At 38.8% G+C, this 288,358-nt stretch overlaps 2 protein-coding genes across 2 annotated transcripts; both read left to right on the forward strand.

The window, feature by feature from the left end:
• Positions 1–2,015: 2,015 nt before the first annotated feature.
• Positions 2,016–177,115, forward strand: MORC1 (MORC family CW-type zinc finger 1). Its single transcript, XM_036744120.1, has 26 exons — positions 2,016–2,054; positions 7,862–7,961; positions 8,054–8,122; positions 13,031–13,121; positions 14,813–14,921; positions 23,795–23,951; positions 25,227–25,332; positions 43,194–43,319; positions 63,385–63,464; positions 65,087–65,157; positions 70,061–70,125; positions 73,560–73,703; positions 74,739–74,893; positions 94,841–94,969; positions 97,278–97,383; positions 101,510–101,648; positions 116,088–116,156; positions 116,365–116,595; positions 121,991–122,095; positions 142,490–142,556; positions 146,887–146,971; positions 154,269–154,409; positions 163,721–163,808; positions 164,296–164,349; positions 171,826–172,020; positions 176,978–177,115. The coding sequence occupies exons 1-26, from the start codon at positions 2,016–2,018 to the stop codon at positions 177,113–177,115; spliced, it is 2,859 nt and encodes a 952-aa protein (XP_036600015.1).
• A 7,937-nt stretch (positions 177,116–185,052) lies between these two features.
• On the forward strand, positions 185,053–242,476 carry GUCA1C (guanylate cyclase activator 1C). The gene is made up of 4 exons (XM_036742837.1): positions 185,053–185,271; positions 217,585–217,734; positions 223,107–223,194; positions 242,346–242,476. Exons 1-4 carry the CDS (start codon positions 185,068–185,070, stop codon positions 242,474–242,476), a joined length of 573 nt encoding a protein of 190 aa, XP_036598732.1. The 5' UTR covers positions 185,053–185,067.
• The last annotated feature ends 45,882 nt before the right edge of the window (positions 242,477–288,358 follow it).

The raw sequence follows: 288,358 nt of genomic DNA on the forward strand, positions 1-288,358 counted from the left end.
TTACCAGGAAAATAAACTAACAGTGAAAAGCTTTTTAGAAATTGTTTCAAGCCATTGAAGTGAGCTTCTCTACCTTTTTGATTTTTGATAATATAATTATTGTATATCAGTAGTTGAGTTTGACTTTTCCATTTTCTTCAATATTCATTCTACCTTTAAAGGAATAATATTTCTGTATTGTTTTCAGGGATGCAGGGGCTACAAGACTTGATGTGTTTTCAGGTGAGCAGATTTTTTTTATATACATATGTGTGTATATATATGTTTTAAATTATTATATATATGTTTTCTTGCATCTGTCTTATTCTCTGAAGTAAAAGTGTATTCTATGTATTTTGGAATGCAGTGTAAGTGCTTGTGACTTCATTAATCCTGCGAGGAACCAAGGCAAGAAATATGTGCTTTTGGGGATCGGGTACCCATTGGAAGTAGTGTTTGGTAAATTTTTTTTCTAGGACTCTTTAATAGCCTCTAGATATTCTAGGCCATTGAACTTACCTACCATAAAAGAACACTTGAAACTCACAGAGTACATAAACTTAATTGTTCTTCACTATTAAACAAGCATCTTATTTCTCCCAATGCATTACAATTTTAAACGGCATATGGGAATGTGCAATATGAGATGGTTTTGTTTGGGGAAATAAAAAATTTCAAACTAAAAACACTATTTTTAGTTTATCTCACTTTCAGTCAGCAAATATATAATGAACTTGATGAAGCAGAATATTAATTAAGTCCATGGCCTATAGAATTCATTCCTATAAAGCTAGGTTATTTATGCAGATGGAGTAGATGTTCAAAGTGCTTTACTTCTATCCCCAGTCAGATTTCTTACAAATGTGTGTACAGAGGAGGTGAAAAGGGGACAAGAAAGCAGATGAGAAAGGCTGTACAGATCATTAAAAATCTATCTAATAGGAGCAATAGGATTTATCTACTCTGGTGGTTCTTAGCGCAGCTAGGTAGCACAAAGTTTACACTAAGTCTGGAATCAGGAAGACCTGAGTTCAAATGTGGCCTCAGATGCTTACTAGCTGTATGGCCTTAGACAAGTTACTTAACTTTGGTTTGACTCAGTTTCTGCAGTTGTAGACTGGGGATAATAATAGCACCTGTCTTGCAGAGTTATTGTGAAAATCGCATGAGATAATATTTGCATGACATTTAGCACAGTGCCTGGCACATATCAGAAAATGCTTATTTTATTTCCTTACCTTTTGCCTTCCCTTTTCTAGGCACTCTATCCACTGAATCATCTAGCTCTTTAAAACATTGTAAATGCTGGCTGTTATTATTAATAATAATAAGTCATCATCATCATCATCATATTCCACTATCATAGATTTATACTGTAGTCTACTTAAGCCCATTATAAATCTCTCCATTGCCCTTTGGATCACCTGGAAAATTGATTCTTTAGAGATTATAATATCCCAATATTTGCAGCTATAAAACAGCATTTGAAGAACATTTCTGTTGAAAATATGAGTCTTTGCATTGGGGAACAGTTTGGAAATATTAAAAGCACTATATAATTTTCCAAATGCAATTTTAGCTTGCGTTCTTCTTCCTATTTAATTCTGGCCCCAACTTAAAATCTGTTTTCAGTGTCTGTCTCAAATATATGTAATGATACTATCTCAGTAAACTGGCCATCCAAATACTTGTCACAGTCTACACAGGAGGCATTTTTCATCCATTTAGTTTTTTCTCTATTATGATCTCTCTTGAATAATCATGGTTCTCATAGAGGTTACCCTGTAATGTTCTGGGAAAATCACCACAATATCTACAAATAAGAGCTCCTAGGATACCTCCTCATCTGTGGGAAATCTCCTTGCCACTTGGATCTTGTATAAGCCATTCTCTGCAACACTGACAAACACTTTTGGCTAACTCCATCTTTTATGCCTTAAGTTAATATAGGATTGTTGTACAGAGTTATCTCTTTATCTGTATAAATATGTATATGAATTTGTATAAATTTGTATAAATCAGAAAATCTTGCGTATATGAACACGTATGACAAATTTCTTACCGGAGGAGATCTTGTAAGGCTGATATTTTTTTAAATTGCTTTTTTGGTAATTAAAAAATAAACATTAGGAGATTATATTCTTGCACCATTCAGCCAATGTAAAATGCGGTCTGCTGCAGAGATTTCCTTTGTGAATACCTGCCTATTCTTTGCCTGTATTTTTGTCAAGGTCACCTTTCATTCAGATCTATTTAATTTTAATAAATGTTTTATAAAAGATGAGAAGGTAGGTCTACGAGTCAGTAGTTATTGATGTTCCTCCAGTTACTTTGGGGCAACACTAATGTTGTCTGCGATTCTTTTTACTCTGTTACTGTCTTGTTTTCCCTGAGTTACATTCAGAACCAATCTCACACTACTTTCAAGATTGTGTCTCCTCCAGCGTGAATTAACTGTTTTTGGTCTGTTTAAACCCTCCCTCCTGATTTTGTTATCTTGAGTGTATATTAATATTCCTAAAATAGTACTTTCATCTCGTCAGTCTATGACTTGAAGACATACACATCATCTGTCAGATCAATTTTAAACTTCACTTGGTTTTTGAGACACTCCATAATCTGACTGTATCCCATTTGCCCAACTTTATTTCCTATTACTCCCCTAAATGTGTGCATTGCTCCAGAGAGGGTACGCTTTTTCCTCTTTTCTGTACATTACACGCACATTTTATTTCATTTTAAAATTTTAATATTTTATCTTTTTCCAATTACATATAAATACATTCTTAATATTCATTTTAAAAAATTTTTTGAGGTCCAAATTCTCCCCCTCCCTTCTTCCCCTTCCCCCTCATTGAGAAGGCAAGCATTTTGATATACATTATACATGTGCAGTCATGTAAAACATATTTCCATATTAGCCATGTTGCAAAACAAACCAGACCAAAAAAACAAAAAGAAAACTCCAAGGAAAATAGAGTAAAAAAAAGTATGCTTCGATCTGTATTCAGACTCCCATCAATTTTTCAATGGAAGTAAATAACATTTTTCATTATAAGTCCTTTGGGATTGTCTTAGATCATTATATTGCTGAGAACAGCTAAGTCATTCACAGTTGATCATCATACAGTATTGCTGTTACTCTGTACAGTGTTCTCCTGGTTCTGCTCATTTCACTTTGCATCAGTTCATGTAAGTCTTACCAGGTTTTTCTGAAAGCATTCTACGGATCATTTATTGCACCACAGTAGTATTCCATCACAATTATACTACAACTCGTTCAGCCAATCCCCAGTTATTGGAGATCACCTTAATTTCCAATTCTTTGCCACCACAAAAAGAGGTGCTATAAATATTGTCGTACACATAAGTCCTTTTCTTTTTTCTTTGCTCTCTTTGGCGTGCAGACTTAGTAGTAGTATTGCTGGATCAAAGGGTATGTAAGCACAGTTTTATAGTCCTTTGGACATAGTTCCAAATTACTCTTCAGAATGTTTGGATCATTTCATAACTCCACCAGCAGTGTGTTAGTGTCCTAATTTTTCTCTATCCCTTCCAACATTTGTCATTTTCCTTTTATATCATATTAGCCAATCTGATAGGTGTGAGGTGATACCTCAGAGTTGTTTTAATTTGCATTTCTCTAATCAATAGTGATTTAAAACATTTTATATATGAGTATAGATAGCTTTGATTTCTTCTCCTGGAAACTGCCTATTCATATCTTTTGACCTTTTACCAATTGGAGATGACTCATATTCTTATAAATTTGACTCAGTTCTCTATGTATTTGAGAAATGAGGCCTTTATCAGAGAAACTTGCTGTAATTCCCCTGCCCCCAGTTTCCCTGCTTTCCTTCTAATCTTGGTTGCATTGATTTTGTTTGTGCAATCCCTTTTTAATTTAATGTAATCAAAATTATCCATTTTGATTTTCCATAATCCATGTACATTTTAGCATATGCATCTTTATTTATATATTTTATTTGGATTACATATTTTTACAATTGTATAAATTATACATTCTATTTATTATATTATTATATCACAATTATAATCCTATATTAAATATATAAATAATATGAATATAATATGGTACATTATATTTATGCATAAATATAAAATATGCATATATGTATAAAATATATAATATAAATTTTATATAAATACATATTTGTATATTTTGTCTATTTTAAGGGCATGAATGGTGGAAGGAGCACTAGATTTAATTCAGAAGACCTAGGTTCAAACCCAAACTCTGGTGCTTCATAATTATGTGACATTGGACAGTCACTCAACCTCTCTATGTCTTAGTGTCCGTATCTGTGAAGTGTCAGTATTGAATTAAATGAACTAGCTCTAAACCAGGAGCTCCCATTTTTTGGTTCCCCATTTGTCTTGGCTTTTGATATATTCCTGTACCCTTAAATCAGTATAAAAGGATACTTATTGTTTTGTTTGCCATGCATATACACATAAGAAAATAAAGAAATTAATTTCACTAGGAAAATACAGTTACCAAATGTTACCTGTACCCCTTTGACAAGCTTATTTTATCTCCTTGGGGTAGGGATACTCTAGGTTGGGAACTCTTGCTCTAAACCTTGTGATCAAAGGAATATCAGGAACACTCTTCATTTCCAGACAAATCCTATTAGTCCTTCAAGGTTTAGCTCAAAGTCTACCAACTCTCTGACTATATGAAAGAAAGGCTATGAAATCTTTCTCTATGATCATTGGGTTCAAGTTGCTCTCTTCCTGAAATCCTTAATAGCATTACTTTTGAATCACTGGGTTTGAAATTTATCATAACTTGTCTTTTAATCATAGCTAACCCTTTAAATATAGACTAGGTGTGATTGTAAAGTAAGAATATTCAGTTTCAGGAGTACTCAACCAGAACATTAGTTCTATTCGACAGGAATACAGCAAGTACCTACTAAGTACAAAGGTATTGTACTGGGTGGTGGGGACAAAAAGAAACATAAAACAGAGGCTGCCTTCAGGGAGTTTGCATTCTACCAGGGTGGGAATTATTCCACTAAGGACACAAATAGGGAAATGTAAGGTAAATTTAGAAAGAAGGGAGTACTAGTAACTAAGGGGAATCAGGAAAGGCATCACATGGGATGTGGAACCTGACCTGAGCCTTGAAGGGATCTGGGGATTCTAAAAAGTGTAAGCAAGGAAAGAAATTCTGCTTTAAAGGCATGGAGGACAATATAGAAAAGCATAGGAATGGGAAATGGGAGATCAAGTTTAGAAAGCAATTGGTGTGATTGGAATATGAACTGTGGCTGGAAGTAATATGAAATATGACTGCAAAGATAAGTGGGAGCTAGGTTGTGAAACACCTTAAAATTCCAGGCTAAGGAATTTGTATTTTATTCTGGAGGTGATAGGGAGCCACTGAGGACTTTTGTGGATTGAAATGATATGGTCAAACCTGTGTGTAAGGAATATGGATTTGCACCTCTGTGGAGGATGGATTGGAAAGGGATAGACTGGAAGCAGGGAGGCCAAGTGGGCTGTTAACAACAGTCTAGGTAAGAAATGATGGTGGGCTAAATTTGGGTGTGAAAATAGGGAAAGGGCAGGGGTCAGTGTGAAAGATGCTGTCTGTGGTAAACATTTGGTTATGGGATTGAGTAAGAGAGGAGTTAAGGACTACTCCAAGGTTGCAGACCTGGATGAATATAAGGATGGGAATAATAGGGAAGTTTTGAAGAGGGATGGATTTCCCCAGGGAGGGGGTTGTGGAATATAATGGATTCATTTGCATATACTAAGTTTGAGATGTCTGTGGAAAATTCAGATACAGACCAACAGGAAATTGGTGATACAGATCTGGAGTTTAGGAAGGAGATAAGGGATGGAGAGATCCCTCACATATCACCCCATCTCTAAAAAAAAATATATATATATATGTACATATATATATGTGTGTGTATATACATATATATATATAGATGTACATATATATATATATGTGTATATGTGTGTGTGTATGTGTATGTGTGTATATATATATATATATATATACACATACATACATACACACATACCTATCTGTCTTTAAATATATCTGGAAGTCATCAGAATAGAGAAGATAATTTAACCCGTGGGAGGTAATAGCATCGTCGAGAGAGAGGTAAAGAGAGATTATTTATGTCCATCTGAGTCCAGCAAATGTTGAGGTTTATCCTCATATTATAATTGTGCTTCCATTGCTCAAGATATTTTGGAAACTATTCTTTTCAAAAAGCCTTCAGAGCTAATTGATGAACTACCAAGAAAATCAATCTCTCTCTCTCTCTCTCTCTCTCTCTCTCTCTCTCTCTCTCTCTCTTTCTCTCTCCCCTTCCTCCACCTACTTGATTGTTTCCAAAATTTGCCACCATTAAGGATATCTGAAGGAAGGCAGGGCTAGGTCAGAGGTCTATAAATGAGGAGTCCCTAATGTTGCTGCTTGGGAATAAAGGCATACTTCCTGTCGTGTACTTATTTGGATTTATGTTAAGGTATACCTAAAAAATGATTTCATATTTTACTTTATGGCTGAGGTTCTTAACTGTCTTTGTGTCATGGAGCCCTCTGGTAGTATGATAAAGCCTGTGCACCCCATCTCAAAATGTTTTTCAGTGCATAAAATAAAATACACAAGATTCTAATGGAAATGAATTATGGTTGAAATACAGTTCTCAAGATATTTTTTAAAGTCATGGGCTCTCAGTTAAAAATATCTATTTTGTGCTGACAAAAATTGCTAATATAATTGTTAATATAATGACAGAAATTGTTAATACCAAATGTACTATGAACTGCCACTCCCTTAAATGTTCTTTACTCTTAAGATATTTAGTCTTGATTAGGTTGACCTGAACCACATCCTAGGTTCACCCCCCCCCCCATCCTGAGATTTTTGCCTTGTGGGGGAATCTGGCTCAAGTTGAATCTGGGCCTTTGATGTCCCTACTCCCTTCCGTTGATATTCATGGCACTAAGGGCAAAACAGCTAGAATGAAGTGGCTTTCTCTTCTTGGATTGCCAAGGGCCACTGGGGTCTCATGACTAGGACTTGCTACCTCATACTGTCTCCTCCCTGTCTCTTCCTAAAACTATAAAAACCTTTTCTTGGGTTGCTTTGGTTGGGAAATCCACTGGACATCTTCCAGAGTGGCAGGTTTGCTACCCTGTCATCTCAGTTAAAGATGCTTTATTCCTCAACTCATGGCTTTGATTTATTTTAGGACTTGACAATACTAATCTTTCCAACAAGATGGCAGGGCCTGTGTTTTATTCTTCTGGTGTTTTTTTTTTTCCCCTAAGAGCAGAATAAGAATGAAAACTCATGTTTAAATAACAATTTCTTTACACCCACCCTATGTTGCAACTCTGGGTTGTTTTATCCCCATTTTGCAAATGAGATTTTGAAAAGTTAAGCGATTTGCCTAGGTTCACCCAGCTAGTAAGTTTTTGAAAACAGATAGAACCTGGTCCGATGGATTGTCATGCCAAGATGACTTTGTAGTAGATGGTGAATTTGAATTATGCAAGACTAGATTGGTTTTTTTTAGAACTTTTGGGTGAAATGGTGAAAGTGGAGGGAAGGTAAGCCAATGGAAAAAGGTTATGAAAGAATTAGGGCCAGAAGGACACACTTGGACAGTTGGACCCATATAGAAAGGAGCTTAAAAGGAAAGAAGGAAAGGCCTACGGACCAGGTCAAGATCAGTATCTTTTGTTCAAATGGGCCAGGGCGGCTTCAGGATCTGGCTTTTTTTTTCTACAAACAGTCTAGTTGCTGATATGTTTTAGTAACTTCTTAATGCTTTTAAAATTTCTTTTCATTTTAATTTAATTCGTTGCTTTTGTATTCTAGCTACACCCTTGTTCTCCTCCTGCTGTTTCCATAAAATCGCAGCCAAGTTCCCCAGAGCTCCATCATTGTGCCCCTGCTCTGCATTACTCCCTGCTCCCGTGTTAGGAGGAACATTAATCATACGAGCAGCATGACTTTCTAATGAACAAATTAAGCTTAATATTTATTAGTAATAGCTGCTTTCTCTTATAGTGGATAATGAAAAACTACAGGGTGGATTTATGTTGTGCTTCCTTGATGATGGATACGGAATGAGCCCTGGTAAGTTAATTATCTAGTTACCTAACTGGCTGTTACCATGAACAGTCAGAAAACCAATAAAAAAGCAAATTGAGCTCTATATGCAGAATCGGGTATTGAATGTTATTGAGGTGGGGAGTGGGGTGTGTATGGAATAGCCATAGATTTGACTTTTCAGGTTTAAGTATTTCAGCTGGCTTGAAAAATTAATTCTAGCCATCTCACCTTAAAGAGGCCAGCATTCTGATAGAAAAAAATATGAAATTTAGAAGGTACTAACTGCTATAGATATACTTTTACTTTGGCTCGAATGAAGTAGTGCCACCTAATGAATTATAAGAGCCGTTAATACCCAGCCTGATTCTAAGACTGACTCTCTGGGTACTGCTGTCACTACCCCCGGGGCTAGTTTCTAGTGCCTTTAGGTGATTTTCCCTTTTCTGCCTAACCTCCAATTAGGGGTCACCTCGCCTTGTATTTTAGTGGTTAATGTTTTTTCTTTCATGTTCAGAGGGATGATGGCTTCAGACAGATTTCCCAGCTTGCAGAGGAGTTCACTTACTTTATCTTTTCCTTATGAAAACAAACTATAATTGAAGTCCAATGGGAACCCTGAGGCATTTGGGTTCTCATCCATGGCCCTGGATCCATGACTTTGGCTGGTATAAAGCTTGGGGATATTTTTCTTGGTATATTGAATTTTTCATGGTTATTTTCTACACAAAAGGGGTGGAAACCCTCTTAAACCACGGAGCAGCATTCATCAGATATGCCCCATAGCATATGGGCCTTTCAGGGCTCTTTAAGTTCCTTGCCTTCTTTTTGTTTGTATAGTCCAGTGGCATTCATTAGCAAGTGGGAAGAATCCTATAATCCCAACCCACACATAGTATTTATGTATGGATTCATGTGCAGACTCTGGTTCTGTTGGCTTCTCCATAAAAAAGACATCTTTGGGCCCAGGGTTGTGTCAGTCAGATACTTACATCTATTAGGCCTCTCTCCTCATCTCTTCATAAATGTCTATCAACCAACCAACCAACCAGCCAACAAGAATTTATTAAGCACCTGTTCTGTGTCAGATACTGGGCTAGGAATGGGGGGGGTGGAATATACAAAAAAGAAAATAATCCCTTTTCTCAAAGAGGGTGCCAGAATTTAAAGCCACATATGGTCATTGTGATATAATGATGCACAGAGCACTGATACAAGAGACAGAAACTTCCTCTGCTTAGTTACCTCTGTGACCTAGGGACTTGAATGGGCCTCAGTGAATAGTTAGGAATAGATGATCTATGAGGTCCTTTCCCTCTGTGGATCCTCAGTCTCAGGGCTTGAAACACTATCAGAATGTGCCAATTTTCACCAGCTTCAGAACCCACACTTTTCATTTTCTCACAGTATGGGTACAAACACACTCTCTCTGGGGTGGGGAACCTGCAGCCTCAAGGCCCCATGTGGCCTTCTAGGTCCTTGGGTGTGGCCTTTTGACTGAGTCCAAGTTTTACAAAGCAAATCCTTTTATTAAGGGAATTTGTTCTGCGAAGTTTGGATTCAGTCAAAGGGCTGCACTTGAGGACCTAGAGGGCCACACTCCACCCCAGACTCTAAATCCTCCAAAAATGTCAGGCTCTGTATTAGGCATCACCCTAGCGGTGCAGTGCCTAGAGCATTGGGCTTGAAGTCAGGAACACCTGAGTTCAAATGTAGCCTTAGACACTTGGTACATCTTTGACTCTGGGATGTCACTTTAACCTCAGTTTCCTCATCTATAAAATAGGGACAAAGATGAATTTGACTTCTCAGAGTTGTTGTGAAGATCAAATGAGATATTATTTGTAAAGTGCTTTAGAGATCTTAAAGTGCTATATAAATAATAGCTTATATCATTTCATATATATCATCATATATAATATACATAATATCATATATATATATATACATATATATATATATATATATAAAATATAGTTCTCACAAATACATGCTGCCCTATAGTCATATACCATACCCATTCTCCTTAGGATTAAATTTTGCTTCCAAAGGGACCTTAGGGTAAGGTATACCAGTCCCCTCATTCATTTCATAGAGAAGGAAACTGAAGCTGTCAGGGGTTATTTGCTCACGTTCACACAGTAGGAAGTAGCAGGGCCAGGAATAGAAATTTGGTCCTTCCTCCCCAAGTTCAGCACTCTTCCAATGACACCATTTTGCCTCCTTTTGTGTGTTACAAACTTCATTCAGCCTGCAGTACACATACCCAAGGGCTAGATCTTGTTGCCAACATGCGTCAGCACTGGCATCAAAAGCATTTTAATGCTCTCCAAATTGCCTAGGAGTATATTTAATGATTGGGGACAGCTGTGTCTAAGTGGTCTTCTTACGCACTTGTGTGCTTTTCCTTGGGATTCTCAACCTTAAAATCATCATCCATATCTCGTTAGGCTGATAGGAAGATTCAAGAAGAATTATTCTTTGGTGTGAAGGAACAGAGAGTTAAAAACCAACCAACCATGTATTTATTGAGCACTTACTATGGGCCAGGCACGGTGCCAGCTGCTGAGGATACAAGTACAAAGGAATGATTCCCAACTCATGAGGAGCCTACATTGGGGGCATAACCAATACATATATAAATATATGCAGCATGAATGTAAAATAAATATATATGAAGTGTTTAAATTTAACATAGCTTGGGAGGAAAGGTGTTCGCAGTTGGGAGAACAGAGAAGGCTTCATGCAGAAGATGTTGCTGAACATGGCTGATATGGAAATATGTTTTGCATGACTTCGCATGTATAATAGATATTGCTTGTCTTCTCAATAGGTGGGAGAGGGGCTGGAAGGAGGAAGAGAATTTAAAACTCAAAATTTTTAAAGTGGATGTCAAAAAAAGAATGCTGAGTGAAAAAAAATCTCATAAATATTTGTTTTCGCTAGATAGATATTTAGATAAGGCATTTATTAAGTATTTAACTCCGTGCCAGATACTCCTAGTGAGTGATGAGAACATTTTTATTAATTTGAAAATGAATGGCAGTTTGTTTACATGATATGCTGGGAGAAACAGTTTTGAAAAGAGAAAGGAAGAATCTTTATATTGTTTCATTATAAAAATGTTTAAGAAGAAAATTAAATGAATACAAAGCAGTTTTAAGATACTGAAATCTTAAGAAACAAACTCATTCTTTATTTGATCCTAAAAATGAATACCCACAATAGTAGAACAATCTAGGACTGAAGAAAATACTGTTTTCTAACATCAAAAATGAAATCGTAGGTTGGTGGGAGAGTTTGCCAGATCAGAGAAAATAGTTGATGAACCTGATTTAGATCAGATCTTGAGTGGTTAGAAAGGACATGGTTTAGTAACACAATAAATACATTTATTAAACACTTACTGTGACAGAGCATTACGCTCGGTACTAGAAGAGATACCAAATTTAGATGAGATAGGATTCTTGATCTCACAGAGCTTATAGTTAAGCATGGGAGTTCTTATATTTTTGTGTGTGTCAGAGACCCCTTGTTGCACTTTGGGGAAGTCTGTGGACTCCTCAAAATAACGTTTTTAAATGCATACGTTAGATTAGAATAGAAACCAGTTATATTGAAATCGTTATTAAAATTTTAAAATAAAAACAGCAAATGTATTATTAGCAATATTATTAAAATATTTTTTAAAAACCCATGAACCCTTGGTTAGTAGATACTGGTATTTTGTAAGTCTCACAATCTAATATAAACTCCTTAAGAACAGGGATGTCTCTGTTTTTTTCCTTGTTATATAGTAAATTCTTAAATGCTTTTTGATTGATTGATTGTACATCAGGCATGAACACACATGCCTTTCTTTGTATCTCCAACTGATGCCCAGTGCATAATTCTCAACGTCATTGTCTTCTTGTTCAGTCATGTCTGACTCTTCATGACTCCATTTGGGGTTTTCTTGGCAAAGTTACTAGAGTGGTTTGCCATTTCCTTCTCCAGCTCATTTGTGCAGATGAGGAAACTGAGGCACCAAGGTCGCACAGCTAGTAAGTGTCTGAGGCCAGATTTGAACTCACAAAGATCAGTCCTCCGGACTCTAGGCTCAGCATTCTATCTGCTGTGCCACCTGGCTGCTCCACTTAATAAATTCTTGTTGGCTTTCAAACTGGCACATCCCCAAGAAGTTTCAGAGGCTCTGGTTATATGGACAATTGATTATATATTCAGTTGACAGGCACGAATACCTGGCAACTCCTAAATGATAAACTCCATGAGAGCGTGACCTGTGTCTTAGGTAATTTATATCTCTCTTAGGGCCTAGCATAATATATAGCAGGTATTTAATAAATGTGAATTAAATCAGTTGAATAATACATATCCTGCTGGGCACTTCTGAGTTACAAGGTATCTCTAACTTAAGTGAAATCCGATTTATAAAGTTTATAAGTTAAGTTTAAAGTTTATAAGTAAATAAGGAGGTCTCTAGTGAACCCACTGAATCCCATGGTCTCTGTGGAGGCAGTCCTCCAGATGTATTCAGGGTAAACTTTTGGGAGTTCTAGTCTGCCCTAGGGGTGGGGATAGGTCTTAAAGAAAATGCAGTGAACCAGGTAGATGGGAATCAGAGTCATTTCTGGGAGATCTGAAGCTAGCGTACTCCTCTTGATGTCCCCCAGCCAGGAGTAGGATTGAGTTATAAGGTCAGCAATCCATCCATCCATCATAGTGCGTAACCCACGTCTGGGATGGCTACAGAGGCACTCAGGTTTATCCAGTGTGCTGGGGATTTTGTGAGGCTCTGAATTATGTGGTGGCACCAAGATTCAAGGTAGTATCAAATGACTCAAACTCTTTCACTGTGTCAGGGTGTTATTAGTCTGAGGTAACTCTGACCCGGGGAGGAAATCTAACATCCTTCAAAATCCATGTCTGTTACAGAGGAAGCTTCAAATGTCATTTTCTTTGGAATGTCTAAGAAGCGGGTAGCTGCTTCAAGGTTCATTGGACATTATGGCAATGGTCTTAAAAGGTAATAATTTCTTCCCCCTGCATCTCTTAGTACTGTGCCTTGCCGATGACTGAGAATGATGTCTACTTTAAAAGGCATCAGAAATGAAGGTGTTGTATAAACAAAAAATAGGAATTAAAAAATAGAATACAGAATGGGAATAAATAGCTGTTTTGGTTAAAGGAACACCTTTGGGTAAGCCTGGAAGGGTTCTGGCAGAGTCCCAACTTGTGTCTTTGCAATATTTCTCACTGTTATGATATTATGTCGATTTTACCTCTAACGTCTTTCTTACCTCTATAACATCTTTATTATTTGTTGTATCCTCTTTTCCCGCTGCCACCTCTCAAGCACAAGCCCTCATTGCCACTCTCAATTCTTAATGGGTCTCCATAATAATAATTAAAATTTATATAGTATCTCCTGTGTAACAGATACTATTCTAAGAGCTTTAACAAATATTATCTTATTTGATCTCTGCTTTTGCTCTTTCCCTTCTACAATCCACCTTTTATCACACTGCCTAACCGATGTTCTATATACATAGATCTAGCTATGCCACTGTTTTGCTGAAAAAATCTTCTGGCTCCCTACATCCTGTTGAGTTGTTAAAATTCCTTTGTGTAGCTTTCAAGCCCCTCCATTACTTGAAGTTGCCCTACCTTTCCATTCTTGTATTACTTATCTTATGTACTTTATACTTCAGCAAACTGTACTGTTCTCTCTGATGGCTATATATGTCCTGTGCTTATCTGTCTCCATTCTTTGGTTTCTATGTTTCCCACTGCCTGAATTGTCCTCCCTTCCCCGCTTTTGCCTAGTGTTAAGTTCCTACCTATCCTACGCCGATGCCACCTCCTACATGAAAGCTGCCCCTACTTCTGGTATTGACTTTCCCATTCAGGTATCACAACTGTACTGCAATTTTCACACAGAGTTGTCTATTATAGATATCTTAGCTTCCTAGGCAGTAAGCTCCGTGAGGATGCTCTGTCTCATCTAAATTTTATGCCTTTCCCAGCACCTAGAACACAAGAGTCACATAAATAATTTTTGTCGAGTCAAAATTATACCTCAAAAATTGTAGGGATTCTTCAGAGATGTCCTTTGACAGTCACCCAGTACATAATGATTTATTTGCAGTTTGTTGGCATTTCTATATTCTACTAATCCTCGGAGTAAAAGTCAGACAGTGTCTCATATGGGGTCATCAGCTTGTAAGTTCTTTTAGTGAAAGCATGAGATAGTAGATTGTAAGCTCCTTGAGGACCAGAACTTTGCCTTATTTTATCTTGGTCTCTCTAGCCCCTAGATTATAACGTGCTTTATAATAAGTGTTTGTTGAATAGGATTGCATAAAGCCTACATTACAGGTTTTAGATTGGCAAAGGAGCAAATATTTTTGCTCTGTACCTAGCTTACGGATTGGGATCCTTACCTCTACCATCTTTCAAATGCATACTATTCATCATAAGGAGAACCAGGTCCCTCTTGTTATCATTTTGGATGGATGCATACAAATCCATCCTTCTTCCTGGATAAACCATTTAAAACTCCTATTAGTAGCATTCTCTTATCTGCAAAGTAAAGCATATTAATTAGAATGTCAAGTTCCCTATCAGACTTAACCTAAGATTATCACAGAATGTTTGAGCTGGGAGGGGCTGATGCTAAGCCATCCATGTGATAACATATTCTTTGCTTCATTGCAGTGGATCCATGAGGATAGGGAAAGACTTCATCCTTTTTACCAAGAAAGAAGAGACGATGACCTGCATTTTTTTATCTCAGACTTTTTGTGAAAGTGAAGGTCTCAGCGAGGTACAATTTTAGTTTATTTCTTCGGTTCCCGTGGTAACTGTGGGGTTCACTTTCCCCTTGGAGGCATTCTTGCTAATTAATGAATCCAGATCTGAGAGATAGTGCTGGAGAGCTGGAAAAGGGCTAAGTAGTTTTTTTTTTTAATTTGTTTGTTTTAAAGGATTTGGAATTGCTAATCAGTTTTCTGATCTTTTCTTTCACTGATCTCCGAACTATACAATACTTTGTATTTTTCATATGAACTTAAAATGTTATATTTTTTGTAAAAGTTCTTTGTATACATACCTGAGTGTAGGACCATGACATGTTTATATTTGTGCCTCTTTTGGTTCCTAACACAGAGTTTTGTATTTGTTGAAATTGAATTATGTATCTGCAATATATGTTCCAGGGACCGCAGGGACAGAGCAGTTAACTTAAAAAAAAAAGAAGATCCAGATAGAACAAAACATTACTTTAAGGCTCTCCCACACAGTCTATCTCCTGTTCATGTATCAGAATTATATAGAATACATGGGCTCGTTGACCTACATCTGGAAAGAACCTTAGAGGCCATACTTCAGTCCCCCTCATTTTACAGATGAGGAAATTGGTCAGGAAGGTTAAGTGCTCAAAGTCACCCAGGCACTAACTGTCATTAGGGAAACTTGAACCCAGGTCCTCTGATTCCATAGACAGTGCTCTTTCCACTGTAAGATAACTCGAAAGATAAAACAACAGAAATATTATCTGATTATTAATTCAGTTAATTAAATCAATTAATAAAAAGCAGGACACAGGGAGATGCTAGCTACTGTTATTTCCTAGTATCATGGAAGGTGTCTAACACTTGGCTCAGGTTGAAGAGAAGGATTCCCTGTAGATGATGAAGCCTTCCAGATGCTCCTGTTTACAGATAACATTGGGCTTATTGCCCTAAACTTCAGATCACCGTAGAATCTCCTAAATAAGATACCTAATTTCTCTAGAGTTTGCCTTAACAAAGTGGGTTTAACGATAGTTTTGTGTAAGTCAGAGCTTCTTAAACTTTTTCCACTCGAGACCCCTTCAGTACTTCTTAAACCCACATGGAGCCAAGACCCACAGTTTAAGAAGTGCTAGTCTAACCAACCTGTGGAGATTATTCCTCTGTGTGTGTGTGTGTGTGTGTGTGTGTGTGTGTGTGTGTGTGTGAGAGAGAGAGAGACAGAGAGAGAGAGAGAGAGAGAGAGAGAGAGACAGAGAGACAGAAAGACAGAGAGAATGTATTTCAGAAGGATATTTCAGTGAAAAAAAATGGATGGGAGAGGAATGAAAAGTGTGGGACAAAGGTAATTCCAAGATATGCTTCTATAGTTGATAAAATGGAAGTTTAAGTTAAAGAAATGAGTTATTACTATGAATAGTTGCGTGTCAAGTTTGGTTTGATAATGGGATTTATAAGAATATTTATATTTTAGTAAAATGATTGAAGAAAAGACAAACCTAACAAATATAGAGCGTAATGTAAAGGGACTGAATGTCCAAGCAGAAATCTGGAAGAAAAAGGAATAGTATATTTGTCTCCACTATAGAGAGGAATATTTCAATCTGATGGAAGAAATTGTTAAGAGAACATCAGTGGTTTTGTGTATACAGAGATAAAAGGGGTTTTGCACAACAAAAAGCATTATCTTCAAAAGGGAAAGCAAGGAAATAGAATGGCAGAAATTATTTGCAGGAACCATATAAGATAAAGGACTAACATTCAGAATCTATAAGAAATTGATACATATCTATAATTCTGATGCATTCTTCTCAGTAGTGCAATTGTCCAGAGATACGAATGGATAATTTTCAAAGGAAAAAATACAAACTTTTAATAGACACGTAAAAGATGCTCAAATTCCTAGTAACCAGAGCAGTGTAAATCAGTACAACCTTAAAATATACTTCCTTACACCCACTAGAATGGGAAAAATAGATCCTTCCAGACGATAGGATTTAATATTGTCAGGAGTACAATGAAATAGGCACTCTGATATATTGTTAGTGGGGCTTTTAGACAGATGCAAACTTTTTGGACAGCAATACAGGAGTGTACAGTGAATCACAAAACTAATTATTCCTTTTGACCCAATGACTCCATTAATAGGACTCTATCCAAAAAATATAATACAAAGGATCTGTACAAAATATTTATAGCTACAGTTATTTATAGTTATACTTATTTGCAATAGCTAAATAACTGCAAACAACCTACATGTTCAACAATGGAAGAATGAATAAATTATCACATTAATATAGCAGAATATTACTGTGCCATAAAAATTATAATTATGAATGTAAGGAAAAATTTTTGAAAAGATATGGAAAAGAAAAGCAAGATCAGCAGAACCTAAACTACCTACATTTCACATAATTGTATATATACATTTACATACATATATATGTATTTATACATACGCATGTATATATGTATGTATGTATGTATATGTGTGGAATTATCTCTAGTCATGGCTCCAGAGGAGAAAGTGAGGCTGGTGACTTTGCATAGCCCTCCCTCACTTAAATACAATTCATTTGTAAGTAATGGCATCACCTTCCTGATGTCATGGTCCTCTTCTAGAACAAAGGATGAGAGAGAGAGAGAGTGAGAGAGTGTCAGTGTAAGAGTCTAGCCTCAGATACTAAGAAAGTGACAGTGAACAATCATTTCTACTTTGTTGTCTGTTAATTTGTTTAGTTCTTTTCTTTTAAATGCTAAATTTTATATAATTTTTTTCTTTTTAAAAGTATCATTTAAAAGTATCATTTTCACATTACTTTCATTTCCAAATATGTGTTTTCTCCCTTACTTACTACAAAAATAGAGAAAAATAGCAGTTGAATAAAATTATCTGACCCAATAACCCAAATTGATAGGTGCAAATTTTCAGTCCCCTGCAAAGGTGAGGGATGGGAGGGAGGGAAGCTTTTTCCTATCTCTTCTTTTTGGACAAGCTCGGTCGTTAAGGTGACTCCATGTTTGATTTCAGGTTGTGTGGTCATTGTGTATATTATTTTCCTGGCTCTGTTTATGTCATTTTGCATCACTTCATGTATATTTTCTCATGCTTCTCTGTTCTTTATGGTCATTGTTTCTTATGATGTTATAATAATCTATTATACTCATATATCATGAATGAATGAATGAATGAATGAGTGAATTGAATTATATGATTATTTGGCTATTTATCTTTGTTGATCTTTGTTGATTATGTTTATAATAAATATTAAATTTAAAAACATTGCCGGTGATGATCAGCAATTTCATCAGCCACTTTTTTTAGGGGTCAATTGGAGTTAAGTGACTTGCCCAAGGTCACACGGCTAAGTAAGTGTGTCAAGGGTCTGAGGTCAGATTTGAACTCAGGTCCTCTTGACTCCAGGGCTAGTGCTCTACTCACTGTGCCACCTAGCTGCAGGTGCTTCTTTCAGAACCTGGGGATAGAGGTGATTTGGTGACTTGAACTCATGGGGCAGCTTGGTGCTCTCTTGTCATCTTCCTACTTCTGTTGAATTTCATCTCTCTATTAGCCATATTTGTTCTTTTCTTTCCAGGCCAGAGTTTATTCCCTTGACAGAGAAAACACATACAAAATACAAGTGGAACAGTTTTGCCTTTTCTCTATTTTCTTTTATCCCCTAAGCAGGGATTCTCTCTCTTCCTTAATCCTTCTCTTTTCGCCAATATAGTTTTATTTGAAACAAACAAATAAAGAAACAAACAGCAACAAAAACCTTTTTTTGTTTCCCAGCTCAGTTCATCCAAGTTTTAAGGTTGCTGACAGTGTTCTAACGGGATCATGTCATTCCTTGTTCCTGCTTCCATCTTCCGTATGAGTCATGAGTTTGCTGTGCATCCACGTCAGTCTCTTAGGCAGCTCCTCATCCTTCCTCTTTGTGGCTTTACAATATCATTCTTTAGAGCTCGCCATCTATCTTGAGCGGAATTCCCTTATAGAATTTTGGGCCATTGTATCCTACCTTACTCATTTGTTCCCTGTGCACTGTGCTGTCCCAAAATCTAGGATTTGTCAGTCAATCAATGATTATTTATTAAGCACCTACTATATGCCAGACACTTTGCTAAGCATTAGAGAGATAAAGATAAAAGCCAGTCCCAGCTCTCAAGGAACTCATAGTCTAATATATGTCACACAGTGTCCAGCTTTGCTATCCTCTATCACAGACCTCTAAGATAGAGCTGTCAGTTTCCCCAGAGATTACTGGCATTTCTTCCTTAGCAACCATTTCCTCTTTTTTGTTAGCCTACCTCTGACATATACTAGCTTTGTGACCCTAGGTAACAGACTTAATCAACCTCTTCATGTTCTAAGCAACCCTCTAAAACCATCATTTGAAAAGAAGATGCCAACCCCCATCAGGGGGAGTTTTCTCCTTCAGGATTTTGCTAGACCATTGAAATCACAGGTCCAATAACTATCCCTGTCTTTTTTCTTGGTGAGATTCAGTCTTGTACAGCAGTTCCCTTGTTGCTTCCTCAGTTATTTTGACAGATGAAATTATCATTAAAGCAAGCCAAGACATTTTTCTGTAGTCTTCATTTTTTCCTTGTCTCTCACATGAAAGGGTTTAGATGTGATGACATCCACAAGCTTGGTGGCGTCATGGTTAGACCTTGAGTCTACGAGTCAATGAATTAAAACCCTACTTCAGAAATTTACTAGCTTTGTCATCCTGAGCAAACCAATTAACCTGTCTGTGCCTCAGTTTCCTCCTCTGTAAAATGAGGGAGTTGGACTCAATGACCTCTAAGATCCCATTCATTTCTAAATCTATGATACTATGATTCTCTCAGATTCTTTCCAACTATAGTTCTGTGAACTATAATCATTATTCCTTGGAACTTAAGTAACTGCTTGAAGATCTAGCCTCCTTTCTCTTTAAGGAGTCTTGTTTCTGTTAATCCATTTTAAACATTCAGTGTTTCTCCTTCCCTTTTCCCTCTGTTTAATGTTAATGTTATTTCAACCTCCTGACACAGGTCAGGAGTCCTGTCTGCCTCTTCAGAATCCTCTTATTTCTTTGTTTCTCCATTGAAGTTCTTTGTGTGTGTGTGTGTGTGTGTGTGTGTGTGTGTGTGTGTGTGTGTGTGTGTTTAGACACACTTCATTCTTGCCAATAATTTGAAAAGTAAAGAGGAGATAGACTAGGATAATCTCAAGGGCAATAAATAAGGCTAAATTTTGAACCCCTGTCTTTTGATTCCAAATCCATTGTTTTCTTCCCGTATCATCACGTTGACTCAGCATAGGCTGCAATGCTCAGTAGCCACTCATGGTTAGTCTTCAATCCTTACTCTCATTTGATTCAACTTCGCATGGGCTATGGCATATCCCAGAACCAGGAAAAAAGTGACTGGGGTGGCTGGCCCTTGTCCTTTGCAGGTTTAATTGAGAAGGTTCTCTTTCTCCTTTAAATGCTAAACAGGATGGCATTCTGCCCTTTCTGAAAAATCATTCTCCTCATTAAGAAAAAAACAGCAAAGTAAGAATAGAGTAGTTGTATCTATCATCTCATTTTCCTTTTTCCTTCCTCAATAGAATTATTTCTATTTGTATTTCAAAATAACTTGTCATCATATTTTAGGACAATATTCTTCCAATCCTTTTTCTGAAGCCTTCAAAATCTGCTCTTCCTCCAATGAGGTGAGGCTTCTGTCTATGCCCAGCTTTCTTTTCTTTCTATATCACCGATTCTAGGTTTGAGTGATCATTTTTCTCCCCGGGTTCCTATCATTTCTACTTCAGAAACCAATTTTTATTTGTTCTAGAATAGCAGTAAACCTAGTTACTTGCTGTCCTTTTAAAAAAAATTACATTTTTTCCAGTTAACAAGCATTCATTTTCTTTCTCTGTCCCACATCTTCTCTTCCCCGCCTCCATCTCCCCCTCCCCCACAAAATCCTTGTAAGAAATATGCATAGTCAAGCACAACTGGGTCATAAGAAATAAAACCACCAAGACTTGCTCTTTCTTTTGATGAATGAAATGATCAATAAGGCAAGCCAAGAATTTATCCCATTCCCTGCTTTGGGCTGAGAGAGTGCTCTAGCAGATGCCAAAATAATTGGACTATATCCTGCCCCTGCGCCACATTTGTGATATTTTTCCTGAGCTCCTTACCTAGTTCTTTCTTCTATTCAGATGGTCTCTATTACACATCAGTCAGTCAATCTGTTTCTCTTTCCATTCATTCTCCTCCAAATGCCCTCTATCATGTTTTATTCTTTGGGTCCCTGAATTCTCTTCCATGAGGAGTGTACCTGGCTCACAATCTTCTTCTTTACTCCAACTCTTCCCCTTGTACTAGGGGATTCCAACATACATGCTGATACTTCTTGAAACACCCTGGTCTCCCAGGCCCTCAATCTCTTCAACTCCCATGACCTACTTCTTTATTCCCCCTAGCCACATATAAGGATGGTCATGTCCCTTGATCTTGTCATCACTCACAAATATTCTGTTTTCATAACCAAAAGCTCTAAAATTCCTTTACCCGTAATAATGTTTTATTTTCATCTCTCCCTATGTCTTAACCTTCTTAAATTAATTCATCATCTTTACAGTGATCTCCATTCCCTCCATTCCTCAGGACTCTTCCTGGACCATCCACAATTGCTCTAACTTGACTTTCCTTCTCAATCTTGACTATATACACCATCCTCTTCTCTCACATGGCTTGTATTCTTGGCCTGTCGGTGCTCAAAGTTCAACTTTGGATTACCCCAACATCCACCTCTATCTGTTTCTATTCATGTTCTGCTAAATGAGATTGGAGGAAAATGTATAACTGAGCTGGATCCACTACAAATACACGCATACACACACACACACACATATATACATATATACACACACACACATATATGTATACACATGCACACACACACACTTATATGTATATACACACACATATGTGAAATCTCAACAGGGCCTTCATCATAGCAATGCAGTTTATTGCTCCCTAAATGATTCTCTATTCTACTAACCATAGAGGTTCTTCCAGATCTTTTCTTCTCTCCTAAAACTTCCCAAACCATTCACTTCTTTACCTCTTTCAGATGAGGACCTCACCTTATACTTTAATGAAAAAATGAGTTTTCTCTTTTCTCCTTTTCTGTATCTGAAAGCTATTTGACATCACTCCCCTCCATTTTTTCTTCCTCTACTCCATGAAGAAGTGACCCTTCTCTTCACAAAGGCCACCACTGCTATATGTACCCTTGATCCCATCTCTTCATGTTTTTTCCTTCAGAATCCCCCAGTAGTCTTGTCTAATCTTCAGTCTCTTTTCTGCTGGTTCAATCACTGCGATCTAAAAACATGCTCATGTCTCTCTTTATCCTTAAAAAATCCTTATTAGACTCTTCTACCTCAAGCCATCATCCTAATATCCTCCTGAGTCTTTCATCCCCTTCTCACCTAAATTAATGAAAAAAATCATCTGTACTCAGTATTTCCACTTTAAGACTCAACTAAAATCCCATCTTTTACTAGAGAAACCTTCTTCAATACCTCTTAATTCTAGTCCTCTGTTAATTTGTTCCTATTTATCTTGTATATAGATTGCTTTGTATATGTTTGTTTGTGTATTGTCTCCCCCATTCATGATAAGCTCCTTGAGGGCAGGGACTGTCTTTTGCCTCTTTTTGTATCCCTAGCACAGTGCCTGGCACATAGTAGGTGCTTAATAAATGTTTATTGATTAACTTCCTCTCCTCTCACTTTGTAACCTGTCTTCCAGCCTCATAAAACAACTGAAATTACACTATCAGAAGTGACCCATTATTAGTTAACTGCCAAATTCAATAGCCTTTCCTGATCCTCGGCTTGCAAGTAACCTCCTCACAAAAATTATTTTGTGTTTATTTTCATATAGTTGCCTGTGTTTATGTTTTCTTCTGTGATAGGATGTAAGCTCCCTCAGGGCAGGGACTTTTAATTTTTTAAAAAATATGTCCCTAGCACCTTGTACCATAACTGGCAGTAGAAGGTGTTCCATGAATGCTTTCTGATTGAGGGATATCTTGTTAATTAGCAATGTATACTTACTGAACCTTTTATCTGCTTTTTTTTATAATGTATAACAGTGGTCTCAAACTCAAATAGAAATGGGTACCATTAAATCTGTGGGCCACAAATCAACATTATCTATGTTCTATCACATCTTTATTTATTTCATTAAATATTTCCCAATTACATTTTAATCTGGTTCCGGTAGGCTGCATCTGATGTGTGCCATTGCAGAGCTACATTCTATTTGTGAGAACATCCCAATTTGTCTCATCACTTTGGAGTTTTTATTTCATTCTATCTATTACCAATCCTTTTTGGATATCCAGGCTGTGAAGATATGGCATGGTGAATAGAGTGTTGGACTTGGTGTTAAGAAAGACTGGGTTCAATTCCTGCCTCTACAACTTAATACTTATATGACCGTAGACAAGTCGTTTGAGCTTTAATTTCTTCATCTGCAAAATGATAATAATTACACTTGTTCCTACTTTACAACATTTTTTGATAAGCTCAAATGAGATATCTAGGAAATGCTCTGCAAACTTTAAGCTCTGAATAAATGTGAGCTGTTATTTTTGCTGGCTGTCCTTGGATTTTTTTTTGTTTCTTCTGTGCATTGTTGGGCCCCTCTACTACTAATTTTCTAATAACACTGTCCTTAAAAAGCACAGTATGGAGTTAAAAAATATTGATGTTCCTAGGTTGCTTGGATTTAGGGTTATCTAGAGTTTACCAGATTAGGATCAGATAAGGATAATTATACCTTTTTATTTCAAATATTAATATTATAGGTCCTCATTATCTTGTATGTGTGTATATGTTTCTTTGCAGGTAGTAGTTCCCATACCATCGTGGTCTTCAAGAACCAAAGAATCCATCACAGACCCCAAGAAATTCTCCGAGGAACTGTCTATAATTTACAAATATTCTCCCTTTAAAACAGAGGTTGAATTAATGCAGCAGTTTGACAAGATCTATAGAAAATCTGGTAAGACCATCAGATCACTGAGTGTCTGACACAGCAGACGCTATAAAAAATACTCATATATTCAAAGTATATATCAGTCATACTTTGAAATCTCCCATGGGGTAGCATTCAGTTTATCTATATGGCTTGTGTATTAAGAAAATATATAAACAGCATAGTTTATTAGAGTGCCAGGCTCAGAGTCAAGAAAATCTGGTGTGGAGTCCTATTTCTAATGCTCAGCGTACTGGCCTATTGGTATTGGGCAAGTCTCTTAATCTCTAGGTGCCCCAGGTAACTGTTTGACCTGCTTATGTAGTAGAGCTGATGCTGACCAGCATTGGGAGAAGGAGTTATGTTGGGAGTTCCCTACGGTGTGAAGAATATAGCTGACAATTCTCCTGAGTGCAGCACATCAAAATAAACTTGTGAAGTATTTAACAAAATAAATACCAATATAATATAACATAACATAATATAGCATAACATAATTAATATAACACAATATAATATAACATAATATAATATAACATAACATAATATAACAATATAATATAATATAAATTATGTTAATGTGTAGTTTTATAAGTCAATATGAAGGGAGAGGGGGAGAGCGGGGGAGAGAGAGAGAGAGAGAGAGAGAGAGATATATAGAGAGATAGTGAGAGAGGTAGAGAGAGAAAATAAGGGGGAGAGAGAGAGGGAGAGACAGGCAGACACAGAGAGAACGACATGGAGAGGGAAAGAGAGAGACAGAAAGGGAGAGGGAGAGGGGGCAAGTGTGCAGTGAGAGAGCCCAAATTCCACCCCTCCACTTTTTTCCTACTTCTCTCTTTTCTGTAAAATTTGCTCTTGAGCTGTATTTCGCTATGTTAGCCTCTTCCTGTCAATCTTCATTTCAATAAACAAAGACCTCTTAGTTTCTGTTTACTATATTTGATGTGACTGAGGAAGTGTGGGCTATTTCATAAAAGTTTTGTATAAATATGATATTTCATTAATGTAATATATTACAATTAGTAATTGTAATATAATAACATAATTATATATGTATTTGTATTACTATCTAATAATAACATTGTCTCAATACTATTTTTATAGAAAAGAACTCACCATAGTGTCTTTATTGGACTTCTCTGTGGTGGATGGGGGAGGATTTAAAAAGACCTAGTTATAAAGCTAGCCCTGTAACATGTTGGTTTGGTTTTGTTTTTAATTTTTGAGAATAGCATGATAGTGAAGGTCTCAGGTATTTAAAACAGAGATTGAAAACCTAAACCTCTGATATTCTCCCAGGTACTTTGGTGGTTATATACAACTTGAAATTAATGATCAGTGGGGAACCGGAACTGGACGTTAAAACCAACAAAGAAGATATTCTGATAGCTGGGGTTCTTGAAGAGTAAGTAATGTTGAAAGTGTCTCCTGTAGATAGACTGATACCTTTAATTAAGCAAACATGTATAAAGTGTCTTTTGTGTACATAGCACTTTGCTAGGTTCTGAGAGACATTAAAAGTTTAGATAAGATGTGGTACCAGTGTTTATGAAGTTTGTAGCCCATGAGAGGGAACTGTCACATAGACCAATAATTTTAATAAAAAATGATAAATACATAATGCAAACAAAGTATTTTGTGAGATCTGAACGAAGAGAAAAGCCCACAACAAGGTGAATGATGGAAGGCTACCTGGAAAAATTGGCATTTGAGTTGGGTTTTGTTTTCTCTATCCAAGAAATAAATAGCAGGGACCCTTAGAGACAGCATGGCACAGTGGAAGCGGGTACTGGATTTGGAGTCAGAAAAATCCAGGTTCAAATCTCACCTTGGACATGTATTGAGTGTGACTCTTGGCAAGTCAGAAAACCTCTTTGTGCCTCAGTTTCCTTATCAGTAAAATGAAGGGGTTGGACTCAAGGGAATTTGTTCTAGATTTATTCTGTTTGACTCCAGAAAGCAGAACCAAGAGGCCAATGGAGATTTGATACCAGGGTATAGTTTCCTAACAGAGCTGTCCAGAAATAAGCATGGGCTGCCCTAAGAGAGAGTAGCTTCTCCCTTTTTGGAAGACTTCAAGCCAAGGCGAGATGACCCCTTGTCAGATATGTTACCTGTCAGATATGTTACAGTGAGTTGGATTCATTGGCTGCTGAGGACCTGTCTAATGATCACATTCTGTGAAAGACTGTTGGTTTTGGTGATTAGAAGATCATTTGTGATTTTCAGCAATGAAGCTTCAAAGAGGAGACAGGATAGAAACTAGATCAAAAGGGTTAAGGATGGCAGAGACAACATCAATAGCTTATATTCTTTACAAAGTTTGGTCGTGAAAGAAGACAGAGTTGAAACCTAAAGTAAATGAGACAATGAGAGAATAACTGACTTCTCTAAATGTGTTCAAATGATCCACCCTAGGGGAAATATCTCCCATGCAATTTATAGTATTTGCAAAGATGGTTGCAGGGGCAATTCCATGTTCCTTGAGGGATCGTATTAAATTGGAGAAGTGGCAGAGGATAGGAGATGGGCCAAGGTTCCAATTTTGTAATGGAAACAAGGGGAATTTCGCATACTATAGGCTATTAAGCTTGATATTAATTCATGGAAAAGTCATAGTAGAGATTATTAAGTGAATTTTTGAAATGAATCAGTGGCCACTAAGAGCCAGCATGGATTCACTAAAACCACACACCTATTTCGCTTTTTTGGAAGGGTTAATTGGGAAATGCCACAAACATATTAAGCATTATTGGATTTCAGGGAGTCCTTTGATAAACCTTTTTACTATCTCCTCATGGACAAGATGGGGAGAGTCTGACTTGCAGTTATTGCAGTCAGGGAGATCAGCAACTAATTAAATGACTAGATCCTAAGAGTTTCCTATTGAATTTGGAAGAACATCGGTTCCAAACCTTGTCTTGTCTCCTCATGCCACCTCTGTCACCTCCAGTTCCTCCTTGGCAGAATTTTAACAAATTCTGGCCTTTAAATTACCTTTATCCCTCACTCCAGCGTAAGAGGAAGAGTTGGTCCTCCTTGAAAACACTAACTCCTCCTCTCATGCTCTTGATGCCCTTCTTGTTTCTTATCCTCTGGGAGATTATTGCTTAATTCTCCTTAATTTTCAATCTAAATTCCTCTTCCTCTCCTTCTTGACTGCAAACATGCCCAGAATTCTCCCTTCCTTTATAACCTAGTTTCATAGCCAGACTCGTGAACAAATATGTCTACTCTCGATGTTCTTAATTTCTCACCTCCCACTCACTTGTCAACCTCTTGCAGTCTGGATTCTCTTCCCGCAAATCAGCTGAAACTGTTCCCTCCAAGGTCATTGGCGATTTCTTTATTGCCAAATCCAGAGACCTTTTCTCACCGATCATACTTCTGTGACCTGTCTGCAGCGTTTGTTCATCACCCTCTTTTGGATATTCTTGGGATAGCCTCCTCCCTAGGTTTTTGTGACACTGCTCCCTTAGGGATAGCCTCCTCCCTAGGTTTTTGTGACACTGCTCCCTTAGGGATAGCCTCCTCCCTAGGTTTTTGTGACACTGCTCCCTTAGGGATAGCCTCCTCCCTAGGTTTTTGTGACACTGCTCCCTTAGGGATAGCCTCCTCCCTAGGTTTTTGTGACACTGCTCCCTTAGGGATAGCCTCCTCCGTAGGTTTTTGTGGCACTGCTCCCTTAGGGATAGCCTCCTCCCTAGGTTTTTGTGGCACTGCTCCCTTAGGGATAGCCTCCTCCCTAGGTTTTTGTGGCACTGCTCCCTTAGGGATAGCCTCCTCCCTAGGTTTTTGTGACCCTGCTTTCTTATGGTTCTCATCCTACCCGTCTGACCAATCCTCAGTCTCCTTTGCAGTGCTATCATCAGTGTTCTACCCTCTCTGTATGGGCATGGGCCTTTTCTCCTCCTCTCTCTTGGCAATCTCATCAGCTCTCATGGGTCTGTCTCTATGCAAATGACTCCTAAATATAGATATTTACCCCACATATCTCTCCACAGTTCCAGGCCCTCATTTCCAACTCTGTACTTAACATTTCCACCTAGATGTTCCATTGGCATTTCAAATTGAAATGCTCCAAATTGAACTCATTTTTCCCCCAAACCCACCACTTCTTAACACCTCGATTTTTGTGCAGGGCACCACCATTCTTCTGATCACCTGTATTCACCGTCTAGGAGTCCTCTTTAACTTTCTGATCTCACTCACCCTTTTCTCTCCAGTCAGTCGCCATGTTGCTTCTACCTCTACAACATGTATTTCTAACATCTACTTCTTCCACTTGTCTCCCTTTCCCCCCAATATATACACATTCATACCACAGCCACTGTCTTTCAGAACTTCATTGTCTTTCATCTAAACTATTGCAATGGAGTCCTGTTTGGTCTCCCTTCCTCTAGTCTTTCCCTTCTCCATTCTCTATAAACCTGCTAAAATGAAATTCCTAAAGCACAAGTCAGTTCTCTACTTAAGAAGATTCAATGGCTCCCACTTGCCTCAAGGCTCTCCATTTCCTCTATTTGGAATTTAAATCATCCCACACTATAGCTCCAACTTCTCTTTCTATTAAGATTGTTCATTCTAGCCAATTTTACATACTTGCTCTTTTCCATACTTGACATTGAATTTCCTGCCTCCATTTTATTAAATGGAATATTCCCCCATTTCTGGAATGCTCCCCCTCCTCATCTCTGCCTGTTAGAATCAATAGGTCAGTCACCAAGCATTTAGCTCCTGTCAAGGCCGAGCTTAGTGTCATCCCCAACAGCAGGCCTCTCTTGATTCTCCCAGTTGTTAGTCCCCACACAAGCTCCAAAGTTTCAATTCTTGTTCAATCATTTTTAGTTATGTCCTACTCTTGGTGAGTTCATTTGGGGTTTTCCTGGCAACATACTAGAGTGGTTTGCCATTTCCTTCTCCAGATCATTTTACGGACGAGGAAACTAAGGTAAATAGGGTTAAGTGACTTGCCCAAGGTCAAACAGCTAGTAAACGTTTGATTCCAGATTTGATCAGGTCTTCCTGATTCCTGGCCGGGTAATCTATCTATCCACTGGATCACCTAGTTACTTTGCAATTAATTTGTACATTTTTAAAAATTTGCTTGCCTGACACATAGTAAGTACTTAAAAATTCGTGTAGTCCTAGTAAGATATAAGTTCTCCTAAATGTGACTGTCTTTTTTGTCCCCAGGGCCTAACTAGCATAGCTCCCTGGATGTGCCAGGCTTTTTACTCAATGCTTGTTTGACTGATTCAGACTGAAGGGAGGTCTTTTGTGGAGAGCACAGGACTCTGTAGTTGACCTGGTTTTACTTAACATTTTTATCAGAGATAGATGAAGCCAAAATGGCATGCTTATTTAGCGTAACGATCTGAAGCTAATATGTTAGATCACAGATCTAGGATCCAGAAATACCTCCACTGCCTGGAATTCTGGGCTGAATACAGAAAGATGAACTTGAACAAAAAGACCAGGGAATTATCATAAATTTAAAACTCAATATACTTTAACGGTACAGTGTAGAAGCCAAAAAAATTAATGTAACATTGGGTTGCATAAGTAGAAATATAATGTCCAGAAGGAGATAGATAGGTACTCTTAGCATTGTGTTCTCCCCTGGTCAGACATGTATCAGAGTTAGATATGGTTGTATAAAGATACAATGGCATATTGTGTGGCTCATTTAAGAAGGGACACAGATGAACAGTTTTAGGAAAGTGTGATTGGAATAATGAGGTGTCTCAAACCCATTTCATATTAGAATTGGTGAAAAGAACAGGAGATGTGTCACCTAAAGAAGACTAAAGGGAAATTAAGCTTTCTATGTTCACATGTCTGAAGGATTGTCCTATGAAAGAGGATATGGGGCTTCTGCTCAGCCTCAGGAGACAGAACTCAGTTTATGGGGTGGAAGTTACATGGAGATAAATTTTAGATCATTATAAGGAAGAGGTTACTATTAATTAGAACTCTCCAAAGATTTGAATGGGCCACCCCAGGAGGTAGTCCTTTCCCTGACACTATAGGCCTTTAAATGGTAACTGGAAAACCACTTGTCAGAGATGTTGTCACACAGTTTCATGCTTTTGGAAGTGGTTGGAGTAGAGAACCTTTAAAAGTCCCTTCCAATTCTGATATTCTCTAACTTTGTGATAGACATAGAATACAGTGAGTCAGATGACTTTTTTTTTTCTTTTTTCTTTAAAAAAAATAGTGGAGTCTTATCTAGACCTATTTAAAAACAAAAGAGAAGGAGCCAGTGGAGAGGGAGAGACTGAAGTTAGTGGAGAGCCAGGATGGGGATGAATGGGAGAAAAAGGGAACAGGATTGGAAGGCATAGGTTTTAGAAAGGAGATAATATAGCTTTTCCTCTGTTACAGGAAGCAAAATGGGAGATACTTTATTTTTTTCAAAGTGATTTCTTCTGGCTATTTTTTACATTACCCTATTAGGTGAATTTGTATTATATTTATTTTATAGTTAAGTTAATAGCTGGAAGGAAGGAAAGAAAGAAGGAAGAGATAAAAGGGAAGGATGGAAAAAAGAAAGGAGGAGAGGGAAAGAAGAAAGAGAGGGAAATAAAGAATGGAGGGAAGGAAGAAGGAAATGAAGGAGAAGGGGAGGGATGTAAGACAGGAGTGAGGAAGGAAAGAAGGAAGGAGGAAACAAGCATTTATCAAGTGCCAGGCATTGTTCTAAGCATTGGTACACAAATACAAACAAAAATAAGACAGCCCCCGTCCTCAGGGAGCTTATATTCCAATCCAGGAGGACGGCACATATGCAAAAGCAGAAAAAATGGAGGTGGGCCGTGGTGTGGAGGTAATGATGGTACTTGGCACAGCGGCGTGGTTTTGAAGTCATGAGAATCAGGAACAGGGCCAAGAGGAAAATGAAGGCAGGCCGAGCTGGGCTTCTCCACAAAATGGAGGCTTTAAGAGTTAATTCATCAAGAGGAGAAAGGAGTGGGCCTAGTAGAGAGATGTTTCATAGTGAATAGGCATGGGGATGGTAGGCTGTTCCAGAGAAAGGAGGTTCTAGGCTCCCAGGGAAGTTCCACTATGAACCAGCAGTTAAGAGGAGGCATGGTTTGGAAGTCAGGAAAGTCAGGAACAGGACTGGGAGAGAAACGAAGGCAGCGAGTAGCAGCGTGGAGAGTAGGACCTTAAGCCCTAGATTATTGAACCTGCTACCTAAGCCTTACATGTCACCACTTGCTGGAAACTGTTGTTATAATTAATATATGAAATTGCTGTGCAAAAGTAGCATTAATAGAGCGTATTGAGATAGCCTAATATTTTGAGTATGTGGGCCTCCCTCAGTTGAGTAATATGGGGCAGGGGAAGAATTAGAGAAATTACTTGCTTTTCTAATACTTCATAAAAGCCTAATCAGTGTAACACAAAGGTGAATACTAATTGCAGTAGATTTATGGGGTTGATTTTTGTGCTTTTTGATGGGGGAGGGACTAGGAGGGGGCTGGTGTGGAAGGAACAACTGTCCACCTGCAGAAGTTCTGTTTGAATGAGTATTGTTCCATGCCTCTGCTCCTGTAGTGATCTTGGTTTGGAGAATTAGTTGGCAGTCAAGCCCCAATACAAAGTACAAAAGGTGGATTATTCATATTTTCCACTCACTGGGATTTTTAATTATTCATATACTTAGACATTTTTTTCAATCTGCAAATAGTGGTCTTAGGGGAATCAAAGAAAAGGGTTAAGGTAGCAGGACAGGGCTTCCTGCCGCATTTCTAATCCAACAACGTGTTTATTTGGCCAATTAAAGAAAATTATAAGAAAAATACAATTTAAGATATTTGGACGCAAAACAAGTTGGCTTCCTTTCCTGTCATAAATTTCATTTACTGTGTTTAAAAAAAAATTTACATAAGAAACAAAGTAGAGGGGATTCCTTCGTTCGGAAGGTATTTGTCGAACGTCCCCTTTGTGTACATCACTGTCTTTGGTTCTGTTGAGGATGCAACGTGTAGCCATGTATAGCTTCTTCCCTCAGGGAGCTTCCTGTCTGTTTAGGTCGTCAAGGAGTGACGAGGCACACGAGGCAAAATCAATACGAGTTTAGAAAGCGGTACAAGACAAAAATAAGAAATATCATAAGGCAGCATCTGACACGTGACAGATACATGTAGAGACAATGAGTGCTCTTGGTTCAGAGGAGAGTTAAAGTGGCCATGGTGGGTTCGTGTTGTTGAGGTGTTTCAGCCTTGTCCGACTCCCATTTGGGGTTTATTGGCAAAGATACTGGGACTGGTTTACCATTTTGCTCTCCAGCTTATTTTACAGATGAGGAAACTGAGGCAGACAGGGTTAAATGAGTTGCCCAGGGTCACACAGCCAGTAAGTGAGTTCACATTTGAACTCAGGTCTTCCTCACTCCAGACCTGGCACTCGCTGCACTATGGTGCCACCTAGCGGTTGTAGTTCCATAGATTTAGTTCAGAGGCCACCTAGTTCAATTCTCCTCCCTAGCCACCTTTTCTTTTCTTTTTTCTTTTTAAGAGGAGGAAATTGCTGCCAGGGGAGAGAGAAGTAATTTGCCCACGGGTAGTAAGAACCAAAGCAGGATTTGAGCCCAGGTCCTCTGACTCTAGAGCTAGCACTCATTCCACTGTGTCAACCTGAAAGATATAGGACTTAAGCTAGGCTTTGAAGGACAGGTAACACTTAAATGTGTTGAGAAGGAGCATGTTGTGAAGTTAGTGCTCACCGTTAGACCGCGAGCTCCCTTTTTATCCTACCCTTTCTTTATATCCCTGACTCTTAGTACAGCACCTGGCACACACATGCAGAGGCTTAACGAATGCTTGCTGATTTGAAGTTTGAAGCCAGATTGTGGAGAACATGGCAGACTTTGGAGTTTGGATTTAATTGTGCAAGCATCCAGATAGATTTCAGGGAGCTAATTCTAATTGTGTTTATTATGTAATGTTTGAACAGTGTTCTTTACTTTTTGAGAGTTCGGAGGAATAGTAATTATCATTAACACATAGATATCATTTTAAGGTTTGAAAAGTTATATGTTTGTCTGTGTATACACAGACACAGACAGACAGACACACAAACACACAGATACGCACAGTATACCAAAAGTCCTAGCACAACTTTAAGCCAATCTCCGACACAGATGCTATTAAGGTTTCAGGAGGGATTTTGAACTCAGCTCTTGCTGACTGCATCCGTAGAGTTCATTGGTCTATCTACTACATGTCTTGTTCAGCTTGAGTTTCTATCAGCAGTCTTAGTCCCAGACTGGGATGGAACCCTGCTACTCATTTCTCCGCTAATGCTAATCCATCCATCTGTAGCTTGGGAGCAGAATTTTTTTGGACAACCACGTAGCTTTTATTTCCTGGCTTGTGAGAAGTGGGGGAACATGCCGACTTGTGCCTATAGTTGGGGTGGGTGCTGTACATTGTGGAGTCTGAGTGGGAAAGTAATTCCTGATTGGTTCTTCCTTCGGAAGCTTTTTAACTTGCCTTTTGTGAGGGCTCTGTTGTATATCCAGGGACCCCCACAATCTCCCTAAACCTTTTTGTTTTTTCATGAGGAAACAAGAACTTCTTCACCTTCAGACAGTCTACATTTATTTTTTTTTTCTTCATTGTCCCTTGCCTCCCAAATGTGTATGTGGCAAAAATCGAGCTCATTAAAAGCCATATAATTTGGTAGACTGAGTTATGTGTTTTGGTTCATCATCTGTTTAGCTGCCCACCCGGGAGAGATCAGCACACAGTTTCACCTCCATGGGACTCAGTTGCCTTATCTATAAAATGGGAACATTAGACTTAAGTGATTTATAGGGACCTTTCCAGCTCTTAAATTCTATACACCCCATTTTATAATGTTGAAGCTGTCTGACACATATATAGCTTGCCCAAAAACAAAAAAAAAGGTATATCAGCATAGCATAACACAGCACATTTAATTCATTAGGAAGCTTTTAATGCTGAAAAAGTTTAGCTGCTTGGTTCCAGTTCACCATGGTTTTCATACTTCTTGTAAAGCATGTAACCACCTAGCAAAACATGCCATCAAGAAATTACGACAGGCTGGTCATGTAAGTTTCAGAGATTTGTAGCAGGGCAGGCTATCCTGCCAGCTACACCGACTGTAAGGTCACACGTAAGGGGGCTGATCTGTTCTGCCCTGATATGCCGATGGTAGGGACGCAGACCCTCCGAGAGAATACCGAGGTACTGAGTAAAGAGGGGCCCATGCCAGTTTAGTTGTGTAAGTGTAGATATATTAGGGTTTGTTAGGTTAATTGGGTTGTTTGGGGAGTTTACTCACAAGACCTAGTCCTTGGTGGCAGGAAGGCAAAATGATATAATGGATGCCAGCACCAACCCCAGGCTGGGTCAGATATTATATAGAAATAGAACAAGCAAGGCATAGTGCCAGGGATGGCTCAGGGTCACATGCAAGTTTTCCCATGAGACAGTTGGAGCTTCTTTTGCTGTTTACATTTACCCAAGGTAGTTTACATCCTCTGTGGAGTCTCAGGTCACATTCCCACTCTGGCCACCACTTATAGTTGGGTGGTGAGGGTGAGGTAGGTGGATAGCTGGTGTGAGTGCTGCCTTCTCATATTAGGAGAAACCAAGGAAGCCTCCTTCATGTTGGGAGTTTATAGGAGGGCATGAACAAAGATCTCTCCCGGGTGGGCAGTCATGGATGGGTTGTGTATTGGAGGGAACTTCCAAATTGATGAGATCAGCAAACTACTCAAGTATTTGAGAATGGGGGCGGGGCGGGGAAGGGACAGAATTGGGTTGTATGGTTTTTTGTTTGTTTGTTTAAACTAGAGCTGCAGCATTCCTAAATATTTGATGACTTCCAACCTTCTGAATTCTTTGTCAGCTAGTGAGAGGGTTAAGTAACAGACATGAGATTTCATTGATATAAGGAACTACTAGGTGGAGAAACTCCCTGTAATATAGATTGGCACTTTTTTTTTCAATTTATAGTCATAAAGTTGCCCAGAACACTGAGATATGTCAGATTTCTTCCTCACTTTGAAATCCATTCTCCATACACCATGCCACATCACCTCTCATTGTAGACCAATAAATCAAGGACAATTAGATAGTAGAATTTAGGTCCCTTGTCTAATAGAGATCTGGATGCACAGAATGGACATAATAAGCAATATAAAAATATTAACTGCTTTTACTGTTGTTAACAATATTGACAATAACTAGCTGTGATTCTGTAATATGTGTATAGCTCAAACTTGTCATTTCTTAAATAGATCTCTTTTGGCCTTGTCTAAGGCGAGAATTTTGAATGGTTCCAAAAAGTATTTGTCATAGTCAAATAAAGAGTAGCTAAGAGTAGAAGAAAATTATTTCATACCAGGTCTATCACATACTTTTGATTACTGTGTTTACCTTTTCTGCCCCAACTTGTATTTTCTTTATAATAATTCCAGTTGGTGAAATTTGCCCATTTCCTAACTCAGACCACTCTGAATGTGTTGTTCTATTTGAAATGATATCCAGTTAAATTGCTGTTGTAATAATGCTGGAGACCCTAATGCCAATATTAAAATGCCAAGGACAGAAGGGATGCCTGGCATTATTACTAGCATTTCCATTACCACCTGTCCCCAACCCCCACCCCTTCTATTGAAGAGCTGACTCCAAAACCAATATTTCACGCTATCTAAAAGCTAGGAGGACCAGTCTTCTAACAGCTACCTGTCAGAATGCCGTGGCATTTCCACACTAGCAATACAGAAAAAATGCATTATGGAAGGGATAATTTGACAGCTAACTGTTAGAAAGAAAGTCCTTTTAGCTTTCAGAGAGTTTATGAAGCCAGCCACTTCTTAAACCACAGAGGAGTTAATTACCCTAGAAAGAGAGTGTAAAGAACCATAGAGCTGTAGCTAAAGCCCTCATGATATTCCGGGTTTTTGTTGTTGTTTAGTAGTTTTTCAGTCGTGTCTGACTCTTTGTGACCCCATTTGGGGTTTTCTTGGCAAAGATTATCATTTCCTTCTCCAGCTCATTTTACAGATGAGGAAGCTCAGGCACCCAGGGTCACATAGCTAGTAAGGGTCTGAGGCTGGATTTAAACTCAGGTTTTCCTGACTCCTCACAGGGCGCTATCCACTGTGCCACCTACCTGCCTGTTCCAGGTCTAAAAATGTTCAAATTTTAGAAAGCTTGTTATCTCTAGTTTCCCAGTGTTATGGTCATAAGCAATGTGTATTAGCCTAAGAAATGTCCAAAATCAAGGGTAGGGATTGGGATTTGTGAGGCCAAGCTGTTGCCAAGACAATCCAGGGGACCAAGTATCATGTGTGACCAGGTGTACTTGGGCAGGCGTGGTAACTTAAGGGGCTCCTGGCAGGAGTTCCACAGGGGTGCTGCAGAGGATTTGGCAATCCCTTGTCCTCTGTGTATACATGCGTACAGGGGTTCTACCCCATGCTTATTTCACAAGGAATCTTTCAGCACTGAAAATGTTTAGCTCCCTCAGCCCCAATTCACTGTAGTTTTAAAGTTTCTCAATGTGTTCCTAATTTTATGAGACAAAAATAATTCCTTCCTTCCTTCCTTCCTTCTTTCCTTCCTTCCTTCCTTCCTTCCTTCCTTCCTTCCTTCCTTCCTCCTTCCCTCCCTCCCTCTCTCCCTCCTTCCTTGCTTCCTTCCTTCCTTCCTTCCTTCCCTTCCTCCTTCCTTCCTTCCCTCCTTCCTTTTTTCTGTCTTTCCTCTCTTCCTTCTGTTGTTTCTTCCTTTCTTTGTTTTCTCCCTCCCCCTTGTTTCCTCCCTTCCTTCTTTCCTTCCTTCCTTCTGCCTTTCTTTCTTTCTCCTCCTTCCTTCTCTTTCTCTCTGTCTTCCTTTTCCTCCTCCTCCTTTTTCATCTCTCTCTCTCTCTCTCTCTCATATTCTTCCTTCTCCACAAAATATAACTCTTTTTTAGGATCAATTCTACATCTGCCTCTAACAAGTCTTAAGCCTCAGAATTGTGTAATTTACAGTTCCTGTTATAGGTGGTGTGTTCCTGCTGATTCTGAAAAGAGTTCCTTTGTCTACATGGGAACATGTCATTCTAGTTTCACAAAATTGAACTTTCAAGCTTGTTTCAGCCAGAGCCCAGTCTTGGGGTAACAGTCTTTAGATTAGGATGCTCCTGAGTCATTCTGCTCTGCTCTGAGACTTTCTTAGCAACATTAAAGCAGGTAACCATCGTAATGACTTTAACGAATCATCATCGTCGTCATCATCACAAAAAACTATTTTAAACCTTTAATGTTTATAAAGAAATTCACAAAAATCATTTGATTGGACCCTCACAACAGCTCCTATTATCCTTATTCTGTGAATGAGGACACTTGAGGCTGAGTGAGGTTTAACAGATGTCTTCTGTGTCATGCACCTGGTAAGGATCTGAGGCTGGAGTCAAATGTCCGTCTTGACTCTGCGTCCAAGCGCTCTACTCACTCCACAACCTCATTGCCCTAATTATTTCTTTATGATGTTAATTTCATTAGCTTGTCAATGAAAGAAATCTACCCAGTAGTTACTAATATTATAAGTCATCGTCGTGTTAAGATTTAGTGAAATGGAACACATTTTTCTTAACTGATTACATGGCCTGCTTCTGGTCGCCTTGGAATTTAAAACTGTAGCTGGAGCTCATTTTTTTTTCCATTTTACATACAACAATAATAATATCTAGAATTTATATAGCGCATTCTTGTTTGCAAAGTGCTTTTCCCATGTTATCTCATTTTATCCTCTCACTGGTGCTAGGAGGTGAGTGGCAAACTGAAGTTAGAGATATAAAATAATATATTGAGTATATAGTTAGCTTAGACTGTATGGACAGCTGCAAAGACACTGTCTCTCTAAGTGACATTTAGAATTCTAGAACAGATGTTGACAATCACTATGACTTGAGCCCTTTGAAAGATCTTGATTTCATTGGTGTGGCCGACTCCCCCCACCAGTGCCTATTGCGATCCTCCCAGGTATCAATGGTTCGTGGGTTGGTGTGGCCAAAGGGTATGGAATTAGATCAATACTTGATGGTTCTGTGCTGTGGTCAGGGAATTCAGGTAAGAGCCCTCCTGCATCCATGCAGGTTACAAGTTACCTGTGACTTAGTGAATGAGTTCTGGGAAGTTTGTCTGAGGCCCAGTGACTTGCTTAAGGTTATACTTTTACTAAGTGTCAGAGGCAGGATTTGAATGTAGGTCTTCCTGACTTGAAGTCCAGTACTCTGTCTATCTCACCACACTGCCTCTGGGGGTGTGGAATAATAACTTCGTAATTCAGACGATCTTATCTAATAATACATTTCTGAATGATGGACTTAGGCCTTGCTTCAGCTAGTGTTTTCTTTCTCCACACTCTCTTGTTCTTCCCTATTGGTCATCTGGATTTTGAACTGACCCATCCTTCTTGTTCCTTTGTAGCATTGCATTCACTAATCTGTCTTTCAACCTGAAGGCCTCCAAATCCAATAACTAGGGCTTGACTCCTTCCTCTGTAGTCTGGGGTCTACCGTCAAAATAGCAAGGAGAGAAGGGAAGGGGCAGGTAGCTGGTATAGTGGATAGAGTACTGGGCCTGGAGCAGGAGCATCGGACACTTACTAGCCAGGTGACCCTGATTATTGACTTAGATATTCCCTGAAATAATAGAATGCTCTGTTAAGAGGAACTTTGAAGAAAACTATTGGTGGATATTACCACTGGTGCTACATACTAGAGGGGAAATCAGAACAGGTTGGTTCTAACCATGTGGTCATCAGGTCCTTGAATCTCAATTTATGAGACATGCTTGAAAGAATTATAGTCGTAGCCTCTGCCTTTGGACTTCTGGACATGAAAGCCTGAGGCTCAGCCAGCATTGTGACTGCCTGCCATCCCATAAGGAGCTGAAGTGTGTGAGGCAGGACTCCAGTCATTGAAGGATTGGGATACCAGACAGGGAACCAGTACAGAGACCCAAGCATGGCAGGATTAGGCAGCGAGTCACTGGACTTGTCACAGCACTGGAGCGTGGGTGGGGACCTGACCATAAGGAAGAGGACAGCAGCAGCAGCAATAACCATTATTTATATTAAGCTTTATGCTTTTAAAATGCTTTACATACATTCTCTCAGTTGTTGAAATTGGGTTTCAAGTTCAGAAACACTGATAGCTTGTGAATTTGATTCTGATCCATGGCCACCATGATTCTTCTTTTTCCCTTCGCTCTGTTGTTCGGTCATTACAATTGTGTCTGACTCTTCATGACCCCATTTGGGTTTTTTTTATAAAAATACTGCAGTGGTTTGCCATTTCCTTCTCCAGCTCATTTGACAGATGAGGAATCTGAGGCAAATAGGGTGAAGTGACTTGCCCAGGGTCACACAGCTAGTAAATGTCTGAGGTCAGATTTCAGCTCAGGTCTTCCTACTCCAGGCCCAGTACTCTATCCACTATACCAGCTACCTGCCCCTCCCTTTTTCTCCTGGCTATTTTGACAGCAGCCCCCCAGCTACAGAGGAAGGAGTCAAGCCCTGGTTATTGGATTTGGAGGCCTTCAGGTTGAAAGACAGATTAGTGAATGCTGTGCTACATAGCACTGTGCTCGCAACTCTCCCGAACCCCATATCCTCGTACATTATTATTGTAGGTAGCATGGCTACTAGCACGTATTTATCTCCTATCTCTCTATTAAGCTTGTTAGCTTCTTGATAATAATAATAATGATGGTAAGTAGCTTTTATAGAGCACATTTTATCCTCCCAACAACCCTGGGCGTTAGATGCTATTATCATCCACATTTTCCAAATGAAGGAACTGAGGTGATCAAAGACCCCTTGCCAAGGGTCATGTAGCTAGTAAGCAGGTGAGGCTGGATTTGAATTCAGGCATTCTGACCCTAGGTCCAGCGTACTGTCCACTGTACCATTAGGTGCCTTGAGAGCAGAGGACCAATTTTAACCACTGCCATCCTCCACAGTACCCAGCATAGTGCTTAAAAGTGGTAGCACATAGTAGGCACTTAGTGAATGTTGAACTGAGTTGCCCGAGCCTCCCAAGGGACTTCTAGATCCCAAGTTGCCCCGGGACACATTAGTTCCTAGATTCTGAAGTCTGAGTGCCTTCCCCAAGGATATAAGGACAGAATGTTGATTCCTACTACATGTCCTGGAAGTGGTTTCTGTTCCCCTGAAGTTACTAGAGAGCTTTTCAGATTTCTGTTGAAGTGAAGAAAAGATGGAATTTGAAGAAGTACCAATCATTCCCTTTCCTCTTTGGGAAATTTGCTGGTTGGGTCCTTCTGCATCCCTCAAGACCAAATACCTGGTTAAGGTCTCCATGATCAGTCATGAAGTTTCATGGCTGCATTCTTAAGCATCTGTGCTCTTCTCATTGGGTTTTATTATGTGATACCAGGGTATAGCTTTTTACAAAAAAAGGGAAAGGGAAGAAAATGGGAATAGGGAGGAGAGGGGGTAGACCCAGAAAGCAGAATGAGACATTTTTTGGACATGGTATTTTGTTTAACTGTATTATGGGGGTTTTGTTTTTCTTTGTTCTTCCTCAGTAGGGATGTCGGTGGGAAGGAGAGAAAAGAAATTTTTCTAGTAAGAGAAGAAGGGGGGGAGAGAAAGGGAAGGGGGGGGAGGGAGAGAAAGAGAGAGAGAGAGAGAGAGAGAGAGAGAGAGAGAGAGAGAGAGAGGGGAAGAAGAAGAAGAAAGAGAGAAAGAAAGAAAAGAAAGAAGGCATGCCCCTATGAAACCTACTGCTGCATTCTCATGGGGCCTACTGTTTCTTGGAACCTACTATATCTCAAGATCAAGATAACCAGAGTAACCCCTTTAAAGGTATAGACAGGTTTTAGAATAATGTCAGACAATGATATGAAATTGTTGCTAAGTAATATTTGGAAATGAACTTCCTTATTGCCAATGTGTGCCTAAATTGACAAGCTATAAAGTAGTGCAGAGTGTTTCTAGCGGATGCCCCATCTGAGCTAACTTAGGAACACAATAAAAATCACGGCTTTGAATGATTATTAGCATAGTGTTACCTAGCAATGCCATAGTTATGGCTGGAAGAACCATTTTCATTACTTTGAGTGGCTTGTAACTTTTCTCTTAAACTACTTCTTTTTGTTGACATTTTGCTTAGATATATTTTAAACAGATGAAAATCTGGTTAGCTACTTCATAGTTCAGAAATGGAACAAGTTATGAAATTTTAATTAGCTCCTTTTTTTCCTGCATTCTGATCATTTCAACTTTGGTTGTATTCAACTTCATGTAGGTCATTTAAATCAACCAACATGTACTTATTAAGTATCTGTTATGTGCTAGGTTTTGTGTTAGGTGCTGTAGAGCAGGAGAAGGTTGTGTTTGTCCTTTGTTTTCAAAGAGGACCATGGCATCAGGGAAATGATGATATGACTGGCAGTTGACTTTGATTTGAGTGAGGGAGGGCTGTGCAAGGCCTCCAGCCTCACTTTCTCCTCCAGAGCCATCTGGATCCAGTGACCAGGTATTTGTCAGGATGACTGGAGATGACCCAGGATGCAATGGGAGATCTTGGCCTTTTTAGGCCAAGGCCTTTTCATGTACTCACTTAGAGTGAGATAACACCCATTCAGTGAATAGGCCTCTTTAAGAAGTGAGTCAAGTGATGGCCCCTTTAATTTGAAAAAAAAATAAAGCTGGGAGGGGAAGACCCTCAGGGTCACTGTTCCAAAGAGAAAAGGTTACCATTGACATTCGCTCTAAGCCAGGAGGGCCCAAAATCCAGCCATTAAGTGGAGCCTGGGCAGGGACCTATTGTGGTAAGGTTTTGTGAAAGAAGATGAAAGAAAGGGGGGGGTGAGGGAGAGAGGAAGGAAAGGAAAAAAAGAAGAAAGGAAGGAAAGAAGGAAGGAAGAAAGGAAAGAAAGAAAGGAAGAAAGGAAGGAAGAAAGAAAGAAATCTAGCCTGTAAACCCCTCAAGTTAAGTGGGCAGCTTCTGGCCATCAAAATTTATCTTCCTTTAGAGAGGAGAAGTAGAGGGAGAGGACGAGCTGAGTTACCCAACTGGAAGGAGAAAAAGAAGGAAAGAAAGAAAGGGAAAGAAGGAATGAAGGAAAAAAGGGAAGAAAGGAAAGAAGGAAGGGAAAAGAGAGAAACAGTGAAAGGAAAGAAAGCAAAAGAAAGAAGGGAGGGAGGGAGGGAAGAGAGGAAAGGGGAAAGGAGAGAAGGCAAAAAAGGGAGGAAGAGGAAAGGAAAGGAAGGAGAAAGAGTAAAGAAAGATAGGATGGAAGGAAGAAAGGAAAAGAGAAAGGAAGGGAAGGAAAAAGGAAGGAAAGTAGAAAGGAAGGGAAAGGGGAAAGGACGGAAGGGAGAGAGTGGGGGAAGGAGAAGAGAGGGAGGGAAGAAAGAAGAATAAAAAAGAAAAAGAGAATCACTGCTTATAAGGCACTTATGTTGAGGAGACAAGATATACATGTGCAAAAATATACATCACAGATATAAAATGGATGAGTACAAATGTATATAAAGTAGTAACATATGAGATAGATTGGGAAGGAAAGGCAGGTGGATAGAGAGCTGGCCTGTGAGTCAGGAAGACCTCTGCTCCTCTGATACGTCATTATGTGGGTCAAGGCCCCAGGCAACTCTCTAAGATGCTATTAATTCCTGATCTACATTGGTAGACTGAGTTTCTTCCCTGGGGGTTCCTTAGACCAGTGAAATAAATCATAGGTACAGATCTTAGTCCTTTATATGACACATGTTGGGCAGAAAATGCAAAAATGCCCTGTAAGGGTGCATGTAAAAGGGGGGAGGGGCAGATCTTTATGCCTTAGTGGCAGCTGAGCCACTGGAAGGTCACCCTCAGTCCAGCCAAGTTTACTCTGCTCTGGTAGACATTCTACCCAGAACCAAACCAATCATTCCTTCATGGAATGCTAGAAGTTTCTTACCCAGAATCGGATGACGGTTCGCTACAGAAGTTCAATAACAGTTCAAATGTGAATGCACCATTTATCATCTGTGCCATGTTAGACATTTAGAGGGCCACTAAACGAAATATTGGAGAATTATAGAAATGGCTCATGTTTGCAGCACCATTAGCCAAATGCCTCTTTAATGCACTGAAGCTTCCCGTAGTGACCTCTGTAAACTCACACAGCATATTCCTTTATTACACATCAGATTTTTCTCTCTTCTCCAAGTGATGTTCACATTACCCCCTCCACATTATGGTCTTCAATGTTTTATATTCCAGTCTCCCAGAACGATGGTCATTCAGAGCCTACACATCTGTGTTGTATTTTGACCCCCGGATGAGGATATTCATCCAGACCAAAAGAGTTCAAACCAAGCACCTGTCTTACTGCCTCTACAGACCCAGGTAACTCCATTTCCTTCAAATTATCTTCATAGAGATTTTCATTTTCAAACCAATGGGCTTGAAAGCCAAAAAAAATGACATTTTTGTCAAGGTGAAGAAATTGATTTTGATAGCAGGGACCTTTATAATGTAAACAAAATTCAAATTGAATTGGCAGGGAGGTTGCTAAAAAGTAACCATGCGTGGCAAACATTTGGCGGTAATGGTGGTTCAATGGTGGTACTATTCTGGGAACCTATTAAATAAGATAATCAACAGAAGTGAGAATTTGTTTTTTAACTTCAGTGCTTCTCAGATACTTTGGCTGTTGTATGAAAGTCTCATTGAAAGACTGTAATTCTTTTATACATTTCCTTTGTCAGATGCATTTTATATTATGTATGTTTGTGACTATTCCTTTTTTTGGTGGGGGGCTAAGGGGTGGACTTGTGATTTCATTGATAAAGGAAACTCTCAAGGAGGAGAATGTCTCCACTATTGAAATCTAGGCCTGCTCAGCAATTTATGGTATTAGGGAATTGTCTGGGGGCACTGAAAGGTGAAGTGACTTATTATGAGTGCCCCAGGGTCATGAAGCCAGTATATATCAGAGGCAAAATTTGAACGCGGGTCTTCCTGACTGTGAGACCAGTTTCCTATCTACTACACCATTGCCTTTCATATATTTGCAACTATAATACCTGTGTGGTACACTTAATATGCCCTGATAATGTTGCCTCTTGCAAAGGGCATATCTCCCTACACTGTGTCTAGGCTGGCTCATTCACCCCAACCTGCACTCATATTAGCAGCCTGAACTCCCAGAGAAAGACCACCACCATGTAACTACAGTTCAGACTCTCTCAGAATCCTAAGGGTAAATATAGGGTATAATAGTATTTTATTTTCCCCCAGTAAATATAGGGTAAAATAGTATTTTATTTTCCCCCAGTCACATATAAAGACAGTTTTTAACGTTAATTTTTAAAAAATTGAGGTCCAAATTTTCTCTCTCCCCCTCTTATCTCCCCTCTCCCCCTCTTATCTCCCCTCTCCCTGAGACAGTAAGCAATTTGTTATAGGTTATACGTGTTCAATCATGCAAAACATATTACCATATTATTCATGTTGTGAAAGAAGACATAGATCCAAAGGGAAAAAAAACATAAAAAAATACAGAAAGTGAAAAATAGTGTGCTTCAGTCTGCCTTCATACTCCATCAGTTCTTTCTCTGAAAGTGGATAGCAGTTTTCATCATGAGTCCTTTGGAAATGTCTTAGATCATTGTATTGCTAAGAATAGCTAATTCATTCACAGTTGATCATTGTACAATATTCCTGTTACTGTGTACAATGCTCTCCTTGTTCTGCTCATGTCACTTTGCATCAGTTCATATAACTCCAGATTTTTCTGAAATCTGCCTGCTCATCATTTCTTATAGTGCAGTGATATTCCATTACAATCATATTCCACAACTTGTTCAGCCATTCCCCAATTGATGAGCATATCCTCAATTTCCAATTCTTTTTCTCCGCAGAAAGAGCCACTATAAATATTTTTGTACAAATAGGTCCTTTCCCCTTTACCATTACCTTTTTTGAGGGGGGAAGGCAGGGCAATTGGGGTTAAGTGACTTGCCCAAGGTCACACAGCTAGTAAGTGTGTCAAGTATCTGAGGCTGGATTTGAACTCAGGTCCTCCTGACTCTAGGGCTGGTGCTCTACTTGCTGTGCCATCTAGGCGCCCCCCCCCCCATTAACTCTCAAATAGAAAATGGTTACTTAATAGTAAGGCAAAAACACATATAATAGGTACATCACCATTGCTCAATGGAAAGCAAATGCAAGAATTGCCAACATATTACAGTCTACACATAAATCCAAGTCATACTTCCCAATGCACATAGTATTCCAGGGAGAAATTGAGAACACACTTACAGAAACCTAGCAAGAAGACACATAGGACCATCCATGTGCTACTCAGGGCTGCTCACAACTCTGGACTGTAGGCTTTTATGTTCTTGGTCTTTTCATGAAGACTGTACACCTCACAAAATTGCTTATCTTCTCACTGTACCCCTTCTCATCGTCACTGCTTTCCCGTAAGGCAAATCTGCTTCTTTTCTATTCTCTAACTGATGAGGCAATGCAAGTGTCCTTTAATTCACAATCCTTAAAAGAACACTGAGATAGTGTTCCTTCAGGTAGAGAATTGCAAAACTCCTCAAGTTGACTTTCTGGGTAATGCAGACAAGCCCATCAAGGTCTTCATTCAATAGGATATTGTAATTTCAAGTCAGTGTCTTTTAAGAGCAAAACAAAGACAGAACTTTTCTTTTCCCTTGTGTTTCTCCTTATTAAACCAGAAGTAGAGAGCAGTTAGCACTTCTGAGAAGTTATACCTTTTTTAGGCTCTACATGGTGCTGGAGAACAAAAAGCAGAATTTAGTTTTCTAAATTCAATGAGCTTCAAACTTCTTTCAGCCAATCAGCATCTTCTATCACGTAAGCTGAAACCTATCTGTAAACTGACTTCCCTGTAGTAATAATTGCCTCCTGTTGTCTTCATAGTTCAGTTCCCTCCATTTGGGTCTTTTCTTCTGGTTTCTTCAGTGCCCGCAGTGACTCAAGTAAGAGCCTCCAGGCACTCACAATCTATCTTGTCTTTATAAAGTCAAATTGACAAAATCTAATTTTCTGTTAGTTATGAAGTCACCCTGATTTAATCATCTAATAGCCTCTAAATAGTTATTTAATTTACTTTTTAAAATATATTTTAACATCTCAAACTCTAATTGAATTAATCACATGCAAATGAACTGAGGAGTTATAGTGCCCACAAGCTCAGGCATTTCTTCCCCACAACAGGTCCTCTAAGTTTTCTCTTTTGTCCTCCTAATTGTCTGTGTCTCTGACATTTTACTTGAAAATTATTTTTCTTTTCGTGTGAATTTTTTTCAATTTTTTTTTCTCACACAAAAGGCCTCCTTTTGCCCCTTATCAAAGGCAAATTAGAGGGGGAAATACCTTACACCCTTCACAAGTTGACTTTGTACATTTTCTTTACAAAATTTCTTTACAAAATAGATTATTTTCTGCCCCTTTCAAAAAACAACCAAACTTCTTAGGTACAAAAGGGGCAGTACAGTACTCACGTATGTGCATATGTACAAGTACACCGAATTCCTACTTTGATTCCTCTTCAGAGAATGTCAGGAACTCCAGAGACTCAAAGGCCAATTTGGAAAAGTTTCAAATATGGACCAGAAATATATTATATGGATATTGTGTAGTGGAGTTTGGAAGGATTTATCACACAGAGGTCAGCCAAACAGTGGCTGAATTTCTTTTGCCAGACAACTCATAAAACCATCTTCTGGGAGTTGGGGGCTGCTGGCTGTGATTTGAATCATTGAAAGGAATACTCTCCTGGAAGGTATCATAGATATTTGGAAATACTGACATAATATTTAGAAATAATGACATGTCCTCTTATCCACCTAGGGACACATACGTTTGTGTCTGTAAACATAAATGTGTACATATGCTTTGTATATCATTTGATATAGAGAGCTTAATAATGATTTAGTTTGCATATCATAAAGTTTGACCAGATTAACCATGCACGTAGAGCCAAGAAATCATCAGTTTGGCAACTTTGAATGTTTAATGTGCCTTTTTATTATATTGCTTACTTTTTCATAGGAGGAAAAGTCTTTTCCAAAAAGAGTTGATATCCTGGGGCATTTTGATCTCTCATGCAGATGTTAATATTAAAAATTATGGATTTCTGTAGCCAGCACACTGCTTGCACACCAATGGATTTCTCAAAGGCTTTTACCCTTGATTCCTGACTGCCCTGTAGATCATATTTTTAAAAATGAACTCCACCAGGTCTGAGACTTTCCCTATAAATCTGTCCACCCATGCATTAATAAATACCAAAGTGATGTTTCCTTTTCATCAGTTTCATTCTTCTAGGAAGTATCTAGGGGCCCCTAGCTCAATCAATACATTTGATCTTTTCAAATTTAATTATCCCTGTTAGTGAGCTTGGGTAAAAAATGGCTTAAGCTAGTTGGGGAAAAATGCGGATTTATCTCTTTTCTGGGACGAATTGTACGAAATTAAATTTCATTCACTTAAATTACATATATCAAGTGATAGCTGTTACTGTTCCAATACATTTTTTATTTATCTGTCAAAGTGATATTCTTAGATTTATATTGGCAGGAGGCAGGTAGAATGATAATATGGATCTAGTTTGCTAAAAGGAAGTCAAGGAGGTTTTATTTAGCCTCTGCCAATTTATATTGTTCTGTTCAGCAGTTCACATAAGGCATTGTGTTAAGACTGATAATTTGATATCTGTAGCACAAACTGACACCATCATGGGAGCTTAGTTTAGATTTGGAAGGCACTTGAGAGATCATCTAGTACAACCCTATCATTTGACAGATAAAGAAATGAAGGTAATGATTTAGCCCAAGTAACAGGTGGTGAGTGGGTTTTGAACCCTGATCTTTTGATTTCAGTTCTAGTAGTCTTGCCGCTTCTTTGTCTGGTTTTCGTCCTCTTTTTTCCATGGCAAAATACATTACAGCTCTCTTCTTCCCTATTCACAAAATTAATGTTTACTTGCATTTATTTCTGTCTCTGAAATGTTCTCCTCTGAGCTCCAGTGTTGGTAGTTTTGTATTGTATTTTTCAATATTATTTCTGCCCACCCTCCCTTACTCTCTTGCTCCCACTCCTCCCATGTATTAGAGCCTTTGGTTGTTGGCTGTAACAGACTGCTTCAAAAGCTTGGTCCCCAGCGAAAGAAGCGTTGTACTCAACTCCTGGCAGAGATGTCAGACTCAAGTTACAGACTTAGACAAACAGTTTTGGAAAGTTCCACTGGGGAAATTTATATGACTTGACTATGCATATTTATAACTATGGTTTTGTTTGTCTATTTTGTGTTTTTTCCCCCAAAAAAGTTTTTGGGAATTGTGAGAGGTAGAGGGAGCTGGGGACAATCTTTCCCCTTCCTTACTAAAAAGAGAACAGAACACAAGAAAGGCCAGAATAAATCAAGACAAACTAGAGAGTTTTGAAAGTTACATGTTGAATTTATTATATACTTAAGAAAAGCAAGCTCTACACAAAGGGTTCTTAACCAGGGGGTCTCATGAGGTCCATGGATAGATTTCTGGGGTTCTCTCAACTTGAATGGGGGGAGAATGGCATTTTCATTTTCACTAGCTTTTAACTGAAATTTAGCATTTTATTCAATTATTTTAAAACATAATTCAGAAAAAAGGTCTGTAGGCTTTACCAAATCGCTGAAGGGTTCCATCACACACTGCTATGTAATTGAGATTCACAGTTTCATGTACAATCATCATTTTCTGGTCTACTTTTCATATGGAAATGCTAATTTCATTTGGTATATGTTAAATCTAGAATAAATGTAAATTAAAATGGAAGCAGACAAAGGCTGGGTCCAGTAGTTCCTCTCACCACACCTTCGGATACTGGAGTGGAATCAATTGTGGAGGGACTGGGCTGCCAACTAACCTCTTTCAGTTTTTAGGTTAGCTCTGTGAGGAGTTGCCGCTGGAGCAATTTAGACAATTCCATTTTCTTTCATCCCCCTCATTTTAGAGGTAAAATATCTGCCATTTGGGAAGAGCTCTAAAATATAGGTCAATACTCTGGTGATTTTTTTTAAAGGAACTTCCAGAGTCCAGGAAGATTTGTGTTGGAGGGTTGTGAGTGGCCAACTATGACATTTTCAATTAGAAAACTTTAAGTACTGCTTTGCAAACAGACCTTAAAGCCATATGAAAATGAAAGTGATTATCATTGTAAATAGGAAACCAATCCATCGAAATCGTTCCCTCCCAGGTTTCGAAAGATTTAACTGCTAAATCTGGTGGCTCCTTTTTTGTCCTCATTCTGCTTCTCTGCAGTTGTTGTTGGGTCAGCCATTCCTTCTAAAGAAGTGCTCTTTCTTGGGGTTCCATAGACTGTTTTCTCTTCTTTTTCTTCCTACCTACCTGCTCTTTTTCAGCCTCTTTCAAAACAGATATGTTAGGGGTATTTTATTATTACTATTACCCTATATTGTTACTACTATATTACTACAAAACTATATTACTATATTATTACATTACTTATTATTACTATAATTATTCTTATTATTATATAGTACTACCATTACTGTTAGTAAGAATAAGAATTTTAATAAACATTCATACATAATCCATCTTACTTTGACACTGATAACCTAGACACAGTAATCAGTTCTGGAGAACATTCTATCGGGTTAATATTGCTTGTTGTTGCATGGATTTTGATCATGCTCCCTGGTCATGTGTCTTACGTGGTGCCATGCCTGTAACGTCATGCTTGAGCACTGATAAGTGCCTTTTGAGGCTTTAGGGGGTTTTCTAAATTCTTCACTCTTCCACAGGAGTTAGCCCAAGGTACACTTAGAATATAATTCATTTTATGAAAACTCAGTTTGTGCACAACTTTTCAAAAACACATCTGTTTATACAAAGTGAGGGAAACTTATCTAGGCTTTCTCTGTCTCTCTCATCTGTCACTCTTTCTCTCAGAGCAATCTATCTAGATTGCTCTCTCTCTCTCTCTCTCTCTCCATATATATATATATATATTTATATACACCTTTCTCTATCTCTATATGAGAGTTGAATATATATATAATACCCATATGTATATGTGTAAAAATATATACATATGTATATCCACATATACCTATGTGTAAATTACACATGATGTACATGTATACATATGCATATATGCACATATAAGTTTGACACCAAATACACTATTTCTTAAGTTCTAAGTTGGAAGTTCAGATATAGGAGAAAAGGAAGCTGTAACTGAACTTTTTATTTATAAAATTTGATAGATAATGGTAAAGGACTTTAAGTATAAAGTCTCATGAAATTCTTCTGGACAAAATGGTGACACGTGGGCTGGATGGTATCATTATTAGATGATGTCAGGATCCCAAGACAAATGACCACCAAAATAGTCCACAACCTTTGACACAGGCATGCCTGAGAAAATAAAGGATTACGTAGAATGTTTGAGGACACAGCCCTCTCTGACCTTATGACACTGGAGTTGCCCATTGCTTACTTAGCCTCTGGTGATTTTTGCGTTTAAAAGCTACGTGTATATTAAGTACATCCCAGTAGAGAAGTTCTCGCCCATTCCTCCAGCCCCCACTCAAGGGATGCACATAGCCCAAGAGAACATGAACAAACATCCTGGGAAAGCCCAGAGCTTACTAGGTAGCCAAAGTAACGAGGTAACCAGAGTCACCAGTGCTGCACTCTGTGACACGGAGGTCTCACTAGACTTTTTACTGTCTCTAATACAGATAAGTCATAGTAGACTCTAATAGGCCCCAGCCTAGTGGTCTGGGTACTTCTGATTTTAGCTGTTGGGGCTCTCACTAGGACCATTGGCAATAGCGGCTGTGTACGGTCACTCTTGTAGCCACCTCCCCTGCCTTCTTGATTGTGGTCAGTTCATTCTTTGCTGGTAGAACAGCATTGCCCTCAATGTGGTATCAGCATGGAAGGAGGTCTCTAGCAGCATCTCAGGGCTGTTGCACTCACTGTTTTTATCTTTTACTTGGAGGAGGATTTGGAAAGCACGTTTCTCCAATTTATGGATAGCAAGGAGCTGAAAGAGATTGCTATTATGTTACATGATAGAATCAGGGCTCAAGGCCAAACTCAAAACAATCAAACTTCACAGGAATACTTAAAAAGCCTGCTTTTAGACTTTTAAAAATTCATTTAACAATAGCATTTATAAGGGACTTTAAGGTATACCTTTTACAAACAATGCATTTGAACTCTTGACAATATTGTCACATGGATAGCATAAGCACTACTACCCCAGGGAAAACTAAGGCTTAGAAAATTCGAGACTTGCCCACGATCACTAACATCCGAGCTAGACTTAAACTCATTACTTCTGACTCCATACTTCTTTTATTTTTAGCTATAATTTTAATGTAACATTTATGTATTGATTAGTGGCACCCATTTCTGGCAACTAGGTGGCTCAGTGGGCAGAGTGACAGGCCTGGAGTAGGAAGACTTATTTTTCTGAGTTCAAATGTGGCTTTAAACATTTGCTAGCTGTGCGACTTTGGGCAAATCACTTAAGCACTTCTAACTTCGTTCTCCTCATCTGTTAAATGAAGGTGCTGGGCTGTATGACCTCCAGTTAGATTTTTCTCTTAATATCCTTTCATTCCCCCAGTTCTGTGAGTCTTTGCTACTGTTCACATTTAGCTGTATATGCGATAAAGAAGAAAAATTGTTTCTTTGTGATTTTTGTGGGAGGGAACAGAAACTATCAGCACTTTCTCCCTTTTACCTTTTTAAAGCAATCAGACTTACATGGGTTTTAGTAGAAGAAGCAAAAGTATTCATTTTAGCCCGTACAATTTCCATTTGAGAGAACTTGATTGTGTCATTGAGAAAGAAAGTTATTTGTTCATTTATTGTTTAAGGGTGCTTTGAGAAATGGCAGCCAATGTATATAATTCAGGCGACTTCAAGTCTTCACATGGTTCCCCAATTGGCCAGTAACACCAGAATGAGCTCTTAATCATATATAATTAGCTTAGCTGTGCTCTCTAAGTCACCCGTAACACCATCATCTTCTTGATCTATAATTAAGGAATTTTCTATACTGTCATCTTGAGTCAGTTTTTTTCAGTGTTTAGGTTTGCTTCTGTGTTTTGGCATGTATAAGTATGAGAGAGAGAGAGAGAGAGAGAGAGAGAGAGAGAGAGAGAGAGAGAGAGAGAGAGAGAGAGATTTGTGTTAACTTGTCACTGGGAAAACCTAAAATAATTTTGGAAAATGAGTCTTTGGGAAACTATTGTGTGTATCCCATAGATTAGGTTGGCAGAAAGAAAGATCTTAGTTTGATTTCCGGATCTGCTACTGATTCCCCTACCCTTAAGTGAGTCATTTAACCTTTTTATTTTGCCATCCATAGGCTGGCAAAAATAATCCTGACCAATTTCATACAGGTGTTGAAAGGAATAGTTTACAGAAGCTTGGAGCATATAAAGATGAAAGATGCTAAGAATGTTGCAGGGAAGAGGTAATAGTAGCCTCTCTTTTTCCTTTTGGCTCTGAAATAGCCGCCTTTGTGAGTGCTATATATAGTTAAGCATGAACAGTAGTTAAGAGCTCTTGATCACAAGTTATTTTTAGTCTCCTTTTAAAAACAAAAATTTGCAGTTATGTTTTGCTTTTCCCCGCTCTGCCTGGGTTCCCAACTGAAAGATCAAGAAACTTTTATTCAATCTTAGTCCATTTTTGTTAACTATTAGAAGCTAAGATTTGGTCTTTCCAGATTTTTGAAAATTTCCTGATTGAAACAGCCCTATTATATCAATTGTATTTGTAATTCTGGGTTGGATGTGTGATGAGAGGTGGAACAAGGCCGAGTTTTAGAGGGAGAGGAAAGGAAGTTCGAATGAGAAGCAAGGGGTCTGGAATTATATGGTTCAGAGACATATGCACCTAGGAGAAAGAGATAAACCAGTAGGGCAGGAGAAGAAGTCACATTCCTATACCAACAGAATGGAGGGATGGAGGGACCCAGATCATTTCACAGACTTGCACTGACTCTTCAGTGGTGGCAAGAGGAATGGGATCTGAGAAAAAGAGAGAAAGGAATATCAGATGGGTTCTATGAAGGAATTTCAAGTCAACAAGCATTTATTAAATGCTTTCTATGTGCCAGTCATAAGCACTGGTAATAAAAATAAAACAGAGTCCCTGCCCTCAAGATGCTTACATTCTAATGGAGGATGACAAGCCATAAAAGGGAGCTGAAAAGGCTGGGTGAGATGCAGTAGAGCAGAGAAGTTGAAGGTCTCGTGACAAGGGCATGGTAGAGAAAATTCTGTTTAGTCAGCAGTGCAGTACAACCTGGAGGAGAGTGGAGACCTGTTTGCCCTGGGCCTTCTTAAAATGGAGGTTCCTGGAGGAACCAGATAATCGGGGGAAGAGATCTAAGTGGTGGAAGGTACTTCCAATCTTCCAGTGTGAGAAATAGTGAGGTGGCAGGGGCAAGAGTTGAGAGGTAAGGTAATTGGGGTAGGGGGTGAGGGGGTAGAGTGAGCTTCCAGGGTGAAGAGGTTTCAATGGCATGGTAAACAAGGTCCTGTGGAGATGGGTCAACAGTACAACCCAGAGATAGATGGGAACCTAAGAGAATATAGAGCAACAGGCAAGTTTGAGACAAGACAAAACAGGAATGTGCCCAAGGTGCATTATGGCTGACTTTTTTTTTCTCATATTGATGCCACAAATGCATATATCACATTTATTTATGATATTTCTTAGTGCCTTTGGATGCATGGTAAAACCAGTTCCACCAGTACTTTTATTTACGTCCCCAAGGAGAACATGCAAGTCATCCTTTCAATTAGTGGCACTTATGATGAGAATGTTAAGGCTGATAAAGTTCAGTTCCTCCAGTGGCATGTCTCCTTGTTGGTCATTGGATCACATGTAGACTACCATCAGCTAAGTTAAGGTTTATAAAAAATCTACAAACCACAGTGTGGGGGAGTTATCCATGATGATGGAATCACAAGAGCAGAACTATATGTCTGTCTGTCTCTCTATCCATACATATTATACACACACGTATGCATATACATACATACACATATATCCATATGTATTAGTTGGTTTTTCTATCACAGTTTCTGTATATTTTATAGGTATATCTAGTTATCTATATATTTATGTACATATTTACATATATATGTCAGAATGGTATATACAAATATTAAGTAAATATATATACATGTATATGCATGTGCATAATTGTGTATATATATGTGCATCGTGTGTGTGTGTATATTTGTGATTTCATCAGTATGGGTAATTTTCAGGGCAGAAGTTCTCTTCACTGATAAGGATCTGTAACTCATCTTTAATTCTTATAGGATCCAAGGGGCCATTGAGAAGTTAAATGATTTATTCAGGGTCACATGGCTACCAGGTATCAAAGGCAGGACTTGAAAACAAGGCCACATTGCTCTCCACTAAACCATGCTGCCTTTCTAGTAAATATAATTTAATATTATATAGAAATAGTGTCAATAAGAACAGAACTATAGGAACAAGGTTGATTAGAAGGGAAAGTGCTCCTTGAGTTATTTGACCATGATTTAATTTCACAGATAAATAGTAGATTTATCACATTGAGCCTATGAAAGTCCTCAAGTTCTAGTGAATATCCTTTGTCCTAAAACTTGAATTTTCAGACCTGTATCATTTGAAATCAGGTTATCTGACCAGCACAATATTAGTGGCAGGGTGATATATGTGTTTATGTGTGTCATATTAATCACTAATAAAAAGAATCATCATGGTTTGTATCACATATTTTTATGTATGGAATCCAAGTCAGACTATAATGAATCTTTGGATAATTTCATAGATCTTAAATCTGAAAGGACTACAAAGTTGTTCAAAGTTATGCAATTTTAACTTCATGTATAATTGATATCATATTGCTTGGCTTCTTAATGGGTGGAGGAGGGGCTAGAGGGAAGGCAAGAATTTGGAACTCAAAATTAAAAGTAGGTGTTTAAGAAATAAACATAATTTAAAAAACAAAGTATGCAATTTCATAGTGATTTTCAATTAATTTCAAATGAAATAGCTTAGCAATGTAATTTTAACTGACTAGTTTAAACTAGTGTCATTATCTGAAACATAGATACATATTTACATAGTACATAAAACTTATACTGTTTGGAACTCAGGAATTATTCCAGCTGGTGAGTTCTGAATGTAGTGTTAACTGACTCACCTCTCTAACCATAGTAGAGGGATCATTAAAAAGTATGGCTTCACTATGAGGCCAAGTCCAGCCATTCATTTTGGGGCCTTTTATTTTCATTCAGTGCAAAAGAAGAATACAAGAAAAACTTCTCTATCATCTGTACTCCCACCATACTGCCTGTGCTCAGTCCTATCATCCTCATCCATCCCCACCCCTAGATCTGCGTCACCAATATTGGAGTCTATCTTTGGGTTCCATGGTGCTGATAGAAGAGCTTTTGCCTTATCTTGTCTCGAACTGTGCCTCGCTCCACTTTCTGGCCATCTCCATGGGATGCCTCAGGATGTGCCTCCCCATGTCCAGCTCCTCCTAGTGTTATCTTTCTCTTAGCATTAGAAAGGAAGCACCTGGAGGTCAGAAGCTGTCTTGCTCGCTTTTCTTTCTAGCATTCAGCGCAGAACCTAGCACTTAGGAAGTACTTAATCGATGTTAAGTCGTTTATCTGTCTTTCTGCCATCTCTCTATCTGTGCCTGTCATCTGTCATCTGTATAATCTATTATTTATCTATTGTGTCTATCACCCATGTATTATCTATCAATCTCTTTTTGTCTATGGGTCTACAATTTCTATATGGTTATATCTTTGAATTCATGATTATATCTTTCCAAGAACCGACCTAGCTAAGTATGAACTCACCATCAAGCTCATCTCAGTAAGAATAATAGTTAATAATAATAATAGTTAACATTTATATAATACTTACTGTGTACCAGCACTTTACAGTAACCAGATCGGCCACTAAGAAATAAATCCCTTGGCCATGACTGCATGAAACAAAGAAAAATATCTAATGGCTTACCATCTTTTATCCCCCTTCACATTGGCAGTGATGGTGACAGAAAGGGGGGCAGAAGATAATAAGGGAAAATGGTAGTTTTTAATACCCTCTCTTTAATATTAGCTCCTCTAAATGTGTTCTGACTAAAAAACAGATATACTACTATCTCTTCTTGCCATAAATGAAACCAGGCAACAAAAGGAGTTGCAGCTAATTGAAAGGATGGTTCACAGGTCTTTTATGGAGAGACAAATAAAGAAGTTGGTGGAGTTAGTTTTATCATGCTTTCAAAGGCAACAAGAAAAATCATTTTATGGGACATTTGGTCATCTTATATTGCAGCTTATATTGCTCAGGATACGTACTTGTAAAGCTACTATCATGAAAATAATTGCAACTTCTTTTCTAACATCCATGGCAGAGGATATGGAAGTAAGTACGTTTTATAAAGAATTAGATAAGACCTTCCAGTAAGTAAAAAATATACTTTGATAATTAGGATTCTAACACAAAGGTAGGCACAGGTGAAGAAAATTAAATTGTGTTGTGGAAAATGTGATTTGGGAGTGGGGCATTAAAAAGATCAAGACTTATCAAATCTACATCATGGATATTTTCTTCGAGAAAAGATTTAAAGGTATTATATTGCTTGCCTTCTCAATGTGTGGGGAAGGGGTGAAAGGGAAGGAGAGATTTGGAACTTAAAATTTTTAAAAAATAAATAATTTTTTAAACCTCATAAAATATATGGGATTACCAAGGGGAAAAAGAAGAATTGAAGAGCACTGGAGTGAACCAAGAAACACCACAAAAATTAAATCTTTTCTAATTTAACTGAAAAGAAATGACTTGTTACTGACATGCAAGGCATTCCTGAATTAGCAGTATATGTTATCATTCCGCTGACTTGTCAGAACAAAGGTCCAAATTAATAAAAGACTAGAAGAAGGAATGAAAATGAGAAAACACTTTGGCACATGCAATTAAAACAATTCTTATGTGGACTGTATATACCAGTAATTGATGTCTAAAAATAGGATGTGGATGGAGGAATGGACATTGACAGTGATTATAACAATTCGATACAAAAATGTAACCTACCAAATCAATTACCGTAGCAAGAAAATCAAAAGAGTCTAAAAACTACCTCACACAGCACAAACTTAATTTTTAAGTGGAGAGAGAGGGCAGTCAAGGGCAACACCACTTTAGAATACTAAATTGTTCGTTAAAATCTTAGGGAGAAAGGTGTTGGAAGAGTATGAGTAGTGTTGCTTAATAAAATAGTGAGAAGCACCAGAAGAAAGAATAAATTTTAAGGAAGCTTATCAAGAGACCCAGCTATATAGTGTCATCCCAAGGGTACTTAAGAATGAAACTGTAAGGACAACAAACATGAAAGAAGGAAAAGAACTGAAAAATTTTTTTGTAAGAAACCTTTTTCAACTTAAAAAGCTTAAATCCTACCCCAGACACTTCCTGGCTGTGTGACCCTATGTAAATAACTAGTCTTGCTTTTCTCATCTGTAAAATGGAAACAGTAATAACCCCTACCTCTCAAGGTGGTTGTGAAGATCGTAATATGTGGAAAATGCTTCACAAATCTTAAAGCACTATGTAGATTTTGGCTGCTATCACTGTTGTTATTATTATTTCACACTTCTGCCTGAGTTATTTCCTAATGTACCACTCTGATCTTGAAACTCTATTGATCTTGAGTCTCCTTATTCGTAAAACTGGTTTACTCATACCCACGCTGCCTATCCCACAGGGGTGTTGGGAGAATAACATGAGATATGACATATAAAATATTTTAAAACATTAAAGTAAAAAAAATCAATGATTGTTACATCTAACTATAATTATAATGTTATTTAATGGTGAAATGTGGTCTAATTATAACTAGGAATATGCCTTTGCACCCTGCCCTATTGGGATCGTAAGAGAAAAAGACCAATTCGTGGATCAAGAGCATAGGTGTGGAGCTAAAAGGGCCCTCAGAAGCCACCTAGTCCCCCTTCCTCATTTTTCCTGTGAGGAAACAGTTTCAAGAAAGTTAAGTGATTTGCCTAAGGTCACACAGTAGAAAACCTCAGAAACTCCACCGTGACCCATTGACAGCCTCCTTCTGGCATAACCATAGTTGAATTTCCAACCCCTTTTGTGTTCACTTTGGAGTAGCAATAGGGAGTCTCTCCATTTTCTTACCCCCAGATCATAACGTTATTTCAGCAGTTATTTTCTTAGGTTAGAGGCCAGACATTTAACTTATCTCTCCTTAGGCAAGTCTTTTCAGGTTGCTGAATCTGAGGGGAATTGACAGAATGTAAACTGCTTGAGGACAGGCTCAGTTTTTCATTTTCTTTGTATCCTGAAATGGCATAGAATTTCGCATGTTGTAGGCACTTAAACATCCTTTGGATTTAATGATTCTTGCCCACAAAGCCAGGGTTAAAACGGTCCACAGATGTAGCAGATGTTCAGAAAGTTCTGGACCTAAACCTGGAGTTTAAATTTGTTTTTGAGCAAGGACCCCTCTTTTAAGTGCAGAGAGGATCTAAATGATCACTAGAATCTACATGACCTCTTACAGTATTCCCTGGATTGGGGGCTAGGGCTATTTTCACAGATCTACCTCCAGGCATCACTGGGGAAGAAGAAGCTAGTGATGTAGGAATTCATTTCCCTTTTACACCACCTGTAAAGCCAGGCCCTGCTTAGGCAAATAGATTAAACCGGCTCATTTTAAGATCCATTGCTCTTTCCAGAGCCTTTGACACCTACTGGGTCAAATCCCCTCCTTTTCATAAATGAATGAATGAAAACACTTTAAAAATGCATTAAGTGCCCCCCCCCCCAGAGTACCTGTCTCTAAGGGCTGTTGTGACGATCAGATGAGGTAATATTGTAAAGCACTTTGTAAACCATAAAAGTGTTATGTAAATACTCTCTCTTACTACTACTAACAGAATTTATTGTAGGGGGGTGGCACAGTAGATGGGCAATTAGGTGGGTAGAGCGCCAGGCCTGGAGTCAGGAAGACTCATCTTGGTGAATTCAAATCCACTTGCTACCTGGGTGACCCTGGACAAATCACTTAATCCTGTTTGCCTTAGTTTCCTCATCTGTAAAATGAGCTAGAGAAGGAAATGGCAAACCACTCCAGTGTCTTTGCCAAGAAAACCCCGAATGAGGTCATGAAGAGTCAGACATGACTGAAATGAATGAACAACAACCAGTGTTTTTATACTGGTTTTGTGCCTTCTGCCTCTTTACATAATTATTACGTCCTAAGTATTGCACATTGGTAGAAGGGGTTTCCTTACAGGGAGTTTCCTATAATGAAATCATGGCAGTAGACCGAAACAAAAGTGTCACACATAACAGACACACATCAGCTTCGTATGGGTAAAGCGAGCGAGGTCCTGAATATCTTACGTGCCCTGGTAGAGTTACAAGTCAGTAACTGTTCTCTATGTTTAGTTTAGAGCAATATTTTATTAGCGATCATTCCAGGGCCTGCTTGATCCCATCAGAAACACTCAAGCTGGAAAATTGCCTTTCTCATGAGCAATAAAGTTAAGGATGTGTTTTAAGTGTTATAAAGTGATATATATTACTGCAGGTGTCTGAGCAGTTGTGTTGGAAATAATTGTTTGGGGACTGGAAGAAGCAGTTTACAAAATGAGGATGATACCTTCAAAGGAGATTCTAAGTATTGACAAGAAGTACTGATAATGGAACAGTTGCCCAGAACATTCTCTTTTGTGAAGACAATTATCCTGCTTTGTATTTGCTTGTAAATATGTTTGTGTGGGCAGAGATTTCCAGATATTTCGGGCTGGCTCAACACCTTCATGTGCGTGTTCTTGTTCTCTCTCTCTCTCTCTCTCTCTCTCTCTCTCTCTCTTCCCCTGCCCTCCCCTCACTCCCTCCTTCTTTCTTTTCCTCCTTTCTCTCTCTCTCTCTTTCTTCCCTCCCTTTTTCCCTTTTCACCTCTCCTTCCTTATGAACTCTTCTAAAATTGTTTTTAAAAATAATTGTTTTCATTGATTGTAAGGGCAAGCAAAGTGGTTCTTTTTTACTGTTTTTTTCTTTTGGAGTGCTTCTCAGCACTAAGGCAATCAAGTGCCTTTGATTGAGTCTTGCCTTTGTTTGTAGGAAGGCCCACATCCTTTTGCTAATTAGGTCATGAGAGGTATGAAGCCCTTGAGAGGTGTGAAGCCCTTGGACCCTGAAAAAGGGTATATATACCCACAGGATAGCCATTGAATTCAGAATCCAGAACTTTTGGAACTGCAGGAGAAGAGGTTTTGCTTGGGGGCTTACTCATGGGAAGAGTGTTTGTGTGATTTGGCCAGACGAGACTCTGGGTAGCCATTAAGGAGCCGCCAGGCTTTGAAAACCCAGATGTTGCTGCCTCTCTCTCCGGTAACTATGTATGTATAGCTTTGGTCAGACAGCTAGAAGCCTGTCTGTTGATTTGTGTTATTTGCCATGTTTATATTTTCTCTGTTTGTAATTTCTGTTTGTGTTTTGTCTGAAGTTCAGGGTGCTGACTTTTTCCCCTGAACTAAGTAAATGATACATGTATTTTTAATTAAAGTGAGATTGTAAACCCCTTAAAGTTGCTTTCCTTAGAAAAGCTGATCAAAGAACGTGTGCTAGCAGCCCTCCTGTGTGCTGGTGTTGTTGGCCTTACAGCTCCACAGCATCTGCAAGCACCATTGTTGTTACATTGAAGTCTTCTGTTTCTAACTTTATTAAAGCTAGCCCAAATAGCCCTTCCCCTCTCCTTCCAAAGGAACCATTCTATATAACAAATAGTATTTTTGAAGAGGAAAAAAATATCAGCACAACTGATCACTACATTGCAAATGATTGAAAATATATGCAATGCATAACACCTGTGGACCTCCCACCTTTATGTAGGGTTGAATTGTGGGTGTCCTGTTTCTTCATTTCAGTCCTCATAATTTTGTTACATTCATTTTTTATTCTTTTTTAGTGTTTCGTTGTTCTTTCCATTTATGTTGTATTTTCTTGGCTCTGCTTACTTCACTTTGTATAAATTCATACAAATCTTTCCATGCTCCTCTGTAGTCATCACATGCATCATTCCTTATAGCACAGTTATATCCTATTACATTCTTGTGTGACAGTTTGGCAGCCATCCCCCAGCTAAACACACCAGCTCTTAGAAGGGGAACTATCTTCTCTTTAATTATCAAGTAGACATTCTCAGAAATGTATATTAACTTCAGTGAGCTGCCAGGTGATGCAGTAATAGAATATTGGACACATAATCAGTGATAACTGAGTTCAAAACCCACCCTGGGTAAGTCACTTACATTATCTGAGCCTCAGTTTCCTCATCTATAAATGGGGATAATTATAGCACCTACCCTTCCCCCACTTCTAGGGTTGTTATGTGAGGATCAAATGAGTTTATATATGTAAGGTACTTAACAAGCCTTAAAGTGATATATAAATACTAGCTATTACAGTATTAACTCTAAGGAATTTATATACCAAATACAGGGTGTTCTGAAGGTTACCCTGAATGAGTAAATTACAGAGACTTGAAAAAAAACCGTAATTCAAATAGGATATAGATTAAACAAAACTAAGAAAACAATATGCAAAACAGTCACAAAAATGTATAGGAAAACATCATTGAAAGATGTTAGAATTCAGATCATGCACTGACCAATCTTCCCTCCAGAAAACTGATGACAGAATATACCTTCGTTTGGTAGACAGGTGCCAAAGGAGACCTAGGCCATTGGACATGGTCAGTGTGTGACATTGCTTTGCTTGACTTTGCTTCTTTGCTACAGGGGAGGACTCCATTTGGTGGTTGGGACAGGGTTTTTTGGGAAGAGACAGTCATGTTTTTAAAAACTAAAAACACCAATAAAACAAAGTATCATAGTGCCTGATTTACAAGGATGGAATTTTTAGACACCTGGAAGAATCTGACTTAGTGATTACAAACGTCCATACCTATAGTGTATAATCACATTTAGGTGTGTTTGATTACTAGGATACATTCCTGTCTGTCAGAAGTGTTTTAAATGCATGGCTGGAGGCAAAGGACTGGCTAGGAATGTACAATCACACTGAGAAGTATTCTTAAATGCTATCAGTCAATCAGTAAGGATTTATTAAGCACCTAATATGAGCCAGTCATTGTTCTGTGTTCTGGGGATATGAGGACAAGAAATACACCCTCCTTTCAAGGAGCCTACATTCAACTGGGAAGATGAGAAATACCCATAAAAATGCATAGCACAACATTTGTCATCGTTGTAGATAAACTGAATAAATACAGGGTATCCCAAAAATCTTGGGGCATTTTTAAGCTTTGCTAGCTCAACTATGGGGTAGCTAGGTGGCACAGTGGATAGCACAGTGGGCTTGGAATTAAGAAGCCCAGCTTGGTGAGTTCAAATCTGGCTTCAGACACTTACTAGTTATGTGACCCTAGATGAGTCACTGGAGAAGGAAATGGCAAACTGCTTGAGTGTCTTTGCCAAGAAAACCCCAAAATGGGGTCACAAGGAATCACAACAGCAAACAAAAAGCTTAAATACAAATTTAATAGCTTAAATACAAAGCTTTAATAGCCTAAAAGTACAGTAAGATTTTCAGCATATGTAGTCAAAGTAGCTAAATAAACAATAATTTGGGAGGAGGGAGGACGGTTGGAGAGATCATGATGTTCTTGAGTTGCATCTTTGGTTTTTTTTTATTTTTTGGAGGGGGGAAGGAAGGCAGGGCAATTGGGTTTAAGTGACTTGCCCAAGGTCACACAGCTAGTAAGCATGTCAAGTGCCTGAGGTTGGATTTGAACTCAGGTCCTCCTGACTCCAGGGCCGGTGCTCTATTCACTGCACCACCTAGCTGCCCCTTGAGTTGCATCTTAAAGGAAGAGAGGAACCGTGGAGGTAAAGAGAGGGTATATACCAAGCGTATGGGGCAACGATGGCAAAAGCACAACAGTGGGTTATGGAGTATCTTGTGTGAGGACCAGAGTTAAGGCCAATTTGTCTGGATTACAGAGTGAGAGAGGGGGCGTAATGTCCCACCAGCCTCGGAAGGTAAGTAGAGGCCCCATTGTGAAGGGCTTCAAAATCTAAGTAGTAGAGTTTACATTTTTGTTTTAGAAGCAAGAAGCAAGAGTCACATGGTCAGATCTGTGCTTTGGGAAAATTACCTTGACAGCAGTGTGTGGGATGGACTGAAGCAGTGAGAGACTTGAGGTGGGGAGATCAATCAGTAGGCTGTTGCCATAGACTAGGCAAGAGATAATGAGGGTCTGAACTAAAAGTCATATGCTTTTAAAAGCCTAAAATAATTGTACATTTATTTTGCCTTTCCAGAAAGTATCTTTATGTCACCTCTTCTTTCAAAGGAGCATCAAAAAATGAAGTAAAAAAGGCAGAGGTGGCAGTAAAAATTGGTATGTGATCATCTTTGTGATATGCCTTTTTCCTACTATTCCCTCCTTGCCCCCTGCCCTTTCTTTTTATCTTTGATTTAGTTTAACTATGATTTCCTGGGGCAGGGTTTCACAGCTGCAATTTCATCAGTGCAGATTGGTAACTCATCTGTAACTTTCAGTCTTTGAATAAATGGATGGATGGATGGATGGATGGATGGATGGATGGATGAGGAATGAATGAACGAAGCATTTATTAAGTATTTACTATGTGCAAAGCACTGTACTGGGTGCTGGTAAGACAGTACTGCTCTGTTAGAGAGTTGCATAGGGCATTGAAACTTTAAGTGACATATCTATCTATACATACACACACAAATACATATATACATGTATACACATAAGTCACTTAAAGTTTATATGTACGTACATGTATATACATATACACACTTGTATATACAGATACACGCATGTATACATGTATATATGTGTGAATGTATGTGTATGTATATACGTGTTATGTGAGACTCTCCACATATATAGATGACATATGTATACACACATATATACATATATATGAGACTATATATGTATATATGAGACAATATAAGTATATATCTATATGCATGTATATGTGTATACACACGTATATGTATGTATCCATGGAAGGACTAAGACCATCCATATTCTCTTAACCACATGATGCATTGAGAGCTTTAAGTGACTTTCCCATTGTCTCAAGTAACACACACATACATACATACTATATACACACATATGTATATGTTTATATATGTGATAACCACACATATATATGATAATCAAAGGAAAGACTTGAACCTATGTCAATTTTCTTAAAAGTGATTTTCCTAGAAATTCTTTGCTTATTTATAAATGAAGTATGATCCTGGGCATATTCAGTACCTTCATGTCTTTATTAAAAATGTCTCTGTAGATAAGAATCTAAACAAGGTCTTCTACAGAAAGAGAATATAGATTAAAAAAACCTTTCAGAGGGAAGCCCTGCCTCATAAGTTCATGCTTTCCATGTGGATGGGTGGGTCCAGCTTGTCCCCACAGGGGACAATCTAGAGAGATAATTGTTACCAGTAGACCAGGAGTAGAAAAGGCCGTCCCATAATAGAGTAGTCGTGCAGAGTTAGACAAGGGGTTTACCTCTTCTATTAGTATATGTATACTTCTGCCCTGTCAATGGTCACTCCCCGCTCCTCCACCCCTTTCCTGCCCAAGGATGAACCTGGGAAGCATGTCTTAGGAAATGGAAAGAATGAGAGTCAGATTTTGATCCTTATGCAAATATTATAATAACTAACCAATAAACAATATAAGTGCTTTTCATACACTATCTCATTGGATCTTCAAAATAACCCTATTAGATAGGTGCTGTTATTATCCCCATTTTATAAAGCAGGAAGTCAAGGCTGGGCCCCAGAGCCACTAAAAATCTGGGGTAGTATTTGAACCCCAATTTCTCTAATACCCAAGTGCAGTGTTCAATCCACTATTCCCTGTAAGCAGTAGCCCTGTATATGGCATGGAAAGTGATAGCTTCTCAAAATGTGTGACATACATGATTTAAAAGAACTTCATTTTTATTAAACAATCTTGTCTTCATTTTCCAGCTGAACAACTGGTAAGAGAAGCAGAATTCAAAATAAACAAATCCATCCGAACTGGTTTGCCTTCTGCCAAGGTACACTATTACACTGTAGGAAAGATAAGCCTTTATGAATACCAGGTGTTCAGTTTGCTTTTGAATTTTCATAATTGCCTTTTTCCCCATTTCCTTCTTAAACTTTTAACTAAAGATGAGTTTGGAAGGGTAGGATGATTTTGACAAAGGAAATTAGAATGGATGAGCAAAGCACAGGAAACAGGAGAAGGGACCAGAGCCAGGGTGTATGATAGAACAATGAAGGGAGAAGAGCTTTAGGAGAAACTAGGGAATATCACTAATGGTTAGCAAGCTGGATCCTGTGGAAGAAGATACCCAGACTGCCTGGGAAGGTCCTTGACAATAGATAGGCAAACTATAGCTCTTCATAGATTCCAAGAAATCAGAACCTAGGAGACCTAACAAACTGTCCTTTTTTTCCCCTTCAGTGCTAGGAATTATATGCTATCAGTATAACTGTTAATAATGATGCTTCAAGTCTACACAACCCCTTTCTTTAAAGTGACTTTGCACAATTAATGAATATTTTTTCTGTAATCTGTGTACCTTGTCCATGAGGAAGGTAGGTTATAAATTATATAAATATTATTATTTCATATAGAATATTAATATACATATTATTATAAAACACAATAATTATTATTACATTGTTACTGACAGTACAAAGAACGTTGCCTAAGGTCATTTATTGTAATATGCTGATTCCTCCTCAAGAATGTGCTATATGCATTCTACAATGCATCGTTTTGTCAACTTGTTGCTTTGCCTACACCCAAATGTACAAAGAGAAAAGTGGGAAAACGTGTCCCCCTCTCCTCGCCCCATCATTCTAAACACATCCAGCCATTTGCCCTTAAACTGATAAGGACAAGATCTATATTTTTGGTAAAAGGAGATGGTACTTCTCTGTAATAAGCAAGAGAGGAGATGGAAGAGGAGACCTTGTGAATGCCTGATAGCTATGTTTACAAATAGCTTTCCTCAAATGCTGTCCTTTGTTTCTTTCCTTCTTTCAGGTTAAAGGTAAAACTCCCTTATTGTTATTGATTTTTCTTTTGGTGTGACCTTTTTATTGTGTCTATAAAAAAAAAATCCAATTCCCCATGCTTCATTTATTCCAGAGGCCAAGGAAGCAGCCTGTGTTTGGATAGCCAGGTGTCTCTTTCTCTCTTGCGTTTTCTCTTCTACCACCACTCATTGCTGTCCTGTTCGGTTCCCTGGAGGCTAGTAGCCCAAAAGGAGAGGTGCACAGTGATGGGTGCCTGGGAGCAGAAGTACCATCTTTAACCAGTTTCCCTTTGCTGCTCCTGTACCCTTTGTTAATTTCCACAGCATAGGAGAAGGTAGCAAAGCAGATAAGCTCTCCATTTTGGACATCTGCTTAATTCCTCTGGACATCTAAGGCGTGGTTTAGTCTGAAGTATCAAATTCACCAGTCATTCCAAGGTTTTTATTCTCTTTACAATGGACCAGAGCCAGGGTGGGGAATGTGCAGCCTCGAGGCCTCATGTGGCCAGTTTGGATTCAGTCAAAGGGCCGCACTTGAGAAGCTAGAGGGCCACATGTGGCCTCAAGGCTGCAGGTTCCCCATCCCTGGACCAGAGGAATGTCCAAGACATAGTCTGCCTGTCAAGGGGGCTATTTCCATCCCCCCCATCCCAGTTCCAACTCAGGTCATTGGGCTTTTCTTCAGTGAGGGCAAATCAGTTATTTCCTTGTTACTTCGTTTGTTTAGGGGATTTGTCGCCTGAAACAGGGGGAAGAGATGCTCTCTTGTAGGTGCAAATAGCAGAAGAGGAGATGATTTTCAGCATAGTGTTTAGGTCAGGATGTCAGGGAAAAGGACTGAAAACAGATAGTCCAGTGAGCAAGAGGTTATGGAAGCATAGGTGAGAAGTTCCCATCTACTGGAACAGTGAGAAGGTCAGGAACTTCCTGCATAGTTATCAGGGACTTCAGAGATAATTTAGTCCAGTTCTCTCACTTTACAGATTAGAAAACTGATACCTCAAGAGGTTAAGTGATTAGTCCAAGTTTACTCTGATAATAAATGGTAGACTGAAACTTGAACCCTGATCCATGACACTCTATATAGCAGCCCTGGGAGGTAGGTGCTATTATCAGCCCCATTTTACAGACAGAGAAATGTGAGGCAAACAAGCGTTAAGTGACTTTCCCGAACTCACACAGCTATTAAGTTTCTGAGGTCAGATTTAAACTCAGGTTTTTCTTATTCCAGGCTTAGCATTCTATTCGCAGTACCAACTAGCAAAGAGAATATTTTGTAGGGATTTTTTTTTAAAAAGGCAGAAAAGTCATAACAATTTGGGATTCAGAGGAGATTTTTGAGGACCACCTGGCCCATCTCTTTTCTTATTTTTTGGGAGAATTGGGGTTAAGTGAATTGCCCAGGCTAACACAGCTAGTAAGTGTCTAAGGCCGAGATTTGAACACAGGTCCTCCTGACTCCTGGGCCGGTGCTGTCTCCACATTTAGCTATCCCTCATTTTTTTCAGATGGGAACATCAGGGCTGCAGAGAATATGAAAGTTTAGACCACATGAATAGTTCTTGGAAGAACCTTGATTAGAACTTGATTAGAGTCAGGTTGCCTGACTCCAAGATTTTGGTGCAAACAACTCAGACTGGCTCAAGACAGCCAGTTGTTAAATTTTCGTTGGGAGCATGTACACTTCCAAAGTCAGCAAACACTACGAATCAGTGCTTGCTTATTATTTTGTTGGTTGTACAGACTCAAAGTTTTAATAAACAAGTGTTACTAATTCAAACTAAACTTAAAAATTGTACATCCTTCCTTGCCCTCCACCCCTCCAAGAGCTGGTGTTAAACAGTTAGAAACACACCCCTATGTGAATGGTTTTTGACTTCTTACCCAGGCCTCTTTTCCCAATACAACACTACTCTCAGAGCACAGCATAGATAATGAAAAGATAGATTTTGGTTTAGTTTTTGCATATAGAAATACATTTATTCATTCATGCAACTAACCTTAGGGTTATAAGTATAGTTATAAATATGTGATCTGGAACAAGGGGAGGTAATAGACCAACTTACTTTACTTTGTACTTATCAGACCCATCTATAGTGTTCTTTCTTGTTCTTTGAGACACTCAGAAGTGCGATACAAGGACAATCCCAAGGTCTCTCTGAAGAACTTTGAAATCAGTTAGGAGATGCTGGCTAAGGACCACCCAGCATAGCATGCCTGCATCAAAGAAGGTGCTGTACTCTCATGAGCCAAGCAGAATTGCAGTAGCTCAAAAGAAACGTGAGATGCACAAATTTAGACATCTCCACTCCAGATGTTCATATGAACTATTTGTTCCCGACTTTCTGAGCCTTCTGAGCTCGTATTGGTCTGATTGGCTGCAGTTGGAGACATTGTAACTTGACTCCGACATAGCGATGTCATTTTGGTCCTCTTTGAGAATGAAAGATGGTAACCAACCAACCAGCCAACCAAGAGAGACACTGATGAACAGCCCTAAGGTGATGGACATGGTGGGAAGGACTGAAAGCCCTGTCATATAAAGAACAAGCCAGAGAATAGAAGATAGGGAAACATACCCTCTTCAAATATTCGAAAGGCTTTCCTGGAAGAGGAATTTGACTTTACATAGTTCCAGAGGGCCAAACTAGGACAGAGAGGCAGATTTCATCTCAGTAGAACAAAGAACTTTCTAAAAATTAGAGCTGTCTCCATGTGGAATAGTTTGCATCCTGATGTAGGAACTATCAAAAGACTTGAGTAGAGGTTTGACAGTCATGTTAGGGGTGTCACAAAGAAGATTTTTATGTTCAGGATGCCACTGGGCAAGATCACTTTTAGAATTTCTTACAACTCTAGTATTCTCTAACTATGACTAAATACTGACCAAGCATGTACAGTATGCATGGCACCAGGGTACCATGATATATCTCTTCTGCTTTTAAAATGTGTTTGGAGAATAGATGATGAGACTATGAACTTGCTAGATGGTGCAGTGGTTAGAGAACTGGCCCTGCAGTCACAAAGATCTGAGTTCAAATCTAACATCAGACACTAGCCATGTTACCCTGGGCAAATGTAGTTAATTTCTATCAGCCTCAATTTGGTTAAATGTAAAATGGAGGCAGTCATAATCATAGGTTCCCAAAGTGGTCAGTATCACCCCTTAGGGGGCACTGGAATGATGAGGGGGTGGTAGTAGCTTCAGGGGCAATTGTGGGGCATTGAATAAAAATAAAGGGGCAGTGATAGCATAAGGAAAGAAGATAAAATTTTGAAGAACTGTTCATACATGTTTCATCTATTGTGTTACAGAGTTAAAGTCATAGTGATTATATTGTTTTCCAAATAAACACACAAAATGCAAGTTATAACCAATTAGTAATCAAGTCTGCTGACAGGTCTTAACAAGTAAGTGTTGGCAAGTGAGTGTGCTACGAATTGTTAGACAGTCCAGCACGAATCAGCAAAAGTATGTGCAGACTTATTTATAATACAATACTGTGTGGTTACATGATGTAGTATTGCATCATCAAAATTTCAATGAAGGAAAAATATGCTACAAATTTACAATAAGTTATCAAATTTAAGATGTGTCATTTTAAAAAAATGTATTTTATTATTTTTTTTAAATGACACAAATTTCCCCCAAAAATACCATTAAAGGGTTAAAGAAAGTAGATTTCCAGGGGAGCCACTGAGTAATTTTTTTTGAAAAGGAGATGGTAGGCCAGATAAGTTTGGGAATCTCTGGAATAGCACCTCTCTGTTAGGGTTGTGAAAATCAAAGAAGATAATATTTTATAAAGCTCTTTGCAAAGGTTAAAGCCATGTATAAATACTAGCTATGATATTATTATTTTTATTCTATTCATCCCTTTTTACTTCCTCAAATAGAATTGCTCTTTTGTAGGATATGTTAAAGAAAGCTTTGGAAGATGCAGAAGTAAAGCAGAAGATGCTTAAGGAGAAAGAAAAGTAAGGGTCAGGCTGTCTGGCAAGGTGTCCATCTGTCTGTGAGTTATTGGAAGTCATATTTTTGTTCTCTAATAGACCAATGAAATTCTTATTGTGATGCTTTCTCTACCTGCTGTCACTAACTCATTATATTATATGGAGCTTGGTTATATTTACCCAACAGTATGATCACCAAAAAGCATTTATAAAATGCCTCTTACATTTGAATTCTTTTTAAATGACTCATACTCTACACCATTGTGGTAATGAGGTGAGCCTGGGCTCATAAAGGGTCTGCCGGTGTGTGTGCATGTGTGTATGTGCGTGTGTGTGTGCGTGTGTGTGTGCGTGTGTGTGTGTTTGTAACTTTGTCAGGGCCTAAAAAGCTAGAAAGGATAGAAGTTTGTATCCAGGAATGGTTCTTTCAGGGCCAGCCTAGGTAAGTTCTGCTAACAGGAAATGATTTGGAGGCGAGGATTGGGAGGGTTCAGGGTGCAGAAAGTTACTGAGGCATGGAGAGATTGTCATCAGTATCAGGGGAGAAAGTACTCACATTGACGAAGTTATGGATCTTTTCAAAGAATAGCTTGTTGCAGTGTACAAGGAGAATTATACATGCATTGTCTACATGACACCAAAACTCCTGAATGGGAAGGGAATAAGCATTTATTAAGCACCAACTATATGCCAGGCACTATGCTAAGCACTTTATAGTTACTGTCTCATTTGATCCTTATGACAACCTTGGAAGATGGGTACTATTATGATCTCTGTTTTACAGATGAGGAAACTGAGGCAGACAGGGTTTAAGTGACTTACCTAGGGTCATACAGATAATAAGTGTCTGAAGTCTGATTTGAATTCAGGTCTTCTTGACTATAGGCTCAGCATTTTACTCACTGCACCTCTGAATGGCTAAGAAGTTATTAATTCAATCAACATCTGGATGTCTAGTTGATACACTGATATCCATATATTTGATTTTCTATCATCAGATCAGTGCATTGCTTCCCTTGTCTCTGGATCTTTTAGTATCATGCAAATATATCTTCTGTAGTTCTTTTTTATTTGTTTGTAGGCAATCAGTGTTAAGTGACTTGCCCAGGGTCACACAGCTAACAAGTGTGTCTGAGGCAGAATTTAAACTCAGGTCCTGCTGACTCTAAGGCCAGTGCTCTATCCATTGTGTCACCTAGCTGCCCCTCTATAATTCATTTAAAAAAATCAGGTTCTTCCCTCAAGGACCTTACAATCTTAATCAATCAATCAATCAATATTTATCAGGCACCTACAATGTTCTAGGCACTGTGCTAAGCACTGGATGGAGTACAGCCAGATAGCTACATTGATCATTGTTATGTGCTTAAGAATGTGCAACACCTCAAAATTAAAATACCAAATCTATACCAAACCATGAAGTTTTTGTATCTCCAGGATAGTAACTTTGATCAGTAACTTAAAGGATAGCTAGAAATGATTGCTTGATGTTATTGAAACAAAAGGGAACTTTGAAACAGGATATTGTGGAGAAACTACAATGGTGGAATGCAAGAACCATTGAATTTCAATTAGGCTTTTATGAACCAGAAAAGCAAAGTGATATGATTGTTGCTTTCTGCGAAACTCAGATTCAGAAATAAACTAACTAATGTAGTAACCTATGCACGCCAGGAAATAAATATTGAATAAATGCCACACAATTTTTTTTTGAAAGCAAGAGGCCTTTAAAGTCTTCATTTTGATGAATGTGAAAGAAAAATCTTGATGATGACTATTTGTGGTCTTAATGCAGGGCATAATAGATGGTGTAACCTTTATTTTATTAAAGTACAATGCCATTATATCTGAAAATGCCAGCTGGCTTGAATTTGTTTCAAAAGCAAAATGCATTTTCATTTTGAAGGAAAGTTATAAACTCATAATAGTTTCTACAGACATTTTGCATACTGGTCAACTCTTTAGAATGAACATCTCCTCTCAGGTAACACAGTGTTCTGGGTTAGTTATTTAATTGGTTTCTACTCCTGTCTCGTAGAAGGGTATGATCCAAGTCATTAAAGAGATTTGTAAGCTGAAAGTGTGGTCAGTATACCTGAAACTCAATATGTGCATATATTTAAAAAGTAGTCTATTGTGAATATAAATTAATCCATATCCTTTTTTCAATTCTCTCCCGAGTTGAAAGGCAGCTCAGAGGCTAATCAGTCCTTCACCCAGACTCCAGCTCGAGGCATGAATCCCTTCTATATTGTCCCTAAGACATGCTTTGCCCTTCAGAGAAGCACTTGGTGGTTTCTAATCAATCCCATTAATTATAGGGTACTGTTGCAATAATATGTGGATACTTTTTTTGAGAAAAAAAAACCAGCAGGTAGAGTTGATGGGAAAATTTCAGTTTAATCTTTAGTGTGATATTTATGAGATGCTCTAGGGGTGTGTGTGTGTGTGTGTGTGTTGCCAGGATTAGTTTCTTTAGTTTTTCCTCTATTGAAGTTTCTATTTTAATATTACTTTGTCTTTAAGGAAATTTATACTAAAACCCAATACAATGATAATGTAGCTGAGATGGGAGGAGTTAAAAACCCTTTTGTCCTTACTGACATGCTTTATTAGCCTTAGATGCTAGAAAAGGTTACCAAGGTTACTAAAGAATCTCCTTTCCTTTTGAGGTCCTTAGTAAGGCATATTCCTGTCTGTCAGGAATGTTTAAAATGTACCCATGATTGGAGTCAAGAGTCTGTCTGGTAACCAGAGGAAACTTTCAAGTCAGAAGATAATTCTGTGTTTCTTTCTAAATTACTTAATAACATAACCATTATTCCATGCTTACGTATCAATACTTACATGAGTAAGTTAGCATTTTCGAACTCTTACGGACTTTGTCAGTATAGGATTCTTCTGACTCACCGAATCCCATTGCTTTTATCAACCCCTGGGCAAATCATTTAATATCTCTTAGAACTTAGTTTCCTTAATGTGAAAGTAGGAGTTGGATTCACGGTCCTCCAAGCTTTATTTCAGTTCTCTTTCTCACTCTCTCTCGCTCTCTCTCTTTCTCCCTATCTACCTGTCTACCTGGATAGCTATGTTTTAAAATATATTTTTATTTATTTCATTAAATAGTTCTCAATTACATGTATGTTCTCAGAGTTCAGCAGTTCTCCCTCTCTGGAAATGGATAGCATTTTCCATATGGGTCTTTTGGAATTGTCTTGGAACGTTATCTTGGTCAGGGTGCTAGGTAATTATGTTTATGCACAATATGCGTGTACTTAAAGGATGCTACCTGAGCACACTGGGTAGTTTTTATGAAAAGCAGGGATGTGGTGTATTGCCTCATTTGGGGAAGGTGGTGGTGGTTTGTTGTTTTGGTTTTTGTTTTGTTTTTAAGATAAGTTAATAATGGATTTAGTAAACATATAGTTTTTTTAATATCTTTGAAAAAATAACTCCAGAGAACTGAGAAAACCGAAGAAGCTTCATCTGATCTTTGGAGTGAACATAGAAAACAGAAGCCAAGATGGAATGTTTATTTACAGTAATAGCCGCCTGATAAAAATGCATGAGAAAGTGGGGCCACAATTGAAACCTGGGTCTTTGTGAGTATATTTTTGTTTTCAGATGGTGAGAGTTGAAGGAGGGAGTGGAGAACAAGCAGTCTGTGCAATTAGATGAGTGATTAATCATAATTGAAGCAGGTGTCTTATTCTCTGTTCAAAAACGCCCTCAAAAGATCTATTCACCTTTCCTGTCAATGCACAAACATAAATCTGCCTGATGTTATATTGACAGGAGTCATGGGATTATCCCAAGGGGGTTGGAGGGAGAAAAGCAGACTCTTCTCTAGTCATTCTAATGAATGACTTTCTGTTGCTGTTGTATCTTCTGTTTTACTGTATTGTTTGAAAAAGCCCATCCCCCCTTTTCCTTCTTAAATTACTAAAGGAACGTTGTGATTTTCCTGTGCCATTCTTTCTGTTGGCTGCTTATGTTTCTTTTATGAGAGCTCCCCAAACTCACAAGATTCTAGAAGGGTCAATTCTAGTCCTTTTTTCATGGCTTTTTAATTCTTGCAGAGTTTTAACCCAACCAACAAACATTTATTAAACAGCTACTATGGACCAGGCACCACTCAGCACTGGAAATAAAATTTAAAATGAAATAGAACTTACCCCTCAAGAAATCTAAATTCCATAGGAGGAAATATAAATATTCTAGGAGACTGTTAAATAGACATGAGCATGGAAAATATACAAATACATACATATAAGCAAATACCTAGCAGAATTTTTGTGAGGAAGTAATGACCTTAGTTTTTATTTCCAAAAGTTTTCTCCCCATATGAAATAGAAAAATAATTCCTAATTATTTAAAAAGAGGACTGTTGTCCCATGAATCTCAAGATGGTATGTTTTACTATGAATTATATTAAGTTCTTGGTTGTCTGTGGACATGTTAACAGATTTACATTAAGGAGTTCAGTTGCAAAGTGAATTTTTCTTGAGTTTTGTCATGGGCCTAGATTAAGGATGTGGAGTGTACTGTTTTGCTTGCCACTGGAGAATTTAGGTTGAAAATTATTCTTCTCATTAGCTAAATTTCACAAAATTTTACTTATGTATTTCTTTTTCTAGGCTTGGTGCTGGTGTGGTTGGAATTGTTAACATACCCTTGGAAGTCATGGAACCATCTCATAATAAACAGGGATTCCTCAGTATCAAAGAATATAACCACCTACTTAAAATCATGGGGCTTTATTTGGTACAGTACTGGAAGGACATCGGATTCAGTAAGTATTTAATAATTATATCAAGACATTCAAATTAAACTGATTCGTGTCCATGTGTCTACACACACACACACACACAATTTTTTTTTCTTTTTTTAAAGATTAAGTCCTCCATCTTCTCACCTAATTGGAAGTGCAGTGGCTACTCACAGGCCAATCACCCAGAACTGATTGGCACAGGAACTTTGACCTCCACTTCAGCCTGTGCTAGTTTGCCTTTCCTGAGGCAACCTGATAGTCCTTTGCTTAAGGGGGCTTACTATATTGGTGCTAGGCTTAGGGTGGACAGCCAAGCAGCTTCACCTGCAGCTCAGAACTCCTGGGTTCAAGTGATACACCAGTCTCAGCCTCTCCAGTAGCAAAGACCTCAGATTTGTACCACCACCGTGGACTTCTTTAATCAGGTGACCATTAATTCATTAATCAATGTGGCCTGTGCCTATACCTCAGAGACTTAAAAGAAACTTCCCTTTACCCATAAGAACTACAAAAAGCAGCACATCTGAAGTCAGGTGATAATACTGAAAACAGGAAGAAGTGATAGCTTTCAACTGATTGAATAATAGAAAAGTATCATAAGGAAACAGAAGAGCCATTAAAGCATTTCAGTTTGGGGTCATATTGAATAAAATAATAGCCTCTGAAGGCAATACTTTATTGCAGTATAGAGCAATAATCGATGGACTTACTAAAAGAAAAATTAAAATCTGTCTATTAAATTTAAAAAGACAGGGAGTAGATAACTTTTAAGAGGATTTCTCTCAAAATTGGACAAAAGTAAATACAATAGTTGATGCACATAAATAAGCGTCACTTACCTAGAAGGCTCAAATATGCAGAAAGACTTATTTCTCAATGCTCGTACACATGCAAAACACAAAAATTAAATTGTCAGGGAACTTCATTGACCCTAGGAAATAGAAAAGAGTATTTGCATAAGGACATTCCTGTCCTTTAGAATTTGAAGTTAAAAATGTGATTTTTTTTATTATCACTTGAAGTTGTCATTTTAAAACCTTCTTTTTCTTTATCTTTACCTATCTCTGCTTGTTCCTTGAGTATTTTCAAGAAGTGAAACAGGGAGGAAAAGAGAACAGAAATATAGAAAGAGAAATCAGCAGCCAAATTGGGATAGGGTTTGGGGCAGGGAGTACAAGGGAGGGAGATGAAAGGGGGTAAACTAATTTTACTTGCCAAACTTGGAAATTCAAGACAGGAAATTGACAGGAAAATCTTTTTTTTCTATATTTTTATTGTTATGAATATCGAAGCTATACAATCCAATAAACATTTGTTAAGTGACTACCACGTGCCAGCTACTGTGCTAAAACACTGGGGATACAATTAATAAAAAGACATACCCTGTCCTCAAGGAGCTTACTACCTTAAGCAGGAGACAACACACAAAAGAGAGCAGGAAAGTGGGGGGTGGGGGGAAGGGATGAGACACCAGACAGGATAAGACATCAGAGTAGGGCCATCCTTTTCTGTGGAGTTGAAACCAGGCAGGGCAGCGAATGCAATGTGAAGGCAGGTGAAAGTCCAGTTTCTGCCTACTGTAAAGGGAAGAGTATATTCTGTCTTCTAGTCCTCCAAACAGAGTGAGAGGAGGTTAATATAGGTGGTGTCAATTAAGATTTGAGTTTACAGCATGGTGGTGAGTTTAGAAGAGATGAGCTTATCCTGGGAGGGGCATCTTATTCCCTGGAGTCAAAACCAGGCAGGACAGCAGATTCAAAGTAGACAAATAAATATAAAACTTTGGAATAAATAAGGCACTAGAATAAACTCAACACCTACCCTTTGGCCTTTTGGCATTAAGAGGAAAGAGAAGACAAGAAAAAATAGACAGGAATTTTCTACATGATCTTTTCCCTTGTCATTTTTATAAAAAGGAAGTGCTAGGAAATAAGTAAGCATCAAAAGTTCCCTGGAAACTTAATTTTAAAAAAATTCCAACTCATTAAAATTTTCATTATCCTGTCCATACTTAATAATGTCACACACAGACTCAATCTTAACTTATACCTGCTTTCTCCAAGTATATCCCTTTCTGTAACCATGTCTCTCTGTTCTTCATATATGTTAGTCCCTTCCTCATTAACTGCTCTCCTCTGTGGGTAAGAGGCACGGGGCAGAATCACAGAGCTAGCCTTGGAGTCAGGAATTCCTGACCGACACCTATTGCCAGCGTGACCTTTGTCATGTTACTTAGCCCTAGGGTCTTCTCCAAGACTGGAAGTTGAGCCAAAGGTGCTGATTCCCAGAGGTAAAGATGATTTCTTTCTAGAACGTTCCCTGCCACCCTAGACATTTAGCCACTCCTCCATTAGCAAGTTACTGTCCTAATATATGTCCTCTTTTCTGCTCATCTCCCTAAAAATATTCTTTGCGATCTTTCAAAGAACAAAAAAGCCAGTTCATATTTTAAAAGTTCTTGGCACTAAACAGACTTATAATTTTTCTTTCCACTCTTCACATTCTTTTTATCCCCAGTCCCTAGCACAGTGCCTGGCACATAGTAGATGCTTAATAAAAGTTTTTTGATTGATTGATTAAATAAATCCACAAGTAAAGGACACACCTAGAAATGGGAATGAAGGGGTTAGTTAGTCTGAGATTGGCGGAAGGCCTATTAAAGAGGGTTGAGAGAAAGGAATAATATTAATAATCTTAGCTAACATTTATATAATGCTTTAAGATTTGCAAGTGCTTTACATAGATTATCTCGGAAAGGAGGGAGGAGAGAGCTTCCACCTTGCTTGATACATGCATCTTACAGTGTCATCATAGCCTTGTTAAGACTTGAATATCCAACTGAGCCAGGTGGTAGAGATCTGAATGAGTGGTCTCTGTAAATAGCTGTAAGGTGATGATCCCTCAGGGCAAGGCCATAGAAGCAACTAAGCATGTGTGACGTGTGTCACAGTGATACTCACTGCCTGTATTATAGGCCACGTAATTTTAATACTGGAGATAATGAAAAGTATTTGGATAGGATTTTTACCTTATAAATAAAAGATGCAATCTTTGTATTTGCTGTAAATCTCATCTGTTTCTGTCGAAAATTGTGTCCTGGGTTGAATCAAATCAGCAGAAAGGGAAACGTAGAGGCAATGACTTTGTGTCATTTATAAAATCTACATTTACTTCTGCTACCTCAGAGACATCTTTCCGCATCTGACCATCATTCTCTTCTCCAAATCTGACCTCCCCTGACTGCCTTTTCCCGGAGCTTCTGTAGCTCCTGGCGCCATTGCAGTGGAATGAGACTATTAGACGTTAGTTTGAGGCGGTGGTAGAATTCAAATGAATTAACAACTGGTTCTCCATGGAATCCAGCTGAGGTGCCACCCCCGGCCCCACCCCACCAACAACCGGTTTGCAGGCCCCACTCTGACCGGCTGAATCCCACTACTGGTTTGAGGGGTGGAGATAGACTGGAGAAGGGAAGAAGCACTAAATGAGATTCGTTTGAGCCAGAGCATTTATATACTTCATAGTTATCGCGTTGTTCCAAGATAGAGCCGAATTAAGCTGGTGCACTGAGGCAGAGTTTAGGGTACAGTCAGCATCATGTTTCTCAAAGTAATCTGATATTCCAATTCCGTAGTGTTTGCAAATTAAAATAAATTCTGCCGATATTCAGGAATATTCATTATTCATATGTATGTGTGTGTACTTATATATAAAACACACGTATATATATATAAATATATATATTTATATATATATATATATATATATATATGTGTGTGTGTGTGTGTGTGTATTTATAAAACATCTTTTTAAAAGGGACATAATCCAATAACCAAATGTAGACAATTGCTTTGGCATTTGATTTCTGACATTGTTTGGATTTAAGTAGATGTGAACACGGTAAGGCAAATAACCTAAAAGAAGGAGAAAGTATAAAACCTCTTTTGCTTCTTTACAACTAGAGTCTTAAGTTAAATAAGCAGAACCAAGACAAAGCATGGAAGGCAGAATTGGGCCTTTCTTTCTTTTTAAAGATTTGGATGAGGAAATAATCATTTTAACGTGTCTGGTTTCCTCAGTTAAAAAAAGCTGTGCCTCTTTAAAATGTGCGTAGTAGTTTATGACCCAATTAATTTCTAGAAATCAAAAGAGTTATTTTGCTAAAAAAAATTCAGAGGCTAAAGGCTTGACCTGAGAGGGCTCAGAGGTATAAGAAGAGAGAAATTATTTTATTTATTTAATTAGGCAAAAGACCATGCTAAAGAAAACAAATGGGTTTTTAAAACCTAAATGGGGGGAAAGAGAAGGATCAAAGAATGGATTGGATCTCTGTATGGGCTTATTAGAATAATGATAAATGGCCCTAGAGAGAGATTGTTTTAAGTCTTGCTTCTGTTTTGGCAAAGAGAATGACCGAGACAAAAGTGGCTAATAGGGAATTCAGAGAAACATAGGATCACTTCTAGAGCTGGAAGGGGACCACAGAGTTCCATCTGATCCATTTTACAGTTAAGGAAGCTGAGCCCCAGAACAATGATCTAGGTCACACAGGTAACAGAGCAGAGAAAGGATTTGACCCCAGGTCCTGTGACTCTGGAGCCAGGGCTTTTTTAACTAATGTGACTGGCAGACAGCACCTGGGTGCTTTGGATGAATTCAAATGATCAGGTCCAGATGAGCCCCACTCCATGGTACTCAAAGAACTGTCAGGTATGTTTGCTGAGCCCTTGTCAGTGATACCTGAAAGATCATGATATCAAGATGGGGAACAAAGGGGAACCATAAGATTGGAGCAGGCAGATGTTTTTTATTTTCACTAAAAGAAAACACTAGGGTCTTCCAGTCAAAGGCCAGTGAGCTTGACTCCAAAACCTAGCAAAATTTTAGTATGTGTTATTAAAGGATACTTACTGAGCATCTAGAAAATGAAGAGGTTAACACAAAGAACAGAAAGAATTAACACACAAGAGCGCTTCAAGCCAAAACAGCTCATAATAAGATAAGCTTTATTTCCTGTTATGTTGAGGTTGTTAGGATGATAGGTCAGAGGAATGCCGAAAGATACTGTTTACCTAGATTTTAGCAAAGTGTTTGGCAAAGTCTCTCAGGTTATTCTTGTGAAAAATATGAAGAGATAAAGGCTAAAAGATGGTACAGTTAGATGTGTTTGAAACAGGTTGAATGATAGGACCCAGAAGTTGTCATTAATAGTTGTTATCATTTTGACAGGTCTCCAGGGGAAGGACCCAGGGATCTGTGGTTGGCCCAGTGCTTTTAATTTTTATCAATTACTTGGACAAAGACTTAGGTAACATCTCAGAGAAATCTACAAGAAAGAACTAATATTCAAAAAAATCTTGAAAACCTAGAACATTGAGCAGAATCTAATAAGATGAAATGTAATAGGAATAAATGCAAAATCTTACAATTAGTTTCATAAAAATTCATAGTGATAGAAGAGATATAATTAGTCAGCAGTTTGCTTGAAAAAGCACCTTTTTTAGTGGACTACACATTCAATTTCGTATAAGAGTGTGATGTTGAATAAGATGACTATTATTTTATTATGCATCAGGAAGAGGGTAATGAGTATTAGGGAAAGGATAGTACCACAGTACCTTGCTGTGGTGAGAGAATTGTTTTCTGTTTGGGTTGTCGCATTTTAAGAGCAATATTGATGAGCTGGAGAGAATCCAGAGAAGGGTAGTGAGAATGGTAAAGAGTCTCAAGTTTGTGCTGTGTTAGGATCACTTCAATGAATTGGGGATGTTTACCCTGGATAAAAAAGGACAGCTAGGTGGTGAAGTGGATAGAGGGCCTGGAGTCAGGAAGACTCATCTGCATGAGTCCAAATTCAGCCTCAGATGCTTACTAGCTGTGCTACCCTGGACAAGTCACTTAACCCTGTTTGCCTCAGTTTCCTCATCTGTAAAATGAGCTGAAGAAGGAAATGGCAAACCACTCCATTATTTCTGCCAAGAAAACCCCAAAAGGGGTCACAGAGAGTCAGACACTACTAGAAAAATGACTAAACAACAACTGTGGATAAGAGAAAACTGGAGGTATGGATATAATGATTATCCTTAAAAATATAAAGAGCTGACCTGCGAAAGACCTACTCTATTTAATCCCCCAAAGGCTAACCTAGGAGCAATGTGAGTAAGCTACAAAGGAGCAAACTTAGGCCCAATGTCATAAAAAAAATCTCCCTAACAATTAATTGGAGCTGACCACAACTGTAACTTTGATTTCCCTTCCTTGAGATCTTTAGGCAAATGCTAGATACATTTTACGTGGAATTCTTTAGATAGGGGTTGGACCGATGTTCAGGGTGTCACTGGACCAAATCACAGAGAACAACACATATCTTCAGCGTGTTCTTATTGTATAGAGGGCGAGATACAAACTTTTCAGCCTGGCATTTTCAAGCCCTCCACAATCTGGCTATTGGCTGCCTTTTCAGACTAATTTCATATTGCTCGATATACTTTGTCTTTCAGCCAAATCAATTTTCTAGCTATTCCCTGAATGTGACATGCCATCTCCCGTTCCATGCGCTCCTCTTAAGAATGGCCAGCTTCATTCAGGGCTCAGCTAAGATGCTACCTCCTACCCAAAACCTTTCCCGATGTGCCAGATTTTTAGTGCTTTCTTGGTATTTGCTTATCTGCGTATATGCCGTGGAGTCATGGGGAGATGACTGGCATTGGAATACATCAGTTTAAGACCTACATCTGACACGGATTACTGTGTGTCCCTGAGAAACCCTCTCAGTACCCTAGCTAGGTGTTACAGAGTTTATCAAACTGAGTCTGTTGTGGATGTTTCCCTGCTGGGAGTTCTCTGGGCTCTGGACCAAGCAAGTATGTTCTGTCTTCCTAGTAGAATGCAGACTCCTTAAGGAAAGAGACTGTTTTTCTTTCTATCTGTCATCAGATCTAACACCTGCCACAGCACCTTGAATGCATTAGGCACTTAATAGTTTGTTGAATATTGAAAAGCATCAATCCTTGTTTTTCGTACAGTCTGCTCTCACCAAATGATTAAAGTTAATGCTCTTGAACATGCTTTCATTTCATTTTCTGGCTTCACTTGTACTCAATTCATAGAATGTCTGTATTAGCTGGGGGTAGAGGGATGTATTCAAGATCATCTAGCTCAACCCACTTATTTAACAGGTGAGGAAACTGAGGCCCCAAGCGGTCAAGTGACTTGCCTAGTGTCTTATAGCCATTTAGTGCTGTGACTTGCCCCAGGCTCAGTAGAAAAATTTTTTTTCGTTTTCTGAGTTATTCTTTATGAAGACCCATCTTCTGAGTTCAAAGCTGGGCTCAGACACTTCTACCTGTAAGACTCTACTCAAGTCACTTCACCTGTTTGCCTTAGTTCCTCATCCGTAAAATGAGCCAGAGAGGGAAATGGCAAACTATTCCAGTATCTCTGCCAAGAAAACCCCAGATGGGCTCACGAAGCGTCGGACGTGATGAAACAACTCAACAGCAGTAGTTCTTTCTGAAAGGTCTCAAAGCACTTTACCTACATTTAGGTACAAATGCTGAAGCTTGACACCCTTCTCTGCCTTCTCTGAAATTCAGTAGATTTTAATTGTCTTGATCTGATTTTTTTTCTCTAATCAAGACACTATAGAGTAATTTAAATGGGCCAGAAAACTATTAGAGGAATTAAAGGTTGTATAAGAGCCTCAAATTTAAAATATTGCAATAATACAAGAAAGGTAGCATGGAGTAGTAGATTGTGAACTGGCCTTGAGCTCAGGAGGACCTGGGTTCAGGTCCTACCTCTGATACTTTACTGGTTGTTACCCATGTCAGTTCAGTTCTTAATGTCAGGCACATTACAGAACAGTTGCTGATCTACACTGATAGAGTTTCCTCATTGGGGAGCTCTCTACTGCAGATGGAATCACAGATCTGGGCCCAAAACCAAACAGAGCCCAATAAAACATGTAAAATTTCAGTTAAAGAGAAAACCAGTCTTGGGAAGACGATAAAAGGTCATCCAGATGGACAAATCAGCCAAACATCGGTCTTTTCTGGCATGTCGGATTATATTCTCGGGAAAAAACCAGTGTCCTGACCAAATCCAACTCTGTCTTGGAAGAATGGTAGCCAGTCATTTGTTGTTGTTATTGGTGGTGGTGGCGTTATTGTGATGGGCAGAGCTTGGAGCCACCTGGTTGGGGTATGGCCCAGATGGAAAGAACCTAAAAAACAACCAAGAATATGCTTTATTGCCTATAGAGGGAAAAATGTCAAAGCAGTCTGAAATTTTAATGATAGTAGCTCACATTTCTATAGTGTTTTAAGATTTGCAAAGCTCTTTACAGATATTTTGAAATTTCATTCCTGGCAGGTAAGTACTGTTATTATCCCACAGGTACAGTGCTTGGCACATAGTAAACACTGTGTAAATGTTAGCTGTTATTATTGTCATTATCATCCCCACTTCATAGATGAGGTAGCTGATTTGCCCAAGATCACACAGCTAATAAGTGTGTTGGGCTGGATTTGAAGTTAGGTCTTGCTGACTCCAGGTCTAGTGTTCTATCCATTTAACTACCTACCTTTCTTTATGAAAAAAGAAACAGTCTAACATAGGATTTGAGATTCTTTCACTGTTATCCCTGTGCAGATGATTGCTAATCATTATATATTCAGCCCAAGTCTCCCCCTCAGGCTTCCATCTTGGATCATTAATCGCCTTGTGGACATTTCAAAATGTCCAGTGTATGTCTCAGAGACGTCTTAAACTCAGCATGTCTAATACTGAACTCATTATCTATCCCCCAATCCCTAAACCCTCTCACTTCGCAGACTTATCTATTTTCGTCAAAGGTACCACCATCCCTCCAGTCTCCCAGGTGCGTAATCTCAGCATTATTCTGAACTCCTACCTCTTCCTCACCACACACATCTATCTACTTGGTCATGTTCTACCTACATATATCTGTCAAATCCTATTCCTTCTTTCCATTACCTTATGCCAGGTCCTCGTCAATTCCAGTATGGATTATCGCAATAGCCCGCTAATTTTTCTCTCTGCCTCAAGTATCTCCCCATCCTTATATCTTATAAACTCTATCTATTAATCTATCCTATAAACTGCTACCGAAGTAATTGCTCTTAAGTGAATATCTAACTATGTGACTCCCCTACTCAGTCAACTCCAGAGGCTTCCTGTTGCCTCCAGGACAAAATATGAGCTCCTTTGTTTAGCTTTTCAAGCTCTTCACAATCTGGCCCCAACCTATTATCCCACCTTCATTGGAATTGCTCCCCCTCCCTCTTTCTCCAGTCTGGAAACACTGGGCATTAACTATTCAACACTCCGTATACTCTGTTTATTCTCTCTGTAGTTTTCCTCTGGTGGTCACACGTGCCTAGTGTCCACTCCCTCTTTACCTTCACCCCCTGAGTCCGTCTCTTCCTCCAGGATCTTCTTCATGAAACCTTTCCTGAACTCCCAAATATTAGTGCCTTTCCTCCGAACTACCTTCCATATGATTCCTGTGTATTTATTAACTTGATGTCTGTTCTTTGTGCGAGTGTGTGCGAACTTCTTACAAATAGGGATTGTTTCATTCTTTGTACTTGTTTCTGCACTCTCTGCGTGCCTAGAAAGTAGGAGGCACTTAATCCATACTCGTTGGTTGTCTTAGGAACTTCCACCGATGCCCTACTCTGATGCTCGTTTGTGTGTGGAGGTGTTCCCAGGCGATTCGTAATTGTTGTATCAGAAGAATACAAACTCTAGTAGGTTCTGCCAAAATGGAATGATTCCAAATATCAGACCAGCACTAGACTGTATGTCTGACATTGAAGGATGGGCCGAAGGGCAAGCAGGCTCATTACTGGATTGGTTGTAGCGTGATGAATTTTTCTGCCATGACCCATTGTAGAGGACTTGTCATTTGCGTCCATGGGAAAGGAGTACCCACAATATTAGGGATCTATTGAATCGAATGCATAATAGATAAGAAGGCAGCCTTGGAGTCGGGAGAATCCTGGGCTCAGGTCCCACCCACCACTGAAACGCTGCTTGTATGATTCCGAATTAGACTTAATCTTTCTTTTCTATCCTGTGCAACAAAGATGGAGAGCCAGTAACATCCTACATTCCAAAGGTCAACAGAGAATAACCACAGAGAGGAAAAATGCTTTATCTGCCCGGTGAGACTATAACCTTTTGGTTTGGAAACCTGGTTCCCAAAAGAGCCGGGCAGAAAAAGGGCTGCTCAGCGTTCGAAGAGGGAGCTTCCTCTCCAAGTCCAGTCTTTAACCCTCCCCCCTCCCTTGTTGACTTAGACTTAAGGGATCTTGTTCGGAGGAGTCAAACGCAGGGCCTGTGGCAGCGTTTATCCTGGCCCCCAGCGTGGCAGAAACCAGATTAAAATTTAATTGGGAAACATTTAACAAGAGAAATTAAACTACATTAGGACATAATCTGTGGTTTTCTGAGTCAACATGTTGCCAGCAAGGATCCTTGTGTAAGGTTTAGTGGCGTTTCACATCACCTTGTTCAGTCATGTCTGACGTTTCATGACCCCATTTGGGGATTTCTTGGCAGTGATGCTGGAATGGTTTGCTATTTCCTTCTCCAGCTCATTTTATAGATGAGGAAACTGAGGCAGGGTTGAGTGACTTGCCCAGGGTCACACAGTCAGGAGGCATCTGAGGCTGAATTTGAACTCAGGAGGGTGAGCCTTCTTGCCTCCAAGACCAGCGCTGTATCCACTGCGCCACCTAGCTGCCCTCCTTGACAGAAAGGCTTAATAGCTAGATGGATAGTAAGGTCACGCAGACAGTAAGTAGCTAAGCTTGTATTTAAACACAAGTCCTCTTTTGAAACAGCCAGATAGAGCTAGATAGAGCACTGGATGGAAGATCTGCATTCAAATCCAGCTTCAGACGCTTACCAGCTCTGTGACCTGAGGCAAGTTACTTAATCTGTGTTGTCTCAGTTTCCTCAACTGGGGCATAATATAATGGCACCTACCTCTCAGTGAGGTTTTGAGGACCAAATGAAAATGATATTTGTTTTAAAAAATAGGAAAAAACCCAAAAAGACTTAGCACAGTACCTGGCACATAGTAGGTGCTTTACAGATGCTTGGTCCTGGCACATAGTAGGTGCTATACAAATGCTCATTCCTTTCCCTTCTCTTAGTATATGCCTTTGTCTTCAGAGAGTAGTTCAGGACCATCGATAATTAACAAGGATTTATTAATTGACTACAAAGTGCCAGGCACTCTGTATGGAAGGTGCTGGCAATACCAAGATAAAAAATTAAAGAGTCCTTGCCATCAAGGAGTTTACATTCTGTCATGGGGTCCCACTGAGGCCAAGGATTAGCTGCAGTGCATGAAAAGATTATTTCCTGAGAAGGGTTAGTAACATCCTAAACGCCAAGGCTCAACAGAGAATAGCCACAGGCAGGAGAAATTCTTTATCCTTAGGGTGACACTATAATCCTTTGGTTTGGAAATTCTGGTTTCCAAAAAGACTAGGCCGTTACCTTGTACCACAAAGGACTAAAATGTACCTCTCTAGAGGCTATGCAGGAAATCTCTCCATTATGGTGGGAAAAGAATCAAAGAAGGCTATATAATTAGAAATCAGGTGCATTAAATGAAATTGTAATTCAAACATATGCAATCAGAGAGTCAATAAATACTTATTAAGGGTTTCCTATTGCTAGTGCTAAACATGGGATACAAAGAGAGGCAAAAACATGGTCCTTCCCCTAAAGGAGCTCTATTCTAATGAGGGAGAAAATATGCGAAGAGTTATGTCCATATAAGATATGAACAGTATTAAAGGGATGTAATCTCAGAGGGAAGGCATTGGAGGAAAAAGAGAGAAAAAGCCTCTTGCATATAGAAGGTGAAATTTTATCTGGGCATTGAAAGAAGCAGGAGCAGCCAAGAGATGGAAATGAGGAGGAAAGAATTCCAGGCACGGGGGACAGACAATTAAAAGTCGGAGTTGTTATATGGAGTGTTAATGTTTAAGCCACAGTGAGATGGCCAGTGTCCTTGGATCATAGAGTAGGTGAAGAGGAATAAAGGAATAGTAGTAGGTGTCTGGGTTCAGAAAAGCTTTAAAAGCCCGTTGGGATTTTCTCTTTCATCCTGGAAGTAATAGGGAGTCACTTTACTGAGTTGGGGGATGAGATGGTCAGACCTTGTTAATGGGAGTCTCTCCATTATGCTAAGAAAGGGCTCGAAGAGGAGAATAATTGAAGACAATAATTGGAAATTAGGTGCATTAGAGAAAACTGGAGTTCCAGCATGTTTTGAATATCTGCCATTTGGAAGGCTTTTCGAGAGATTAAAAAAATGTGTATAATAGTCCCTACAGTTAAGGAACTCTAGACTACAGGTATGTCCTAAAGTTGTAGGTGGCAATCCCCTTATTAGAGGTTTAGTTTCCATATTTGAAGTGGGAAATAAAAAAAACTGGAGAGTATTCAAGTAAAACACAGTAAAAATGATTAAGAACACAGAAATAGGATTGATGAAGAAGGAGCAGAAGAGTTGAAAGTATTTCATCTAATGAATATAATAATGAAAAGAAATAAAGCTTACTTCAGTGATATTACTTGAATGACTGTTTTAATGATGACACCAACCCCATGAACTCTGTGTCCCTGAGTACAGAACTAAAGGAAATGACCTACATTGCTGTAAATGCATACATAACTGCCCTAAATCACTTAAAGTTACTTTATCTAAATGCAAACTGAGGCAATACTCATCAATTGAGGAGTGGCTGAACAATTATGGCATATGAATGGAATGGACTAATATCATACCATAAGAAATGGTAAAGGGAAGGTTTCAGAGAAACTTGGGAAGACTTGAATAAACAGAGAATGAAGTGAATAGAACCAAGGGGACAATTTAAACAATAACATGATAACATAAAGACAAATACTTTTGAGAGATGAAGAACTCTGATCGATGCAGTAATTATCCATGATTTCAAAGCACCAATGAAGAAATGTGTTTTCTACCTCTTTGACAGAGAGAGCATGGGCTCAAGACAGAGAAGGAAACCTACATTTTTGGACAGGGCTGATGTGGGGATTTGTTTTGCTTGACCATTTGGTTTGCTTGACCACAAGGCAAGGGTTTACAAGGGATTAGTTAGTTTTTTCAGTGGGGAAGTAGAAGAGAGAAAATAAATAGTTCTAAATAAAATGAAAGCTAAAAATAAAGCAATAGGAAAAAACGTTACTCTACCTAGAAGGACTACATCCTAGGGGACTAAAAGAACTTTTGAATGTGATTACAGAATCTTTTTGATTTGGTTTACTGATTTTTTGAGGAATCATGAACAATAGAAAAGATGACCAAGCCCTGGACGTAGGGCACAGTGCCTGGCAAATAATAGGCACTTATTGAATGACTGTTGACTGAGATGGGCATGTGCTGCCCTCATTTTCCTCCAAAAAAGAGGACAAACGTGGATAGACCAGTGAGCTTAATGTTCATTTCCTACATAATTCTAGAAGAGAGCATTAAAAGATGGATTGTGAGTACTTGGAATGTGGAGCATTGATCACCATGTGACGTCATAGATTCATTGAGAATATGCCATACTGGGGGTAGCTAGGTGGCACAGTGAGTAGAACATTGGCTCTGAAGTCAGGAGGACCTGAGTTCAAATCCAGCCTCAGACACTTGACCCACTATCTGTGTGACCTTGGGCAAGTCACTTAACCCCAACTGCCCTGCCTACCCCCCTTGAAATAAAAACCAAACAAAAAGAATATTCATATTGTATAGATGAACAAGATGGAGAAAAGTGAAATGGCAGACAGTGTAATTAGATGGAAGAGCTACCGGCCCCAAAGTATATTGATGGATGGCGGCCTAGAGATAGCTTTTTACATGGCTCCTTGCTTTGCTCTGTGCTTTTTTAACCTTACTGTCAATGACATGAATGAAAAGAGATTGTGTCATGTTTTAAAATAATTGTGTTGTTGTTTTTTTAATTGTGTCTGACTCTTTATGACCCTTTTGGGGGTTTTCTTGGCAAAGATATTAGAGTGCTTTGCCATTTCCTTCTCCAGCTTGTTTTATAGATCAGGAAACAGAGGGTTAAGTGACTTGCCCAAGGTCACACAGCTAAGTGTCTGGGGCTGAATCTGACCTCAGGTCTTCCTTATTCCAGGCTCTATCCGCACTGCACCACCTAGCTGCCCTTTAAAAAGATGAGAATGCGCAAAGTTCTCAACAGCTTCCAATAATGGGCCAAATCTAGGGATAGGCACCAGAACTGAATTGTGATTTCACTGGTAGAGGGAGCTCTCAATGAGAAACTCCTACAAATTCAGGTTGACACCTCAGTAGCTCTTAGTTTCTGATGGTTACTTAGAGCATTGAGAGCTTCAAGCATTGAGTGTCACACAGTCAGTATGTGTCAGAAATGTCACTTGAACCTAGGTTTTTCTGACCCCCAAGGCACTATAGCCCATGGCCTCTAAAGGGCTAAATCTAAAGAGACGAAGCTTAATAGGGAGAAATGTAAAACCCTACACTTAGATTGTTTAAAAAAAAATCTCATAATTAACATTTAGATAGCATGTGAAGGCTTACAAAGTATATTCCTTACAACAGTCCTAAAAGGGAGGTAGTAAAAGTATTATTAGCCCAATTTTACTCCTGGAGAAACTGAATCTCAGACAGGTAAAATGACTTATCCAAGGTTACACAGCTAGAAAGTATTAGAGCTGGGATTTGAACCCTAATCTTCTCATTTCAAGTCTAGTACTTCTTCCATGTATGGATGGACTTGTGCCTACCCAGTAGACCATACCAAAAGGACCTGGAGTTTTTAGAGGCCTGTAAGGTCAGTTTGTTACCATCGTGATGCAGCAGGCAAAAGCTAGTATCATTTTATACATTAATAGAAGTGCAGTATTCAAAATAGGGATTCTTAATCTGAAATCCATGAGTTTCTTAAGAAGTTTTTTATAACTGTATTTTGATATATTACAATTGGTTTCCTTTGCAATCCTGCGTATTTTCATACATTAAAAAGCATTCTTCTGAGAAGGTTCCACAGGCTTTACGAGATTTCCAAAGGAGTTCATGGAACAAAAAAAGGTTAAGAACCCCTAGTTTAGAATAAGAGAGTTCTTGGTCTTACTGTACTCTGTCTACCCTGGTCACATCACCTTTGATATATTCGGTTCTGCAGACCACGTATTGGGGAGAATATTGACAAGCTGGAGACTTTAAAGGGAAGGATGACCAGAATGGGGGAAGTACTTCAGACCATGTAATACCAGCATTAATTGATAGAACCGGGCATATTCAGCTTTGAGAAAATCAAGGAGGGAGATGACAGTTGCCTTCAGATGTTTGAAAGGTTTTCATATAGGAAAGGGATCAGACTTATTCTGCTTGGCCACAGAGAATAACACTAGGACCAACAAATGAAAGTTATAGGGAGAGGCACATTTGGGTGCAATATAACGAAGGATCTTTCTAAAAATTAATATCCGAAAGTTCGGTGGACTGCCTTGTGAAATAAGTCCTTTGACATTGGAGATCCACATTTGGGTTTTAGATGATCACTTCTTGAGAATGTTGCAGTCTGTCTCAATCCCCCAAAACTGCTAGTGCCTTTCCTTCTCAGATTGCCTTTTATCAATTTTGTTCAAATTCAGCCTCAGATACTTACTAGCCATGTGGTCCTGGGCAATTCACTTAACCTTGTTTGCCTCTGGAGCTGGAGAAGTAAATGGCAAACCACTCCAGTATCTCTGCCAAGAAAACCTCCAATAGGGTCATGGAGAGTCAGACACTGAGGAAAATGACCAAAGAACAACTTCATGTTAATGTTGTATGTGCCAATCTGTACGGGAGCAGTCAGGTATATATACCAAGCCCTTCCCACTGGCCTTGCACCTACGGAGCACCAAACAACAATCTGTCACCCCTGCCACATCAGACAGCCAGGAGATATGAAAGGAAAGAGAAAAGATGGAACAAGAGAATGATAGGAAAGGTTGGAGTAGCTTTATACTTGTTGGAGATAGGTTTTGCCTTGTTTTCGTTTAAACCAAGTATATAAAGTTATACACAAACAGACTAGGTTAGGATTCCTTAGCCTTGTATATGTCATTAATCCCTTCTGACTCCTAAACTCCCAATGAAGTCTCTATATTCCTTCTCAAAATAATTTTTTTAAATGCATAAAATTTATAGGAGAATAAAAAAACTGATTACGTTGAAACAAACAAGCATTTTTTTCCCATCTGACTTCACCAAATCCCTGAAATCTATTTACTATAAACAAGTCTGTGGACCTCAGGTTAAGAACCCCCGATGTTGATATTTCATGAGGCCAAATATCAGCTATCAAGCTTCACCTTGAATTGATCAGTGGTGGTTCTCAAGGCCATCTTTGCTAAGAACAAAAGGTAACTTTTGATAAGAAAAAGGATCATGAAAGGAGATAAGTCACTTAAGAGTGGGTATGAAATTTCTGTTCTTGGATATATATTTTTAAATTCTGAACTTAATATGTTGTTGTTCCGTTGTTTAGTCGTGCCCAACTCTTCATAGCCCCATAGGCCACAGCACACCAGGCCCTTCTATCCTCCCCTCTGTCCCAGAGTCTGTCCAAGTTCATGCTTCCATGACACTATCTACCTTCTGCCATCCCCCTCTACTTTTACTTTCAATCTTTCCCAATGTCAGGGTCTATTCTGATGAGTCCTGTCTTCTCACTATGTGGCCAGAGTATTTCAACTTCAATATTTGTCCTTCCAATTAATAGTCTGAATTTAACACATGCATTCATGTGTGTATCACACACACATAAACATAAGTGCATGTGTGCCCATATGTACATGTGCACATGTGTGTGTGCATATATTTACACATACATGTGTATATATACACACACAGAAAAAGAAGAGTATATATAAAAGGCAACTAGCTAGGTAGCAGAAGGGATAAAGGACCAGGCCTAGAGTCAGGAAGACTCTTACTAGCTCTATGACCCTAGACGAGTCATTTAATTTCCATCTCAGTTTCCTCAACTATAAAATGGGGGTAATGGCACCTACTTCAAAAAATTATTATGAGGATCAAATGAGACAGTATTTGGAAAATGCTTAGCATTGTGCCTGACGTATAGTAGGTACTACATAAGTATTAGATATTATAATTATTATTAGAATAAAAAATTCCTGGTATGTACTGCTTGCTTTTTTAAAAAGTATATAATAAATTTAACACATAATTTTTAAAGCTATATTGCTTGTTTATATTTCCTCTGTTCTCTTCCATTCACTTTTAAAGATGCTTTAGTGGTTTTCTTTTCTTTTTTTCTTCTTTTTCTGGGCAACATAGTTCAACATAGTTGATCGTTCCCCTCTCTCCTCCAAATTCGATCCCCTTGCCCCAGATAGTACTCATGGATTTTTTTTTAAACAAATTAGTTACTCCTCTAAATAGATTCCCTCCCATCAAGGAAGGGGTTTAGATGCCTCCTCCACCCTGTACTTCTTTAAAGCTGATCTGATAACCAGAGTTAGCTTCATTGGTTTTAACAGAGACAGAAATCCCAGTTTATTCCTTGCTCTTTCTTGAGTAAGAGTTTGTGTATTTGTTCCCTCCTTTGCTTAATTGTTTCATTGAGTTTCACCGTATAATAGTTTTTAAAAGACATAATAAAATACATTTCTGTACCCAGTAATGATTATGTTCTTGCTGCAGAGAGAGTTCTGGCCATTTTAACAGTGCTTCCTTTGTGGTAATGTTTCAAAAGTTTGGATAAATGAGGCTCTGTAATTTTTCTGGAGAAGGAAATAGCAAACCATTCTAATATCTTTGCCAAGAAAACCCCAGATCAGGCCACAACTAAAAATGACACAAAAGCAACAAAATTTATCATAAGACCTATCTTCTGTAGAAGAAGTGTGCCAACTATGGGGGCAGCTAGGTGGCGCAGTGAGTAGAGTACCAGCCCTGGAGTCAGGAGGACCTGAGTTCAAATCCAGCCTCAGACACTTGACACACTTACTAGCTGTGTGACCTTGGGCAAGTCACTTAACCCCCAATTGCCCTGCCTACCCCCTGCAAAAAAAAAAAAAAAGGAAATGTGACAACTAGCAGTATGACCTTGGGTTAGTCCTTAGCCTCTCTGGAAAGTAAGGAGATTGGACTTGAAGAATGCTCTAGAATTCTGTGATACCAAGTTATTACAGTCATTCAGAACATGATTTTTGTTGTCACTTATAAGAGACCCCTGAAAACCTAATCAGATTTGTTTAGGGAACTGTGAATCTTCTTAATCCATAAAAGGCCAAGAGTAAATTACTCTAGCATTTTTTTTTCCTCATACAAACTTATATAAGAGAATGCATGACTTTAATTCTCCATGTGTCAATCCCAGATCTTCACATAATTTAACTGGTTACACTGGGCTTTACTAACCAAGGTCTAGGAACAGACTTAGTCTTGAAAATTAGATGTGTGCTCCGGGCCAATAACAATTTATAATAAGACAGTAGTAATGAAAATGGATTTTTTAAAATGTCAGGATAAGTTGAGGGGTAGAGTTGGCTAGTGTAGTACCATAAATTGATAAATTTTAGCTTGTCTACAAGACCATTGTAATGGATATGTGGGAATCTTTGAAATTTACAGGAAGAATCTATCTTTTCTTTTTTATTCTTCAGGTTCTCAAATTTCATCATTTGCTGTTAATTCACCTCTGGGCACAAGTGCAAATTTAAAACCTTCATTAAGACACATTAACCCAAACAGCAGTGATTAAAACAGAATATTAAAAATATCCATCATAATGTACCACTCCATTAGCAAAGACACATTTAAAACAATGACTTTTATAGAATTTCATGCCAGGGCAGGACAGACAAGGTTTTTCATAAATGAGGCACCACATCCTCCATTTCCCCACATTTAGAATTTGGGAAGTATAAGCATGTGAGCATATTCTCAGTTCAGTTGTCACTGTCTTAATAGTAGATGATTCAGAAAGAGAATCTTTGGGGTTCATCATTTAGAGGTTTTTAGATTCAGGTCGTGACCTTGTATTTCAGTTGAAGAAAATTAGTATTGATATCAGTCAATCAACAAGCATTTAATTAAAGAAAAAATATATATGGAGAGAACCAAGATAACCCTCTGCCAGTTATCACTTTTGTCATATCTGATTTGATCTCCTGCTTAAAAGTATGAAGTAGTGGGCTTAATAATTTGGGTCTAGCAACCCTGTGGCATAAAGAGGGGCAGTAATATTTGCATGTGTTTGTTGTGCTAGTCTCACTGCATGAAAGGCAATGTGACCTGTTGGATACAGAGACCTGGCCTTGAAGCCAAGAAGACTTGGGTTCAAGCCCTGCCCCTGGCACATGCTGAATGTGCCTGTATGTTTTTATGCTCGAAGTCTGTGCTCTAGAACAAAGAGGTGTCAAACATGCAGCTAAACCAGATTAAAATGGAAAATGTTTAACAAAATGAATAAAAATATAATAAAACATATTGTTAATGTGTGGTTTTCTAAGTTAATGTGCATCCTGAAGGGATCAGTTTCTATTTGAGATTGACATCGCTGCTCCAGAATTCTATTCCTTAAAGGGAACCTCTCAGGCTCCCCTGTATATGTTGCATGTTGATGTAAAGTAAGGATTGAATGAAAACCTTGACACTAGGGTAGAAAGGGAGTGGAACTATAAAGAGGAGAAAGGGGAAAATCAAGAGCATCTGGAATTATTCAGGATAAAGAAACCTTGGCTAAGAACATGAATATAAAAATTTATGAAGAATTTTAAGGGTGGTGTTTAAATTAAATGAGGAGAGTCCCTTATGGAAACCTTTAGTAACAACAGCTCTAAATGTTTTATTGCTTCAAAATGCGTTACGTTGCTCATTTCCTTATCCTTGTATGACTTTTTTTTAAGGTAATAGAAATCTGATGCTCTTCTGGAATGAATTTGGATACCAGAGTGACAAGTGGTTGGAGAAGCCTTTAAATTCTGCTCGGTACAGAAGAAGACAAGCCAGTGAGATGCCGTTCATCATTCAGTGTGGCAAGTGTGGTCCACATATGGCTGGTGAAGGGCAATGCAGTTTGCAGTCAGCTTTGAGTTATCCCTGGCAGTGGAGAGTACCAGCAGTGGGGGAGACAGATGATTTACCACCATGCAGAGATCTGCTCTTGTTCCCTCTTGAAACTTCTTAGGGTGTGTCCATCTGCTGTCATACAGCAGAGGGTCATCTGAGTAAAGCTCTGGAGAGTAGCAGTAGTGAGACCGGACAGAGGGAGGAAATAGCCTTGTATGACGTGGATGATTAAGGGTTCATACATTCATGGTTCCAATAACTGAGAGTGCCAAATCCAAATCAATGCCAAATCTCCATTTCTTTGCAACCTAACCCTGTCAGCTTTTCATTCAATCATTCTGTCCTTTTCCAAATGGCTCTTTAAGACTATATACAAATGTCATTGGGACATATTTATTGAAATGAATACATATTTTTAAATAGACTGTGTACACAAAAAAATTGGAAATAACATTTTTAAAATTTTGATTCTGTTCATTTCCTTAACTGAAACATGGTGCAGTGATATGTTTTAAATTCATTTGCTTCTTCTATTCTATGTCCCCTGAAAATGATTGGAAGAGATCTGACCTTATACCCAGTGGGAAGGAACCATTCTTGAGTTTACACCAGATGCAGGATCTAGCACATCCCTGACCCTTAAGACTTACACAGGACATTATAGTGACTGCCTAAATCAGTCCGTCTTTGGACAAATTAGATTCAATCCTGGATCATCATTTTATGGTAGAGAGGGATAGTTTCCACACAAATTTGGGTACACAATAGCAGTACTGTCCACAATAAGACAGTCTACATGTGCACAGTTGGTATTGGGGAAGAAATAGTTTAAATTCAGCCTAACATTTGCATGCTGTATTGTGTCAGTTTTCACAACAGCTGAGAGTTGAACTATTTTTTTCCAGTTTCTTTTTGTGTGCATATAACCTTAAAGACTAGGGTGGTACTTGTAACAATTTTGAGCATATTTATTGGCTAAGACAGAAGTTCTAAGTGCAATGATTTGTTTTTGTTGTATCATATAAAAGAAATGGTACAGTCTTTCATATTGGAATATTTATAGTCATATTGAAAGCAAAAGAAAAGCTCACATACATTTTGGCCTTCCCATCTTATTTTTTAACTCTTTTATTTCTCTGTCCATACAATCACATACCTACTCAGCTCATGGTATTGGCAGGTATTAATTTTACTAACATATAGCCTGAGGAGATTTTTCCCTGTGTAGACAATTGAAGAGATTTTCTAAAACTGACAAAGTGAATACAAATGACTAATCATAAAGACAACTAACATTTTGATCGACATAGTACTTCCCATAATATTTATGAGGGGAAATTTCAAGTTTTGTGATAGTATATGATTTTCTCATGGTTTTCCAATGATATTAGAAACTTTCATTTTATCTCAGATTTTAGTTAAAATGTTTCTAAAAGAATTTAAATAATTTCTTGGCTTATATGAGTTTTAAAGCCTATCATCATCATTTTATTTTAACCCTTAAAAATTTAAAGATTTATGTATAACTATTTTGAGCCAACCATCTATGAATTAGTAGATAAATTGTTGATGAAGGACAAAGAGGTTAAATGTCTCTTGCTCAGAGTCACACAGCAAGGAAGTGGTCAGATGTGAAATTTGAACCCAGGTCCTCCTGAAAGCAAGATCATGCTTGTATTACACTGTCTTCATTCCTAAATACAAGATGCTTCTTTGAAGAGATAATGTGCTGTAGTTGATAGAGGGCTAATGTTGGACTTAGGAAGACGTAAATTTAAATACTGCCTCTGACACATAACTAGTTATGTGACAGTGGGAAGCTGTTTGCCCTTTTGATTTTGCCAAAACTGTTCTTTAAGACTATAAGTTACGGAATAGTTGTAAATCTGCTTTAGTGGAGAGAGTTTTTATATCAGAAGTTCCTTATGCCGATGAAATGGCCCAGAAGGGAGAAAATATATAATTTAACCAAATAGTATAATGCAATTATATATAATTCTCTATTTTATAGTTTCCAGGTGATTAATAACCATTCAAGATGAAGTTGGACTGACTTTTGATAAGCAGGTTTTCAAATATTTCTCTTTTCTTTCCAAAATGTGGTAAATTACTTTTTAGAAATTCCTCCACAGTCTAGCAGTAACATTGCAGTAGGACTATACATAATTAAATGATATTTGACCGCAGCTTTATCTGGCTATTAATAGGTGATCTTCTGAGTTTCTCTACATTGACAGTGCTATCCCTTGTGTCTCTGATTGCCTTTTTCCTCAGATCTTTGCCTTAAATGGAGAGCTTTACCTTCTGCTGATGATTATGAGAAGAGAGAAAATCTTGGCAATTGGACTTGTGCTAATAATCCAAACCTCTTGGAAAACAGGTAGATTTTGATGGCTGTTAAAATTCCCCTGTCATGCTGAAAAAAATAACTCTGATGGGCTTCTTTTTGGTAGGGCCAACTTGGGAACTCCCATTTCCATCAACTGTTTTCTCTCATCTTTCAGGAAGTACATTAGGGGTAGAGAATCATTCTCAAAATTTCATTAATTCTGTCTCCTTTACAAATCAAAACAGTGTCACTTGTGATGAGAGACATGAGTTAAATTTAGCAGTGTTGACAGTGGAGTGATGGACCTTGAAGTCTAAAATAAATTTCGTCTTGTATTTATAATTTTCTTATGAACTGACAAAATATTGACTATCTGTTTTCCATTTTATCAAAAAGAGAAGTACTTAAAATGGTGGCAAGAGATGTAGGAACTCTTGACCATCAGGCTAGTTAATCAAGGGATGGTTAACACAGAGAGAGGGTTTATGTCTTATTTCCTACCACTCATGAATAGGAGTAAGGAAAAATAGACTTTGTAAAGGGGGTATTGGCCAAGAGGGCCCAATCATCGGAGCGTGCTCTGTATAAACATAAAAGGAAATTATGAGTGTTCTCTAAAAATTGGGTCCTTGTTGGCCATCCACCTCCTATTACAACTTGATGAGCCCTCTCAGCCCTTTTCAGCTGTGTTTGTTAATATGGTGAATAGTAAAGTATCCACTTTAAATGCAAACCATCCTAGGATGTAGTTTCTTTTTTTTTGCTTTTTCTTTACAAATTTCTTTTATTTTCAATTCATGGAACAGAACAAGCATTTCCATAATACAGTAGTGTCTTATAAAGGATCATTGTAAAATTCAGTCTTGACTGTGGGTACTGCTGCTTTCAGCTGTTTGGACATAGGAGAACACCATCAAATGAGTTATAGAGGTATTTATTACATAATATCCCAAAAAGATTTTTGCGCCCTTGTAAGAACTGAAATATAACCAGACCTTGTGTTAGGTAAAGTAGACTATCAATTTATCACCTTTTTAGAGAACCTAAATCAATTCTACAACTTATTAGTGAGTTAGAAGCATCTTTTCAAAGATCTTTTCCCCTTCTCTCCAGGTCAGATTCATGAATGGCACTAGTAATCAGAGTCACTGGGAGTGGTCAGCTTAGTTAATGCTTTGGGGAGGAGGGAGTAACTGTGATGAAGTAATAGATCCTGGATGTCAATTTAAGCAAATTTAAATTATACAATTAAATGAAAAATAATATTTCTAAAAGCTACAAATGAAGCTATTTTATGAATTTGGGGAAGTTTTGGTTTTTGTTAAGTTGTTTTGTGTTCATATGCCTTAGGTACTTCAGGACATAGAGTCTAACCCATAACCCCTTCTATAACATTGCCAACAAGTGGTCGCCTAGTCTCTGCTTGAAGACCTCCAATTTGGGGGATCATACTCTCTCCTAACGCAGCCCATTTTTCATTTTTGGGGTACTCTATCAGGATATTTCTCCTGTAGCAGTTCTGTATTTCTGAGTTTAAAGAAAAAGTTGACAAGCGCACAGTCCTTTTACTGAAGTAAAAACAAAGCTTCTGTAAATGGAGCCCCTAGTTGTCTTCAAGTCAACACTGTGGGTGGTTGTCTAGTTTTCCAATAATGCTTCAGATTTCTTTGTTACACACTTTTCTTGGATAATAACCAACACATTTTCTGTGGGTGAACTTAGAGATGTTGTTTTTTTTTTTTTTTCCATAGCAGGACCTGAATGTGAAAGTAACTAGTCACTTTCATTCACAAAATATTTTGGAGTTCTTGGAAAACATGAAGTGTGGGTCCTGTTTGCTTTATTTTTTTTCCTTGCCCTATAAGGAGAAGAAAACTCTTTCTCCAGCCTTTTTGTTATATTCTCTAGGTACCTCCAGCTGCCATAAGAGATTGTTTGATTGCTATCAGAAGTCACACCTATGGAATGCTTTAACCCAGGTCTCTTCTGACCCAGTGTTCTTTCTACCACAGAATTTAAGCATGGGGAAGTAGGAGCTTTAGGGAAGGATTTTCATACCAGCATCTATCCTGGTTTGACCCATCTCCATCTCTAGCCACATTCTGAATATAGGGATCTGTAGCCATAATGGCCTTTGTTTTCTTTGAATGACTCAGCTTACCTCATTGAGCCTCTGGACACTGTGGCTTGCTCTTCCGGGGCAGGAAGCCCAAAGAGCATGCCGGGAAGCAGACAACTTCCTGTGTGATGAGTCATGGGGCTGGCTGAGGGGAGGTGTTAACCTCTACCCTAGGGGGAGGGGCCAACTCAAGAACCAATCAGCCCTGGTCATTCAGGCGGAGCTTGATGATGTCAAAAACCCTATAAGAGGGGAGAGGACAGCTTGAAGAGCTCTCTTTCCTTTTCCGGTTGGAGCCAGCGACAGTTACGACAGTTACATCGTCAGTTACAGCGACCGTTACATCGTCAGTTACAGTTGCAGCTTCAGTTACAGACACAGACACAGCTGAGGCAGGAGCTGCCAGTAGCAGAGCTGATCTACGGGAGGAAGCTGAACAAAGACTTCAGGCCAGTGGGTAATCTTATTACCATCGAGGGGGAAGCATGATTTTGCTTTACGCAATCATGCTTCTCTGTAGCCTCCTGGTTACTCTTGCAAGGCGTACTTATTGGGCCTGGAAGATTTTGATCAACATATCAAAATGGGGCTTCTGGTTCATGGGTTGGTTACTGTGGAGCCTAAATAAATGTTTTGATTCTTCTGCCTTCTACTTTGAGAGTTTCTTATATCCGGCGGTTCCGAACCTTTCAGACATGTTTATGATCCTCTTTGAGATTATAAACTCTGCCCTCCTGATACAGGATCTGACCATGTTGACTGTGATCAAACTAAAAGCTATAAAATTCATGAAACCAGTAATCTTGTCTACCCAGAAGAGAGTCAAGAGTCCAGAAGTAAAGAAAATGGGGCAGCTAGGTGACATAGTGAATAGAGCACTGGCCCTGGAGTCAGGAGGACCTGAGTTCAAATGCAGACACTTGACGCACTTACTAGTTGTGTAACCTTGGGCAAGTCGCTTAACCCCAATTGCCTTGCCTCCCCCACTCCAGAAAAAAAGAAGTAAAGAAAATAACTTCTATACAATTTAGATGCCACAAAAACCATTTAATGAAGCTCATGTACTTTATGCAGATTATCTCATTCCCACCACCATCTCAGAGCCCAGTTACCATTATTTTAGATAGGACTCGCAATTCTAACAACACTGTCTATTTGGCTTACCAGCTCAAAAATTACAGACTAATAGGAAAGTAAAGACAGCTACACAAATAACTGTGGTACAAGTTAGGTTGTGACTATGTAGTAAGATGCAGAGTACTATAATAGTTGACAAGGAGACATTACTTCTGGCCAGGAAGATCAGGGTGGGCTTTCCAGAGGTGATAAAATTAAGACTTGGAAAAATAATAGAATTTAGATTGGCTGATTTGGGAATAATATCGGCAGGGTAGCAGAGCAAGGGTAGAAGGATGGGGTAATGAGGGGATTACAAGAAGAGTTAGTTTCATTCTTTATGTCCTAAGCACTTAGTACAATGGCTGACATAGAGTGGCTATTTAATAATGCGTATTGATTAATTGAACCAGTCATCTGGGTTGATTGATTGATTGAGTTGTGAGTTGTGCTGGTTGGCTGTCCTTAAGTACAGAGACCATCCTATCTGACTCAAAAATGACTCATGATATGACAAAGAATATTCCTTTTGAAAAGCCTAATTAAAAGTTGACAATTTCTTGAAGTCAGAACTGCCTAGAAAATCTGGGACACAAGCTTTAACACTTGGAAACACAAGGGAGCACAGTTGAAAAAAAAAATGAAAGACTTAAATTCATTCTGATTTGTGAAGGGCCTTGAATGCCAGGCAGGAGTATTTGAATTTTGTTCCACAGATAGTAGAGAGCCAGTTAGAATTTTTGAGCAAGGGGTAACATACTAAAAAATGGGGTTTGGAAAGTTTCATCTGGCAGCAGTGCATAAGGCTTCAGGAGGATGTTGCTTCCTATATCCTATTTCTGGTGTTTAAGATACTGATGATCAACTCTCGCCATCGTGATAATGGTCAAATAGCCTGTTCTTTTTCGTTGACCTTATTTCTTGTGCTCATTGATTCTGCAGTTGTCACAGTCCAGAACAACTCCCTTCTTTCCCCCTGGGCACCATGAAACAAGTGTCATCATCAGAAAACGAGAAAGAGAAACAACTCAGAGATTCAATCCAAAGATATCAGAATAAATTGGCAGAACAGCAGTCTTGGGTGAGTAACTAATTATTCATCATTTTCACAAAATATAATGATGCTGTGCCATAGAGGGCAGTTTGTGGAATCTTAGAATTGCAAGGGATTGAAGACGTCCTGAAATCTGATTTCCTCCACAACATGAATCCCCAGTACGACATTCATGACCAGTGGTCATCAGGCCCCTGTTTGAACACTTCCAGCAACAGGGACCTCACTGCCTCATGGGATTGTCCGTTTTGTTTTGGGACCACCCTGATTATTAGGAAATTCTTTGTTACACTGAGCTAAAATTAACGTCTTCCTACGATTTTCACATATTGGTCCCACTTATACCCTTTGAAACCACCCAGAAAAAGTTGTGTTCTTTTTAACTCTTCTCTTTCGCATGACATAACTTCAGAATATTTTCAGACCTCTGTTGTTCACCCTCCTTACCTCCCTGTTATCTCTTCTTCTGGCTAAAACCCTGCAATTCCTTCAACTAGTCTTCATAGAACATTAGTCGGAATCACTGTATCAATCTATTCACTGGACATGCACCATTTTGTTATTGTTCCTCCTAAAATGTGCCACTCAGAGTCAAGCACATGACATAGGTGTCGTCTGGCCAGGATAGAGGAGAGTGGCATGTTGTTTCATTGGAAAGGGTGATGGATTTGGAGTCAGGGCTTGGGTTCAAATTTTGGTTCTACAGGTTTGTAGCATGTTGGGTAAGTCACTACTCTGGGCCTCAGCCTTCTCCTCTGAAAAGTAAGGGAGTTGGATCAGATGGATTCTTAAGGTCCCTTCCATCTTCAAATCTGTGATCCTTTAAGGGATACTGTCTCTTGGCAAGTTTGCAGACCTCTAAAACCCTCATCTCTTTTTTTAAGATGGTAATTAATTCCCATCATTTACCAGGATTTTTTAAGCCTGTTTTTACAATTCATTTTAGAGAATTTTTTTTAAAAGAGAAAGATCAAATAAGTCTGGAATTATCAGAGCTAGGCAAAGTGCCATTTCCTTGAGAACTTTATCAGTGTTGGTTAATTCATCTTTATAATAGCCTTATAATGTAGAATGGAAGCTCACAACCGGTCCTGCACTCTCCACCCTCCTTCAGCCCTTGTATCCAAAGTGTGGCTAAATCAGGTCATTTCTACCTTCATAATACTCCTCCCATACGTCCCCTCTTTCCACTCACATATTCTCCGCCCTGTTGCAAATCCTCATCACCTCATTTCCAGAATATTGCAATTCCTTCAGGTTGGCTTCCCTGCCTCCATTCTATCCCTATTCTAATCCATTCTCCACGAGGCTGCCAAAGTAACCATCCTAAAGAGTGTGTCAGATTGTGGTTTTTGCCCTTCTTTGTATCCTTTGTGTTTAGTGCCTGGCCTATAGGGATTTCAGTAAATGCTTGTTGACCGACAGATTGACTTCTTGAGGGAGGGAAACATTGGAGTTTTTTGTCTTTGTAACTTCCGAGCCTAACAGAGTACCTTGCGCATAGTAGGTATTTAATAAATGTTTGTTGACTTGAATCAAAGACTGGGAAACTGAAGCCTAGAAAAGTGATATACAGTTTACACAGGAAACCCGTGTGTGTGTGTGTGTGTGTGTGTGTGTGTGTGTGTACACATACATTCATATACACATATGCACATTATACATATATATGCAGCTAGGTGGCACAGTGGATAGAGCACTGGGCTTATAATCAGAAAGACTTATCTTCATGAGTTCAAATCTGGCCTCAGACATGACTAGCTGTGTGGTCTTGGGCAAGTCATTTAACCCTATTTGCTTCAGTCCCTCCCTCATCTGTAAAATGAGCTGGAGAAAGAAAAGGCAAACCACTCCAGCATCTTTGTCAATAAAATCCCAGATGGGGTCACAGAGAGTCAGACACAACTGAAATGATTGAACAGCAATATACATACATATTTGTGTGTGTATCTGTATGTATATATGTACTTTAGTAAAGGGTTTACTAATACAGAAACTTTCAAATTGACACGTTTTAGAAGAATAATAAAAATAAATGTTAGGAACATTAAGGACAAAAGTAATTAATATTAGGAAAATAATTTTGTTTATAAAAGTAGTTTGATCTCGACGTCTCCAATTAAAGGGGAAAGTGCCATATTACAGTATTTTTTAAGTTTGTTTTTTATTTGTACCTGTGATTTCATTAGTATAAGGATCCAAGTGGGAAATACCCAAGAAGATGGTAGATCAGTCAGTTAGAGTTGCCTGAGGCCTATGGATAGTGGCCCTATCTTTATTACTCTAAGGGACGTCCTCTGATCCAAGGACCTCTAGTAATACTAGTTTGGTTTTCTAACTAGTAAAGACATTAGAACTCAGGACATTTATATGCGGATTTTATTCTTTTCTTTTCTTTTTTTTTTATAGAGCTCAGGGTACCTGTTAATCTCTTTAAGAGCTTCAGTTAGGAGGGTTTTATTTTTCCTGTTTATTATTGGACAGATTGTGGCAGGGTTATTAGAATACAGTCTTGGTCCCCCAAAGCCCTGGTTTCTTTTTCTTTTTTTGAGTAATTGAATTTACCATTCTAATCCAACAAGTAGGTGTTGAGCACTTACTATGTGCTAGGTACAGGGGATCCAAAAGGCAAAAACCGAAAGGAACATGTCAACAGACAGACATATACACAGTCTTAGGACAGTTTTTTATATCTCAGTTGGTATGATGATGCAGTTTGTACATGGTGTAATTATGTTAACCTTAAACTGATCAACTGAGGGGGCCGTGAATAGACTACTAGACTGGGTGGCAGGAAAACCTGATTTCAAATATGGCCTCAGACACTTAGTAACTCTGTGACCTTAAGCATCTCACCTAACCTCCTGCACGCTCAGTTTCTCCATCTGTAAAATGAGGAAAATAACAACATCTACCTCGCAGAATTGTTGTGAGGTGAGTGCACATGGATAAAGTGCTTTGCAAACCTTCGAGCACTATGTAAACGCTATCTATCATTTTCTGGCTTCTTTCGGCTGTCCTTTAGAAGAGAGGAGGGACCAGAGGTGAGAAAGGGGAGGAAAAGTAAGAGGTCCGCATTAGCCATGGACACATGTAATCTGCTTCTGAAAAATTGAGAGGTGACTGAATTTCTGGCCTAGGGAAATCAAGCTATGTTTCCCTTTTTAAAATGCGTGCTTCCTTACGGGACATGAGTATCTCTTCCTGATTAAAAGATACCATAATCATCCAAGACCATTGTGTCTTTCCACAGTCCCTTCTGCTCTCCCAAAGCTACCCCCTAATCTAGATGCGTAGACCCTTTACCCCTAACAAGGCAAACAAGGTTGGGGCCGGTCAGGTTATTGACCCACGGTACAAGCGTGTGTCATCTGTAAGACAGTTGGCAGGAGACCCTTCTGGCTGCAACAGTCCATGATTCTGTGTTATGTATCTCAGGCCGCCAGAGGGCACAAGCAGGATGGATGGTCTTCATTACTGTGGTGCTTTGTAGCTTACCTCCCTCCATGCCATATTCCTTCCCCATCTCCCTACCTCCCCAGCTTATTAATGGATAGGCAAACAAAATTGTGACCACTCTAAGGGCCCATTTAGAGCGGGCCGGGGCAGACAGTAGTAATTATTAACTGTTCATTGTATTTTTTAAATATTGTGCTGGATGAGGCAATAGGGCAGGGAGAATATCAAAGAAATAGACTTCTCTGCCTCACCCTACCTCCTAGGAGGTTTACAGTCTCAGGAAGACACAGTGTGTGTGTGTGTGTGTGTGTGTGTGTGTGTGTGTGTGTGTAAGAATATATAACAAAATTAACAAATATAGCTCAGGAACTGGTTTCCTATATATAGATATAGATAGATAGACGGATATAGCTACAGAGATATAGATCTAGATAGATAGATAGGCAGGCAGATATAAAATATATGACCAGAAACACATTTAATCCATAAAAGGCTAAACTGTAATATATCATTCATTTGAATTTCTCCTAGCCTGGAAGGAAACAGGTTCCTGAGCTCTACTTATTAGGTTAACTTTGTAATACATCCTTAAATGCCATCCATCCATCCATCTATCTGTCTATCTATCTGTCTGTCTGTCTGTCTGTCTATCTATCTATCTGTCTGTCTCTCTCTACCTAGATAGGCCCATATCTTTATCCACCTAGCTACTGCATAGTCAAGTTATATAGCATAGGCATAGTAATAATGTAGTCCACTTGCTAAAACACTGTGTATATATGTGTGTGTGTCTATACATCCATATTATTATGTCTGTGTATAACTTACAGTATATCAAGGGTTAGACATAAAACTGACTCTGGAGGGGACTAAGACTGGATAGATAGATGCATATGTAGATATACATATGATATATAGATATACATTTATCAAGATATAGATAGATAGCTGTAGTTCTATAGATAGATAGTCAAAGAGGATTTAAGAATGTGTCACAAAGTTAATATAACAAGTATAGCTCAGGAACCTGTGTCCTCCCTGTCTAGGAGAAATTCCAGTTAATGATAGAGTTGCAACCTAACGTTTTAGGGATTAAATGTATTTCCGGCCTTGTATTCTGTCAAGCTGCAGTGACAAGCCAGCACCCTCTTTATAAGTTGTGCCTCTGTAACAAACCAGCGCCTTGGTTTTTTTCCCATCAGATAAATAATCTTTTCTGTTTTCTGCTCATCTCTGTTGCCTCCCTCCCCAACAAGTTACGTTGCATAGTTGCTGTTCTCTGAAGGGCATGCACCATCTGCTGGCCGCACTGTAAAATCCTGTGTTGTTATCTGCTGGTTTTAATGTCATCTGTAGAGTTAGTGAGCTTTTTTATAGGATGAGAGGGTTTTGCTCGTATTTATGCATCTCACTTAGTCCCCTTCAGAATCATTTTTCTATCTGACCCTTCATGTATTATGTGTATAATGATATGTGTATATATATGTATGCATATGCATATACATGCATATATGTCTACTGTTTTGGTCAGTGGATTGTGGTATTAGATACTATGTAACTTGACTATATAGCAGCTAGATCGTTAGAGAGATGGGTTTGGCATCAGGAACACCAAGGTTCAAATGTGACCTCAGACACTGTGTGACCCTGGGAAAGTCACTTAACCTCTGTTTGCCTCAATTTCTTCATCTGTAAAAATGGGGATAATAATGGCACCTACCTCCCAGGGTTGGTATGAGGATCAAATAAGATAATGGTTGTAAAGCACTTAGTACAATGCCTGCATACAGTAAGTGTTACATAAATGCGTATTATTATTGTTATTCAAGAACATATAACACTCTTATCCACATACATACTTTCAGTTTTGAATTTCCCTAATTTGTTTTTAAAATATCATTATCACATTCCCATAGTTAAGCCTAACATTGTAAGATGAGGCATTCACTCCTTTTTGGTATAATTATCATGGAATTTATTTGTTTCATTAATATATGTATATAATGTTAATTCTATGCAATTTAACAAATACTTTAAAATTTTATTTATTTTTGCTTTAATATCATCTCTTTGTCTGAAAAGAGCCTTCCCCTCATCTACCCTGTGAGCTATCCCTTGTAACAAAGAATAAAAGGGTACAGAATAGCAAGTTCAGCAAAAATAACCAATGTATCAGCTGAGTCTGAGGGTACTCGCAAGCTGTAGCATGCGCAGAGGCCATGCTCCGATAAACTGTTTTGGCAGACAGGCTAAACCAAGTTGAGGATGAGTGACAGGCCTCAAACTCATTGCTAAGTTAGGGCGACACCTACCCCAAGCATGTGAAGACGTACCGTGGTGCAGTGGATGCATAAGAACAATTTGTTCCAATGGCCATGAAGGTGGCTGGAACAGATGCTGCCCCAGTGCTCAGATCTTGGTCATCGCTGCGTCCTGGGCCATCGCCAGTTCTCTTGACTTTTGTTTTGCCACCGCACTTTGATGACTCTAGAAGAGAGAGGCAGGCTGACAACTTTGTGAAACTCTGCCTCACTTAAATCCAATTCATTTATCACCTCATGATGTCATCCGTCCTGGAAAGACAAATAGTATAACAGAGTCTTGAAAGGGAGGAGTGATGTAGGCAAATTGCCATCTCTGGGGATGATAGAATCAAGTAACACCTAATATGTGCAAGGCATTGTGGTCAGTATGGCGTACACAGGTAAATTAGACATGGTTTTCATGCTCAGCACCATTTGCAAATGAGTACTTAGTGTGTATGTGTGCGTGTGCGTGTGTGCGTGTGTGTGTGTCTTATTAGTGAAGGTCAAATCTATCAAATCCTGGACAAATTATTAGGATATAATATATTCTCTTATTTGATCCAAATGAAGTATGGAACTTGGACAGGAGTGTAGTGATTACGTGTGAATCCCATTTATCTTTTTCATAGTCTGGACAATGAACAAAAAAGGCCCTGTAAAGACTCCAGAATTTGAAATGGAGCAGAAATGTTAACTTAGCATCGTCTGCATCATTGATGTAAATGTATAAAATGAAACCGTATAATCTGGCAATTCCCAAGTAGATTGTTTGTCTGTAAAGGGTAGAGTAAAAAGAGGGCTTGCTGAAATTTTAGTATTATTTCCCAAATTGGAATGGCGTGTCTGATGAGCTTAGTGATGAGAAAAACACACACATTTCTTCATTTAGGATTTAATCTTTTTAATGTGTGGCCATTATGTACAGTTCTGAGACTTTAGATCTATAAGACAGCAAAGAAGATCTGTTTCTATATTGAATGCACTTCACAGCTTTCTTGCATACACTGCCATGATCTAGAATTTATGACAGCTAAAGGGCCGTGTCTAACAAGAGGCTATTATACACAGTGTAGTTGAAATATCTTGCTTTATTACTCCTGCTGCAGAGGTCCCTGTTTCTCTATAATGATGCATTGCTTCTTCAGAAGGAATTATACATAATAGATTCACACTTGTGGGTCTCATACTCATAGCATATTAGAGAAAGAATAGTGGAGAAGGAAGTACTTAAATGAGCAGATTATAGACCTCTTGAAGAAGCAGCGTGATAACAGCGGAAAGGTCCCTGGCTCCGGAGTGAGAGGACATGCATTCATGTCTACTCTGATAATTACATTTGTTTGAATTTGGGCAAGTCACTTAAACTTGCTGAGCCTCTGAGGTCCCTTCCAGCTTTATATCTGTATCCTATGACCTCTGTGATCTCTGGCAGCTCAAAATTGATGATCTAGAAAGGATGCCTTGCTTTTTACTTCTACACTGTGAACCCCTCACAAGACCAGGTGCAGGGCACATGCTAGATAGTTTGATAGATACTGCTTGACTCAGCTCCCCAAGTTATTTTCTCATCCATTTCTTCTGGGAAGCTCTGAGCTGTTTGTCCAATATTGTCTTCCTTATAAGGAGGCAGCTAACATTCCTGCCATGCTCCACTCTTGTCTTCCGGTTTTCTTGCCCAACAAAGGAAGGGGGGATAAGGCTAGATCAAATGAGAAAATGTTTGTCAAGCGTTTTGGAAACCTTAAGGGTCATATAAACATGTAAGTGTGAGTTGTTACTATTTTGTTACCTGTAAACTTATGTCTAGCTCTGTGAAATTATGTTATTATCATCTCTACAAAAACTTGTCATATTATTTCTTATTTCATTTCAGATATATACATATGCATACCTATTTCATACACACACACATACACACATATATAAGCTCTTCAAAATCTGCCCTCCTTACTACACCTCTCCTCTACACATTCATGTACTCTGTGATGCAATGATGTTGGTCCCTTGCTGTTCCTCAAACAAGACACTCCATCTCCCAACCCAGGATATTTTCACTGGCATGCCTGGAATGCTTTCCTTCATCTCCACTTCATGGCTTCCATTGCTTCCTTCAAGTCTCAGCTAAAATCCCGCTTTCTACAGGAAGCCTTTTTCCCTATGCCCTTAATTTTCTAACGCCTTCCCTCTACTAATTATCTCCAGTTTTTCCTCTGTTTAACTTGTTTGTGCATGATTAATTTCATGTTGTCTCCCCCATTAGATTATAAGCTCCTTGAAGGCAGGGATTTTTTTTTTTGCTTTTCTTTATATTAGCACCTAGTGCAATGCCTAGCACATAGGAGGTATTTAATAAGTCCTTATTGCCTATGTATATGTATACTGAGACATATATGTGTGTATATATATATATATATGTACACACATACACACACATAATTACGCAGAATTATATAGAGTTACACACACACATATATAGTATTTATAACATGTTTTATGATATTGTTTTTGGAAATTATAGTGAGTTCTTTAGGAGTGAGAAAAGAGCAGTAACCTTTTGTGACTGAAAAAATGTGACAATCAAATGAAAGAATATATGTATGAATATATATAAAAAATATGTAAGGAACTCCATCTATAGAACTGCATATATAGTTATGCCCATATATGTAGTTATACACATAAATAGTTATACATACATACATAGTCACATGTATAGTAATTCACATATAGTTATGCATACATATGATTATACACATATGTAAGCATAATTATACAAATTTATATGGTTATTCACAGGTATAATAACACATATATAGTCACACACATTTGTATAGTAATATACATATGTATAATTATGCAGATACAATTTCACACATTTATGGTTGTACATGTACTTAAATCTTTCCTTTAATTGTCATGTATTTTTAGTCATAAAAGGTTGCTGCTCTATTCTCATTCCTAAACAACTCTCCGTGATTCCCATAAACAATGACATCATACATGTTATAAGTACGAAAACAATTCTACCAGGTTAGTATCACTATCCCCATTTTATGGATGAGAAACTGAAACAGAGGATTTAAATGATTTCTCTCAGTCTCAAAAACTATTCAACAAAACTTACTCTAGGGCTTAGGTTGCCTGATTCCTAATCCAAAACTCTTTTTATAATGCCTTCCTCACACCCTACTTTCAATCTGGATTCCCAGTTTCAGCCTAAGGTCTCCCAAAACAACCTGGATGACCTGATGGGCAGGTGCCAGCCATGGACACAAGAGCTAAAGGGGGAGACATACAGACTACTTCTGCGCTGTGATGAGAAGTGGGACACTCTTCATGACCATCAAGCATTACACAAATTATACAAATACTATTATTCTTTTAATAGGAGAGACAGTATTTTATACAGCAGCTAATATATTAAACCTCGAGTCAAGAAGATACTAGTCCAGATCTCTCCCTTGACACTGTATGATCTTGGGCAATTCATTTCTCTGAGACTCAGTTTCCTTGTCTATAAAAAAGCTAAATTAAGAAATCATTAAGGTCAAACTTTTTAATTCTATATGAACTGGACAGACAATTGAAGCAAGTAACAAAACCTCCTGATCTTCCTGAGCATTGAAAAGTGGCTCCAGAGTAATTGAAACTACTTGGAGTTCAGAATGGGAAGAACAGAGAAAGTCCAGGCTTAAGCCTGGATATCCACAGACTAGATAATAATAATAATAATAATAATAATAATAATAATAATATTGTTGATAATAATAATATTATTATTGATAATAATAAGAATAGGCAGAGACGTGCTGGTGAGCCAGCTCTGACTGGCTCACCAAACATGTTAGATATTTGGTGTGTTTATACCTCAGATGCTAGTAACACTGTTAGCAACACAGATTTAAAGTGAGTGTGGATGCACTTTCCCCCCAACACCCTGCATTTACCAATCCATCCCTCATAATAGGTCACATTTATATAGCATTTTAGGATTTTCAAAGCACTTTACCTATGTTATCCTCCCTACAATCCTGTAAAGCAGGCACTATTATCATCCCTGGGTTACAGATGAGGAAGCTGAGCCAGAAACAGGTGATTTTCCCAGAGTTATGCACGAAGTAAATGTCTGAGACAAGAGATCAGCCTGTCTCACCTATGCTGAGGACCTTCTAGAACCCAAATAATTACAGGGTGACTGAGCTAGAACGAAGGAGGGGCTGTATAGTTCAGCCATCTCATTTAACAGAAGATAAAACCAAGGTTCTCGAGGGTTAAGGGACTTGTTTCAGGCTTTATGGGCAGCAAGTGGCAGATTTGGAATTTAGACCATCTTTTGATACCCAACCTGTGCTCCTTCCACGATACCATGAAGATCCACCCTATGATTTAGAGAATTTTCCCAAGAGGTAAAGTAATTGTAAAAAGAATGAGTTGGGCAGGATCCCCAAAGGGGTGGTCAGAAGTATCAATTAAAATAAGTAGCAAACTTGTTTTGGTGTTAACAGATCTTTTGTCCAGGGGTGAGGAAACTGCAGCCTTGAGCCCACATGTGGCCCTCTAGGTCCTCAAGTGCAGTCCTTTGGTGCCCTCTGGGGCCACATTGAGGACCTCAGGTGGGCCACAGGTGTCCTCAAAGCCACAGATTCCCCATCCCTGTCATAGTGGGATGTTTTTTGTTGTTGTTTGGTTATTTTAAGTCGAGTCTGACTCTTCATGACCCCATTTGGGGTTTTCTTGGCAAAGATACTGAAGCAGTTTGCCATTTTCTTCTCCAGCTCATTTTACAGAGGAGGAAACTAAGGCAAGCAGGGTTAGGTAACTTGCCCAGGGTCACACAGCTAGTAAGTGTCTGAGGCTGGATTTGAACTTAGGAAGATGAGTCTTCCTGACTTCAGGCCCAGCGCTCTATCCACTGTACCCACTAGCTGCCCAGTGGGATAGTTCTTGGGCAAAACTGTAATTCTGACATTGATAAATAAGATAAACACTATAAGAAGGAGAGAGTTGCTTTTCAAATAACGGGGTTGGAAGTGAAGACAGTGTTTGGAGGAAAGTGGGAACCAGATTAGTACAATAATCATAATGACCAAATCCATATTTCACAGAAAGCATAGGATCATAGAATTAGAGTTGCAGGAGACCTCAGAAGCTATCTAGTCCAAGCCTCTCATTTTACAGATGAGGAAATGGACAAATAGAGGTTAAATGACTTGCCCAAAGTCATACTAGCTAGTGTCAGAAATGAGATTTGAACCCAAGACTTTTTGGGGAGGGCTTGAAGCTATGGAGTTTTAGTGGGTTTTCAAAGTAGAAATTGCACACAAGGAACTTAAATAAAATAATAGCTAAAAGCAAACCTCCATAAACTATTAACTGCTGAAAATAAAATTAAAAATGGGTTGACCAGAAAGTCCCTGCAAAGCTATGCAAAAAAACCAAAACCAATCTGCATAGGGACTTCCAACTCATTTTCTTTATGCATATGTTAGCAAAAATTTGCATCTCTATAACATACATTTTGGTAAACATGTTTCTGTAAGAGCAAAATAGCCAAGCCAGATTTCTTGAGAGCTACATTCTAGGCAGAAAAAAGCCACCTCCCTGTTCTGATGTGCTGTTCCTTTTGTTGGGTTGATCAGACCTAGGAACTTTTGCTTGCCTTCATGATGGAGATAAAATGTGGTTGTAGCCTTCTAGACTAATTGCTTGAGCCTATAACAATGTATGCCAGCAGTAAATCTAGTAGATGGTTCTTTATTTTCCCATTTGTGCATAGCTGAGGAATGACAAATCATTTTTTGTGAATGGGTAAGTTTTTAGCATTAGACAACCTCATTTACCTTTGATATGTGTAAAATGGTTTGCCCATAAAGTGATTAAGTATGTGTACCCAAAAGAGTCACTGCGCAACAGCGTGGAATGAGTTTGTATAGATTGTTAGGGCTAGACAGTACCTTAGCAAACATGATCCTTTTTGTTGTTGTTCAGTCATTTCAGTGTTGTCTGACTACATGACCCCATTTAGGATTTTCTTGGCAAAGATTCTGGAGTGGTTTGCCATTTCCTTTTTCAGAGATAGTGAAGTGGTTTGCCATTTTCTTCTCCCACGCATTTTATAGATGAGGAAACTGAGACAAACAGGGTGAAGTGACCTACCCAGGGTCACATAGCTAGCATGTGTCTGAGGCTAGATTTGAACTCAGAGATGAGTCTTCCTGCCTCCAGGCCCAGCACTCTATCCACTGTGCCACCTAGCTGCCCCAGATATGATCTAGGACGGTGGAAAGAGCCCTAGATGTAGTCACAAGCCTCAGGTTAAAATCCCACCTCCACCACTTTCTACGTATGTGACCTTGGGCAATTTATTTATCTGGGCTTCATCTTCTTCCTCATCTGAGAAGTGGGAGGGTTCAACTAAATGAACTCTAAAGCATCTTCGAGCTCTAAATCACTGCTATAATCAGTCTCCCTTATTCTACTGAGGCTCAGATAACTTGTGATTTGCCTACAGTCATACTAGCTAGTGCTAGAGCGTAGACTACAAACTGGGTTTCCTAACTGCTGTGCTGCGATATCTTTTCTACTCCATCTGTCTTGTGAAATAATGAGATGATATTTATAAAGTGCTTTTCAAACCATCAAGTGCTATATAAATGCCAGCTATTATTATTTTTGAGATAACAAGTTAGCCCTCTGTCAAAAAGAGTGGCAAAGAGAGAATAGAGTAGAGGCCATTTCTGCCCAAGATGATAGATTGGGCTACATGACTTTTAAGTCCTCTTCCAATTGCAAGAGTTTATAGTGTGGTGACTCTGGTACCTATATAAAGGTTTCTTTCCTGAGCCATCTTCTCTAACCTTGCTTTCTTACTGTTTTGCTTTGGTCTTGCCTTTCTTTCTTGCTTTTATGATCATTTTTTCCCCCTCCTGCTCAAGGCCAGAGATAGGCAAAGAAGCTTAACACTCCATAAGCACATTTTTACCATTACCATGGTGAAAACACAGCATCATGGACATATACCTTCACTTGAAAAGCAGCCAGGAAAAAAAAGAGAATTAAAAGAGGCTGAGTTACTATTCAAATCAGCTATCACGGGATGTGTTTATACAACAGAAGTCTTAGGGTTCCTTCAAAGACAGTTTTTGTCACTCCCATATCTGTCAATCATGTCAGTGTATGGTGCCAGACAGTGCCATATTTTCAGAGAGGTAATTGGCTTATTGAGTGATTTTGCTAATATCAGAAAGATCTTTTATTCTTAAGAGTTTTTGGTAAATTTATATGTGATTTTTTTAAAGGATTCATCAAAAAATTTTTTCTATGAAAGTAACATTTCTAAAATTTAAGGCAGGGAGGAACAAGTTATCTATTTACTCACTCTTCCAAACTTGGCAAATATTTCCTGATCTCTGCCATTCTTAAGGAAAAACCACCACCTACCCAAACCCTTTACTACTTGACTCTGCAGTCCCTTCAATTTATTATCACTTATCTCTCTTTTCTCGTACTGCCAAGTCCTAAAATCATCTATACTTGGCATTCCCATTTCTTTGCATCCCAGCTACTACTCGACCATTTGAAGGAAGCTTCAGATTCTTAGATGCAGAGATGGAAAGGGAATGCCTTCCAAGCATAGGGAGATAGGTAGAATATTATGTGTGAGGGACAGCAAGTAGGCTGGTTTGGTCAGACTCTGGAGTGAGTGAAGGGAGACAGTGTGTAATAAATCTAGGACCAGATTGTGTTGGCCTTTAAATGTCAAGTAGAGGAGTGACATTGTCAGACTTGTACTTGAAGAATATCACTTTGGCAGCTATCTGGAGTATGGATTGAAGAGAGGATAGGCTTGAGTCAGGGGAACCAATTAGGAAGCCATTACAGTAAGTCAGGTGAGAAGTATCGAGAGCCAGAGCTTGTGTGGTGGCCTCTTGAGTGAAGAGAAGAGAGTGATTATGAGTAGATAGTGGGGAGGTACAGTCAATATGATGTGGTGAGAGAGAGTGAAGAGTTCATTATGACTCGGAAGTTGTAAACCACGGTGACTGGAAAAATGGTTACTACTCCCAACAGAAAAGCAAGTTAGGAAGAGGTGTAGGTTTGGATGAAAAAATATTGCATTCTCTTTTGGAAATGTTGGGTTTGAGATTCATATTCATGACCTTAGTGGTCATCTAGTCCAGCTCTCTCATTTTACAGGGGAAGAACCAGAGGCCAATGAGGATAAATGACTAGTCCATGGTCACACACATAGTAAGTGACAGAACTGAGTTCTTCTGACTCTAAATCTGATGATGCCTTTTTCATGGTGCCATGCTCCCTTCTGACATTTTACCTGGAGTGGTGCAACCAATGACCATTGGTTTCATCTATAAACACCAATGGTTGATTTAAGGTTAAAGCAGTGGTCGATGGCTCTGTGTTGTCTTAATGATTTCTCATATTTTTTCTTTTTTTTTTTTGGAGGCAGGAAAGCAGGTCAATTGGGGTTAAGTGACTTGCTCAAGGTCACACAGCTAGTAAGTGTGTCAAGTGTCTGAGGTCAGATTTGAACTCAGGTCCTCCTGACTCCAGGGTCAGTGCTGTACTCACTGTGCTACCTGACTGCCCCAGTTTCCCATATTTTAATAGTAGAGAATGTAGAAGTGCCAAAGAAAAAAAAGTTTTTATTTTCACACTTGTCAAACTGTCGATTTTCTTATAGAACTTTCACTTTGTGCCAGCAACTAAGACCACAAAATTCCTCCCCAGCTCCCAAGCTTCAGCTCCAAAGGTGAGCAAGTTCAAATATGTTACTTGTATTTGCATCATGCTTCATATATAAAGAGATCTTAAGCATTATTTAACATTAATTTTGAGTCCTGTTTTATGAATCCTGAATTAATGATTTCTGATAGGTTCAATCAATTAATTGATTTCCAATTTCTAATTCAGTTCAGCTTTTCAAATTTGAGAACCAGATATTCTAATTGTCTTTTAAGGAATATGCAAAATCCAGGACAATTGTACCTCAGAGAGACGCTTCAGAACAAGATCCTGGCTCATCCTCAGTGGTATGGGGCAGCCATGTGAGCCAGAAAAGGAGGAGGTCAATGTCAGACTCAATCTCAAGTCATGTTTTGGAGGGTAAAATTCCAGAGACGACTGTGAGGAAGAAAGTGAGGCAGGCAAGAAGATATTTGGAAAATACCAAGATCAATGAGAACTCCCAGGTGGGGTATTTTACTTCTTCATTCTTAAAATTTGTAAAGAGATACTACTAGTCCTGAAGTAGCATTTGGGCAAGGGTTATACTTCATTTTAACTTTTTTTTTCCTCCATATTGTTTAGCCGTGGAATACAAATTACAATCTGTAATGTCTAACCAGGGTCCTGATTTCTCCCATTTTCCTGAATTCTTACCACACCCCACCCAGACACAAAACCCAAAACAAACAAACAAAAAAACCTTCTGACTGTTATTTTCAGCAGAGCTCACACTAGTTGAAAGATGTCCTGAACTTGGACAGACTAGAAAATGTATTTTTAGGTGTAATTTATTTAAAGAGGAAAAGTCCAGATACTTACAGATGGCAAACCTGGGGCATTACATACTCTGGACTTTTGCATTGAATGCTTTAGAGGAGAAGTTTTTGGCCAGATATTACACAGTTTCCAGTTACTCAAACTTAAAAGTTATAGGCAGAGGAGGATTATACTATTGATAATAAGGTAGGACTAAAAAGTGATAAAACCGATTTTTTTTTGCCACCAGAATTTGTACATTCAAATAAATGTAGTTCCTTTTAAAATAATCATTTTGAGAGAATATACACCTATTGCAACAGTAGTGCCTCACTTTTTCTTTTTTAGTAATCTTTAGGCATTTCCTGCAAAGCTAGTTTACTAGCCTCCCAAGGAAATCACTCAATTACTCTTTTCCTTTATCTATTTAATATGTTATTAAGCAGCCTAACTGATCACCCACCAGACTTGACCACAAATGACTTTTGCCTTTTAGGCAAAAGTCAAATCCAGTTGGAGGAAAACTTGCTTCCAAGTAGGCTGTTCAGAAGAACGTGCCACACAGATTCTGCAAGCAATCCATTAGTTTGACAAGAACTTAGTGACTGCTTGCTATGTATGCATAGAGCAAAAATACATGATTCTATCCCTCAAAGAGCCTGTGGTCTGTTAGGAGTGATCTTAGAGGCAGAAGACTTGAGTTTTAGTGCTAGCTCTGACACTTGATAGCGGTGTGACTTTGCACAAAACATGTACTTCCTTTGAGCCTTTGTTACCTGATCAATAAACTAGGTGTAATGATACAGTTATCCCTTCCTCATCTCAGGGTTTAGGAGTGTGGCCCCGCTCCCCCGCACCCCCGGGATCTGGAAGAATCTGTGTAAGATTACTTGGCCTGCCCTTTGTACCAGAGAAGATTTCTGAATTTTTTTCTTTTTCTTTTATGGGATATTCACACTACCTTATTGTAAAATTTGGGTTAAATATTTGGTCATAGGCTCTGTGTTGTCTGCTGGCCTTGAAGCGTCCTCTGCATCTTCTGCAAAACTCCCCCCAAATTCCCATTTAATTTCATATTCCAACATGAGATAATTAAAACCATGATGGGGAAAGTTGGGAGGGGGAAGGGATAACTGTACTCATGCTATTTGCCTCAAGCATCTTCTCTGCTTTTTTTTCTTTTTAGAAAAATGCATCATTGACCTTAAAGTGCTAGACAAAGGTGAATAGTTATTATGAGGCATGTACACAAATAGCGCTCACAAAATAGAAATAAAAAATACAAAAACTGTGAGATGTGTTGGCCAAGAGGGATTACAATTCCCAAAAAGGAGTTATGAAAACATTTTGAGCACTAGTGTCATTGTTGGGAAAACGTTTCAGTCAATCAATTAAAAAGCATTATTAAGCACTTACTATGTGCCAGGCATTATACCTGGTAAATATAATTACACTATCCCAAGGTAATTATTTTGAAGGACAACTTTCATTTGAAGGTCCTTCCTAGGAAGCTGTTTCTTCCTACCAACCTGTTTCCCCAGTAGATCTCAAAATCACAGTATTTAAGAGTTGGGAGGGACCTCAAACATATACATGGACTAAAATTACCTCTGCAACCTTTTCCAAGAATTGGTTACCTTCCTCTGCTTGAAAACTTCTAGTAAGAGTGAATCAATGACCTCCCAAGAAAGTCCATTGTATTTTTTTTAAAAATTGTTTTTCTGTTAAAGAAAATCTAATTGCTTTCCTTTTGACTCCTTCCCTTTAAAAAAAGAAACAGAAACTAAATCCTTATAACAAGTATATGCAATCAAACAATATAAATACCTTCATTGGCCATGTCCAAAAATACGTGTATGTCTCAATCTGCCTTTCTGTCAGGAGGTGAGTAACATGTTTCATCATGAGGGATTGTGATTGGTCATTGCATTGGTCAAAGTTCTTTAGTCTTTGAAAAAATGTTTTTTTACCATCTTGTTGTTATTGCTTTCTCCTGGTCTCCTGGTCCTACTTGTTTTCTTCTATATCAGTTCATACAACTCTTCCCAGGATTCTCTGAAACTATCCCTTTCATTATTTCTTATGCCTCAAAAGAATTTGCTTTCATTAGGTCATGGATTGTAAGCTCATTGTATTTTTAGATAGCTCTAATTGTTAGATGTTTTCTCATACATTTTTTCATACATTATCATTTTCCAATTTGTGCCTTCTACCCTGCTTCTGCCTTCTGTGACCAAGCAGAATAAATCTGATCCCTCTTCTAGGTGGCAATCCTTCAAATGTATAAGTTCAGTCATTCTTCCAAAGAATATTTATTGAATACTAATAATGGGCAAGACCCTGTGTGTTTTTCTGAAAATCAGCTGATCAGAGTCGTGCATTGTTGAGACAATGGTGTGGTTTTTTTCCTTAATTGTGTCATAAGTTAGAATGAATGAAACTACTAAAAAGAATGCATCTACAAGGATAGTAATTAAGAATCTGGCCAAGTGTTAGAACAGCTAATCCTATACTTCAAATATATAGGCTTAGATAGTGTAAGCCACAGAAGCAAATGTTAACTTCATAAAGGATGAAACCTGTTTTCTTTTTTAATCCTTGTATTCCTAGCACTTTCCACTGTGCCTGGCATATAGTAGGTACTTAATAAATATTGTTGAAATAATGTTGTAAAGACAAACAATTTTAAAAGATTTAGGAATTCTGATCAATACAGCTACTAACTATAATTTCAGAGGACTCATGTTGAAACATGCTGCTCACCTCCTGACAGAAAGGTGATAGACTCAGAGGGTAGATGGAAACATATTTTTTAAACATGGCCATTGTGAGAATTTGTTTTGCTTGACCACTTATAATTTTTAATAAAAGTTTTTTTAAAAAAATTTAAATTTTTAAGGGAAAGAAATCAGATTTTCATTAATTGAAAACATGATTTTTTAAAAATTCAGTGCAGGTTTAGCCATGTACATAAATATTTATATTATTTGGACATAACCAGTGTGGAAATTTGTTTTGTTTGATTATATATGCTTGTGATAGATTTTGTTTTTCTTGCTTTCTCAGTTGGGGAGCGGAAAGGCTAGGGAAAGAGTGGCAGAGGTGGGAGGTAGAGGGAAAATAAAATAAAATTTAATTTTAAAAATCAGTAATTACTCATTGAAACATTATCAGCAGATTTCCTCTAAAGACAGATTTTTTACTTTAGAAAATATGGAAGTGAGATGTGACTTGTGATTGTTGGACAATTTAATGTCATTTGACAAATTAACTTAAGTTTACCCAGATCTTAATTGAAGTACTGCCAATTCTTAATGACTTTTGTGCAGAGTATCTGATTTATGGAGTATCTGGTGATTTTTTTTACTTCCCTAGTCAGTGACTGTAACTCCAGGCACTCTCTTCACCACTACGTTATGTTAGAGAAATTAAAATTAATTGTGGCATTTATCTAAGCAAAGTGAAATTAGGATTAGTAGGATGTCACGTAGCCCTCAGACACCTCGGTTTGCATACTTGCTCTAACGTTTACCAGCTATGTGACCATGGGCAAATCATCCCACTTGTTTGAATCTCAATATCCTCATTTGTCAAATGAAGATAATAATATTTTCACAACCTACATCATAAGATTATTGTAAAGAATGTGATTTGTAAACTTCAAAGTGCTACATTAATGTGAGTGATTATTGTAATAGAAAGGCATATATGCTAAAAGAAAGTTGTACAATGAATTCTTAAAGTCTAATATAAATCCCTTATTATGAACTTTAGGAAATTAACTTAATTAATCATCTAATCTTCCTAAAACAACACGTCATCGTATCACTCTGCTCAGAAAGCTTCAGCAGTTCCTCAGTATATAGGAGGACCAAGTTCATACTCCTTAGGTGTGGTAGGTGGGTAGAGGGGTGGGCCTGGAGTCCAGAAGACCTGAGCTCAAACCCAGGCTTAGGCACTAGCTGTATGATCCCGAACTTCTCTCAGACTCAGTTTTCTCATCTGTAAAACAGGGATGAGAATAACTCCGCCCTCACAAGGTTGTTATGAGAATCAAATGAGATATATGTGAAATGCTTTATAAATCTTAAGCACTTTGTAAATGTTAGCTCTCTTCTTCCTCCTCCTGGTCTTTTCCTCCTCTTCTGCTTCCTCTTTTTCCTCCTCCTCCATTTTCTCCTCTTCTTCTACCTCCTCCTCCTCATCCTCTTCTTCCTCTTCTTCATCCCCTTCTACCTCTCTCTTCTCCATGACATCCAGACTCCTGGCTGTAGTTACTACCTATTTACCTCCCCCCAGATCCCTGCCTCCATACTTTGCTTAATTATTCTGCCTGTCTGAAATGTCTCCTCCTGTTCTGTTTCTTTTCACCTTGTCACCCTTCAAGGCCTTGCTCAAATCCGACTTTCACCATGAAGCTTTCCTCGGTCAGTCCGCTGTCTACTATCGCCATCATCATCATCACCACCACCGATAATATTTGTATTGCACTTTAAGGCTTGCAAATTGCTTTACATACTCTTGTTTAATCTCATTTTACCCTAACAACTGTCCATGAGGGAGATGCCACAAGTATTATTACATGCATTTTACACATGGAGGAGCCTGAGTCCGAGAAAAGGTATATGCCTTGTCCATATTCAGAAAGCTACTAAGTTTTAGAGATGGAATTCAAACACAGGTCTCTCCTGGCTTCATGTCCCATACTTCTCCCATTACATGCTAAAATTGGAAGGTGCTTTTTGCCATCATCTCCCTCCTCTGAATTCATAATGCTTTTCCACACCATTTGTTTTATGCTTTATGCTGCCATGAGACAGCCCATGTAGTAACATCTTATATTGTTACTTTTTTATGTATTTCTATCTTGTCTCCCCCAATAAGATTTTGAGCTCCTTAAGGGCCAGGACTGGATTACCCTTCTTTACATCTAGTACAGTTGAATAATATTGAATATCATATACATGAGAGCCACACAGTGCATACTTGCTGAATGAAGAAATAAATGAATCATTTGACAGCTGTGTAATGGGCGTCTGTGCCATAGGGGGAAAAGCATGAAAGCAAAAAATCCTTTCATATTCGTCTTAATGCATTTTATAGGTATCTTCTTGGGAAGCAAAAAGGAAACCCCATCGAGGTTTTGTGGAAGACTCTGAAATTATAATTGAAGATGAAGATAGCAGCAGTGGCCCAGATTTAATTATGGTAAGTGAATGTTTCAATGACACCCTGAAAATTACTCCATGTGAGTTTCAGGATAACATAAAGTCTGCAAGTTAGAAGGTCCTCCTTTAGAGGTCAGTAACTATCACAGAATTTTTACATTAATGGGGATCTTATCAGCCATGTATCTAAACTCATACAGAGAAAGAGGGTTTCACTGCAACACAGGGGCACCTCGGTGGTGCAGTGAATGGAGCTCCCAGGCTGGAGTCAGGAAGACTCATCTTCCTGAGTTCAAATCTGGCCTCAGACACTTACTAGCTCTGTGACACTGGACAGGTCACTGCCTCAGTTTCCTCATCTGTAAATGAGCTAGAGAAAGAAGTGGCAAACCACTCTAGTATCTTTTCCAAGAAAACCCCAAATGGGGTCACAAAAAGTTGGACGTGACTGAACCACAACTGCAACACACCCAAGTGGTCATCCAGCCTCTGCTTGAAGATTTTTAATGAAAGGGAACCCCCTAGCTCTCAATGCAAACTATGGTATTCTGCCTTTCTTGTATATCTTTGCAAACTAAGGTCACAAATTCAGTGGAAGAGACAGAGCTAGAAAGCCAGGATCCGGTTTTCCTTATTCAATCCAGTGCTTATTCCGTTATAAATCTTAGGATGATAGTGATAAAAGGGGCATGTGACTTAAAAGTCATAAGCAATGGCTTCCCAGTGCACTTGGGTGATCTTTATCTGTTCCATTGATGCTTACCCATTCCAAGTTGCTGAATTAAACCCTGCTTCAAAATGAATACCATGAAAATAACATTTCATTGAAAATATGCAAATCTTGGCAAGTTGTGACAAACGTTTCTTTAAATAATATCATGATTCAGCGTACCACCTTAAAGATAATGAATGCTGACTTCATAAGAAAAAAATAGAGAAAAGGGATTGTTAGCCTTCTACAAATTGCGGAATCCATAGGCTGTATATTGTCTTATGGTTTCAGACTAATCCGTATATCCTCAGAAAGAAATCGTTGCCATAATATGACTCACGGTTTGGAGTCAGAATTTAGGGATTAGAGAGACCTGAAGAAAAACTCTGGCATAAAGGCAGAAATGTGAGAAAGTGATTTGTAATTGGGAGAAAGAGAAACATCTTGACATTAAAAAAATCAATCTGAACCATGTGGAAGGAAGCTTCGATACTCCCATATTTGAAGGGAACTCCTTTATTCAAGTGTCAAAAGAGACAAGGACGGGTATAATGTCTGAACCTGAGACTACATTGGTTTAGGGAATTCTTAGGTGAGAAAATCCCTCAGCCTATTGGCTATAGGACTAGAGAATTGCTCAGAGCCCTGAGAATTTGAGTAAATTGCTTAATGTCACCCGGATCATATGTGTCAGAGGTGAGGACTTGAACCCAGGTCTTCCTAGCTCCAAGACCCGCTTTATCTCCACTATATCACTCTATCCAAAGGGGGATACAAGGCATAAAGTTGCAAACCACCCCTCTGGACTATTCCTTTTTTTGGTATCTTTTGGAGCACAGAATGAATGAGGCTTATATTTAACTGTCTCCAGCCATTTAGAAACTTCCAGATTTTTCTCTGACTTTCAACGGAGATGTTACTTTGACACCTCTTCTAGCTATGTGTATTCAGAAGTGGTATTCGTTCACCCAGCTTATTGTATTAAAATTGCCTCTATTTTTAAGCACTTGCCCTTTTGTTTCATTATAATACAACTTATGTCCCTGCAATCCTCCCTTCAGTCTATTTTTTAGACTAATGGTCTCTAATTAATTTGGAAAGATACACAGTATCCAAAGTTGAACTTTGACTCTTGGCTTTCAGTACAAGAAATTCCAGTTAGAAGTAATTGCTTCTTTTTTAATTTTTAATTTAAAAAAACACTTAACAGTATTTACCCTTTGCATTTCCTCTTAACCACTATACCCCTTGCTGAAAAGGGTCTTGCAACATCTTATGAAAATTAAACTTTTAAAAAATTTTGAGTTAACACTATATAAAGGGAAATAATCACAGCATGGATTTCTTTCCATGTTTGTATGACCATTTTAAATTAGGTCATCTACCTACTCATATTTTTTTTCTTAAAAAAAAATGATGGAGCTACACAAAAAGAGAATGAAATGGTCCTTAGAGGAAGCTACAATTCAAAGGGAAAAGACAAATACATTACATAAACAGGCTGTTCCATAAGAATGCCATCTTTGTACAAGTTTGGCCCACAAGAAATTATTATTTCTTCTCTTCTTGATTGAACTATCTACCTGTGCCTCCTGGCTCTGACTTTGTATTGAAGGGATTTTTTTCTCCCCCTTATCTTCTGATGTTTCCTTCCTTCCTACTCTTATTATCACTCATGCTCCAGGGACTGAGGTCAATATTCCAGCTTTATAAACTTCCATTTTTCTCTGGTAATCATAGATGCTAGATTTCTTTGCCCTCACTAGTCAACTGCTCTTTATCCCAGATCCTGTTTGATGATGTTGAATTTTTGGCATTAATTTGTGTGTGGCCTTTTGTCTATCACAGGCCATCCATTTTCAAGGGCCCCATCACTAAAGGCACCCATGCGCTCAGACTCGATTTGGTGTTTGGCCTCATGTAAGCGTCCTCTTAGAGATTTCTCGTAGGGATTCAGTATGTCTACTTTAGACATATTGAAGAGATTAAGGAAAGTAAAGTTTTTACAAGGATTTTTTAATCCCTTCCAACATACTCTAAATTATTTCCACTGTGCCCTCATCACTCCCATTTGGGACCTTGGAGACACCAAGTCTGTGTCTGTCCCTCTTTATCTGCAATGTGGTCATATGATTTCTCTTTCCTCAGAATGTCTTTTCATCATTTTTCACATCCTTATTTGGCTGGCATAGCAATGGTTCTGTCCAACTTTGCACATCAGCACTTGATCCTGAATTATACGTATGGCCAAAATGACCATTTAGCCAGACTACCTTTTTCTGACTTTCTGATCATAATTCACATTTGTATATCAATCAGTCAACAGGCATTTGTTAAGCTCCTACTAGGTGCCAGTCATTGTATTAGGCTCTGAGGATCCTAAACATAAAAAGAATGAAGCAATCTTTACTTGTAAGAAACTAACATACAAATGGAAAAGACAAATTCATACGTATACAAGGTGTTCCATAACTATGCACAGAATAAATGCAAAGGAAATAAATGTAAAGTCATTAAATACAAGATAATTTGGGATGGAGGACACTACCAGCTGGAAAGGGGATCAGAAAAGTTCTCATATAGAAGGTAAAAGCTGAACTGAGTCTTGAAGGAAGAAAAGACTTCTATAAGGCAGAGGTGGGGAAAAATGAAGGGAATCGGCATTTATACCGGACCTACTATGTGCTGAGTGCTTTACAAATGTTATTTCATTTGATCCTCAAAATAACCTTGTGATGTAGGTTCTTATTGTCATCCTCATTAAGGAAACTGAGTGTCTCAGACCAGATCTGAATTTAGCTCTTACTGACTCCAAGCCCAGCACTCTTTCCTCTCTAGAGGGAGTGTATTCCAGGCCCAGGGGATGGCTAATATTATCTGTGAAGGAAGAACAGAGTATGGTCAATTTGACTAGATCTCAAAGAGCCCAAGAGGGAGAGTATTGTCGAGTGAAGTAAGAAAGATCAGTTGGGAGCAGATCGTCAAGGGCTTTGTCAGCCATACAGATAAATTTTTATTTATGTTAATATATAAATTTGTATTTAATCCTGAAGAATAGTGAAAGGAAGCTGATGGGGAGTCACATGGTCAGATATGCACCTAAGGAAAATCCCTTTAAGCCCCTTAAGATTTATAAACTGCCTTCCTCACAACAACTCTGAGAAAAGAAGTATAGCTGTTCCTAAGATCTGAGACTCGGGGATCTACCTATTCCCTCCAGTAGTACTGATAAACACACACACACACACGCACACGCACACGCACGCATATGGCTTCCCAGTGACTGTCCCCCCCTCCCCACTCTAGAACTCTCCCTTGAGAGAACAAAGTATAGTTAAGCAAAACAAATCAGCGCACTGAGCGTGTCTGATGATGCATGCCTTATTCCAGGCTTAAACCAAAGGAGGGAGGTACGTTTCACTGTCAGTCCTCTGGAGTCCAGTTAGATCATTCAATCCATCCAAATTCATATGTCTTGCAATGTTGTTTGCAATGTTGTCCTTCTTTCTTTAACCTGCTTGGGTATAGGCTTACTAGTAATATCATTGAGCATGGCAGAGTGATAGAGAACCAGCCTTAGACAGGTTTTCCTAAGTCTTACCTCTATTATCATACTAGCTGTGTGACCCGGGGCAAGTCACCTGATTATTCTGTGTCCCTGGGTAAGACTCTTAAGCTATAGATGCCACTGATCTTCTTATAGCAGTGAATTCACAGCTCTAGACCAAACAGAAAGGTGGTATCATTTTATAAAATGTATCCACATTTAGTGATTTTTCAGGTATAGTTCTAAAATGTTTCCCGCAATGATCACTCCAGTTCATACCAACATTGCATGAGTGAAGGAAACAACTTGTACCCGTTTGCTCTTTTAAATCAGTCTTTGTACAGAGGGGAGCTAGCATAGTTTTGACAAAAAAAAGATAGAAAACAAGAAACAAAAGAAAATCATTGCAGCATTTTTAAAATGCACAGAAGAGAACAGTAGGAGGTTCAGAGAAAGACAAAGAAGCAGGACAGCTTTGAAAGTAACATGTTGAATTTATTATATACTTTTTTAAAGCAAGCTGTTCATAATAGAGTTTCATAGCTTTATATTTCAGTTTCATGTACAATTCTCTTTCTTTTCTACTTTGTTTTTTGTTAATTTCAGAATTTTTTTGTTTTGGAGGGGGGAAGGCAGGGCAGTTGGGGTTAAGTGACTTGCTCAAGGTCACACAGCTAGTAAGTGTGTCAAGTGTCTGAGGCTGGATTTGAACTCAGGTCCTCCTGACTCAAGGGCTGGCACTCTACTTGCTGTGCCACCTAGCTGCCCCTAGAATTTTTAAAAATGAATTTTCTTTAAATCCCCAAGAAAGAAAAAAATGAAAATAAAAATTCATCCTTTATCCTCTCTAACCCTAAACTGAGCTCACTTCCTGTTAGTTCTCCATATTGTTTTAGGAGTGAAAGCCTTTCTTGGGCTCCAGGTTTGCATCCTTAGCTTCAGGCAAGCCTGTGGTTCATAGTACATCTTGGAAGTTGCCTCCATCATCTTTCCAGGCTCCTAGAATCAAGATGCATTGCTCTACTTAACATTCAGTAAAATAGTCATTAAGTTCAATAACCATTTATGAAACATCTGTATGTATAGCATTGTACTGATCATCCCACATGCTGGTTTTTCCTTACTTCTACCTTCTGGGAAGTCCTTTTCTCCCCACTGTATCCTATCCCTAATGCAAATAATATAGGTCCTGTTCTTTCCTTTAATATTTCTCCCTTTTTTCTCTGGCATTCTGACCCCTGTTCTTACTCTCCAAATTAAAGAAAAAAACGATTCAGCTTTAGTCTGACATCTTATGCTTACCCCATGCTGTCTACTCTCTTACTTTCAAATCTGAAAACTTTGGTTCCGCTTCTTATGACTTCAGTCACCTGAGTCTGAAGCAGTAAGTCTAACTTCCCATATTCCATTTAGCTCAGATTTGCTATTCCAACTGTATCCATCATTCCAAGTGTTTGTAGATCCTCTCTTTGGACGATTATGACCACCTTGCATCCTGAACTCTCCTTCCTCTGGATATTCCCACAAGTTGCCTGGAATAATAGCCCTACTTGTCTTCACCAGTTGAGAGCCATTTCTAAGGTCTCAGATGCTGCTTCTTCCAAGAAGGCTGATAACCCTTAGTCTAAAAAGAATGAATGAATGAAAAAGCATTTAAGTGCTTACTGTGTGCCAGGCATTAAATTAACTACTCGATGTAAAAACCAAGTAAGTGAGACAGTCCTTGTCCTCAAAGAGCTTGTGTTCTGTTGGGAGAAAATAACACATTAAGGGGAGCTGGAAGAGGGGACAGTACACACAAAATAGAATAGTTTGGAAATGACAAAGAAATGACTTGAAAGTCTGGTTTTGGACAAGAAGGGGGAAAAAACCTGCCCTCAACAGGTAAACAGCTATATACGGATGTAGATGGATGGATAGATAGATAGACAGATAGATGGATGGAAAGACAGACATAGATGGAGACATACATACATATACAGGATAAAGTGGAGATAATCTCTCAGAGGAAAGGTACTGATATTAAGGAGAACTGGGAAAGGCTTTTTGTAGCAGGTGGAACTGTAGCTGAGACTTTTAGGAAGCCAGAAAGGAAAGGTAAGGAAGGAGAGAGCCCCAGGTGTGTGGGGCAGTCAATGAAAATACTTGGAGTGGGAATGTCTTGTGTGAAGAACAGTAAAGAGGCCAGTGAATCTCTGAGTATGTGGGCAGTAATAAGTTGTAAGAAGACTGAAAGATAAATAACGGGGTAGGTTATGAAGGGAATGTATATGAAAGATATTATGAAGATGGTTATGACTGGACTTAACAACTGGCTGGATATGCCTAGGTGGTACAGTGGATAAAGTGCCAGGCCTAGAGTCAGGAAAGCTCATCTTCCTGAGTTTAAATCTGACCTCAGATACTTCCCAGCTGTGTGACCCTGGGCACTTAACCCTGTTTGCCTCAGTTTCCTCATTTGTAAAATGAGCCAGAGAAGGAAATGGCAAACCACTCTAGTATCTTTGCCAAGAAAACCCCAAATGGGGTCATGAAGAGTTGGACATGACTGAAAAGTGACTGAACACACAAAAAAGAGAAAGGAATCAAGGAGGACACCAAGGCTGTGAGCGTGGGTGATTGTAAAGGTGATGGTGCTTTTACCAACAATAAGAAAGCTAGGAAGAAGGGAGGATTATGTGGGAAAGATGCTGAATTCAGTATCAAACATGTTGAATGTAGGATGTCTACAAGATATCCAATTCATTATGTTCAGTAGGCGGTTAGAGATGTGACTCTGGATCTATGTATAGAGAGGTGAGGGCTGTACAATAATTCTGAGAATTGTCTGCATAAAGATGATGACTCCCATATGAGCTGATGAAATCACCAAGCAAAACAGTAGAGAGGTTAAAAAAAAAAGAGGGCCGAGCCCAGAGCCATGGGGGACACCCATGGCTAGCGAGTGCAACCTGGATGAAACAAAGGTGATTGAGCTGGAGTGGTCAGAGAAGCAGGACGTGAACCAAGAGAGAGCTGTATCATGAAAAGCTAGAGAGAAGAGGGCCATGGAGGAGGAGAAAAGATTGATCCACACTGTTAGTAGATGGATAAAATTCAGGAATGATGAGGATTGATAAAAGACCATTGGCTTTGGCAGTTAGATCATTGGTAACTTTGGAAAGAGCAGTTTCGGTGGAATAATGAAATCAGAAATCAAATGACAGAGAGTTAAGAGAGTGAGAGGAAAGGAATTGGAGCTATCATTTGTAGATAACCTTCCCCAATGGGCTTGGAAGATTGTTTCCTGGAAAGTTAAATACTCTATTGCAAATCTTTGAGCACTTTGGATCTTTCTTTTGCCCAGTAATATCCTGTCTTGAGCCATATTTATTTGTATAAATGTTTGTTGTTTTGTCATGCTGGTTCACTTGTGTCTTCATGACCCCATTGGTGTTTTCTTGGCAGAGATACTGGAATGATTTGCCATTTTCTTCTCTAGCTCATTTTACAGATGAGGAAACTGAGGCAAAGTGAAGTGACTTGCCCAGAGTCACACAGCTAGTGAGTGTCTGAGATCAGATTTGAACTCAGGAAGGTGAATCTTCCTAACTCCCAGCCTGGCACTGTGTCCTCTTTGCCACCTAGCTGTTAGGTCTCTTCTGGTAGACTGTAAGCTCTTAGAGGACAGAAACTGTCATTTTTCACCTTTGTACGTCAATGCATAGCACATGCTAGGGGCTATCAAATGTATGTTTAACTTGTCAAACCATTTAATTTAGTCCAGAGGAAATAGGCATAGCACAACACACGAAGCCAGTGTCCAAACCAGCATGACTTAGTCTCAAGGCCCGCCTTTAACCACCGGCTGTGTGAGCCTGGGCAAATCACTTAATGTCTCAGTGCCTTAGGCAACACTCCAAAACTATTAATTGCAGAAAAAATGATGACTTGCATTAGTGAAGAGAGTTTCCATACCTGGGTTTACCCAGCACTAAAGAAATCACCGCTCAATCCCTTATCCCTACTTAATCGAATGAATGCTGAGGACCTACTATGAGTCATGGCCAAATAAATTGATGAATCGTGGAAGGCTTGTACCCTTAAGGGGCAGGAAGAGGGGGGAAGAAAGGAATAAGCAATTATTAAGTACCTACTATGTGCCCGGCACTGTGCTAAGCACTTTACAAATATTATCTCATGTGATCTTCACCATAGTCCTGTGAGGTAGGAGCTATTGTTATCCCCATTTGACCATTGAGGAAACTGAGGCAAAAAAGTTTCTTGCCCAGGGTCACAAAGCTAGTAAGTGTCTGAGGTCAGATTTTCAGTTAGATCTTCCTGACTCTGGCCTAGCACCGTCTACACGAGGCCTGCACAACCTGCAGCCCGCCAAAGGATTTCTGGCAGCCCATGGGCCGCAGGTCGTGCAGTCCTGCTCTATGCTGAGCTCCTGCCTGCCCTTGAGAAGTTGAAAGCTTCTGATAAGGGATATAGCATTTCTAAGCCTGCCTTTAAATGTTATCACTGCCATGTTGGGATGCAAGGCTGTACTTAGAGTCAGGAAGCAGACGCTTACAAATGTGACCATGGACAAGTAACTCTGATCCTTAGTTTTCTCTAAAATAAAGGGGTTAGACTTAATAGCTTCTAAGGTCCCTTCCAGCTCTAAATGTTTAATCCTCTGACCACAAGCCCTGTGCTTTCTTCCTTTCACAATGCCTTAGCAGGTATTGCTGCCCCTGACAGGGTAAAGGCCATTATATTTCTGTTTTACAGACTGCTCTTGTCAGAGCAGTGCCCAGTAGTGCGCCTGTAATTAAGGGTCTGTCACCCTTTGGATTACAAACTCCTGTTTACTGGCATTTAATAATGTAGCCGTTAAACCTTGCCTCAGGCAGCAATTTAGTGTTTGAGCACTATCTGCTCCAGAATGGAAATGGGGTGGGTGCTATGAGTGCTCCCCAAAGATGGTGCAACCTGGTTACTTACCCACACCAAGCAGACTACAGAATTGAAGAAAAATGCTCTCAAGGCAATGAGAGGTACGTCAGAGATGGAGCAGGGAGCAGCCATCAGCCTACTAGGTTATTTTTTGGTGGGGGGGGGCAGGGTGGAAACTGCCCAGAAAGCTGGCTGTCCCTAAAAATTTGGTAGCCAACGGCAGCAGATGGTGGTGAAAGTGAATGATTAACTTGAAGAAAAGAGCCTCACAGCTCAGGGAGATTGGTGGATGAAATCACCAGCCCGACAATAAATTAGAAAAGTTGGCAAGAATGGTTGCCTCATATGTCACACACAAGAAGATCCAAGTCAGAGTGATAAATGTACAATTTTTCATTGCACATGCATTCATTCATCTTGGTGGAAGGGATGTTTAAAATTGGAATTTTACAACATCTTTCTGATAGTTATGGAGCAGCTTTTGCCATCTCTCCCAGCTAGCTGATATTTCTTTTTTGCATTATATTTACCCTTTGAGTTACTGGACTTGTTGGGTAGTACATCGGATTGCTTTGGCAATGAACAAATTCCTACAGTGTGTCCGTTGATGTCCTCAAGACAGGCCTCTTGACTTAAAAAGCCCTGATGATCCAATGTTTATGTTTATGTTTTTGTTTTTAGTTGGGTTGGCTTTAGACCTCTTTGTTTTGTGGGGTCCTTTATTTGTTCAGTGACAGATGGACACAAGATCAGCCTTTAGGGTTCAATCTATCATTCCCATGCGAAAGATGCTTGCCTCTAGGATATTACAAACACTTCTGTTTGGCATTTAAAACCCTTTATGCTCTGGATTTCATCTTTTAAGATTTATCTCGCCTTGCTCCCTCTCACCACATTCTAGCCAAATCGGCCCACTTCATGGTCCCCATACATACTATTTCTTCTTCCATCTCTATGTTTTTGACCATACTTTTTCCTTTGCTGGGATTTTCTTCTTCCTCATCTCTACCTTTTGGAATATGCTGTTGTATCCCCTTCTTAGAACGTAAGCCCTTGAGGGCCCAGACTATGGCAGTTTGTCTTTGTATTTCCAGTGCTGAGCCTAATACCTGCCAAATAGTGAATCCTTACTAAATGCTTTTTTTCATTCATCCATTCATTTCTTAAAATCCCTAACTCCACTCAAGACCCAGCTCATGCTCCCTTCTACACAAAGCCTTTCCTGGTCTTCCTCCTAGTTTTTATAACCCTCCCCCACCGTTGCTTTATATTTCATTTATTCTGTATACATGGCGTTCCCCACCACTCCTTCCCTTGAGGTAAGAAAATGTTTTAATTTTTGGATTTATGCCCCTAGTGCCTACCTGCTGCAATACCCAGCCTCTAGCAGATATGTTATAAACGCTTGTTGAATTGAATCGAATTGAATTAGTTTTATTTTCCTTGCCTGCAGACATTTTCACAAACACATTTCCAACAGCCTCATGCCAAGGCCTCACAAAAATGAGCAAATTACTACTGACAGATGCATTTGGGGGCCTACTACCTAACTCACAAGGTTGATGTGAAGAAAACACTTTGTAAACTGTAAGGCGCTATAAAAGTGAGCCCAGCAACCCACAGCACCATCTTGGAGCCGTTGTTTTCAAGCAGAATACCAAGCTTCTATTTACCCTTTTGTTCATTCATTGGGATCAGCCAAGGCTGTGGAAGTGATGGGATCATACAGTCAGGCTGCTGAAAAGCTATAGCCTCCTCAGCAGCTCCATTGGGCCAATGATGTTATTATTAATGTTTTTTTCAAAGACAGAAGGAAGTCAGAAGAGATGGGACATGGACCAGAAAGTAGAATTTGAGAGTTTTAGAGAGTTTATGCAGAGTTAAGCTAAAGAGGATAGAGATGACAGCAAACTGCTTTTGGCAACAGGACTAAGGTTGTGTGTACATAGTAGGACAAATAGACCCTATCAAGGCTCTAATAGCCTAGTCAGTGTTAACCATATAATTTTTTAAAGTTTCAAATGATGACCATGCTACATGAGCAAGAAATTATGAAGCTCGACCATTAATGAATGCCAAAGCACAGAAAAAGCTGGCTCCTTCTCAAAATATGTTTGAGGATCTCTCTTTCTCTCCCTCTCTTTATTCCCCTTCTCTCTCTCTTTCTCTCTCTCTCCCTCCCCCCTTTTTCTCCCCCCTCTCTCCCTCCTTCTCTCCCTCCCTCTTTCTCTCCCTCTTTCTCTCTCTCCCCCTCTCTCTCCCTCTCCTCCTCCTCCTCCTCCTCCTTCAACTCATCATTTTCTCCTCCTCCCTCTCCCTTCCCCCCTTCCCTCCATCTCACTCTATATTGACCAGAATCCCAAAAAAAGGTGCTGCAATTTTTAATAAAATGACCAAAACACTAGCAAAACAAAGAAGAATGAATGGTCTTGGATAATTGTACTCTAATTCCTCATGAATTAACTATAATATGTACCTGACTTGGTATGGCTAATAAAGAGTCAGCACGTGAAAAGACCTAAATTGGTATTTCTGCAACATAATTTCAGGTTTTTAAAATTGCTTTGATTTTAGAAGCAGGCAATTTCACACTCAGTTTCTCCTGCTGATGGCATCACTGTGGCTGCTGCTACTTCTAAACTTGCCCCATGAGCACCAGGACTCCCCAAGAGGCAAGGATTGTTTCACCATCAGTCAGCAACCGTTTATGAAGTGCTTACTGTGTACTAGGCACTGTGCTAAGTGCATAGGACATAAAGGCCAAAAAAAGACCCCAAACAATCCCCACTCTCAAGGGGCTCACAAGCTCATGGGGGAGACCCAGGCCCAGTGCTATAACTATAGCCAGAACTGAACCTAGCACTGCAGCCCCAAGGGCTCTTGTAGTACATCTAGCTGCCTCTACTTGCTGTGCCAACAAGCCAGCAGGTATTGGTCATAGATCAAGAGGTAGAAGGGGCCTTTGAGTCTAGTCATTTATTCTGACCCTTTCCTTTTACAGATGAGGAACCTGAGTCTTAGAGAGATTAAATGACTTATCTGAATATGGCAAAGTAGATTGATTACTCTGACTTGGAGTCCAGAAAACCCAGGTCCCAGTCCTGCCTCCAACACTTAATAGCTCTGTGACTCTGAGCAAATCACTTAGGATCTCAGGGCCTCAGTTCTACTCTAAAATGAGGGGGTTGGACTGTATGGCTTCTAAATCTAGGACCCGACTCTAAACTGATGACTCTGTGAAGTAGTAAGAGGCAGAGTGAAGATTTGAACCCAGGTCCTCTCCCTCTAAATCTAGAGCACTCTCCACTACACCTGGATGCCTGTGAGTCAGCTCTACCACGCTAGTCCCTGGGTAGGGATTGCTTCCATCTTTGTCACTGCAGCACCTGACCTAGTGCCTTCCACACGGGAGACACTTAATGGATTGTTTTTAATTGATAGAAAATGAAAACAAGACATGACTCGAGACTAAGAGCAGAGACTGTGTAAAATTGAGTATCATTTTGCAGATAATAACTCATCAATCCACAAATGTTTATTGAATGCCCACAGTACTAGGTGCCCGTAACCGTACTTCTCAACCTATGCAAATTGTTTGCATTACCTTATAAATGCACTGGATACCTTCTAGATCGATTGTCATTGCACAGACACCGTTGAAATATGAAGACTGCCCATCTGTGATCTAACACTCTCACTGTGGGACTAGCCCACCTCCTTTTTCTACCATACATCTTAATGATGATCTACTTTATATCACTTCTTCTCTGAAAATCCTCATTAATAACATGTTACAGCCTCTTTATGGCAACCATGCACCTCTCCACTATCCTTTGATCTACAACTTCAGTTCTTTGGAGACTGGTATTTCGTGACTAATATCTATAAACATTACTAGAAAATTACTAGTATTTTAAAAAAAGGTGGACCTTTGTTTTTGGGAGAAACTTGGGGTCACTGAAAACCCTGTACACTTTCCCAAAGGCAATCTGGCCTAGAAATGTTAAACATGGGATCCATGGGCTGCATTGTGGCCAGAAGTACCCCCAAATATGGCCCAAAGCAGATTAAAATATAATTGAGAAATATTTAACAAAATAAGTAAAAATATAATAAAACATAGATAATGTAGTTTTCTAAGTCAGTATGAGGTCCATAGGGATTCTTATGTATGGTTTAATGGACCCCATTTCTATTTGAGTTTGACATCTGACCTAATCTACTCCAATTCTAGTACCAGCTCATTGTCCCTTCACAATGCCTGATGTATATGTCTGTTTATATACACATTTGTCTCTGTGTATGTATATATATGTAACATATATACATATATGTGTATATGTGTATGAGTTAGTATGAGTTATTCAGCTAATTACATTTCAAACAAGCACAGTGACCTTTCATTATTTTTGATCCAATGGGATTTCTCTGTGTAAATGGTTAGACCAAACTCTTCTGAGAGATTATGAATATTATTTAAAAGGCTTTGTGGAGTGATGAGACTTGATGTAATCAGTACAATGTCATTTGCAAATGAGCATCTGGAAGACTTCACCATTTATTGAGAATCCCTCTTCTATTTGGGCTCTCCAGTGAACATTCCCCTGATGGTGGAAAATATGTCTAGTGATCATGGTTTTATGCCTCACTTGATAATGGTAATAGCCAACATATATATACCATTTAAAGATGTAGAAAAGTACTTTATGCATATTATCTCAGTTGACCCTTATGAGCCAAATGTTTTAATTATCCTCATTTTACGGATGAGGAAACTGAGTTAAATGACTTCTCCAAGATGACAGGATTCAAATGCAGTTCTTCCTTACTTCACCTTCAGGTCTCTGTCCAGTGTATCACCTAGCTGTACTTCAGTTATTAGCTTCATATTAATAATCTGAGGAATCTCAAAGATATCTTTGTTGTTACAATTTCGTAGTATCTTGTATGGCTTAGATATATGCATGGCAGACACATTGTTAGTGGTTTTTTTTCTGCTGAATAGAATCCCCTCCCCCTCATTTTTTTTACAGTCAGCAAAGAAGCACAGTGAGCTCTCATCATACCTTTCATTCACTTGTATGACTATAGATATGAACTGCTACAGACTGTTTTTGAAAGCCTGTCCTCTTCTCATACTTTCACTGAGGGTGTCTATGATAGACGTGTAGATTATTCTTAGAAAGACTTTGTGGAGATATGAAAGTAGACATAAAGGTCATTGTTATTGGTATTCTTTTGGTAGTCTTTTTTTTAGTCTATTTTTTCAAGCCTTTAGTATCCTCCCTTCTTTCATATTCTTTGAAAATCAATACCTCAATGCCTTCAAAATTATTCTACCTCCACTTCCTTCTCTGTGTAGTCTTGCTGGTCTTTCCATCTTTGTTTTCTTTTGTACTATTTCTACTTCCTCCTGCGGCACATCCAGGACTGTGATGTTAGAATCCAAATATGGTACCTCTGCTGTCATTGATGGAGAAAAAAAAATGTTGTTAAATCCACATTACAGATAGATTATTTACAGATCATTTCTCTTTCTCTTCCAGTCATCATCCTTCACATTTCATCTGCACCTGTTCTCATGTTGATCTGGTTTAGTTGGGGCTCTCACCGAGCTCTATAAACTTGTTTTCCCTCTGATGTTTCTTACTGTTTTTCTAGGCCATACAGTACAGATTATACAGTAATGCCTATAATAGCAACTTCCCATATACAAAGGAAAAATCACTGTGGACTAAAATAGCTGGGGGAAAAAAAGCATCGTGGAAGCATTTAGACATGGATTAACCTGGAAGAGTAGTTACAATTTGGATTGGTTATAGGGAACAAGGAGACCTTTTCTAGCAAGAAGAGCATGACAAAAATCAAGAGTTGAGAAGGAAGGCTATTAATCTCTTCCTTTCCTAGCCCAAAGTATTTGTAACCCCTGATATTCACTGGGGAAAACTTTGTTCCCATGCTCTTGATTTGCCCAAAGGGCCCCAGTTTCTCAAGGAATACATCCATACTTTATCAATTATAAGACTGTAAACTTAGAGCCAGAAGGAACCTTAGAGGACATCTCGTGAAATCTCATTTTTACAAATGAGGAAACTAAAGTTCTGAGAGGTTAAATGATTTTTCCGAGGTTATTACATAATAATTTGCAGAGTTGGGGTTTAAACTCAGGTATTTTAACTCCAAATCCTTGTGAATAGAGTCTTGTTTTCTATGCTTTAGATTTACTTAAGAGCAGTCAAAATAATTAGGAATTATTCATGCTTATGGTTTTCTATTTTCTCTGTCCCCAGCTTGTTTATGAATTATTTATCTTCTTAAATGTATACCTTACAAAATTTAGCAAGCAGTATTCTACCAATCCATTGACTTCCTTGGAGAACTGGCAAATCCAGCCCTGTTTATTGTTAACATAATTTTAATTAAGGAGTCATGAACTGCTTGTAGAAATTTAACCGTAATCTCATCCAGTGATTGTGAGGCTTTATCCTTTGGATAACATTAAATGAAGTCCCAGGAAAGACAGAGCCAAAACAGCATGGAGAAGGAAACGACTGAATCTTGAGTGTGAGGTTGAAGAAAAAAAAAATCTACATCAAGGAATACTTTATATACCATCATGTTGCTTGCTCTTTGAAAGCTGTTCAGACCCACAGAGTCATAACTTGATTCTATCAGAGGGCAGCAGAGAATTAAGTCAGATGTTTACATCGTGTTATTAGAAAGAAGATATCTGAAGGCTGCAGATTGTTCATCCAGAATACTTCAAAGGCTTTTATGGTTCTTTCAGTATAAAGAAAAGAAAATAACTTCCCACATTCAGTAGGCATAGCAAAGTTTTGTGTAAGAAGCCTATCAGATTCTGATAGAAACATCCCTACAGAAGACAAATCTGGGCCACGAATTAGATACACACATGCAAAAAATAATAATAGTAACCATTCCAGGAGACTGTGTTAACAGCACTAACCACAAAGGCTCCCTGCTGGGAGTTCTGTCACTCTCTTTCATCTTGGATACTTCAATCCTAGTCCATTTTCTTCATCTGGGAATCTCACCAAAGCAAAACATCCTGATTAGGATCCTCATGGATTATAACAAAGTGGTTATAACTGAGAGTATTAAATAATTCTTTTAAAGGCTTAAAACTTTATAGTTTCACATAATGTACTTGGATATAATGCATGCTGCTTAAAAATTGGGTTAAAAAAACTTAGCTGAAAGTTCATAGTACAAAGGAAACACGTGTTTAAATGGCAGTCAATTCTTTCCATTGTCTTGATGTCAGTTGTTTTGAAAACAGCCACCACGGACTAGTTAGTGGTTTGGCCAACGCTTTGTCCAGCTAACCCACTTCCTGCCAAGGTGTCATCTTCAGGTGCTGCTATTAAAATACGCATTTCTTATCTTGGGGCATAAAGAGAAAACCAAGCTGGTTTATTAGGTTTGCTAGGCCTGAAGAAATAGGATATTAGAAGACCAGTTTGTGAGAAGTAGGGGAAGGAAAAGCCCAGAGCTAAACTGCCCAACAGCAAGATGGAGAAGGGCCCCAGGCAACTTACAAGATCAAAGAACAGAGTCAGAGTTTTTGCTTTATCTACACCTGTCTCTGCCAGTCTTTCTTATTTATCTCAGTGAGTAAAAGCAGTATGATAAACAGAGCACCACATTTGGAGTCCTGAAGACCTGGGTTTGGATCCAGCCATAGACACTTAACTTTTCTGAGACTCAGTTTCCCTCTCTGTAAAATGAAGAGATTGAACCAGATGAACTCTAAGGTCCTGTCCAGCTCTAAATCAATGATCCTATAGAAATGTCTCTACTTTCATTCTCTCTCCTCCTCCCTTTAGCTTTGTAAACTAGAGGCAGATGACATACAGCCACCTTGAGACTGCTGAGAAAGTCTTCCTACCCTCCTCTACTTACCCTCGTTCTGAATCAGTCCATTCAAAGAATGACACCTTGTTCTTAAATCAAAGAAATAAGTATTCCTCAAAGTGGGCAATGTAGTTTGTATGAATTAAAGATGGGCATGCCTATTCTACATTTATTATTTGTCTGTCATTCTATTTGTCTCTCTGGACCTTCTATCTCTCTACATCTTTATCTCCATTCTTCCTTCCATCTCTTTCTTCCCTCATCCATCTCTTTTGATGTACTACCTTAGATGAATGAATGAATGAAAAAGCTTTTTATTAAGTTCTTACTGCGTGCAAAACACTGCAAAATGCCAGGGACACAAATAATAGTAATAAAAAAACAGTCCCTGCTTCCAAAGAGCTCATATCCTGATAAGGGGAGACAATGTATATGTCTGTAGTAAATTATTTACATTGCAATACTTCAAAAGATCCATAATTTAATCAATGTAGGAACTATTTTTAAGAATTTTTTCAACCCGCTCTGGATCTTAGTGGAATGTTTTCATGAGTTGTAGTTACTGTGGCCAAAAATTGTTCATTGCCTCTTGTCCAGCTTTCTGGGTGCTGATCCTTTCCACATTTAGAAGTATTAGTCCTCAGATGGTAGAAGCACAGTCAGGCTGAGATGACCTTCCTGAAGTCAAAATGACCTCCATGCCAGGAGGAAACATCAGAAGACTTTCTCTTCTTTCCCTCCTGGACCTGTTGCATTCTTGCTCCTTACCTCCTTACTTACTTGAAATTACTCTCTCCAAAGTTATCCATAATCTCTTAATTGACTAATCTAGTGACCTTTTCTCAGTTCTTATCATTCTTGAACTCTCTCCAGGATTCAACATGGTTGACCACCCACTGCTCCCAGATACTCTCTCCTCTCTGGGTTTTTGTAATACTTTTCCCTCTTAGGTCCCTTCTGATCTGTCTGACAACTCTTTTTCAGTCTCCTTTGCTTGATCTCCATTTCTGGTTTGCTCCCTATTTGAGGGTATAACCCAAGACCTTCTTCTATTTCTACACCTTCTCTCTTGGTGATTCTTCTGATTCCATGGGTCCAGTTACGTCTATGGACATGACTCCCAGATCTATATATTACACCCTTTACTGGATAGTTTGAATTAGACACCCCATAGAAATCTCAAACTAAGCATGTCCAAAATAGAATTCACTGCCCTTTTTGAAAACAACCCACCCCTCATACTAATTTCCCTCTCAAAGTCAAGGATACCATCCTACCAGTCACCAAGGTTTGCAAACTCAGTTTCCTCACTTTGACTTGGCTCTGTTTCTTATCACAATCCAATCATTTGCTGAGTCTCTTCACAACATATTTTCAACTGTCCCCTTATTTCTACTCACAGCCACCACCACCATAGCTCAGGTCTTCATCTCTTCTTGCCTGGAGCATTGCAATAGCCTCTTATTTGGGTTTCCCTTATCCTCCTTGGTTTTGCAATTAAAGGCCTTTGCAACCTCCCCCAACCTCTGTTTCCAAGGTTATTGGACAACATAGGTGCATTAAGCCTGGTCCAGTCAAACTAACAACCAAGGGGATGAGGAAGCACCCTTATAGGGCTGCATTGATCTTTGAGAGTTAACTAAGGCTTCTAATGGGTGGTGATGGGAAGCAAGAGCATTCCAAGAACCAACTGTGTGACCCTGGGCAAGACATATGAGCTTGGTCAGATTCAATTTCCTCAGTCATAAAATGGGGATCAATAACATCTAACTGAAAAAATTTGTTGAGGATAAAATAATAGTAAAGTGCTTTGCAAACCTTAAACTGCTAAATGATAGTTTACAATAAAAATGATGATAACGAGGAACAGCCTGTTCAAAGGCTCATAGATAGAATATGGAATGTGTGTATGGAGTAGAACACAAATGTCTTTTATACTAATATTTCTCTTAAATAGCAGAGAGGGGAGGAGGTAGGGAGGGTGAATAATAAAGGTTCCAAAGTCCTCACCATTTTGTTTAAGGCCTAGCCAGTCTTATCTGTGCTTTCCCATTCATCAATGGATTTCATCTACTGTCACAGTCCTTCAGAAAGACAGGATTCATAGGTTCATAGAGTTTGAAGATACTTTAGAGATCATCTCTTCCAAACCTTAAATTTTATAGTACATAAAGCCAAAAGAGGTGAAGAATTACTTCACATTATTATTTAACCTCAAGGACCCTAATAGAACGGACTGCCAGGTATGTACAGTGTGGAGGAGTCATGGAAAGATGCCACAGCTAGGGGGCATCTTGATGGCATAGGGCCTGGAGGTCAGGAGGACCCAAGATTAGATCCAACCTCAGATACTTTCTATCTGTGTGTCCCTGGGTAAGCGCTTCACACTCTGCCTCAGTTTCCTCAACTGCAAAATGGGAATAATAGTACCTATCTCCCAGGGTTGTTGTGAGGGTCAAATGAGACAATATTTGTAAAGTGCTCAGCGCAGTGCCCGGAACATAAATAAATGCTTGTTTCTTTCCTTTCCCAGGCATTGTAATCAAGGGTTTTAGCCTAGCCTTCTAGATATCAGGTACCTCCTGAGAGAGATGTCATTACCCTCTAGAGTTGTAGGATGAGATCAAGGCTGACTCAAAGGACTTACAGCTTTCTCAGGGATTTTTAGCTAGCCCAGGAGATCCAGAGGACACTGTCCTAAAGCCACCCTAGACACTGAATCCTGTTGCAAAATTTTAGAATCTAATAGAAGTGTGATTTCCTGAGAATTAATCCTTGCTCCTTGGAAATCTTGAGGCCTGGACTAGAGAGGATCTCTGGAGATAGCCATGTATTTTAATGTCCTGTTGAATTCTTAAGAAAGTACTGAGAAACTTGGTATTATGGGATATAAGCAGGAGCCTCCTGCTGAGAGGTAAAATACAAACAGAAAATCTCCTCCAAGCAGAGGAAACAAAAAGATTCATTTCATCCTTTATTTCCCACTCACTGGGGGAGTGGGATGTGATTCACTGTATGTTTAATTTAGTTTTTATAGTTTTGGTAACATCCCACAAAGTGTGATGCTGATTTTTCTCATCTGCATATATCACAGAAAATATTTAAGTATCATTTAAATCAGTGTCAAAAATAAATTTTAAAAAACATTATAAGACTCATCCTCAGGACATACGTAAGCCGATCTCATTTGTGCGACAATCTGCATTGACGTAATTTTCTTGGAGTGAGTTCAATTTTTGTGCTTGCAGCCTACCAGGCTTTTAGCCATTCAGCTCAGACTCTGCTGCTCTGGGTCTGATGCCCACAATCTAATGTACTCTTTGTTTGGGGATATCTTTAAACAAGGACTTCAGAGCTATTTTTTTTCAATTTTTAAGTTTGCAGATGAAAGCGATGCTGTCATGACCCTGAAACATGAAAAGGAGGAGTCTGTGATGAACAAAGGTAAAAAGGAGAACTCAGTGGACAAAAATGTGGCCAGTAGCAAAACTGAATACCCTAGAGCTTAATTGACTTCATCCTGAGATAAAGGAACAGAGGCCTCATTCTTATGTTAATCACTTGGATTTTTAATATGAAATTTATTGCTCTGCTAATAATGATGGGTTGAAGGCTATATAATCATGGCCAACACTTTGTAGATGGGGAATGATGCTGACTTATACCTTGTGATTCAAATTGCCAGAAAGAATCTCATAGGCTTAAAATGATTTGTCTTGCACTATAACCAAGGTGTCTGAAATTCTCCCCATTTTTTCCTTTGGTTTAGGGTATTGCTTCCAAATGCATATATCTGAACAGGGGAAAATAAAGTTAATTCCAGCAGAATCTAAGCTCCTTGAGGTCAGGGATGGTTTTTCATTTAGTATTTTTGTAGCCAGTGCTTTAGCACAGCATCTTACATTACCTGTGATTTTATTGATTTAGTTTAGTTAGCTCTCAATGAAGAAATTCCTTGATAACTTTATAGTCTTAGTGGCCTAGAGCACTAAGAGGTTAAGTGACTTACCCAGAGTCTTACATCCAGTTTATTCCAAGAAGTTAGACTTGAATCCAGGTCTTTTTATCTCTAAGGGCAGCTTTCTTTCCACTCTGCCATGCTGTCCCAGCATTGCATGTAGTAGGCACTTAATAAATGCTTATTGTTTTGGATAGGATTTGCTGTTAGGTTAGATTAAAAGATTTTTGAGTTGGAAGAGACTTGAGAGATCTTTTAGTTAAATTCCCTCCCCCGATTTGTTTTTGTTTATTTTCTTTTTATTAAATTTGATTTTAAAAAATTTACAAGCATTTCTCTTTCACCCACCTCCCTCCTAGCCTATCTAAGGGGAAAACAAACAAAAAAAAGCCTCTTGTAACAAATGTGTGTAATCAAACAAGAAAAAATCACATTGGTCACACGCAGAAATATATGTCTCATTCTGCAAATTAAGCCCCATAACCTCTCTCTCAGGAGGTGGGTAGCATGTTTTATCATCTGCATTCTGGAATTCTGGTTGTAATCTGCATTGATCAGAGACCTTAAATCTTTCACAGTTATCCATTTTCACAATTCAGACCGTATATTTGTATATATGAAGAATTGAGACCAAATACTAGAGAGCATAGGAATAAATGGAGCTTTCTTTAAAGTAAGTAGTGTTAAAACCATTAACAAGCATTATCTGTAATGGGGATAAGCTAGAAGTCTTCCCAAGAAGATCAGGGGTGAAACAGGAATGCCTATTATTACCACTATCATTTAATATTGTACTAGAAATGTTAGCTTTAGCAATAAAAGAACAAAAAGAAATTGAAGGAATTAGAATAGGCAGTGAGGAAACAAAACTGTCACTCTTTGCAGATTCATCTAGAAGAACAAAAGGTCAAGAACATCAAGACAATTAATGAAAAAAAATGTAAAGGAAAGTAGCCTGGATTTACCATATCTAAAACTATATAATAAAGCAACAATGATCAAAACTATTTGGTACTGGCTAAGAAATAGAGTGGGTGGATCAGTGGAATAGATTAGGTACACAGGACATAGTAGTAAATGACTACAGTATTTACTGTCTGATACACCCAAAGACTCCTGCTTCTGGGATAAGAGTAGCAGTTGACAAAAACTGGTGGGAAAACTGGAAAATAGTAAAGCAGAAACCAGGCATAGACCAAACATCTCATACTCTATACCAAGCAAAGGTCAAAATGGGTACATGATTTAGATATAAAGGGTGATACCATAAGTAAATTGGGAGAGCAAGGGACGGTTTACCTCTCAGATCGATGGAGAAGAGAAGAATCTATGACCAGACAAGAGATAGAGAATATTATGAAATGCAAACGGGATAATTTTGATTATATTCAATTAAAAAGTTTTTGCACAAACAAAACCAGCACAGCCAAGATTAGAAGGAAAGTGGAAAGATAGGAAATACTTTGTATAGCCGGTGTTTCTGATAAAGGCCTCACTTGTCAAATACATAGAAAACTGAATCAAATTTATAAGAATACAAGTTATTTCCCAATTGATAAATGGTCAAAGGATATAAACAGGCCATTTTCAGATGAAGAAATCAAAGCTATCTATAGGCATATGAAGAAGTGCTCTAAATCACTTTTGATTAGAGAAATGCAAATTACAACAATGCTGAGGTTTGAAGCAGAGGGATACACACCTATCAGATTGGCTAATATTCTAGAAAAGGAAAATGATAAGTATTTGAAAAGATGTGGGGAAATTGGGGCACTAACACATTGTTGGTGGAGTTGTGAACTGATCCCATCTAGAGAACAATTTGAAACTATGCCCAAAGGGCAATCAAACTGTACACAGTCTTTGATCCAGCAATACCACTATTAGGTCTATGTCCCAAAGAGATCATTAAAAGGTGAAGGGTCTACATGTACAAAAATATGGCAGCTCTTTTATGTGCTGTCAAAGTATTGGAAATTGCAGGACTACCCATCAGGTGGGAAATGGCTCAACAAGTTGTGGTATATGATTATAATAAAATATATGTGCTGTAAGAAATGATGAGCAGGCAGATTTCAGGAAAACCTGGAAAGACTTATGTGAACCGATGCTAAATGAAGTGAGCAGAACTAGGAGAACACTGTGCATGGTAACAACAACATTGTGCAAAGATCAACTATTGCTGACTTAGCTCTTCTCAGCAATGCAGTGATCCCAGATGATTCCTGAGGACTCATGATGGAAAAAGCTACCCACATCCAGAGAAAGAACTATGGAGTCTGAATGCAGATCAAAGCAGACTATTTTCCCTTTTTTTGGTCTTTGTTCTTCATGACTTTCCCCTTTTGTTTTTTTTTCTTCTTTTTCAACACGATTAATGTGGAAATAAATTTCCAAGATTGCACATGTATAACCTATATTATATTGCTTGCCATCTTGGGGAGGGGGAAGGGAGGGAGAGAGAAAAAATTTGAAACTCAAAATTTTATAAAAAATTGAAAACTATCTTTATATGTAATTAGAAAACATAAAATACAATTTCTAAAATAATAAAGAAAATAATATAAAAGAAAAACGGGGGGCTGTTAACACATGGTACATTGTTATGGATAACTCCCTTTTGAATTTGTTGGCCAGTTAGGTAAAGAACATTTCCATACAGTAGCTTGACACAAATCAGTCGTATCTTAAGGGTACAAAGGTTTACAAAGGTACAAAAGTTTAAAATACACACATAAACATACACACATATACACACATATGTGTGTACATATGTATACATACATATATACATGCATGCATACACACACAGATATACATATCCCAGAGGATGCAAGGCGTGTCCTGCCAGAGGAGTACACTGGCTCATTCTGTTCCTCACCCAGGGGAACTGCTTGGCCTTAGTACCTGTTCTGCTGCTGCCTGACTTAATTATCTTGGGCAACTCATTTCACTCTGGGCCTTGGTTTAGTCACCTATAAAAGGAGGAGTTTCAAAAATAGAGACCTGGAAAGTACATTGTTGTACAGTGGCTTAGTTATGTCCAGTTCTTCATGACCCTGTGGACCATAGCTCACCAATACTGTCCTTGCAGTTTTCTTGGCAAGGATACTGTAGTGGTTTGCCATTCCCTCTCCAGCTTATTTTATATATGAAGACACTGAGGCATAAAGGATTAAGTGAGTGGTCCATGGTCACATCCTAAGTGTCCAAGACTGGATTTGAACTTGGGTCTTCTGGACTCCAGACCCAGCGCTGTATCCACTGAGCCATCTAGCTGACAGGAAAGGACATTAGAAGTGTTCTAATCTAATTCATTATACAGTAAGGAAACTGACTTGTCCAATGTCATTAAGCTAATATTTTGAACTCAGGTCCTTTGACTACAAATCTAATACTCCCCTTGGTTTTCTAAAGTCCTTCCTAACTCTTAACTTTCAGTAATCCTGCATCCCTACAAAGGCTTCTGTGCAGGGTGATAAAGATCTTCTCGCCAAGGGGAAAGAGGGTGGGGAGAGGTTTGTGGGAGAATGGGAATGAGGAATCTGACTCACTCCTGAGTAGTTATCATGTGTACCATGAATAGTGGGTAATGAAAACCAATTACATCCAGAGTCTCTTGGATCATCCTCATAAACACTTTGCAGAAAGATGGTTTTAAATTACCCTGAGAATACCTTGGTACTGTTTTACATATGGATGTTTTAATACACAGACAGATTGTTTATGGATGGGTTATTTTATTTTTTTATTGACATGCCTTTTCTTTTGGGTTATCATCTCATCATCAAAATATAATTGCTTTGCTTTTACAAGGTTTAGTCTCAGTGGAAGATGAACTGAAACTGTGTGCTGATACTCCAGAAATAAAACAGAGCTCTTCACCACTTAACTTGGAAAGGTGAGAATGTAGCAATTACAGAGACTCAAAGTAATTTTAATTATACTGTTGAAATGCAATTATCAGTGTTGAAGTACAAGAAGAGCAAAATAATGGTAACAAACAGAGGAGATGGTGAATGGGGACCAAATTATGTGGAGGGAAGAAACACTATGAGGATGAATCTCATAGATCTGAATCTGGATGAGACCTCAGGCCAACATCCCCCCATTTTACAGATGAAGAAATTGAAGCCCACAAAGGTTAAGTGACATCCCCAAGGTCACAATAGTGAGAATCAGAAATGGGTATGAACCCAGGTCCTCTGGTTTCACAGTTAATGTTCTTAACACTATACCATGTTTTCTTCTTGACTTTCTTCTAAGTTGGGTTCCTAACTTGGGGTCTGTAGATTTCAGTGGGTCTGTAAATCTGCATAAGAAAAAATTGCATCTCTATTTCAATATAATTGGAGTTTTTTAATACTTTATAGTTATTTTATGCATTTAAAAACCCATTCTGAGGGGGCCTGGGGGATGGCCCATAATCTTCACTAGCCTGCTAACAAGGTCCAGGACACAAAAAAAGTTAAGAATTCCTATTCTCAGTCCTTTTTGCATTTCATATTTCCCTCAGGGGAGAGGGATCCAGAATGTTCTCCATTCTTCATGTTCTTCATTACTCTTATGGTAATGAAATAAGGCATATTACACTCGGTTCTCACAAGGAGTAACTAATCCAAATTATTGTGAAGCTGTCACAGAATAGAAAACGGGAGCTGCCCGAGGTATGCTTATAAAGGAATGAAACTGATTTTCCGGCATGGCTTTTGGAATCAGCCTCATTACTTTGCCATCACATCTTATCTATGTAATTGTAGCCAGCTTCTTAAGATACCAGCATTTCCCTGACTTGAAACTCATGAAACTTCTTAAAAATAAAATAATCTTAAATTTTCAGATCTTCAGTCTTAGAAGGCTTGTGGCTAACTGAATCAAATTGGCTCTCTGTTTTGTTTTTTTTTTTAATGCCTGGTAGATTTTTATCCACGGTAAAGAATGTCTTGACTGAGAAGAAAATGAACATGCACACCTAGGAAATAAAAAATCTTGTATTTGGCAGAGGGGAGGCAAATTTAGGCCAACTTGATAGCAAACCACCACAGGACTTGTAGGAGAGAACTGCCTTTTTCTTCCTCTCCTATACTTGTTCTGTGTGGTTCAGTTAGAAGCATTTAGCCCCTCCCTGCCTCACTTTGACCAAATGAAGTTCAAGGCATTTCTCAGTTTGCTCAACTATAAAATGAGGGGCCACCTAGGGTTTATTCCAGCTCTTAAGCAATCCTATGGTTCTCTAATATGAGCAATCTCAACGTTCCCCACCCCCACTCCCATCTCCACCCCCACCTGTTGTTTCCAGGCTCCTGGTTTGGTTTATGTTGAAAAAATGAAATCAAGGGAACAAAGATCTTTCAGATGCTTGGAACAGTTATGGACTACCTATTAAGCACTTCCTAGGTGCCAGGCACAGTGCTAAGTGGTGGAAATACAGAAAAAGGCAGAAACTCAGTCCCTGACCTCAAGGAACTCACATTCTAGTGGGAGAGAAAAAATATAAGTGTACTTAGATTTTATACATATATACATACATATGTATATATTTACACATATAGACATGTATGTACGTATATGTATAAATCAGGAGTTCTTAATCTGTGAGCTTTTAAAAAATTGATAGTTGTATTTCAATATTGTTTACTTTGTAATCCTATATATTTTATTTTATGCATTTTAAAACATGATTCCAAGAAGAGATCTATAGACTTCACTAGCCTGCCAAAGGGGTCAGTGACACCAAAAAGGTTAAAAATTCCTTGTATAAATGGAAGGTTATCCCAGGGGGAGGGTACTTGGGTGGGGGGTGGTAGGGAGAGTATATGGGGAAAACTAGGAAAGGTCTCTTATAGAATGTGGAAAATAATTCAATTAAGGTACATCATTTCAATCAACTATATATAATCAGTAACATTTTCAGATTTTGAGTTTTTTTATATCTTGTGTTAAAAGACAAAGGGTTTTTTGTATTTTTTTTTCAGTTTTATTTTATTCCCTATTTCAAATTCTCTCCCTCCTCCCACCCGGTTCCCTGCCCATGGAGAAGGCAAGAGATAGAAAACCCCTTACAAATACAAGACAGATTGTTTAAGAAAGGTAGCCCAGAAGGTAGGAAGACTTGGATTGCAGTCCTGCCACTTACCGGCCTGGGCAAGAAACTTGACCTCTCATTGTTCTAAGTAACGTTTGCAAAACTCTAAACTACGGAGTAGATCTTGACCTTTGTAACCTGCCCCCCCCTTACCTTTCCAGTCTTCTTACACTTTATACAGCCCTTCGCTGTGCTCTGAAATCCAATGACACTGGCCTCCTGGGTATTCTTTATCTAAGATACTTGGTCCCCAGATTCTGGGCACTTTCTCTGACTGTCCCTTAGGCCAATAATACCCTCCCTCCACACCTCTATCCCTTGGCTTCTGGCTTCCTTCAAGGCCCAGCTAGAATCCCACCTTCTACAGGAAGACTTTCCCAATTCCTCTTAATTCTAGTGTCATTCTTTGGTTGATTATCTACAATTTATCCTGCTTATTTGTACATCATTGTTTGCCTGCTGTCTCCCCATTAAACTGTGAGTTTCCTGAAAAGCAGGGTTTATCTTTTGTCTCCTTTTGTATCCCCAGCACTTAGCACACAGGGCACATAGTAGGTACGTAATAAGTGTTTATTGATTGACTAATTGACCGGGAGAGGGGGTTTCCTTTCCAACTTTCCTCTACCAGTGAAATCACAGGTTTAGTCCTTCTCGCCATCTAAAAAAAAAAACAAGTGGCAAGAGACAAAAGCTTTTATTTGACTGCACCTGCACAATGGAGAAATGCATGCTGGGAATGCATGAAATAAACATAATTGTGTTTATGTAAATGCATGTGAATATCTTGGATCTTTGCACTTGAATACACTGTCATAACATTGGTAGAAAGAGCTTTTGCCACAGATGTTTTTCTGATGTGTTTTTAAAAGTCCATCCATTTGGTAAGCCTTGTTATGGACAAGCTTCTGGGGAACCTGGAGCTGTTCATAAATTTTTTAATAATCTTTTTTTAATTCTCCAGGAAAAAAATTATTTATATAACGAATATGGTAGCTGTGGGATATAGGTTTGTTTTGTTTTTAAGAGATTGCTTATCTAAAATGATACTTCCAAGATTTAATGAGACTTTGTAAAAATAATTCATCCCTGATTCAGAAATGCAATCCCCATGTGAGAAAATATGGCCAAGGGAACACAAAAGCTGGTAGGAAAGGGCTTTCCCAAACCATGTACTTAAGCACAAAGCGTTTTAATAAGTTGCCCCTACACTACTGTCATTAAAAAGGCAAAACATCTTTCTAAATAAAGTTTCTGACATAAAGGAGGATAATTAACGAGCATTACACACATTGTTCAGTGTTCTTAACAGACAATTAAGCATTAGAATATATAGTGTTCCTAATCTACACAACCTCAACTGAATTTAGACAAGGCAATTAATGCCAAGGAGTTATGTTGGCGATAGAATTTTTCATTTGATATTAGATCTCCAATTTCAAGAAGAACCTGGAAGTATGAACTACACTATAGCTGTTCTCATGGACGTCAACATGATGTGCACATTTGTTAACAAGTAATCTCATGATGCTGTAAGAAGACCACTTTAGTTCATGATTTGTATATGTGGGTACCATTGTGTGGAAAGTATTCCAGGCTAAATTATCTAATTAGATATTCTTCGCCAACTAGTAGCAAAATTACAGGTTTCTCAGGAATATTTTTGGACTGCTCCATGACTTGAGGCATCATATCTTTCTGTGTTTCAATTTAGGGCAGCTAGATGGCACAATAGATAAAGTATAGGCCTGAGATTTAGGAAGACTTTTCTTTATGAGTTCAAATCCAGCTACAGACACTTACTAGCTGTGTGACCCTGGGCAAGTCACTTATCCCTGTTTGCCTCAGTTCCTTATCTATAAAAATAAATGAGCTGAAGAAGAAAATGGCAAACCACTCCATGATCTTTGCCAAGAAAACCCCAAAATGGAGCCACGAAGAGTTGGACATAACTGAAACAACTGAACAGAAATGCCTCAATTTCCCTATCTGTAAAATGAGGAACTCAGCAGTCCCTAAGGTACTAAAAGCTCTAAATCTATAATTCAGTGACCCCATGTAATCAGAACAAGGGATGACCAATGGATAGCCCATGTGTTCCACTGGTACCTATACTTTGTTAAGACATTTAGAGGAAAACTCCTAGCATTTTGGGAGGCCCTTCTATAGAGAATGTGTTGGAGGTCATGGGCAAGAGTTGCACAGGATGAGAAGCTATATAGTTGGAAGATGTAAGCACACCGAGGGTCAGAGCCAAGCAAGCAATACATGGTTGTTGATTGATTGCTTAGATCAGGGGTGGCAGATTGCTGCTTGAGGGCCAAATCCAGCCACCTGTTTTTGCACTGACCATGAGCTAAGAACAGCTTTTATATTTTTAAATATAATAAAACCTTATTTGAAAATTTAAAAAAGTATTGTTAGCTCTCAAGCCATATAATAACAAGCAGCTGCATTTGTCCAGCAGACCTGTAGTTTGCTAACCCCTGGCTTAGATCAATCTACACATGTATCCAAGTAGAAAAATCAACCTTTTCCCATTTTTTCTTTTTTGTTTTTTTTGCAGGGCAGTTGGGACTAAGTGACTTGCCCAAGGTCACACAGCTGGTACATGTGTCAAGTGTCTGAGGTTGCATTTGAACTCAGGTCCTCCTGACTCCAGGGCCAGTGCTCTACTCACTGCACCACCTAGCTGATCCTTTCCCATTTTTTCAATAAGCAGTGGCATCATTTTTAGCAAATGATACATTGAAGTGGTCTAGGTAATCCTCCAACAATCTGAAAATAATTTATATTTGGTGTTCAGGTGTTTATTGTATTGTTATAGATGTGTTCTCTATATGCATAAGCTCTCTTACAAACATATCCCCATGCTTGACTCTTAAGTGTGTCTGCAATTAACATCTTGCTTCCTAGTAAACTTATTTGAAGGTTGGCATATCTCCTCATGCAGATTTCATCGAGCCCTGGAACATGCAGCAATGCCTAAATGAGATTTAATGTCACTCAAAAGAGTTTAGTCTAGCAATCTACATGTGAAAAACCCAAGTGAAAAAATCTAGGATATATACTACGGTATGCACTTGGATGGACAACCTACAAAATTTGTCCGTGTGTGTGTGTGTGTGTGTGTGTGTGTGTGTGTGTGTGTATGGATAGACTCATGATTTTATTGGTATAGGAATCCTCTACCCCCTGATGAGGAAACTCCCTCTACCATTACAGGCATGTACCTTCCCTACAATTTATGGTCTTAGAGAGTTATCTCAAGCACTGAGAATTCAGTGACTTGCCCAAGGTCACACAGTCAATATCTCAAAGTGGAACTTGAACCCAAGCCAGAGTCAGGAAGACTCTGAGAATGGTTTTCTATCCACTGTTCTATACTGTCCCCTGTGCCCCCTTTCCCTTCTCTCTTTTGAAGCACAACAAATTGGCCTAAAATTAAACGAGAAGGAAAGAAGCATTTATTTAGTGCCTACTGTGTGCCAGTTACTGTGCTAAATGCTTTACAAATATTATCTCATTTGATCCTCACAACAACCCTGCAAGGTATGTGTTATTATTATCCTGATTTTACAGCTGAGAAAACTGAAGCAAACAGATTAAGTAGCTTCCCAGGGTCACACAACTAGAAAATGCCTGAGGCTGAATTTAAATCCAAGAAGGAGAAGAAGGAATGTCAGTGGATTTCCATTGATAAATAGCATAGTGATTTTAATGACCTCAAACCTTTTTTCTGAAGCAAAAGCCCATATTTTTTAACGCAGCATTATTTTTGCTCTGATGACATATGGCTGTGAATCATGGGATACTTCAGTTAGGGTATTAGTAATGGCTGAAATAGAAGATCACCCAAAGGCCAATGGAGAGGCACGTAGTGAGTCTAGGCATCCTGGGCCATCTCCAGTCGGCCTGATGAATATCAGGCCACTGGACCCAGATGGCTCTGGAGGAGAAAGTGAGGCTGGTGACCTTGCCCAGCCCTTCCTCACTCAAACCAAAGTCAACTGCAAGTCATGTCATCATTTCCCTGACGTCATGGTCCTCTTTTAAAATGAAGGACAAACACAACAACAGTGAGTCTCAGTAGACCACCACACTACACATTGCCAAGAAGGAATCACCCAGGAAAGGACGTGTGAAAAATGTCCTCAAAGAAATGTCACCAGGAAAAATAGAGAAGGGCTGGTCACATGGTGAGTGAAGAATAATCAGTGTTCAGCCAGCATTGGGGGATGGTATCCACATGCTCTCTGGAGGACACAAGGAGAGCACAGTAAATGCGTCCTTGCATTGGCAAACTTAGAGGGGGAACATAAATGAGAATTGCGCCAGATGAGCAGGTGGTTTGCTCTGCATTGTGGGGAGGAAAGACTCCCATCAGTTGTCCCTTGGAGTATTGGAGAATTTTCCAACAAAATAATAACCAAGCCTGTGAAGACCTGACTCAAGATGAGCTAGAATTTAGAAACCTGTTCCCTATTCCCTGGCTCCCCTGCCTTCTGCATATAGATAGTATCACCTCTTAGACTGATGTCCTTTAAGCCGAGCAGCCCCAACGTGTCTGAACTGGGGAAATATTTTAGTTGAAAAGCTTTCTTTGCAAGGCAGCAAAAGTAAGTAAGAAACAAAGGCATACTGTTAATAAAGGAAATTATCACACATTCTGCCCAAATTATGTCAGGAAAAAATTGAAAGCAAAATTTGCCAGAAACTTTGGAATTTAGCCTAATCTAAAAGTAATTAGCATAGCCACCCAAAAAAGGGTTTTTATTATTGCACTTCTTTCCTCTTGATAATTTTTGAGAGGTGCTGAGGAATAGTGGATAGTAAGATGGCCTCAAAGCCAGAAAGAACTGGGTTTAAGTCATCTCTCTGACACATACTGGCTGTGTGACCCTAAGGAAATCACTTAACCTCTCACTACTCTGGGCTACTCTTTCCAGAGAACATACTGACCTGCACTGGTAGAGGGAATTCCCTATGCAGGTGAAATCACAGCTCAAGTCCTCATCCCTACTAGTTTTGTTTTAGAATTTCACCAAAGAAAACTCATTTGTACCTGAATTGACCCTAGATTGGAAATGATAAGCCATGCTTTATTTATGTTCAGTCTATCAACAGATGATTTAAGTCCATACCGATGGAAGAAAGAAGAAGGGTTTATGGAGGAAGATGTTGCTGTTCCTTCGGTAAAGCCTCCTCAAAGCACCTGTGTCAAGGAAGTAGTAGAAAGACTGATGGCTCAATTAAGGTAAAGGCATCTCTGTACTGCTGTCTTGATCTAACTGGGCACACATTCTAATGCTTCACATTGAGAACTTCTAAGACTGTCTAATCCTTGATTTCTCTTTCCATTGAATTCTGTCACTGGTCAGAACATCCCATTACACCACTTAGCAGCATGTGGCATCAATACATGAAGTCAGATCTTTCTGAGTCAGATCATGGCCCCTGAGTAATAGTACCAAGGAACAGCCTATTGGTTAGTTAATAAGGTGGGAATTAGACCTATTCTGTGAGTTATTGTGGGGGTTTTTATGTGAATCTGTTTCTTTTTTTTAAACATATAATTTATTAATTTTTAGCATTCTTTTCTTTTAAATTTTGAGTTTAAGATTCTCTCTCCCTCCCACCTCTCCCCAACCTCTGAGAAAGCAAACAATATTATATCAGTTATATATGTGAAACCTTGCAAAATATAGATCCTTATTAGCCGTATGACAAAGCAAAGCAAAAAAAAAAAGAAAGAAAGAAAATTATACTTCAATTTGCACTTAGACTTCATTATCTCTCTCTCTCTGGAGGTGGATAGCGTTTTTTTCATCGTGAGTCTTTGGAATTATTTTGGATCATTATATTAATCAGGGTAGCCAAGTCTTTCATAGTTGATCATCACTACAGCATTGATGTTACTGTGCACAGGGACCTCACTTTGCATCAGTTCATACAGGTCTTCCCATGTTTTTCTGAAACCAACCAACCTCCTCGTCATTTCTTATAGTACAGTAATACTCCATCACAATCATATGCCACAACTTGTTCAGCTATTCCTGAATTGATGAGCATCCCCTCAATTTCCATTTCTTTGCCAACATAAAAAGAGTTGTTATAATATTTTTAAAAGGCCTTTTTCCTTTTTCTTTGAACTCTTTAGGGTACAGACCTAGTAGTAGTAGGGCTAGATCAAAGGGTATGCACAGTTTAATAGCCCTTTGGGCATAGTTCCAGGTTGTTTTCCAGAATGTTTGGACTAGTTCACTACTCCACCAACAATTCATTAATGTACCATTTTTTCCTCATGCCCTCCAGCATTTGCCATTTCTGATAAGCTTGAGGTGGTACCTCAGAGTTGTTTTAATTTACATTTCTCTAATCACTAGTGATTTAGAGCATTTTTTTTCATGTGACTAGATAGCTTTGGTTTCTTCTTCAAACTACCTGTTCATACCTTTTGACCATTTATCAATTGGGGAATGGCTCTTGTTTTTATAAATTTGACTCAGTTCTCTATATATTTGGAAAATGAGGCCTTTATCAAAGAAACTTGCTATAAAAATTTTGCTATTACTTCATTGTCTATGATACCTTTCAGCAAAATGTAGTCTTCCTGATTCTCTCCTTTAATTAGGTCTATTTTTGCTTTCTCTGAGATCACAATTGTTGCCCCTGCCTTTTTTACTTCAGCTAAAGCATAATAGATTCTGCTCCAGCCCTTTATTTTAACTCTGTGTGTCTTTCTGTTTCAAGCGTGTCTCTTCTATGCAAAATATTTTGGGGTTTCAATTTCTAATCCATTCTGCTATACACATGTTTTATGGGTTATCTTATCCAATTCACATTCAAAGTTATGATTACTGTGTTTTTTACTGCATTTTCTTCTATTTCTTCTCCCATTTTACCTTGTCCCTCCTCAAAAGTCTGTTTTGCTTTTGACCACTGTCCACTGCTCGAGCACTTCCAAAAGAGAATACTGCCATATACACTCTCAGTGCCTTCCTGTGATTCTTGTCTGAATCCTGCCATCTTGACAGTTTGCAAGAAAGAACAAATAGGCCAGTTTGCATTCACCAGTAATGAAAGCCTAGCTTTTTTCAGCCTTTATGTGCTGACTTTTAGCCACAGCTGTTCCATTTCTTCTACTGTATTCTAACTATGCTGAATTTGCTTCTCTGCTATGGCAAAACAATATAAAGAGGAGCTAACCAGAAAGGTCTCTTGTGATGTTCCATATACAAGTATACCCCAAGCAGGAATCCTCCCTTCCCACTGTATTGTTTCCACACTGCCAGAGGAGACAATTTTCATTGCCATGGGCTGGTACCTCATCCTATCTCCCTTGCCCCTTTAGAAGAAAGTTCTTTGAGACTAAGAATTCTTTAATTCTTTGCTCTTGTAACCCCAGCCCCTAGCACTATGCCTGGCACATAATGGGAGTTTAATAAATGTTTGTAGGTTAATTAACCATGAGCTTCAGTCTTTTTGACACGTGGTTTGAAAGTCAAATCAGTCAATAAACTTTTTTTTAACATTTAATAGTATTCTGTTTTTTTCAGTTACATGTAAAGATAATTTTCAACATTCATTTTTGTAAGATTTTGAGTTCCAAATTTTTCTCCCTCCCTCTCATCCCTCCCCTAACCCCAAGACACCAAGCAATCTGATATAGGTTGTACACGTACAGTCATGTTATATATATTTCCACATTAGTCATGCTGTGAAAGAAGAATCAGAAAAAAAGGGAAAAACCTCGAGAATCAAAAAAAAAAGTGAAAATAGTATGCTTCAATAATCATTCAGACTTCATAGTTCATTCTCTGGATGTGGTTAGAATTTCCATCATGAGTCTTTTGGAATTGTCTTGGATCATTGTATTGCTGAGTAGAGCTAATTCTGTCATAGTTGATCATCACACAGTGTTGCTGATAACTGTGTACAATGTTCTACTGGTTCTGCTCACTTCATTCAGCATCAGTTCATGTAAGTCTTCCCGGGTTTTTCTGAAATCCTTCTGCTCATCATTTCTTGTAGAACAATAGTATTCTATTACATTCACATACCACAACTTATTATTCAACCATTCCCTAACTGATAGGCATTCCCTCAATCTCCAAGTATTTGCCACCACAAAAAGAGATGCTATGAATATTTTTAAAAGTACATGTAAGTTCTTTTCCATTTTTTGTAATCTCTTTGGGATACAGTCCTAGTAGTGGTATTTCTGGATCAAAGTGTATGCACAGTTTTGTAATCCTTTGGGCATAGTTCCAAATTGCTCTCTAGAATGGTTGGATCAGTTCACAATTCTACCAACAATGCATTAGTTTTCCAGTTTTCCCACATCTTCTCCAACATTTATCATTTCCCTTTCCTGTCATATTAACAAATCTGATAGGTATCAAGTGGCACCTCAGAGTTGTTTCAATTTGCATTTCTCTAATCAGTAGTGATTTAGAGCATTTTTTTCATATGATTATAGATAGCTTGAGATCCCCCACTAGTATAGTTTTGCTATCTATTTCTTCCTGTAACTCACTTAATTTCTCCTTTAAGAATTTGGATGCTATACCACTTGATGCATTTTGGTTTAGCATTGATATTACTTCATTGTCTATGATAACTTTTCGCAGGATATAGTTTTTTTCTTTGTCTCTGTTAATTAGATCTATTTTTGCTTTTTCTTTGTCTGATATCAAGATTGCTACCCCTGCTTTTTTAACTTCAGCTGAAACATAATATATTCTGCTCCAGCCCTTTACCTTTATTCTGTGCATATCTCTCTGCTTCAAATGTGTTTCTTGTAAATAACATATTGTAGGATTCTGTTTTTTAGTCCACTCTGCTATCCATTTTCATTTTATGGGAGCGTTCATCCCATTCAGGTTCACAGTTATGATGACTAACTATGTATTTCACTCCATCCTATTTTTCCCTCTGTTTATATATTTCTCTTTCCTTTCACCCTGTCCCTACTCACCAGGGTTTTGCCTCTCATCATTGCTTCCGTCAGTCTTCCCTCCTTTCTATCACTCCCCCCCTTTTCTTTCCTTTTTCTCCTACTTCCCTATAGGGTAAGATAGATTTCTATAACCAATTGAATATGTATGTTATTCCCTCTCTGAGCCAAATCTGATGAGAGTAAGGTTCAAACAATGTTTCCCCCCCCCCACTTCCTTCTATTGTAATAGGTCTTTCATGCCTCTTTATGTGATATAATTTACCCCATTCTGCCTCCCCCTTTCCTCTTCTCCTACTACAATCCTTTTTTCACCTCTTAATTCTTTTGTATCATCACATTAAAGTCAACTTATACCCACACATATACTCCTTCTAACTGCCCTAATAGCGATACAGTTCTCAAGATTTACAAGCATCATCTTCCCATGTAGGGAGGTAAACAGTTTGATCTTATTGAATAACATGTTGTTGCTGTTTTCTTTCCTGATTACCTTTTTATGCTTTTCTTGAGTCATGTGATTGAAGATCAAATTTTCTGTTCAGCTCTGGTCTTTTTGTCAGGAGTTTGAAAGTCCCTTATTTTAGTGAATATCCATCTTTTCTGCTAAAAGATTATGCTCAGTTTTGCTAGGTAGTTGATTCTTGGTTGTAATCTAAGCTCCTTTGCCTTTCAGAATATTACATTCCAAGGCTTCTGATCCTTTAGCGTAGAAGCTGCTAAGTCGTGTGTAATCCTGACTGTGGCTCTTTTATATTTCCATTGTTTGTTTCTGGCTGCTTGCAGTATTTTCTCCTTGACCTGATAATTCTGGAATTTTGCTACAATATTCCTTGGAGTTTTCATTTTGGGATCTTTTTCAGGAGGTTGTCAGTGGATTCTTTCAATTTCTTACCCACTGGTTCTAGGATATCAGGGCAGTTTTCCTTGACAATTTCTTGAAAGGTGCTGTCCAGGCTCTTTTTTTTTTGATCAATCTTGAAGTGGAATAATAATTCTTAAATTATCTCTTCTGGATCTCTTTTCCAATCAGTTGTTTTCCAGTGAGATATTTTACATTGTCTACTATGTCAATAAACATTTACTGCAGCCAAATGTTAAGCTCTGGGGATACAAGAATGGCAAAAGACAGTCCCTGCCCTCAAAAAGCTCAGATTCTAATGGGATAGACAATGTGCAAAAGACTATGTATAAACAAACTCTAGATTGGATAAATTGGAAATAGAGGTGGAAGGAAGGCTTTAGAATTAACGAGGTAATGGTGGGGTGGAAAAGGTTTCCTGCAGAAGGTAGATGGAAATTTTAGCTAGAACTTGGAGGAAGCCAGGAGGCAAAGATGAAAAGGGAAAGCATTTTCTCTGGAGTCTGGAAATGGATTATCTTGTGTGAGGAACAGCAAGAAGACCAGTCACTGGATCACAGAGTGGAGGGAAGGGTTGGGGGCGGGGAGAGAAGTATTAGGTAGAGGAAGACTGGCAATATGAGGGAGGTGGCAGGTTATGAAGGCTTTGAATGCCAAACAGAAGATTTTATATTTGATCCTGGAGATGAGGGTCATGAATTTATTGAGTAGTGGGGTAACATGGTCAGACCTACAGCTGTTATAGGAAAATCATTTAGACAGCTGAATGGAAGATAGACTGGAATAGGGAAAGATAAGGCAGGGAGAACAAATATTCAACTATTTCAGTAGTCCAAATTTAAGGTGACAAGGATCTGTACTAGAGTGGTAGAAGTATTTGAGGAAAGATGGGGGCATATGCTATTCCAAAGGTGAAATTGATAGGTCTTAGCAATAAATTGGATATGGGGGGGAGAGAGTGATGAGTAGAGGATGACTCCCAGGTTTTCAGCCTGAGGGACAGGATGGGACTAGAGGGATGGTGACCCCTAGGTCATAATTGGAAAGTTGGGGGGGGTGAGAGAGGGCTTGGCAGAATCCTATTATCCATTGGATTGAGTCTGTTCTGTAACTAGGCAGCAAAGAATTTTGAAATCAAACAGAAACCATTTTCCTTAATAAAATTGTAGTTCTTTTAGCACTTGTAATCATCCTACAGTGAGCAAATGAAAATCTCACATTGATAGGAAATGGGTAAGTGCATCAATACTTCCCTCCACCAGTTTGTGTCCTTAACGCAAGTTGCTTTGTGAGGAAAAGCTGGAGGAGAATATTGTAGAGAACATGAATTTTTGTGAGGTTATAGAAGCAGAGCTTCATTTAAACCAAGTTTCTGAATTACTTTCACGATATATTTTATGTCTCCCCACATCTCGCCAGAGTAAGACAGTTTCCTCTGCTTATATTTCATGGCTTGGCCCTTTCTTACCTTGCACTGTTTTACATCTATTAAACACACACACACACACACACACACACGCACATCCTCATCCAAATTGTGAGCTCTTACAGACATGAAGACTGTGGCTATTTCTGTATGCAATAGGAAAACAAAATAGCACCTCACCTCAGCCAGTCTGTTAATTTTTAATATCTTCACAATCGATATTTATCACTCTGGTCAAATTGTTCTCCTGAAAATATAGATCATTAAGAGACCAGTGAGATTAATAGATCAGCTGTGTGACCTTTATTTTTTTTAAAAAAATATGGTTTTATTGATATCTTTTGATGCCTACATTTCCATCATAGCATCATCCCTCTCCCAGAAACACCTTATAAAAAAATTGTTCAGAAATGTCTGACCTTATGTGAAGTGCTTCATCCCCAATAGCCTCTCACCTCTGAAGAGAAGTGGTGGGGTGGGGCAGCCATTCTCTCTATTAGCCCAGTCTATTTCCAGAGAAGCCAGGTTCACTTAACTCCTTTCTTGACTCTCAGGACTCCTCCTCCCCCCTCACCACTTACAGTCGCACCCTAGAGAAACCTTCACCCTTTCTCCTGATCAGTGACTTCCCAGCCTGGACCAGCCTTTTCAGAGAGGCCCCAACCATGCATACTCACTTCCATCTTGACTCTTTTTCTAGACTTCACATCTTGCTAGCCACCTTGATGTGCGCTTTCCTGGTCTTGAGCCTTTCCAGCTTCCCTTCTTGTGTCATCTTCCTCCAATAGAACGTGAGATCTTTGAAGGTTGGGACTATCACATTTGCAGTTGCATCCTTAGTGCTTAACACAGTGCTTGGCACACAGTAGGACCTTAATAAATGCTGTGAGGATCAAGTGGGATATTTGCAAAGTGTTTATCACAGTACCTGGCACAGAGTAGGCATTTAAATGCTTATTCACTCCCTCCCCCTCATCTGTGTTTATCTGTCTCTCTGTCTGTCTCTGTCACTCTGTCTGTCTGACCCTGTCTGTGTCTGTCTCTGTCTCTCTATCTCTGTCTGCCTCTTTGTCTCTATCTCTGTTTCTCTGTTTCACACTATGTCTGTCTCTTTGCATTCTGTCCATCTGTTTCTGTCTCTATATTTCTGTCTGTCTCATTGTCTGTTTTCTCATATCTCTTCTATGGGGACAAGTTTGGCCATTATAATTTGAAGAAATTCAGTTTCAGTTCTTTCAGTGCTTCTGTCTATCCATGTTGTTTAGTCACTGTTGTTGTTCAGTCATGTCAGACTCTTCATGACCCCATTTGGAGTTTTCTTGGCAAAGATAATAGAGTGGTTTGCCATTTCCTCCTCCAGCTCATTTTACAGATAAGGAAACTGAGGTAAACAGGGGTAAGTGACTTTCCCAGGGACACACAGCTGATAAGTGTCTGAGAACAGATTTGAACTCAGGAAGATGAGTCTTCCTCACTCCATCCTGTACTACCTAGCTGCCCTGGTCATTGTGCACCTTGTTCCTGTTACCGTGAGCCAAGCACTTCACTCTGGGAGCCTCGGTGTCTTTGTTCATAAGATAAAGAGGTTGAACAGCATGTGAATTCTCTAAGGTCCCTTCTGGCTCTCTGGTCTTCCTCTATATCTGTTGGCTCACTTTGCAGCACATAAGTGGGTATCCACTTTGTAGTTGAGTAGAATGGAAGCTTTTTGAGGACAGGGAATATTTTCATTTTTTACTGACTCCCCAGCCTCTAGCACAGTGTGTACCATATAGATATTGACTAAATGTCTGTGGTTGCTGATGTTTTCCTATGCCCCCCATAATGCCATGGGATGACCAAGTGGCTTATGAGCATTTAATATTAATTGAATGAACAAACAGGTAGGGGTGTGTGTGTGTGTGTGTGTGTGTGTGTGTGTGTGTGTGTTATTTATTGAGTTCTTTGTTTTTTGGCCAAATCTAGCTTAACACTTTACTCTCTTGTCGTTTAACTCTTTACTTCATGTAGAGGCAATGTGGTACCACTGAAAAAGTTCTGCATTTGGAGTCAGAACTCCTGGGATGACATTCTAATTCTACTAAGAGAGCAACTAAGGGGCTCAGTGGTTAGAGTGCTGGGCCTGGGGTCAGAAGGATCTGAGTTCAAATCCAGCATTAGACAGTTACTGGCTGTGCAGCTTTGGACAAGTCACTTAACCGCTGCCTCAGTTTCTTCAACTGTAAAAAGAGGATAATATAGCACCTACTTCACAGAGGCCTCACATGAAACAAAATCTATAAAGTACTTACCATAGTGCCTGGCACACTGTAGGTGTTTAATAAATACTTATTCCTTCCCATACTACTTACTTGGCAGCTCGGTGGCACAGTAGATAGAGCACTGGGCTTGGAATCAGGAAGACTCATCTTCATGAGTTCAAATCTGGCCTCAGACACTTACCAGCTATGTAACCCTGGGCAAGTCACTTAACCCTGTTTGCCTCAGTTTCTTCATCTGTAAAATGAGCTAGAGAAGGAAATGGCAAGCCACTACAGTATCTTTGCTAAGAAAACCCCAGATCGGGACATGAAAAATTGGGTACAACTGAACAGCTACTTACTACCTCTGTGACTTTAGGCAAATCATCTCCTGGGCCTACCTTTCTTTATTCATAAAATGAAGGAATTGGACTGGATGATATCTTAACTTTTGAGCCTATTCTTTTTTCTCTGAGGGAAACTAGTGTTTCCATAAACATTATGTCTTTAACATAATATCATAATATTATTGTGTGTCCCCTGCAAGGCCTTACACAATGTTGCGAACAAAGTTCTAAATAAATACTTTGAGTTGAATTGACCTGAACTGCAGCAACTGAAGGATGGAAATCAGTCAAAAAGCATTTATTAAGTGCTTATTGTGTGCCAGACACTGCACTAAATGTTAGGAAAATAAATACAAGTAAAAAATCTGGAGTGCTGCCTGGGGAGGAGCAAGATAGGGCTCACATGTAAAATTGTCAGTAACTTGGATTGCTCCCTGTCCTGGCTCTGACTCTTTTGCCTCTGACTACATCACTTTACCTCTGGACCTTGGTTTCCTCAACTGTAAAATGAAAGGCAGTGGGATTAGGCAGGGGACCTCAGGGTTCCCTTCCATATTTAAATCTGATCCTTCGTACCGCTGGTTTCTGAAGAGTCTTGTGGTGAATGGTCAGATGAAAAGAAGGGTTTGGGAGTGTTCGTTTTCTGTCCCGTGTAATTCTGCAGTAGTACTGCCTCTGCCAAACAAATGGCAGTTCTGCCGTATTGATGTATACCTTTCTTTCTGTGTTTCTAGAGAGATTCTTCTTTATTTCTATCCTCACTGTAAACTGTCTAAGGACCTTGACTGCCAGTCTATGGAGGAACTCATGGCGATGTGTGAGGTAATGTAATCCCCCTTGCACACAGTCCACTGGGTTCCCCAGATAGGCCTTTAAGGAATCACCTCTGGATGGCTTACGTGAATAGAATTAGTGATCTTAAGGCAGTGAGCTTAATGTCTCAAATTTTTAGATTTGGGGTTTTTTGATTCCAAATCATCAATCCTCCAAGAATGAAGCAGATGTCACCCAGTTAATTTATCCTGGTGCTGTTATGAGCAGAGCCAACCACGAGATCGTGGGTTAAATGGGCTGAAAGACTGTCCCTGGACCCTTAGCAGAGTCTAGATGCTACGGAGAAATAAAAGACATAGTCAGTCCCTATCTGCATAAAATTAGGCCAGACTCTGAAGACCCACAGTGTTAATACTGACCTACTTTAGGCTATTGATGCTTTTCTGATATGAGATGCATATACATTATTACTCTGTTGTAAACAGCTCGTTCCCCAAAAGCTAAAATTCTGTTCTATTATCATTTATGAAAACAGCTGGAGAATTGCCCTGAGCAGCTAAACAAAAAACTGCAAATCTGTTGCGACCAGGTAAGTCCCTTTTAAATGGAGTCATCTAAATTCTAAAGGAGTACTATTTCCAGAGGGGGAGAAATAATATATAGTGTTGAATGTTAGTTTTGGAAGGAAGGCAAATTTGCATTCACTTACCAAGTCTGAGATTAATAAATTTTACTTCATGGGTCACAAAGAGAGAATCCTTTAAAAAAAAGAAAAGTTATTTTTGTGGGAGTGTGTTTGTTCTGTGGGATAAAGTTGATGGAATACTTGACAGTGGGGATTTAGAAGCTATACACATGCCAACATTCTGAGTCTTTAAAAAAAAAAAACAGACTCACTAAATTCTAGAGACTTAGAACTGGAAATGACCTCCAAACACCATTCTGTTCCAGGCAGATGCTTCACTTAAACTACTTCAGACAGATTATCTTTTTTTTTTTTTGAAAGGAGTGCTGCAGAAGGGCAGGTTAAAGCTTTCCTAGCAAGGAAAATCAACTTAACCCATTGCAGGGGGAAATGTATTATGGTGGTTGTATTTCTAAACATTGGTTTAAGTACCAACTTACATATATATACACACATATATACGTATGTATATACACATATGTGTATGTGTGTATATATATGCATATATATAATATACAGATATAGAGATAGATAGATAGCATTTTACAGTTTACAAAGAAATTTCTTCACAACTCTGTGATATTGTCTCCATTTTGTGGGTGGAAAAATGGAGACCCGATGATCACATAGCTGGTGGGAGAACCAGAGTTCTAACCCAGGTCTTGTAACTGCAAGTCTGGTGCTCTTGCCACTAATGTCCCATAGCTTTTCAATATTCTTTTCAAATGCTATCTAATCTATCTTCCCATAATCCTTTGGAGATCAACACATCGAAGTTTAAGTCTCCTTGTTTTCAGTGGACAAAGGACTTGCCCAAAGGTGCACAACTAATTAGTGGTGAAATAAAGACTGGAACCTGAAGTTTCTGTTTCCCCGCCTGAACTGTACTACAACATTAAGTACGCGTGTTTTAGAATGCGCCTGAGTTTAACAACTTTATGGTGATGGGAAGTCAAGAACCTTTACTTTTTTCTGATATTTTCTGATCAAGTGCCTATAGGACCATGGAGAAAGAAGGCATGTGTATTTCTTGGTTTCCCTTTCTTATTCAACTGGGAAATTGCTTTACGTTGCTTTAATAAACAAAGCGTCACTTTCTTTCCCACTTTGTGATTTGTAGAAAGAACATTGATTGTGCAGATTGCAGATTCACCTGTTCACATTTCCTAACTGGAACCAGAAAGAGAGTTTATTTGTTCAATTTTTCTTGCCTTTCTAACTTGAAAATTCTAGGATCCCAGAATTTCTTTCTTCTCACTCAAACCTGTTAGAGGATGTCACTCCCATGAATTACTTTGCTCAGCAACGTCAACCTGACTGCTGCTGGGCAGGGGTAAAGGGAGAAGTCACCAACATTTTTGTAAAATACTTATTTTTCATTCTCCTGATGAAATTTAGAGGGATGAAGGCACTGAGGGTATTATCTCTGTGTGGACAGGGGAGAAACACCACTAGCAGCCACAATTATTCCCATCTTCACTAAGAACTCTAAGCAAACTGTATGGTAGTTGTTAACTGTTTAGATAACTGCCAGGTAAAATTTTAGGCACTATTGAAACATCTGTACTTGTTGGGGACCAACCATTAGGATGTTGAATACTAACTCCATGAATGTTTGGAATTAGTTAAGAATTAAATGTTTATGCATCCCAATTTGTGTTAAGGCCTTTTAAAAAATATTTTTATTTATTTTATTTTTCTGAACTTATTTATTTTATTTAGTCAGAACTTAACAAACACCAAGTAAATTAGGTATTTCTGTATACTGAATAGAATGGAAAAAGATTATACATAAAACTACAGATCTCTATTATGCACAGATTGATTTTCTTTTTAAGTATATAATGCGTTCAACTTGTCTTTTTCAGAGCTTTTCTGCTTGCCTATGCTCCTTTCTGGCCTTCTGTCTGTTCCCCCTAACTGCATTTTTTTTTTATGTCGTAAGGCCTTTCTTATTCCACCCTTAATGGGCTCTTTTCAAAGTTGTTAATGTGTGGTAGGAAAACATAATAGTGTTTGTGACATGATGTACTCTTTAATCATATGAAATTTCTTCTCTAACAATATGGCATAATGGAAGGAACCTTGGATTTAGCATGGATTAGAGAGCATGGATTCAAACCTTGGCTCTGCCACTCAGGCCTTGTGTGACCTTGACCTTGAATTCACTTGCCCTTGCTTCAACTCAATATCCTTATCTATAAAATCAAAGTATTAGACTAGATAAACTTTAAGGCCCCTCTTAGTTCTAAATCTATCTCCCTATGACTTTTAGAAAGGTTAACGCTTGGGGTGGAGACTTGTATATGATATTCTGATGCTTTCTTGAGCATCATGCAAAAGTCAAACTTGTCCCCAATATGATAGCAGTTTATTGTAATATTGCATCTCATGAACAAATATATACAAAAAGGTACACCTCAGCCCTTGGGTAAATCATGAAAAGCCTCATTTTTAAGGTTTAAGAATTTATGAGATAGTGGCAAAATTACTGTATTCCTAGTCAGAGCAAATTATTTCATGTCCTTCCTTTGCTACTTACTACTCTATGACTCTAGGCAAGCCACTCAACTTCGCTGTAGTTCTATTTCTTTGTCGGTAAAGCAAGATTAGATAAATGATCCCGTATTTCCTTTCTAGTACTAAGGCCTATGATCCAGTGGTTTACACCAAAAATGAAGGACAAGCACAACCATCCTGGACTACTTATGAGAATTCTATAGCTTCAGATTTCTAGTCTCAGACCTTTTGAATTGATCTAAAGGAAAGTTACTGCACTATGTCCAGATGTCCAAAAAATTGAAACCCGTTACCAGAGAGAATACACTGTATTATTTGCTAATTTGTTGGCATTAAACAAATGCTAAGTGTACACAGTAGACGATGACACATCGGGTTAGTGGAGGAGAATGTAGTTCAAAAGTAGGTAATTTTGCTGATTCCATAGCAGTGGTCTCAGAAAAGATTAGTACAGTGTTGTCATACTGTAACTGTAAGGTAACTGTGAGATTTGATGATCTGACAACCTTCTCATTCTCAATACTCTTTCTTCCTTTTTCATGATACTACTCTCTCCTTGTTCACCTTTTACCTATTTGATCACATGTTCTCAGTCTCCTTTATTGGTTCATCATCCATATCACCGCGCCCCCCCCACCATGTGGATGAGGGCAACTAGGTGGTTCAGTGCGATAGAGTGCTGGGTCTGTAGTCAAGACTCATCTTGAGTTCAAATCTGGCCTGAGAGACTTACTAGCTTGTGACCCTGGGCAAGTCACTTAATCCTTTTCAGTTTCCTCATTTATAAAATTACCTGGAGAAGGAAATGGCAAAACCCTGAATGGGGTCATGAAGAGTCAGACATGACTGAAAAACAGCTGTGGATGTTCCTCATATTTTGTCCTGGGATCTCTTCTCTTTTTCCTCTATTCTCTCTTAGTGAGGTTGTTGACTTCCATGGGGTACCCTTCACTCCCATTCCTGACTCAACCACCCTCCAGTCGCTTTTAATCATTGCCTCTGGGATAAAGTAAAAAGTCTGCTTTTAAAGTCCATCTCAACTTGACCCCAGGCTATCTTTCCAGACTCACTGGATATTACTCCACTTCCAAAGCTCTGAGATCCAGCCGAACTCGTTTTCTCTCTGTTCTTTGCTCCATTTCTCTTCTCTTTGACTTTGCATTGGCCATTCTTTATGCCCAGAACACACTTTCTTCATATCTCTCCTTCATAGAGTCCTTCACTTCCTTTAAGATACAGCTGAAATCTTTCCTATTCCTCTCAGCTCCTAGTGCCCTCCCTCCCAAACTACTTGGATTTAACTACGCTGTGTGTATATGTATTAATTATCTTTAGATTTATGCTATATATGTGTTTCTACATGTGTGTAAATAGCTATATTTAAGTGATTAAAAGTTAATTGACTTATCCAAGGTTATATGGATTTGAAGTTTTTAAAGTGGCATGGTTCAAAGACCATGATTTGAACTCACGTCCTTGGACTCTAAATCTAAGGCTCTTTCAGCTATCTCATGATGCCTCTATTTCTCCAACGTGAAGCACTGTACCTTGTATATAATATGTATAAATTGCAAAGCTCTGGGAACAGATCTTAAAATACCAACAGTTCCTGTCAGTATCTGTTCACCTTTCTGATGCCAAACACTCCCTCCTTAGGCTTAACCTAATCTCCTTAAGTGGCTCGTATGTCCCACCCTACAACCCTTAAACCTGCTACATCCTGGGGTTGTCTGTTATTGCTTTAGCAGAAGCACATAAGAAGCCTCTTATCTGTTTTTGGTGCTACTGGTTTCAAAAAGTGTTAATTCTTGTAGGGTTGATTATAGAAGATACAAAATAAATCTCTCTTCATCCTCAAGTGACTTAAGAATATCATCTGAGTTGTCAAGGGAGCAAATTCTTCAGTTTTAAGGTTTCTTTATTTTTAGTGCTTTGTGTCTGCTCTTCTAACCATTTGCCTGGCTAATGAGCCTATGATTTGCTTTGCCCTCCAGTATTTGCATGTATTACATTACTTGTCTGTTTAGTACGAAGACCAATTCTATGCAAAGATCATTGTTTAAGTCTTGACTGTATGTCTAAGATTCCCTTGATCTTTGCTCAATGAAACACTGTTGTCCAACTGAGCTAAGCTGATGTTACAGTTGTTCCTAAACTGTTTATATCTTAAAGAAATTAAAGGAGTAATCTACTTCAATTTAAAAAGCACAAGGGTTGAAAGAATAGTGAAGGAAACTGAAAATTTATATCCAATGACTTAAAAAAATCAATATAAGCAATAAGTAACAGAATAAATGAAGTTATGGAAAGATTAATGCACAACCAAAATAAAGGTGAAAGACACTCAGGATGTAACAGAATGGAAGTATTAATCAATGTATATGTAGGACAAAATAACACATAAAGTAGATAAATCAAGAAGCATAAGTATTTCATTAACTGGGATCCCAGGAAGCACTGATTTTTTTTTTAAACTAGGTACTGTATCCAAGGACCTACGTAAAAAACACTTTCCAGAATGGACAAGAATAGGCAGTGTTCTGCAACTAGAGAGGATATATAGAATTCAGAGAAACCCTAAGTTTTATTTACCTGGAAACATAATTGCTAAACTACACAACTATAAACACAAAAAAGTTCCTAAATGTTGAGAAAGAAAAAAAGTTATGTTAAAAAGTCAGAGTAACATTAGACTTAAATTCTTAACAAAATATTAATTATATTTAAATATGTACATATATTTAAGTCTGTTACTAATGGTTAAGATTAGATAGCTATAGCTATGCTAAGACAAAAAACTCTACACACAAGGGGCTTACATTATGTTGGGAAAAACATAAATAAATGTGTTTACAAAACAAATATATACAGAATGAATTGCAGGAAGTTCAATATGGATGTTCTATGCTTTGGGGGGGCGGATTAGAAAAGATTTTATGTAGAAGGTGGTGCTTGAACTACATCTCAAAGAAAGTAAAATCTTCTTTAAAGTGCACGTGATGCGGAAGTCCATTCCAGGAATGTAGCGAATGTAGCACAGACATGGAGTGCTATGTGTGAGGAACAAATAGAAGGCCACTTTGGTTGGACAATAGAATTAAGGAAGGGAGTAATATATAATGAGGCAGGAAAAGATAAGCTGGGCTCAGGTTGTAAGGGGCTTTGAAAATCAAATGGAGGAGTTTATATATAATCTTAGAGGCAATAGAGGGGCACTGAAGTTCTTTGGGTAGGAGAGTGAATGATTAGATCTGCATTTAAGGAAAAATCATTTTTGTAGCTATTTGGAGAGTGGATTGGAATGGAGAATCATCTGAGACAGGGAAGCCATTTAGGAAGTCATTGTAATGCTAAAATACCTCAATAATATAAAAGCTGTTTAACTCAAATAATAAACAATAACAACAAGGGGATCTGGGAATTGCAAAAGCAAAATCTCTTTTTCTATAATAAGAATGGATTTAAAGCTCAGGAAAATATCAGAGTTAATAGGTTTCTTTTTTTTTTAAAGAAATGCAACTTGCTTCATTTACTTTTTTAACAATTGTAATAGAAGTAATAGATTAAGATCGGTTTTGCAACTTTCATGCAACATTAAGAACAGTAATAAAATTATAGAAGGCCAGTTAAATGTATTATAATAGTATATGTGAATGGTCTGAATTTCCCCAATAAAATAAAAAATCCCTGCATAGTCAAGAAATAAAAACCACTGATATGTTTATTGAAGGAAGCATATTTAATGCAAAAAGATATAGCTAGATTAAAATGAAAATATTAGTCTGAAATGTGTCATGAAACTATAAGTTCAGAAAAAGCAGAAGTGGCACTAATTTTGTCAGTTAAGTGGAATTCAAGTTACAAAATATCAGAAGACAAGAAGTCGTATAATGGTTAAAGGGAAAATGAATAATAAATATATAATAATTCTCAATTTTTGTGCACCAGAATTTCAGCAGTTAAATTCATGAAAGGAAGATTAACAGTATTACAAGGAGAAATAAAAAGTTAATGCAAAGTCATTCCAAATGGGTATAGAATAGGGAATTGCAACACTCTATTATCAGAATATGGTAGATTTTTTAAAAAATCAGAAATCTAAACAGCTTATTTAATAGAATTGACAGAGAGATTTAATGAGAGAAGCAGGGAATACAAATGCTTTTTGAGCATACATGGAATGTTCATAAAAATTTATCATGTGGGTCATAGAGGAGTCCTACATAGATGCAAAAAAAGTAGTATCATAACACTCATCAGATTGGTTTAAAAAAATGAAAGCTGAGAAACAATGCTTTCAAAGCTATGGATTAATAAGTATAGTCCTTCATTGTTGGTGGAATTTCACACTTGTAGCATCTTTTGTAGAGCAGTCTGGAAAAGCTACTGCCAAAAAAATACCCTTTGGCCAGTAGCTCCATTACTGGAAATATATTCCAAAAATGTTTCAAAAACAAACAAACAAAAAGCTGTCTTTTCATATTTCATAGTAGTATTCTATATAATTGAAAAAGAAAAAAAAAACTGAAAGTAGTCCAAATGTCCAGCAAGAGAATAATGGCTAATAGCTAATGGTTAAATTGTGGTATATGAATGAAATGGGGTTTACTTTAATATATAGAATTTTAAAAGCCATTAGGAAATAAAGTAAAAAAGAATAGAGTACCTACTACCATATTAATCAAGTATTTATTAAATATCTAGTATGTGAAAAAGCGAATGGAAATGAATGGACAAAAACAGAATCTTGGTGGTGACTTAGAGGAAGGGACTGAAAAGTTATTAATACCATTTTATACATTAAAATTCATTTATTTGAAGACTTAAACGAAATATAAGAAATGTTTTGTTCTTTCACAGATCTGGAGTGTTTACATGGTCCAGTATGAAAAGAAAGTAAGAAGGAAAATGCAGTCCATAACTCAGCAGGCCAAAAAGACAGCAATGGATAATGAAGCTCATCATAAACAGTGTCAAAAACAAATAAAAATTACTGAAAATAAACTGGAAAGCCTTCGGGCAAAAGTGGCAACATTGCTGAGGAGCTGGAATCTGGTAAGTGATGCCATTCGCTTTGACTCCTAGGGATGCTGATTAGGAAGAGAACATGAGGCTTGTCATTTACTATTCCCAGTGTCACTGTTAGTCTAATGACTGTGGACAAAATGCTTTCCTACTCTGTGCCTCAGTTTCCACACATGGAGGTTGTGAGGATTTTGTTGCTGTTGTTCAGTTGTTTCAGTTGTGTCTGAAAACCATTTTTGGTTTTCTTGGCAAAGATACTGGAGTGGTTTGCCTTTTCCTTCTCCAGCTCATTTTCATAGTTGAGAAAACTGAGGCAAACAGGGTTAAGTGACTTGCCCAGGGTCACACAGTTGGTAAATATCTGAGGCCAGATTTGAACTCAGGTCTTCCTGACTCCAGGCCCATCTGACTCCAGGCCAGTTATGAGGACAAACTGCACTTAAAAAAAATAAACACACTCTGGAAAGAAATTTAAGGCATTCTAAATGTTTTTTTTTCTTAAAATGCCAGATTGTTTTTGTCAGTGTGATCTTTGTTACATCACTTCATTTTTGTGGACCTCTATTTTCTCATCTGTTAAAATGAAGGACTTAGACAGCCACTACGGTGCCACCCAACTCTGACGTTCTGTGACCCTAGTATATGATCAATAGAAGTATTTTTGGCTGACCTCAGTAACTATATACATTAACATTTTTACCACAGAAAATTAGTTTCCCATGTTTTCAGCCAACACAATATTTTTATTTGCCCAAGATCAAAACAGATGTGTAAAATTTGGGCAAGTGGAAGGAAATAAAAGAAGAAACTATTTCATTAAAAATATTTCTTTTCTAAAAGGGACTAGTATAACTAATGGTTCTTTTCATAGGAAAGGTACTGTTGATAGAGATGTCCTAGATAAATGTTTGACTGGCTTTCTGGGGGAAAATATTGTGTGTACAACACAGTCTTAATTTTAATCTGCTCTATTAACATTTTCTAAGTCACTTTCATAAGTCTAGACAATCAACAAAACAATAAATCCATCCCTGATTTGTAGTGTTTGCCTATTTCTGAGGGTGTAAATGGTAATACTGAAAATTTAATAATCAGCTCTCAAAAGCCAACATGAGCCTACTCCATCATACCACTGAGTCTCTTCTAGTATTTTCATAACAAAATGGTTGCAGTCAACCTTTATATCATTCACTTCCCATTTTAAAAATAAAAATAAGCTTTCACATTTACATAATGCATCAAAGTCTACAAGGTGGTTTTCTTCACAAAACAACTCTGGGAAGTAGGTAGTACGAGTATTATTATCTCTCTCTGAGAGCTGAGGAAACAGAGAACTTAAGTCACTTGCTCAGAGTCACACAGCTAATAGGGATCAGAGATGGGACTCAAATTTAGAACTTCTGTCTCTGAGACCATTTCTGTTTCTATTATATCATGTTAAAGAAAGTGAGGCATGGTCCTAGGTGACAAGGAAGGCTAGTGTGCTTAAAAATGAGTCAAAGAAATGAGAAACCTTACTGAGCAGGGAGGGTCGGCCTCAAGTGATGGAACTTCTAGGGTGTGGGGACAAAGAAAGACGATGGAAGAGGGGATGTCACTGAAGATAAACCCCCCTGCTTCACAGTTTTACCTACCAATCAGGGCTGTGGTTCTACATCTCAGGACAGCCAATTGTTAAATTTTCAGCGTGAGCATTTACACCTCAGAAATTGGCAAATGCTACAAATGAGGGCATGATTTATTGTTTTGTTGATTGTCTAGACTTAAGAGAAAATGTTAATATTGCATATTAAACCTAAAAGTATGTCAGGTACACCTTTTTCCCCAAAGAGCTAGTTGTTAAACATTTACCAGAACACAAGGATACAGATTCCAAGGCTGGAAAATGGGATCTGTGAGGAAAGAATTAAAGGTCAGAAATTGACCTGGAACCAATAAATTTGTGAAACTCAGTAAAAAAAAAAAATTGACCTAGAGAAGATAAAATTCATAGGAGATTTTTCAGGTGTTTAATTCCATAATTATAAAGAGGAAGAAGCCTTACAATCAAATCTTCTCCAGTAAGTCTGTGAGATAAGAACTAGGTCATGATCCTAACAGTGTGGGCAGAGGAAGTGCCAAGATGTGAAAGCCCTCCCACGGGAAGGGGTTAACCTCACGAGCACAGGGGTGGATAGGTTAACTGCCCGGAGGAGGAAAGAAGGAGGTGAGAACATAATAAAAGGTTTTAAGGGACTGGACAAAGGGAATTAGGGAAGTTCCCAGTGGATGAGCTTAGTTTTATCAGTAGAGTCAGAGCCCAGATCCCTTTGCTATAGGGAGCCAATCAAAGATGAATAAAAGGATTTCAGCATAACAATGAGGTCCCAATTGAAGTTAGAGAAAATGAATGCTTAGTGGACCTAATCAGCATGGCTTCCTAAGAATTCAGCATTTCTGGAGTATAAGAAAAGAAAGTCATAGGGTTTACAATAGGTTAGGAATTAGCAGGGTGGAGACGGCAGATGGAAAAAAAGGCAGAGTTTTCAGGGCTAGAGATTATGTCTTTCAAATTGTCCACAATGGTTCAAGATCAAGTAAGTCAGAACAGGGATGGTAAACTGATAGAATGAAGTGGGGTCCAGGGAGAGACGTCACAAGGGTGAAAGATAATTTCAGAAGGAGCAAGGCTATGGGACAGGTGGAAGCGTGGGAGACTGTGGTCACAGAAGAATTTCAGAGTCTGAGACAGTAGAATTAGAGGGGTTTAGAGCCACGAGTCCTGAGGGAGGAGCAACTTTTGTGAGTGGCTAAAGTAGAGGGATAATGGAGGATACTGAATTTAAGGAGGTTGAAAAACAGGCTAGGATGAGTATTAAAATCACCCAGGAAGATGACGGGGATGCTAAAGTCATTGAGGATCATGGCAGTGTTCTCCAGGTCAGTATATTATAGTCAAAGAGATCAGGAGAGGAGCAAGAGAGATAGTTGAATCTTGACAGTTGAGGGAAGTCCTGGAAGCAGCAACTTTAGCTAGTCAACAAGCATTTATTGAGCTCCTGCTGTGTGCTGGGCATTGTACTAAGTTATGAGGTTACAAAGAAAGGCCCAAACAGTCACTGCTCTCAAGGAGGTCACAGTCTAATGGGGAAGAGAACACGCACAGAACTCTGTACACAAACAAAAATTTACAGAATGATTTGGAGATAATGTCAGGGGGAAGGCACTAAAATGAATGGGTTTTGGGAATGGCTTCTTGCAGAAAGTAGGACTTTAGCAGAGTCTTGAAGGAAACAAGGGAAGCCAGGAAGTGGAGAGGAGGAGCATTCCAAACACAAGGTGACAACAGGTGAAAATGCATGGAGTCAGGCAGTAGAGTGTCTTGTGCAAGTAAGGGCAAGAAGACTAATTGTAAAGGGCTTGCAAAGCCAAATGGAGGTTTTTATATTTTCTCCTGGATATGAAAGGGAGCCACTGAATTTATCAAGATGAGGGGGAAGAAGAGGAGGACATGATCAGACCTGGGCTTTATAAAGGAAGGTCACTTTAGCAACTGAGCAAAATGATGGTCTTGAATGAGGAAAGACTTCAGGGTAGGAGACCAGCCAGAGGTCATTGTGGTAGTACAAGTGCAGGTAATGAGGACTGTACCAGGGTAGTAACAGTGTCAAAAGAGAAAAGGGGACATATAGGAGACATGTTGCAAAGGTACAGGTCAGAAGAGGAGGGTCGGCGTAAGAGTGACTAATGGAGAATAACATTGGGCAACCCTAGATGACTGAGGGGATAGTGATGGGGAAAAGATTTCAGTTTTGGATGTGTTAAGTTTAAGATGTCTATTGGACATCAATAAGGTAGTGTGGAGTATATTCTCTCTTACTCTCCTAGCCTGTGTTACATATAAAATGTTTGAGAGACATAGTTTCTAGGCAATTAATAATCATTTTATTAATTATGGCTAATAGATAATTAACAAAAAGGCCATTTGGCTGTCTCTTCTAAACTAAAGACAGATCATGGTGGCTTTTTGATCCTTATATACCCTTGGAAGAGTGGGTGTTCCCAACAGGTGGCAATCAGCTCTGATTGGTTAATAATTAATGAGAAGAATGAATATTATAATGAGATGTAGGCCCATTCTAATGAGGGGTTGTAGGTGGGGAACCCTGACTTTGATTATGTCACTTTTGCTCCCAGAACACCCACCTAGAAAAAGGATCTTACCCCACTCCACACCCCCCACTCAAGCCGGAGTAGAACACAAAGGGCTTTGCCACTTAGGTGGGGTCTGAACAAGATTGAGGAGAAAGTTAATCCAATCTCCTTATCAACAATGTCCTTCAGATGCTGACTGAATAACATACAAGGGGCTGATTTCTGAATGAGGAAATAGGAAAGTAAAAAATCTTGGTCTTAATTCAATAACTGATTATTAATATAAGAAAGAAATAATCATTTCTCTCACCTGGCTATTGGGAGAAAGTAACCTAACAGTGCTATCTTCAAGGGAAAACCAGATTTTAATTAATGCTAGGAGGTGAATGTAGGGAAATATACATAGAAGAGGTAAAAAAATGAAAGGTGGTTGGCAACTAACTGGGCAAATTTTGAATGAGTGGGCATAGGAAAATAGGGCCTAGGGGAAGTAGGAATGCTGAACTATGTAAAGATCAGAGAATGAACAGGGTTTGTCAGGTACGGGGCTATGGACCTACACTATCAGCAAAGTAGCAGATCAGCCAGAAGGATTTTCTAGAACAGGGGGAATAGAGAGTGAGCCAAAGCTTTGAATGACTCAATTAGCCTGAGATTCTAATTAATACATGGGCTGGAAGAAGCCTTTACAAGCTGCAGCAATGAGGAGACTCCCAGTGAATTGCAGTGCAGCTGAGAAAGGCCAGTGGTTTTGATTTGGGAAGGAGCTTAGAGGTGAATCCACTCTCCTTCATGTTTTAAGCTCAATAGTGGTTGGTTTGGGGGGTTTGTTTTGTTGTTTTTTGTTTTGCAGAGTGCTCCTTCAGATGACTCTGAGTACATTGACCATTACATAGAAGCTTTGCTGAATGAAGAGAATCTTTTTCTACCTGACACTTTAAAACTAGTGACAAGAAAGTCAGGAGAGCCTGTCCCTTCCTGTGAAGAGTGAAAAAAAAGGGCCTTATACACCATACCCCTTTTCAAAACTGTTAATGAGGTGTGACTTCGTAATTTTTGTTTTTTTTTAATTGTATAAGGATGGAAGTTTTCATAGTGATTTTATCTCTGCTCTAAATAAAGGACAACATTAGCTTGTCGTGGAATCTAAGGAAAAAAAAAACAACAAAAAAGGGATTCCCACTGGTAGATATTTTATACCCTCTACCTATTCAAGTGTCTTTAGAAAGTGCTTTTGCCTTCTTTGACTCCCATGTGAGGGACAGTGAACAATGAAAATTTAAGCAGGTTTAAGTTTTGGTTTTGTCAAAGAAAAGAAAAGGCTTGAAAAGGGTAGCTTTCAAAAATAAAATTTGAAGAACTGGACCATCCTATTTTGTACTTCTCCCTTGGAGACTCCTACTGCACAAATGTTCCTGGTGGGGAAATCTGACCTCCCTTCACTAAGGCCAGTTCATTTTGAAGCAGATAATATAAATCCTAACCTTTGAGCCTTAAAATATATGCCTCTTGGTTATATTAAGAAAAAGATTCCTTAGCGTTGTGTTATAGAGAAGAAGAAGAAATAACTCAGGTAAAATTTTTATATCATACAAAGAATTATATTATTCTATTTTTATCATTACTTAATGTGTTTTTTTAATAATATCTCTTATTTCAAGTATATAGGGTTAACAGGGAAGCAATTTTCATATTGCTCTTGGTAACTATAATTTACATTTTTCTTAGCAGTATATGTAAGTTCTAATAGAAACAATAAAGCTCGTGTGTTAGTGTTTCTGCCTTTATGACTGTTACCTTTATAATTTGATTATGATTTGGGCATATTTTGGAAATCCAATTTCTATGGAAGGAATTTCTAGACTCCATAGAAATTATTTATAAATTCTACAAGCATTCATTATGTGTAATAGATGCAGCATCACTCACTGGTTAGAGAGCTGGCCAGTTCTGCCTCTGACACATTGTCTGCGAGACCATGAGCCAATTATTTGACTTCTCAGCCCTTGTGGGGGTGTTTCCTCACCTGGATCTAGGGCATTCCCTAGACCAATGTCGTCTCAATACCAGCCTCTATTCCTATTATGTTCTCAAGACTCTATTCAATGTTAATTATTGTGCAATCCTGAGAAAATTTAAAATAGTAAAAAGAAAACTGATGTAAATTTCCCAGTGCCCCTTTCAGAGCTCCCAAAAGGAAAGACACTCAAGTATAAGAAGAGACTTAGGATTGACCATGGAGGTCAGTGAGTCCAACCAACTCATTTTACAGATGAGAAAATTGAAACTTAGAGAGATCTGAAGTAAATGAACTGCCCGGCATCATACACCTTGTAAATGTCTGAAGCAGCATTCACCCTATCCTGTGCACCACCTAGCTGGCATCATAGGCTATCTAGCAATTAACAAAAGTTATTCAACTATAGCATGGAAAGGATATGGGGCAAAAATACAGCAATGCGTCAGTGGGGCACAGTTTATTCACCTCTACATTTGCCAAGTTGGTGCGCTGGTGTTCAGCCTGCAGGAGGGTTAAAAAAATCAAGTGGCCTCCACCATCAGTTTCTTCTCTGCATATTTGGACAAGTCTAGCTGCCTCCTCTTAAGCGCCATTTCTCTTTCTCATGTAATATACTAGGTACTGAAATGACAGAGTCCAAGCAAGGTAGTCCCAACATCATCAATGAGGAAAATAGACCAGTGTGGAAATAACAATAAATCCGCACCATTTCCCATCTGTTTCTTTTGGCCCCTATGGCTTCGTTTATAAGTGTTCTCAGATAGTCCTCCTTACCTCCATCTGACATCAAGCTTCTCATCAGGCTCTTTTTTCCCCTTCAACTGATTTTGACTGTTTTGCCAGGCAATATTGTGCACAACATTGTGTCATTCTCTTCCAAAATATTTTGCAAAGGACCTCTGGCTTCCCTGTCATTCCACATAACAAGAAAAGCAAACATTGGCTGGCCAAGGTGATTTCTGGGTGGTTTTTGGCCTCCTGATTGTGAAGACAATCATTCACTTTCTTAAATCTAGAAATAAAAAAAAACAATAAAGTCTTCATTTGTAGTATCTGCCCATTTTTGAAGTGTAAATTCTGACGCTGAAAATTTAGCGGATGTTTCTCCGGAGCCAGGTCCAGCTGTCTCCAACACCCCCACCTCCTGCATTTAGCTCTAAATCTGTGACCCTGTGATCAAGCTATTATGTTCATTTGTACTTTTTGTTCTTGGTACTCTAAAGAAGCATCATAATCCCCAGTGTCCTCAAATCCCTTATAAGCCAGTGGGAGTAACAAGAAATGTACCCAAGAAGATCGAAATAACAATGAAGGTGCCTGCAGGGCTAAGAGGTGTCACCAGATGGTGACAGTAAATGCCATGAGTTCAAAGGAAGGAAAGAGCATTAGGGGCTGGAGTGGGGACATTGCTTGATCTGGAGCTTTAAAAACAACAGGTACAGAGGAGCAGGGAGGAACCTCCAAACAAGTAGAGAGAGGGGAAGATGTATAGGCTGTCAGGACAAAGTGAGGCATCCCTGTCCTCAGGCATATCTAAAGGACCCTGGTAGGCAGCAGAGGGGACAGCAAGAGGGGGTTAAGTTCAAGCTACATTGAGGAGGGCCTTGAAATCCTGGCTAATATGTTTAGAATTATTCTGCAGGTAATTTGGAAAAGGGGATGATGAGAGCAGTATTGTAGAAAACTTTACCTAGGGGTGGTGTACAGAGTGGATTAGAGAGGAGGAAGAGGGAAAAGACTGAATGAAGCTTGGGCAAATGGTTAGGTGGGCACACTAAGGGGCGCCATAGTGCACAGACCGCTGGGCCTGCAGTCAGGGAGACTCATCTTCCTGAGCTTAAAGCTGGCCTCTGAAACCTACTAGTTGTATGACCGTGGACAAGTTACTTAACCCTGTTTGCCTCAGTTTTCTCATCTGTAAAATGAGCTGGAAAAGAATATGGCAAACCACCTCAGCATCTTTGCCAAGAAAATTCCAAATGGGATCATGAGTCAGATACAAGTAAAGCAACTGAACAACAACAGATTGTTAGGTACCCTGCGATCCTTCCCCCAGCTGTCCAGGTGATCCTCTTAGATGCATAGATTTGACTGGCATTCACCTGCTCCAAAATTCTCAGTGCCTTCCTAATCCCTACGGGATAAACATCAAACCCCTCAAGCCTCGCTTTTAATGCCCTTCACAGTCTGACACCGGGCAGCTATGGCTCAGTGGATAGAGCTCTGGGCCTGCAGTCAGGAAGACCTGGGTTCAGATCACACTTAGGAACTGTGGGACCCCATTTGCTTGACCCCATTTGCCTCGATTTCCTCAACTGGAAAAATGGAAATCATAATCATAGCTACTTGCTAGGCTTATTGTGATGATCAAGTGAGATAATGTGTGGAAAGCACTTAACACAGTACCTGGCACATGGTAGATACTATAGAAGTGCTAGTTACTAGTATTGTTGTCATTAGGCTCTTGGAGGGGGGAAGGCAGGGCAGTTGGGATTAAGTGACTTGCCCAAGGTCACACGGCTAGTAAGTGTGTCAAGTGTCTGAGGCCAGATTTGAACTCAGGTCCTCCTGACTCCAGGGCCGATGCTCTACTCACTGTGCCACCTAGCTGCCCCTCTAGCTTACATTTCCAGCATCCTTTCAGACTGCTGCGTGCTGCCTTAGAAGCAGATTGACCTACTAGCTGTCCTCTGAACTCAACATGCTATGTTCTTGCCTCTGTATATTCATACAGGTGGCGTCCCCCATACTTGGATTTTTCTCCTGCCTCCTCTCTACCTGTTCTAATCCTATGGTTTAGAGGGTCTGCCTGCGCTAACCCACCCATTTCAGAGGGTTTCCTCCTTCCTATTAGAGCATTTTGGATCTTTCCTTTGCCTTTGGATCCTGCACTCAACCTTGCATTATAATTATCATACAATGTGTGTGCAATTCCTTGGGCTTAGTAGGCATTTAATAAATGTTTGCTAATGTGAGCTTGATGTCAGAATTCTGATGGGAGGGAAGATGGACTGAACCTGATTCCTGGATAGTTCTGGGGAAGGGGTGGGAGCAGCAGCAGCAGAAAGAGACAGAGAGAGACAGAAGGAGACAGAGAGACAGAGACAGAGAGAGACAGAGAGAGAGAGATGACTTGGAGGTTTTGAGGCTGGCTGACTGAGAGAATAATGGCTCCATTTACAGAAATAGAGAAGTCAGAAGAAAAGAAGACATCATTCTCTTTTAACTCATCCCTGTATTCATGCATCAGTCTTCTGAGCTTGCCAGATTCTTTTGTTGTTGCTGATCAGTCATTTTCAGTCATGTCCAACCCTTTGCAACCCACTTGGCAAAAATACTGGAGTGGTTTGCCATTTTCTTCTCCAGCTCATTTTACAGATGAGGAAACTGCAGTAAACCTAGTCACACAGCTAGTGAGTGTCTGAGGTCAGATTTGAACTCAGGTAGATGAGTCTTCCTGACTGCAGACCTAATGTTCTCTTCACTGCACCACCTCACTGTCCTTCAGATTCTTTTAGGGGGCACATGTATTAGATACTAAATAGAAGGAATCAGAAAAGGATACCCAGGATTTAAAGCCACATCAATTAGTCGACAAGTGCTTATTAAGAACCTACTGTGTGCCAGGAGCTGTCGCAGGCAAGGGAATACCAAATAAATAAATAAAAAAAAATAAATAGATAAATAGATAGATAGATAGATAAATAAATAAATAAATAAAAAGGAACAGTCCCTGCCTGCTGAGAGATTACATGCTACTGGAGGAGACAAAACACAGTCATCCTTGGCCCTAAGACTCCTGACTCTGTAGAACGCAGGAGACTCATCCAATGGGAAGGACTCTGAAACATTTGGGGCAGAAGTTGAAGTTAAATGATTCACTTCTCCCTTGTTGCCTATCTATTACCATCACAATAGAGGATGTGTCCACAAAACGTGGCATCAGCTGTTTTTGACCATCATCGTGAATGATAGGTTAGACCCTAAGTGGTAACAGGTTAGGCCTTAAGGATTCTTCATCTCAGGCTGCATCATCCACTTACTGGCTCTGTATTACACCAGCAAACAGCACTTGGGCTCATTACCTCTGTGCTGACTAGTAGATGGGTACATGTACACGTAGACCCTCCTGTAAGCTTCTAGAGCCCAAGGAGAGAGGATCTTTCAGCCCGGCTACTTAGGACTTGGGTTGAGAGGGGATGAGATCTGACAGCTGCTGGAAGTTAGGGGGCACCCAGAAACTTCAGGAACAGAGAGAGGATAAATCAACAAATTCAATTATTACAAAACTATTGCTAAATAATAGAATGCGCAAGCAACATACCACGAGAGAGAATGAATGTAGATAACATTGTCTATTATTCTACGCAGGGATTCGCCGACCGCTTCTTGACCACAAATGGTACCATTAAAATCTGCTTCTCATCAGAATCCAACACCTCTATTTCCAGAGATGGTTCTTGAGCCTCAAGGTTTGCTCTATAGACCACCACAGTACAAAATAAGAATCATACCATCTTGAGGAGCATTTTCTCCAAATTTCTGGCCAATAAGAAAATAGTGGTCCCTTCCCATTTTTCCTTACTTTCTTACCTATTTTAATTACAAATGTGAATGACCAGGAATGAGAAACTAATGAGTCATATATTTATAGGACACACCTAGCAGACCTTCCCCATTTTGAAAATAATAGTAATAATAATAATATAGCTAACACATAGCACCTACTACCATATTTCCCCATGTATAAGACACACCCTTTTTTGAAAATTTTGGGGTCTAAAAACTGGGTGCATCTTATACAGTGGTTGTAGATTTTTTTACTTGCATTTCCTGCTTTTTTGCGCTTGCTGTCTTTGCACTTATTGTTTTGCATTTGTTACCGGTATGTTAGGTTACGTTTTGTTGTGTTCTGCCCAGAAATGGCTCAGAAAAGATTTTCGTACAGTGCTGAATTCTAGTTAAAAGTGATCCAGTTTGCAAAAGTAGATGGAAATCGTGCTGCTGAACGTAAGTTTGGTCTTCCTTCAACTGAGAAAACAATACGAGACTGGCTACGGGAAGAAGAAACCCTACTGAAAACGCTACGGCAGAAGAAGGCCGTGAGAGTATCTGGGTGAAAAGATCCTGGGATAATATCAAGACTGAGATCGTTGTCAAGTCATTTAAGAAGTGTGGCATTTCAAACGCCATACATGAAACTGAAGACGAGGCAATATACGAAGACAGTGATTTGTCATCAAACACAAATGAGGCAAAGCTAATGGATGGGAGTTTTGACAGTGATGAGGAGTTGTATGAATTTTACGATGGATAAAACTTGAGTTCAATAGCTTTATGTAATACATCTTTTTTCAGATTTTGGGCCCCCAAATTCAGGTGCGTCTTATACATGGGGAAATACGGTATGTGCCAGGCACTGTGCTAAGCACTTTACAATTATTATCTTATTTGATCCTCATGACAACTCTATAAGTGCTATTATTATCCCCACTTTACAGATAAGGAAACTGAGGCAAACAGGGTTAAGTGACTTGCCTAGAGTCACCTAACTAGCAAGTATCTGAAGCCATATCTGACCTCAGGTTTTAAATGACTCCAGGCTGGCCATGTAGCTGGAAAAGAAACCCAAACCCTTTCGAAAAGAAGCATGTACCCATATACCTACACCCAATGATTCCTAATCAGAGGTGGCTGCCAAATGTTTAGAAAGATGGCACGCCAAGCCATTTTAATAGTCTCAGTTTCCACCGATGCTCCCTATCTTGTTTACACTCACAAGCTATATGTAGAACCCCTTCATTTCATTTACTACATAAATTTGCTTGCCTGCAGACTTTCTCTGAATATATGTGTATATATATTATACATACATATATATAAAATATATATTTAATAATTTTTCATTGTCCTTTATTTTTTTTCAAAAATTCTTCCAGCCTCTGTACACTGAGGAGGGAACATGGTTCAGTGAGAAGGGTTCTGTCTTTGGAGAAAGAGGAGCTGAGTTTGAGTACTGGCTGTAACACTTTCTGTTTCTGTGCCCTTAGGTAAATCACCTAAAGTCACTGGGCCTCAGTTTCCCCATAGGTAAAGTAAGGGGCTTGGACTAGATGAGCTCCAAAGTCTCTTCTGCCTCTAAATCTGAGATTCTATTGTGGAATCCCAGTATCCATGAGAGATAGGGTAGTGGGGATTGTTTCATTCTTTGTATTTGTATCCCTAGTGCTCATCACAGCTCCTGGTGATTATTTAGTTCCATTATTACAGATAGATAAAAGCACAGAGAAGTCTAAGTGACCTCCCCTTAAAGAGAACATCATTTTTGCCTTTGTATTCCCAACATATAGAACAATATAGTAAGCATTTTGTAATAATAGCCAATATTTTATAGTGCTTTAAGGTTTACAGATCACTTCACAAATATTTTCTCACTTGATCCTCACAACAAGAGGTAGGCGTTAATATTATCCCCATTTTTTACAGATGAAGAAACTGAGGTAGATAGAGGCCAAATGATCATCAGATACTAGAGCTAAATGAGATTAGAGCTCAAGTCTCCAGAAGCCCAATTAAACTGTTTCCTTGAGACCATCCTGTCTCCTTCTGGCAATCAATAAAGGCAGAGTTTAGCATCGAGGGTAAGGTGAGGTTTGCCCACAGTATCCTTGTCTGTGTCAGCAGCCCCTTGGCACCTTTAGCAGGGCAGCTGTGCTGAGGATACCATCTAGCTATAGTCACTTCCTGCTTTAAAAATGAGCAGTCAGGGTAATCTCACCAGCTTTCTCTTCTTACTTAGCCTAAAGCTCTAAGAGGTTTACAGTGGTCGTTTAGGAGCACACTTGAATTTTGAGTTTCATTTAAGAGTCAGTACATGAATGAAAACAGCCCCAAAGAAAAAGCTGTTAAGCCCGGGAATCCCAATGGGGGGCACGGAATCAGTAGCAGGTGGTCAAACCGTTATCACTGCTGTCCAGACCCATGTATGGTTTAGGAGATTTATGACAGAATGCCCATCTGGACTGCAAACACTGCATGAGTTTAAGGCGCTTCTGGGTCTGCAAGGCCTGAATCAAAGGGCGAATCAATATGTTGACCAACTGTTTAATATTTTTGACAAGAACAAGGTAAGATTTCTTTTCCCTTCACTTCCTTTAGTTGTAATTTTCCATCCCCCCCTTTAAAAAAAATAACAACAAAAAAGAAGAATTACCTGAATTAAAAAGTAGATCTCTCTAAATGAGGAGGTCTTCATGGAACGCACAGCTTGTAGAGGAGTGAGTCATTAAATACTGTTAGCACTGACTGTGTGAAGATAATTGGGGGTGAGGTACTGAGCACTGGGAAATGTTCTACATGTAGTGAGTTCTTTTAAAAACTAAATTAAATCTCTGTGTGTAATTCTCATGGCATTATTTAAATAAATCCAGTAAGTGCAGATTGATTTACAAAGCCTGTTTTTCAAAGTATTTTAGGCATTGGTGACATTTTCTAGAAAAGTAATTTATGGAATTCTGCTTTTAAAAGTGTGATTAGATCTAGATCGGAAGATTAAATCAATGGAAATTAACAATGTGCCTGGGTTCCAATATTTCTTTTAAAAAAATGGATTTTCATAACTGACCAGCTTAATTTGAAAATTAAAATTAATTTTGACAAACTTGGGGTAAGTTTTGATTTTTTTTTAAGAAACTCTGCCTTTTTCATATTTTGTTTTATCCTGTTTTCCCCCAGTACATTTTTTTTAAGCAGTTGAGATTAAGTTTTCCCCTAAGCTGTTTGGGTTTTGTATTCTTTGTTTGTTTGAATGAATGTGAAAATTCAAATTAGAGCAAAGGAAAGAATGATAAAGGACAGGCATAAGTCAAAGAAGGGACTTGAACCACAACCCTATTCAAAATGCCTAAGCTAGAATTATAAAGTGAGGGGGTTTTGTAATAAACAAAAGATGTCATCTTGCTTATGATTTTTAAGCCCTCCCCCCCTTTTTTTTTTGCTTTTCTTTTTTTCTTTTTTTTGGCAGGTCAATTGGGATTAAGTGACTTGCCCAAGGTCACACAGCTAGTACATGTGTCAAGTGTCTAAGGCCAGATTTGAACTTAGGTCCTCCTGACTCCAGGGCTGGTGCTCTACTCACTGTGCCACCTAGCTGCCCTCCCTTTTTTTTTATTTGGCTTTTTATAAAACTTCACCTTACAAGTAAGATTTTTAAAATTCTTCTTGCAAAAGAGGAAGTTTCATAATGAGCCAAAAAAAAATGGCCATGTCTAAAACGAAAGGAGGTGCTGCCTTCCAACAATAGAACTAGGGAAGAAAAAGGGACCAGAAAATTACTGAAGGAAAATTGTGTATTACTTCAAAAGACTGCAAAAGTGAGAAATAGAAGGGGAAAAAAGGAAGATGGGATTAATGACATGGATAAAGTCAAAGCTAATTGGTTTGCCTTTAAGGTGTAAGGAAATTTATGATGGCCCCTCAGGCCAGAGAATTTCCTAAAAACAGAAATAGAATAGTGACTGAACCTACGATTTCATTAATATAGGAAACTCCTGGGAAAGAAAATCCCCTCTACCCATGCAGAGCAGTGTTTTCTCTGCAATTTATAGTCTTAGAGTCTTGCCTGGACAACTGTGAATTTAAGTGGCTGAGCCAGGGTCAGAGGCAGGATTTGAACCCAGATCTTCTTGGCTTCAGGCTAGTTCTCTAGTCACTTTACCACACTACCTGTCAAAAATACAGAAATAATAGACTACAAAGATGAAATCTTGAAACTGGTGAAAATTTAACATGTGCAAGGACTAAGACTTTTTCAATCTATTTTATTTTTTATTCACAATTTTTAGACACAAATTTAAGACAATTGGTGGGAGTGGGGGATATCTCATCTTTCCAGTCATTGTTGTAAAGTTCCATGAAATCCCTACACCAAAAGAGTTTACAGCCCAGTGGAAAGATTAGTTGGACTTTCCCTGTATACTTCACTTATGAACACTGAAGCAAATTTTAGATTTAGCATATCAGCCAATAAACATTTGGCAAGCACCTACTATGTGCTAGGCACTTTGCTGAGCACTGGGGATACAGAAAAGAGGCAAAAGGCAGTCTCTGCCCTCAAGGAGCTTACAGTATAACAGGGAAGCCAACTTGCAAATAAATATTTACAAAGCAAGCTATATACAGGATAAAAAGGAAATAATTAACAGAGAGAAGGCACAATTAAAGGGAGTTAGGAAAGGCTTCCTGTAGAAAATGAAATTTTAATTGAGACTTTAAGGAAACCAGGGAAGTCAGTAGGCAAAGATGAGGAGGTAGGGAGAGCATTCCAAACATGGAGGACAGCCAGAAAGAATGTCCAGAACTCAGATGGAGGGTCTTGTTCAAGGAATAGCCAGGGGGCCAGGGTCACTGGGTTGAAGATTACATATTGGGGAATAAGGAGAAAGAAGACTGGAAAAGTAGGAAGGAGCTAGGTTATGTAGGGCTTTGAGTGCTAGAGCATTTTGTATTTGATCCTGGAAGTGATAGGGAGCCACTAGAGTTTCTTGAGTATGAGAGTGACCTGATCAGATCTGCACTTTAGGAAAAATCACAAAGCAGTATGTGGCATCTGTGTGTGTGTGTGTGTGTGTGTGTGTGTGTGTGTGTGTGTTTCACAAGATCTTTAATGCCTTTTACATAGTCTTTAATGGCTCCCCTTTTATTGTGCCTCCTGTGTCCCCCACTAGCCAGCCTCTTTTGATGTTCCATTAGAATCTAGTTAGAAAAGGAAGTAAGCTAACACTAAGATTCAGTCATTTTCCCGAAGTGTTGCTATCTTTCCATGCCCTCAGTCTCTCTCTCTCTCATATTGGCATCTTGAACCTACTGTGATTGTCAGCATTCCTATGCTAGAGACAAAATGAATAAAAAGAGAAGCTGGATTTGAGAGCAGGACCTGCTGTCAAAATGATGCCTGCTGCTGAGGAAACACACATACAGATAATGCCTGAACAGGCATCTCGTGATTTACAAATTCTTTCTGTGAGGGGGAGATCAGTTCTAGGCATGAGAGAGCTCAGTCCCAACTCTGGAACCCAATTTCCAAGATATAAAAATTCACAATACATTTATTATCTGTAATAGAGATTGATATTGGCTTGGGTGCGGTGTGAACCTAGACAGGGGAAGCACAGATGCTTTTTGTCTGATGGCAGATCTCAATTCAAAATGGAGTGTATATGCACATGTGTATGATTCCTGAGAGGACAGTCTTATACAACACAAGGACATTTGTCATTTTCAAGTCAACACAAACAAGATCAAAGTAATTTGTTGTTAAATGTTAGAAAATAGGAAAAATGGTGATTCATTAAAACATGTAATTATAATAAAACCTAGTCTCTCTAAAACCCTGTGGGAATGAGCAATATGGCTGAAGGACAAGAGACTTGGGGTCTAGTTCTGATTGGGCTGTGAACTAATTGTTTTCTCCTCCATAAAATTAGAGGAAGGAAGGAAGGAAAGAAGGAAGGAAGGAGGAGGGAGGGAAGAAGGGAGGGAGGGAGGGAAGGTGGAAGGGAAGGAAGGAAGGAAAGAAGGATGAGGAGCAGTGAAGGAAGGGAGGGAAGAAGGATAGAAGGAAGTAGGGACATCCATCCAGACACCACCATCTTCTTTGGAAAGAATGGGACAGGTGGTAAAGAGAAGAAAGAAAAAGAGAATAGGAAGAGGAGAAATACACAATTAATGATCAGAACTATGAAAGTAAATGGGTTAAACTCATCCACAAAATGGAAAGGGATAGTAGAATAGAAAGCAGAATACAATAATATGTTGCTTACAAGAAACACTCTTGAAACATAGATTCACACAGTGTTCAAGAAAAAGTTTGGAGCAAGAATCTATTAAACTTCAGCTGAACTCAAAAGAGCAGAAGTAGCAGCCATGAAGCAAAAATAGGTGGTTAAAAGAAATGAAAAGAGAAAGTACATCCTGCTTTAAGATGCCATAGACAATGACTTAGTGTGCACCAAATGGCAGGGTGTCTAAATACTTAAAGGAGATGTTTAAGTTCTAGGGAGAAATGTAGTAAAACCATAATATTGAAGACATCAGTATACCTCTTTCAGAACCAGACAAATCTGACCTCTTAAAGAGTTGATTGGGGAGCACATCAAATTGATTGTGGACTTTCCTGATTCTGCGCGCGCGCACACACACACACACACACACACACACACTTCCCTTACATATATGGTGCTGTTCTAAAGTCTTATACAGTATCATCACCTATACCCTGAAGTATACCAAAAAGTATAAGCACTCTGTGACCCAGTGACACTGGCCTCCTTGCTGATTCTCAAACAAGATGCCCCATATCTTCACTCCCTGACTTTTCATTAGCGTTCTCCCATAACTGGAACTGTCCTCCTTCCTTTTCTCCAATTCCTGGCTTCTCTGACTTTGTTCAAATCCCAGTTAAAATCTCACCTCCAAGAATCCTTTCCCAAACCTTAATGGTATTTCCTTCCCTCTAAGATTACTTTCACTTGTCCTTTGTATATCTTGTTTGTACATAATTGTTTGCATGTTGTCTCTCCCAGTAAATTTTTAGCTCCTTAAGGAAAGGGACCATTTTTTGCCTTTCTTTGTATCCCTAGCCTAACACAGTGCTTGGCACATGTGTAGCACCAATGTGATATTCACAGCACCCACAGTGGCTATTAATATGCTGGAGTAGTTCTGAATCGCAAAATGCAACAGACTCTCTACATGGAAGACAGGACCAAAACATTTATTCAGACACCAGAAAGCCAAATCCATCATAGCAACAAAGAAATCTACACACATCAGCAATGCAGGGAGCACCACCATCCCCAAGCCCTCCCTCTGTGTAAGAGCCTTCCCACAAACAAACACTCTCAAGCAAAACCACTCCCTGGCTCTCACTCACCCTAGCTGCTCTGTCCTCTAACTACCTCCTCTCTCTCCAAGCTGTAACTCCCACCGTCTCTCTCCCACCTCTGATGGCTCTGTCTCACTTCCTCTCAGCTCTGCTCCACCCTTCCTGCCCCACCCTTCAAGCTCCTCCCATCACAGGCTCATGCGACTCAGATGTGTATGTGACCCAGGCAGGTCACATGGGCCTATTAATGGATGGGAAAGACCTTGCCATTTCCATTACCATTACAACATAGAAACTGCTTAATAACTAGCTGAAGTATTCACTTGGCAATCATTTATTAAATAGCTGCTGTGTGCAATGCACATGATAAATGCTCCTTGACTTGACTGAGCTAGTCATCTCCCTTTTGGAGACTTCAAATCCCTGATCAGATTAAGGAGATGATCCCTATGATCCCTCCTAGATCTAAATCCTATGACATCATTTTATCCTTGATAAAGATTTCAAAAGCTTCTTCTAACTCTAAGAATCTGTGACTCTCTGACACGAAAAGATGTGACAGAGGAGTCTCATCTGGGTGGAATATGTTACCTCACAAAATTGTCATAAAAACTCCACCATTGGAAATGTTCAAAATGAAGTTGGATAATGATCTGTTAGGTCTAGAGTAGAGAAAATTCTTTTGTGGAGTAGAAGGCTGCATCTGGTAGCCACCAAGTTTACCTCCAGCTCTGGGTGTGTACAAATTGATGATATTAGAATGCCTCAAAATAACATAAGGTATTAAGTACTCTTGTCGTTACACTAGTTCCATTTATAATAATTTAATCTGAAGTTTGAGGATGTGGGTTCTGGTTCTGGTTATTACATATTATTTGTGCTATTTTGGCCAGATCACTTCATCTCTCTGGGGCCTGGTGTTCTCATCTGAAAAACGAGGAAGAAAGACTTTGTTGCTGTTGTCGTCCAGTCATTTTTCAGTTGTGTCTGATTCCTTGTGACCCTATTTGGGGTTTTCTTGACAAAGATACTGGACTGGTTTGCCATTTCCTTCTCCATTTAACAGATGAGGAAACTGAGGCAAACAGGATTAAGTGACTTGCCCAGAACCACACAGCCAATAAGTGTCCGAGAGCAGATTGGAACTCAGGAAAAATGAATCTTCCTAACTCCAAGCTCGGTACTCTGAACAATGTACCACCTAGCTGCCCCAGGAAGATAGATTCAATGATCTCTAAGGTCCCTTCCAATTATAAATCCTGATACTATCAGTCAGTGACAGCCATCACTTCACATACAGTTCTCATATACCTTTTAGCTTTTCAGCTATTATCTATGAATTTTTTCACCGGGAAAGACAAAATTCAAGGCTTCCTACCTCCACAAAATAATGTCTCCCTAGCAACTGTCTCCTGCCATATACTGCTAAAATCATAGACTCTTAGAATTGAAGGAAGCATTAGCAGTAATTTAGGCCAACCTTTATCAAAAGCATGAATCTTCTATATAGCATTCCCACATCCAGTCTATAGTATCCAGCCGTTGCTCAAATAGCTCAGTACCAGAAGAGCTCTGTCCTTCACAAACAAGTGCATTCCATTTTGGAAACATTGTAATCAGATCTATAACTAGAATTCTTTCATGTGAGTGTAATCCCTGCTTCTAATGCATATCTCATAGAAACGATAGATACTGTTACTACAGCTTTAAGGGTCAGATAAAATGTTGAGAAGGGTAGATTTTCCAGGCAGTTTTCAAGTGTCAGTTGAGAAAACAACTTCCTGTGAAATATTTCTCACCGTGAAATCAGGGGAAAAGTAAGTGCTTTATCTGTGATCTATGAAAATCTGTGAGAAATATGTGAAAACTGATAAGGAACTGATGTAAAACTTCTTCCTAATCAGAACTATCATAAGTGATGATTTTAAAGAAACACCTGAGAGAGAATTCTATGAGGGGTTTGTGAAGATGTGGCAAGTATAGTGTATTTTGGAAAGACTTGTTTCCTGTGCAATATGGTTTGTCTGGCCCCGTTCTATGGAGGCTAGGCTTGATACTTTTTACCCCTATAGGGTGCTCTGGTGTCACAAAGGGGTTGGGAATATCACTTTTCTCTTCCATTGGCTTGGGTCCCCCCTAATTATGTTTTCTCCATTTTACGGACCCAGTGACTAGTACCATGGTTCCATTTAACCATTTAACGCAGAATTATCTTTCACAAAGGGATATTTACTCCAAAGATAAGGGAAGAACAAACAAAAAACATTCCTCTCCACTCTCAACACCTCAGGAACATAATCTTTCCCCTTACACCACCTCATTCTTTGGGAGGGGAGGAGGGTTTAGGATCATAATTTAGCTCAGTTCCTACATAACATTAGTTCCACCAAGTTCAAGGAGAAAGGATGCTCATATCCCCAGAAGGAAGTATCGCCCCTGGCATGTTGACATCCTGGGGCAAAAATTCCACTTGCCCTTGTATTAGTTACAACTCTGCTTCTAATTGTTAGAAAGTTCTTTATATTGAGCTAATATGTGCCTCATTGTGACTTTCACCTTTTGGTCTTAGTCCTGCCTTTGGGAGTTATGGAAAATGAATCTGATCCCTTTGCTAAATGATGACCTTTCAAATACCTGTGAAATTCAAAGAATTATTATGAGAATCAAATGAAAGAATGGATGTAAATTGATGTTGTTATCATCATTATTAAATTTATATTTTAATCCTGGCCCTGTTTGCTACCTATGTGATTTTGGGCAAGTCACTTCTCTTCTGAGATTCCTCATTTATATGCATCATTTATGGATACCCTAACATTCCCATAGGGATCCCTCCACACACACCCAGACAAATCTACTTCTGTCATAGGGTACTCTATGTTTCTGCACCAACTCAAAAGTGTAGCACACAAGTCCCCACCAATATGCTTAGCTTTATTAGTTAGCCAGAAGACATGAAATTTGAAATAAAGACATTTAATGAAAAAGAATAGTAAGAAAAGAAACAATAGACCATTTCCCAAAAAGTCCTGGGGCACACTCTTCCACAAATACATATACCAGCTGTAGGAAAAGTAGATAGAACAATGGAACTTGTGTGGAAGTGCACATATGAAGGGAATATATTTGACCCAGGCCACATATGTGGAGGGAGCTGGAGAATACATGTGGTGATATTGGGTACATGAACGGACAACTCACAGCTCTAACATCATAGGGTCATCATGCTGTTTCACTTAGCGTTGCTCTGTTCTGGGCCTGTTGCTCACTAGTTTTGTCAAATGAAGTTGTATTTGTAAAGTGTTCAGCACAGTGCCTGGCACATAGTAGGTGCTCAATAAATGCTTGTTCCTTTCCCTTCCTTCCCCCCCACCTAGAAACTATTAGTCATGGTTCTGCTGGACACATGGATGTGGAAACTTCCCTCTGCTACCATGTTCTGGGTTTCAGCTAATCCTTCAGCTTGAGAGATTACCTGTTTCCCGTAAGAGAAGGAATGGTCTCTGTTATCATTCATTTATCTTAGAGCCCTGAGACTTAAGCTTTAGGCATTTTAAAGGAGAAGTCAGACTTCTCACATATCTAGTAGTCAGATTAGGAAGAAAGTTATGGAAAGTTAGCCATTTTCCATAAGGAGAATAATCTGTCAGGTTCTTGAGCCTTAGCTTGCTGTGGCTTTTTCCTATGGAAGAAGTTCCAGGCTTCAGTGGGCAATTTTTGTGGGAACACAGACTAGCTATCTAAAACTCATGGGCATTATGGGCTTTTCTTTCTGCTCACCAAGAATATTGTCAGTGTGCCAAGCCTCTACCTGTATTAAAGTTAGACTTCCACTTTAACTCTCCATCAGTTTCTAAATGATGACTAACTTTCACCTATTAAAATCACTTCAGGAACTGCCTTTCAACAGATACTCAAGGGCTACCTGGGTTTAAGGCTCCATGCTTTTTCTGGGTCCTCAAAAATGCTTTGGTACATTATGTAGATCAAACACAGAAAAAGAAAGAACAAAACCAAAAATGTTGGAGCCATGATGAGGCTTTGCTCTACATTGTAAATTTTTTGTTCCAAACTCCTACCCTTACTATGTATATGTGACTAGGAAAACAACTTATACAATAGCAACACTATTAATACAAACTTTGAAAGTTTTAAGAGCTTTGATCAACTCAATCACCACCCATGATGCCAGAGGACCAATGACAAAGCATGCTATCCTTTTGACATAGAGTTGATGGATTTAGCATGTAGAATGAGGCATATAGGTATGTATGTACATATATATGTAAATATGTGTGGAAAATATATACATGTGTGTACATATATGTATACATACACAAACATACCTAGTCAATGAGAAAATTTGTTTTGCTTGACTATACATATTTGTTATAAGGAATTCATTTTTCCTTTCTCTTTTTATCATTGGGGAGCGGGTGGGAGGGACAAAAATAAATGTCCATTAATTAAAAAATACTTTTTAAAAATAGAGAAGTAAAGCATTGTGTATAAGTATGGAATGCTTTATGTAGTTTCAGATAAAGCCACGGCATTGTTAGTTTTGCTTAATTGTTTACACTGTGTTATTATAAGAGAACTCTCACTGGGTGGTGGCAATTTGTAAGGTAAAAATAAAATGCATTAATAAAACTTTTTTTAAAAAATAAGGTGATATGTTATAAAACACATTGATTGCTTTCCTATTGTTTTCCATTTTTATTTTACTCCTATGCTTCAGATTTTCATTTTTGCTGAATTATTGAGATGCTGCTTCCCTTCCACCTCACCCCACCTTGTAAACTGTCCCAGGAAAAGGGAAAAATTAATTGAAAGGAAATCGCCAAGATCTAGTGACCACAGGATTATGACATAGGGCACAATTGCCAATGAGCTCAGATTACATTTTTAATTCGGAAAATGACCTCTCTAGTGTGATATTGAGGAATTTCTCTGTGAACCAGACTTTAAATTATTTTAACAGAAAGTCTGGCTTTTAACTTCTGTTATAATTGCTGATTTTCATTAACCTAGTTGATGCCCTCCAGCCTAGACTTTCTCTCCTTTTGTTGCCTGGCCTATAAAGTGACTGTAATTATTGTTACTGTTAATAAGACATTTACTGGGACACATTACTGTACTGGTAATAAGCCATATTACTGTACACAATCTAGCTAAGCCTCCATTAAAATGTAAACCATACTATGATTTTTTAAGGGCAATGACCTGGAGCTTCTAGTCAAGTAGGCTCTTGATAAATTCTCATGTGATGATGGTGATTATGATGATAAGGAAATAGCCCCAGCACTCAATAGACTTCACTTTCTAGAAATATAATAAGACATAGACTGAAAACAACCAATTAACATTTTTATGGACTGTCCATTGGAGGCAGAGCTCAGTTCTAAGGTACAAATGAGAAGATAAAGAAGACGGACTTTAGTGCCAAATGTGCTTAGAGATCATCCAGTCCTAGTCCCTTATTTTTCATATGAGAAAACTAAGGCTTAAAGTCTGGAGATGTAAATAGCACAGGATGAATAGGGGAATTGTCTTGCTCCAGGGTCCCCAGAGGTGAATGTGTTGTCCTTATAGTATATACCACTACCCAGTCAATTGTTAATCTAGAGGATGCTACTAGAGAATCACAGCAGGTATGGATCCAACAACTATCTTGTTATTTTATTAGTTCGTTATTAATTTATATAAAACAGAGATACCCACTTATTCATAAGTTCTGTTGTTTCTTCAGACTCTCTTCCATTCTCCAGGTTTCTTGCCCTTCCCTTATTTATGAGAACAAAGGGATAGGTTTTTACATTGACTATACAAACTTTAAAATGAAAGAACTCAATCGATGGTGAAGCTGATTTTTCATCTATCATTCTTACTCCAATTTAAGAGGACCTAAGCACGTAAGGAAAAGCCACATTTTGACTATGTGGTGCCATTGTATCCAATGATCTTGTTTCTTGGGGATTTTGTTTTATTTTGGACCAGACTCAGGTTTCAGGTTTCCTCCCAAAGGAGGAAATTCCCTCTACTAATGTTGATCAGGCCTTGCTCTGCAGGTTATATAACCTTATATAGTCTCCCAACTCCAAAGTTGCTTGTGGCATTGAAAGGTTCATGGACTTGTTAAGGGTCACACAATAAGTATATGGCAGAGTCGGGACTTGAATCATGTCTTCCAAACTACAAAGCTGCCTCTCCTTGTGCTTGTTTTAGCTGTAAAAATATCCATAGGCTAGATAAGCTGAGGTCCTTTCTGCTGGCTACTCTTAATTTAGTTCACTACAATCTCATCTCCAGTAGCAGATGGGCTGAAGAATAAAACAATAAATCAGTCAATGAGTGTTCAGCACGGTGCAGGTTTAAAGTATGACTAGAAAAAGGATACAAGTACAAAGAATGAAACAATCCCCACTCGCTAGGAACTTAGTCAATAGCATTTATTAAGTATTTGCTAGGTGCCTGGGCACTGTGCTAAGCAATGAGGGTATAAATATAAGCAAGAAGAAAGATAGTCCCCAACCTGGAGAAGCTCACATTCTAATGGGGAAAGAAATGTATTAAAGGGGAACTGAGAAGGGGGTGGGGGAAGAGGTAGCCAAGCAGGAGCATGGTGGTATAGTCCAGGGAATGAGAGATGGATGATCAGGGGCCTTTTCCCAACATAAAGATTCTAGGAAGAATCCACCAGTGGGAGAAGGGGCCCACAAGAGTAGAGTCAGAAGGCAGCTGAGACATGGTGGTAAAGTAAAGGATAGCTGGTCTAGATGCCTCCCCTAAAATGGAGGTTCCTGGGAGAACTTACCAATTGGAGAAGAGGCCTGCAGCAGCAGTCCGGAGACAAGTATGTACGTAAGTACATACGAAAGCATGAGTACTTACATGCGTGTAAACACATACATAAGCACATAAGTACCAATATGTAAAGTAAATATGTGTGTGTTTATGTATTTGTGCGTATGTACATATTTTTATGTACTATTTTTATATACTATAAATATAAAGTGAACAAATACAAGTATAAGCAAAGTAGTTAAATACAAGATGGTTTGGGAGGGAAGGTTCTAGCAGTTGGTTGAAGCAGAAAGGTTTTCAAGAAACAGAATGTATTTGAGCTGCTTCTTAACAGAAGACAGGCAGCTAGGTGGCACACTGGATAGATGATGGGCCTGAAGTTAGGAAGACCTGAGTTAAATCCAGTCCCAGACCCTTACTAGCTGTGTGACCTCAGCCAAGGTGCTTAACCTCTATCTGCCTCAGTTTCCTTATCAGTACAATGGGAATAATCATAATAGGCACCAACCTTCCCAGGTTGTTGTGAAGATAATTGTGAAGTGAAATAATTAATTATAAAGCACTTAGCACAGTGCCTGGTGCATGGTAAGCACTATAGAAATGTTATCTGTTATTATTATCATCTATGAGGCAGAGAGAAGGAGAGGACTTTCTAGGTATGTGGGATGTGCAGATCTCTTGGCTGATCTGTTGGTCAGACAGGTTTGGATGTTCTGTATTCAATTCAGTTAGTATTGATCAGGCCCTTAGAAAGCCGGCTCACCCTATCCCAACTCAGAGGAGAGTTTTACATGAGACGGCCAAATTACCATAGTAATCTTCATTACAGGAATGAACAGAACAGCCAAAATAATGAGAAACATTTCACCCGTCACAGCATTGGACTACCTAGGGATTAATAATTAATTAGGAGTTTGTGTGATAAGTGTTTTCCAAGGAGTTCTATTTCATATCCCTGAAATTTTATGTGGTCATGGCCAAGGTAAATTTCATGTGAAAAGTTTCCACAGAATAACTTGAAATTATTAAAAATTTGCAAGGTGGGGCGGAGCCAAGATGGCAGCTGGTAAGCAGGTACTAGCGTGAGCTCCGTACCGAGTCCCTCCAAAAACCTATAAAAAATGGCTCTGAACCAATTCTAGAATGGCAGAACCCACAAAACATCAGAGGGAAGCAGGGCTCCAGCCCAGGACAGCCTGGCTGGTCTCTGGGTGAGGCCTATCCCACACGGAGCTGGGAGTGGAGCAGAGCCCAGCCTGAGCGGCATGGACCAACAAGACCAGCAACGGGGCAGAGCATGCCCTAGCACCCTGAATCAGTGAGCTGCAGCAGTTACCAGACTTCTCAACCCACAAACACCAAAGACTGCTGAGGAGGTTAGTGGGAAAAGCTGCGGGAGTGGAAGGAGTTCGGTTAGGCCACTGCCCCTGGAGCAGCGGAGGTGGGGCAGCTACAGAAGTACAGCTGCAGTTGCTTCCGGCCCCAGGCCCATCTGGTGGGAGGAATTAAGTGGCAGATTAGAGCAGGAGTACACAGCCTGCTGAAGATCTAAGCCCAGTCCGGGTTGGGGGTTCTTGGGGAAGGAGCAGTGCTGGTGTGGCAGAGCCGGCACCTCCCCCCCAAACGTGGAACATAGAACTCTCTAGTCTACAAGCAGTCATACCCCACTGAAAAACTCAAAGGTCAAGTTAGTTGGCTGGGAATATGGCCAGGCAGCAAAAACGCACCCAGATTCAGTCTCAGACTTTGCTTTCTTTCTTTGCTGACAAAGAAGACCAAAACATACAGCCTAAAGAAGTCAATAAAGTTCAAGAGCCTACACCAAAAGCCTCCAAGAAAAACATGAACTGGTCCCAGGCCATGGAAGAGCTCAAAAAGGATTTGGAAAAGCAAGTTAGAGAAGTAGAGGAAAAATTGGGAAGAGAAATGAGAAGGATGCAAGAAAACCATGAAAAACAAGTCAATGACTTGCTAAAGGAGACCCAAAAAAATACTGAAAAATACACTGAAGAAAACAACACCTTAAAAAACAGACTAACTCAAATGGCAAAAGAGCTCCAAAAAGCCAATGAGGAGAAGAATGCCTTGAAAGGCAGAATTAGCCAAATGGAAAAGGAGGTCCAAAAGACCACTGAAGAAAATACTACTTTAAAAATTAGATTGGAGCAAGTGGAAGCTAGTGACTTTATGAGAAATCAAGATATTATAAAACAGAACCAAAGGAATGAAAAAATGGAAGACAATGTGAAATATCTCATTGGAAATACCACTGACCTGGAAAATAGATCCAGGAGAGATAATTTAAAAATAATCGGACTACCTGAAAGCCATGATCAAAAAAAGAGCCTAGATATCATCTTTCAAGAAATTATCAAGGAGAACTGCCCTGATATTCTAGAGCCACAGGGCAAAATAGAAATTGAAAGAATGTGTTGTATGTGCTACTCATGTTGTTATTATTATTCCTATTTCACTTCTTCTCACCTTTTTCAATGAAAATCCAATAGAAATGGTCCTGTGACATGTTGCTATCCTCCTAGAATTCTTTTATATTTAATGTTCTTGTGACCATTGCACAGATGGAGGAAATTACTGCTTTTCTAAAACTGAATAAATGTGTTGGGAAACAAACTCATTTTTCGTAAGCCCAATCACCAGTAGTAGACAGAATGACAGAGATGATCCCAAAAAGAAATCTCCTAGGAACATTGTCACCAAATTCCAGAGCTCCCAGATCAAGGAGAAAATACTGCAAGCAGCCAGAAAGAAACAATTTGAGTATTGTGGAAACACAATCAGAATAACCCAAGATATGGCAGCCTCTACATTAAGAGATCGAAGGGCTTGGAATGCGATATTCCGGAGGTCAATGGAGCTAGGATTAAAACCAAGAATCACCTACCCAGCAAAACTGAGTATCATGCTCCAAGGAAAAATATGGATTTTCAATAAAATAGAGGACTTTAAAGCTTTCTCAGTGAAAAGACCAGAACTGAATAGAAAATTTGACTTTCAAACACAAGAATCAAGAGAAGCATGAAAAGGTAATCAAGAAAAAGAACAAGAAAAAGAAATTGCAAGGGACTTACTAAAGTTGAACTGTTTTGTTTACATTCCTACATGGAAAGATGATGTGTGTGATTCATGAGACCTCAGTATTATGGTAGCTGAAGGGAATATGCATACATATATGTTTATGTATATATATGGGTGAATGTGTATGTATGTATATATCTATGTGTGTACGTGTATACATATATATATATATATATATATATATAGAGAGAGAGAGAGAGAGAGAGAGAGAGAGAGAGAGAACGAACACAGGGTGAGTTGAAGATGAAGGGAAGATATCTAAAAGAAAGAAAATCAAATTAAGAGATGAGAGAGGAACATACTGAGAGAGAGAGATAAGGAGAGATAGAATGGGGTGGATTATCTCGCATAAAGGTGGCAAGAGGAAGCAGTTCTGTGGGAGGAGGGGAGAGAGAGCGGATGAGGGGGGAATGAGTGAACATTGCTCTCATCAGATTTGGCCTAAGGAGGGAATACCATACGTACCCAATTGGGAATCTTACCCCACAGGAAAGAAAAGGGAAGAAGAAAAAAAAATAGGGGGGATGATGGAGGGGAGGGCTGATGGGGGTGGAGGTAGTCAAAAAAAAACATTTTTGAAAGGGGACAGGGTCAAGGGGGAAAATTCAATAAAGGGGGATGGGTTGGGAAGGAGCAAAATATAATTAGTCTTTCACAACATGAATATTGTGGAAGGGTTATACATAATGATACACATGTGGCCTATGTTGAATTGCTTGACTTCTTAGGGAGGGTGGCTGAGAAGGGAAGAGGGGAGAGAATTTGGAACTCAAAGTTTTAAAAACAGATGTTCAATAACAAACAAAAATGTTTTTGCATGCAACTAGAAAATAAGATACACCGACAATGGGTCGTAGAAATTTATCTTGCCCTACAAGAAAGGAAGGGAAAAGGGGATGGGAGGGGAGTGGGGTGACAGAGGGGAGCACTGACTGGGGAACAGGGCAACCAGAATATATGCCATCTTGGAGTGGGTGGGAGGGTAGAAATGGGGAGAAAAATTTGTAATTCAAACTCTTGTGAAAATCAATGCTGAAAACTAAATATGTTAAATAAATAAATAAATAATAAATTTGGAAGGCATTAGTTATGGTATAGGGAACATAGAAATAGACTTGAAATTCGGAAAAAGTGGGTTCAAATCCTACCTCAAATACTTAGCAGAAGTGTGAACCTGAGTAGGTCATCTAACCTCTCTGAGCCTAAGTTTCCTCATCTATAAAATGGAACAATAACTTGTGAAGATCAAATAAACTAATGTATCTAAAGTACTTTGTAAACCTGAAGCATTATATAAATGCAAATTGTTGTCAATAAGAAAAATAACAGTGCTTTAAATAGATGTTTCCATGCCAAAGACTCAAAACCTCCAAACAAAGTAGAATAAAAGCTTCTGAAATATAGAGATAGATCCAACGGAAGAAAACCTAACCATGGGGAAGGGAGAAAGGGGAAACAAAATGACATTCGCATTCTCATCTCTGTCATTCTGTCTACTACTGGTGATTGGGCTTACGAAAGATGAGTTTGTTTCCCAACACATTTATTCAGTTTTAGAAAAGCAGTAATTTCCTCCATCTGTGCAATGGTCACAAGAACATTAAATATAAAAGAATTCTAGGAGGATAGCAACATGTCACAGGACCATTTCTATTGGATTTTCATTGAAAAAGGTGAGAAGTGAAATAGGAATAATAATAACAACATGAGTAGCACATACAACACATATTTCCTGAGAAGTTCCTCAAATGTGTGTAAGTATTGTGAATGCCCGTTTGCAGTAAACTTGGATCTGAGGATCATAGAGTCAGGGCTAACAGGAATCTTAGAGGCCAGCAAATCCAACCTGCCCACTTGAGAGATGAGGAAACTGAGGCACAGAAGTTAAGTGACCTACCCAGGATCCCACAGTAATGTGAATCTAAGTCTTTCCAACCCCAAGTCCTATGTACTCTTCACTACACCATAACTATATATGCTATGTTGACAGTAATTCTGGTGCTAACTCTATCAGTGACCAATTTTGAACAATAATTTCAAATCAAGAGCTATTTAGGATGTAAATAGTCTTTAAATGTATCCCTTTTCTCTACATGTCAGCATTATTCTGCTTTACTCTTCAGGTCAGTTTTATTTAATGGAGAGGACACTAGACTTGGAATCAGGAAGAACTAGATTCAAATCCCACCACATTTACTACTTATGTGACATTGGGCAAGTCACCTAACTTGTCTATGCTTCAACTATAGAATGAAGGGGTTGGATTTGATGACTTCCTAGGTCTTTTCCAGCTCTAAATCTATGATCCCATGATGATAGATTTTGTTTCCCTCAGGTCAACAGCTCCCTCCTATTCTCTCTCTTCATGAGGTCTTCTGTGAAGCAGTTATATGGAAAAGATGTGGGGGTTTAAGTGCACTGCATGCTCAATACTAACCAACAATAAGCTAAATACTAGGTGTGACCCCCACCCCAAATAAAAGCTAATGGGATGTTAGCCTTCAGGGGGATGGGATAATGTCAAGGACAAGGGTGAGGACAGTCTTGCTATAAAGTATTGGATCTCTTCTACACATCACATTTTTTGTAACCCTTGTGCCAAAGACTTTCATGACATAAAGGGCTTAGCTACTCTGTGAGAGATTTCCAGAACACCTGGAAAAATACACACACACACACACATATACATATACATATATACACGCAGATATGTACATATAGCCTCTGTTTACTGAGACTGGATCTTAAATTGCAAGTTTGCAGATCATAATATTACATAGGAAAGAAAGTTTTAATTTAAAAGAAGGAAAACAGAAGAGAAATCAGAGAATGAACAGAAACCTGGGAAGACATCTACAAACTGATGCAAAGTGAAGAGAGAAGAACCAGGAGAACAAGTCATAAATTTCTACATTTATGTAAAGGAACATAACTTTGGAAGACTTAGGAATTCTGATCAATGCAATGACAAATCATGATTCTGGAAGACTGATAATGAAGAATAGTACTCTCCTCTTAGCAGAGAGATGGTGGATTAAAAGTTCGTAAGGAGGCATATTTGTTCATATTTGGCCAATGTATGACTCTGTTTTGGTCAACTATACTTTTATTACAGGGTAGCACTTTTATTTTGGAGGAGAGTTATGGGAAAGGAAATAGGTGGGTAGTTGATAGTGATGGAAAAAATTATATAAATGAAACATTCAAAAATACATATAAGGGAGGTGGGAAAGGAGGGTTGGCAGTGACATATATCCTAGTCCTGCCTAAGAGGCAGTTTTTGACTGACAGGACTCCCTGACCACCTTTCCCTATATCCCCACCCCCAATAAGGGGTCAGAGCATTTCCTTGGAGAGAAAAGCTAGGGTGACAACTGCCATCTTTAATAACTTACAAGGGGTTTGATATTACAAGGGTCTCACAGAATCTCAGAATTGGAACATACCTCAGAAACCAGGTAGTATGGCCAAGTTGTGTATATACATGACCAAGAATTTCTGGCAAGTAGCCATCCAGTCTTCGCTTGAATTCAGGCATAGGTGTGCTGGTAAATGTTTAACTGGTTCTTTGAAAAAAATGTAGGTATGCCATTTGTCAGATTAATCTGCCTTATTGACTTTCTTTCTTAAATCTAGACCATCAGCAAAATAATGAATCGAGCTCTGATGTGTAGCCATTATCCAAAGTGGAAATGCTCACACTGAAAATTTAACAAAACGGAGTGGTCTGAGCTGCCTTCAGTACAACCTGGTTAAAAATTGCTAATGAGGGGGGCAGAGCCAAGATGGCAGCTGGAAGGCAGGGACCTGCGTAGGCTTTCCCCCACATACCTCCAAACACCTGTAAAAAATGGCTCTGAACAAATTCTAGTGCTGCAGAACCCATGAAATATCAGAGGGAAACAGGTCTCCAGCCCAGGAGAGCCTGGATGGTTGCCAGGAAGGGGTCTATCGCAGGGTGCTGAAAGCGGGGGCCAGGCCAGGGTGGGCTGTACCAGTACAGACCAGACACGGAATCAGCCAGCTGGAACAAGCCTTGGGGCCATGAAACAGTGAGCTGTGGCAGTTACCAGACTTCTCAACCGCAAAATGCCAAAGAGCAGGTTAGGGGCAAACTGTGCAATCAAGTTCAGAGCGGTCCACCTGCCAGCTCTGGGGGTGGAGGAGGTGGTTCAGTGTCACCCACTTCCAAATCCCTGGCTCACACCATGGGAGGAATCTAGCAGCATATCAGAGTGGGAGTGCAAGGAGTGCTTTGTGGGCACAAAGGCAGATTCTCTTGCTATGCCCTGCATGGATTTGTATTGCGGTTCCTGGTTGGCAGTTCTTGGGGGAGGAGGAGCACTGCTGGGACAGAGCCTGGGGTGCCGGTGGAGTAGAAGTAGTTCTGAAAACAGCAGTGCTTGGGCCCTAAAGCTTGGGACAAAGTACTCTCTACTCTACAAGAAGTCACATCCTAATAAAAAGCTCAAGGGTCAGGTGATTGGTTGGGAACATGAACAGGCAGCAAAAACAAACTCAGACTCAAACTCAGACTCAAACTCAAACTCTAGATTCCTTGTTTGGTGACAAAGAAGAGCAAAACATACAGCCAGAAGAAATCAACAAAGTCAAAGAGCCTACATCAAAAGCCTCCAAGAAAAATATGAATTGGACTCAGGCCATGGAAGAGCTCAAAAAGGATTTGGAAAAGTAAGTAAGAGAAGTAGAGGAAAAATTGGGAAGAGAAATGAGTGATGCAAGAAAACCATGAAAAACAAGTCAACGACTTGCTAAAGGAGACCCAAAAAATACTGAAGAAAATAACACCTTAAAGAATAAACTAACCCAAATGGTAAAAGAACTCCTAAAAGCCAATGAGAAGAATGCCTTGAAAGGCAGAATTAGCCAAATGGAAAAAGAGGTCCGAAAGACCACTGAAGAAAATACCACCTTAAAAATTAGATTGGAGCAAGTGGAAGCTAGTGACTTGATGAGAAACCAAGATATTATAAAACAGAATCAAAGGAATGAAAAAATGGAAGACAATGTCAAATATCTCATTGGAAAAACCACTGACATGGAGAATAGATCCAGGAGAGATAATTTAAAAATTATTGGACTACCTGAAAGCCATGATCAAAAAAGGGCCTAGACATCATCTTTCAAGAAATTATCAAGGAGAACTGTCCTGATATTCTAGAACCAAAGGGTAAAATAGAAATTGAAAGAATCCACTGACTGCCTCTTGAAAAAGATCACAAAAACTCCTAGGAATATTGTTGCCAAATTCCAGAGTTTCCAGGTCAAGGAGAAAATACTGCAAGCAGCCAGAAAGAAACAATTTGAATATTGTGGAAACATAATCAGGATAACACAATATCTAGCAGCTTCTACATTAAGAGATTGAAGGGCTTGGCAAATGATATTCCAGAGGTCAGTGGAGCTAGGTTTAAAACCAAGAATCACCTACCCAGCAAAACTGAGTATAATGCTTCAAGGCAAAATATGAATTTTCAATAAAATAGAGGACTTTCAAGCTTTCTCAATGAAAAGACCAGAGTTGAATAGAAAATTTGACTTTCAAATACAAGAATCAAGAGAAGCATGAAAAGGTAAACAAGAAAGAGAATTCATAAGGGACTTACTAAAGTTGAACTGTTATGTTTACATTCCTACCTGGGAAGATGATGTGTGTAATTCATGAGACCTTTCTCAGTATTAGGGGAGTTGAAGGGAATATAGACAGAGGGCACAGGGTGAGTTGAATATGAAGGGATGATGTCTAAAAAAATGAAATACATTTAAGGGGTGAGAGAGAAATATATTGAGAGAGGGAGAAAGGGAGAGATAGAAGGGGGTAAATTATCTCACATAAAAGTCACAAGAGAAAGCAGTTTTGTTGGAAGGGAAGGGGGACAGGTGAGGGAGAATGAGTGAATCATACTCTCATCAGATTTGACTTGCGGAGGGAATAACATACACACTCAATTGGGTATCTTACTGCACAGGAAAGTAAGGGGAAGGTGATAAAAAGGGGGGATGATAGAAGGGAGGGCAGATAGGGGAGGAGGTAATCAAAAGCAAACACCTTTGAAAAGGGACAGCGTCAAGGGAGAAGATTGAATAAAGGGGGACAGGAAAGGATGGAAGGAAACATAGTTAGCCTTTCAGAACATAAGCATTGTGGAAGTGTTCTACATAATGATACATGTGTGATCTATGTTGAATGGCTTGCCTTCCTAGGGAGGGTGGGTGGGAAGGGAAGAGGGGAGAGAATTTGGAACTCAAAGTTTTAAAAGCCATCCTGCCCTACCAGAAAGTAAGGGGAAAGAGGATGGGGGCGGGGGATGGGGTAAAAGAGGGGAGGGCTGACTGGGGAATGAGGCAATCAGAATATACGCCATCTTGGAATGGGGGGGGAGGGTAGAAATGGGGAGAAAATGTGTAACTCAAAATGTTGTGGAAATCTATGTTGAAAACTAAAATACTAAATACATTTAAATAAAAAAAAGAAAGAAAAAAAATCGCTAATGAAGGAGAACCCACTACCTTTCTTACCCTTTTTGTTTTAAATAGCCCTAAGTGTTAGAGGGTTTTCCTTTTGCTGAGCCAAAGCCTTCCAATAACTTATTCTACCTCTGCCCTGTGGGGTCAAGGAGAAAGGGTCTGATCTCTTTTTGATGAGACAGTCTTAGACAGCTATCATTCCCCACAAAACCTTCCCTTCTGGAAGTCAAAGTCCTTTGTTTCTTTCACTCAGTCCTCACCTGACCTGACTGTAAGGCCCTTGAAATTCTTGAATGCTCCCCTCTTAATGGCTTCCGATTTACTAATGGCCTTCCAAAAATGTGATGTAAAGAACTAAATACAGTGCTCCAAATGTGGTCTGAATAAGGCAGACTAGTATTATTCATCTTCATGTTCCTGGATGTCACGCATCTATAAATACAGCCTAAAATGCCCTTTGCTTTCTTGTTTGCTATATCACAATTTGTTCATATGGAATGTGACATTCGCTAAAATGTTCAGATCTTTTTTAGATAAACTTCTATCTAGCAAAGCCTCTTCCCATCTTCTACATGTGGAATTTATCATTTAACCTATGAGCAATACATTTACATTTATTAAATTCTTTTTTATTAGATTTCAGCACAATATTATACCATACCAAGGTCTTTTTGGATCCTGACTCTGTTACACAGTTCTTCCCCCCAATTTTGCATCATCTGCACATTGGACAAACATATATGCCTATATAAATATCATTGTTTAAAAATGTTAAACACCACAGAGTCAAGCACAGATTCCTGGAGCACTCCACCAGAGACTTTTATGCAAGTTAACATTAAATCATTAATCACTACTTTGGGCTGGCCATTCAACCAGGTTTGAAATTTATTGTATTGTGCTATGACTTAGCACTCAATTGTCCGCCTTTCCCACAAAAAAATAACATAAGCACCTTTTAAAAAAATGATTTTCCTGATTCTAACTAAATTATGTTTACAACACACCCTAATCTACCACTTTCATAATTCTATTTTTTTAAAAAAGGAAATAAGCTTAACTTAATATAAGAACAATTCTTATTGAAGTCATGAAGGAACCTAGAGGAGAAGCAGCATAGACTCAGCAAAATCATGTAATTGGAACATACAAGAAAATGAAAGAAAAGATTAAAAACATTCTCTATAATTATCCTACAAATCAGTAAATCACCACTGTCATCCATCCCATCCTAGTTCAGAAATGAAGCTTCTTCTCTTTCCTCCCACCTGCAAACCCGGGAAAAATAGCATAACCTCTTGGCAGCTATGAGGTCCATTGCTCGTAACTTTGGGGCATCATTTGTGCTTGGCTGCAGAGATAGCAGTAGTCCCTGTTCTGCTGCTTCATGACTGACACCTGGCCCGAACGTTAATTCATGCTTTTGCTCCAGGTTAACTCTCCACCTTGCCCAGCTCAGCTGGCAATCTACTCTAATTTAATTCTTGGCTCTGGATGTGGTCATCCATGAATTGGGACCTCTTGGTATTTCGACCATGTAGCTTGGTTTCTGATAACTCCTCTTAACTCTATTTTTTATTTTTCCTTTATATTATTATGAAATTGAAAACATAGAGAAACATTAACTATATTTCAGTGTAGAAGATAGAACAAGAAAACAAGACTTCTTATGGAACCATGAATCTCCACTTTGTACAGCTTGAATTTTTTAAATATCCTGTTTCATATTTAACATGTTAGTTAAACCACTGCCCTGTTTGTATCTTCTTCTGAATTTTCTTCTGCTCTTTCTTGTGCATTTTAAATATTTTATTGACATTTTTTATTTTTATTTTTTTTACATCAATGTCACTATAAGCCCCTTGCCCCACCTCTACCCCTGTGATCCCACTGCTATGAAAAAGGCCCTCTTTTGTAATAAATAGGCATAATCAAACAAAACAAATACACATTGCCCATATCTGAAAGTATATGTCTCATTCTGTTCCTGTGCCAAGAAATGGGAAGCATGATTCACCATCAGTTTTCTAGAGTTATGATTGGTCATTGTATTCTTCCTAGTTATCAGCGCAGTAGTATCTCATTACATTCATATTCCATAATTTGAGCATTTCCCAGTTGATGAACAGTCACATCCTTCCCAGTTCTTTGCTATAACAAAAACAGCTTCTATAAATATTTTGGTACATATGAGTCCTTTCCCTTTATCTCTGGTCTTATTGGGGTGTATGCTTACAAGCAGTATTGCTAGGTCAAATGATATGACCAATTTAGTGGCTTTTGAATATAGTTCCAACCTGACAGGCCATCCAACAATTGTCATTTTTCTTCTCCATCATTTTTACCAATATGATGATATCAGTAAGGTGAATTTTAGTGTAAGAAAAATGGGTTTTAGTGGGTGTAAGGTAGATTTTTGTTATTATTTCTTAGGGCTCAGTTTCCCAGGATCCATAGCCATACCAATCTCTTTCCCAGGTATTAGATATGAGTTCCCAGACTCATGGTTCAAAACATCTCCACCACATTTGTGCAGCATTATATAATGATAAATAATATAAATGTGTGTGCTGAAACTGTAAATATCCACTGTGACTGCGCAGTGAGATACAGGGATGAGGTGATGTAAACTTGTGAGGCTATTGCTGACAATATGCCTTCTTTGTCTGATGCCCTATAAAACAGGTGGCCATTGATTAGTGAATTGGGGGTTGAATGCACAAGCTGGGAAACTGTGTATGCCTTGATTGACCCCCATCAAGGCTTAGGGGGAACCTTTATGGTTGAATAGACAAGCTGGAATGCTGTGTGCCTTGACTGGCCCCCATCAAGACTTAGGAGGAGGGAATCTGTGTTTGCCTCAGCCAGCTCCCATTGAAGCTTGAGGGGATTTAGGAAAGCCCTCTAGGGTTGAATGTATAAGTTGTGCCTGTCTCGATTTACCCCATGGAGATGTAGGGGTAGTTGCCCCCCCACTTCTCCCCAGCCTCTGTGAGAAGCATGATTAGGGAATACTGTAGGAGTCTATGGTGTGTCTGTTATCAGCAATACTGTGTTAGAGAAGACTGGACTAGAATAAAGCTTATTATTAACCCCTCTGAAGCTCTTTCCTGTCTGACCAGATCAAGAGTGAACCTATTAGAGGCTGTATTCTAAAACCTCCAGTGCCTCCTATGTGCTATCTGTTTAACAAATGGGTATGGGAAAGAACTTCTAAGTTATTTTAATTTGCATTTAACTTATTAGCTATGAAATATTTTTATGTGACTGTTAATTGTTTTCCTTTTTTCTTTTAAAGACTTCTTTTTCGTATCCTTGACCATTTTTTTATTTGGGAATAGTTCTCATTCTATATTTATTATCAATGTCATATATATGTATATATAATGCCATATATTTATTATATAATGCTATGTGTGTATATGTATATATGTACATATGTACATATATTATGTATATATATTTATAGTATTAGACCTTTATCAGAGAAATTTGCTGTGAAGATTTTCCACAGTTAATTGTGTCTCTTCTAATTCTAACCTAACTACATTTGTTCAAATTCCTTCTGTTTCATACAATCAAAATTTTCCATTTTTATCCCCTGTGACCTATCTGTCTCTCATTTGATCATCTGCTGTACATAGCTGTGAAAGGTATCTCCTTCAGGACATCTTTAATATGTTTATGATACTTATATCCAGGTCATGTAATCTATTTAGAGATTATTCTGGTAGAAGGTATTAACCGTCCCTTCATAGTGACCAGCGGTAGAGGATATCACAGAAATTCAAAATGGTGGCCCCATCAGGCCTGAACCTTGAAACCTGAGGTCTCAACAGGAACATAGTTCTTAATGGTATGGATATTTCATTGTATTTTTCTTTGAGGTATACAGGTATAAGGCTTCCCTTCATCTCACACCCCTTTTACACAAAAAGGGAAAACCTTTGGAGGGTCACAAAAGGTTGTACTGATCCGGGTTTGCAATACAAGAACCTCTCTTCTCAACATAGCAAATAGAGTGCCCATTGGATTTGCCTGGCATAGTGGCACATATCTGTAATCCCGACTACCTGAGGCAGTTTGGTAAGCTCTGGAATTCCAAGATGCAGTAGAGCTAAAGGCAATCAGGTGTTCGTATTGAGTCTGGTACCAATATGGTGAGCCCCTAGAAGTGGGGGCACACCAGGCTGCCTAAGGAAAGACAAACTGACTCAGGCCAGAAAATGGAACAGGTCAAGGGTTCTGTGCTCAGCAATGGTATCAGGCTCATGAGTAGCTGCTGTTCTTCCAACCTGGGTGAGATAAGGAGTCCTGGTGCCCACTCCCTCCTAACCACCCCCCCTCAAAAAAAAACACTTAAAAGTTAGCAAATACAGGTTCTAACTCTTGCTCTTTCACTAGCTAGCTGTTGGGTATTGGATGAGTCACTAAGCCTCTGTAGGTTTTCTTTTTCTCTGCCATAAAATAAGGACTTGGGATTAATTGATTTCAAAGATACTTTCTAGATTTAACATTCTATGATTCTAGTCTGTCCTCTCTCCTGCCCTTAATTTCAGTAGACAAATAATGATTTGTCATAAACCAAGTCATCTGTAACCCCCACATAATGCAAACTCCTATGAAAACTTTAAAAAAAACGAAAAAGATAATAGGTAATGGAAATCAATCAAATCTAGCCCTATACCCTGGTGGTAATTTGTCAGATTATGTAACAGGATAATGGTAACCATAGTGAAAACAGGATACGTCTCCCAGTGGGCAGTTGTTTTCTGGAGGGGTTGTGGATTGTTGAACTACATACACGTGGCTTTGTTCACAGCTGGCCTTGGCTGCCCCAGAGGTCCCTGTATAGATTAGTGGGGCTGCCTGTTTTAGAACAACAAAACAAGAATGGTCATGCTCCTCTCCAGGTTATGTTTGCACAGGGCTGGTGGGCTGGAATGAAATGTAAGTACAAAACTCTGTGGTTACCCACAGTGCCTCATCATAAAATGTCAAGCGTTCTTACTGAAATGCTGCCTTGTGTTGCCTACTGCAATTCATCATTTTGATGACATTTTAAATGTGATGATTGAAATGAAACTCATAAAGTGAAACAAACCATTGTTGAATGAAAGGTTGTTATGGAAACCTGGAAAGAACAGTCCATAATAGGTTTACTAAAGCTCCCCAGGAACCGTGCACCTGAGTTACATGTGCAAGCTAACACAGGTGTCTTGTACGTACCAGGCTTTTGTGGATGATCTTCCGGTTAACAACCATGAGAAATGGTCCTAGAAATGTTTAAGAAAGGGGCTGTGCATGGGGCGTTCCTTGGGAGCCACAATGTAACTTTCTGTTTCTAAGCGGGGTGAGCCAAAGCTTGAGAGTACCTGTTCAAGAATTGCTGGAAGGGCTTCTGTGATAGGGATTCTAAACTAGGTGGTGAATGGGAAAACCATTTCTTAAGTACTCTCTGTGCTATACATTGTACTAGATGCTGGGGATACAAATATAAAAGTAACAGTCCTTGACCTCAAGGAGCTTCCCTTAGTAAAGGGAAATATTATGTCTAGAGAAATTGTGGCAAGGGAATTGGCCTTTGGTTTAAGGAGTTACAGGGATTGTGAGTGAGCAGAGAGCCCAATTGTCATGCTCATTCTAATTGCAATTGAAGTATTAATTTCATTATTATTCCCAAAAGAAGAGATGAGCAGAGACATGGTAGGTCCTCCCTGGTGTCCTTGTGGATGCATGGATCAAATAGGAAACATATTCCTGAGCAGTCTAGATATAATGGTTTAGGTGAGCCTGCTCTTATTCACCCACTAAAGAGGATAGCTCAACTCTGGAGTGAGTTCCAAAATTGAGTTTACACTAACTTAGTCTTTGGAGGTCAGGTAGGAAGATTGCTTTTCTAGGTATGGAGACATGAGGTTTCTACCTCAGCACAGATGGCAAGGGTCCTGGATAGGTTCTGGTGTCCTAGTGGAGGGCTGAATGGGATGTGAAATACAGTCTAGGGCTGGCTGGATGTAGAGACAATGCCCTCCATTGAGCAAAGTGATCCTCATCAGGCCTTGAGCTTTGTGAAGTATCTCTTAGAGCATCACTAAGGAAATAGCCTGGCAAGTGGATATTTGGGTAAACTTACATTTTGAGAGACCTAGATTCAAATCCTACCTCTGAGACTTAGCAGTTGTGTAGCCATAGGCAAGTCATTTAACCCTTCTGGTCTTCCCTTGCCACATCTGTAAAATGGGGAAAGAAAACACTTATAATACCTAGCGCTCAGGGTTGTTATGAGAATCAATCAATCAATAAACATTATCTATAATACACATTCAGCTATAGATATCTACCTTGCCCAAAAGGGAAATAGGAAGAGAAGAAGAGAAGCAAAAGGGCAGGGGGAGTGATAAAAAGGAGGGTGGATTAAGGGAGGCAGATCTTTGAGGAGGGGCAGGATAAAAAGGAAGAGAAGGATGAGCAGAAGAATATAGACTGGAGGGAAACACAATCATAACTGTGACTGTGAATGTGATGGACTCACCAATAAATAAAGCAGATAGCAGAATGAATTAGAAACCAGAATCTGACAATGGTTGTGTACAAGACACACTTGAAACAGAAAGACACACGTACAAAGGTAAAATAAGGGGCTAGAGCAGAATATACAATTCTTCAGTTGAAGTAAAAAAAAGCAAAGGTAGCAACCATGATCTCAGACAAAGGAAAAGTGAAAATAGACCTAATTAAAACAGATAAGAAGGGAAACTACATTTTACCAGAAGGCACCATAGACAATGATGTGGTATCAAAATTTTTTAACAGTAAGTTTTGCTGAGAAAGGCCTCATTTCTCAAGTAATACGGAACTGAGTCAAATGTATAAACATAAAAGCCATTCCCCAATAGACAAATGGTCAAAGGATATGAGCATGCAGTTTTCAGAAGAAGAAATCAAAACTATCTGTAGTCATATGAAAAAAATGCTTTACATCACTATTGATTAGAGAAATGCAAATTAAAACAGCTCAAACCTATCAGAAATGATAAATGCTGGAGGAGATGAGGGAAAATAAGTACACTAATGAACTGTTGGTGTAACAACAATGTTGCTAGCAGCTGCTTTGGAGGTGAAAGATGAATAACAAGACCAACAACAAGAGCACACAGGAGGACTGCTAGCACAGGTTCTTTGATCTGCTTTCCTAAGGAAAGCAACTTTAAGGGGTTAACAATCTCAGTTTAATTAAACATACCTATATCATTCACTTAGTTCAAGGGGAAAAGTCAGGAACCTGAACTTCAGAGCAAATACAAACAGAAACTACAAACAGATCAACAGACAGGCTTAGTCTGATTAAGACATCACATACATAGTTACCAAAAAGAGAAGCATCAACATCTGGGTTTTCAAAGCCAGGGGGCTCTTAACAACAGCTACCCAGAGTCTTGTCTGGTCAAATCACATGACACTCTTCCAGTGAGTGAGAACCCCAAAACAAAATGCCAACCTCAGATCTTATATACTCTTCTCAGGGTCAGAGGATTGCACAGCTTTGGGACTCAAATCCATGTGAACTAGGCTTTCCTGTTTCCCAAGTGGGTCAAAGACAGGTCCTGATTCAATCAAAGAAACAAAGGACAACAAAAAGTCCACTTTGCTTGCCAGTACATTTGAAAGGCAAGACTCACCATTGATTACCTTAGCATTCTAAAAGAGAAAACAAAAAAAGTCCCACCCTATTTACCATAACAGTTGGTAGAGTCGTGAACTGGTCCAACCATTCTGGAGAACAACCTGAAACTAATGCTGAAAAGACTATAAAACTGTGCATACCTTTTGACCTGGGAATACTACTATTAGGTCTATACCTCAAAGAGATCAAAGAAAAAGGAAAAGGACCTATATGTACAAAAATATGCATAGCAGCTCTTTTTGCTGTGGCAAAGAATTAGAAATTAAGGAATGACTGGGCAATGACTGATCAAGTTGTGGCACAGGATTGTGGTGGGAATACTGTTGTATTATAAGAAATGATGAGGGGGGTGGCTTCAGAAAAACATGGGAAGACATATATGATCTGATGCAAAGTGAAGTGAGAAGAAATGGGAGATCATTTTATACAGTAAAAGCAAAATTGTAATGATCATCAACTGTGAAAAACTTGGCTACTCCATCAATATAATGATCTAAGATAATTCCAAAAGATTCATGATGAAAAAAATGTTATCTACCACCAGAGAGAGAACTGATGAACTCTGAGTGCAAATTGAAGTATAATTTTCTAACTTTATTTTTCTTGCTTTTATTTTGCAATGTGGCTATTATGGAAATATGTTTTGCATGATTTCACAAGTATAATTGAAATCATATAGCTTGCCTTCTCAGTGGGGGTGGGGTGAGAGGAAGGCAGAGATTTTGGAACTCAAATTTTTTTAAAGAATGTTAAAAATTAATAAACCTAAAGAAAGAAACAATCTAATTTACATACAAAAATATAGAAAGGATAAATAGGAATCAAATGAGATATGTATGCAAGGTGTTTTTTCTTATTTTAAAAGACTGTATACATGTTGGCTATCATTATTATCCCCCTGCTATTAGGGGATACAGACAGGAAAAAAGGAGCAGCTGGTACTAAAAAAAAGGCCTCAAAGTCCATATGCATACAATCATCTTGATCCCCAGACACACACACACAGTCAGGTGTCGCTTTTTAATTTCTTTTTTCTTCAATGCTGCCTTGGATATTAATTTTAACATCATTTCAAGGTATACAAATATTAGATATGAAGAAGTGTTTTACCTCTAGGCCCTGAACAACCCCTGGGTAGCCCTGCTTGGTAGTGAGGGATAAAGATTAAGGAGAAGGAGCCAGGAGTAATCCAGGGAGGGCCCTAAGGTGAGGAGAGAATGTCAAAGTGGGAAAAGTCACCTCCAAGACAAACATTGCCCACTTCCTAATTTTGCCAGAGGTCAACCTTGCTCTAGAAAACATCTTTCCATGGCTTTATAACAAACAGTCTGTGATTTATGGGTCAGAGATATATGCCAGAAGTAAGGGCTTATTATCAATAAAGGTCTCCAGCAGTAATTTTTAATTTATAGAGAGGATGAGCTAGGGCTGATAAATCACGGCACATAAAAACCCAGCACTGTAGCTGCTGAATGTGTATTGCATTTCAAAGATGAGGCTATGGAGAAACAGCACATCAGTCAGCCTCAGAAATCCAGGATGCTGTGATGGTCTAACATTGTCATTACAACTGTTGATGAGTTTCGTAGGTTCTTATTTACAGATCTGTTTGAAAAAAAAGATGTTAAAAACTCAGGACCTGAGCCAGACACATACATATCATTGTGTTTTCTGGGAAGCCCTGGAATGAGGCTTTGTAATGCAGAGCACTTTATTTCCAGAGTGGAAGAATCCACAATTTGATTTCATAAAGTAGGACTGGGCAGCCTTTGTACTCCAGAGAAAATGCTTTGACAGACATCTTGCTATGTAGAACTCAGAGGTGGTGTTACACATTTCATAGAGCCACATACCATGCCCTTCCTGCCCTCTGCCTCCTCACCCTCTAGTGCCCTTTATCGATCCAATTTCATTATTTGTGAAAGTAATCCAGCTAACACACCAGCCTTAAAAATGCATACTGAGATATCAATGAGTACCGGGCCAAAATATTTATAGGGCAAGGGACCGTGGGTCAGGAAGCCTACTCAGAGAAATATGATCAAAAAGAATTAGTTAACTTTAGCAAATCTACAATGCATCCATGTATAAACTATGCCTTAGGTCTCTAAAAAATAACTCACCTCACACCTAGTTCTAAAAGATAACTAAGCAAAATAACTGCATCTGGCAGATTCTTTATAAAGGAATAAGAAGGGATAGATCTTAATCTGCTTTTCAGTGCTTAGGTCCCTAAAAAAAAATAAGTAAAAGTCAAACAAGGGGGTTAAAAAAACATAACCTCTGAGAGGGAGTGTAATGTAATAGAGACAACAGTGGACTTGGAAGTGCTCCAAAAGACTTGGGTTCAAATCCCACCCAGACATTTAACTAGACCTAAAGCAAGTTGGGGGGTTGGAGAAAAGGCAGTGAGGGAGCATTTATTAAGTAGCCACTATGTGCCAGGCACTCCAATACGTACTTTTTTTTCTTTTACAAATATCTCATTTGATCCCCTGAACAAGCCTGTAATGGACATGCTATTATTATTCTTTTTTGCAGTTGAAGAAATTAAGGTGATCACACGTTAAGTGACTTGCTTAGGGTAGTTGTGTTTGTCCTTTGTTCTTGAAGAGGAACATGACATCAGGGAAATGATGACATGACTGGCAGTTGACTTTGACTCGAGTGAGCGAGGGCTGTGCAAGGTCACCAGCCTCACTTTCTCCTCCAGAGCCATCTGGGTCCAGTGGCCTGGTATTTACCAGGATGACTGAAGATGGCCCAGGATGCAATGGGAGACCCTGGCTCTTTCAGACTAAGGCCTTTTCAGTTTCTGACTTTGAGTGAGGTAATGCCCATTCAGTGAATAGGTCTGCCTATTAAAGAAAGGTCACACATCTAGTAAATAAATGTCTGAGGTTGGATTTGAACTCAGGTCTTCCTAACTACGGGCCTGGGGCTCTATTCACTGCCTCACTAGCAGTGTCAGTTTCAGTCTAACTCAGTTTAGTTTCTATAGTATCTGGCTCTTGATTGGAACATCAAAGTGATCTGAGAGTTCTGAGAGGCAGAAATGAGGAAAGAGCATTTAAGAAAAAAAGAGACACTGTGTGCAAAGGCATGTTTTGGAGATGGAATGTTATGGCCCAGTAAATGGACCAAGTTGGCTATAGTATAGAGTACATGGGGCAAGATAAGATGGAAATCCTTGTGGGAAGATAAGTTGAAGTGAGACTCTGAAGGGCTTTAAATGCCAAAGGAATTTTATATTTTATCATAGAGGCAATAAGGTTTTTTCTTTCCATGCTTCTTTCAAGGGAACATATGAGTACCTCCCTTTTAAAGAGTTAAGCCCCAAGGAAAATTGACGTGCTGGGTTCTTTATGGGATTGTATAGTGTTGTGTTAAAGGTCCTGCTTATGAAAGATTACTATCCAAATAAAAGCTGACTGCCCTAGTTAAACATCCATTTTCTTTTTCACCCCTCCCTTTCTATAGGATGGATTTATCGACTTTTTAGAGTTTATTGCCGCCGTAAATTTGGTCATACAAGGGAAAATGGACCAGAAATTGAAGTGGTATTTTAAGCTCTATGATGCTGACGGAAATGGATCTATTGACAGAAAGGAACTACTGAACATTTTCGTGGTAAGGCTATAAATGCTCTGTATTCTGGTGGTATAGGGCATTGTATAGCAAGTTCGATTTTCTCACCCAATGGAATCAATGACTTTTCAGGGCGCTCTCCCAGGCAGTTTGGTCTTGCATGAATGAATATTCTGAGTTGAGGGGGAATGTGCTTGCCATGGCCACCAGAGGGTACCAGGCATCTGCAATTGCAAATCAACATTTTAACACAGGAGTCCGTTCCAACCTTCACTAATAGAGCATAGAATTTTCATCAACATCGAATAAATGAGCTGGCTAGAATTAACATTGGAGGGAGTCCCTTGGACTGACATAAATGAAGACAGAGTGGGCAGTTGCCTATATGGTTGAATTGGAAGAATACCCAAGCAAGGTTTCCCTGCTCCAAAATACCTTCCTCTCAAATACGCCTCAGTGCTTGAAATAGCTCTCTTCAGGGCTGCTGCATTGAAGAGAGTTTTTATAATTGAATTAAACAAACATTCATGAAATGTCTTATATTTGCAAAGTACATTTTAATTAAATCTTAATTAAATTTTACTTTTTTCAATTAATAAAAATCCATTTTCTCTCCCTCCCCAGTAGGAGAGAAATAAAAGATAGAAAAAACAAAACCCCTGTTACAAATGTGCAGAGTCAAGCAAAATGTGTCAAAATTCTATTTTCTCATTCTATACCCTGAGTCCATCATCTCTCTCTCAGGAGGGAGGTGAAATTCTCCATCACTGGTCCTCTAGAATCATATTTGATAATTGCATTGATCAGTTCTTAAATCTTTCAAAGTTGTTTGTCCTTACAATATTGCTGTTACTGTACAAATTTTTCTCCTGGTTCTGTTCGCTCTGCAACATGAGCCTTGCCAGGTTTCTCTGAAACTGTACCTTCCATCATTTTTTATAACTCAATAGTATTTCATTACGTTCATATAAAATAATTTGTTCAGCCATTCCCCAATTGACAGACACCCTTCCCTTCTTATTTTCAAATTCCTTCAAAGGACAACCTAAGGTACTTGGGTTACAGAGAAAAAAGATAAAAACTTTCTGCTCTTAAGGGATTTTGGACCTGGGATCTTATTAGTATAGGGCAGAGGTGTCAAACAAGCAACACTTTCAAGTTAAATCCAAACCAGATTAAATTGCTTAAAATGGGAAATATTTAACAAAATAAAATTACAATGGTATATAGATAATGCTAATATATTGTTTTCTCAGTTAACATGCTGCCTGCATAGATCTTTATGTATGGTTTAGTGCCCACCCCCCCATTTCTATTGGATTTTTACACCACAAGGGTAGGCAACTCCCAGAGAGGAAAATCCCTCTACCAATACAGGTAGGTAACTGTTTTGCAATTTATAGTCTTAGAGAGCTGTCTAGGGTACTGAGAGGCTATTGTCTTAACCCAGCCAATATGTGCTAGATTCGAGTGAGAAATTTTAAGCCCATGTTTTCCTGGTTCCCTGGCCAGATCTCTATCTGATACTCTTTGCTGTCATTATTTAAATATTTTAAAGTCATTGATACATACATGTATAAATATACATGGACATATATAAACATACATGTTTATACATGTGTATGTATATACATATATGTATCATATGTGTGTTTGTGTGTATGTATGTGTGTGTGTGTGTATATTTCCCAAATCAACTTTGATACCTGGAAATGCCTCTAGCTAGAGGCACTCCAGAATTTTATCAAGGGTATATTGGGATGAAATGTTTGCCAGCTCCAACTCCAACTCTAACTCTAACCCTAAATATCTCCAATTTTGACTCTAACCCTCTGACCTTAACCTTAAATGAGCATCTCCAAATGAGCATCTGCCTCTAACCCTCCAACTCTAACCATAACCCAACTCTAACCCTAACCCTAATAAGCATATTTTTATTTTTGAAATGTGCTCTCGTTGAAATATACTGCCAGCAACATTTCAAAGGATACCTGTGTGTTCAATAAGTGCCATATAAATATGAACTATATTGCCGGCAGCCCTTATTAAAATTATTACATTTTTACAAGGACATAAGCATAGGATCATAGGATCCTACATCTAGAAAAAAGTTCAAATGTCATTAGTCCAACTGCTTCATTTGATAAATGAAGAAACCAAGGCCCGGGGAGTTTGAATTACTTGCCCATGTGTCATTTAACACGGTAATGTGACAGGGGTGGAATATGAACCCAGATCCTCTGAGTTTGAGCAAGTGCTCTTTCTGCTATGCCACACTGTCGCCCTATAGAATATTGATAATGGTAATTCCAGCTTCTCCTTGCTCATTGATTTTTCCTTCCCTGTCCTAGAGATCTGGGGTCTATTATCAGATAGTGGACAGGGCATTGGGGAAGTAGAACATGTCATACACATGTTTTGCTATGTCTGGGCAATAGATAGAGGAAACAAAGTTTTGTTCCCATTTCTCATAAAATCTCCTTCTCTTATCTCTTTTCCCTCCCACACTCCCTACTACCAGATCCGGTGACAAGGGGCAGGTGGAGGTTTGGTGTCACATTGATTTATTACCATCACTCTAGGATGCCTAACAACCATTTTTTTGATTGGTGGGTATTAAGGGCTCCTAAGTGGGCTATACTCCACTCTTTGTCAACTAGAGCATGGAGGCAACTTGAGTCCTTGTTATCAGTTGTCATTTTAATGTGGTTTTTCTATGTTTTGGGGACCTTGAATGTAATGCTTCAATATTATTATGAACAACACTGAACAGGATCTAAATTCAGTGTATGCCTACACCTACATCAATGCTTTTCAGCATTTCTCATTCTTCAGCATCCTGCCAAAATTTTCATGAGAGGTAATTCTTGGTCCAAACTAAGGGAACAAAGGCCAGGATGAAAGACCTACAGATAAAATGAAGTGAATAGTGAGTAATTAATACCGGGGGAACAGCCAATGAAGAAAGTCAGAAGTCATGGTTATAAGTAAAAAGATAATGCTAAGGAGGAGTTGAGAAGCATACACTGTAAGCCACACAAAAGACATGCATACAAGTCTAAGCTCTTCTAGTGACTCTCTATGTGAATTTGAACAATTTGGTTAATTTTGCCTGATCTCAGTTTCTTCATATGTAAATTGAATTGATTGGACCAGAATGTTAGAGCTAGAAGTGACCTACTTCCTTCTAACTAATTTTCTATGACATTCTTAACTTTTTCTGAAACCACAGTTCTTCTTTATCCCCTGTATCCTTTCAAATAGTCACAGGCCAATAGCTGGGTCTGTTGAGTGTGATCTATCCAAGAGACCTAAATGTAGATTCTTCCAATCGAATTCTTGCTTCACAGGGTACTAACTTCACAAGGTTATTATGGAGTTAGAATGAGGCAATCTACATAAAATGCTTTATAAAGTTTAATATTAGCTATAATATTTTATTATTGTTATTATTATTATTCACTCTTTAAAGTCAATTTCAAACACTGTCTCTTCCATGAAGTTTTCCTGGTTACCTCAATTTGGTAATGACTTATCCAATTATTATTATTTTTAAACTCTCTAATGCATTTTTCATGTAATATATCTTACTGTTATCTGTGTTAGTGTCTATTAAATGGTAAATTCTAGGAAGGGAAGGAATTGTCTTTTCTTGAAAGGCAGCATGGTTCAAGGGAGAGAGTTGAATTTGGAGTCGATGGACTTGGGTTTGAGTTTCAGCTGCATGATCTCAGACAAGTCACTTAATCTCTCTGGGCATCATTTTGTTCTTCTATAAAATGAGGCAGTTGGATTCAATGGGCCTCTGAAGCTACTTCCAAGTCTCGATCTACAAGCTAAACTTGGTATTTCTCCTAGAAGCCTGATGAAGGTGGGACTGCCACAGCTTTGATCTAGGCTGGGGTGTAATAAAACATTTCCTCCCCACAGCAGTCTAAATGTCCCTGTCATCAAGCTTTAAACTTCAAGGTGACCCCATTCGCTGGCTTGGTGCACTTCCAGGAGACAGGAGAGGAAATCCACCCCTCCACAAGGGCAGATCTCTAGGCATCACTGAACCCATAATTGGACTACCCTCTGTACCTGTGCTGACCCACTCCTGACTTTTTTTTTTTGCAACAGGTGAAAAGCTTTCTAGTGATGACCTGGATCCATTCCATACCCCTTAGTAAATATTTGTTAGTTAATTAAACTGTGCCATTTTTAAGAATAAGAGGAGAAATAAGGGAAATTCCAATAGGAAGATCTTTGGCAGACCAATCACATCTAATTGAGTATTAATCAGCGTAAGGAAGTTGAAGGGGATGATAAAGATGGGACAAAAGCAATATTTTACTGAGAGGAAAGTGAGCAATGACTCAGAGTCCCTAATATCAAAGGTGACATATTAGAATATCTAACAAATGTGTATATAACAACTCTTCCCTATTTGTGTTACTTGGACAGACAGAGAAAGACTTTGGAAGCCATAGATATATAGGGGAAGTCAGCTGCTTAATAGGCTTCTGACTTCCTGCTTGCTTCCCTAGGGACTTTGGAAAGAGAATTTTTCTTTGGCCAACATTGGGGTCTTTTTGTCTTGGTTTACATGCTTATTTTGCTACCAGGCATAGAGCTCATTCATGTGTGTATATTTTCTGGCATAGTCTAAACTATAGAATTTCTCCAATTTATAAATGGGCTTCTTCTCTAAGTATCTGTTGTTATATATGATATTTTTTTCTATAAACTGATGTATAGTGGTATGGGACAAAGCCAGCTGCCATAAACTGAGAGCTATTCTCTCCTCTTACAGGCTAGTGACCCAGGCAAGCAACTTTTGTTTTGAATCTGTTGTATGGCTAGCTCAACAACATTTAGAGAGGCAGATAAATATCATTCTAGTCCAGATCCCCTCTTAGAGACTGAAGAAAAGAGTGTCCAGCCATGTTCTTTCTTATGCACCCCTCAAAGCAGTAATCAAGATCTCTCTTGGAGAGGAGTGGGCCAGATTCTAGATACATTTATTCATGCCACCCTTGATCTACATTTGAGATAATTCCTAATTCCATTTGTAGAGGCAGCTAGGTGGTGCAGTGGATAGACTTCCAGGCCTGGAGTTCAGAAGAGTCATTTTCCTGAGTTCAAATCTGTCCTCAGACACTTACTAGCTGTGTAACCCTAGACAAATCACTTAATCCTGTTTGCCTCAGTTTCCTTATCTGTAAAATGAGCTGGGAAAGGAAATGGCAAACCACTCCAACATCTTTCCAAGAAAACCTCAAATGGGGTCATGAAAAGTCAGACACCACTGTAAAACAGCTGAACAACACGATTCCATTTCCAATCCTAACCCTAACTTTAATCTTAATTCCATTCATAACTTCTTTCCCTTGGTGTATATTTGAGCAGATCACATTTGTTTCTGTTTACAGGCAATACAAGCCATCAATGGCCAACACACCCTGAATGCTCAGGAATTCACCAACTTGGTATTTGAAAGGATTGATGTAAATAATGATGGTAAGTCAGTTGCTAGCCTCGGGCTCATTTTTCTAATGGTCCATAAATGAGGGGGCTTAGGGGTAGGAAATGATAAATGGATTTTTCCATTGGATGGTGATGAAAAGGGAAGATACATTTAATTCAGCGTTGATCACAGGACCACAGGATTTGAGAGCTGGAGAGTTGGAAAGCAGTCATTTAGTCCATCCTTAACTAAAAGAATCCTCTCTATAATATATCTGATATGTAACCTCTGTTTAAATACTTCCAATGAGGAGGACCTTTTATAACACTTTGGGTCAGTTTTAATTTTTGAGAAATTTTTCCTAACCTCAAGCCTCAGTTCATCTTTTTGAAACTTTCTCCATTGCTCCTGGCTCTAACTCTGGAGTCAAACAAATCTATTCTGTATTCCACATGACAGCCCTTAAAAAATTTGAAGGCAGCTATCACACTTCCTAAGGACAGTGAGGTGGTACAGTGGATAGAGTATCGGGCCTGGCATCAGAATAGACCTGAGTTCAAATCTGGCCTCAGACACATCCTAGCTTTGTGACCCTGGATAAGTCACTTAACCCTGTTTGCCTCAGTTTCTTCATCTGTAAAATAAACTGGAGAAGAAAATGGCAAACCACTCTAGTATCTTTGCTAAGCAAATCCAAATGGGGTCACAAAGAGTCAGATCCCACCAAAACGACCCAACAACAACAGCATCACATCTCCTTAAGTCTACTCTGTCCAGGCTAACTATCCCTAGTTCCTTCACAGATCCTCATAGGACATTGAACTCAAAAATTCAATATAATATTCCAGTGTGATCTATCACTGGAGGAACTTTCGCCTCCGTATCCCAAAGTCATGCCTCCCAAGGCTTCCCACATGCTTTTTCTTTTTAATGACTGCCGTATCATCCTGCTGATTCATATTGGTTTGCAGTCCACCAAGACCCCCAGATTTTTTTAAATCAGATTTTATGTTAGTTAATCTTTCATCATGTTCCTGTTGTATGAAAAGTCCTAAACTAAGTGCTAAAGGAAATACAAAGTTTAGATAAGGAACACTGTCTATATATTCTAGGCTACCAACACAAAGGGCTATAATACAAAATGTCTGATTAGTGAGGTCGGGCAAGCAGAGAAAAAGGTCCTCATGAACTGGGGGGGGGGGGGGGAAGGGGGGGGGAGGGAGGGAGGTGGGATCCGGAGTAGGAAGTTGTATTTGAATGGAGCTGTAAGGACTAAGTAGGATTCCACAGCAGAAGCTAAAGAGGGATGATGTGCCAGCCATAGACAACACTCTAATGCAGCAGTTCACAGTGTATGGACCCCAAGACTCTTTCAGGCGATCAACAAGTCAAATCTATTTTCATGATAATATTAAAACATTATTTGCCTATTAAAATATTCATCTTTCTTCCAACTGCATTTTTGTGTGAGGCAGGATTTTCTTCATATACTTGAGTCAAAACAACATATTGCACAGATTGAATGCATAAGCAGATATGAGAATCCAACTATTTTTATTAAACTAGACATTAAGGAGATTTGCCAAAATAAGCAAAAAAAAATCCTACTCTTCTCACCATTTTTTGGAAATTATAGTTATTTTTCATTAAAACATTATTTATAACATACAATGGATTTGTTATTTTTAATGCATTAATGAATAAATATTTTAAAATTTATCAGTTTTAATTTCTAATGCTATAAATATAGATAAATGTAACCCATATAAACAAAAGGTCTTTGGGGTGCTCACTAATTTTGAAAAGTGTAAGGATTTCCTGAGACCAGAAAGTTGGAGAACGTCTAGTGTAAAGATAGGTGCTAGAGTGGGAAGGCACAGAGTGTGTTCAGGAGAAAGAGTCCAATTTAACTGGAATATAGATTATGTGTATGGTAGGAGGAGTGGGGAGGAAGCCCTATATTTTCCCATTCTTGACAAGGGTAATGCCATTTTAGAATAAATTTGAGTTTTAGTGCAATGGGTATGCCATTTAATAGCATTTATTTTTAAAATTAATTTTTTATTAATAAAAATCTATTTCATCTTCCTCCCTCCACCCCACCCATTGGAGAGGAGAATAAAAGTGAAACCCATGTAACAAATAACAGTCAGGGAAAACAAATTGCCACATTTGTCCGTGTCCAAAAGAACACACGCGCACACACACGCACACACGTATGTGTGTGTGTGTCTTATTCTGTACTGAGTCCATCACCTTTCAATACCTAGCACAAAATAGGAATTAATAAATGCTAGTTGACTGTGAGGAAGTGGGCAGAATGTTTCATCATGAGTCTTCTAAATTCATGGTGGATCATCGTGTTGCTCTGAGTCAACTCAGTGGGTCCATGCTTTGGTTCCTCTAGGCACTTAGATGACATAGTGGACAAAGTACTCAGCTCGGAGTCAAGAAGGCCTAGTTTAAACTGGGCCTCAGATCTTTATTAGCCCTATAACCCTGGGCAAGTCAGCTAATCTGTCACAACCTCCCTTTTCTCCTCTATCAAATGAAAATAATACAAGTATGTGACCACAAGGTTGTTGTGAGGATCTATAGACTTTGCCAACCTATGTAAGTGTTTGGCTATTATTTTCTGTCATCTGCTATCCCAGCCTTTGTGCATGGATATTCAAAAGACAGAGTCCTCCCCATCTCAGACCCCTGAGGACAGTGGCAGCCTAGAAGATTAGAAGTCTCTCTCTGCTTCCTTGGAACACAATCAAACACCCTACTCCCCCCCCCCACAAGGACCAGTGACAGACCATTTGTAACTCATTTTAAATACCTGTGGGAAATGGCTGACATTCAGAAACCTATCAGCCTTGTAGAATTTCCCCTTCTCTAGGGGCCAACTCCTTGTTCTTTGAGAGACTCCATAATGCTACAAGGCCACTGTTGTGGGGGGTTGAGGTGGAAGAGATGCTCGACCATCACCAGTAAAAGGCTAATGAAGGGGTGCGGTAATTAGAAGAGCAGGTTTTCATTTTAACTCTTTGTGTTCATTAAGTGGATGCTAAGCTCCCATGTTCCTGTGCTCGGAACTGAAAGTCTGAAAGTTCTTGTAGCACTTCCTTTAATTTTCATCACCCTGGGAAAAGTATTGGCTTCCCTGCCTTAGTTGCATCTTTGTTAATGCCCCAAGAATTCCTGGCAAGATAAAGTGTAATGGGGTTTATATAGTTGAGATTATATTCAAACAATTAATAATCTTATGAGTTTGCAATCCAGACTTAATATAGTCTTTATTCAGCAATTGACTCTAGCTTCTGTAATAGAGCTTAGTCACTCATAAACACATGTATCTAGAAATATCTTTGAAAAATATACTTGTGGAAAGGAAATTCTAATCTTTTCTCCCTCAGGAGCTATATAACAACAGTACCTGCCCCACAGGATTGTTGTGAGGATCTATAGATCTTTGCCAACCTATATAAATGTTTGGTTATTATAGTCTTGTGCATAGACACCCAAAAGACAAAGTCTGTCTATACCTTTGTAGTTTTCAAACTAGAATCTATTTTCCAGTAAATTCTGCTAGTGAAATTGTACTCCATTAGGTCAGTATGTCCCTAGATCCCTAACACCTACCTATGAAATTCCTGTCCCCAAAAGCCACACAGAGGAAGAGCAAGAGAAGGCATGAAAACACGATGAACTACCATTTATCGTCCATAAGACCATTTGATTCCATTCAGATAAAGGCCAAAGCAATCATTAAATGAAGGGTAGTAAGTCATAATTCATAAATGTTCATGTCTGGTGTAAATATTTACCATGAAGAAACAAAGTAAATGCCATTGACCTATATGGAATGAGATCAGATGGACTGGTTGCACTTTGAAATTAAAGTGGTCAGTGATTTCCTAGTAAAGCCAAGAGCAACAGACCTAGAGTAGAACTGACAGTGTTGGATTTTCCCCTAGGGGGAAGGGGAAGAAGACCTGGATGTCAGTCAAGAATTACGACATTATTTCAGAGAGCTGGACCTGGAATCAGGAATACCTTGAGTTCAAATCCAGCTTCAAATATTTACCAGTCGTGTGACCCCGGGCATGTCACTTTATCTCTGCCTCAGTTTCCTCATCTCTAAAACAGGAATACTAATTATAACTCTGAACTCCCAGAGTTGTTGTAAGGATAAAATGAGATGATATTTGTAAAGCACTTTGAAAACATTAAAGTATTTTTTGCCAGCTATAAGTGCATAGGATCATAGGATTTAAACACAGAGCAGAATTTAGAGATCATCTAATACGATCTGCTCATTTTGCAGATGAAGGAACTATGGCCCAAAGGGGACAAAATGGCTTGCCTAAAGTCACCTAGGTAGTAATTGGAAAAATCTATGTTCTAGTCTTATATTCTTTCCACTTCATCATGCTCCCTTCCAGACTCAGCCTATTTAGCCCTGGAGAATGCATGCTAAACATAATGCAAATGAGTCATCTGATGCAATAGTCAAAGGAAATAGTTTATGAAGAATTGAAAGAAGCATTATAGAAAAGGTCACTGCATTACAGCAGTACACAGGGATTTCATGGTTGGTGGGCTGAAAGAAAGTAATCAAGAAATCTTCATTGGCAAATGCGGAAGATGACAGAAAGGAGTGAGGTTGTTTAATGCCTCTGGGGGAGCCAATGGTAAATGCTGAGACCTTAATACACTTATCTCTGATTTCTGACTTTTCAAGCCATAGAAACTATAGGTTTGAGAGGGAAATTTTAGTTTTCTATCAAATTTAGGTTTATTCTGCTACCTAGAAATTCAGAGGCACCTTCAAATTTACATCTTACCATCTCACATTTAAAACAGATTTTTAAACAATTTTATTAATATCTTTTGTTTTTATAGCATCATTTCCCACTTAGTACTTCCCTTCCCCTTCTCTCCTCTCAGAGAACCATTCCTTACAACAAAGGGGTTTTAAAAAGAGAAAAGAAAAAAAGGAGAAGAAAATTTGTCAAAGATGATTAACATATCAAAAAAATAACAAAAACTAATGTTGTGTATGCAATATTCCAAAGGAAATCTGACCTCTGCAAAAAAAAAAGGAGGATGTCTTCTCATATCCTGCTTTGTTTTTAAATAAGTACCTGCCGGCCTTTTGGACATCTTTCATTTCCATAAATATTTATTAATTTCTAAAAAGCCAATAATACTATATGTCTTAGGAAGACAATATTCCCAAAGGCACTGTAATGCTTGTGACTATGGGGAACTCCAAGCTAGATTGATTAGAGGCTCACAGAAATGGCAATAGGTATCCTGGGTATCCTGGCCATCAGATCAGAACACTGAACACTGAGGTCAGAGATATGAATTAGGAGAGTCTAAAAAGATACAGTTAGAGTTCAGAGACAAGAACAGATGCAACCACTCAATAAGGAGTTGTTTTTGTAACTAAAGTCGTCAAAGGTGGAGCCCTGCCTGAACAGGAAAACAGATGACAGTTACGGGCTTTTCCTTCCTTGAGCTATCTTGGTAGACAGTGAGTCAGGGGAGGAAGATTCATTAGGAAGGAAGGTGAGGACTAAGGAAAAGAAGGTGAAAATAACAATAAAAAGTAGTATTTGTATAAGCACTCAAGAAAGAAGTCAAGAAGAATAAGGAACATTGCGAAAAGCCGGAAGAGGATAGAAGAATTCTCCAAGGAAATAAGAATAAAAAAGTTATGAGACATGGCAGAAAGTAAGGTGAACTGGAAGGAAATCCAGAAAGATTTAATGCTGAAGCAAAATCAACCAGAGGCACTGAAAAATAAAAATTGAGAGAGGCCAACCTAGAGAAACAGAATAAATGAGATAATTGTGAAATTCCATAGCTTCTCACCTAAAAGTATCGGCAAACTATACTCCCCATGAACAAATTCAGAACCGGTCCCTGGAGTGATTTGAGGAAGAAGTGATAAATACTGTCTTCAGTGTGAAAGGCACAAAATACCCAAGGCTAGATGACATTTGGCTCAATATCTTCAGCCTGATAGCTCAGAACTACGCACAGGGCTCTAAATCACAAGTTCCATATTACAAACGACTGTTCCACAACAGAGTTGGAAAAGACTCAAGATGATAGTTTTCATGAAGATAGACTTAGGAGACCTTCAAACAATTCTCTTAAAACTCTTCAGCGTCCCTGCTAGAGAATATTAAGATGGATACCGGGGCATGTGTCAACAAGGAACCCCCTTAGCTTCCACTCAGGATATTTAATTGATGGGACAGGATTCTGGGTTTGACATTAGGAAGACCTGGATGAAACTGCCTGCTGCGTTTACCGGCTGTGTAATCCTTTCTCAAGCCACAGCATCTCTCAGCTCCAGTTTCCCTATGTATAAAATGGGGATAATAATATCCTCTGGTACCTATTTCACAAGGTTATTGTGAGGTTCAAATGAGATAATTATGTAAAATCTTTTGCATAGCTTAAAGGGATATATAAATATCATGTTAATTGGCATTATCACCATCACCATCTTCATCCAATCCCACCTAAAAGAAAAAAATGTTGGAAATATTAAAAAGCAATCCTCTTTTGTATTTGATTTTAAAAAAAGGTTTTTCACTTAATAGAATGTGTGAATCAGCAGACATTTGTTAAGAGCCTCCTGTGTTCAGGAAACTTTATCGGGTGCTAGGAGAAATACAATAGGGCCGCTAGATGGTGCAATGGGTAGAGTGCCAGGCCTGGAAGCAGGAAGACTCATCATTCTGAGTTCAAATCTGGCCTCAGAGACTTACTAGCTGTGTGACCCTGGACAAGTCACTTAACCCTGATTGCCTCAGTTTCCTCATCTGTAAAATGAGCTGGAGAAGGAAACGGCAAACCACTCCAGTATCTTTGCCAAGAAAACCCCAAATCGGGTCATGGAGAGTCAAACGTGACTGAAGATGACTGAACAATAACAAGGGAAAATGCAAAAGTTAGATAAGAAGTTTCCTGCCTTTATGGAGCTTACATTCTTAGTGAGAAGATAAGCCAATAAAGGTAAACTGTTATGTACAATAATACCTGATAAGCCCGTTTGAGAGGTTCAAAGCAAGGCACTATGAAAGGTCCAAGGTGAAGGATGAAGGAAGACTTCATGTAGGAGGCAGCGTTTGAGTTGGGCTTTAAAGGTTAGGTGGGAATTCAGCAGGGGGCAAAGGTCATTTCAGGCACTGGGAACAGCCTGATCAAAGGTAGGAAGGCAGGAAACCACAGAGCGTACATTGGGGCACCCTTTTTAAACATAAGGAGTTATCCAAGTTGGGCTTTAACGTGAAGTACATGAACGAATACTGAAAATGCATGTTGAAGAAAACTTCAATCCAACAAAGAAGAGAAAGTAGACCTCAGATCCACTTGGTTTATTCTTATTTTGAGGTCGGCTAGCTACTATCTAAATTGATCAAGAAGCAAGCAAAAAAATGTTTATTAAGCACCCACTATGTGCTAGGTACTGGGGATACTAGTACAAGAAAATAAAACAGCCCCTGCCCTCTCAAGGAGCTTACAACATACGCAAGTGTAAGTATATGCCAAAGTATATACCAAATAAACAGAAGGTTGTTAGGGAGAGAGGACACCAGCATTTAAGGGTGGGGAGGTGGGGTAAGTCAGGAAAGATTTCACATATAAGGCAGTATTTGAGCTGTATCTTGAAGGAGGTGGGGAGAAAGTGCATTATAGGCATGGGGGAGGCAGGGTGGCCAACGTAAAGGCATAGGTGGGGGGCCATGTAGGAGGAACGTAGAGAAGGCTAGTTTGGGGGGACCAAACAGTGTAGGAAGAGAAGTGAGGCTGGCAAGATGGTTTGGGAACAGTTTGTGAAGGACCCCAGAAGTCATAGCAGTTTATATCTTATCCAAAAGCAATAGTAAACCATAGAAGTTTATAGAATAGGGGAATGACATGGTCAGATCCCCACTTAAGTGAGATAATAGTAATAATAGTTATAAAGTGCTTAGCACAGCGCCTGGAACATAGTAGGTGCTTAATAAATAGTTCCTTCCTTCCTCCTTTTCTCCCTCCCATCTTCTCTCCCTTGTTTGTTCTCTTCTTCCTTCCCTTCCTCACTTCCTGCTTGCCTGCCTTCCTCTTAAGGAAAATTATTTTGGCAGCTGCGTGGAGGTCGGATTGGAATGGAGAGAGATGGAGAAAATTATTGAAATTGCCTAGGTGAGAGGTGATGAGGGCCTGAATTAAGGTGGTAGCTGTGTGAATAGGGAGGAGGTATCCAATGTAAGAGAAGCTGTAGAAGTAGAAAAGGAGAAAATTATGAACCTGGCTGACTGGAAGGATGGTGCCCTCAAGAGAGCAGGTGGGAAATTTAGAGACTCTTTAGTCCAAACTGCTCATTTTACAGATGAAAAAACCGAGGCCCAGAAGAGTTATGTGATTTGTCCAGGTGTAGTAAGTAGTAGTGCCAGGATTCAAACCCAAGTCCTTTTACTCCAAGTGCACATTTTGGAGGGCTTCAAAACTATAGCTAATTGGCAAGTGCGTGCAGGGATAATCTCAGTTGATGAAGTGTGTGTGTGTGTGTGTGTGTGTGTGTGTGTGTACGTGCACACGTGCACATGTGCACACGCACGAGTTGTTCATAGGTGTGCCCTGTTGGTGAAGAAGGAATTTTAAAAGACTGCGATGTCACCTGTGGGGACCTACTAGTGAAGAAATGGAGAGCACTGGAAGCTCTTCTGATGAGAGATCCTGGTCAGGGATTAAATGGGGACTCATTATTGATGGGGGCAGGGAAGATACTTTGTGATTAGTTCATGGAAGAAAGGAGGCTGGCTTTTGCAAGAGTAAGACCCTGTTATGGAGAATACAAAACGATGCTGAGTCTCCTTTAGCAAGAACTCCAGTGTTAGGGAGGGGTGGCATTTTTTACCTCTATTGACCTTTCGAGAACTTTCTTGATGTTATGATAAATCATTGTCCTTGGGAGATATCCCTTAACTGTACACCTAAGTTAGGTTAGGTTGGACCTGAGCTTATCAGGTCTCTTTCCCAACATCCTGACTGATGATATGGAGTCACCAAGTTTTCTATTAATGAAAACCTAAATTTCACTTACATTATACATTTTTAAGTAGAGCCTGTAGTGGTAGATGTTGCTTTTCTTTATTAGTGCCTATCTTTGCTAGTGCCAACCTCTCTTGGACAAGTCCACATAGAAGCATGCCTTTCCTCTACCAACAATAATCTCTGTGAAATCAGAGGTACTGTTTCAATCATTCTTGTTTCCCCATAATGCCTTGCACATGGTATGCACTTAATGAACACTTGTTGAATGAAAATCAGCAGAGTCCAGGGCCAAGTTTTCTGCTTTTTTTTTTAAAGAGGATATCTTAATAACTTGCCATTTCAGCCAAACAAATACAAAATATGTGTATAACAAACACATTTTTGTCTTTTTTCTATTTACCCCCATTCCATTTCATTCATTCCATGAATTCACTTTTGTCTATTTCTACATTCATGAGTTTTTTGAGTGCATCCTACTAGCTTCTCCTTTATTTATAAGTAATTGTTCATGTCCCTTTACAACCACATCCTATCCCTTTATACATGCCTTTTCACAGTCCATGGTCCATGTCGATAATGCATTTCCTCTGTACCTTCCTAGCTTAGAATCCCTAGCTTCCTTCAAGGCTTAATAATTGCCACAAGGCCTTTCCTGATTCTCTTCAGTTTCTAGCACTTTCCTTCCCTCCCCCCCAAAATTACTATCTGTGTATTTTATTATGATTTATCTGTATCCATATTTTCTTTTCCCAATAGAATGTAGGCTCCTTGAGGACAAGGGCTGTTCATTTTTTCTTTGTAGCCCCTAACATAGTAAGCCTTTAATAAATGCTAATTGAATTTAATTAAATTTGTATCTAGGGCTATTTGACAAGAATTGCCTTGAGGAATAGTAATAGGGTGTTGCAACAATCTGCTAGCAGCTGCTGTAGAGGTGTAAGACCCACCAACAACCAGCACACAGAACGCTACAAGCACAGGTTCTTTTGATCTGCTTTACTAAGGAAAGCAACATTAAGGGGTTAACAATCTTACTTTAATCCAACATACAAATATCATTCACTCAGCTCAGGGGAAAAACCAGCACCCAGCAAACACAAACAGAGCAAATAAATATGAATCAACAGACAGATTTCCGTCTGACAAAATCACAATATACAGTTACCGGAGAACCATCAACATCTGAGTTTTCTCCAAAGTCGGGGAGCTCATAATAACAGCTGGTCCAGAGTCATGTGCCACCCCTGCTGTGACTCAGATCTCCAAAGGAGAAAGCCAACCTCTGGGTTTATATATCTTGTTCAGGGTCAAAGGTGAGTCATACATGCTACTCACCCATGTGACCTAAAAGCGTCACAAAAATGCAACTTAAACCTATGTGGTCTAAAAGCCTTTCATGTCACAAACATGTCACTCAAACCCATGTAAACTAGGCTTTCCCTTGAGGCAAGGAGTTCATCAGGGACTCCTAATTTAATCAAGGAAACAAAGGCCAAACTCTTCAAGGGCACTTGGTTGAATAAGTGCTAAAAGCTCATCTTGATTGCCAATACATAGGGTTCATAAAATATAAGAAACAAAAGGAAACGCTCTTGAGGCTGGGTTGATTTATCAGTGGGTAAAATTTCCTCAGTGTCCCAGTTCAGTCATAGCTTTGTTTGTACCTGTCCTGAGGCATTTAGCATATTCTGCCTTGGTGGTTCACCAAGAATTCAGATCCTGCCTCAGATACTTCAGTCATTTATTCAGTCAATAAGCATTTATTAAGTACCTACTGTGTATCAGGCACTGTGCTAAGTGCTGGGGATACAAAGAAAAGCAAAAGATGGTTCCTGCTTTCAAGGAGCTTACAGTCTAATAGGGGAGACAACAAGCAAACAAGTACCTACAAACAAGCCATAGACAGGATAAATCAGAAATAATCACCAGAAGGAAAGTACAAGAATTAAGAGAGGTTGGGACAGGCTTCCTGTGGAAGATGGGGTTTTATCTGGGACTTGAAGGAAGCCAGTAAACAGAGATGAAACAGGAAAGCATTCCGGGCATGGGGGACAGCCAGAGAAAATGCCTAGAGCCTAGAGGTAGAATGTCTTGTTCATGGATCAGCAAGTAGGCAAGTGTCTCTACATCAATGAGCATATTGGGAGGAGGGATGCAAGGTGTAAGAAGGCCGAAAAGGCACGAGGAATCTAGTTTATGAAGGGCCTTGAATGCCAAACAGAGGATTTTGTATTTGATTCTAAGGTGATAGCCACTGGAATTTGTTGAATAGTATGGAGTGACATGGTCAGAGATGCACTTTAAGAAAATCACTTTGGTGAATAGATGAAAAAGATGGACTGGGGTGGGAAGAGACTTGTGACAGGCAGACCAATAAGCAGACTATAGCCATTGTCCAGGCATGAGATGATGAAGGCCTGCACCAGAGTGGTGGTAGTGTCTGAGGAGAGAAGGGGGCATATGTTAGAGTTATTGCAAAGGTAGAATTGACAGGTCTTGGCAACAGATTGGATGTGGAGGGTAAGACACAGTGAGGAGTCAAGAATGAGTCCTGGTTGTGAACCTGAGGAACTGGGAGAATGTTGGTGCCTTCTAGAGTAACAGGGAAGTTGAAAAGTTGGGGAAGGATTTAGGGGAAAAGAAAAGTATTTAGTTTTGGACATGCCGAGTTTAAGATGTCTACTGATACTGAGTGAAGGGAGCAGAACCAGGAGATCATTATACATGATTACAGACACATGGTATCTGTAAGGACTAACTTTGATAGACTTGGCTCCTCTCATCAACGCAAAGTCCAAAGACAGCTCCAAAAGACTAGTGATGGAAAAAGCTATGCATATCCAGAGAAAGAATTACAGAGTCTGAATGCAGATTGAGGCAAACTATTTGCTCCCTTTCTTTTCGTTCTTTTTTGGTTTTGTTTCTTCTTTCTTGTGATTCATTCCATTGGTTATAATTCTTCTGGACTATTATGTAAATAAGTTCAATGTGAAGGTATATGCAGAACCTGCATCGGTTTACATGCCATCTTGGGGTGGGGAGGGGGGAAGAGATGGAGGGAGAGAAAATTTGGACCCCCAAAACTTATGGAACTGAGTGTTGTAAACTAAAAATAAAAAATAAATGTATAATTAAAAAAAAGACGTCTACTGGATATCCAGTTTGAGATGTCTGATAAGCAGTTAGAGAGGTAAGAATGGAAGTCAGCAGAGAGGTGAGGGATAAGTAGATTTAAGAATCATCAACAGAGGGGGGATAATTGAATCTATGGGAGCTGATGAGATCACCAAGAGAAGTAGTATAGAGGGAGAAGAGAAGAAGGCCTAAAACAGAATGCTGAGGGACACCTGTAGTAAGAGGGCATGATCTGGATCCAGAAAAGGCGATTGAAAAAGAATAGTCAAATAGGTCGGCCAAAACCAAGAGAGTGGTATCCCCCAAACCCAGAGAGGTAAGAGTATCAAGAAGGGAGTGAGTAGTAGCATCAAAGGTCAAAGAGAGGTCAGGAAGGATGAGGATTGAGAATAGGCCACTGGATTTGGCAACTGAAAGATGATTGGTATCAAGAAAAATGGCGAAAAGAAGTAAGGAGGAAGGGGGAATAGTGCTTCCAGACTTCAAACTTTATTATAAAAAAAGCAGTCATCAAAACCACGTGGTACTGGTTAAAAAATAGAGAAATAGATGAATGGAACAAACCTGACAAGGAAGATTCAGAAACAATAGATCTCAATAACCCAGTGTTTGATAAAGTCAAAAACTTGTAACCTAGGGAAAACTCCCTATTTGATAAAAACTGCTATGAAAACTAGAAAGCAGCCTGGCAGAAGTTCAGCCTTAGACCAACACCTTTACCACACTCCAAAATACATTCCCAATGGATACATGACCTTAATATTAAAGATCACATTATAAAAGAATTAGAAGAGAAACAGATCATGTACCTCTCACAACTATCAATAAGAGATATATTCTTAATCAAATAAGAGATAGATTAGATTAGAGAGATTAGAAAAGGTAAAATAGATAACTTTGATAACTTGAAGATGAAAAGCTTCTGCATAGACAACATTAATGCATCTAGAATAAGAAGGAAAGTGGATGATATGTGTGATGGATACAGAGAAGCCTAGGGAGCTCTATATGAATTGAGGCAGAGTGAAGTAAGCAGAACCAATAAAACAATATACACAATAACTAGAACAATCTAAATGGGAAAAAGCTACATCAAAAAATCAAAAGTAAATGTAACAAAATTATAAAGATCAAGCAGGACATCAAGAAGACATCACTCAACCTACCTGTGGGTAAAGACTGGAAATCTTCAGTTGTTACATATTACACATATTTGCAGATTTTCTCACTTAATCAATTATGCTGATTTCTTCTTTAAAAAATAAACAAAAAACCCCACCACTGTTTGTAATATGGGATAGCTCTGGGAATGGGGAGAGGAAGGATACACAGAATACCATGGTGATGTAAGAAAAAGAAAACTTCAATAAAAATTATTTAAAAGAAAAAAGAGAGGGGGTGAAGCCAAGATGGCAGCTGGAAAGCAGGGACTTCCTTAAGCTCCCCCCACCACTCCCCCACCCAGGTCCCTCCAAACACCTATAAAAATGGCTCTGAACAAATTCTATTGCTGCAGAACCCACAAAATAGCAAAGGCAAGCAGGGCTCCAGCCCAGGACACCCTGGGAAGGTCACCGAGAAGGCTCTATCGCACAGAGCTGGGAGCGGAGTGGAGCAGAGCCCAGTGTGGGCCGTGCCAGGACCAACCAGACCAGGAGCCAGGTGGAACAGGCGTAGCATCCTGAATCAGTGAGTTGTAGCAGTTACCAGACTTCTCAACCTACAAAAGCCAGAGACAACAGAGAAGGTTAGTGGGAAAAGCTGCTGGGACAGAGTAAAAGGAGTTGGATGTTGGCCAATGCTCCGGGGGTGGCAGAGGTGGTGCAGCTCTGAGGCTGCTTCCAGAGCTACAGCTGCAGTTGGCCCACCTAGTGGGAGGAATTAAGTGGGAGATTAGAGCAGGAGTGCAAAGCCTGCTTTTCCCTGCCTGGATCTGGGCCTCAATCCTGGTTGGCGGTTCTTGGGGTAGGAGGAGTGCTGGTGTGACAGAGCTTGCTGTGTAGAAGTAGCTCTGAAAATAGCAGCACAGCCCCTCAAGCTTGGGACAAAGTGCTCTCTACAAGCAGTCATACCCTGACAAAAAGCTCAAGGGTCAAGTAGTTGACTGGGAACATGAACAGGCAGTGAAAACAGTCTCAGATTCAGACTCAGACTTTGGAATCTTTTTCTGGTGACAAAGAAGACCAAAATGTACAGCCAGAAGTCAACAAAGTCAAAGAGCCTACATCAAAAGCCTCCAAGAAAAACAGGAACTGGTCCCAGGCCGTGGAAGGGCTCAAAAAGGATTTGGAAAAGCAAGTCAGAGAAGTAGAGGAAAAATTGGGAAGAGAAATGAGTGTGATTCAAGGAAATAATGAAAAACAAGTCAATGACTTGCTAAAGGAGACCCAAAAAAATACTGAAAAATACACTGAAGAAAACACCACCTTAAAAAACAGACTAACTCAACTGGCAAAAGAGCTCCAAAAAGCCAATGAGGAGAAGAATGCCTTGAAAGGCAGAATTAGCCAAATGGAAAAGGAGGTCCAAAGACCACTGAAGAAAATACTACCTTAAAAATTAGATTGGAGCAAGTGGAAGCTAGTGACTTGATGAGAAATCAAGATGTTACAAAACAGAAGGAGTGAAAAAATGGAAGATAATGTGAAATATCTCATTGGAAAAACCACTGACCTGGAAAATAGATCCAGGAGAGATAATTTAAAAATTATTGGACTACCTGAAAGCCATGATCAAAAAAAGAGCCTAGACATCATCTTTCAAGAAATTATCAAGGAAAACTGCCCTGATATTCTAGAGCCAGAAGGTAAAATAGAAATTGAAAGAATCCACTGATCACCTCCTGAAAAAGATCCCAAAAAAGAAAGCTAGGAATATTGTCACCAAATTCCAGAGCTCCCAGATCAAGGAGAAAGTATTGCAAGCAGCCAGAAAGAAACAATTTGAGTTCTGTGGAAACACAATCAGAATAATACAAGATCTAGCAGCTTCGACATTAAGACATCGAAGGGCTTGGAATATGATATTCCAGAGGTCAGTGGAGCTAGGATTAAAACCAAGAATCACCTACCCAGCAAAGCAGAGTATCATGCTCCAAGGCAATATATAGATTTTCAATAAAATAGAGGACTTTCAAGCTTTCTCAGTGAAAAGACCAGAGCTGAATAGAAAATTTGACTTTCAAACACAAGAATCAAGAGAAGCCTGAAAAGGTAAACAGGAAAGAGAAATCATAAGGGACTTACTAAAGTTGAACTGTTTTGTTTACATTCCTACATGGAAAGATGATGTATATAATTCATGAGACCTCAGAATTAGGGTAGCTGAAGGGAGTATAAATACATACATATATATATATATATATATATATATATATATATATATAGATATAGATATAGATATAGATATATATACACATAGACAGAGGGCACAGGGTGAGTTGAATATGAAGGGATGATATCTAAAAAAATGAAATCAAATTAAGGAATGAGAGAGGAATATATTGAGAGAGGGAGAAAGGGAGAGATAGAATGGTGGTAAATTATCTCACATAAAAGTGGCAAGAGAAAGCAGTTCTTTTGAAAGGGAAGAGGGGGCAGTTGAGGGGGAATGAGTGACTCTTGCTCTCATTGGATTTGACTTGAGGAGGGAATAACATACACACTCAATTGGGTATCTTACCCCATAGAAAAGGAGGAAAGGGATAAAAAAGGGGGGATGATAGAAGGGAAGGCAGATGGGGGAGGAGGTAATCAAAAGCAAACACTTTCACAAAGGGACAGGGTAAAGGGAGAAAATTGAATAAAGGCAGACAGGAGAGGAGGGAGCAAAATATAGTTAGTCTTTCACAACATGAGTATTGTGGAAGGGTTTTGCATAATGATACACATGTGAACTATGTTGAATTGCTTGCCTTCATAGGGAGGGTGTGTGGGGAGGGAAGACGGAAGAGGGAAGAGAATTTGGAATTCAAAGTTTTAAAAGCAGATGTTAAAAAAAAAGTTGTTTTTGCATGCAACTAGAAAATAAGATACACAGGCAATGGGTTGTAGAAATTTATCGTGCCCTACAAGAAGGTAAGGGAAAAGGATATGGGGGCGGGGAGTGGGGTGACAGAAGGGAGGGCTGACTGGAGAATGGGGCAACCAGAATATATGCCATCTTGGAGTGGAGGAGAGGGTAGAAATGGGGAGAAAATTTGTAATTCGAAGTCTCATGGAAATCAATGCTGAAAACTAAAAATAGTAAATAAATAATAAAATACAAAATTTTTTTAAGAAAGAAGAGAAATCATTGGTAATTTTGGAGAATTTTTTCAGTTGAATGATGAGGTCAGAAGCCACATTGTAAAGACCTAAGAAGAGAATGAGAGAAGTGGAGGCACCTCTTGTGGACAACCTTCTCAAGTTTAGCCCAAGACTGCCTGTCTGTGACCCTCTCATCAGTTAAAGGGGATTATAACAGCACCTACCTCACAGGGGTGTTACAAAGATCAAATGAGATAACATATGTAAAATGCATCACAAAATTTAAAGAACTGTTTGTTAATTATTATTTTAGCATGTCTTACACTCCCCTCTAAACCGAAAAGTCCTTTGAGAGCAGAGACTATGTCTTACATTTCTTTTTTTAATCCAGAACCTTGCATAGTGCCTTGAACATAATAGAGCCTCAATAAATTTTCACTGACTGAATGAATGAATTGGTCTGACAGCTCCACAGATTCAGAAGCCTTCATTATTGTGCTGTCTCCCTCTCCCTTCCCCTTAAATGGATATTTAAAGAGGTAAAAGAAATCCATTGCAAGTTCATTTTTCAAGCAGAATGTGCCATTCAGGGCCAGCCTTCCAGATATTGGCAGAATAACCAGGCCCCTAAGTAGTGTCATTTAATATCTACCCTCCCCTACAGCCTATGGTTTGTCAAGGACACTGCTCTTCCTCATTAAAATTCCCACCATTGGAGTCACTAATGGGTTAGATTACAAAGGCCCTGGAGCCCTGAGGGGATGATATTAAGCAGGAAGGCAGTTTTCTAGTGGGGAAGAAAGCCTGCCAGCCACATGATCAGAGTAAAAGGGGTTTGTATTATATCCCTGGACCAGTAAGGGTAGTCCTCAAGTAATGAAGCATGGGAATGGAAATGAAAAAGAAGAGAATATTATGGACCAATAAATATTTAATGAATATTTAGCTAACTTTCCAATTCTGCCTAGGGCTGGTCTTGGTACCATATTTAAAAGAAAGAGGACATTAAATCATTCTTACAAACAGGATTTATCAGGAAACTAGCATCATAAAGTACCGCACTTGTATTTAAAATGACGTAGGTTCAAATAATACCTCTGACTAGCTCCGTGATACTGGGTCAATCTCATTACTCCTCTGAGTTTATACATTTGTCAAATGATTAATCTCATTACAGCCTCACCTGGTTGTATGTAAGGCTAATATTAAATAATCTATGTAACGTGTAACCTTAATGTCAGCTATTATTGACTTCCCTTGACCCTGATGATCAAAATTACTCATATCTTCATCAAGAATTGGTCACATCTTCAAATACACTCACATTCCTCTGGGACTTTAGAGTTTAAAAAGTACTTTTCTATGCCTGGTACATGGTAAGCCCTTAATAAATGCTTCTTGGCTTGACTTTTCTCACAACAACTGTATGAGGTAGGTCATGAAGACATTAAAATCCACATTTGATAGGTGAGGAGTTTAGAGAGTTTAAACCTAAGTTTAAGTCGAAGATTTGCCCAAAGTCACACAGCTAGTAGGTATTACAGTAGGCACTAGATGACCCCCACTCTAAATTTGTGATCCTATGATTTGAGCCTGAATGATTTCAGATCCAAGATTGGAGATCATAAGATGATAGAATTAGAACAATATGGGACCTTATAGATCATCCAAGCCAATCTCATTTTACAGATGAGAAAACTGAGACCCAGAGAGATTCAATGATTTTTCTCATAGTTTAACAGGTATAATAGTTAACATTATAAAAAAAAATTTAAGGTTGTCAAAGTGCTTTAAAACACATAATTTCACTTGGTGTTCTCATCATCCCTGTGTAATAGATGTTATCATTAACCTCACTTTATATATGAGGAAACTGAGGCTGAGAGAAGTTGGAACTTCCCCTTGGTCATCATAGACATGCACAGACCACAGTCCTCAGAGGAAGGACCAGTGCTAATACTTGCTCCAGGATGGGTCAGAACATTATGCATACCTAATTAATGTCAGAGGCAGGATATGATATCCAGGTTCTTCCTGGCTCTAAGCCCAACACTTTTTTCTGTTCCACCTGTCAGCAGATATCAGAGAGTATGGCAGGCAGACTCTGTAAGAAATGTAGTTTAAGAACATAAATTGCCCTGTCTTGAGGAAAACATAATTTCTAGCTGACTAAAAAAGGTTAAATTGATCATCAAAACAATCAACCCTACCCCTGCCTGCAACATTTCTTGAGTATCTTTGTATGCCAGGCATTGAGCAAGAAGGGAAGTGTTTTATACCCTAAACATCCAGCACAGTGCCTTAATGAGTTAATAATTAATAAGTCCTTCAGTAAGTACTTAATAAATACTAGTTGGGGGTGGGGGGAAGGGAGAGATGGGGAGAAAATTTGGAATTGAAAATCTTGTGGAAGTGAATGTTGAAAACTAAAAATAAATAAATTACTAAAAATAAATAAATAAATGCTTGTTGGCTGACGAGTTAATTGGCTGAGGACTTACAGTCTAGTTAGAGAACCAAGATGCAGAGATTAAAAACAACATGTTAATAAAAATATTCAAAGTACTAACTAATAAAAATGGCTTCTTCATTGTAATAAAAAATTTATATGAAAATAACTGTCCATTGAAGAGGGAATGGCTGAACAAACTGTGTTACAAAAATGTAATGAAATATTATCAAACTAGAAAAGATTTTAGGGACTAAGAGTGATACCAATAATAAATGATTCATTATTTTCTCTAACTGCTCATATATTTATTATATTCCAGGAGAGCTGACTTTAGAGGAATTCATCAGTGGCTTAGAAAAAGACCCAAATCTTTTGGAGATGATTACCAAGAGTTTTGACCTCTCCCATGTGCTGAAAGTAATTCAGAGTAAGAGGAAGCAAGACACCTGAGATAAAACTTGCCTTAGACCATGGCCAAGGACAAGGGCTTTCAAGACAATGGGAAACTTCAGCTATGGAGACTTTATTTTGCCCAAATGTCTTTCAGTGAACACTATATCTCCCGTAGTAAGAACGAATCCTTCTCTTGTGTATAATATTGTTGGGTGCAGATGTAACATTCTTGAATCAGACTAATAAATAAAACTAAGATACTCAACCCTGAGGAAACTTCCATAAAGTTATGAGGCAGATATACTGCTGTCATTCTGTTTAAATATTGGTTGTTCTGTCCTGCAGACTATAATGTGGTAATAAAGTTGATGGATAGATTTCTGGATCCCATCACTTAAGGACAGAACGCTTGTTTGCATTAACATGCTTGCACCAACTAATCACATCTTTTTTGTTTTTTAGAATAAAATAACTTTATAAAGTAATGTAAATGGAGAGGAGTAGGTTCTATACACACACTTATTTTTTTTTTTGCTTTTGAACATCTGTTTTTAAAACTTTGAGTTCCAAATTCTCTCCCTTCTTCCCTTCCCACCCACCCTCCCTAAGAAGTAAAGCAATTCAACATAGGCCACATGTGTATCATTATGTATAACCCTTCCACAACACTCATGTTGTGAAAGACTAACTATATCTTGCTCCTTCCCAACCCATCCCCCTTTATTGAATTTTCTCCCTTGAACTTGTCCCCTTTCAAAAGCGTTTGTTTTGATTACCTCCACCCCCATCTGCCCTCCCCTCCATCATCCCCCCTTTTTTAATCTTCTTCCCTCTTCTTTCCTGTGGGGTAAGATACCCAACTGAGTATGTATGGTATTCCCCCTCAGGCCAAATCTGATGAGAGCAAGGTTCACTCATTCCCCCCTCACCTGCCCTCTCCCCTCCTCCCACAGAACTGCTTCCTCTTGCCACCTTTATGCGAGATAATCCACCCCATTCTATCTCTCCCTATCTCCCTCTCTCAGTATGTAGCTCTCTCATCCCTTAATTTCATTTTATTTCTTTTAGATATCTTCCCTTCATCTTCAACTCATCCTGTGCCCGCTCTCTTTCTCTCTCTCTCTCTCTCTCTCTCTCTCTGTATATATATATATGTATATATATATATATAAACATATATATACACACATACATATGTACATACATACACATTCACATATATATATATATACATATATATATATATATACATAAACATATATATATGCATATTCCCTTCAGCTACCCTAATACTGAGGTCTCATGAATCATACATGTCATCTTTCCATGTAAGAATGTAAACAAAACAGTTCAACTTTAGTAAGTCCCTTGCAATTTCTTTTTCTTGTTCTTTTTCTTGATTACCTTTTCATGCTTCTCTTGATTCTTATGTTTGAAAGTCAAATTTTTGACTCAGCTCTGGTCTTTTCACTGATAAAGCTTGAAAGTCCTCTATTTTATTGAAAATCCATATTTTGCCTGGGAGCATGATACTCAGTTTTGCTGGGTAGGTGATTCTAGGTTTTAATCCTAGCTCCATTGACCTCCAGAATATCGCATTCCAAGCCCTTTGATGTCTTAATGTAGAAGCTGCCAGATCTTGGGTTATTCTGATTGTGTTTCCACAATACTCAAACTGTTTCTTTCTGGCTGCTTGCAGTATTTTCTCCTTGATCTGGGAGCTCTGGAATATTCCTAATAGATTTCTTTTTGGGATCTATTTGAGGAGGCAATTGGTGGATTCTTTCAATTTCTATTTTGCCCTGTGGCTCTAGAATATCAGGGCAGTTCTCCTTGATAATTTCTTGAAAGATGATATCTAAACTCTTTTTTTGATCATGGCTTTCAGGTAGTCCAATAATTTTTAAATTATCTCTCCTGGATCTATTTTCCAGGTCAGTGGTTTTTCCAATGAGATATTTCACATTGTCTTCCATTTTTTCATTCCTTTGGTTCTGTTTTATAATATCTTGATTTCTCATAAAGTCACTAGCTTCCACTTGCTCCAATCTAAATTTTAAAGTAGTATTTTCTTCAGTGGTCTTTTGGACCTCCTTTTCCATTTGGCTAATTCTGCCTTTCAAGGCATTCTTCTTCTCATTGGCTTTTTGGAGCTCTTTTGCCATTTGAGTTAGTCTATTTTTTTAAGGTGTTGTTTTCTTCAGTGTATTTTTCAGTATTTTTTTGGGTCTCCTTTTGCAAGTCATTGACTTGTTTTTCATGGTTTTCTCGCATCCTTCTCATTTCTCTTCCCAGTTTTTTCTCTACTTCTCTAACTTGCTTTTCCAACTCCTTTTTGAGCTCTTCCATGGCCTGGGACCAGTTCATGTTTTTCTTGGAAGTTTCTGTTGTAGGCTCTTTGACTTTGTTAACTTCTTCTGTCTGTACATTTTGGTCTTCTTTGTCAGCAAAGAAAGAAAGCAAAGTCTGAGACTGAATCTGGGTGCGTTTTTGCTGCCTGGCCATATTCCCTACCAACTAACTTGACCCTTGAGTTTTTCAGTGGGGTATGACTGCTTGTAGAGTTTAGAGAACTATGTTCCACACCTGGGGGGATGCGCCAGCTCTGCCACACCAGCACTCCTCCTTCCCCAAGAACCCCCAACCCGGACTGGGCTTAGATCTTCAGCAGGCTCTTCACTCTGGCTCTGATCTGCCACTTAATTCCTCCCACCAGATGGGCCTGGGGCCGGAAGCAACTGCAGCTGTACTTCTGTAGCTGCCCCACCTCTGCTGCCCTGGGGCGGTAGCTGAACCCCAAACTCCTCCCACTCCCGCAGCTTTTCCCACTAACCTTCTCCGCAGTCTTTGGTGTTTGTGAGTCGAGGGGTCTGGTAACTGCCGCAGCTCACATATTCAGGGCTCTAGGGCATGCTCCGCCTGGCTCCTGGTCTGGTTGGTCCACGCCCCACTCACGCTGGGCTCTGTTCTGCTCCCAGCTCCGTGTGGAATAGACCTCACCCAGAGACCATCCAGGCTGTCCTGGGCTGGAGCCCTGCTTCCCTCTGCTGTTCTGTGGGTTCCTCAGTTCTAGAATTGGTTCAGAGCCATTTTTTATAGATTTTTGGAGGGACTTGGCAGGGAGCTCACGCTAGTCCCTGCTTTCCAGCCGCTGTCTTGGCTCCGCCCCCCACTAATCACATCTTAAAATAGAACTGGGCTATCTGGTAAACACTTTCTTTCCTCACTATTCGTTTCAGAAAAATAACAACTTGGTAAAAAGGTTTTTTTAAGCTCCTAGTTCTTATTGAAACCATATGTTACAGATGACCAGGCTCTTGTCCAGTCTTTTCTCTCCCTTCTTTTATTTCTTATCCTAAATACCATCATGAATTAATGTGTTCTGTTCTAAAGGAACATCCTAGACAACATGAGAAGTTGTGTGTTATAGTAAAGGGAGTTAAATGTTTGCTAGATAACCTCAGTTCTTCCGCTAACAAACTTTGTGACTGTGCAAGTCATTTAAATTCTGAGCCTCAGTTTCACCATTTGTAAAATGGGAGCATCGCCTTTGCCTTTCTACTGTGTAAGCTCAAGTTAGATAATGTGGCACCCTGGAAAAGGTACAGAATTTGGAGTTAAAGAAACAACTCAAATCCCAATTCTGTCACTTTTATGATGTTGGTCAAGTCACTTAAATTGTCTCAGCCTTAGTTTTTCATCTGCAAATGAAGGGGTTGAACAGGATAGCTCCTAAGGTCCCTACCTGTTTTAGATTGATGATCCTGTAAATATATGTAAAAGCCCTTGGTAAAGGATGATACCTATTCACGGTATTATTATCAAAGGGAAAGGAGCTTTGAGTTAAGCAATGAGAATGTTTTCTTTCAATTTGTTATAAATTTGTGTCTGGTTACACATGAAATGGTGATACTGCATTTGTAATTACTATGCCAGTTGTTGTTTTGATGAGTACAGCAGACAGCCAGGCTATGCAGCAACAAGCACTTGACATTTCAAATGGTCCTGACATTATAACTCTGACATTTCATGGTTTTTTTTATATCCCTTCCAAGAGAAAATGTAATGATGAATGGGGTTTCTTGATGGGTTATAACTTTTAAGTTTGGGGTTTCTATAACCCAGGTGCATTAGGGCATCCATCAGTGCTGGGCTTCCTTACAGAAACAAAGTACAGACTGGAGAGCAGATGTGATGGGTCTTCACATTTAAAACGTTATAATTATACTTTAATACACTGGTTGTAATATATACACTTTAAAAGCAATTTAAACAAACCTCAGGGTTAGACTACTCCTGCCCCTTCAAAGAGCTGTTGTGAGGATCAAATGAGATAATGTAGGGGATTAGGGTTCCAGCCTTGACTCTTCCACCTAGCTGGGTATGTGACCTTTACCTTTGTTGTTGAAGGAAGGCTAAGTACTATGCTTAAAGTAACAGTCAATCGCGGTGGTACTAAGAGAAGAACAGTGGAAAATTCCCAGGACCGGGCTGAAAGGAGCTACTTTTATGCTAATAAAGGTAGAATTAGCCCAGGAATTTTAGGAGGAGGAAGAATTGTCCCTCACAGTTACTGGGAGATAATCAGGATGCCTGATTTATCTTCAGATGATTTGGATTGTTTGCAGAGTGATTGCCCCATGTAAAACTCAGTTTCCTCATCTGGAAAATCAGAATAACATTACATGTATTACAATTCTTATAGTAATTGTAAGATAAGCACCACATAAATATATCTCTAAGGATTATGACCATAGTGGTAATAATGTTTTATCTTCATGACCTAGACTTTTTCTGCATGGATAATCCTGTTTGTGAGAGTAAAAGGTAGCGAGTATAATTTTCCCTAATTCTATTCACATTGTGCCACCTCTATGTAGTCCATACCTATTTTAGCAAGACTTTATGTCACATAGAATCTCTACCCCAATTCAATATAATCCAGCAGATTTTTAATAATGGAAGTGAGCATCAAAAGGACATATAAGACAGAAGCTTAGGCCAGAAATCCTACCCATCCCCAGAAGTGAATAGAGTCCAACTCTAACATAGAAGTTAAGAAATACTTTGGGAAAATGAGCAAAGCAAAAAAAATAAAAAAAGAACCTGAACATAAAAATCCTACTATGGTGACAGGAAACTCAAAACACAAACTCATAAGAAGACAATGATTTGAAAACATCTACCAGTAAAGACTCAAAAAATGCAGTTTGTACAAAACCCCCACAGGCATTCCCAGAAAATCTTTTTTAAAAGTGATTAAAGAGTGGGAAATGATTTCTAAAATTAAATAAGAGTGATAGGAAAAAATGAGAAAAGAAATTGTAACTCTGCAATAAAATTATGAGAATAGAATGAATAACTTGGAAAAGGAGGTAAAAATACTGAAGAAAATAACTTTTAAAAATCACAATTGGCCAAATGGTTAAATAGGTACAAACAAAATGGAAGAAAATAACTCCTTAAACATAAGAATTGACCAAGAAAATAGATAAGCCATTGGGGTTAGTTTGAGTTATAAGAAAGATGAAAACCTAATTACTAGTATCAAAAAGGAAAATGATGAATTCACCACTAATGAAGACAAAATGAAAGCAATTATTAGGAACTATTTTGCCTAATTATGTGCCAATAAATCTGACAATCCAAGCAAATATATGAATATTTGCAAAAATATAAATTGCCCAGATTAACAGAAGAAAAATTAGAATACATAAATAACTTGATTTTAGAAGAAGAAATTGAACAAGCCACAAATGGGCTCCCTGAGGTCCCTAGGACCAGATGGATTTACAGCTGAATTTTACCAAACATTTAAAGAATAATTAATTCTAATGAATATAAATTATTTTTTAAAATAGGCAAAGAAGGAGTCTTATTAAATTCCTTTTTTGATGCTAATATGGTTTTGATACCTAAGCCAGGAAGAATAAAAATAGAGAACAAAAACTATAGACCATTTTCCCTAATGAGTTTTGATACAAAAATTTTAAATAAAACATCACCAAGGAGATTATAGCAATATATCACAAAGATAATACACTATGACCAGGTGAAATTTATACCAGGAATGTGGGGCTGGTTCAATATTAGGAAAACTAAGCATAATTGACTATTTTAATAACAAAAACAACAAAAATTATATGAGTATATCAAGAGATGCAGGAAAAGCTTTTGACAAAATGCAACACTCATTCTTATTTAAAAAAAAGCAACCCAGAAAACCCAGGAAAAAATGGAGCTTTTCTTAAAATTATGTGTGTTGCTACTCAGTCATTCAATTATTTCCTATTTTTTGTGATCCCATGGAACATATCACACCAATACTGTTCATAGAATTTTCTTGACAAAAATACTGGAATAGTTTGCCATTTCCTTCTCCAGTGCATTAGGGCAAACAGGTTAAGTGACTTGCCTAGGGTCACACAGCTAGTAAGCGTTTGAGGTCTGATTTAAACTCAGATTTTTCTGATGGCAAGCACAGTGCTCTATCCACTGAGCTACCTAGCTGCCTCCTAAAATGATAAGTAATATCTATCTAAAAAGAAGAGTAAGCATTATCTGTAATGGGGATAAACCAGAAGTCTTCCCAATAAGACCAGGGGTAAATTAAAGATGTCTACTATCACCACTATTATTCAATATTGTATTAGAAATGCTAGCTATAGCAATAATGCAAGAAAAACCTGAGAAAACATTTATGAACTGATACAAAGTGAAATGAGCAGAACCAGGAGAACATTGTATATAGTAACAGCAATATTATAGGATGATCAACTGTGAAACACTTAGCTATTCTGAGCAATACCATGATCCAAGACAATTTCAAAGAATTCATCATGAAAAATGCTATCCACCTCTGGAGAGAGAACTGTTAAATTCTGGGTACACAGTGAAGCAAGTTTTTTTTTATTTTCTTCCCTCACTTTTTAAAATAACTTAGCTAATGTGGAGATGTTTTGCTTGATTTCTTAATTTAACTTGTATAATTGATAATACATTGTTTGCCTCCTCAATGGGTGGGGCAGGGTCAGGATGGAAGAAAAGAATTTGGAATTCAAAAAAATGTAAATAAATGTTAAAGCAAATAAATAAAATTTAAAAATCAGACCTGGCCAAATGATGGCAGGGAAAGGTAGAGAACATCACTGAAGAAAATAACTTTAAAAATTCGAATTACTCAAATGGAAACTAATAACTTCATGAGGCATGAGGAATCATTAAACAAAGTCAAAAGACCCCACAAAATGGAAAGAAATGTTAAATATCTCACAGAAAAACAACTGACCTGGAAAATATATTGAGGAGAGATAATTAAAAAATTTTTGGACTATGTGAAACTCATGATTTTTAAAAAAAAGCCTAAGTATTGTATTTCAAGAAATCATAAAGGAAAAGCTGTCTAGATATTTTAGAGATAGAGGTCAAAATAGAAAATGAAAGAGTCCACTGGTAACTTCCTGAAAGATACCCCAAAATGAAAACACCCAAGAATATTATAGCCAGAATCCAGGGTTCACAGGTCAAGAAGAAAATACTATAAACAGCCAGAAAGAAAGAATTCAAATGCAATGAAGCCATAGTTAGAGTCACACAAGATTTAGCACCAGAGGAACAGAGGATTTAGGATATTCTAGGATTTAACCAGAATAACCTAGTGAACAAAACTCGGTATCATACTATGGGGGTTGAGGTGGGGGGAGAAGAGATGGACATTTAATTAAATAAAAGACTTTCAAGCATTCCTGATTAAAAACAATCAGAATTTAATAGAATATTTGACACTTAAACATGACACAAAGGAAGGAGAGAAAAAAAAGATAAACATGAGTGAGAAATCATAAGGGATTTAACAAATTTAAATTGTTCATATTCCTATATGGAAAGAAAATACATGTAATCACTAAGATTTTTATCGTAATTAGGGTAGTTAGAAGGAGTTTACTTAGAGGGCATAGGTGTGAATGTATCATGTTGGAATGATCTCAAAAGAAGAATAAAAGAGTGATATAGAGGGATATACAGGGAAAAGGGGGGAAGGGAGAGGAAGAATGGGGGAAATTATCTGACATATCAGAGGCACACAAGAGAATTTTACAATGGGAAAGAAAGCGGGAGCTGGGAGAGAGTAATACTCCAACATTACTCTCATCTGAACTGGTTTAAGAAAGGAAGAACACACACAATTGGATATAGAAATTTATCTTTCTCAACCTGGAAGTATCTATCTATCTACGTACACACACATATACCTATACATATACATACACACACACACACACACACACACACACACACACTCACAAGATATTAGACATTTGATTTGTTTTTTATGCTGAACTGGTTGTTTTTTCTCCTCCCTTCCCCGTTTTTTTTTAATGCTTTTTTAAAGGGATTACAATCTGGGAGGGAGAGGAAGGAAGGATACATTGGGAAAAGTAGATGATATAAAAACAAATGTTATCAACAAAAATGTATTTATAAAGATAAAATATATACCTGTTTTCTGGGAAGGGAGGCTCAGGAAACCAGCTCTCTCCCATTAACACTTCAGTTTCCAAACCATATTGACATAGATTTTGTTATTATATTAGCTGTTATCATTTTTTAAAGCATAGACCTACCAGTAATATTTGCAGGGTCCTTGTAGAGGATGAAGAGAATATGGAAGGTGGAGGTGTGGAAGGGGTGGAGCTGAGCCATGTTAGTCTATAATGAGTGAAAGGCAGGTGTGATTGGTTGGAAATGAGCAAGCCCCTACTATTGTGAGAGGGATATAATCCATCTCACCACCCTCTGGTGGTCACCCTCTGGTCACTTACTCCTTGGGTCAAACCGTGGACCCAATTTGGTGACCCCTGGATCAGACTATGTAAATGTTAGCTTATTATTACTGTATGGATTCTAATTAATAGAAACAAATGTAGGTAACTGAGGATGAGTTTTTTTTTTTCCAAATGTGACTTAGTTCTGTCCAAGTCCAAAAGGATCTGAGTTTTGTCATGTGCTAAGGAGAACAAAAGACCTTTGAGTAAATCTATTAGTAAAAAAATAGAGATAGGACAGTTCTTGAGGGGAATAGTTGTGATGACAATAGACAATGAAGAGAAGGCAAACTATTAAACTTTTTCTTTGCTTCTGTTTTCTCTTCAAAGGAAAGTGATATTCAGACACAGAGCAATAAAATACAGAGCCATAAAATATGGCAAAGTGGAAGGAGCGCTGTTTTTGAGCTCAGAGGACTGAAGTTTAAGTGGCAGCCTGCCATTTATGATCCATATGACTTCAGCTACATTACCTAGCCTTTCTTGTCCTCAGTTTCCTCACCTGCAAAATTAGGGAGTGGAATAGATGATGGCTTCTCAGACCCTTTCCAGCTGTAAATCTATGACCTCTTCTCTGACTGAAGTCAATGGCAACCACCCATTACTCTGAAAGAAAAGAGTATGTTTTGCTTAAAGTACTATCAGGGAAAGTCCTACTTCAAATCAGAAAATGAAGCCAGAGGGAGGTGGGTGGCCACTGTGGAGCTTACATAATGGTGGACAAAAAAAAAGTTTTCTTAAGTTTCTTCTTCAAGTGTATGTGTTTATGTAAATTCACAAGAAAGGAAATATATGAGTCAATAATATGCTATAAAAAGAAAAAAAAACCATTGTGTGATATTTTACATCACTACATAGTTCTGTGAGTTAAATTAAAAGCCCTAAAGGAACTGTAACTCCATTAAAGAAACAGCATATGATGTTAGAAAAGCGGTATTTTGTTTCTTTTTCTTTGTATCAGTCTAACCTTTAAAAACAAAAATGAAAAACAAAATAAGTCCTGACATTTAAAACCAAGTTTAAGCACTGTCCTTGCTAAAGATACACAAATCATTCAGAATTGCAGGGTCAGGGGATGGCTTTTCGGTGAGTCAGTGCACCTAGGGATAGTCTACGCCAGGGTAGATCTGGACAGTTAAATAGCAACTTGGGAACATAATAGTTAAGGGCTTTTTGTAGCATGAATAACAACCTTAGGAGGCATTCAAATATGGGGAGAGAATATGCAGCTCCCGCCCTCCATCATTTAGCCAGATTTTCAGACTCTGTCATGCTGATAAGCATAGTGAACCTTTCTTGTACTTTTCAGGACAAAGCCTTGACCATAAGGAACGCAAAACCAGTTCTATACTAGAGCTTACACAAATCCTTTCCAAGAAGTGGACAAATATGTAAGTGCCTACTACTATGTGCCAGATGCTGGTGCTACTAACACGAATGAAAATGAAATACTTCTTGCCCTCAGTAGAGTTTCAGTAACTCAGTAGAGTTATTCAACCAGGCTAGGCACATTTTACTTTTGGGTATAGATCTGTGACTTCATTAATCCAACAATACAGATCAGCAACTCATTTTTTAACTCAATAGCCTTAGAGAATTTCACTGAGAGGTTAAGTCCACATAGCCAGTAAGTGGGACTTGAGCCCAGATCTTTCCTGCCTCCAAGGCTGGATCTCTCCATACTATACCTAGGGCTGCCTCTTTTGATAATATCTTAATATCTCTTCTTTTCCTTTTAGAAATTTTCTCTTTTTTAATTCATAGAATTTTACTTTCTCTCCTTCCCAACTTCCCCCCTCACCCAACTGGGTGAGGGGGAAACGTTTGTATAATAAATGTATAATCAAGCAAAACAAATCCCCCTCCCCACCGTCAGCATGTCCAAAAAGTGTGCTTCATCATCAGTCCTCTGGAACTATGATTGTTTGTTACAAATGTTTTCATTAATCTCATCCCATCTCACAGTTCCTCCATCAGCGCTGGGGGCCAATGTGGTGCAATGATTGCTTTTCAGGACCTTTTTCCCCTTTATTTCTGTGCTGCAGTAATTTAGAATGAAATTTACCTAAGTTATTTTGGAGCAATGCAGAATTGTCTGTTACGTTTAAAGAACATAAATCCCTGTCCTGTTTTCACTGATTCCCAATTCTTTTCAGTTTATCCTATATTATTAATATATAATATTAGATGAATATTTTGTTTTATCACCTAGATTAAATCAAAATTTAAAGTCAGTAAAGGATTAAAAATAGCGATTTCCAAATTAGTGGTGTGAAAGTTAGGGGTAGAGTCAGTTACCAAGCTTTATTCAGCTACCTGTCCTGCTAAAAGAGGGACTAAGAAGGGCAGGTTTGTGGAAGACATAGAGGAAAAGCCTGTGTAGAGTACCCCCTAGTGGCTCACTCAGGTATTACCCTCTGAGATCATTTACATTCATTTACCTGGATACTTAACCAAATGATAGTGGTCTCCCTGTACAAATAAAGAAGACGATATTAAGCTAAGTGTCAAATAAAATTTCTTTGTGGTTTTCTGTCTTCTACTGCATGAAGTATAAACTTTGCCATCCATAATTTGGCCCAAACCATAACTATCCAAACCTATTTCTCATAACATTGAACAGGGTTTCTCTGGTCCTAGGAGAATTAAAAACTTAACTTTATTTAACCTCTTAATTCAATTAAATAATGAGGATGAGGGGACAGCTCTCTTTTATAGGTTTTGGAAGCCCAGAACAAAGAACAGGACTTCGTAGGCAGGAAATGAGTTGATTGGTTAAAGAGTTTGACATCATGAGTGGTGAAATCAATATGATTGGTTACACAGCTGAGGTGTTGGGGACAATAGGATTGGTTGAATTGGGAATGAGGGACTAGCAATAATCCCGTCCTTCCCTCCTTTGACCAAGAAATATTCATTATTTGAGTCCACCTGCCAGGTTAGAGATAGTGGACCAGACTTCTTTGGATAATAAACCAGACATCCCTGAAGGATAGCTTGGTGGTATAAAGATACTAGACTGGACTCTCTGGTGTCCATCTGCCTCCCTCAAGGATGACAGATTTCCTTGAGGCCAGAACAGAGCAGTGATTAGCAGGAGGACTGGATTTCTTAACTTAGCTCATTACAGGCCAGCTGAATCCTGAACTAAGTTCAGAGACAAAGAACCATGACTTAGGCAGTTACAGGACAGAATCATTTAACTGTAAATAGGATCAATTAAAAGATGATATAGAAACAATCTGTTTATTTCAGTAACAAGCGTTTATTGAGCACGTACTATAGGCCAGGCATTAGATGTTGGGAATTCAAAGACAAAGATCAAACAGTTCATGTCCTCAAGGAGACTGATTGCATTCTACTGGAGGGAAATTACATGGAGACAAATAAAGATATGCAAAATCTGCAGAGTAAATTAAAAAATAATTTTGGGGTGGAGGAAAGCACAGACACTCAGAAAAATTTTCCTTGTCAGACCAGAGCACATAAGCTCTGCTTTGTAGGAAGCTAGGAATTCTAAGAGGTGGCAGGGTGAAGGGAAAGCATTCCAGGCATGTATTACTGTATTAACTATATCACATATATTATCTCCAGTGCCTGGAATAGTGCTCTGCACACAAGAAATGCTTAATAAATGATAGTTGTATTTGGACCTGCTCTAGAACAATAGATTTAAAGCCAAAAGGGATCTTAGAAATCAGTCTTCTTGTCCAGCTCTCTCATTTTGCAGATGAAGAAACAAAGACCCTAAGTAAGGTGTAGCGACTTGTACCTAGTCAGGTCAGTTTCATTGTATCGAGGACACACTATGTGCACTCTTACCCCTGTCCCATTATTCAGGTTATTTCTGCTTATAGTACCCTCTCTCCTCCATTTCACTCATTTCAATCCTACACACCCTTCTAAGCTAACTCAAGCCCCAGCCTCTTCCAGAAGCCTTTCATGACTATTTCAGCTCTCACAGATCTCTGTTTCAATTCCTTCTGCGTTTATGGTCCATACTATAAAATTTAGTACTTGGCACATATTGTTATGGTTTCAAGTACAGGCTACTCTTTTTTCATTTTTTTAAATGTAATTTTATTCATTGTATTATAGTAGAGACCATAAGTATAGAAGGAACTCATAAAAAGGAGATCATTGGGAGCTAACATAGCCACAGAAGGCTTCTTAGAAGCAGAAACTACATGAATGAAGGCACACATCAGTAATATCACTTTCTTCCAGTCCTCCTCTTGCTACTTCTCCACTTCCAAATCCCAGAGCATCTATATAGGTGGGGAAATTCCTTCCCCCATTTCCATTTCCCAGAGAATGTACCCAAACCTAATAAAAAAAATGAGTGGGGGACAGAGTGGGATGAGAAACATTCACTCTCTGATCTGAGGCTAAAGGAATACAGGGGAGATGAGCTGTCCCCTGAATCACCATCTGGTTGAGAGGAGGGTTTGAAGTTCTTTGGATTCCTTATCAGATTCTGAGTGGCACAATTGTAACTGCTTCTCTCCCTGAGGCCCCTGTCACCTACAATGCAGCTGTCTGAATGGGGCAAAGGAAGAAATAGAACAAAGCATACATAATATATTTTTTTATAACATCAGGTGAGAAATTTTGTTTTTTTTTCCTTTTTTTCCAAATATCAGGGAAATTCCACTTCCTATGACTTTTCTCTCTCATAAAGAAGGCCAAACTCCCTTAATTTTTTTTAGATGATAGCAGAGTGGTATATATATATATATATATAATGGTTAAGAGATACAAAAGTGCCACAATAAACAGCAGTGTCGTCTGTGGCCTCAGGCTGATGCTCTGCCTATGCCTTGGTTCCCACAGGGCTCAGGCAGGCAAATTCTAGTTGCTGCTGGTGAGAGGGTGGCCTCAGTGGATCAAAACTCCACAAGAGGTGGTCTCAGCTGTGCTGAAAGGTGAGGGAGGGGGCGGGAGCAGACTAGCTTTCCACAGCTGGAACTGCACCAGAAGATATATCGTATTTCACCTTGAAAAAACCCAGAAGTTCGCTTGTAGAAGTGGGAGTTGGAAGGTGGAAACTTGTAAATTGTGGTGAAGAGGTGCAGTTTTCTGTTTTCTCTCGATGTCAATGGGGATGAGCAAACACTAAATTTGTGTTATTCTCAAAGCGATCCCTAATATGTCAATCTCATTGGAATAAATTCACATTTTCAAAACAACCACTATAATAGAACTGAATGTATATTCTTTGGGGACTAGAGAAGATTCAGAAACAGCATGTACCCTGAACAGAAGAGACAGAAAAGGGATTTACATGGTTAAAAAGAAACATATAGGTTTTACCACACCCCTTTCTCTCAATTTTTGGAATCAAAATACATGGTCCTGAGAAGGCAGAAGCCCCAAGAACAATGAAGGGAGAGGAGAGTGCAGGGCTCAGATTTAAAGAAGTAGTGAGAACAAAGCAAAGTCATCCCCATTCTCATCCACAGGAGCAAGGAGTGAGCTGATGAAAGCTAAATCTGGGGAAGTTGATTTGGCAGCATAATGTGGGATAGATTGTTGTGACAGATGATTAATTGGACCCCTATTTTCTTCTAATCAATATTAATCAGTTTGCTAGGATTCCATAGGGGTAATGATTATAAGTTCTGCAAATTAGGCCCCAGAGCTGTGAATTGTAGATTGTAAGTTCACTTGCTTAATCAGGGGAAACTAACTAAAGGACCTCCACCCTTTTTTTTTTCTTTTTTATGGTGACCAAGCCCAGTGTGGCAAAGATGACTTAATTACATAGAAAGTCCCCCAGCTATTTTTATCCCTCTACTGCCCAACATGGGGAAATGAGCATGAGCACTTGACTAATGAATGGCCCTGGTTTCTGGATTGTGGCCTGCCCTTCTGCCAGCCCGTTGGCCTGTGTAGATGTTGTGACACCCGCTTATCAGCCCAACCCCATGAGTCTGCTCATCCGCTTTGGTAGAACCTCCTGGGAGATCAAGATTGGTTTCTTAAGGTCTGCTCAGTAGCCCATTTATCAACCAATGGGATTCTGTATTTTGCATAGACCCTCCCCAGGGATCAAGGACAAGGTCTGTCCACCAATCAGACTCTGTATTTTTGGCCTGCTCCCTCAGTATTGTCTGGGTATCAAGCACTATAGAACTAAGGCCTTGGAGGAAGTAGGCATCTCAGCTCATGAGGAAGATCTGAGGTCCACTTCATTTAAGGGGACATTAAAGAGGCACTTTAATAAAGTGCTATTGGCTCAGAGCTCTTCCTCAGTGGGTTTTTTTTTCTTGTAGATTGGACAATTTTGAAAATTCCCACACTGTGAGGAACAAGGGTCTGCAAGGGTTCTCCTGTTTCCCCAAAACAAGAATAAATTTTCCGTAAAAGGAACAAAGCTGTTCCAGGGACTTGATTTTCATTGCCTCCCTTGATGCATATTCCTAGTTACTTAAGGATATAAATACCACCCACATGGAGTCAAGAGCCCTGCAACTTGATGGACTTTTGAGGACCACCCCAAGATCCAGAGCCATCAAAAACATTTCTGTGTAGAGATGAGATGGCAGATAGGGAAGGTGCATCCAGAGAAGCTAGGTGTCACCATATTCTTGGTGCAAATCCTTGCTGTATTAGGGCAAAACCAAACTCTTTTTAAGGCAGCTAGGTGGCAAAATAGATTGAGCACACAGGCCTGGAATTAGGAAGATCTAAGCTCAAATCCATCCTCAGATACTAGCTATGTGACCTTGGGCAAGTCATTTAACTTGTTTGCCCCAGTTTCCTCAACTGTAAAACAGGGATAATAATAGCAGGTAACCACCTGGGTTGTTACAAGGATCAAATAAAGATTATATTTGCAAAGTGCTTTGCACATAGCTAGTATATAGTAAGTATTATGAAGATGCTGTTATTATTATGAATTGTTTAATTATGTGCAGTCACCTCATCTCATTCCAAATGAACCTGAACTAACAGGAGGGTGGTGTTAGACCTCCACCTAACAAAGACAAATTGCATTTTCTATGTTGTATGTAGCTCACAGCTATGAATCTGTAACAGCAAGCACCCTGGCACACGCAGGACAGCCTGCTAGCACAAGTTCTTTGATCTGTTTTTCTAAAGGAAAGGCAGCTTTAAAGGGGTCAACAATCTTACTTTAATTAAATATATATATCATTCACTAGTTCAGGGAAAAGGTCAGCACCCTGAATATGGAGAAAATACAAGCAAAGAAATTAGCACAGAGATCAACAGACAGGGCTCCAACTGTCTGAACAAAGTAATAGATACATAGTTACCAGACAGGGAGCACCAACATCTGGATTCACAAAGCTGGGGTGGGGGTGCTTCTTAACAACAGCTATCCAGAGTCTTGTCTGGCCAAATCACCTAAACATTCTTCCCATGAGAGAGCCTCAAAGCAAAATCTCACCTTAGAATATACATACACTTCCAGAGCCAGAAGGCATCACAACGGTTGTGACTCAGTGCCTAATTAGTTTAGTACCAAAAGGTGTGAAAGCTTTCCTGTAAGCAAGCTTCCACTAAGCAAGCTTTCCCTTAGGCAAGTTCCTCTTATGCAAGTTCCTCCTCCAATGGGCTCTATGTGACTCAGGATGTATCACAGCTGTGAGCTGTGCCAGAGTTCAAAGCAGCAAGAAATCTGTGGTTGAAATACCTATGTACCTTTAGATCTGGGAATATGGCCCCTGTTCCAAGAAAAAAGGGGATAAGTGTGGTCACATAGGCCTATTAGTAGGGAAGATCTTCCTATTCCATTAACCTTACAAAGCCAAGATGGGGAAGATAACAGAAAAGACTATTGGGTTTAGAGTCAAAAGATCTGAGTTCAAGTCCTTGTTGTATCACTTACAATTTGTGTGACTATGAACAAGTCACATCTGCTTTCTGGTCCTCCTTCCTTTAGTCTTGCCCCATGATCATTTATGTCTCTCCTAAATAAACCATATTTTTGGCTACAGTGTCAGGCTTCTAGTCATAGAAACTGACTGCTTCATTAGCTCTTGAATAAAACAGAGTTCAGAATTCTGCCTCCTGTTTCTCAGTGAATAGATTCCCTGTCCCTTTCATTCACTCTCAGACTCAGATTTCTAGCCGACCTTGCTCTCTATCTTTTGCTTCAGACACCTTGTTGCCAGTACCTTTATGATGGCCAATTGGTTTTCCATCCAGCGTACCTGGGGTGTGGGACCTGGTTAAAGTATTATCCTGGGACCTCTCCTTGACCCTAAATGGGCCAAGCGTAACACAATTCTAAGAGGCTGTGTGTGGCATTCACCCAGGCCTGAGGTATTAAGAGCTTGATATAGAGTGGAGACAGGAGAGACAGAGATAAAGAGAAATGAGTGAGAGAAAGAAAAAGATGTAAAAACCAGAACACTTGATGAATGACTGGCTTGTGCAAAGATATCAAGAAGGTGTGGCTTACTGATACATTTTTAAAGCCTCTTCAATACTATCTGAAGTCAAAGACTTCAATGTAATCTATTAAAGTAGCAACAAATCAATCCCTCCTCCATTTCTATTAGTTTTTAATAGATAGTATTTGAGAGAATCGAGTTCATGTAAAGTACTTAAATAGGTGGTTTGAAGGAAATAAACAAGCATTTATTAAGAGTCTGCTAGGTGCCAGGCACTGTACGAAGTGTTTTACAAATATTATCTCATTTGATCCTTAATAGGAGGTAGGGACGAGTATTATGCCCATTTTACATTTGAGGAAACTGAGAGAGGCAGAGCTTAAGTGATTTGTCCAGAATTAAGATCTGGGAAGTATCTGAGGTAAGATTTAAACTCATGTCTTCCCTGACTCTGGGCCCACCACTCTTTTCACTGTCATCTATGCCTTAATAGCCAAGGAGGAAAACATGAGAGTGACAGAAGATAAAAGGATTGAAAGAAGGAAGGAAGAAAGAAAAAAGGAAGAAAGAAACAGAAACAAAGAAAGAAACAGAGAAACAAAGACAGACAGACAGAGACAGACAGCAACCTAATGCAATATTTCCCTCAGTTCGATAATACATATGTGCTACCATTTCTGATGGGAAGACAGGACTGACTGTTAAGCTTCATTCTATTGGACGGGTCACATTTAGCCTATTGTAAGGAGGAGCAGACAGATTGGAAAGCAGAAAGTAATCTTCCCAGGAACTTTTAATCCTCAGTTATTCAGAAAATGATCTCAGGGCCTGCACCCTCCACCCAAATCTTGGATCATCATCTATGTAGAAAGATCCTAAGTGGGGAAATTCCCATTTCATTCTCACCGTAGTTAAGAAATCCCCAGGTTGAGGGGAAGAGAGAGTCAATCTTTACAAAAAATTTTATGAAGGTTGTTATAAGTATAGATAATATGGAAACCATTTGGGAGAGGTGAGGACCATATCTGATTTTATTGGTATGAGGAATTCTTGGTGAGAAATCCTCTTGGTCAATACGTATTAGCATCTTCTCTGCAATTTGTGGTCTTAGAGAGTTTCCTAGAGTGCTAATAGATTAAGTGACTTGCCTAGGGTCAAACAGCCAGTAGATGTCTAAGACAAGACTGTGAATTTAGGTTTTTTTGACTCCAAAGCTAGTTTATCTAAGCCCTAATTCTAACCTAGTCTGCAGAAGTAGGGGATGATTAAGCAGAGCAATGCTATCTTTGGTCAAAGTATCAAGAACAAAAATTGAAATGTGACTATAAAAGACTGACCATAAACAAATAGATTTTGATATGTGACTAAATACAGTCTTCGAAGGCAATTCCAAAATGTCTTAAGGGTAGCATATTTGAAACTGGTGTATGGTCCCCCAGGAGACTAGTTTGAAGGATGATATTCATATGGAAATGCAAATTCAAGTACATTGACCAGAAAATTAGTCTCATTACTTTGTAGCCACATTGACAATACTTGCAACTGTGTGATTTGTTGTTTGTTTGTTTTTAAAACTAGAAAAGGAAATGGAGAAATAAAAAGACAAACCAAGACAGAAAGCAAGAGACAGAGACAAGAGATGGGGTAGGCAGGGTGGAAAGAAACAAAGAGAACTCCTGTCTCTTCTTCACAGCCTGGGGCTGAGAGTTCACCACCAAAATACTGAAAAACTGTAGGAAACTCCCAAAATGCTTTCAGCAATGGCTGTATCCTTGGAATAATCATATCATTTTTCTAAGTTGAAAGGGGATACTATTCATTTGTTTACATTTGCTCTTGAATGTTTGTATACAAATCAGCTATTTAAAATTGAACATTAATACAATCAACTAAACATAGTAATTATTTACATTTAAATCTATTGCAATGTATTAGGCAATTTGGAGAAAAAGCTGGCCTCAAGGTCAAGCTCTGAGTCCCAAGTAATGAATGGGTCAAGGAGGAGTTAGGCAGAGCATGGGATCCAAGGCAGCAAACAATGTTGTAACAACAATACTATTTGCTGCTACTGTGGCTGTGTAAGACCGATAATACCAGCACAGAGGAGGGCTGCTAGCACAGGTTCTTTGATCTGCCTTTCTAAGGAAAGCAACTTTAAGGAGTTTACAATCTCACTTTAATTAAACATATATATATATATATATATATATATATATATATATATATATGTATATATATATATACACATATGCATGTACATATACATATACATGTGTATATGTGTGTGTATATACATATATGCATATACATATACACATACACATATATGTATGCATGTATATATACATACATACATATATATACATATATATATATATATATATATATATATATATATATATATATATATATATATATATATATATATATATATATATATAATTCACTTAGTTCAGGGCAAAAGGCAGCACCCTGAACTTCAGAGAAAACACAAACAGAAATTACGAACAGAAATTATATAAACAGAGAAAAATAACACAAATCAGCAGACAGGCTTCTAGCTGTCTGTCCAAGACATTACATGCATAGTTACCAGAGAGAGAAGCACTAACATCTGGGTTTTTCAGAGCCAGGGTGGGGCTCTAACAGCTACCCAGATTTTTGTCTGGCCAAATCACCAACACTCTTCCAATGAGTTGGCTCCCAAAGCAAAGTGCCAACCTCAGAGCATATATATCCTGTTTAGGGCCCTGGGGCTCAGTGCCTACTTAGCAAAAGGATGTGGAAAAGATCTTTAATCACTAACATAACATCATATGTATTGTTTCCAATCAATGACTCTTGATTCTAACAAAGGCAAGACTCAAAGGCACTTGATTTCCTTAGTGCTGAGAAGCACTCCAAAACCAAAGACAACAAAAAAGTTCCACTCTGCTTGTCATTACAAATGCAGAAGTAGACTTTCTTCTAAATCATGGTATATATAGATTCAAATATGGTAGAATTTTTTTAGAGGGAATCTGGCAGAATATAGTAAATATTATTTTTAAAAATTATACCTTTTTAATCAATAAGTATATTGATTGGAATTATGCTATTTGGAATAATTCACAGTAATAAAAATTTTCCATTTTATCTTCTATGATCTTCTCTATCCCTTATTTATTAATTCTGCCCCATACATAGATCAGAACCATTCCTCATTTCTCTAATTTGTTTGTGACATAACTTTTATATCTAGGTCATGTATCCATGGAGGGCTTATTTTGTATCCGGTGTGATGTATGGGCTAGAATGTAATTTCTACCATACTGCTGTCCAATTTCACCAATAGTTTTTGTCCCAGCTATGAGATCTTTGGATTTATTGAACACTGGGTTGTTAGGTTTATTTGTTTCTGTGTGTTGTATTTCTAATCTGTTCCATTTTATATTTTAACTAGTTCCAAATTGTTTTTATGATTACTTCTTTGTAATATAGTATGAGATCTGGTAATACTAAGCTTTCTTCCTTCTCACTTTTTTTTTCATTATTGCTCTTGTAATTCTTGAACTTTTGTGCCTTTAATTGATTTTCATTATTTTTCTAGTTCAATAAAGTAATTTCTCAATTTGGGATTTGTTTGATAAGGCACTGAATAAATAAATTAATTCAGGCAGTATTGTCATTTTTATTATATTGACTCAACCTACTCACGAGCAATGAATGTTTTTTCAGATTATTTAGTTTTCTATTTCCATAAATGTTGTTTTATAATTGTATTCATAGACATCTGTGTGTCTAAGCAGGTTGACTTTCAAGTATTTTATAAATTTGATAATTATTTTAAATGAAATTTCTCTTTCTATCTCTTCCTGCTGGGTTTTATTGGTAATATAAAGAAATACTGCTGATTTATGTAGATTTATTTTATTTTGTGCAACTTTGCTGAAGTTATTAATTGCTTCAATTAATTTTAATTGACTCTCTAGGGTTCCCTAAGTACATACATCATTATATCATGTGCAAGAAGAGATAATTTTATTTCTTCTTTGTCTATGTTTATTCCCTTAATTTTGGGGGGTCTTATTACAGTAGCTAGCATTTCTAGCACCATATCAAGAAGCGGTAACAATGGATATGCTTTCTTCACCACTGATCTTATTGGAAAAGACTCAGTCCACATTACATATAATGCTGGTTCTTGGATTTAACATATACTATTTACAATGTTAAAGAAAGAATCATTTGCTCCTATGTTTTCTAATGTTTTTGAATGAAATGGGTACTGTATTTTGTCAAAAGTTCTTTTTGCATCTGTTGACATAAACAAGTGATTTTTGTCCTCATTATTCATGTGATAAATTATAGCCATAGTTTTCTTATTATTAAACCAACTTTTCATCCCTGGTATAAATCCAACCTGGTTGTAATGTGTAATTTTTATAATATATTGCTGTAGACTCTGATAATATTTTATTTAAATATTTTCATCAGTGTTCATTAGGGATATTAGAGTTTACTTTCTTTGTTTCAACTCTCTCTGAATTAGGTATCAAGACCATATTTTTTTATACAGGAAATTTGGCAGTATTCCTTCTTTTGCTTTTTTTCTTTTTAACAGTTTATGTAATGTTGGAATTCATTTTTCTTTGAATATTCAAAAGAGTTTTCTTTGGACTCCATCTGGTCCCAGGGATTTTTCCCTTGGGAGTTCACTTATGGCTTCTTTATTTTTCTGAAGTTTTCTCTGAAGTTCAGGGTGCTGAAATTAATCCATTATCTCTGGTTACCTTTCAGTAAAATGTCATTTATCTATTTATCTCTTTTTAATCAAGACTATTTTTGCTGTTGCCTTATCTGAAATATTTTCCTATTCCTATATGTTTGTGTGTATATTTTTTTTAGTTTAGCTGAGGCACAATATATTCTTCTCCAATCCCTTATTGTAATTTTGTGTGACTCTCTATGTTTTAAGTCTATCATAAATAACCTATTGTTAGATATTGCTTCCTAATCCATTCTGCTGACCTCTTCTGTTTTATGGGTGAGTTCTTCACACTCACATTCATAGTTATGAGAGGTAATTATTTATTCCCTCCATCCTACTCTCTGATACTTTTCTTCCTTATACTCCTCATTCCTTATTTATTTCAAAATGTTACCTTCTCTTTTTTTTCATTTTAACCTACTCTTCACTATCCCTTTGTTTATAACTAGTCCTTTTCTAAAGATACCTTCCCTTTGATTCCTCTTATTCTCCTCTCCCTGATCCATCTGGTTTCTCTGTTGGATTAAATGAAGAGCTTCACTGAACTCTGTGTGTTGGAGAATGAGGAGATTTCTACCATCCTTTGAACAGTTGTGTTTTACTTTGAAACCTTGTTTGTATGCACTTTGGATTTAATTTTCCTCTTCTGCATTTGTGTTTTGATCAGGAGGATGCTAGAGCCAGCTTGACTTGGCCTGATTGTTAAATTGCAAGGTAATCTTTTATACCTCAGAAATTAGCAATCACTATAAAACAGGCTTGATGTATTATTTTGTTGATTATGTATATTCCACAAAGTGATGGAGAAAATGTCCATAATCCAAATTAAATTTAAAAATATGTCCTTGGCTGTACACATCATCTCTTCAGAGATTTAGTTGCTAAACATTTACCAACATATTCCAGGTCTGGGGCATCACTCTAATCATAATGACTTTTTATCTTTTTGTTTATTTACTCACTCTTGGGGATGGGAGCAATAGCCCTGAGGTCCTGTTCTGCACATGGGATTTGAGTCTAAGGTCCCCACTCCTCTCACAGATCTGTGGCCCCTGTGCCTAGGGACTGAATTCTGAGTTTCAGATCCCCATATTGGGATTGGGATTGGGATTGGAGAAACAATGTTGAAATCCTCCTAAGAGGATAGGTCTCAGATCCCCCTTTTAGGAACTGGGATCAGAGAACAAAGCTTTAACCATACTCCTCTCATGAAGGTTCAGGTCCTCATTCTGGAAACTGAAATCAAAGCAACAGAGGCATAGCTCTACAAATGACCCAGAAAGTGAGTCTCATATCTCTACCTCATTCAGGAATCAGGATCAGAATGACCATACTGAAGACTTTTTCTTCTCCCTGAGGGCTGACATCCAAGTTTCCCCTTCCTCCAGAGGTTGTGATTGGACCTATAGAGCTGTAGTCTCTGTGTCCTTGAGCTGAGACATCATGAGCACTTGGATGCAATATTTCTTCCTACTCCATCACCTTGGTTGGCCTCCATACACTGAGGAAGAGGACTGATGGATTTTCTCAGAGCATTCAGTAAAGAGATGAGGGGAAAAAAACTCTCTAGAATGATTTTGGAATAGACACTACTTCACAGAGATCAGCTTACATCCCACCATGTATTCAGTTACAAACACAAGTCATTTTTATTCACTGCTACAACTGTCCACCAAATATTAAATATAAAAGAAGAATGGTAAGGTAGTGACTTGACCCAGAACCATAACTTCGAGGCTACCTCCACCTTATGTTGTCTCCAATCCAGCCGTTATCCCCACTTTTTGCCACTGAAATCTTGGACTTCACCCTGGAACCACCCTGGGCTCTGAGGAGTGAAATTCTGTCTTATCTTGCCTAGAATGAGACCTCTATGATATTTCTCTTCCATCTCCACACCCATGTCTCCCACTCCATCATCCTAGCCTCCTCTAGGAAAGACTTTGGACTCTGCCCTATAAACCATTTTAAACTCTGATACATGATTTTTTTGCCTCATCTTGTAAGGAACCAAATCTCTATGCTACCTCTAGGCCATCACCACAGCTTACTGCATGTAGTCTCAAGTCTCCCCTCCAACCCCACCCCCCCACATAAGCTCCTTGAGGTCAGGGACTATATTGTTCACTTACATTTGCATCAATAGTGTTTAACACAGTTCCTTTGTACGTAGTAAATTCTTTTTTTTTTTAATAAATTTCTTTATTTATTTTTAGTTTACCACACACGGTTCTACACATAGTAAATTCTTAATAAATGATATCTCTCCCTATCTCTCTCTGTTTCTCTGTCTCTATCTCTATCTCTCCTTCAATATAAGACAAGAAAAACTAGTAACAACAAAAGCTAGAATGTCAGTGATAGACAATGTATGTGTTGTATAGCTACTTCACCTAAGATTTAGAAAGACTTGAGTTCAAGCCCTAACTCAAACCACACTGGCTCTGTGACCCTAGGCAAGCGACTTAATCTCTCAGTGCCCTAGGTAAATCTCTAATAGCTGCCAACCTGAATAGGTACAAGGAGTTTCCTCACTGGGACTTCCCTATCCCACAGTGAAGCTCTAGGTCCTGACCAAAGAAATCACCCATGGCTTCTCCCACTTTGACACCTTCCCTTGTTCAGCTGTTTTTCAGGTGTCTGACTTTCTGTGGCCCCATTTGGGGTTTTCTTGGCAAAGACGCTGAAACGATTTGCCATTTCCTGGCTCATTTTATAGGTGAGGAAACTGAAGCAAACAGGGTTAAGACTTGCCCAGAGTCATGCAGCTAGTGATTGTCTGAGGTCATATTTGAACTTAAGTCTTCCTGACTCCAGGCCCAGTACTCTATCCACTCTACCACCTACCTGCCCACTCTGACATTTATGTAGCACTTAAAAGTCGGCCAAATGCTTTCTCATTTCTAGAATTATTTGTATCTACTAGAAACAAAGTGATGTGGGAAATGATGCATACTATGTCTCAATACCACCACCTATCGCTCCTTCAAGCCCAAATCTCAACATCACAGAATGGTTTTCAGGACTTAGAACAAAGTTATCCCAGACTCTTCCTGGCATGAACCAGTTAAGAAAAGGGAGGCAGCAGAACTAAAGCCCACAAAAGAAATGGAGGATTGTGAGCACAGGCTTTTGTGCATCTAAGTCTATGCTCCTCTGGGACTGAGATTTTCAAGTTGGCAAAGTAAAACATCTTTTCCAGACCTTGAAGGAAACAAAAATATACTGAACCTGAGCCAATTTCAAGCATATTCTAAAAATACCACAGAAGCATTTTTCTCTTCAAGGTTTTATTCTGCACCATTCCTTCCAGTTGGCTCCCCAGGGTAAGGAAAAAAACCTACAGAATTGCAGAGGTAAAAACAAAACAACAACAAAAAACCACTTCTCTTTTCTTCTGTTCACACTTACCTGGGGCCTGTTCGGTAATGCCTCACACAGTTGTTACAAGCAGTCATCAACAAACAACAGTTTTGTGTGCCTCTCAAAAGCCAGTGATGGGGGGTATCTCCCATGACTGGAACACACTTCTAAAATGATAGAATTATTGATTCAGAACTAAAAAGAACCTTAGAGAACCTTGACCACAATCCCATTTACAGATAAGGAAACTGAGGCCGACAGAAATTAGATGACTTGCCTAGATCAGTTAGTAAGTGCCTAAGGTAGGATTTGAATCCAAGTCTTCCTGAATCCAAATCCAGGTCTTTTAGCCACTACAATAACTAAGGCATTCCTACCTCATCCATCTTGCCTCTGCCTCTTAGAACTGCTAACTTCCTTCAAAGTTCATCTTGAGTACCACCTCCTACAAGAAGCCTATCTTGATTCCTCCCCACTCCCCAAGTTGCTAAAATGGCTTTGTGTGTATTATATTTGTATTTATTTTTCCAGGTACATGTTGTTTTTTCCTTTCACAGACCACCTGCTTACCCATAGAAAGTAGGCTCCTTCAGGCAGGAACGATTTTGTATTCTTTATGTTCTCAGAGCCTAGCATAGTTGTTGTTTAGTTGTTTTTCACTTGTGTCTGACTTTTCATGACTCTGTTTTGGATTTTCTTGGCAAAGATACTGGAGTGGTTTGCCATCTCCTTCTCCAACACATTTTAGAGATGAGGAAACTGAGGGGAACAGGGTTAAGGGACTTGCCCAGGGTTACACAGTCAGTAAGTGTCTGAGGCCAGATTTGAACTCAGGGAGATGAGTCCCCCTGACTCTAGACCCAGGACTCTATCCACTATGACACCTAGCTGCCTTACCTGGCACAGTGCTTGGCATGTAACAATCACTTAATAAATGCTTTTTGAATGAATGTATGATGTATAGCTAAATGAATGAATGAATGGATGGATGGATGGATAGATGGGTGGATAGATGAATGAATAAAATATAATCAACAACCTAAATTTAACACAATGAGAATCATAAATGAAGGGGCATTTTTCTTTTTCTTTTCTTCTCATCTTGCACCTCCATTCTCTTTTTTTTTGCAATAATTTGCAATGAATTTTCTGCTTTTGGAAAATTTTACTATTTTCTCAGAAAGCAAGTATCTACCTCAAATTTAAATCCTTGCGACTCACCAGATATTCTACTTCATTTTGACAGAGATCAAGGCTTGTTGAGAGGATCAAATGATATAATGTATGCAAAGTACTTCAAAAACCTTGAAGCCCTAGATAAATGTAATTGTTATTCTTGTAAATATTCAAATATAAGTTCAAAAGCAGAATCGAGACCAGATGTTGCTCAGAGCTGACCATTGTCTGTCCCTCTAGTGCTCCAAAACCTTCTGAGACTCCCCATTGTACAGCTACCCTTTAGCCCAGTATTACTCCACCATACTATGCCTCATGTGCCTTTCCAACCTCATTTCACTCCATTTTCTATTTCTTGAGGCACCTGGTGGCTGAGTGGATAGAATGCTGGGCCTGGAGTCAGGAGGACCTGAGTTCCACTGTGACCCCAGACACTTCTTAGCTGTGTGACCTTCAGCAAGTCATTTGAACTTTATTTCTTCAACTGTAAGATGGAAATGATAACAAAAGCACCTACTTTGCCAAGTTGTTTTGAGGATTAAATGAGATAACAATTGCAAAGCTCTTAGCATAGTGCCTGGCGCTTAGTAGATGCTGCATAAACACTTATTCTCTCCCTCCCCCTTCCATGCCCTACATTCTAACCAAACTAGACTACTCATTATCTCCCAGTCTTGTTCCATTTGTCACCTCCATGCCTGGAATGAAGTCCTTCCTCTTCTCTGCCTAATGAAATCATTCTGTTCTTTTAGTCAGTCAATCAACAGGGATTAAGTACCTCCCATATGCCAGGCACTTTACTAAGAGCTGGGGATCAAAAAATGATAAAATATGGACCCTGTTCTCAGGAAGGTCACAGTTTAATGGAGGAGAAAGAGTCCTTTGAAGACTAGCTCAGGTACCTCCTACTCAGTAAAACTTCCCTTATCTTTCTAGCTGAAAATAATTCTTTCCTCCTCAAATTTTCTTAGAATATTTTTTGTCTGGGTCTTTACTTTTCCCCAACAAATTCTACTCTGTACTATCTTTATTCGACCATTCTTCTTTCTGCCTTTACCCTTACTGCATGCTAGACTCAGGTTAGGGAAGGCCTGAGTTCAAATCTTGCCTTGGACACTTGCTATGTGCCGGCTACCAGTTTCCTCAACAATAAAAGGTGGATAATAATGGCACCTATCTCGCGGTTGTGAGGATCAAATAAGATAATGTATAGAGAATTCTTGGCAAACTTTAAAGTTCTACTTAAATGTTAGTCATTACTCTTACTAGATTATATATTCCTGGGTGGCAGAAACGCCATCATTTTTCATCTTACTATTCCCAAGGCTTAACCCAGTGCTCTGCATGCTATAGGTACTTAATAAAAGGTTGAAGTAAATCCATTCATATGTCCTTCATCGGCATGGAGAATCTAGAGGTGGTTAGGCTGCTGCAATATTTCTTTCCCCATGCGGTTGCATAGGGAAATGAAAATGAAAGATAGCAGAAAGAAGATGCAATAATAACCAACTAAAAGTGAAAAAGAAGATGAAGGGGTGTGTGTGTGTGTGTGTGTGTGTGTGTGTGTGTGTGTGTCCGTGTGCATGCAGGTGCACACATGCACTCAGTCTACAATCTGGCGATGTGTCGTAGCAGAAGCGGCTTTCGACATTGGGGCTTGCCGACGCTGCCAATATTCTCTCACTTAAAGCGACTACAGTTATTAAAAGAAAAAACAATACACAACACCGTTCTACCTGGGTGAGCAGATCCCACAGTCTCTGAGAATTGAGCTGTGGCTTCTCTTCCGTGGGAAGATTATTCAAGACCTTGATAAGGTCTTTGACTCTACAAGTTCTCAGGAGAATGTATAAAATGATTGGGATCCTTTTAACCTGCGCAATACGGCTGGTTGATGGTTTTGATATATTGGTCTTTTATATCTACTTTTTTATCATTTTAAATATATTTTGCTTCAAGATAGGGAATTGTCACTTTCTATTTTAGGCAGAAAAGTACTGATTTAGGGATTATCTTTTCCAGAGGGAACATGCTTATTTTTTTTAGACAGGTTTGTTATTTCATTGGTATGAGGAACTTCCAGTGAGAAAATTCCCTTTACCAGTGCAGATCAGCATTGTCATAACGTGGCAACTTATGACCTCAGAGAGCTAGCTGAGGGGTTATAAGAGACTTGCTGTAACAACAGTGTTACTAACAGCTGCTGTGGAGGTGTAAGACCAATAACACCAGCACCCAGGAGGGCTGCTAGCACAGGTTCTTTGATCTGCTTTTCTAAAGGAAAGCAACTCAAAAGGAGTCAACAATCTTACTTTAATTACATATGTATCATTCGCTTAGTTCAGGGGGAAAAGTCAGCACCCTGAACTCCAGAGAAAATACAAACAGGAATTATAAGCAGGAATTGCAAGCAGAGAAAATAACACAAATCAACAGACAGGGCTTCTAGCTGTCTGAAAATTACATACATACATAGTTACCAGAGAGAGAAAGAAGCACCAAGATCTGGATTTTGAAAGCCAGGGGGCTCCTTAACAGCTACCCAGAGTCTCATCTGGCTACATTACAAGAACACTCTTCCCATGAGTGAGCCCCAAAGCAAAATGCTGACCTCAGAGTATATATACACTTCTTCAAGGTCAGAGGGCATCACAACCCTTGTGACCCAGGCTCATGTGACTCAAACTCACGTGAATTAGGCTTTCTTGTGACTTAAGGAGGTCATCAAAGACTCTTGATTCAATCAAAGGCAAGACACAATCAAAGGCACTTGATTGCCTTAGTGCTGAGAAGAATTAGAACTCCAAAAGAAAAAACAGCAAAAAGTCCCACTTTGCTTGCCCTTACACTTGCCCAGCATCTCACAGACAGGATGTGTCAGAGACGTCATCATTGTTGTAGTACCATAGATTTAGAGCTAGTATAGACCTTACAGACCAACCAAGTCCAACCTCATTATTTCATAGTTGAGGAAAAGCCTAGAATTTAAATGACTTGCCAAGGGTCTCATAGTCTGCTTGCCTTCAAGGTCAACTCTAGCCACTGCTCTAAACTGCCTCTAAGAAAAGATATTCCCTTCAAAATGTGCCACATTGACTTCACCAGTTGTTTGGGGGAGGGAGAGGGATGTAAGGTATATTCTTGGGTAAAACCACAAATCCAGGATCTCTCTGACTTTCTATAGTCTGTAATCATCATTCCCATACCAGAGGGAGACTGCATACTTGCCAATATTCAGTAACTAAGCTTTCCAAATGTAAAGGCAAAGCTGTAGAATGAGGTAGCTGGATCAGGTTTAGGTTGAGCTGGGAATGGGGCACAGTCAGACAGTGTCATTAAGAAGAGAATAGATCACTAAGAAAGGGAGACTAGGGACCTGGTAGCCAGACACCCCACCCCCACCCTGTTTAGTGGAACTACCCAGACTAAGATAAAGGATTCCAACTAGAACTGTCCCAGTTATTGATTGACTCTTTTGAAACCATGGCAACTTCGATATTTCCATGAAAAGCTTAAATATGTGCTTTGGAGCAGAAACACAGTAAACTTGGAGTCAGAAGGCCCAGAGAATGAATCCTGGCACCACTTATTAACTGGGAGATTTAGGGCAAATTATTTAACCTCTACACTTGCTATTGATCCCATCCCCTCGCAACTTCTCCAACAGATTGTCCCCACTCCCATTCCCATTCTCTCTATTTTAAATCTCTCCTTATCTACTAGCTCTTTCTCTAATGCTTACAAACATCCTTGTGACTCCCATATCTGTAATAAATAAATGAACAAATAAACAAACAAATAAATAAAAAGATGAAACCTTCATTTTATCCCCACGTCCACTAGCTATGCTCCCATTTCTCACTCCCACTTAGTGGCCTAACTCCCAACTATATACAGTAGGTACTTTCATTTTTTTCTCCTCTCATTCTTTTCTAATTCTGGCTCCTTTCTCAATCTGGCTTCTGACCCCATCATTCAACTGACCCTGCTCTTCCTGAAGTTACCAGTGATCTGTTGATAGTCAAAACCAATGGTGTTTTCTCAACCCTGATCCTATCTGACCTCTTCAGCATTTGATACCATCGATCACCTTTTCCTCCTGGATATTGTCTCCTCATTAGGGTTTTCTCGATTCTCCCATCTGTCCAACTGTTCTTTCTCATTCTGCTTTGCTAGTTCTTCATCCGTACTATTCTCACTAACCATGGTTGTCTTTCAAGGCTCTGCCCTGGGCCCAATTCTCTTCTCCCACCATACTTTAACACCAGGTGATCCAGTCAATTTCCGTAGGATCAATTTTTATCTTTATCCTATCCATTGCCAAATTTTATTTCTACCTTTACAATATCTCTCTCACATGTCTCCTTCTTTCTACTACACAACCAGACCCTACTTCAGTCCCCCATTCTTTCACAATCACTTTCTAATCAGTCTCCCTACCTCAAGTCCTACCTCATTCCAGGCCATCCCCTACTCAGCTTCAAAGGTGTGTTTCCTAAAACACATGTCTTACTATGCCACTGCTACTCAATGAATTTCCGTGGCTCCCTATTACCTCCAGTATCAAATATAAAATTTTCTGTTTGGTATTCGAAGCTCTTTGTAACTTGACCCCTTCCTACCTTTCCAGTAGTCTTTGAACCTACTCTCCTCCCTGCCCTCTAGGCTTCAACAATAGTGACCTAAGCAAAATTGCTCATACACGACTCTACTTCCCCCATTTCTGTGCCTTTGGTCTGACTGCCCCCGTGTCTAGAATGCTCCACTAGCTCCCCTGTACCTCTTAGGTTCCCTGACTTCCTTCAAGATTCAACTCCAGTCCCAGCTACTTCATAATGCCTTTTCTGGTCCCTGCAGGCATAACTTCTCTTCCCTTTCAGATTCCTTCCATCTACTGAGTATATATCTTGTGAGTATGTGCCTAGTTTTCATTTTTTTTGCTCCATTCCAATATGAGTTCCTCAAGTGTAGGGACGATTTTTTTAGCCTATGTTTGTATTGCCAGTGCTTGTAATGCCAGATTTCACCTCTGTGAGTTTATTTATTCGAAGCCCATAACCCCTGGACATTAAGAATCCTCGAAGAAAAGGACAAAGCAAAGTGGGTACTGATGGAGGTGTGGTACTGGAGTACCAGAAAGTCTCAATATTCCTGTCAATGTCTAACCTATAGTTGTGATTCAGCCTATATTTCTTGTGGCGGGTGAGAGATGAAATGACTGAGAAAATAAAGGTTCAAGCTTCCTAGCAAATCAACTTATTAAGCAATGTATGCTCATTGCGTATCAAATCAGTTCTAGGCCCCTCAGCTTTGTCACAGGACCCCAAATACAGAGAGAGTAGATTTTTATGCTTAAAAACAATTAATCAAATAAGACCGATTAATTAAAAAAATTAATTATTATTAATTAAATTAGTTAAAAGAAAGTAATTAACCAGGCTACAAAATTAGGTAATCTGATTTCTAATTGGAGGAAAGATTAGGGACTTTCTAAGTTGGGAGGGGGACAGTGAATAGGTGTAATTCCCTAAAATCAGAAAAAGAGGGGTCTCATTCCCTCTAGTATCTATATTCAATCAAAGGCACATGGAAATGATAACTGATTGACCAGTACAAGGCCAGTTTTCAGAAAAGACATATGAGTTGCTTGAGATGTAGAATTTTGGAAAAAAAAAAACTCCTTGCATCAGTCTTCAGATCCGACCTGCTTTCTGGTCAGCATAACTTGTGTCATTAGTTAAGGGTCTCTAAGCGGCAGGTAGAGGTGTTCTGGCTTCCAGTCATGCAGGATTAGGTTCAAACAATGCAATAGGGTTTCTCATAATTTCCAAAATTGAATAAAGCTTTCTCACAAGACAGAAGGTGGATGAGATCCATATTTGAATAGAAAGGGAACTGAGCTAGCTCCGGAACTGAGTCACAAGATGGAGTCAGGGTGGTTCACTCACCTCCCACAATTCACCACTCGCTGTTCTAATCTCCTTATCCTTCATACTGTGGGTAGATGATACCTCTGTAAGAGAACAGAGTCCCGTGAGGTGGTGGGGGGAGCGCTGGACCTGGAAGCAGGAAGATCTAGGCTGGAATCCCACCTCAGTCACTCACTAGCCCTGTGACCCTGGACAAGTTACCCCCTTTGTACATCAGTTTATTTACCTGCAAAGTGAGCAGACTTAGTGGTTTCTAAGGTCTCTTCCAGCTCTAGATCAATGATTCCTACCACTGTTTTCCAGCTGTGAAGACTTGAAATTCCTGTACTGTAACAACAATGCTACTTGCCATTACTGTGGTGGCATAAGGCCAACGACACCAGTGCACAGAAGGGCTGCCAGCGCAGGTTCTTTGATCTGCTTTTCTAAGGAAAGCAACTTTAAAGGGTTTACAATCTCACTTTAATTAAACATACACATATCATTCACTTAGTTCAGGGGAAAAAGTCAGCACCCTGAACTTCAGAGAAAACACAAACAGAAATTACAAGCAGAAATTATATAAATAGAACAAATAACACAAATCAGCAGACAGGGCTTCTAACTGTCTGGCCATAGCAATACATACAAGGTTACCAGAGAGAGAAGCACAGCTATCTGGGTTTTCAAAGCCAGGGGGCTCCTTAACAGCCACCTGGAGTCTTGTTTGACCAAATCACACGAACATTCGTCCGATGAGTGAGCCACCAAAGCAAAATGCTAACCTTAGAGTGCATATAGTTTCCAATCAAGGACTCTTGATTCAGTCCAAAGACAAGACTCAAGCAAAGGAACTTGATTGCCTTAGATCTGAGAAGCACTCCAAAAGAAAAAAACAGGAAAAAGTCCCTCTTTGTTTGCCATTACACAAGAGGAGAGCATCATAGAATTTAGGGGAAGAAATGTTTTTGTACCAACTTTTCTTGCTCTATAACCTCACAGTAAATAATGGTTTCTAAAAGCTAATTAATTCTATCGGACTAATTGATAATTGGTGAGGGCCACACTGGATGGGGACTTGTAAGCAACAGCACTAAGAAAATAATCCAGCCTTCATGCTCTCCCTTAGAACCTTGAGGGAAGTAGTAATAAGCTGCTGTTCTGGGGACATCCCCCCCCGCCCAGTTTGCTAGTATATGAGTTGGAGAACTAGCTCCAGAAGAGATGTAACTCTATATAAGTTCCCATCTAAGAAATCCTCCACAGGTCGTTACTAAAGCAAGAGACAACATAGCATTAATAGTTCTAGAGTCAGCCTTCGAGTCAGAAATATCCAAATTCAAGTCTTATCTTTGACACATACTGGCTATGACCCTGGGCACATCCCTTAAATTCTCAGCCCCCTAAGTAGCTCTTTCAGACTTATAAATTGAAGAATGATTTTGATCCACATTGGTAGAGGGAATTTCTTCACAATGAATTTCCTACACTAAAGAAATGACAGGTACACCAGCCTACCCTAGCACTACTTAAGCAAGTAGGAATCGTGCTTAAATAATCTAAACTGGAGTCAAATGCAAATGATAGTAATAGAAACTTGTATTGAAGGCATACAGTTCCTCCAAAATGCATCACACAGGGAGTAAAGAAGGCAGTTTGGGGGAGGGGAGGAGAGAAGGGTGCTGGATTTGGAGTTAAAATACCTGAGCTTTGCAGCTTTCTGCCTACGTGACCCTAGGCAAGTCATTTCAAGAGGAATTATATGTGAGAGTCTGAACCCTACCCTTCCTTCTTCTCCTCTCGTATGTGCTTATGTCTAGCATGGAAAAGCAGTGATTAGGGGTTTGTTAATGAGAAATATCCTTGTATCACTTATCTGAATGATTATTATTTTTTATATCTCCCTGGGTTGTTCTGGGGAAAAGGGTGGATGGCATGGGAAGGGGAGTAGAGGGGTAGAGACCAAAACAGGGAAACCTTAGGTTATAGGCATGTATGATTGGGACAGTTTAGAAAATACCACAGGTATGAGGGAAGGAATTCCACCCTCCAAGCTGGGAGAGAAGGATTGTGCTAGACAAAAAGCAAAACCAAAAGCTTCACTTAGTCTCCTGCCTGTTGCAATCTCAATTTTTAATACTTTGTAATGTTTACATTATTTCTTCTCACAATATTTCCCATCTTACCCTAAAGTTGGGCCAACAACAGATAAAACAGCACAGTACTTATGGTCAGTGCTGTGGAACAGTGAAAGGAATTCTGAATCTGGAATCAGAAGACACGGTTTCAAATCTGCTGCTGGCAATTATCATCTAAGTGACCTTGGCCAAGTAACCTAACCTCTCTGGGCTTCAGTTTCCTCATATATACCATGAAGGGATTGGACTAGCTGATCTCTGAGGTCCTTTCCAGCTCTATACCTGTCATCAGGCCCCATATTTTTTCCTAATCAGTAACAAAAATGATTGGACGAGTATAGAATTGAATGAGAATTTTATAACTATTTCCTCTTACGCACATGCAGAGTATAAAATGTAGTATGTCTTTAGATATCACACCGTTATAGATCCTTTGACATATACCTTTTGTAGAGAAACATCCCACTAAATTGCACAGGACATTATAGAAATTCCTCTTCAGTGCTCATGGGACAAAGAGATATTCACTTGGGCATGGAAGGCAAGCTTGAATGAGTGTCTGATTAAATTTTTATAACTGGCCCATGTTTTCTCAGCTCAATTTCTTTCCAACAATTGTTTTAGAGATCTCATGAAGAGCTGATGCTGTGGGAATGTTTTTCATTCTCACTATTTTCCTCCCTAGAAGGTTAACAGAAACCACTCTGGATGATTCAATTGAAAATCATATTCTCATTTTGCCATCCACAATTCAGCCGTTTTTGAAAACAATCCTCAAAATTTCTGCCACATGGATAGTGTTCTGGACATTTCATACACAGATTGTTGGGAATTCATTTTCACCGATTATTACTGACCCAAGCAAAGAAGGTCATGTTTGTAGGGAACTGGGCTTAAATAAACTAAACAAGATTCAGTTTTTTTTGTTTCTGGTAACATAAACATTACTTAGAAATTCACATGCAAAAGATAGTAAGTAAAACTTGTGTTATTGACATACAGTCCCTCAAAAATGTACCATGTATAAATGGTCAGAAGATATAAACCAGAAAGTCCTTAAAGAAAGAAATCCAAGCTATCTCTAACCTATATTAAAATGCTTCAAATTAGTAATAATTATAAAAATGCGAAGTAAAGGAACACTGACTTCACAACCATCAGATTGGCAAATTTGACAAAATAGGAAACTAATTAATTTTGAAGGGGCTATGAGAAAACATGCATATTAATATTCCATTGGTGGAATTTTGAATTGATCCAGCATATCCTTGGGTCCAGTTAGATCACTCCTAGGCCTATACCTCAAAGAGATCAAAAAAGAGGAAAAGAATTCAGCTGTACAAGAATATTTATGGCATCTCTTTTTGTTTTGGCAATGAAATGGTATCCATTATGGTACATCCAACATGGTACCCATCACCTGGGGAATCTGAACAAATTGTGGCATATGAATAGATGGAATTCTATTGTTCAGGAAGAACTATTGAAGAGTATGGCTCCAGAGTAATCTGAGAAGATTTGTATGAATTGGTGTAGAGTGAAACAGGACCAGAACAATTCATATAATAACAACTTTGTGAAAACGAAGTTTTAAAAGCTTTAAGAACTTTGATCAACAGATCTACTGTGATTCCAGAGGACCAGTGATGAAGAATATTACCCATTTTCTGACAGAGAAGTGTTGGACTAAATATGCAAAATGAGACACATTTTTGGAAGTGTCTAATATGGGAATTTGCTTTGGTTGACTGTGCACATTTGTTACAGGGGCTTTGATTTTTTTCTTTTTTTCCAGTGGGTAGAGAGAAGTAGGAGTTATAGAAATAAAGGCTTGTTAAATGATAAAAAGGTAAGATTTGATTCAAAGAAATGCATTATGTAGGTAGTAAGAGGCAGTATGATATAGGGGAATTAGTCCTGAATCAAGAGTCAAATAACCTGAATTCAATCTTGTCTCTGTTGTCGATTACTCATCTAATTTTGAATAAGTCACTTCACCTCTGGACCTGTTTCCATGACTAGAAAATGAGGGTTGTGGTCTGGATGACCTGTAAGGACGTTTTTTTAGCTCTAAATGGATTCTCTTATGAGCCTAATTACCTATCACAAGGATTCTTGGTTTTTTTTGTCATTAACCCCTTTAGTATTCGGTGAAGAACATGGACTCCTTCTCAGAGTTTTTAAATATTTAAATTAAATGCATAGGATTACCATGGAAACTAATTAATAGAAATATCTATGCCATTTCCCCCCATCCAAGTTCACAGAGCCTCTGAAATGTATCACCAATAAGAACATCTGATCTATGGGATAACCTTGAGTGACATTACATCAAAGTGTAGAGAGAGTGGGTCTCAAAGACCAGCAAAACTTAGTTTCAAATCCTACCTCTAAAATATACTGGCCATGTGACCCTGAGCCAGTCCCTTACATTCTCATAGGCAACTCTCTGAGATTATAAGTGCATGGAAGTCGTTGACTTTAACTGGTAAAAGGAGTTTTTTTTTCTTTGTAAAAAAATTAACCTTTTATTTTTTGGTAAATAGTATTTTACTTTTTTTCCAATTACATGTAAAGATAGTTTGTACCATTCATTTTTTATAACATTTGGAGTTCCAAATTTTTCTCCCTCCCTCCATTCCCAAGATGGCAAGCAGTCTGATAGAGATTATATATGTTAACCATATTTCCACATTAGTCATGTTGTAAAAGAAGAAACAGAACAAAAGGGAAAAAGCATGAAAAGAGAAAGTGGAAATAGTATGCTTTGATCTGCATTCAGACTCCAGAGTTCTTCCCCTGGATGTGGATAGCATTTTCCATCATGAGGTTTTTGGATCATTGCACAATGTTGTTGTTACTGTGTACAGTGTTCTCCTGGTTCTTGTAAGTCTTTCCAGGTTTCTCTGAAGTCTGCCTGCTCATCACTTCTTATGGAACAACACTATTCAATTACATTCCTGTACCACAACTTGTTCAGCCATTCTGCAATTGATGAGCATTCCCTCAATTTCCAATTCCTTGCCAGCACAAAAAGAGTTGCCAAAAATATTTTTGTACATATAGGTACTTTTCCCTTTTTTATGATTTCTTTGGGATACAGACCTAGTAGTGGTATTGCTGGATCAAAGGATTACACAGTTTCGTAGCCCTTTGGACATAGTTCCAAATTGTTCTCCAGAATGGTTGGATCAGTTCACAACTCTGCGCACATTGCATTAGTGTTGCAATTTTCCCGCATCTTCTCCAACATTTATCATTTTCCTGTTTTGTCAGCTTAGCCAATCTGATAGGTGTGATGTAGTACCCCAGAGTTGTTTTAATTTGCATTTCTCTAATCAATAATGGCTTAGAGCACTTTTTCATGCAACTATAGATAGTTTTAATTTCTTCATCTGAAAACTGCCTGTTCATATTCTTTGACCATTTATCAATTGGGGAATGGCTTGTATTCTTATAAAACTGACTTAGAGTAGAGAGATTTTTTTAATGAAATAATAGGCCCAGTCCCTATCCTTACCTTTGGGATAGGAAGTTATACCCACTAAGGATAGTCCAGGTCAAGTTTGATAATCCTACCAGATGAAGTAGCAGAACTTCCTGCTGTATTACTCTGTACAGTCCTGGTTTGTTGGGCTATTTAACTAACAATAGAAAGTACCAGGTATGTCAATTTATGCCAATTAAATTTTTTTTTGCTATGATTTACTCTAATTTCTACTATCAGTGCAAATCTACTTTAAATATAATTACAAGGAGATAGTATAATTTTACTTTAAAATACAATTTTTCATCCTACAATCGCTTGTTTCCTTTACCCTATGAATTTAAAACAAAATATACCACGTCAGTTGATACAACTTGTTCCTTCAAGTATTCTTAAATCTCAGTCCTTTTAGTGGACCAGAATATGGAATGGTTGAGGAAGATTACTGAACTCTAGGAGGGCATGGGCTGGTTATATCTGAAGGGAGACTAGTTGAGGGGAGTCCTACAGATTTCATGTAATAGCTTAATATGGTTCTAGGAGTGTTAAACACAAGTTCAAAATGGAAAGAAAGTATGTGTTTTTAAAAAATGCAGCCATTTAGGCAGCTGCCCAGTGACTAAAATTCTATTAGCTCAATTTTACCTGCCTAATTTGGGGGCAACTAGGTGGCATGGTGGATAGAGTCCTGGGCCTGGAATCAGAAAGATTCATCTTCCTGAGTTCAAATCTGACCTCAGACACTTACTAACTGTGTGACCCGGGGCAAGTCATTTAACCCTGTTTGTCTCAGTTTTCTCATCTGTAGAATGAGCTGGAGAGGGAAATGGCAAAACACTCTAGCACAGGGGTGGGGAACCTGTAGCCTTGAGGCCACATGCAGCCTTCTAGGTCCTCAAGTACAGCCCTTTAAATCCAAATTTCACAGAACAAATCCCCTTAATAAAAGGATTTGTTCTGTGAAGTTCGGATTCAGTCAAAGGGCCGCACTTGAGGACCTAGAATAAAATCATTTGTTTTGTGAAGTTTGGATTCAAAAGGCCACACTTGAGGACCTACAAGGCCACATGTGACCTCGAGGCTGCAGTTTCCCCACTCCTGCTCTAGCATCTTTGCCAAGAAAATCCCAAATGGAGTCACAAAGAGTCAAACATAACTGAAACAACTCAACAGCAACCAATGACATATAAGAATGTGGGATTCAAAGAGTAATCCTAGGAGATAACTTTTTCCTAGAAGTGTCCTATACTATTTCTGGTTGCTTTCTGATGTTGATTATATAGAAAATGATTTCTCCCTGTACTGAAAGACCTCGGTGAAAAACATCCACAATGATATGCCATCACTGTCCATTGTGATCCCATGTTTTGCACCAGAAGGAGGCAGTGGTGTTAAAGGAATTTAATCCACAATTTACCTCTGGTCATTGACTGTTTTGTCATCATATTAGACTCTGGTTAATCTTTGAATTTTATGTAAAGATGCTCTTCTAGCTGGGGCTCACTACAAAGCATTTAAGTGGCTCAGTGGGCAGAATCATAGGTCCAGAGTTAGAAAGAACAGAGTTCAAATTCAGCCTCAGACACGTACTAGTTGTGTGGCCCTGGACAAGTCACTTAAGCTCCTTCTGCTTCCATTTCCTCAACTGTAAAATGGGAGTTATAATAGCACCTACATCCCAGCATTTTCAAGAGGATCAAATGAGCTAATATTTGTAAAGCACTTGGCAGATAGTAGGTACTTAATAAATGCTTGTTCCTTCTCTTGCCCTTTCCCCCCTCACTAAGCATCCTCAGATGATATGGTTGTTCAGATGACAAATGGATTGTTCAATCAATTTGTTGTCTTTCAGTTGTTTTAGTCGTATCTGAATCTTCATGACCCCATTTGGGGTTTTCTTGGCAAAGGTACTGGAGTGGTTCACCATTTCCTTCTCCAGCTCATTTTACAGATGAGGAAACTGAGGCAAACAGGGTTAAGTGACTTGCGCAGGATCACACAGCTAGTAAGTGTCTGAAGTCATATTTCAACTCATGGAAATGAGTCTCCCTGACTCCAGGCCTTTCTCTATCCTATGAGCCACCTAGCTACCCAATAAATGATTATTAAGCACCAAGAACTGTGCTAATTGCTGGAGATACAAAAAGAGGCAAAAGATTGTCCCCAATCTTAAGGAGCTCATAGCTGAATGGGTGGAATGAGGTAGGGTGCCATTCAGTAACTACTTTGGCCAAAATGCTTCCCAAGGCATCTTTTGCACATCCCTGTCCCACCCCCACAAAATATTCTTGCCCACCATCTCTGATGCCTCTGCCTTTTTCTCTTCACCAGATGGATTCTTGGGGTTGAGGTAGGTAGTGGTAGATAGTCAGAATCAGTGACAGGTACAGGGCAGGGGGTACAGCATGCTGAGGTGGTTAGTGAAATTTCAGAAGAATTGTGATCCTTGCCCAGAACATTCCTGTTTCCTTTCTTTCCTGATGACAGCTGCTCCAAGATCCTCAGCTTTGAACAATTTTAAATTTTGATGTGCATTTTCAGCATCTGTCCAACATAATTAACATCTACAAGTCTGTCAGTGACCACTATGAGATAATTGGTGACCGCCAAGTGAGAATGTGTAGTTTCTCTCTGATGCCCTCTGATCTGATGAAAATTAGCAAATGGATTTTTTTTTTCCAAAATAGGTGAGGCAATCCATTGCCTCAGATTTTACCGGCTTTATTTCTACTTTGAAGGCTGGTCAGTAATTTCAAAGCACATTAGTTTAGACAGAAATATGTTCCTGACACATCTACCTGGTAAAATATACACCAGCCTCTGTCTAAAGAGCCCTTTAAAATTCTGTGATCAATACAAGGTGAAGACCTTGAGAAAAAGTGTGGGAGTCGTCTCAATTCATGCAGCGTTAAAGTACAGTTACTGTACGATGTTGTCTTCTTTCTTTGATTTGATTTATTGAAATTTTGACTGAAAATGTCATATAGAAAACTGGACTTTGGGCATTTGCAACCCAAATGAAATGAGGAGAGGAAGCTGGTTGGGTAAATGAGGAATTTGATCAGGAGAAGCTGGTTTGAATCCCTGCTCTGATGCTTTGTAGTGGGTAGCCCTGGCCAAGCCCTATAACCTTGAGCTTCAATTTCCCTAATTATATAAAATAGTGTTAGTGACTTACTTAATGCTATCCATCTCAAAGGGATATTGTGTTGTTTTTTTTCAGTTGTTTTCAGTTGTGTCTGACTCTTTGTGACCCCATTTTGGGTTTTCCTGGCAAAGATATTGGCGTGGTTTGCCATATCCTTTTCCAGCTCATTGTAGATATGAGGAAATTAAGGCAAACAGGGTTAAGTGACTTGCCCAGGGTCATACAACTAGTAATTGCCTGAGGGCAGATTTGAACTCAGAAAGACTCATCTTCCTGCCTCCAGGCCCAGCACTCTATATACTGTGCTACCTAGCTATAGGTCAGTCCAAGAACCTCCATCACCAAAGTTACAGGGTCCTTAAAATGAATAGAGGTAGTTATGGGTCAATCAAAATCATGGCATTTGTAACCATTGGTGATGTGTTTTGAAACACAGATTGGGGGCTACTGTGTTGGCCACTAAGTGATCCATATTTAACTCGTGGCAATAGTATATCTGAAATACGCAGAGTTTAGCATGAAACGGTGGAAGGAGAACTAAAGTTAAAAGAAAGAATTCAGGTTCAGAAAATGCCCACTCTGATATTTAAAATCTTGGGCTAGCCTCAGTCTCTGTAAAGTGAGAGGGTTATCTTAGACGATCAATAAGGATCCATCTTACGTTAGATCTATGATCCCCAAAAATATTTTCTTCTGCCATATGAGCAATTTGGAAAAGAATAATGTTTCCACCAACTGCTCTTGTGTGGCAAGTGTTATTTTATTTTTTTCACCGAGTCTACAAAAACATTTACTACCAAAGTCTCTCACTTCTAGAAACTTATGCTCTTTAAAAACAAAACAAAACAAAATAAAACCCTAACTTCTTTTCTCTTTATCCCTGGACCTCCGTCACTATAGTCCCTTTCTCCTCAGCTGTCTTTCCCCTCCCCCTGAGCTGAATGAGCCCATGTGCTGAGGCTACAGAGAATGGAACAAACCATGGTAGAGAATTTAGATTTTTTTTTCAGTCCACAGTATTCCTTGGATTGGAAAACAATGGGCTAAATGGTCTTTAAGGTCTATTCCAGCTCTTATGTTCTACAATTCTCTATGTGGGGCATGACAATATTAAGTGGGGGGTAACAATAAAATGTAAAAAAAATCATGCATTTTTAATTTATCTAATTGCAAAGCACTCAACTAATTGGTGAAAACAGAGGTACAAAAACATAATATCGCATTTGTACATATGACCATTGTCTTGTCACTTTCCAATAAGTATCTAATTGTGGGGGACTATTCATACTTACTTCTCTACAAAACTTAAGGGCTTCTTCACTAAGGAACAAATTATTGTCAAAGCTTATTTTGGAAAAATGAATTTTCATGCAGTCTGCCTGTAAGAGTCAGGGTGGTACATGGAAAGAACATTGGATTTGGAGGCAGGAGACCTATGCCTGAATCCCAGCTCCAATATTTACCAATTGTAAATGACAAGTGGATTGGTCACTGCCCTAGGAATGAGGGGGACCTGGGTTAAAGTATCCTACTGCCATTTATAAGAAATGTGACTTTATACAAGTTACATACTCTCTACCCCCACTCCCCGGGCTTATTTCTCAAGCTACAAACAAAGAGGGGTTGCATACAATTAGCAAAGATGACCCAAAAAGGAAAAATAGCAAATATTGGAGGGCTATGAGAAGACAGGCACATGTTGATGGAGGAAATTTCTTTCTTTCCTTTCCCACCTCTCCCTACTCTCCTCCCGTTCCTCATCTCTCTCTCTCTCTCTCTCTCTCTCTCCCTTCCTCCTTTCCTTCCTTCCTTCCTCCCTACCTCCTTCTTTCTTTCTCCTTCCTTTCTTTGTTTCTTTGTTTGTTTCTTTCTTTCCTTCTTTCTTTCTTTCTTTTTCTCTCTTTCTTTCTTTCTCTCTCTCTTTCTTTCTCACTTTCCTCCTTCCTCCCCCTCTCTCTCCCCTCAACTCTCCCCTCCTATGCCCCCATTGTTAGGACAGGAGTTGGAATGGAAAAAGAAACTCTGAACTCAGTGAGAATGGATGCAGAATATCCTGGGCAGGGGGGTTAGCATATACCAGAATTTGGACTGGGTAAAAAATTTGGATAGAATGAAACTCAGGAGGAAATTTACTGAGCAACAGCAGCAGAGAAAGAGTCTCAAAGCAGTAATAGGAATCAAGGAGTATTCCAACTCCACCATCCCCCATCTCCCTGACCTGTAAGTCAGGCATAAGGAAAGTACAGTTAGTACCAGATACGATAGCCAAGGATCATTCCAGGAGGAGCCAGGTCCCAGGAGGTGGAAGGACCACGAGGAGAATTCTGAAATAGAAGGAAGCTTGTCAGCCTCCAAATTACCTGCCATTTGTGCATGTATACATACATATGTGTGGGTGTATGCATATAGATGTATATACACACAGAGACATGCACAATGTACATAATTATTTTCATGTTGTCTTTCCTCATTAGAATGTGAGGTCGTTGAGGGCCTCTCTTTATGTGTCTAGGGCTTAGCATAGCTGCAAAAGCATTTATTAAATGCTTGTTGACTGTCTGACTGAGAAAGGCTGACAAAGAAGGCATAGTTACTCTGTGCTGGCGTGGAGCACAGGCTTAGCTCTAAGCAGCAATCTCTGATTTGCCGTGACTTCCCTCCACACCCAGGGAAATCATGTTTTCTGCTCCCGGGGGGATAATCAGACTCAATGTCCCACGTCTCACTTGTCTTTTTCTATAACGCAATAAGTGTAATATCAACAATTGTTCAGTAAAAAGCAACCCTCAACACAACAACGATGAGAGGAGAAAGAGCATATTAAGTGTATTTATTCCCCAGGAAACGTCTGTCAGACGCAACAGCTGTTTGTTGTTATGTTGTGATTTTTTTTTCTTCATATCCCGGGGCTGAAAAGAAGAGGCTGTTATTAATTCCCCTGTGGCGAAATTACCAAGGCCCATAGAACCAATGAAACCGCAGACTGTCAAAATATTAGACTGGGGAGAAATGAGCCCAATTTTAACATTTCAAAATTCATTTTCCTTTGGTTTTTCTTCGCTCTCACTTTCTTTTCTGCGGTGTTTGACTAAGCTCGTTTCCCTGGAGCAAAAGATTATGTATTATTAAGCAAATACTCATTTACCTTCTGTTGGATAATTTTCCTAGTCCTGAGGTAATTTTGGTTGGTTTACATATTAGCAGACAATTTCACCTCTCCACCCACAGTGTTATCTCCTTCCTCAGTTTCTTATAGCACTTTGCCTACGCCCCTCCTTTTACCAAATCATATTCTGCCTTGTATTAAACCTAGTTGTTCACATCTCAACATCAGGGACTAAGAAATTTTTCATTTTTGTATCCCCAATGACCAGCACAGTGTCTGGAACTTATTAGATTGTTAACAAACATTTACCAAAGGGATGGGAACCTGGGACCGTGGAAAAGTGTCAGATTTGGTATCAGAGACCTTGATTCAAATCCTAGGTCTTCCCCTTGATAATTGTGTGACCTTAAGCAAATAATTTGCTTCTGAATCCTTGTTCAAGCTTCAGTTTCTTCATGTGGAAAATGAGGGGGTTAAACCACAAATCTATGGTCCTATGAATTGAATTGACATCTGCCCAAAATGCTCACAAAACACAGTCAAACTTTTTCATCCTCTAGTCTTGAAAAGAATATTCCTCCATGAATGTGTAAGCTTATAATTTCCCTAAATAAAGCCAAACACTACATAATTTCAAAGCAGGTAAAATTAAATAGTGACATTTCTGAGATGAATTATCTACTGATGAGAATAAAATGACAAAGAGATTACTATATTTCTTTCATCTCTATTTTCTTAATTAGCTTCACTTTCCTAATTATCCTCACTAGAAAAAAATGAAGCCAATGAAAATTCAAAAAAAATGTGTATAATTTGGTAGTTGGTATTTATGAGGAATGCCTGAATAAAATAATCAGAATACGGTGTTTCCTTTTTTTAAAAAAAATTATGTATCATTTTTATCATATTGCTTAGTTAATATTTAGTGGTTTTACATGGCTTTTTCCAAGGAAAATGCTGAATCTAAGTAGTTAGCTCTACCCGTCCCTACCCATCCCAAAGCTGTTGGTTTATGGCTTATATCAGAAAGTTGTATCTACCTACAAGCATTTATTAAGCACCTACAATGTAAGAAGCTCCATACAGGAGCACTATTGATATAAAAACAAAATATCAAAGGATTCTTACGTCATTTTTTCCTTTATCAAAAGAATTAATAAAATAAAACCTAAAGGAAGGAGGTCTAGTAGTACTAGGTCTTAAACTCTATAAGGTGGTAATTATCAAAATTATCTAGAAGTAGCTGAGAAATAGAAAGGTGGATCAGTGGAACAGAGTAGACCTATAATAATCAGTAGTAAAAAAAAAATACAAGTAACCTTGTGTTTGACAAATGTAAAGATTTCAACTTTTGGGATAAAAATTCACTACTTGGTAAAAAGTTGTTGGAAAAATTGGAACACAGTATGGCAGAAACTAGGTATAGATCAATATCTTACACCATGTACCAAGATAAGGTCAAAATGGATACGTGACCTAGACAGAAAGGGAAATATAAGTAAACTAGAAGAATATGGAACATATTACCTATTAGACTTATGGATAGGAGAAGAATTTATGAATAAAGAAGAGATAGAGAACATTGTGAGATATAAAATGGATAATTTCGATTTCATTAAATTAAAAAGGGTTTGTACAAATTAAACCAATCTAGCTAAGATTTGAAGGAAAGTA

Source organism: Trichosurus vulpecula, chromosome 2 (genome assembly GCF_011100635.1).
Source record: "Trichosurus vulpecula isolate mTriVul1 chromosome 2, mTriVul1.pri, whole genome shotgun sequence".
Taxonomy (NCBI): Eukaryota; Metazoa; Chordata; class Mammalia; order Diprotodontia; family Phalangeridae; genus Trichosurus; species Trichosurus vulpecula.

Excerpts from the sequence above, each read along its gene's own strand:
- MORC1 (XM_036744120.1), top strand. The coding sequence starts at position 2,016 with ATGAACACGTATGACAAATTTCTTACCGGAGGAGATCTT. Across the intron at positions 7,962-8,053 it reads GCATTACTCCCTGCTCCCGT|TGGATAATGAAAAACTACAG; the intron begins GTTAGGAGGAAC and ends TTTCTCTTATAG. Across the intron at positions 13,122-14,812 it reads TATGGCAATGGTCTTAAAAG|TGGATCCATGAGGATAGGGA; the intron begins GTAATAATTTCT and ends GCTTCATTGCAG.
- GUCA1C (XM_036742837.1), top strand. The coding sequence starts at position 185,068 with ATGGGGGGCACGGAATCAGTAGCAGGTGGTCAAACCGTTATCACTGCT. Across the intron at positions 185,272-217,584 it reads ATATTTTTGACAAGAACAAG|GATGGATTTATCGACTTTTT; the intron begins GTAAGATTTCTT and ends CCCTTTCTATAG. Across the intron at positions 217,735-223,106 it reads AACTACTGAACATTTTCGTG|GCAATACAAGCCATCAATGG; the intron begins GTAAGGCTATAA and ends TTCTGTTTACAG.